At 47.3% G+C, this 273,215-nt stretch overlaps 6 protein-coding genes and 1 pseudogene across 13 annotated transcripts; 4 read left to right on the forward strand and 3 right to left on the reverse strand.

The window, feature by feature from the left end:
* The first annotated feature begins 4,521 nt into the window (after window positions 1-4,521).
* Window positions 4,522-64,391, forward strand: Rhpn2 (rhophilin Rho GTPase binding protein 2). 3 transcript variants are annotated; one of them, XM_045155627.1, is made up of 15 exons: window positions 4,522-4,541; window positions 22,895-23,010; window positions 30,838-30,966; window positions 33,533-33,608; window positions 39,225-39,302; window positions 39,585-39,709; window positions 40,761-40,927; window positions 45,080-45,267; window positions 45,606-45,762; window positions 49,598-49,717; window positions 50,507-50,701; window positions 56,384-56,460; window positions 57,519-57,665; window positions 59,364-59,519; window positions 63,203-64,391. In XM_045155627.1, the coding sequence occupies exons 2-15, from the start codon at window positions 22,982-22,984 to the stop codon at window positions 63,461-63,463; spliced, it is 1,905 nt and encodes a 634-aa protein (XP_045011562.1). In that variant the 5' UTR covers window positions 4,522-4,541; window positions 22,895-22,981; the 3' UTR covers window positions 63,464-64,391. The 3 variants fall into 3 exon arrangements, with proteins under 3 accessions (XP_045011562.1, XP_045011560.1, XP_045011561.1); XM_045155625.1 differs by lacking the exon at window positions 4,522-4,541 and adding an exon at window positions 5,078-5,163; XM_045155626.1 differs by lacking the exon at window positions 4,522-4,541 and adding an exon at window positions 6,656-6,792.
* A 528-nt stretch (window positions 64,392-64,919) lies between these two features.
* Faap24 (FA core complex associated protein 24) lies at window positions 64,920-68,726 on the reverse strand. Of its 4 annotated transcripts, none has more exons than XM_045154755.1 (5): window positions 68,645-68,726; window positions 68,183-68,391; window positions 67,538-67,662; window positions 67,089-67,241; window positions 64,920-65,516 (listed from the first exon to the last, which is right to left on the reverse strand). In XM_045154755.1, exons 2-5 carry the CDS (start codon window positions 68,286-68,288, stop codon window positions 65,268-65,270), a joined length of 633 nt encoding a protein of 210 aa, XP_045010690.1. In that variant the 5' UTR covers window positions 68,289-68,391; window positions 68,645-68,726; the 3' UTR covers window positions 64,920-65,267. The 4 variants fall into 4 exon arrangements, with proteins under 4 accessions (XP_045010690.1, XP_045010689.1, XP_045010692.1 ...); XM_045154754.1 differs by having other exon boundaries at window positions 67,523-67,662; XM_045154757.1 differs by lacking the exon at window positions 68,645-68,726 and having other exon boundaries at window positions 67,523-67,657; window positions 68,183-68,197.
* Window positions 68,727-69,188: 462 nt separating this feature from the next.
* Cep89 (centrosomal protein 89) lies at window positions 69,189-105,977 on the forward strand. Its single transcript, XM_045155240.1, has 19 exons — window positions 69,189-69,512; window positions 70,331-70,437; window positions 76,133-76,276; window positions 79,423-79,603; window positions 80,998-81,100; window positions 82,512-82,540; window positions 84,979-85,021; window positions 86,856-87,074; window positions 88,945-89,084; window positions 90,394-90,444; window positions 90,609-90,692; window positions 93,826-93,929; window positions 95,426-95,541; window positions 98,094-98,274; window positions 99,787-99,954; window positions 102,160-102,301; window positions 103,460-103,549; window positions 104,887-105,056; window positions 105,669-105,977. The coding sequence occupies exons 1-19, from the start codon at window positions 69,474-69,476 to the stop codon at window positions 105,907-105,909; spliced, it is 2,352 nt and encodes a 783-aa protein (XP_045011175.1). The 5' UTR covers window positions 69,189-69,473; the 3' UTR covers window positions 105,910-105,977.
* An 11,105-nt stretch (window positions 105,978-117,082) lies between these two features.
* Slc7a9 (solute carrier family 7 member 9) lies at window positions 117,083-137,926 on the forward strand. 2 transcript variants are annotated; one of them, XM_045154821.1, is made up of 13 exons: window positions 117,083-117,196; window positions 119,025-119,136; window positions 123,110-123,257; window positions 123,912-124,154; window positions 124,515-124,640; window positions 125,558-125,657; window positions 126,487-126,531; window positions 127,025-127,148; window positions 127,690-127,793; window positions 129,936-130,032; window positions 131,149-131,298; window positions 134,500-134,674; window positions 137,406-137,926. In XM_045154821.1, the coding sequence occupies exons 2-13, from the start codon at window positions 119,050-119,052 to the stop codon at window positions 137,468-137,470; spliced, it is 1,464 nt and encodes a 487-aa protein (XP_045010756.1). In that variant the 5' UTR covers window positions 117,083-117,196; window positions 119,025-119,049; the 3' UTR covers window positions 137,471-137,926. The 2 variants fall into 2 exon arrangements, with proteins under 2 accessions (XP_045010756.1, XP_045010757.1); XM_045154822.1 differs by lacking the exons at window positions 117,083-117,196; window positions 125,558-125,657.
* Window positions 137,927-140,745: 2,819 nt separating this feature from the next.
* Tdrd12 (tudor domain containing 12) lies at window positions 140,746-226,433 on the reverse strand. Of its 2 annotated transcripts, XM_045154883.1 has the most exons (32): window positions 226,410-226,433; window positions 222,236-222,394; window positions 206,760-206,896; window positions 203,925-204,044; window positions 200,718-200,773; window positions 199,986-200,071; window positions 196,146-196,320; window positions 194,217-194,306; window positions 183,247-183,344; window positions 182,731-182,807; window positions 181,788-181,868; window positions 175,540-175,600; window positions 175,083-175,190; window positions 173,221-173,406; window positions 171,280-171,436; window positions 170,695-170,822; window positions 167,777-167,968; window positions 167,289-167,417; window positions 166,433-166,550; window positions 165,725-165,864; window positions 165,372-165,592; window positions 162,628-162,727; window positions 156,298-156,485; window positions 155,013-155,223; window positions 152,970-153,062; window positions 151,045-151,217; window positions 144,457-144,563; window positions 142,931-142,994; window positions 142,737-142,850; window positions 142,440-142,593; window positions 142,284-142,350; window positions 140,746-141,347 (listed from the first exon to the last, which is right to left on the reverse strand). In XM_045154883.1, exons 1-32 carry the CDS (start codon window positions 226,431-226,433, stop codon window positions 141,253-141,255), a joined length of 3,909 nt encoding a protein of 1,302 aa, XP_045010818.1. In that variant the 3' UTR covers window positions 140,746-141,252. The 2 variants fall into 2 exon arrangements, with proteins under 2 accessions (XP_045010818.1, XP_045010819.1); XM_045154884.1 differs by lacking the exons at window positions 199,986-200,071; window positions 200,718-200,773; window positions 203,925-204,044; ... (1 more) ...; window positions 222,236-222,394; window positions 226,410-226,433 and having other exon boundaries at window positions 196,229-196,314.
* Window positions 206,955-208,648, forward strand: LOC105944100 (annotated as a pseudogene).
* A 7,744-nt stretch (window positions 226,434-234,177) lies between the features above and the next one.
* Window positions 234,178-238,366, reverse strand: Nudt19 (nudix hydrolase 19). The gene is made up of 3 exons (XM_045155159.1): window positions 237,689-238,366; window positions 236,358-236,565; window positions 234,178-234,525 (listed from the first exon to the last, which is right to left on the reverse strand). Exons 1-3 carry the CDS (start codon window positions 238,364-238,366, stop codon window positions 234,320-234,322), a joined length of 1,092 nt encoding a protein of 363 aa, XP_045011094.1. The 3' UTR covers window positions 234,178-234,319.
* Between the last annotated feature and the right edge of the window lie 34,849 nt (window positions 238,367-273,215).

Genomic DNA, 273,215 nt, shown 5'->3' on the forward strand with positions numbered 1-273,215 from the left:
AAGGATGACTTTGAACTTTTGGTTCACTTGTATTCATCTTCCAAGTGCTGGGGTGACAGGCATGCACCAACATACTTATTTTGTGTGGTGCTCTTGATCAATCCCAGGGCTTTATGCAGTCTAGGCAAGCACTCTACCAACTGAGCCACATCCCCAGCCCAACCCACACACAAACATATTTTTAGAGAGGTTCCTGCTGTGTTGCCCAGGCTGGTCTTGATCTCTTGATCCTCTTGTGTCAACCTCCCAGGTGATGGATTCCAGGTATGAACCACTGGGTACTTACTTTAAAGCTGGGGAAACTGAAGCTAGGAGGGAGAACAGAGTGTAGCCACCGCGATTCAGGGCCTACTGTGGTTCTTTCTGCTTTACCATGATATATATCACCTAAGTTTCTTTCTTACCAACTAATCTCCAATCTGTCTCCCACAGGACTGGGGTTACAGGTGTGGTGGGCAAACCTTTTACTTGGGTGCTGGGCTCTGGAACTCAGGGCAAATTAGATCTTGCCAGGTTCATGCTTGCAAAGCAAGTGCTCTTAGCTGCTGACCCATCTCCCCAGCCCAGAGGCGGGACACTTTGTAAGGAGAAAAGATTGATTTAGCTCATGTGATGGTTAAGTTTTGTGTCAACTTGATCTGTTTAGGAATCCTCCCCCCAGGATGAGCCCTTCCCTAACAGTGGGCGGCCCCTCTCTGAGGGGGGCCTTTGTCTGAGGAAGCTCTGGGAAGAAAAGTATCCCAAAGTGCCCCTCCTCCCCCCTGGCTGCCGGTGCTGCTTGCTGCTTTCCAGCATGGATTGAAGACCAGGGAGGACTGAGGACCAGCATGGACTGAAGAGCAGCGACTCTCCAGGACGCCTCCAGGCCTTCAGTGCCGCATTGGAACTGCTGAGGCCTCCGGCCACGTGGACTGAGCAGCTACCTAGTCCCTTGACTCTCAGGCCTGCAGACCGCTATTGTGGGACTGCCTGTAAACTAATCCAATAAATTCCCTTTTAATTCAGTTCATTCTATCGGTTCTGTTCCTCTAGGGAACCCTGACTAACACAGCTCGCAAGATTGGAGGCTGAAAGTCCAAGACGGGTCAGCTCCATTGTCAGGCTCTAGTGGGCGTCCCCTTGGCCACTTCTCTATATGGCAGAGAAATGGAAAGGAAAACAGCTACACACAGAGGGAGGTAAGTGTCTGGGCGGCCTTTAGAACTCTTACTGTACAAGGCCAGCCCTAACCCCTTTCATAATGTGCTCCAGTGACCTAATTGTGTCCCACCAGATCCCACTTCTCTCTCTTTCTCTCTTTTTTTTTTTGGGGGGGGGTTTCGACGTAGGGTCACACTTTAGTGCAGGCTGACCTGGAATTCACTCTGTAGTCTCCGGGTGGCCTCGAACTCACAGTGATCCTCCTACTTCTGCCTCCCGAGTGCTGGGATTAAAGGCGTGTACCACCATGCCCAGGTTACAGATTCCACTTTTTAAAAATATTTGAGAGAGGGAAAGAGGGGGAGAGAAAGAATGGGCACTCCAGGGCCTCCAGCCACTGCAAATGAATTCCAGATGCATTTACTCCCTTGTGCATCTGGCGTACGTGGGTCCTGGAGAATCGAACCAGGATCCTTTGGCTTTGCAGGCAAAGGCCTTACCTGCTAAGCCATCTCTCCAGCCCCCAGATGCCACTTCTTAAAGGTCCCACTACCTAGTATAGCCACACCCCTGGTCCAGCCTCCAGTTCAGGAATCCTTGGGGTCATCTCAAATCCTACTCATATCATACTAATTAACTTGGCATTTCTGCTTTTTTACTTAAGTTAATTAATTTATTTGGTTTTCTGTGGTAGGCTCTCGCTCTAGCCCAAGCTGACCTGGAATTCACTATGTAGTCTCAGGGTGGCCTTGAACTCACATGATCCTCCTACCTTTGCCTCCCCAGTGCTGGAATTAAAGGCGTGCGCCACCACATCTGGCCACTTCTACTTTTAAATTGGCAAGCTTCATCCGATTCCCCAAGAGGAAATGTGTGTCAGGCAGTCCCCAGAGAAGGCAGTGCTCCTTTTTGTCAACAACCAGTCTTAGGAGGGCAAGACTTACTTGCAAGGGTTGGGTCCCTGACAGCCAGCTGCTAACTTCACCCAGCTGGTAAAATTATGAGACTTGGCAAAGTTATTGTTTACTATTGAAATTTTAGACTTTTGCCTATCTTAGTAATTCCCACCCTAGCTTTTTTTGTTTGTTTGTTTTTTTAAGTTTTCCAAGGTAGGATTTCACTCTAGCTCAGGCTGACCTGGAATTCATGGTGGCCTCAAACCCTCATCCTACCTCTGCCATTCACCATTTCTTTCTTTCTTTTCTTTTTTGTTTATTTTTATTCATTTATTTGAGAGCAACAGACAGAGAGAAAGAGGCAGATATATAGAGAGAATGGGCACTCCAGGGCCTCCAGCCACTGCAAACGAATTCCAGATGCATGCGCCCCCTTGTGCATCTGGCTAACGTGGGTCCTGGGGAACTTAGCCTCAAACCGGGGTCCTTAGGCTTCACAGGCAAGTGCTTAGCAGCTAAACCATCTCTCTGGCCCCTGTTTAATCATTTTTTTTTAAATTTTTTAAATTTATTTATTTGAGAGCAACAGACACAGAGAGAAAGACAGATAGAGGGAGAGAGAGAGAATGGGCACGCCAGGGCTTCCAACCTCTGCAAACGAACTCCAGACGCATGCGCCCCCTTGTGCATCTGGCTAACGTGGGACCTGGGGAACCAAGCCTCGAACCGGGGTCCTTAGGCTTCACAGGCAAGCGCTTAACCGCTAAGCCATCTCTCCAGCCCTTAATCATTTTTTTAAAACATATAATTTATTTATTTATGTGTGAGAGAGAGAAAGAGGGAGGGGGGAGAATGGGCGTGCCAGGGCCTCCAGCCACTGCAAATGAACTCCAGATGTGTGCAACTCCCTGTGCATCTGGCTGATGCGGGGCCTGGAGAGTTGAACTGGGATCCTTTGGCTTTGCAGGCAGTCACCTTAACTGCTAAGCCATCTATCCAGCCCTGTTTAATCCTTTTATTTGCAGAAGGGTGGTGAGATACTATGAGTTAAACTTCCTGGTCAGAGGTGAGTTTCTACTATTGATAAGTTATCAGTATTACACATGAAATACAGTGCCCCATCCCTCCAGGATCCCTGAACCAAAGTGGCTCCTTTTAAACCCTAGCCCTCGGTTTAGCATGCTTCTGGGCCATGGATTAAGTAGAGGGGATAATGGAAGTGTGGTGAAATTAGCTTGAGGCTCTCTTCTGACTGTAAGAAGGAAGGGGAGGTTTTTTTTTTGTGTTTGTTTTTGTTTTTCCGAGGTAGGGTCTCACTCTAGCTCAGGCTGACCTGGAATTCACTGTGTTATCTCAGGGTGGCCTCAAACTCATGGCACTCCTCCTACCTCTGCCTCCTAAGTGCTGGGATTAAAGGCGTGTACCACCACACCCGGCTAGAAAGAAGGGGAGTTTTTATATCAGTCATTTTCCCAAACACCTGTCTCAGAGTACAGCTGGGTAGGACTGCAGCTTTTCCTTCCTTTTAAAAAGAATTAAAAATTTAAAAAATTCAGATAGTTGTAAAACCTCATTGCCTAGGATGACCTCGAACTGGGATCCACCTATCCACCTACCTCTGGGTTCCTGTGTGCTGTGATTACAGGTGTGTGCCACCACACCAAGCCCCTGAGGGATCTTTCTTAGTTATTAAGCCCTTTCCAAAATGCCATTTTTTTGGGGGGGGGGTGCTTCCTTACAATTAAACAACTTCTGTGGAATCTTTCTTGTAAATTTTTCCGAAAAAATACCTTCCCTTGTAAAAATCTAAAGGCTCAGCAGCAACTAGGTCAATTTTTAAGAATATTGATTTATTAGAGACAAAAAGAGGGGAGAGAGAGAGAGAGAGAGAATATGGGCATGCCAGGGCCTCAAGCCACTGCAAATGAACTCCAGATGCATGCGTCATCATGTGCATCTGGCTCAGATGGGATCTGGAGAATCGAAACTGGGTCCTTAGGCTTCACAGGCAAGCACCTTAACCGCTCAAACCATCCCTCCAGACCGAATTTTTTAATTTTAACTAACATTTACCTAGTTGTTACCACTTTTACTTTAAAACTCTGCAAACATCTTTAATACACTTTTTTAAAAACTATGAAAAAAAAAAGCTATGGAAACGCTTGGCAGCAGACTGTATCCCTTGTGGCTTCTACAGCGACACACCCCCAAAACGCAGCAGCAGCGAGGCAAAGGCACGGGGGCGTGGCCTGAGACTGGAATGGGCGTGGTCAAGCGGGCTGGAGGCGTGGCAGGCGGCGGGGGCGTGGCCCCACGGATTGGAGGTGGGGCAGGCAAGGGACCCAGCCGCTGGTCTTACCCGACCTCTCGGTAGTAGGGTGGGTGAGGAGTGCATCCCCGCTTCTCCGACGCTGAGCGCGTCCCTAACCCCGGGTTGCGCGGTACCTAGCCCGAAAGCGAAACTCCTGTCGTCTCGCTGCGCACACGAGAAAGCTGACGTCCTGAGTATGGGAAGCACCCCAAAGCCCTCGTCCCTGTGGAGGTTCCCCGTGGGTGGCCCCCTCTCCCCGCCACCAGCCGGGTCTCCGTGGGGTCGGCCGGCCTCGGCGCTCGGTGGCGCAGCATCCGCGTCTCGGGGCCCGGGCAGGGGGCAGTCCCTCCCGCTGGACGCTTTCCAGACCTGCCTGCGCGGGGAGGAGCGCCGTGGGGGCCTGGTCCTGACTCCCCCCGGAGTCCTCGGCTCTGAGGAGCATGACTCTTGGCTAAACTGACCCGCGTGGAAGGGGCCACTTCCCAGTCTGGGCGACGCTGGGGTCCCCGGCGGCAGCAAGGCGCTCCCAGGCTGGACCCAGCACAGATTGAGGCACCGGGGTCCCCGCGCCTCGGGGCAGGGGCAGGGGCGTGTCCTCCTGCCCAGGGGGACGGAGGGGACGGAGAGGCGTGGCCTGCGGGAGGGCGCGGCTCCGGGAGGGGGCGTGGCGGGGGCGGGTCCCGCGCCCTCCAGGGCCCGGGGCGGCCCGGGGCGCCCCAGTCCGTCGTCCGCGCTCGCGCAGCCGGCATGACCGACGCGCTGCTGCCCGCGGCGCCGCAGCCGCTGGAGAAAGAGGGCGACGACTACTTTCGCAAGGTGAGCGCCGGCGGCCGTGGGGCCCGTGGCTTCCAGACCTCCGTCCCCAGCTGCCCTCCGCTCCGCCGTGCATCCACCACCCCGGCTGCCGGGTGTGGGGGGGAGGATCGGGGAGCGCGCGCGCACGGCCGGGGTGGGCCGGGCCCGGAGAGGGAGGGAGGGGGCGCGCCGAGCGGCGGTGGGGGAGGGGACCGCGGGGGCCCAGGTGGGGCTCCGGACGCGAGCAGGTGGCCGCAGCCCGGCCGCCGTCCGGGGCAGGTGCACGGGGCCGCGGGTGCGCAGGTGGGAGCCGAGGCTCGCCGTCCGTCCTCGCGCGCGGCGCACGGGGAAGGACCTGCTGCGGGCCGAGCGGTGGCACCAGGCTTGGTGGCGCGTGGCGACCCGACCTTCCCCCCCACCTTCACCACCCTTCTCCCCAGCTTCCATCGGAGCGTTTGGCCTGGGCGGGGTGGGGGGCGCTCAGGCGGAGAGAGCTAGATCACTCCTGGTGTGTTGGTTTCTTTTTTTCTTTCTTTTCCTCTTTTGCCTCCCAAATGCCCCCAGTGTCCGCCCCATTGACTTCTTAAGGGGACAGGGAGGGTGGCTGGGGGAAGGGTTTGTCCCACGTTTATCTCCCGGTTGCCCTGGAGAGAGCCAGAGCGCGGCGGCGTCGCCTTTTCTCATTGTATGCCAGAGCGGATTTATCCTCCTCTGGTGTTCCCCGACCCGGGTCCTGGTGTTCCTGGGCCAACTCGCGGTTGCCCCCCGCCCCGGGGACAACAACACCGGAGTAGCTCAGTCCTCCCGAGGAGATCCCAGCCCGAGTCCACTTGGGACCGGGATACCCGCAAGCTGCAAGACCTGCAAGATCGCTCTAAGCTGGGAATCGGTGACACTCTCCTCACCTTCCTTGCAGGTCCCTAGTGTGAGTCTAAAAATAGCTTTTGGTTTGGCCAAGGATCGGGATTGTTGTTGGTTTTTATAACAGATATGATCGAAGGCGCTGCGCGTCATTATGAACAGGGAAGTGAAACTGCTTCCCACAAAACAATCAATTCTTAATTGTTCAAGGCCTACCCATCCACTTCGTAAATGATCTTGGCAACTTCCTCCTCCCGTGGCACACGGATGACTTACGGGCTTTTGGTCACTGGTGAAGTGTGACAGGGTAGGAAGGGAATCTGGAGACAGGTGGGGACAGAGTGGGCAAATTTCTTTTTTGTAAAGTTGTTTTTAGCATTAAAAACCATCCCCCTCCCCCAGTTCTGAAGTATATTTAAGTTCAAAGATGTCATCATGGAATTACAGCATTATAACTTCTAATTATGTGTGGCATTTGGGACAGAAGATCACAGGCTAGAATTGCAGAGGGAGGCTTGGCCTGGGAATCCCGAGATGGACGTCCATCGTGGGGCCCCAGGGCTGGACTGCCTCCCCCACAAAATTGCTGTGGCCTCCAGCAAGTTGCTTCTTTCTGGAACTTCAGATCCATCTGGATTGTTTTGTCTTTGAGCTGGTGGCTTTGTGGACCTGTGGCTGCTTCTGCCGGGAGAAACGATGGGAGGAGTCAGGCCAGATGGGTCCTATCTGTGAGGGTGCCGATCCTGAGCCTTAGGGAACCGGTCTTCCTGTGGGACCCCTCCCAGCGCGGTGAGTCCCAGAGGAGAATGTGTATGGAGGGTAAGGGAGAGGAGAGAGAGAATTGGAGATTGGGTGTTTTCTTTTTTATAGATGCAGTTTCCCTGATGCTGGCTGAGTCCGAAATAAGGTGAATCACCACTTTACAATTAGAAACATCTATTTGAAAACGGAACCTTGTCACAAACCATTGCTCTGTGTTAAGTCTCCCCAGTCATGAGAGAGTCCTTTGTGTGAGGAAAAGGTGTTGACATGGAACCCTTTCCTGATCCCTGACCCCAGTCAGTTTGATTCAAGACAGATGCTCTCTAAATGCAAGGTGGGTGTGATACAGATGGCGTGGAATCTGCTTCTGATAAGAGGGAGCAGCTGGCAAAAGGCCTGGAGCGTGGGTTCTTGGAACTCTCAGGGTGGAGATACTAGTGGCAGCTAGGCTGTTCGGGATTATATATCCTAACCAGAGAGCTTTGAGCATGTATCTATGAAACTGTTCAAAACAGTGAGGATTTCTTGTTCTTTTCTTTTCTCTTCTTTGCTTTTTGAGGTAGGGTCTCACTCTAGCTCAGGCTGACCTGGAATTCACTATGTATTCTCAGGGTGGCCTGGAATTCATGGCGATCCTCCTACCTCTGCTTTCCGAGTGCTGGGATTAAAGGCGTGCGCCACCACGCCCGGCCAAGCAGAGGGATTCATAGCAGAAATATTTCACAGTGGAATGGTCAGTGGTGGTTGAGACACCAGGCAGAGAAGGGGCGAAAGGATTTAGTCCCCTGTGCACGCCATCGTCATCTCTCTCCTGTCTTCTCTGACACAGACTGCGATGACTTTGTCAGTGTAAAGCGCTTTGTTGGGCTGGGGGCAGGGAGGTGTAGCTCAGCGTGGAGCATCGTCCTGGCTTCCTTGCCCACCACCCCAACAGTGAATGAATGAAGTGCCATGACAGTGTTCCCTTGCCCCATCGGCTTGCACCCCTAACTCAGACCATGGGCCCAGTGAGGAAGTTCAGATGATGAGAGGGGCGCAGCAGGCATGCCAGCTTCTGTGTGGAGAGGTGCTTTGGGGGGCAGCAGTGTGGGAGGCCGTTGGGCCTTGGGACAGGAGAAATCATACCTGACTTCAGCCACAAGGAGAGGGACGAGAGACAAGCCTGGTGGGTGGCAGCGTGAAGGAAGCCGAGAAAGGTGTCTTTTTAGCAGACAGGTAAGGATGGCAGCCTAGAAGATTACCGTAGAGTTTTGGGTTCTGCAGGGTGGTGTTTTCGAGTGAGTGGATGGCCGGGCCTGGTGACACACGCCGTTAGTCTCAGCACTCAGGAGGCAGAGCGGGGAGGATTGCTCTGAGTTCCAGGCCAGCCTGAGGCTACGTAGTGACTGGAAAGGGAAGAGTAGAGAAGCATGTGTGTATTTTCCTTTTGAGATAGCGTTTACCTATGTAGTCCAGGCTTGCCTTGAAATTTCAGTTCTCCTCCCTTAGCCAGGTGTGGTGGGGCTGGAGGTGGGCGGTGTTGGTGTGACCTAGAGGTGTGTTCATGCCAGGTGGGCTCTATGCTATTAAGCTACATCCCCAGTTCCTTGAGTATGGGGTGTGTGTGTGAGTGTGAGTGTTTGCAGTGCTGGGTTAGAATCCATGGCTTAAACGCACATTACTGTTGACCTTCAATTGCTGTTTCTATAAATTTACTATTATTTTTTTGGAGGGAGGGTCTTGTGTAGCTCAGGTTGGCCTCAGACTTACTGTGTAGGCCAGGCTAGCCTTGAACTCCTAATTCTCCTGGCTGTACTTCCCCAACGCTGAGATTATAGGCCTGGGTCACCACGGCCTGCTAAAACCTAATTTTGATTTGTGTTTGTTTTTGTTTTGCAGCCCCTTAGGCCAGGCCATTGCTCAATCCTAGCTTTCTAGAGCGCTCTAAAGCTGAAAGTGAATTAAAACAAACAAAAACAAAGGCCCTGCTTGAAAGCAAGTCTTTTCCCCGTATGAGTGGCACTGAAGTGACTGGGTCTGCTCCCGGGCCGTGTTCAGAGCTTCAGCTGTGGGGCGCGGGGGGGGGGGGGGGGGGGGGGGATTGTCTGTCAGGCTGAGCAAATGAAACCTAATTGCCCACAAGTCCCTATGCCATCTGGCCTTGGACCCTCCATGTGTAAGATAATGGGAAGAGGGGACCTCAGGGCTATATAGGACTAGGCTGTACAGAGCTGGAGGACACAGGGTAGCCCTAGGTCAGGTATGGATACCCCGAGACAAGCTTGACTTCTGGATCCGGGTTGACAGCTCTGGCTGTGGTCTGGTCAGATACCATGTCTCTCTTCTTTTCCTAAGTCCTGTTTTAAAAGGAGAATCAGTAGAATTGCCTCCTCCCCCCCCCTTCCATATTTATCCTTTTCCTACTGAAGATCAAAGGACGTGTGTTTAGATCTGTAGGTAAAGGCAGAGCAATGTAAATTTCCAGAAGACTGTGTGCTGATAACAGCCCTTCTCTGAGTCCTCCTGGGACCAGAGTCCTACAATCCCCAGGAAAACCTGTTCCTAGGGGGAAAAAACCCCTGGAGAAAACCTTTTCCCAGGAGTGTTGAAAGGCTGTAAATGGGAGTCTCAACTCTGTGCCCAAGGAGATTGTCAGACAAAGTACTGCATTGTCGCTTGTTATCTCCGTGTCTTCATCCTTTGGGAACACCAGTGTCCTGAAATGAATTTAGCTCTATTGTTTTACTCAAGAGCTGTAGGAGACAGTGTTTGTTGTTCACTAAACCTGCTGGCTGGACTGGGCCCCAAGGTTCATTGTGTCCTGGTTTATGGCCTCTGTTTACTCTGTGCTTCCTGGAGGCTCCAGCAGAGAGACAACACTCTTCTTCTCTCTTTGTCTCTCTCCTTTCTTTCCTTCTCTTTCTCTTTTTCTTTATTTTCTTTTTAAACCCAGAGTCTCTTCCTTATTTTGCACCATTCATCTCAGTGAGGTCTGGTTTCAGTTAGACTTGTGGGTGTCATGTATGAGCACATGTGTATGAGGAAGTTTTATTTTATTTTGTGATGCTTGGGATGGAATGCAGGGCTTCCTGCATACTAGGCAAGTATTGAGCCCATCTCCAGTCCTCTTCTTTTCTTGAGGTAGGCTCTCTAGCTCAGGCTGACCTGGACTTCACAATTTAGTCTGAGGGTGGCCTCAGACTCACAGTGATCTTCCTACCTCTGCGTCCCAAGTGCTGGGATTAAAGGCATGTGCTACCACACCTGTCATTGAGTTTTTGATCCCTCTGCTTCAGCAATCCAAGCAGTTAGGATTATAGGCCTGTACCACCAGGCCTAGCTTGGGAGAACCTTCTGATGGGTTCACTAAGCCCAGCATGGAGTCGTGGGGAATCAGCAGCTCTAGTTTTAGGGGATACTGATATGTCTCTAAAGTTATTTGGACCCGTACCTTTGGAGCCATAGTACTTTATACCAGCTGGGGAGGGAGGGAGAGAGGGGAAGGGAAAAGCTGTATAGGTTGCAAGGTCCTGGATTTGGTTCCGAGCACTGTAAAACAAAAACAAACCAAAAACACTGTGGTGGTTTGAATGCAAGTGTATGTTCTGCATAACATTAGTTTTTTCCCTTTATTTTTCTGTATTTTACTTGTATTTAGTGTGCATATATGTGTGTATGTATATGTATATATATGTATGTATATGTGTGTGTATATATGTATGTATATATATATGTGTGTGTGTATATATATATATATGCATATATATATATATATAAAACATTTATTTATTGGACAGAGAGACAGTGAGAAAAAGAAAGAAAATAAGAACAAAGAGAGGCAGGTGGGAATGGGTGGGACGGATCCTCCACTGCAAACCAGCTGCAGATGACACATGCGCCTCCTTGTGCATCTGGCTTATGTGGGTCCTGGGGAATTGAACCTGGGTCCTTAGGCTTTACAGACAAGCACCTTAACCGCTAAGCCATCTCTTCAGCCCCCCCCCCCCCCCCCCCGTGATACTTTTGATTCAGTTTGCTACTTAGGTCCTCAGAGCCCTGCTGGAGGAGGAGTGCCTCTGGGGGTCGATATGAGTCCAGCCCTGCTAGGCATGTTCTGAGCTCTGGCTGCGCATGCCGGTTGTGCCTCTGCCAGGGATGGAGGAAGCCAGCTTCCTCCGCCGTGGTGATGCTTCACCTGGAACCTGGAAGCCTGAATGAAATTGGATCTTTCCTCTCATAAATTGTTTCTGCCACAAATTGTTTGTCCCAGCAATGAAACGGTAACTGCAGCCGGGCATGGTGACGCATGCTTTTAACCCCAGCACTCTGGAGGCAGAGGTGGGAGGATTGCCGTGGGTTCGAGGCCACCCTGAGACTACATAGTGAATTCCAGGTCAGCCTGGACTAGAGTGAGACCCTGCCTGGAAAAACCTAAATACATAAATAAATAAAAATAGAAAAGGTAACTGCAGTAGACATATAGAACAAAAACAAATAACCAAAGGAACTCCGTCCCCTCTCCTTTTGTATACTGCCACAGAGTAAGCCAGGTGGAGACTGCCGGGTGCAAGCTGAACTTGCCTTGGTGAAGGTCTTAGTGCCCAGTGGCCTGTCCTTATGTCGGATTCTGGCCTGGAGGTGTCCCTTGGCAGAAATAGACTTTTCTGGTTGACTCCAAGGAGAGTCAGTGTGATGAGTTATATTACACGGTAAATGTCCCTGGTTTCCTGGGGCTGTTTGGACTGTTGCCATGACACCACCTGATGCTGTTGGGCTTGGGCTTTTCTCTGGATGGGCACTTCCTCCTCTGGCTCAGGCTGCACTGGAGAGCAGTGGAATTAACTGCAGGTGCACCTCAAGCCGCCTGGTGTCCAGCGGGGGCCGCGGGCCTTGTTTAAACGCTGGGAGTGAGGGCTCCATGCTGCACCGGGGCAGCTGCGCGTGGTGAGTCCCTCTGGCCCCGCTGGTGGACCCCCGAGTTCACTGTGGCCTTACCCCTTTGGAAGAAATAAGAGAACAGGGCAAGCAATCCAAAGTACTTCAGATGTAGTTTATTTTTCTCAAACATCACGTCACACAGGTCAACATTAGTTGTCATGAAGAGAGTGATCACAGCAGTATACAAGTTCAAGGTCATACGCCACACACAGCCAGCTGTCCAGATAAGGACTGTGAGCGTGGTGTGTCAACCCTGTTGGCTGGAATTAGCAGGTCACAGGTTGCGGCTGAAAGTACACCTGATTTGTGGAGATTTTGGTGATTTCAGGGGCAGTGGGAGGCGCAGTGAGACCTTTGCTATTCAACATGTTGAAAAGTTACCTGGCTTGGTTAGGTGGGCTTGATAAGTGTATGCGCTGCACAGGAATTGCAGCTCTTAGAAGGTTGAGGCAGGAGGATCAGGAGTTAAAGGTCATCTTCAGTTACATGAGCTGTTGGAGGCTACCCTGTTTGAGACCCTGTCACTCTGTCAAAAAAAAAAAAAAAAGAGAGAGGAAGGGAGAGAAGCCGGTCATGGTGGCCCACACCTATAAGCCGTACACTTAGGAGGCTAAAGTAGGAAAATGGCCATCAGTTCTAGGTCAGCCTGGGGCAACAGAGTGAGTTCCAGGTCAGCCTGGGCCACACTGAGACCCTGACTCAAAAGAAAAATAAAACAAGCCAGGTGGGGTTGGCATTCACCTTAATCAAAACATTTAGGAGGGGCTGGAGGGATGGCTTAGCGGTTAAGGCCTTTGCCTGCAAAGCCAAAGGACCCAGGTTCGAGTCCCCAGGACCCACATTAGCCAGATACACTAGGGGGTTCATGCATTTGGTTTGTTTGCAGTGGCTGGAGACCCTGGCATGCCCATTCACTTTCTCTCCCTCTTTCTCAAATAAATAAATTAAATTAAAAATAAACATTCAGGAGGCAGAGGTAGGAGGACCACTGTGAGTTTGAGGCCATCCTGAGACTACATAATGAATTCCAGGTCAGCCTGGACTAGAGTGAGACCCTGCCCCACCCCCACCCCCCAAAGAAGTCAGACGTGGTGGCGCACGCCTTTGATCCCAGTACTCTGGAGGCAGAGGTAGGAGGATTGCTGTGAGTTCAAGGCCACCCTGAGAATACAGAGTGGATTCCAAGTCACCCTGGACCATAGTGAGACCCTACCTCAAAAATCCAAAACAAACAAACAAAAACAAAAAAACTAAAAACAGGGCTGGAGGGATGGTTTAGCAGTTAAGGCATTTGCCTGCAAAGCCTAAGGATCAGGTTCCTGTTTTTAGTTTTAACTTTTATTCATTCATTCATCGGCTGTTTGAATTAGGGTCTTGCTATAGCTCAGGCTGCAAACTGCTCCTGCCTCAGCCTCCTGACTGGGAATTCCAGGCCTACACCATTTCTTCCTTTATTTATTTTGGACATAGTAAACCTGGATTCTTCCCCCACCCAGTCCCCGGCAACAAGTGACATGAGCCCTGTGTGCATTGTAGGGAATCACATGCTGTTTCTGTACTTTCTGGCTGATAGCTCTGGCGAACTCATAAACAAACAATTCTGTTTTTCAGAGTTCAGTGGTTGAGTAAGGGATTGTGTAATCCAGAAGGAATGAGAAGGGCAGAGAAAAATAACCCCTGCTGGAAAAGCAGCTCAACACACCTGCCTGCTATGGCCCGGGCAGGGGTCCCCGGGCAGGCAGACCTGTTTGTCACTGTGCACCCAGTTTTATTCCTGATATTATGTCCCAAACTTGCACCCTGCTCTAAAATTGCTGGAAACACACCCATGTACGTGGCTTGATTTTCAGCCGCGTGGACGCGAGGACGCTCTGGTCCTGGAGTGGAAGGGAGGAGGCCTGGAGTGGGGCCCTGGTGAGGGAGGAGTGACTTGTGCAGTCCTGGCCTCCAAAGGAAGTGCCTGGGTTTTTGCCTAGGTATTGTTCTTAAATAGCGTTTTTCCAGATAAACAATTTGCCTATACTCTTAAGGGCATGCAAAAGAGAAAGCCTCCAGTCTAGCTAAATTTATTCTAATTAGGACAGTTTTAGTTATTAGTGCCAGAAATTCCAATGCAAAATAGCTTAGGCTGATGAGCATACACCATGGTACTCCACTGGATTCTTATTTTATTCCTTTTTGTTTGTTTGTTTGTTTGAGGTAGGATCTCACTCTAGCTCAGGCTGACCTGGAATTCACTATGTAGCCTCAGGGTGTCCTCGAACTTGTGGCGATCCTCCTACCTCTGCCTCCCGAGTGCTGGGATTAAAGGCGTGTGCCACCATTCCCGGATACATAATGTATTTTGATCATATTCACCTTCTACTAACTTCCCTTGTCCCTGCCTCCTGCTGAATCATTTCTTCTTCCCTGGTTCCTCTTCTGTGATTTTTTTTTTTCTTTCTGAGATCCTCTGTTGAATTATGGGTGAGGGTTATTTACTAGAGCCCAGGCAATAACCAGTGGCTGCACCACTGAAGAGCATGTCCCCTCCCCCAGCACCATTAAATGAAAATAAAGCAAAACAAAACAAAATTTAAATTTATTTTTATTTGCAAGAGAGAAAGAGGCAGAATGGGCATGCCAGGGCCCCCAGCCACTGCATATAAACTCCAGACACATGCGCCACCTTGTGCAGCTAGCTTACATGAGTATTGGGGAATTGAACTTGAGTCCTTAGGCTTTGTAGGCAAGAACCTTAACTGCTAAGCTATCTCTTTAGCCCAGCTACAGGCTTTTGGCTAGCTATGAATTCCTTCCCATGTAGCAAGTCTCAAATCCAATCAGAAAGCCATTGATTATTTCCGTAACAACCACACCACTATCGCGCAAATGCGTGGCTGATCGGTTGTATAGTATTTTATTTATTAAATTAAAAATTTATTTTATATATGTGTATATATATATGTATGTGTGTGTGTATGTATGTGTATCTATCTATCTATCTATCTATCTATCTATCTATCTATCTATCTATAAAATAGGCAAGTAGAGAGAGAGAGAGAGAATGGGCGCTCCGGGGCCTCCAGCCACTGCAAATGAACTCCAGATGTGTATGCCCCCTTGTGCATCTGGCTTTCTGGCTTACATGGGTCCTGGGGAATTGAACCTGGGTCCTTTGGCTTTGCAGGCAAGTGCCTTAACTGCTAAGCCATCTCTCCAGCCCCCTAAAATTTGTACATTTTATTATGAACTGGCCCCTGCAACAGAAGTCCAGAATAATGGCTGCAGGCCTGGCCTGATCAAGAGTTTCTCTGGTCTGCTTCCCCTAGTTTTCTTCCGTTCTAGGAAGACACTCCCCTGCTGCAGTGACCCAACTTTGCACACTTTCTCAGGTTAAAGGCCATGAGACCAATGGTGGCCTCTCTCTTTCTTCTCTTTTTCTGCTTTATTTTAGATCACACACCCAGCAGTGGCCCTTGCTGGCGAGCTGTGCCAGGCCTGTCTCACTTGTGTGTCTTTCTCTGATCCAATGTCAGATTTTCCCAACTGGCCAGGCCCGGGAGTCAGAGGCCCCTCCCTGTGGAAGGTGGGTGGGAGAACACGGATGTACCATGCTGACCCATCTTGTGCTTCCAGTTGTGGTTGTGGGCACGGGTCACTTACTGTTCCCCAAACGGGCAGCCCTCACGCAGCCAGGAAGCACGTGGGGGCGGTGCCAAGGGCTGGACAGGTGAGTTGCCCCAGCAGCACCCCCACATAGGGGAGGGGCAGGAGAGACAGGCTGAATCCCTCTACAGTTCTATGGCCTCTCAGCTCCTGGCCCATCGGGTCCAAGAGGCCCTGAAGTGACAGCGAGCATCTCTCAGTACTTGCTTGGTTTTGTTGTTGGTGGTGGTTTTTTTGTTTGATTTTGGTTTTGTTTTTCCAGGTAGGGTCTCACTCTATCCCAGGCTGATCTGGAATTCGCTATGGCCTTGAACTCATGGCAATCCTCCTACCTCTGCCTCTGAGCACTGAGATTATAGGTGTGCACCACCACTCCCTGCCCTCACTGTAGAATTTTGCCAATGGTGATCCTTGACGTCCCGCAGGTCAACTTGGCATCCTGAGCTCCAGGCCAAGCTGCTGTGATAGCTGAGTCCGCGCACAAGTGAAGGAGGCATTGAGCTGTGTGGAAGCTGTTCCTTCAGGGCTGGGGACTTGCTGTTAGACAAGACCAGAGGGCTGGCGTTGTAGCTCAGTGGTGGAACGCTTGCCTAGCTGCCTAGCATACCCGAGGCATTCAGTTCCATCGCTAGTATGGCCAGAAAACAAAACAAAACAAAACACCCTGCTCACTTGATCAAAGATCAGGTTTTTAGCTCAGTGGAATAGTATGTGCCTGGTGTGTTTGAGGCCCTGGGTTTAATTCCAGCACCATCACCAAATTTTTATATGTATGTGTGTATATTATATGTGTGTGTGTGTGTGTGTGTGTGTGTGTGTATGCCTTTGCTAAGTGGGGAGGCTCTTTTGCTGGGAAAATACACATTTCTCCTGTTTAGGCACAGGAAAAGAGCCCCTTCCCTCCACTTAGCAGAGGCCCGGATGGCTCAGTCCCTGGTGATGCTAAAAGGTTTGACGGTCTCGCCCACATTTATTTCTTTGGACGTTCCCAGGCACCAGGTGGGCGTTGGTGTGGTGTTCGGCAGGCCCAGCATTCCTTCCTGTCAGTAAGAAGCAATGAGGTTAATGAGGTTTTGGGTCCAGTGTTGCAGTCCAACTTAATCCCAGCATTCCACTGCCTTATCTGTTAACCGAACCCCGTATCTGTGGGCTGGTCCAGGCGTAGTGATTCCAGAAGTTGGGTCAAGTGGAAGAGCAGAAGTTCTTATCCATATGCTGGAATGAACAGTTGCTTATCAGCTCCGTGAAGACACATCCAGGATTTGGCTGTTAAAGCTTCTTTGTAAAATTGCTCAGCACGGGTGAGCTGCGTCCTTTGGAAGCAAGTCAAACTAGCCCGTCTTACTAACTTCAAGAAGTGGAAAGGCAAAAGACAATGATTTTAGCTCTTCACTCTTAAATTAGGTTAACATTAGAGACATTTTAATAATATCTGAGAAAAGACTGTGTTATTCTCTTCCCTCCTCTGCACCCTATGGAAGACAGAGTAACCTTATATACCTCAGGCTGTCCTTGAACTTGCTATGTAGCCCAGGCTGATTGATCTTGAATGCATGATCCTCCTGCCTTAGCCTCTGAAGTGCTGGGGAAAGAGGTTCCTGATTTCAAATTTTAATCAGAGGTTCTTTAGTGTTCTGAAATATCCTAAGAGGGGGGTGGAGAGATGGTTTAGCGGTTAAGCACTTGCCTGCGAAGCCTAAGGACCCTGGTCGAGGCTTGATTCCCCAGGACCCACGTAAGCCAGATGCACAAGATGCAAGCATGCATCTGGAGTTCGTTTGCAGTATCTGCCTCTTTATCTCGCTATTGCTCTCAAATAAAAATAAAAATATTTTTAAAAATACTTTAAGATCCATTCTCACTCAGATTCAGACTGTTTCTGCTGTGTAAACTTGGGGCTGGGGAGGGACAGTACCCTTCTGAGACAGGGAAAGCTATGTTCGAGGGGCTTGAGGGGCAGATAGTGGTCACGTTCTGGGATCTGAGGATGAGACGCCCTGTGGAAGGAAGCATTTCTCACCCTCCTCTCCAGACGCCACAGATTCTGGGGCTCCTGAGGAGGCTGGGCTGTAGATAACCAGCCTCTCCTTCCCGAAGGCCAGGCTGTGGGTGTGGGAGCCCAGGGCTAGGTGTGGGGGAGCTGAGCAGCAGTGACGCGGCTGTAGAGAAAGGGCAACCTCGGCACAGAATGCCACCTGCCAAGCCACTCCTTGGGAGCAGCCACAGTGGGCAGGTCCTGCAAATAAAACTCCCTGAGGAATGTGGTCCTGACTCCCCCATCCCCCTGCCCATAGAGAGAGCACCACTGAGTTTCAGTGAAACTTGCTTACTGATCTCAGACTTGCTGGAAGAAACACTATTATAACCCACATACCCCGGGAGGGGCAAAAGGCAGGGAACAGTGTGTGGCCCCTTGACTAGGAAGGCCCTAGGTTTAATTCCCAGCACTACAAAAAGAAAACGTAAAAAGAAAAGTACCCCAGGAGATCACAGGCATAGAGCACAAACAGATAATTCATTGAATAAGAAATCTTAAGTGCTCGATATTATATGAATAAATATCTACCTTCACTAATAAAGCATGAAAATTGGAAAAATGAGATAGCTCTTTTTATTTTCATTTATTTATTTGACAGAGGGCGGGAGAGAGAGAGAGTGGGTGTGCCAGGGCCTCCAGCCACTGCGAAGGAGCTCCAAAGTGCGCCTGTTTGTGCATCTGGCTAATGTGGGTCCTGAGGAATCGAACCAGGGTCCTCTGGCTTTGCAGGCAAACACCTTAACTGCTAAGCCATCCCTCCAGCCTGAGATAGCATTTTTTTAAATTATTTGAGAGAGAAAGGAAAGAGAGAATGGTGCTCCAGGGCCTCTAACTACTGTAAATGAACTCCAGACACATGTGCCAACATGTACATCTGGCTTATGTGGGTTCTGGGAAATTGAACCTAGGTTCTTAGGCTTTACAGGCAAGCACCTTAAATGCTAAGCCATCTCTCCAGCCCCAGGATAGCTCTTTTTGCAAAAATTAAAAACAGTACTTATTTTTTAATTGCTTCTTGGCCTTTTGGCTAAGATCAAGTGTAAAAACAGTACTTTTAAATACTAAAAAAAAAGACAGAAAAATAAAATGCCTGGAGAGATGGCTTAGTGGTTAAGGTGCTTGCCAGCAAAGTCTAAGAACCCAGGTTTGATTCCCCAGTACCCACGTAAGCCAGATGCACAAGGTGGTATGCACATCTGGAGTTTGCAGCGGCTGGAGGCCCTGGTGTGCCCATACTCTTTCTCTTTCCAATAAATAAATAAAATATTTAACAAAAAAAGAAAGAAAAGTAGCACTTTAAAAAAATAATACCTTTGCTTGCAGAAGCCATAGGTTGTTACATGAGAAGCCAAGTGTGATGGTGCACGCCTTTAACCCCAGCACTCAGGAGGCAGAGGTAGGAGGATCGTTGTGAGTTTGAGACCATCCTGAGACTACATAGTGAATTCCAGGTCAGCCTGGGCTAGAGTGAGACTCTACCTCCAAAAACCAAAAACCAAAAAACTTGGATGATAAGTGTGGTGGTAGACAGTTGTAATCACAACACTTGGGAATCTGAGGCAGGAGGATTGCTTTAAGTTGTTAACCAGAGCTTGATCTACATAGAACCCCCCAAAAAAGATTAAAAAACAAATGTAAAAATTCCCTTTTGAACCCAACTAGTAAGATAACCTGGCTTCAAAATGTGCAGAGGGGGATGGAAGATGGCTTAGTGGTTAAGGCATTTGCCTGCAATGCCTAATGACCCAGGTTCAATTCCCCAGTACTCATGTTAGCTAGATGCACAAGGTAGCACATGTGTCTGGAGTTTGTATGCAGTGGCTGGAGGCCTGGCATGCCCATTTTTTTTTTCTCTCTCTCTCTCTCTGCTTCTCTCCCCAATAAATAAATAAAATATTTAAAAATAAAAAACATTTTTAAAAAAATGGACAAAGGATCAGAACTAGTAATTCTGCAAAGATCTATCAATGACCTCAAGCCTGTGGAAGGCCTTAAACACCTTCTGGACCAGATTCCAGACAGAAACCAAGCAAGAAGGATATGGGCCAAGAATTCTTACCAGGTTAGTCAGGGTCCAAGGTCCCTGGTCATAGCTTCTGGAATGAGCAGAGTGATTGGGTGGGGAGGGGTTAGGGATGGAACCCAAGTTCTTGCATGTGTTGAGCATATCCTAACTGAGTCATATCCCCATCCCAAGTCTGTGAAAATGTGTGTGAGACATCACACACATCAGGATGGCTAGAATAAAAAGACAGGGCTGGGGGTGTGGCTCAGTGGCGTACAACTTGCCTAGAAGCTACCAGTGTGGAGCTTTTATTCAGGTGTCTCCCATAAGTTTAGGTGTTCTGAATGCTAGGTTCCCCAGCTGATGGCAATTGGAAATTAAACCCTCCAGGAGGCAGTGTATTGCTGAAGGCAGGCTTATGGGTGTTATAGCCAGTGTCCCCTTGCCAGTGTTTGGCACATTCTCCTGTTCCTATGGTCCCCCTGATGTTAGCCAGGGGTGATGTCCACCCTCTGCTCATGCCATAATTTCCCCTGCCATCATGGAGCTTCCCTCTTGAGCCTGTAAGCCAAAATTAACCTCTTTTTTCCCTACAAGCTGCTCTTGGTTGGGTGATTTTCTTTATGTAAAATGTTTATTATATGAATAAATTGAATCCATTTCAAGTGTAAAACTCAGCGCGTTTCAACAAATGTATATACCCCTGCAATCATTGCCACAACCCATCTCCAGTGAGACAGGGTCTCCACCATCATAGACATTCCCAAAAGTCCCCTTAGTCAGTTTGCCTCTCCCCTTAGTACTCCCATACCACTGGCCTTGTGTTTTACCATTGTGGATTTGATGTGTCGACTCTAGAATTTCAGATAAATGGACTGGGGCTGGAGAGATGGCTTAGCGGTTAAGCGCTTGCCTGTGAAGCCTAAGGACCCCAGTTCAAGGCTTGATTCCCCAGGACCCATGTTAGCCAGATGCACAAGGGAGCGCACGCGTCTGGAATTCGTTTGCAGTGGCTGGAGGCCCTGGCATATCCATTCTCATTTTTCCTTTTTTAATTTTTCAGTTTTTAAATTTTTAAACTTTTTTATTTCAAATTTTTATTAGCAACTTCCATGATTATAAAAACTATCCTATGGTAATACCTTCCCTCCCCCCACTTTCCCCTTTGAAACTCTGTTCTCCGTAATGTCCCCTCCCCCTCTCAATCAGTCTCCCTCTTTTTTCTTTTTTGTTTTGTTTTTTGAGGTAGGGTCTCACTGTGGCCCAGGCTGACCTGGAATTCACTATGGAGTCTCAGGGTGGCCTCAAACTCACAGCGATCCTCCTACCTCTCTGCCTCCCGAGTGCTGGGATTAAAGACATGAGTCACCACGCCCGGCTTCAGTCAGTCTCTCTTATTTGGTTGGGTGATTATACCAGCAGTGAGAACCTGACTGTAAAAGTCAGTGGTAGAGCTCTTCCTAATGTAGAACGGTATAATCACTTAGAAAACTGATCTGTTACTTTCTCAAATGGTTAAATTCAAGATTTAGAATAATTTATATATGTGCAACAAATGAAAATACAGACTTGGGCTGAGCATGTAGGTTAGTGGGGGCGGGGCTTGCCTAGCATGTACAAGACCCTGTCCGGTTGAATCCCTGGATTTATTAAAAAAAAAAAAAAAAGACAGAAAATAGAGACTTAGGGTTGGAGACATGGCTCAGCCGATAAGGCGCTTGACTGTAAAGTCTAACGACCAGAGTTCAATTCCCCAGTATCCATGTAAAGCAAGTTGCACAAAGTAGAACTTGCATCTGGAGTTCATTCGCAGTGGCTGGAGGCCTTGGTGCACCCATTCTGTCTCTCTTCTCTCTGTCTCTGCTTGCAAATAAATAAATAAATAAATGTATGTATATATGTTAAAAAATAAAAAGGTACCTTTAATCCCAGCACTCGGGAGGCAGAGGTAGGAGGATCTCCGTGCATTCAAGGCCAGCCTGAGACTACAGAGTTAATTCCAGGTCAGCCTGGATCAGAGTGAGAGCCTACCTCAAAAAACCAAAAAAAAAAAAAAAAAAAAAAAAAAAATAATAATAATAATAATAAATAAAATAAAAAGGTAGATGGGCTAGAGAGATGGTGGCTAAGGGGTTATGGTGCATACCTGCAAAACTGAAGGACCCTGGTTCGGTTCCCCAGTACCCATGTAAAGCCAGATGCTCAAAGTGGCACATGTGTCTGGAGTTCATTTGCAGCAGCTGGAGGCCCTGCCACATCCATTCTGTCTCTATTCTCTCTGTCCTCTTGCAAATAAAGTAATTAATTAAAAAAAAAAAGCCTTGAAACAATCTAAGACTTAAAGGAAATGGCAACTTTTTTCAAAAAAAACAGTAATATGCAGTTTTATTATTATTATTATTATTAAGTTTTGCTCTTTAGACTTGGTTGGTCTGGAACTTACTATGTAAGGCTGGCCTCAAATTTGTAGTAATCCTTCTGCCTCAGCCTTCAAAGTGCTGGGTTGTTACCACACCTAACCCTTCTCCTACACGAGGCTCTTTTCTTTTTCTCGTCTCCCCTCACTTCCTCGTCTCCTCTCTTCTTTTTTTTTTTGAGACAGGGTCTCATGTAGCCCAAGGATAACGTTAAACTTGTGATTCTCCTGCTGCATTCCCCAGTGTTAGGTTAGGTCACAGGCATCACCACCACTTTGCTCATGTGCTGCTGGGATCAAACTCGGGGCTTCACGCGTGCTGGGATACTCTACCATCTGAGCTGCATCCCGTCCCTACCCCTGTCCATCAGGAATACTGTGTAATGAAATAAAATTTCATGATAGCACAGTGATCAAACATAGTGGCCAGCCGTGGGCACATTTGTGTAGGGAAAGGTTCACGCCGCAGGCCCGAGGCTGCTCTTAGGGAGGGCTGCTTGCAACGCGGGCCCTTGCCGGTACCTGGGAGCCTGGCTCTTGGAGTCCTCCCACTACCCCTAACTGATAAGCTTGGTGCGCTGTGCCCAGGGGTGGTTCAGTGGGGTTTGTCATCGGCACCTAATATTTCCTCTTGGGGGTCTGGAGATTTGGCTCATGGTAGGGAGAGGTGCCTTTGTGCCTTTGATTGTCCAGTGGGCTAGCCTGGGCAGATACTGCATCCTCATCGCTGCTGGAGGGCGGATGTGCTGTGTGACCGTCCCAGTGGGAGGGGACATCCAGGAGGCCTGCCCCTTTGTGATCCAGGCACGCGCCCTTATTAAGCCACCGAGATAAAGCTGTAATCCCGAGTCCCTTCAGTCCTTCTAGCCACCTCCCAGTGCGAGGGTGGACTGTGAGGCTGGGGGACAGCTCCCAACGCAGCCCTGGGCATGTGACACAGAGGCAGGAAAAGTAGACGAGAAAGAGAGAGCTCACTGCTGTTTTGGAGCTGTGCTCTCCTGATGGACTCCTGTGTTCTTCCCTGTCCGTTTCAGGGGTTGCGCTTTTTTCTGTATCTTTATTTTCTGTCCTAGTAAACCTTGAACTCTCTATTTTTTCCCCTCAGGGTTGTAATCCCCTTGCACAAACTGGCCGGAGCAAACTGCAGAACCAGAGGGCTGCTTTGAATCAGCAGATCCTGAAGGCTGTGCGGATGCGGAATGGAGCCGAGAACCTTCTGAAGTAGGTGTCTCTCTCTGGCCTGGGGCCCTTGGCTGGGCTCCAGCGGTCACCTGTCTTTTCCACTCTTCCCTGCACTCCAGGCCAGGCTCTTGCCTTCTGTTTTGGGGTCCCTCCTCATTGCTGGAACCTGGAGCAGGTCCTTTTCTTGCCCAGAGCTTGACTATGTTAAAGGCAGAGATTTTGTTTTGTTTTGTTTTTAAATATTTTTTTAAATTTTTATTTATTTATTTATTTGAGAGTGACAGACACAGAGAGAAGGACAGATAGAGGGAGAGAGAGAATGGGTGCGCCAGGGCTTCCAGCCTCTGCAAACGAACTCCAGACGCGTGCGCCCCTTTGTGCATCTGGCTAACGTGGGACCTGGGGAATCGAGCCTCGATCCGGGGTCCTTAGGCTTCACAGGCAAGCGCTTAACCGCTAAGCCATCTCTCCAGCCCTGTTTTGTTTTTGAGGTAGGTTCTCACTCTGGCCCAGGCTGACCTGGAATTCACTATGTAGTCTCAGGATGCCCTCGAACTCACGGCGATCCACCTACCTCTGCCTCCCGAGTGCTGGGATTAAAGGTGTGCGCCACCACGCCCGGCTGAGGGCCGAGACATTTTGCCCACTCTGTGTGTTGGGGGAGAGGCATGACAGATAGCGAGATGTCAGATGGCTTGTTTGGAAGTTCAGTCATCATCTTGCTGTTTGTTTGCCATGTGGACTTGACCATGATCTCTGGGCTAGCACTGCTTCTGGTGTGGTTGCTGCTTGATAACTGTGTGTTGATTGTCTAAGGGAGGAGAAAGCTCTGACAGTCAGGACTTGGCGATGGAAAAGGCACCTGAGTTTAGATCTTTACAGCCTATGTTTTAGAAAAAAAGTCCTCTTTTTTTCTCTCTCCTGTGATGCTGGGGTGGAAACATGGACTTGTACATGATAGGTAAGTCCTCTACCATAAGCAATTCATCTTGGTGTAAATTCATTTCTGAATCGATACAAAAGGTCTCTTAGATGCTAAGTGTGCAAAAGAAAGGGGTAACAGGATATCCTGCATGTGTGTTTAAAAGACTCAGGTGTGTGCACGCACGTGTGTGTGTGTGTGTGTGTGTGTGTGTTCGTTTGTCCCAGGCTGGCCAAGGATAACCTTGAACTTCCTTTTAAAAAATATTTTTATTTGGGCTGGAGAGATGGCTTAGTGGTTAAGGCACTTGCCTGTGAAGCCTAAGTTCTCATATTTGACTCTCCAGGTCCCACATAAGCCGGATGCACAGTGATGCAAGCATGCAATGTTGCACATGTGCACAAGAGGGTGCACGTGTCTGGAGCTTGGTTGTAGTGGCTGGAGGCCCCAGAGCAGCAGTTCACTTTCTCTCTTAAAAAAAAAAGGCAGTCTTGGGTTGGAGAGATGGCTTAGCGGTTAAGCGCTTGCCTGCAAAGCCAAAGGACCCTGGTTCGATTCCCCAGGACCCATGTTAGTGAGGTGCATAAGGGGCGCATGCTGTCTGGAGTTTGTTTGCAGTGGCTGGAGGCTCTGGCCTGCCCATTCTCTAGCTCTCTCTCCCTCTCCCCCTCTTTCTCTGTCAAATAAATTAAAAAAAACAAAATTTTTTTAAAAGGCAGTCTGAGCCGGGTGTGGTGGCACATGCTTTAATCCCAGCACTCAGGAGACAGAGGTGGGAGAATCTCCCCTGAGTTCGAGGCCACCCTGAGACAATATAGTGAATTCCAGGTGAACCTGGGCTAGAGTGAGACCCTACCTCAAGAAACAAAACAAAACAAACAAAAAAGGCAGTCTGTTGGTCTTGCCTCAAAAAAATTACTTATTTGTATATTTATTTATTTTGGGGGTCTGGACGTACTAGGGCTGCAGAGGAACTTCAGATACATGCTCTGTGTTGTGTAGCTTTGCATGGGTCCTGGGGACTTGAACCCAGGGCGGTCGGCTTTGCAAGTGAGCACCTTTAACCACTGAGAAATCTCCCCAGTCCTTGCCTTGAACTTGTGATCATCCTTCCTTTACCTCCTGTGTGCTAGAATTAAAGTTATGCACCACTACACCCAGTTTATGCAGTGGTGAGGATCGAACCCAGGTCCTTATCCATGCTTGGCAGGTTCTCTACCAACTGAGCTACATCCTCTGTGACATGTGTTTTTAATATGTGCACAAAAGGACAAAGGAAGAAACTTTATTAATAGAGTTTGTTCTTGGGAGGAAGGCTAGGGCATGGGGCAATTTCTACTCCCTCCCTCCCTCCTTCCATTCTTCCCTCCCTTCCTGTGTGAGGAAGTGGCGTTCTCTAGGACATACTGACATGGAAACATGACAAGGGCTGACCCAGGGTGTCATAGCCTTAGGGACATGGACCAGGGGACGAGACTCCCATAAGCCTTACTGTTGACCGCACCGGCGAGTGGCCTTTCGCAAGCTGCCCACACCTGGCTTGGTGGAGCTACTGTCAAGTTAACCGTGGAGGAGCTGGGTGGGGGTGGGTGGGGTTGTTAATGATTCTCCTAGCAACCCGCTGGCTTCAGAGTGCCCCACTGGAGAGAGTTGTCAGAGGAGACCCTGGAGGTATTTATTAATCTGACAGCTTCCTGAAATCAGATAGGTTCTTGGGCCAAGCCTTGCTCTGGCCCACGGTGTCCCTGGGTGACCAGTTACTTGACTGTCTCTCCTGGCGAAGGGTAATTTCTGTCACACCTCGGGCCTGCCTGTTCCCCTTTCTGATTTCTGGGTGCTCGGTTTGTGGCTCCTAGAGAAGGTAGATCAGTTGGAATGTGGGCAGGAGGGCTTTTGGGAAAACACAGGCTTGGAAGTGAGGGTCTCAGAAATTACTCTGCAGGTGAAAGGGGTATGGTGGCTAAGCAGATGCTCTGGGCAGGCAGGGCTTGTGTCCCTTGAAGTCTCCTTGTGTCTCCTTCCCTGATCCCTATCAGCCGTGAGTCCATGAACTTCCTGGAGCTTGACTGGGAAGATAGCCATGTTTTCAAAGGTGCCTTTTTGGGCCATGCACAGAGAATATTCTCTCTTCTAACTCCTTCCTTCCCTTGTGGAAAAAACGAAGTGGAAATAGATGTTTCTCTGGAATGGTCTTTGTGCGGCTTAACGTGAGTCGCCACTCAGTTCAGTTGTAACGCCTAGTTCTCCAGCCTAGAGCAGGTGGCTGTCTTCTCCCACGGGAACTGGTGCCAGATCCGGCGCCCCCTTTGTGACTCGCATGATCTGTATGCTTGCCAGCGAGCCGTGCGGCCGGCCTCTGTGCTCTGAGTGACAGGGATTGCTGGGGACACGGCCAGTGCTCAGTGCGTGCTCCCTCTGGAGTGGCAGCTGCATTATGGATGGAGGACGGGGCCCGGGGAGCCAGATCTTCTTTTTTTTTTGGGTGTGTGTGTGTGTGTGTGTGTGTGTGTGTGTTTGGTTTATTTTTTCCTTCTAGGAGAGAAACTAGATCTATCTCTCTCTTGCCTGCCTGCCTGCCTTCCTCCCTCCCTTTTCTATCAGAGAGAGAAAAAAATACAGGCGCTCCAGGTCCTCCAGCCACTGCAAATGGATTTCAGATGCGTGTGCCACCTTATGCATCTGGCCTTTATGGGTCCTAGGAAATTGAACCTGAGTCCTTAGGCTTTGCAGGCAAACACCTTAACTGCTAAGTCATCTCTCCAACCCTATCAGGTTTTGTTTTTTTGTTTTTTTGTTTTTTTTTCATTTTCCAAGGTAGGGTCTCACTCTAGCCCAGGCTGACCAGGAATTCATTCTGTAGTCTCAGGGTGGCCTCAAACTCATGGCAATCCTCCTACCTTTGCTTCCCAAGTGCTGGGATTAAAGGCATGCGCCCCCACACCTGGTTTATAACTTTTTGAAATCATTTTTATTTTCAAGGGACAGAGACAGAAAACGAGAATGAATATGGACATACCAGGTCCCCTTGCCATTGCAAATGAACTACAGGTTCATGTGTCACTTTGTGTATCTGGCATTATGTGGGTACAGGGGAATCAAACCCAGGCTATCAGACTTTGCAGGCAAGCACCTTAACCACTGAGCCATCTCCCAGGCCCCTTTACAACTCTTTGAATTGTTGAACTTTTAAATATTGGCAACCAGTGTAGGGTAGAAAAAGCAACACACTGACAGCCTCGTGAACAAGCCGCACAAGCCTCTGGTCCACGTGGTGAACAAGGGTCCCGGAATCCCAAGTCAGGGATCCCTGGAGCTGCGTCGGCTGTAATGAGAGCGTCCTGCTTGCTTGTATCAAGCCTGCGGCTGTGCAGTGGGGTATGCGAAACACTCCATGGCCTTTGGGGTTGGCACCCGCTCTCACGCTGAGAGATGGGCTGGGAACAGACCTCCTTCCTCAACCAGTTGGCCACACAGGACTTAGGCAGATAGAGAAAGAGCATGCCAGGGCCTCCAGCCCCTGGAGGCGAACTCCACTTGCGCCCCCTTGTGCATCTGGCATGACGTGGGTCCTGGGGAATGGAACCTGGGTCCTTTGGCCTTGCAGGCAAGCACCTTAACCATTAAGCCATTTCTCCAGCCCCCCTGAGATAAAGTTTTATTAAGTTTCCTCCTGCCTCAGCCTCTCAAGTAAACTGGCATTACAGGCCTGCACCACCATGTTCAGCTCAGGGAGGGAGCCTTGAGACTGAGGCCAGTCATTACAAGCCAGTGATTTAATCAGTCACGGCTATATAATGAAAACTTCATAAGTACCCCTACATGATGGGGTGCAGGAACCTTCAGAGCTAGTGAACACTTAGGTACCGAGAGGCAGGCTGCCAGGAGAGGTCGCCCAAGGCTCCCCGTGCCTCCCTCTGGCACCTCGCCATTGGGCTGGTCCTGAGTGCAGTTGTCCTCCTGAGTTCTATATCATTACAGTGGGTTAGCAGAGCTGAGCTGTAGGGACCGCAGGCTTCTTCTGGGTGGTCAGTTAGAAGGTTCAGGTGCTCCCGGGCGTGGTGGCTGCACACCTTTAATCCCAGCGCTCGAGAGGTACGGGGATCGCCCATGAGTTCTTGGCCACCCAGAGAGTACACAGTGAATTCCAGGTCAGCCTGGGCTAGAGTGAGCCCCTACCTCAAAACTAAATAAATAAATAGAAAGGTTCAGGTTCCATCTGTGGAACTTGTGACTGCTGTCTGGAGAGGAGACAGGTTTGTGGGACTTAGTCCCTAGCCTGCGGGGTCTGAGCTGCTGTGCCTTCGGATCACAGCCAGAGCAGCCATTCGGCTGGGGAGTCACACCAGGGCACAGGTGAAGCAGGCAAGCACCTGAGGTTTATTTTAGCAAAGGGATTTGTAGCTGTGAGGAAGCAGAAGTGGAAAATACGTAAAATAAGTAAAACCTCCAGGAGTGTAGGATGCACTGAGCCTCAGGCAGTGGCCATGGTCCGCTGCCTCTGGTGTCTGGATTTACATTTTTTATTTTTTTTTATTTTTTTGAGGTAGGGTCTCACTTTAGCCTAGGCTGACCTGGAATTCACTCTATTCCCAGGCTGGCCTCAAACTCGCAGCGATCCTCCTACCTCCGTTGGGATTAAAGGTCTGTGCCACCGCGCCCAGCTGGACGTACAAGTTTTATTCTACCGTTCCCCTCCCCCTTGCTCACCCCTCTTGCATTCCAGGGTGGTGTCTTTCCTGGAATACATCTGTGTCTGGCTTTATGTGGGTTCTGAACTTACTTCTGACACTGGTGTAGTAAGCACCTCATCCAGCAAGCCCTCTCCCCAGCCCCCAGCCCCCGTGTTTTCTTCCAGAAATTTTCAGAGGTGAAACATGGTGGTCTTCAAGTGATTTTGTCTTAACAGTGTTTGGGCATGGTATGAAATTTATCTTGTCGTTAATTTTTTTTTTCCTGTCATTATACAGAAACAATTTCACATTGTATCCCTGAGGCTGTTACCCTTATATGTACCCCAGATTGGCCTCAAACTTGTCATCCTCCTGCAGAGCTGGGATTTCAGGCTTGTGCCACCTTGCCTGGCTCTGTTATCCTTAGAGATAGGTGCAGATATCCTCACAGATAGCCTAAAAGGCCTGCTTGTAAAACTGGCCCTGGGCTGTTATCTGAAAACTTGCCATGTTAGGAGGGCTCCTGCCTCTCAGGTGACAGGAGTGCCTCAGTGAATATGCCATCTGGTTTCTGTCAGCCTCTTGCACCCCTCTGCCTTCAGGAAACTCGGTAATTTTGCTAGGCCAAGGTACTCCTTATGAGCCCTTGGTGAAAGTTGTGGACAAAGCATTTCTAATGCACTTCCCTGGCGAGTGACACGTCATACATGTGTCCACAACTCATTGCTGGAGGCATCAAGCACGTCTGTGTGACTCCCCGGGGAGAGGACTGGCAGCCTGTGCCTGCCTCCTTCAGGCTTCACACACCTTCCTCCCCTTCGCCGACCGTGTGCTTTGGGTCCTTGTGCTGGATGGATCAAGGCCCCAAGCCCTTTGAGTCCTGTTAGCCAATCACTGGGCCTGAGGTAGCCTTGGGGATCCTTATCACCCCCCCCCCCCCACCATGTCCAGTTGCTTCAGCAGCATTTATTGAAAAGAGTAATTCCTACCACCACCAAACAGTCTTAGCATGTTTTGTCCAATCAGTTGACCTTAACTGTAGGGGCCTGACTTCACTGTCCACCTATTCCACTGTCTTTCCTCATGCTAAACTTCATTGTTCCTTGGCTTGGCAATAAGACTTTTTTTTTTTTAATTTAAATATTTTATTTATTTGCAAGCAGAGAGAAAGAGAAGACAGTCAGAGAGAGTGGGTGTGCCAAGTCTTCCAGCCACTGCAAGTGAACTCCAGATGCATGTACTACTTTGCGCATCTGGCTTTATATGGGTACTGGGGAATTGAACCAGGATTTTTAGGCTTTGCAGGAAGTGTCTTAACCACTGAGCCATCTCTTTAGCCTGTCAGTAAATTTTTATTTTATTTTATTTTATTGTTTTTTGAGGTAGGGTCTCACTGTGGTCCAGGCTGACCTAGAATTAACTATGTATTCTCAGGGTGGCCTTGAACTCACGGTGATCCTCCTACCTCTGCCTGAGTGCTGGGCAGGACTGCTGGTATTAAAGGCATGCGCTACCACGCCTCGCTTCTTGTGACCTTTTAAGTTTCAGCTTTCCTATACTTGTTTACCTCATGTATCTCCTAAGCCTCCCTTCCTCCTGTCCTGCCTGCCTCCCTCCCCCTCCCTCCTTCTTTAAGTGGAGGGTGGGTGTTTCACTTTGGAGGAAGTGTTGCCTTATAGCCATGGATAGAACTTCTGATCCTCTGCTTCCTGAGTTTGAGACTTTGAGGTTGCCGGCTGGCCACCATGCCCAGTTTAAGAGAATAATTTATAGTCTTTTAGGGGAGCAGATTTTCTTTTTTTGCATGTCTATGTATTTGGTGTGTGTATGTATTCATATGTGTGGGAGCACATATGCGTGTATTCACATGCATATGGAGACGGGAGGTTGGCGTTTTCTTTGGGACAGGGTCTGCCACAGAGCCTGGAGCTAGCCAGCAAACCCGGGGACCCCTTGTCTCTGCACCCCCCCAGCGCTGCGCCTTCGGGCCTGGGCCTTCTGTCGGCCTGCAGAGCCGCCTCACATCTTCACACTTGTGCCGCACACGCCTCACCCACTGCTGCTTTGCAGGGACCTGTTGGGGTTCGTGTCTGGAAGCTCACAGCTGCTGGCTACACCCCATGCCCTTTTGCCAGCGGGTGTGGTTCAAGGTGGGACAGTGCTCAGGGTCTCTGAGACAGCTTATGTGATCGGATCTGGCCGTCACCTGTAGCGGCCCTGAGAGGTGGGGACTGGGTCTGCTCACCTGGCTTCTCGGTCTCTCTCTTTGAACAGAGTAGCCACAAACCAGAAGGTGCGGGAGCAGGTGCGCCTGGAGCTCAGCTTCGTCAACTCCGACCTGCAGATGCTGAAGGAGGAGCTGGAGGGGCTCAACATCTCCGTGGGAGTGTACCAGGGCACAGAGTGAGTGGGCATCGCCACCCAGATGCGCTCCAGCCCTGAGTGTGCCTGCGCCCAGGCCGCTGCACCGAGAGTCCAGCTGTGGGGACTGTGGGCAAGGGCCCAGCGACCTGCCCTGGGGAAGTGGAAAGTAGACATGCTTAAGGGCTAGGGGATGACCCTCTGGGGTGTGTAGGAAAAGAACCCGAGTGGTGAACACACAGCCAGCTGTGCCAGAACCGCTTGGGACGTGACTTTATGGGAGGGCTGCACTTCCGGGTCCAGGTGGGGAGGTGGTATCTCTCCCGTGGTTGGGGGTGGCTGTGCAGTAACGATCTCCCAGAAGCGCTGCCGTGGCTCCCCGTGAGAGCCAGCCTTCCCCATGGGCCTAGTCGGCCTGCACCGTCCCTCTCAGCCCCTCACCCAGCACAGGGTCTGGCTATCAGCAGAAAGACAGAATGACAAAATTATGAACTACCTCCCATGGAGATCGTCTGCATGGAAAATTAGGAGAGCCACCCTAGTTCCCCGAGAAAGTGGTATAAAAATGCACCCCATTAAGTACTGGAGAGATGAATTTGTCATTTGGAAGCATTCTCCAGGGAGTGTTTGAGGGAGGTATAGCTTTTAGAAAAATCCAGAAATTATTCTGCCCACAATAGTTGAGCTTTTTCTCGGGGGAGGGGTAATGTTCATGTTTAAGAAGAAATAACTAGAAGCTGTAATCCCAGTTATTCAGGCAGCTGAGGCAGGGAGTTCAAGGGCTCAAGGCCATCCCAAGCTATGTAGCATGACCCTATATCAAAGTTAAAATAACACTGGGCAAGGGATCTTTATATCTGTATCTATCTACGTAGATGGCTTAGTGATAGAGCACTTGCCAAGAATTTGCCAGGGAGAGAATAGAGACGTGGCCTAGTGGTAGAGTGGCTGCCTACAGTCCACCATGAGGGTCGGGAGCGTGGCTCAGTGACAGAGCAGTTACTCAGCACCGTAGGGCCATGGGCTCATTCCTGAGTACCACAAAGTAGATGACACTCCCCCCTCAAAAGCAAAATAACCAAGATGCTCTGAGGAAGGGCTTACGTGTTTTAAGTGGGACTCCTTAAAAAGTGGATTAGCTCAGGGGACCTGGCAGAACATAGCTCCCTGCATTAACAACAGAAGGAAGTCCCTAGGGGACTTTTGAGTCACCTTAGAATGTGCATTTCCTGGTCTGATCCTCTGCTTGGCCCCTGGAGCATTGGTCAGAGCCGGGACCACCGTCCCTGTGTGCAGCGCTGCTGGCTCTGTGAGCCTGGCCGGCCCCTGCGGCCATCACTGCAGTCCATAAACCCAGGTGCAGCCGGGACAGAAGATGCAGCGTTTACCTGCCACCTCTGCTCTGGTGGTGCAAACTCCCGCTTGTCCAAAGGGAGCGACAAGCAGGCCAGGCTGGGCCGGACTTGGCAGCAAGGCGGCTGTGGGTCTGAACTCCCCTTGGCTGTGTTGAAGGGTAGGTGTTCCCACTGATGTGTGCACGCACAGCCCCATCCAGTCACCGTCGCTCTGGTCACTGGAGAGAGGAGAAGGGACACGTGGCGATTCCAAATGACACTTTGCGTACCCTTCATCCAGCAATTTTCAAAGTGGATTTTTTTTTTTTTCCTGGTAGTGTAAGTCTTTCAACCCTTCGGTGAGATAGGTAGAGAAAAAAATGCTCTCTATATGGTAAGAAACTCAGGGAGGCCAGGGTCCCAGGAAGTCATGTTCGTGGCACCCTGGGCATGGGTGCCCGGGTGTTGGGGATCTCAGCATACTCAGGGAAGAGCACATCTTGCCAGCAGCCCTGTGTTGAATGAGCACAGGTCCCGGGTCCTAGAAGAGTGAGGCCTAGCCTGCCTTCATCAGTTTCTACCAGGTCCAGCTCTCTGGGCTGGCTTGAGGGAGGCCACATACCCGCCTTGTGCCTCACCTGCTTTTAACTGCCACCATGGCAGTTTCTGTTTACAGTCATTGTCCACTCACCCTGGCCGGCATTCCAGGGGCCTTGTCTCCAGGTTGAGTTCAACAGCCCACAGAGGTCTCCTGTTACTAGTCAAAGAGCTTAAGTCCCTATTTGCAAAACACAGCTTGCATTCCATGCACTTCCTGCTGGCCTTGCTCCTAGGAATGTAGGCCCAGGGAGCACCCCCTGGTTGATCTGTGCGAGGAGGTGACCCAGTGGCCACCCGGAGTGGGGGTGGGATTGTGCAAAGGAACACCTGGTGGAGGAGGGCCTTGAGCCCAGGGTTACTGGTAGGGGGTGTTGAGGCCCTGTGGTGAGGAGAGTGATAGGGATCTTGGACTGGAGGGAGGCCCAGGGGAGCAGTGGCCACACCAAGCACAGCCCTGCCCCGCAGCCTGGAGGCTGGGACTGAGGAGTAAATCCCGATGGAGGCACTAGGAGACTTGGAGTGCCAGCCAGGGCCATTCGAACAGAGCTGTCTTCGTAGGACCTGCAGTCAGACCCATGTGTGCTGGATGGGCTTGGGGGACAAGGGTGGGAAACTGAGCGGGCTGCTGGGGGCAGGGGCGGGGGTGTTCACGGTCCTCGTTCTGTTTCTTGTAGGGAAGCATTTACCATCCCCCTGATTCCTCTTGGCCTGAAGGAAACCAAAGAAGTTGACTTTTCAGTCGTCCTCAAGGTAAATCTGAAAGCTGTGTGCCATGGGGTTCATTGGTTAAAATAGAAATCAAGAAATTGTGCATTCTTTGAAGTTGTGTCTCCCTCACAAAAACGTTAGGCTTCATGGTTTAGTTGTCGGTTGACATCTAGCGGGTGGCCTTGAGACCTTTTCCAGCCAGCAAGAGGGAGAATTTGTGCATTCACGCCTTCTACCTGCTTTCTCTGGTCTTTGGTGACATCCAACTTTCTTTCCTCATCATCTTGCTTTTCACTGACTTCTAACTTCCATTTTTTTCCTTTTCCCCTTTCCCTTCTCTCCCTTTCTTCCCTTCCCTTCTAGCCTTCACCTCCACCACCAGCCCTCTTTCTCACCCCTTGCCCTTTTCCTTCCTTCCTTCTTCTTTCTGGGAATGGAACCTAGGATCTTGTGCTTGCAGTGTAAGCAGTCTATTACTGATCTGCATTTTTAGCCCATCTTTGGTGAGTTTATACTTTTTCTTTTTTTTTATATTTTTAAAAATTTTTTATTTATTTATTTGAGAGCGACAGACACAGAGAGAAAGACAAATAGAGGGAGAGAGAGAGAATGGGCGCGCCAGGGCTTCCAGCCTCTGCAAACGAACTCCAGACGCGTGCGCCCCCTTGTGCATCTGGCTAACGTGGGACCTGGGGAACCGAGCCTCGAACTGGGGTCCTTAGGCTTCACAGGCAAGCGCTTAACTGCTAAGCCATCTCTCCAGCCTAGTTTATAGTTTTTCTTGTGTGCCTATGGGGAGGTATATTAAACCCTACTTGGGGAGAGGGGAAGGGGGAGGAAGAGAAGAGGAGACTACGTAGCCCAAGCTAGGCGAGGAGTCAGTCTTTTTGCCTCAGTCTTTATGTGTGCCACTATTTCAAGGTCATATATATATATTTTTGGTTTTCCAAGGTAGGGTCATCTCTGTAGCTCAGGCTGACCTGAAATTCACTATGTAGTCTCAGGATGGCCTTGAACTCATGGAGATCTCCTACCTCTGCCTCCTGAGTGCTGGGATTAAAGGCGTGCGCCACCACACCGGGTTTATAATTTTGTGTTTTTAAGAGCAACTTGGATGGAGAGATGGTTCAGTGGTTAAAGGTTGCTTGCAAAGCCTGGTGGCCTAGGTCTGATTCCCCAATATCCACGTAAAGCTAAATATGCAAAGTGGCACATGCATATTCTAAAGAAAAAATATTTTTATTGATTTTTTTCAAGGAGAGAAAGAATAACTGAGTATATAGGCACTCCACTGTAAATGAAATAAATATATTTTAAGAGCAATTGGCTAATACTGTGAAAACATCTACACTGGGCCTCTGATTTCAGAGATTGACAGAAATAAGCCCTCTGCCCAGGGCCTTCTTGAGTGCTCCCTTATTTAAGCCCAGGCTGCAGGCCCTGTGAAAGGGGGTCCCCTGTTGAAGCTGGAGAAAGGCAGGCATAGCATTTCAGGACTCAGGATCACCAGCAAGTTGATTCTTTGGGAGGAAAACAGCCACTTTCTGCAGGCTGTGTGAATTCTTAGATGTGACTTGTCACTGCTCTCTGGGACTCAGTGATGGTCCATGAATTTGTAGAATTTCTGTTCTATGTTTCTTAAGATTTGGCTTAGTGCCAGAGCTCAGTACAGGCATCTTAAAGGAGAGGGGTGGAGAAACTTGGGAATTTTATGGCATCTGTAAAGATCCGTATAAGTTACATGCCAAATCCCACATTAAAGCAAGTGGGAAAAGATCCCATGTTGTGAGCATGTCTAAGTGAGGTTTCCAACCACGTCATTTTAGCCCAAAACATCGTGAGTGTAGTCATGCAGAAATGAGAACATTTCAGGGGACTTTCTGTTTTTCCCTTCCATGTTTGTGCCTGAGAGACACAGACACAAGCGGTTTGGTGGACTTGTTCCCTAATTGGGAGCATGTATTCTCGGATGCACCAGAGTGAATGTCTTATACTAGGAAAGTGAAAGTCCAGCATCTTCGCATGCATGCATTTATTTTTGGGAGGCAAGGTATTCATGTAGCTAGGTTGGCCTTGAATTCAAGATCCTCCTATCTCAGACTACCAAGTGGAGGTCACCACACCCCACTGCCCCACAGTTTTGCTTCCATGTTTCCTCAAGCCTCCCGCCCCCCCCCCGTGTGTGTGTGTGTGTGTGTGTGTGTGTGTGTGTGTGTGTGTGGCATGCCCGTGGCAGCATGGTTGTATGCGAGGCCAGGCCCGAGGTCAAGGGTGGATGTCTTCCTCAGTTGCTGTTTGCCTGTCTCCCATGGAATCTGGAGCCCAGCAGCTCAAGAAAGAGCCAGTGGTCTCCAGGGACCCCTATGTAGTGTGCACCCTCAGCCCCAGATTCTGCCACCTCAGGTCCCCCTGCTTGGCTGTGAGTGCTTTACTGACTGAGCCATCTGGCCAGCCTCTCATTGTTGTCTTTCATATATTAACTTTTTGGCTACTTTATTAAGTTTTTAAAAAATTATTTATTTGCAAGCAGACAGATAAAGAGAGAGGGGGAATGGGCACAGCATGGCCTCCTGTCCCCACAGACAAGCTCCAGATGCGTGCCTTACTTTGTTTACCTGGTATTTAGGTGGATTCCAGGCCGTCAGGCTTTGCAAGCAGGTTCCTTTAACTGCTGAGTCACCTCTCCAGCCCTAAATTCTTTTCTTTTTTCCTTTTTTGTTTTTTCGAGGTAGGGTTTCACTGGAGTCCAGGCTGACCTGGAATTCACTATGTAGTCTCAGGGTGGCCTTGAACTCATAGTGATCCTCCTACCTCTGCCTCCTGAGTGCTGGGTTTTATAAACAGTTGTTTTTCTGAGAGAATTTTGTGCGTACCTATTGAATGTTTATCTTTTGTTGTTGGTTTGTTGAGTAAAGAGTGTTCAGAATTAATGTCGTGGAGACAGCAGCAGTGGTGGAAATCCTTGCTTTATCCCTGGTCTTCATAGTGTATTTCAAATAGATGGTTTCTTTCTCACTGAGGACATTCAGGCAGCCCTTCTTTACTAAATATTCCAAGTCAGAAATAACTGGATGTGGTCGTGCATGCCTGCAAACCTACACGTAAGAGGTGAAGCAGGGGCCTTATGAGTTTGAGGCCAGTCTGGGCTGCACAGTGAGACCACGTTTCAAGAACATCAGGGATACACTTAGAATTCTGCCACCATCCTTTTACTTTTGTGAAATGAACATAAGGTTCCTCTTCGAACTTCTTGACCTTAAGTCTCACTTCTCTCTTGTTAAAGTACTGGCCATGTCTACAACATTGTCAGGACATGTTGCTGTGTGAGGGAACTGGTTCTGTCCTTCAGCATCTCCTGGAGGAATGGTAGCCAGGTGTCCCTGCTCCTAGGGATGATGTGGGGGTCCCACATCACTGTCATTCAGACCATCCTCACTCCAGTGAATGTCACTACTAACACAACAACATATGGTAACCATTTAGAGATGCTTGAGCATGGCAGTTTGAGACATGCCTGGGCAATATAATAAGACCCTGTCTCAAAACAACAGGGGCTGGAGAGATGGCTTAGCGGTTAAGGCACTTGCCTGCAAAGCCAAAGGACTCAGGTTCGATTCCCCAGGACCCACACACATAAGGCAGATATACGGTGGTGGTGGCGGGGGCACATGCACCTGGAGTTTGTTTGCAGCGGCTAGAGGCCTGGGAGTACCCATTCCCTCCCTCTCTCTGTCTCTTTCCTTTTCTCTCTCTCTCACATAAATAAATAAATAAATAATAAGGGTGAATCACCACACCCAGCATTTAAAAACAAGCAAACAATGAAAAAGAACAACCAAAACCGGAGGCAGCAGTTAACAGAGAATGCTGTGCAGTAACATGCCCCTGGCCCCTTATGTATTCTGTCCTCTCTGCCCCCATAATTCTTACTATCTTCGGATAGAGGTTGACCATCGCTAACCTGAAAGTTTGAAATGTTTCAAATTCCCCACCTTTTGAGCCATGGCATAGCAAACAGAAAATGCCATACTGTGAAACTTCCTGCACCAATCACTTAAGAATACCATTTAAGATCACCTTCAGGCTATGTGTACAAGATGTATAGAAAACATAAATGAATTTCATGTTTAGACTTGAGTTCCCAAATTCCATATTATGTATATGCAGATATATTCAAAGCTGAAATCAAAAACACTTAACAGTCTCAAGCGTTTTTGGATAGTGAATGCTCACTCAGCTTGTAAGTACTGTTCATTATGCACGTTGCTGGGGTTCATCTCCCCCTCGTGTCAGTATGAACCCCCTGAAAGGGAAGGGTCTTTGAACAGTGCTTGTACATGGCTCTTGCCCAGGTGCCCCTCGATGCTTGCTGGACTGAACTTGAGCAGTCATCAGAGGCCAGGTTGTGGTGGATCCAGTTAGGAGTCTCCTTGATAAGCAAGCCTCAAACTCCACGGAGCCAAGTATGACCTTGAACTTCTTATCTCCTTCCTCTGCTTCCCAAGTGCTGGGTTTCCATGTGTGCACCACCACACCCAGTTTACAAAGATTGGGTTTTTTAGTCTTTTTGAGGTAGGGTTGTGCTGCCCAGGCTGACCTGGAATTCACTATAGAGTCTCAGGGTGGCTTTGAACTCACGGCGATCCTCCTACTGTTTCCTCCCGAGTGCTGGGATTAAAGGCATGTGCCACCAGGCCCCGCGAAAGACGTGTTTTATAAGTAAATCATTTCAAGAGCTAACAGTATGGTTCAGTAGGTAGAGCACTCGGTAACATGCGCAGAGCCTTGAGTTCCATCTCCAGCACTGCCTAGTCTGTTTGGCAGGATATGCCTGTAATCTCAGCACAGGAGGTGGAGGAAGGAGGTCCAAGAAATTCAAGGCTGGCCTGGGCTACATGAGACCCTGCTTCAAACCGCCCCCCCCCAAAAGAAGCTTTTTTTTTTTTTTTTCAAAAGCAGCAGATGCGCCATCCAAAAATCTATATAAACAAAACTACAAAATAACTCTTCCAACTGACAAACCACTGTGTGCGCAACCCTGCGTAGCTTTTAAAAAATTGATAGAATTGTGGGCTGGAGAGATGGCTTAGTGGTTAAGGCACTTGCCTGCAAAGCCAAAGGACACTGGTTTGATTCCTCAGGACCCACGTAAACCAGATGAACGTGGGGCACATGCACCTGGGGTTTGTTTGCAGTGGCTGGAGTTCCTGGTGCGCCCATTCGGTTCCCCCCCACCCCCACCCCGCTCTTTCTCTCTCCCTCTCAAATAAATAAATAAATTAAAAAAATTTAAAATTGATAGAATTGGCATATATATAATTTCATGGGCTTTTAAATATTCTTGTTTTTGAGGCAGGGTCTCACTGTAGCTCAGGCTGACTTGGAACTCACTCCAACCTAAGCTGGTCTTGAATGCTCAACTTCAGCCTCCTGAGTGCTCCCGAGGACTGAGGAACACCACAACAGGGTCTTACAGTAACTCTCAGGCTGGTCTGGAATTCACCACGTAGCTCGAAAACTTGTGTCACCCTTCTACCCTCCCTGGCTAGAATTACGGTTTAAAATCCTTGTATTTTTCTTGTGCTGTAACGGAAACTGGGACCTTGCCCATGCTGAGTGTGCACTGTGTAACATGGGGGATCACTTGTGTCATCACAGGACTTTATCCTGGAACATTACAGTGAGGACAGCTGTCTGTACGAGGACGAAATCGCGGACCTTATGGACCTGAGGCAGGTGAGTGCTGCGCAGAACCAGGGAGGGGTTGGCAGCCTTAGAGAATCCAGGACACTTGGGGGTGGCAGGGTGGGCCTGCCAGCGTCACCAGCTGCACTTGCAGCTCAGGACAGCTGTGGAGGGACAGGCTTGTCCACTGTCAGGCCTGGGGCTGGATCCCAGCATTCCCGGCTGCATCTTCATCCAGCCCTTTCCACCTCCTCAGGCTCACACGCCCCAGAAAGAGTGACGGGGCCCTGTCCTCCTCACCTGTTCACCCCTCTGGGCGTGTCTTTCTTTCAGGCTTGTCGGACCCCTAGCCGAGATGAGGCTGGGGTGGAGCTGCTCATGTCTTACTTCGTCCAGCTGGGCTTTGTGGAGAGCAGGTTCTGCCCACCCACCCGGCAGATGGGGCTCTTATTCACCTGGTAGGTGCCCGAGGCCTTGCAGGGCCTTTCCCGGCTCACAGCCTCAGCTCTGTCACTTCAGATCTTCTGTGGGGCAGTCCCCCTTGACAGGCACTTACGCAGTGTAGTCGGCTCCAGGTGTTGGGAACGACCCATAAATGGGTGTTGGTTTATGCAGAGACCCAGGGGAGGACACTGTAGCCTACTGTGGCTTGTGTATTGGAACAAATGAATAACCGAGGAGGCTGTGTGTGCACGCACGGGCATTTTGTCCTTTGGAAAACAGCAGGGTTCTCAAGTAAAACTAAAGAGAAGGAAAATTCTTTTGTTTACATTTCTTTTTTTTCTTTTCCTTATTTTTATTTTGTTTGTTTATTTGTTTATTTTGAGATGCAAGATTTTTATCCCAGAGGGGATCTGGCTGTCTGCTGCGTGGATTGTGCCTTATTCCAATTGCAAAGGCAGAAAAACATAGACTGTTCTTGTTTATTATTTTTGTTTTTTGAGGTAGGGTCTCACTGAAGCCCAGGTTGACCTAGAATTCACTTTGTTATCTCAGGGTGGCCTTGAACTCACAACGATCCTCCTACCTCTGCCTCCCACATGCTGGTATTAAAGGTATGCATCACCATGCCCAGCTCATAAACATCCCCCCCCCCCCAAGGTAGGGTTGTTCTAGTTCAGACTGACCTGGAATTCACTATGTAACCTCAGGATGGCCTCAAACTCATGGTGATCTTCCTACCTCTGCCTCCCAAATGCTGGGATTAAAGGTGTGCACCGCAATGCTCAGCTCATAAACTTTTGTTTTGTCTGAGTTTTGGTGTATTTTTGTTTGTTTGTTTTCTCAAGGTAGGGACTTGCTCTGGCTCAGGCTGACCTGGAATTTACTATGCAGTCTCAGAATGGCCTGAAACTCATGGCACTCCTCTGCCTCCTGAGTGCTGGGATTAAAGACGAGCGCTGCCACGTCTGGACATAGGCCTCTTTAAATTTGGTTCCAGAAGTGAAATTTGTCCATGTGCACCCCCAGACACAAGTGGTGTTCTCAGCACATGTTTGTTGTAAATAGGTACGACTCCTTCACTGGGGTTCCGGTCAGCCAGCAGAACCTGTCGCTGGAGAAAGCCAGCATTCTCTTCAACATCGGGGCCCTCTACACCCAGATCGGGACCCGGTGCAACCGGCAGACGCAGGCTGGCCTGGAGAACGCCATGGATGCCTTCCAGAGAGCTGCAGGTATGTGTCTGCCAGGCTGCCATTCTGCCCTTGACCCCGGCAGATGGCTCGGGGGCCCAGCTAAAGAGATTCTCGCTTGAATCCTCTACAGACCCATGCTTGGCCCTGAATGCCTGCCTAAGGCCCAACAGCGAAGGGCTAAGGACGCAGCTTAGTGTAGAACGCTTGGGTAGCAGGTGTTAGGACCTGGGCTTGATCCCAGTAGGCAGAGGGGGTGGGAGGGAGGCTGAGAGGAGCAATCCTGCATGTGTACATGCCTATGATAAAGTTTAATTTATAAACCAGCCCAGTAAGAGATTAACAAATAGTAGTTAACGATAAAATAGAACAATTGCAACAATATGCTGTTGTAAAAGTTATGAATTGTTTATTCCCGGAATTCTCCATGTAATTGCCCAAAGGTAACTGCAACTGGAGCAAATAAAACCTTAGGCAGCCGGGCATGGTGGCGCACGCCTTGAATCCCGGTGCTCGGGAGGCAGAGGTAGGAGGATTGCTGTGAGTTCGAGGGCAGCCTGAGACTACACAGTGAATTCCAGGTCAGTCTGGGCTAGAGCGAGACCCTACCTCAGAAAACAAAACAAACAAACAAAAGTATGACAACAAAAACGCCTCAGGTAAAGGTCACTGTGCCCATGCTTCTGGTCACATTTGCCAGCCTGAGGTCAGTGCGGTTAGCCTTCTCAAGTGACATGTACCTGTATCAGGGTACCTTTAGAGGTTTTCAGGTGTTCCTGTCTGCCCCTCCTCCCCTGCCTTTTCCTTTGGTCGTGTTGGGGATGGAGCGCAGGGCCCTGCACACGTGCTGGACAAGCGCTCTGTCACGCTAAGCCATTAGTTGTTTTGGACAGAGCCTCTCTACGTGTAGCCCAGGCTGGCCTTGAACTTGCTGTGTAGCCCAGGGTTGGAGTCAGACTTGACGTCCTCCTGCCTCAGCTTCCTGAGGGCTGAGGTGACAAGCCGCCATGCCCAACTTGTTGTTACCACTTTAACTTTGTCAGCCCGCAGCTCATTGTGGGGTGAAGCAGATGCGGGTTGGAGGAGAAACGCAGCTTAGCACCATCCTGTAAGGGGCTGGGGTGCGCAGAACTCGGGGGGAGGCAGGCCCGGCCGGCAGCAGAATCTGAGGGGTCTGCGTTGCTGGTCTTCACCGGCCTTCGCCCGGGGCTGTTGTGAGCTCTCTCTTCCTAATGGAAACATTGCCTCTCTGAGGAGAACTCAGGAGGCAAAGCAGCCCGGGAAAGCTGAGACTTTTGAAGGTCACAAGACCCCTCCCCAAGGCCATGGAAGCAGTGGGCGAGGCTGACCAGGCCAAGCGCCTGCAGGTCCTGTGGTGTGCTCCGGAACGCACCCCTGAGAGTAGTCACTTACACTCCGGTGGGCTCTCTCGGTAATGCAGCTGCCCCTTGGGGTCCGCCATGCTCCTGTCAGCCACCCCTCGCCCATGCTCTGTAAGTCTCCCCAGTAAACTCATTCCCCAGAGTTGGTTTTGGTGCAGTCCTGCTTGGTCTGTGGTCTGTGCCCTATCTGGGGTAAAGAGACGTGTGTTTGTGTGTCTCCAGGGTTAACATTTCGCGCAGTGGCACCCTCAGCGTGCGGATGGTGGGTAACAATGGCGACTCGGTGTGGAGACCTCAGTGTGGCTCTCCAAACTGCCGCCACTTTGAAACGGTGTCTTCTTGTGTGGCCTAGGCAGGCCTTGAACTCTGTGTTTCCCTGGCTGGCCTCAAGTTCGTGATCCTCCTGCCTCCCAGGGAATCTTTTGAGGCAGGGTCTTGCTTGCCTTGAACTCTCTGTCTCCATGCCTTGGTCTTCTGAGTGCTTGGATTTCAAGCTAGTGGTACAGTGGCTTGCTTCTGAGGAGTCTTGAGCAGGCTGCAGAAGCACACAGAGTGAAGCGTGGGGCCGGGGGAGGGGAACGGGCAGCCTGGAGTGGATGATACCCCTTTTCGGGGCAGCAGAACCAGAGGAACCAGTTGGGTGGGATGCTCGAGGCAAATCCTTTTCTCCTCCACACTGATTGTCCCTCAGTACTCATCACAATTGATGTTTTGAAGTATCGGAAGGGAGCCCAGGGGGCTGGAGAGATGGCTTAGCGGTTAAGGCACTTGCCTGCAAAGCCAAAGGATCCTGGTTCGACTCTCCAGAACCCACGTAAGTCAGACACACAAGGGGGCTCATGCCTCTGGAGTTCGTTTGCAGGGGGCTGGAGACCCTCTCTCTCTCTCTCTCAAATAAATAAATAAATAAAATATATATTGGAAAAAGAAAAGAAAGGGAGTGGAGGGCCCTGGCTGGACATGCCCGTTGTAGTGGGCTGGGAAGAGGCTTGTGTTCGTGAATGGCGCAGGTCTCATGGGTGAGCACATCTCTTGGGAGCCCCGCATTCACTCAGCCCACTCTCTCCATCTTTCCCCACCCCATGCCCAGTCTCGTGAGGCAGGAACAGAGAGAGGCCAGGCAGTTTTCTTGCTCAAAGCATGTATAAATATTTTAGAACAGAATCCAATTTATTTTTTTAAAACATTTATTTGTGAGGAGAGAGAGAATATGAATGGGTGCCCCAGGGCCTCCTGCCTCTTCAAATGAACTCCAGATCTGTGTACCACTGTGCATATGGCTTTCTTTGGGTACTGGCAACTTGAACGCAGATCATTAGTCTTTGTAAAGCCAGTGCTTTAACCACTGAGGTAAGGTACACATATCATGAAATGTGCTGTTAACACTATATTTTTTTAAGTTTTTAAAATATTTTTATTTATTTAAGAGAGTGAGTATGGACACAACAGAACCTCTTACCACTGCAAAGGAACTCCAGACGCATGTCCCATGCCATTGCAAACACATATAGGTATCGCTGCGTCCATCTGGCTTTATGTGGGTTTTGGGGTATTGAACCTGGGCTGACAGGCTATGCATGTATGCACATGTAAATAGAGTCTGTTTAGCTCAGGCTGGCCTCCTGCCTCACCCTCCTGAGTGCTGGGATGATTGGCATATGCCGTGACACCCTATATGTCTATATGTCTATGTGTATACTAAGTAGTAACATCCCCTCTCCTCCTTCCCACAGCAAGTAGTAGCTTCTATTCTGCTGTTTATCTCTGCCTTTGACTACTGTTCCAGGTACCTCAGTAAATGGCATTGTGTCAGATTCATTTGACTTACTGATTTTACACAGCATCATGTTTCCATTCATGTTGCTGTGTGTGTCACTGTGTCACGCCTTCTCATGCATGATGCTGGGGGGGGTCAAACCTGGGGCCTTGCGCATGCCAAGCACACACTCTGCTGCTGTGCTGTACCCCTAGTGTCTTCTTTCTTTCTTTCTCTCTTATTTATTTATTTAGTTGAGAGAGGAAGAGACAGAGGGAGAGGGAGAGAATGGGCGCACCAAGGCCTCCACCCACTGCAAACAAATTCCTGACGCATGCGCCCCCCTGTGCACCTGGTTTACGTGGGTCCTGGGGAACTGAACCAGGGTCCTTATGCTTCACAGGCAAACACCTTAACCATTAAGCCATTTCCCCAGCCCTGTTCTTTCTTTCTTTTTTAAAAAAAAGATTTTATTTTTATTTACTTATTAGAGACAGAGAGAGAGAGTGAGAGAATGGGCACACCAGGGCCTCCACCCACTGCAAACGGACTCCAGTCGCATGTGACACCATGTGCATCTGGCTTACATGGGACTTGGAGAATTGAACCTGGGTCCTTAGGCTTCGCAGGCACATACCTTAACCACTAAGCCATCTCTCCAGCCCCCTCTCATTTCTTTTTAAGGCTGAAAGTATACCACTGTTAACCTATCAGTGGGCATTCAGAGTGTGTCCACACATGTTGTGGCTAATGCCGCTTTGACTATGAGTATACAAGTAATAAAGTACAAGTAAAAAAGTTGTGTGTGTGTGGAGATATATATATATATATATATATATATATATATCTCCACACACATACATATAACTTTTTTCAGAGTTGGGATTCAAACTCAGGGTCTTACGCACGGTGTTTGTGCTTTACCTCCGAGCAGCAACTCCAGCCCCCGTTGTATTTATTTACATGTGTATGTTTTTGCTTCTGTCATTCCCTGTAGCAGCATGATAAAGTAAGTTTGATCTCTAACTCCAATTCAGCAAAAATTTATGATTTTAGGTGTTTTAAACTACCTGAAAGAGACCTTCACTCACACTCCGAGCTACGACATGAGCCCCGCCATGCTCAGCGTTCTGGTCAAAATGATGCTTGCCCAAGCCCAAGAAAGTGTGCTTGAGAAGGTGTGTCATCCCGGGATCCAGAACGAGTTCTTCATGCTGGTGAAGGTGGCTCAGGAGGCTGCTAAGGTAAGGCTTTTTAGCTCCTGTGACTTCCAGGGGTGGGCCGGGTCGGCCGATGCAGGTGCTGGGGGCAGCGGGGATTCCCAGGACAGCAGCTTGCCCAGGACCTGGGCAGCGTGCCTTTCTCAGCCAAGGCTGCTGGCAGGTCCTGGTGTTTGAGATACAGATCAGCGATCCCCTCTGGCTTGGCCTGAAGAGCGGCGTCATGACAGTTGACTGACGTGGCAGGAGCAGCCCCTTGGCTTTGGGCCCAGGTTCTGCCGCATAGAAGGACTCTCTCTCTCCTGCGGGCTTGGAGGGCCCCGGGCTGCGATGCGCTCCCTCTCCACTTCCTTCTGTTCCAGGTGGCCGAGGCCTACCGGCAGCTGCATGCGGCCATGAGCCAGGAGCCGGTGAAGGAGCACGTCCCTTACTCCTGGGCCAGCGTGGCCTGCGTGAAGGCCCACCACTACGGGGCCCTGGCCCACTACTTCGCCGCCACCCTCCTCATTGACCACCAGCGTAAGAGTCGGGGCTCAGGGCTGTGGGCTTGTTACCTCTGGGTGATTCTGAGCTGAGTAGGAGCTGCTGTCCTATGGGTTTTTTGTTTGTTTGTTTGTTTTGATTTTCAATCTAGGGTCTCACTCTGGCCCAAGCTGACCTGGAATTCACTATGTAGTCTCAGGATGGCCTCGAACTATGGGCCATCCTTCTACCTCTGCCTCCCAAGTGTTGGGATCAAAGGCGAGCGTCACCACTGTCTGTCCTGTCCTGGACATAAGCCCACCCTAAAGGCTCAAAGTGGCTGTCACATGAGCCCGGGAGGATCAGGGCTGGCTCTCCCTATGGGAAGAAAAGGGGGCAGTGTAATTTAGCATGGGACTGGCAGAATCTCAATAGTCAAGATAAGTAATGTTTTAAGATAGTATTTTCTTTCTTTTTCTAATTTTGGTTTTTCGAGGTAGTGTCTTACTCTAGCTCAGGCTGACCTGGAATTCACTGTGTAGTCTCAGGGTAGCCTCCTATCTCTGCTGGTATTAAAGGCATGCTACCACGCCCGGCTTAGTATTTACCTTTTTAAAAGTTTATTTATTTGCAAGCAGAGAGAGCAGAGAGACAGAGTGAGTGGCTGCACCAGAGCCTCTAGCCACTGCAAATGCATTGCAGATCCACGTGCTGCTTTGTGCCTCTGGCTTTATGTGGTTACTGTGGAATCAAACCAGGGTTATCAGGCTTTGCAGGCTAATGCCTTAACCATTAAGCAATCCCTCCAGCCTAGTGTTTTCCTTTTTGTAAAACAATCTTGGTGGTGCTAGAGCTGGAATCCAGGGTCTTACTCAGGTAGTATTTTATTTTTGTTTATGTACTTATTCAGGTTGGTCTTGAGTTTGAGATCCTCTTGCCTTCAGCCTCCCGGGTGCTGGGGTTACAATTGAGTACCACTACACCCAGCTTAAGGTAGTGTCTTACTGTTTTGTTTTTCATGTGTATGCACACGTGTGTACTCACCTGTAGTGAAGCCAGTGTCCCAGGCCATCACTCTGCCATCGTCCTTTTTTTTTTTTAATTAATTTATTTGCCAGCAGAGAGAGAGAAATAGAAGAGAGACATAAAAATCTGTGATTATAAGTCTTTTAAAAAAAAAAAAACTGTATCCACACGTGTGTAGAGACTAATTACAGCCTCAGTGTTGCTCCTTAGGAATGCCACCCACCTTTTCTTTCTTTCTTTCTCTGTCTCTCTCTTTCCTTCTCCCATCCTTTCTTTATTTGTTTGTCTTTTCTTGAGGTAGGGTCTCAGTCTAGCCCAGGCTGACCTGGAATTCACTATAGTCTCAGGGTGGCCTGGAACTCATGGAGATCCTCCTCCCTCTGCCTCCTAAGCACTGGGATTAATGACGTACACCACCATGGCCAGCTCCATCCACTTTTCCTGAGGTAGGGTCTCTAATTAGTCTGGAGCTCACCAATTAAGCTACCCTGGCTGGTCAGTGAGCTGCGGGAGGCATCTGTCCTTCCCTCCCCGTGTTGGGATGACCAGTGTTCCTTCTGATAGCTGTATATGGGTTCTGGGGCTCCAACTCTGGTCCTCATGCTCAGGAGGCAAGCCCTTTGCCGCTGACCCATCTCTCCAGCCCCTGTGATTGAACTTGTAAATAAAAGTAGGGGCCACAAGAACAAAGGTGTTGAGCCCTGTTAGAACTTCGTTCAGGCCAGGCGAGGTGGTACATGCCTTTAATCCCAGCATTTGGGAGGCAGAGGTAGGAGGATTGGCCGTGAGTTCAAGGCCACCCTGAGGCTATATAGTGAATTCCAGGTCAGCCCAGGCCAGAGGGAGACCCTACCTTAGTGGGGGGTGAGGGGGAAGGAACTTGATTCAAGGGTTGGAGAGGTGGCTCAGCTATTAAAGGTGCCTGCTTACAAAGCCTAATGACTGGGGTTCTATTCTCCATTACTCACATAATGCCAGATATGCAAGGTAATGCATGTGTGTCTGAAGTTTGTTTGCAGTGGCAAGAGGTCCTCATATGCCCAATCCCTCTCCGCTTGCAAATAAATAATAAAAATATATTAAAATATAACTTGATTCAGAGTTTGATGTTTTATTCACCACAAGCTTTTCTTCTCTCCTTTTTTTTTTTTTTTGGATTGTTTGAGACCAGGCCTTGGTGTGTAACCCAGGCTTGCCTGACACTCAAAATCCCTCTGCCTTAGTTTCCCAAGTACTGAGATTATCAGCATTCATTGCTATGATTTTTGTATTAATTTTGATACTTTAAAAATTGAATTACCATGGGTTATTTTTTTTACAATCATGGAAAATGTTAATAAAAATTAAAAGACAAAAGGGGGAGGGTATAAGATGGAGAATGGAGTTTCAAAGGGGAAAGTGGGGGGATGGAGGACATTAGTATGGGATATTTTTTATAATCATGGAAGTTGTTAATAATTTTTTTAAAAATTTTCCATCAAAAAAAATTGTATTAAAAGGGGGCTGGAGGGATGGCTTAGTGGTTAGGGCACTTGCCTGCAAAGCCTGAGGACCCAGGTTCGATTCCCCAGGACCCTCAAAAGCCAGATACACAAGGTGGTGCTTGCATCTGGACTTTGTTTGCAGTGGCTGGAGGCCCTGGCGTGCTCATTCTCTCTTCTTATGGGTCTCTTTCTCTCTCTCAAATAAATAAAAATATTTTTAAAAAATATTTATAAAAAAGGAAAGGAGCTGGAGAGATGGCTCAGCAGTTAAGGAACTTGCCTGCAGAGCCTTAATACTGAGCCAGGCCAGCGTGTGTTTTTTTACCCCAGCGCGGGCACAGATCCAGGGGTTTTCATTCCTCTCAGTTATCGTCAGTGATCCACGCAAGCCCTTTTGTCTTGAACGCATTGTTTGTGTGGTGCTTGTGATGTAATTACTCCAGGGCAGCTCTGAGAGTAATGAAGGGGCCGCCTATGGAACCAGACGGTGGGCATTCACACCGTAGCTCTGTATCTCACTAGCTGTGGGGCCTCACACGAGTCACTCTGCTGCTCTGTGGCTCCCTGGTGCCATCTATGAAATGGAGATAGAGCGAGAGCCTGCTTCCCAGGACGTTGTGAAGGAAAACTCAGTCCACGTACAGGAATGCTAACTCAGGCCCTGTGTGTTAGAGGCTCGTTAAGGCTGTGCAGTCCGCCGCCGGGTAGATAGGCGGGTGAGTAGAACACACTAATCACCGCGGACACGCGAGGCGCAGCAGCTGCATCCGTCGGCGCAGTCCTGGGAACCTCACAGTGGCGGCATTGGGGTTGGTCTTTGCCAGCTGTGCACGGAGGGAACGCGCCGCTCAGAGCAGGCGGCCCCTGAGCACAGGGCCCGAGGCCCAGAGGAGGTTGTGTGAGGATCCAGAGGAGCTGCCATGAGGCTGCGCCCGAAGCAGGGGTGCCGTTACTGCTCTTCACAGCCACAGGGTCCCAGAGCCCGTGCGTCTCCTCAGCAATAGGATCACAGCTGCGGCAGGCGGCTGTGTGCAGCGAGTAAATCCGAGGAGGGAGTTGGGGGTTCCCCAGTCCAGTTCTTAAGTTGTATTTATTTATTTGAGAGAGACAGAGAGGGTGGGCACGCCAGGGCCCCCAGGCAGTGCATACGAACTCCAGACACAGGCACCACCTTGTGCATCTGGCTTACGTGGGTCCTGGAGAATCGAACCTGGGTCCTTTGGCTATAACCACTCAGCCAGCCCCCCAGTCCAGTTCTTGAACCCCCAGAGTGGCTGTTGCAGTGAAGTGCGGTGAAGGGAGCATGAGGGACCTGAAACCTCCCCGTGGGCCTGCCGTACCGGGTCTGGAATGAGGGCTTGGACCTGTGCTTGTCCCTACAGTGACGCGCAGTGCAGACGACGACCACCAGGAGAAGTGCCTCTCTCAGCTCTACCGCCGCATGCCAGAGGGGCTGACGGCCCTGGGCACGCTGAGGAACGACCAGCAGCGGTGCCAGCTGGGTACGTGTGACCCCATCCTGGGACCGAGTCCTGTCTCCTCCCAGCAGTTCCTGGGAGCAGGTGCTGCAGGACGATCGGGCGGGGGAAGCGCCGGGCAGGCCGTGGCCGCTCTGGTTCAGAGGTCACGAGGCGCGGCCCTGGCCTCGGGGCTTGCAGAGCTGAGGGACCTCGTCCTCCTCTCAGCTTAGCCATCCGTGGGTGGCCCTCTGCCATGTTCCTGCGGAAGGGCCGCTGAGTATTGGGGTTGCAGGCATTCACCACCACGCCTGGCCTCCATTTTCCTTCCTTCCGTTTCCCAGGCTAACCTAGAACTCACTCGGTAGCCCATGCTGCCCTCAAACTTGCAGCAATCCTCCTCTCCTGCATCAGACTTCCATTGTCAACCTTTTCACTTTCCCTTCTTCCTCTCCTTCCTCACTTCTTTCCTAATACTTTCTTATTAGGGATCAAGCCCAGGGCTTTGTGCATCGTAGGCAGAGGTGGCACCACTAAACTATGTACCTGGTCCATGTTTACATTGTTTTAGAGGCAGGTTCTAGGCAAGTAGCCCAGGCAGACCTTGAACTTGCCATCTTCTTGCTTAGTCTTCTGAGTGCCCGGCTGGAGGCCTGCACCACCGTTCCTGGTTCTCCTTTGCCTGCAGAGCCTCATGGTCCAGTCCCCCCTCAGCCACCAAGTAGCTCCTTGGGAAGGAGAGCGCCCGTTGTCTCTGGCGGGTGCTGGGGCACTTCGGGGTGCTCTGGCTCTGGTGCACTCACGTGCCGCATGGTGGCGGATTTCCATCTGCAGGTAAAGCCCATCTGCTCCAAGCCATTGGCCACCATGAGGAGTCGCTGAGGGAGGCCAACCTGTGCAAGAAGCTGCGCGACATTCAGGTGCTCCGGGACGTGCTGTCTGCCGCACATCAGCGCACCCAGCTCAAGTACTCCCAGCACAGGGCAGACGATGACCTCCTGAACTTCTCTGCGGCTCCGGATGTTGTTCGTGAGTGGCGGAGGCCGTAGGGTTACGGGGAACCCGTGTAGAGGTGGGGTGTACAGAGCTACACAGCGAGTTGTCGTTTGGTCATCGGGCCGTGGCAGTGGGTCTCCGGGAGAGCTGTGAGGACTGGGAGACATGCCTGGGATCCTGGCGCCAAGGAGGCCACGGCAGCAGGAATGCTGTGAGTTTAAGGCTAGACGGGACTCAGAGTGAGTTCCAGGACAGCCTGGTCTATGAAAACACGCACACGCACAGAGTTCAGGGCTATCCGAAGCTGCATAGCAAAACCTTAAGTCAAGTAAAAAAGATAAGAGGGCTGCAGGAATGGCTTAATGGTAAAGGTGTTTGCCTGCAAGGTCAAAGGACCCAGGTTCAATTCCCCAGGGCCCACGTTAGCTAGATGCACAAAGGGACACACGCATCTGGAGTTCGTTTGCAGTGGCTAGAAGCCCTGGTGCGCCCATTCATTCTCTGTCTCTCTCCCTCTTTCTCTGTCAAATAAATAAAAATAAAATATTTAAATTAAAAAAAAAGATAATAAAGAGGGCTGGAGAGAGGGCTTAGTGGTTAGGGCGCTTGCCTGCAATGCCTAAGGACCTATGCTTAATCTCTCTCCAGATCCCACGTTAGTCAGACACACAAAGGTGAGACAGACGCAAGGTCGCACATGCCTAGTGGGTGGTACAAGTGTCTGCAGCTTGATTCCAATGGCTGAGGCCCTGGCGTGCCAACTGTCTCCCTCTGTCTCTGTCTCTAAATTAAAAAAAAAAAAAGAAGGAAGAAAGAAAAGTTGTTCTTCCTGCCCTGACCTTTCCATCCCGTCATTCCCGTCTCCGGCGTCCACTGGCTCGGCACTGAGCCCCTCGCCGCCCTGCCTCCTGTCCTGCCTTCCTGGCTGGCCTCCCGCTTGCTCTCCTGTGCCTTCAGGTCCCAAGGGCTGCAGTGACAGGCGGGCGCCACCATGCCTGACTTTTTAGCTTCCTTTTCTTCCCAAGGGTGCAGACACAGGGAGTTTCGTCAACTGGGTCCCTCCCCACCTCACGCAGAGGGCCTTCCTTGGTCTTCGTACACTTGCCATCCTTGTCCTGTTGTACCTCATAAACCCTGTTTCTCCATGCCTTTTCCTAACTTTTCTTGCCCAGCCCAGCCCGTCCCGTCCCGTCCTGTCCTGTCTCCAGCCTCTTCCCGGGGTCTGGAAAGATCCACCATTCCTCATAAATTACCTCTCTAGAGAGACCCTTCCGGGAGGCATGGCCACCGTTTCCCTACACATGGCAACCGCCCAGGTCAACTGTGCACTCAACCAACAACAGCGTGAAACACCCGAGAGATGCTTCGAAATGTGGGTGTCCTCAGAAGATGGAGAAAAGGAGCGTAGCAGACAGCTTCCGGTTCGCTGAGACGCACTTCCAGACCAGGCACAGTTATGGAGGAAGGGATATTTATTGATGCTTACAGATCCAGGGGAAGTTCCATAATGGCAGGAGAACCTGGCCTGCCTTCACAGGACCAAACACACCGAGAGAAGCACAAGCCAAAAGCCACAAGCCACACAGCACAGCACACTTCAGGAGCCCCAGCCAGGCACACTTTGCCTATCTTTAGGTTGAAATCTCAAACCCACCACCACACCTTAAGATCCGCCCAGTGACACTGCCTCCAGCCAGGTGGCTGCAGATGCAAACTACAAACAAATAAAACACTGAACATATTGGGGGCCATCTATTCAAACCATCACTGGGGGAGGAGAGCAAGAGCCAGTTTGGGCCACATAGTACGCCTGCCTCTGAGGACAGCTGCAGATCGAGGAAAGCTCAGCTCACCCTCGGTCTGCTGCTGCTGCAGCCTGAGACCTCTGTACAGATGCAGACGCGGGGCGTTTGTCCGCCCAGGCTCAGCAAGCAAGCAGTTCTGGGGCAGATGGGCTGGATGTCTTCAAGTCCTGTCACACTGACTCCCTGAAGGTGTCCCACTGCTGGGGCTCGGTCCTCTGGACTGTGCCCTGTGCACACCCCATGCTGTTTCCAGCATGCCACCTACTGGGCTCTGTACTGGGGTCTCCACACTGACCTCTTTGAGGTCCGTGAAATTCCCTAAGAGGCTCATGAAGAGGCGTTTGGGTAAAAGTATGGGCACGCGGCCCCTCTGGGTGCAGGTGTCCACCTATGTGACTCTCAGCCTTGGTCTCTGGGCCTGGCGGGAGCATGGGCCGAAATGGGATTGGACTAGAGGGTGTGGCCCAAGGGAGCCCAGTAATGCCTTTCTGCCCTGGGTCCTGCTTGGTCTCCACATTCCTCCCTCCAGGGGATGGGAATGAGGAGGGGCCATCTGACTAGGGTGGGTCAGAGAATTTCTTCCTGCTTCTTCCTCTACTAGAGACTGATGGGGGAGATAAGAGCTTTTATGATTTCTTGGTAAACAGAAGTTTTAACTCCCATTAGCCTGAAATAGGGAGGGAGTTATGAACCTGGAGCTATGGATGAAAACAAAAACAAATACATTGTAGAGGCTTGCCCCTCCCCCCTCCCACTGCTCCCTGGTCTCTGGAGTCCCTCCTAAATCTCCTGAACCAGCTGCTTAGAGACAGGGCTGTTCTAGCAGTGTTAGCTCAGGCATGAAAGCCCATCTGTATGCACCTCATCAACAGCTCTCCCACTGTGAGGGCAGTGCTCATGACACCTGTGTTCCAGATGAGGAAGGAAGCTTGGAATAAGGAGGCCCTGTGGCACTGCGCTGGTCTAAAACCCACCAGTGAGGGGTTGGGGACGTTAGATCAGTGTAGAGCCCTGGTCTAGAATCCACAGTGAGGGGCTGGGATGTTGGATCAGTGTAGAGCCCTGGTCTAGAATCCACAGTGAGGGGCTGGGATGTTGGATCAGTGTAGAGCCCTAGTCTAGAATCCACAGTGAGGGGCTGGGACATTGGATCAGTGTAGAGCCCTGGTCTGGAATCCACTGTGAGGGGCTGGGGGCGTGGCTCAGCGGTAGAGCACTTGTCTAGAATCCACAGTGAGGGGCGGGGAGACTAGTTTAGCATTGCAGAAGCGAAGGAAAGGTGAAGCAGTAAAGGCTAAAACATAAAAGTGCTTGTCTGGGTGACTCAGCAAGCAGAAGCAGGAGTGACTCGCAGGGTTGCTCTCCAGTGCTGCAGTCACTTGTGGTCAGGAGGTACAGACTTGATTCCTTGGAGAGAGGAAGGCTTGTAGCTTGGAAGGTAGCTCGACAGCTCTGTAACAAGACAGAAGCCTGTCTGAGTTCAGCACCTTGCAAATGTGCATAAGGAGCCATGTGGGACTGGAGAGAAGGCTTAGAGATAAAGGCTCTTGCCTGTGGATCCTAAGGACCCAGGTTCAATTTCCGTCATCAGTCAGATGCATAAGATGTCGTATGTGTCTGCAGTTCATTTGCAGTGTTAGAGGCTCTGGTGTGTCCATTTCCTCTCTATCTGTCTTTCTCTCAAATAATGGTTAGCCTGTTTTGTTTCCTTTGTTAGAAATGCTTTTTTTAAATTTTTGTTTGTTTATTTATTTATTTGGGAGTGACAGAGAGGAGGGAGGGAGGTATGGGGGGAGAGAGAAAGAGGGAGAGAATGGGCATGCCAGAGCTCTCAGCCTCTGTAAACGAACTCCAGATGTGTGTGCCCCCTTGTGCATCTGGCTAATGTGGTTCCTGGGGAATTGAGCTTGGAACCAGGGTCCTTAGGCTTCAGAGGCAAGCAATTAACCACTAAGCCATCTCTCCAGCCCAGAAATGCTTTTTTTTTTTTTTTTTTTTTAATTTTTATTAACATTTTCCATGATTATAAAATATATCCCATGGTAATTCCCTCCCTCCCCACCCCCACACTTTCCCGTTTGAAATTCCATTCTCAATCATATTACCTCCCCATTACAATCATTGTAATTACATATATACAATATCAACCTATTAAGTATCCTCCTCCCTTCCTTTCTCCACCCTTTATGTCTCCTTTTCAACTTACTGGCCTCTGCTACTAAGTATTTTCATTCTCACACAGAAGCCCAGTCATCTGTAGCTAGGATCCCCATATGAGGGAGAACATGTGGCGCTTGGCTTTCTGGGCCTGGGTTACCTGACTTAGTATAATACTTTCCAGGTCCATCCATTTTTCTGCAAATTTCATAACTTCATTTTTCTTTACCGCTGAGTAGAACTCCATTGTATAAATGTACCACATCTTCATTATCCACTCATCTGTTGAGGGACATCTAGGCTGGTTCCATTTCCCAGCTATTATAAATTGAGCAGCAATAAACATGGTTGAGCATGTGCTTCTAAGGAAATGAGATGAGTCCTTTGGATATATGCCTAGGAGTGCTATAGCTGGGTCATATGGTAGATCAATCTCTAGCTGCTTTAGGAACCTCCACACTGTTTTCCACAATGGCTGGACCAGATTGCATTCCCACCAGCAGTGCAGAAGGGTTCCTTTTTTTCCACATCCCCGCCAACATTTATGATCATTTGTTTTCATGATGGTGGCCAATCTGACAGGAGTGAGATGGAATCTCAATGTAGTTTTAATCTGCACAGAAATGCTTTTTTTAAAAAAAGTATTTTAATATATTTTCTTTCTTTCTTTCTTTTTTTTTTTGGTTTTTCGAGTAGGGTTTCACTCCAGCCCAGGCTGACCTAGAATTCACTATGAAGTCTCAGGGTGGCTTCAAACTCACGGCAATCCTCCTACCTCTGCCTCCCGAGTGCTGGGATTAAAGGCATGCGTCACTATTCCTTTCTTTATTTGAGAGTGAGACAGAGAGATAGAGAAAGAGAGAGAATGGCTGTGCCAGGGCTTTCAGCCTTTGCAAACGAACTCCAGACACACACAAGGTCACACATGTGCACAAGGTGGCCCACATGTCTGGAGTTCGATTTCAATGGCTGGGGGCCCTGGCACACCAGTTCCTTTGTCTCTCTTGTGCTTCCCCCCTCCACCCCCATAAAACGTAAAAATTAAAAAGTGTTAAAAAAAAAAAAAAAGGAGCTGGACGTGGTGGCACACTTAATCCCAGCACTTGGGAGGCAAAGGTAGGAGGATCGCCATGAGTTTGAGGCCCTGAGACTACATAGTGAATTCCAGGTCAGCCTGCTATGGTGAAACCCTACCTTGAAAAAAAAAAAGAAAAGAAAAACAGAAAAAAATGCTTTTGTTTGCCCCACTGGTGAGGGTGGGGCCGAGCCGACCACCATGTTGCTGGTGATTTGTAGCTACTGATGCAAGTGATTAGCCAAGGCCACTGTCCCCTGAGAAACCCTCAGCCTCCATCCACATTGATAGTGACAGCACCCGGGACCGTGTGTCCAGAGACAGAACTTCTGTGAGCTACATGTGAAGCATGGCCTAGGGCTTACGAGCCCCAAAGGCTGCTACATGGGAATCGGGTCCTCGTAGGTGGGGGTGTATCTGGTCTTCACTCTTCCAGCCCAGCTCCAAATGGGCTAAGGCTTGGAGGAGGTGCCCCGTCGAAAGGCACACTCACCCCGCACCAGGGTTGAGTGGTCTTCTGTCGCCTGTGCTGATGGTTAGAACCAGGGGAGGGCTCACATGGTGGCGCGAGTGGCAAGGGGGCGTGGTTAGTCGCTGGGAAAAGACTGCAGACCCGTACTTTCACGGATCACTTTCCATTACACAAACATTTACCTTTCAATTTGTAATCTTTCCTAGCGAAAACTGAGCAAGAGGTTGGAATTATATTGCCCCAGTTCTCCAAGGTGACAGTAGTGGACTTCTTCCAGAAGCTGGTACGTTGGACACTTAGTTCATGAACGATCAAGGGGGATAGCATTTGCCAGTCTTTGTAGCACCGTAGCAAATGCCATGTGTGTCTAGGCGGTATGTTTTGCTCAGCAGTAGTTTATTTCTCCTGCTATGGCATTTGGAAGTGAAGACCAAGGATTGGCTGATTCAGAATCAAGTGGGGGCCGTACCTCATGCTATGCCGAACATGGAGGAGCCGAGTGACCTTCCTCGAGCCACTTAGAAAGGGTCAGGGAAATAGAAAGGAAGAAAGGAAAGAAAAGATAGTTTCATTCTCAGTATCCTAGAGAAGGTGGTGAAGGTGGCAGCTGGTCATATGTGACTGGCAGTGATATGGGAACCCGAGGTGTCTTTGAGAGCACCCAAACCCAGCTATCCTTTGCTCTTGATTAGGCTATCATTCAAGAGCCAGGGTGCCAGGTACTCTTGGTCACACAAAGCTTCTGCCCAATTAGTGGCCTCCTGGGTTCTTGTCTTATGAATTTCAACAAATAACACCCAGGGGATAAACTGAGAAAGATTTTATTATGGAGCTCACAGAGGTGGAGCTTAAGAGAAGGAAAGACAGAGCTCCTGTCCCGCAGGAGGGGTTTTCTGGAAATGGAAAGCCCACGAAGAGACCCAGTTTGGGGTCTTTTCTGGGCATTTACAGGATGGGTGTCTGTCCAGCCCCAACTCCAGGAGTTCAGGCACTGCCAGGTTCTTGGGAAAGGGCATCACTCCTCTAATCCCTTTCTCCTAAAGACCAGAGGCACCTATTCACATCCCCTGGTGAGGTGCTTTATTTTTTTGGGGGGGGGGATTCTTCCTTATATGCCCACAGACTTTTATTTTCAGGGGCCCTGTCACCTCTAAACTGTCTCAGTAGCATACATTGCCTAGGATGGCACCATTAGCCTCGAACAAGGCCTGGGGAAGTCTCCAGGGACCATAGAAAATGCTCCCCAGAGCCAGGCACAGTGGAGCACGGCTCCAGTCCCAGGGGCCCCGGGTGGCTGAGACACAGTGGCTGAGCGTCCACCTGCGGACTTTCTCTTCGAAGGGCCCGCTGACAGTGTTTTCCGCCAACAAGAGATGGACACCTCCTCGAAGCGTTCACTTCACCGCGGAGGAAGGGGACCTGGGGTTCACCTTGCGGGGGAACACCCCGGTCCAGGTGCACTTCCTGGACCCTCACTGCTCTGCTGCGGTAAGTGTGCACCTCAGTGAGAGCTGGTCGGGGGTCCCAGCAGGGGAGCACAGCTTCCTAGAATGTGGACCAAAGAATGGCGTTCCTCCATTGGAGGAAGCTCTCCTCTTCCCCCAAGTGTGCGGCTGCGGGAAGGATGCACATGCCACAGTGGGTGGTACAGGGGGAAGGGTACGCCGCCCTGCCAGCCAGGACAGTCCTGGTGATCAGTGCAAGAGCAAACATTGCCATCAGATTGCCCCCATATTCAAGCCCGCGCTTTTGTTTTTGAGGTAGGTTTTACTCTATCCCAGGCTAACCTGGAATTCACTATGTAGTCTCAGGGTGGCTCGAACTCATGGCAATCCTCCTACCTCTGCCTCCTGAGTGCTGGGATTAAAGATGTGACCCACCACGCCTTTTTTTTTTAATTTTTATTTATTTATATATTTGTTTTTTGAGGTAGGGTCTTGGTCAAGCCCAGGCTGACCTGGAATACACTATGTAAGTCCCAGGGTGGCCTTGAACTCATGGTGGCCCTCCTACCTCTGCTTCCTGAGTGCTGGGATTAAAGGTGTACATCACCATGCCAGCTCCAATTATTGGTTTTTTAAAAATATGTTTAATTTTTTAAAATTTTTATTAGCATTTTCCATGATTATAAAAAAATATCCCATGTTAATTCCCTCCGCCCTTTTTAAAAATATGACAGAATTGGTGCTCCAGGGCCTCTAGTCAGTGTAATTGACTCCAGACGTGTGTGGCACCTTCTGCACACGTGCGACTTTGCATGCTTGTGTCACCTTGTGCATCTGGCTTACGTGGGACCTGGAGAGTGGAATGTGGGTCCTTAGGATTCTCAGACAAGTGCCTTAACCACTGAGCCATCTCCCCAGCCCTCAAGCCTGAGCTTTCGAGTGGAGCAGGGAGACCCACAGAAGCTTCACCTGGGGCCGGGCTGGGACAGTGACCCAGCCAAGTAGCGGAGACACCCTAGTCTGCATGATGGGCTTTTGGGTTTATCCACGTCACAGTCCTAGCTCTTATGTGAAAGCCTTCCTGGATACTCCGATGCCCATGACAAAAAGGAAGGGCTGTGCGGGACCAGCAAGTGTAAGGCTGTGGTTCCCATCCCTGCACTGCAAGGAAATCAGGAGAAGGCTCAGTGATGAAGTGCCTGCCGTACAAGCAGGAGAACCCGAGTTCACACCCCAGCACCCATTTAAAAGCTGAATAGGTTACCTGGTGTGGTGGCGCATGCCTTTAATCCCAGCACTCGGGAGGCAGAGGTAGGAGGATGTCCGTGAGTTCAAGGCCACCCTGAGACTCCATAGTGAATTCCAGGTCAGCCTGGGCTACAGCGAGACCCTACCTGGGGGTGGGAGGAAGCTGACTGTGGCAGCCTATACTTGTAATCCCAGTGATGGGACGTGGACACAGGCACATCCCTGGTGCAGCTGAGTCAGTGAACCCCAAGCTCAGAGACTCTGAGAAACCGAGATGTTGAGGGATTGAGGAAGACACCCAGCATCCGACCTCTGACTCCACACTCATTCGCGTGCGCGCGCGCGCGCGCGCACACACACACACACACACACACACACACACGCCCCCAAAAAGAAAATGAAAAGACAAAACAAAACAAACTTATGCCAGAGGCAATCTGGGAGAAGAGTTTAACGAATAAACATTGATCTTTATTCAGAAACTTGTTTCTAGATTGCAGGAGCCAAAGAAGGGGATTACATTGTTTCCATTCACGATGTGGACTGTAAGTGGCTGACGGTGAGTGAGGTCATGAAACTGCTGAAGAGCTTCGGTGAGGATGAGGTTGAGATGAAGGTCGTGAGCCTCCTAGACCCCACGTCGTCCATGGTGAGCTCGGACACACCTGACAGTAAATTGTGGGTGGAGTGGGGTCAGTGGGATTTAGCACCAGAAGTCTCTAAGCGGCCCCAGGCCTCCCCCTCCGATCAGCGTAGCAGGAACAGCTGCATTTGTATCTGGAGTTTCTTCGCTTGTCGTTCTGGAATGGACCTTTGATAGGTCAAAGAGATAATTTTCAAGTTTTAATTAAAAAAGTTATTGGGCACTCGGGAGGCAGAGGTAGGAGGATCGCTGAGAGTTCGAGGCCACCCTGAGACTACATAGTGAATTCCAGGTCAGCCTGAGCCAGAGTGAGACCCTACCTCAAAAAACCAAAAAAAAAAAAAAAAAAAAAGTTATTGGGCTGGAGAGATGGTTTAACGGTTAAGGCCTATGCCTGTGAAGCCTATAAGGACCCAGGTTCGATTCTCCAGGTCCCACGTAAGCCGGATGCACATGGTGGCTCATGCATTTGGAGTTCATTTGTAGCGGCTAGAGGCCCTGGTGTGCCCATTCTCACTTTCTCTATCTCTCCCTCTTTCTGTCACTAATAAATAAATAAATAAATAAAATATTGAAAAACGTTTACTTATTTGAGAGAGAGTAAAAATAGGTGTGCCACAGTCTCCTGTCATTGCCATTGTGTGCCTAGCTTTACGTGGGGAGGGTGGGCATTCCCACCCAGGGCAAGAAGGCTTTGCAAGCAAGTACCTTTAACCGCTGCACCATCTCCCCACATCTTTTAGAAGGCTCAGTCTGTTAATTTTTCTGATTGAATCGTTTAATTACAGAAGTAACACCTGGTTATGATTAATTACATTCAGATAAAGCTGGTGTCGGGGTACGTGCCCGTAATCCCAACACTCAAGAGGATGAAGCAGGATGGAGAGCGCCAGGCCAGCCTGGTCCACATTGTGAGGGACACACACACACACACACACACACACACACAGTACAAAAAGGCTTAAGATGACCTGTTCCTCTCCACACCTCAGAGAACGTAATTGTTTCCTGTGAGGTGGTTTTGGGAAGCATTTGCTGTTTCGGCAAGTTCCATGTGTGAAGTTACGTTCTTTGATATATATATTTTTTTTTTCCAGTGGGAGGAGTCTTAGCATAGCTTCTCCTCTGCACTTTGCCACACTTAACAGTGCACCTTAGATAGATAACAGCCTCTGTCCATTCACCAGTCCTTTGAGTATGTGCTGTGCGGCTGTTCTAGTCAGTCTTATAATAAAAGACCTGAGGCCGATGGCTTCTGGAGAAAAGAGGTTTATTTAGCTCACAACTTCTGGAGGCTAAAAGCCAGCCACGGCGGCCCCATTGCTGACTCGTGTGGAGGGTCTGTTGGTTGGCGGGTGGCCTCATGGCCAGAGAACGCACCAGAAGCTGCTGGGGTCCCACAGTCTCTTCCGAAGGCACGTTCCCAGCTGGCCTCGGGACCTCTGTCGACCGCCACCTCGCACACAGCACAGGCTCCAGCTTGCAGCATGTGATCCGCTGAGGACAAACCACATCCCGACTGCGGCATGCTTTCACGGGTGGGAGTCCGGCTTTAGGTTGTCAGAGGAAGTGCCTGTCCCCCGGAAGCTGGCCCAAAAAAGAGCCGGTCCAAGCGCTCTTACAGACACATGACACGCTGGGTGTCTGGCGTCAGGGACGGACAGGCTGGAGCCCAGACATGCGTGATGAGAGTGAAGAATGAGACGGGGAGAGTGGGCTGGGCAGGGTGCCAACAGGTGCACAGACCCTCCAGAGGGACACAAAGAAGGCCTCGCGGCCACTACACCGTGGCACAGATAAGGGTGGCCCAAAGGAGGGAGGGAGGCAGGCAGGGTTTTGTTGGCAGTGGTTGCAGGTTGGAAGCCGCTCAGCTTTTCCTGAAGGGCAGTGACGTGGGCTGATGTTTGTTTTAGGAGGTGTGACAGCCCTAGAACCCTTCTGGCCCGTGGTCAGTGGCATGGGCTTGGGGAGAGCAGTGGAGGTAGAGAGGGGGTGCTCCTGGGATACAGTCGGGGTACAGCCACTGTTGGTTTGTGTCAAGGTGGCCGAAACTACTGGAACACAGGAAAGTGAGGAAAGTGGAGGAGAGAGGACAGAAACTTCATGCTTTAGGGCTTCCAGTGCCCGTGGCCATGCAGAAGGAAACGCGAAGCCCGCAGTTGGGTGTTCTCATCTTCACGGGGCAATCAGAGCTAGAAACTAACTTTTTTGTTGTTTTCTTAAATTATTTTTTTGAGGCAAGCCTAATAGACTGGACTTCAAATATGAGTCCTTAGGCTTCGCAGGCAAGCACCTTAACAGCTAAGCCATCTCTCCAACCCTTGATTAGTTTTTGTTTTTGTCAATTTTGTTTAATTTTCTGAGACAGGGTCTCAGTAGGTTGGTTTTGAACTCGTGAGTATGCCTCCTGTTTTAGCCTTGCCCATATTGGGATCAAAGGCGTGTACCACCATGCTGGAGTGATTGCTTTTAAACATCACGTCTGATTTCTCCTTGGCTTGGTTTGAAGACAGGGCAGTAGTCTTCCTGTCTTTTGATCCGTCAAGAGGGCTGAGCCTGCTCCGTGGAGTTGAGGCTCCCCTGCAACCTCCAGGCCATATTTAGCCTATTTAGCCTTCATTCAACCATATTTCTGTTCCTTTTGGGGATCTTGATGGCCTACCCTGAAACTCTGTGCATTTTTATCCCAACAGTATTTTTTTAAAAATAACTTTTATTTATTATTTACTTGCAAATAAAGTGAGAGGAGAGTGAGAATGGGATGGGCACACCAGGGCCTCTTGCCACTGCATATGAACTATACATATACATACCACTTTGCATCTGGCTTTATGTGGTGCTGGGCACTGAGACTACATGATGAATTCCAGGTTAGTCTGAACTAGGGAAAAAAAAAAAAAAAAAAGCAACCACTGAGTGCACAAGCTGGTTGGATTTACATGTTGACCTCTGGCAAGCTACAGAATAGCCCTGAACATTAGGACAGTGGGGACAACAGGCCTGTATCCTTGGGGTCTTTACCAGAGCACAAGTTAGTTTAGGTGAAGTGCTCACAACAGGGCATGAGATGCTTCTCTTTTCATAATAGATGTGATCGTAGTGCCCGTGCGTGATGGCTGTGCATAGTCTTTGTTAAGGAGGGGAAACTTCAGAGAATGACAGTCAACCACTGTTTGGTTGTTCATTTATGAACGAGACAGAAATGGAGACAGAGACAAATAGGAGGGCCTCCAGCCGTTATGGGGTTCCTGGGGACTTGAACCTGGCTCCTTAGGCTTTGCAGGCAAGTGACTTACCACTAAGCCATCTCTCCAGCCCTCAACCACTATTTTTTTAAAATATTTTATTTATTTATTTGAGGGGGGCAGGTAGAGAGAAAAAGAATGGGTACGCCAGGGCCTTTAGCCACTGCAAACGAACTCTAGACACATACATCCCCTCGTGCATCTGGCTTACATGGATCCTGGGGAATCAAACTAGGGTCTTTAGGCTTCGCAGGCAAATACCTTAATTGCTAAGCCATTTCACCAGCCCCGACAACTATTTTTAACTGACGTTCCCTCATACAAAGTCAAATGGTGGTAAGCCGGGTGTACCTGGAGTGTATTTTGCAGTGGCAAGAGGCCCTGGTGTGCCCATTTCTTTCCTCTCTGTTTGCAAATAAATAATGCTTTTCCTTTTATCTGCAGCATAACAAGTGTGCCACATACTCTGTGGGGATGCAGAAAACCTACTCCATGATCTGCTTGTCCATGGACGATGACGATAAAACTGATAAAGCCAAGAAAATCTCCAAGAAGCTTTCCTTTTTGAGTTGGGGCACCAGTAAGAGCAGACAGAAGTCGGCCAGCACGCTCTGCCTCCCGGCGGTGGGCCTGGCGAGACCCCAGGCGAAGAAGAAGCTCGCCCCCCCCTTCAGCCTGCTCAACTCGGACAGTTCCCTGTACTGACGGGCCGTTTCCAGGACTGACTGGCCGTGGGAACCTCTGTGCTGTCACGAAAATCCTCTCCTCCCAGCGCACATTGTGTTTGATATGCTTCCGTGAGAGGAACTAGAAACCTCCAGGGAGCTGCGGGGACCCTCGAGGAGTTTCAGTATACTGCTGTGATTATTTATTCTCTAAGGAAATGTACAGAGCACAGCGTTCACGTCTGCTGGGGCTGCCAGCCTGTGGTACGGTCAAGAGCTTAACGGCGGTCACCTACTCGGCTCTCTGTGTCTAGTTGTGAGTCCTCAGCTTAGAGCTGGGCAGCCCTTTGGGTGAAGGCCAGTCCTGGGCGTTCCTAGAATCTGCTGCCCCCCACATGGAATTCATTCACTGAAGACGGTAATACATCACTGTCATTTCTACAGAATACGAATGCCATGTCCAGATAGGGTTTAGTGCCAAATTTGTCTTACTTTTGTTTTTGGCAGTGCTAGGGATTGAACCGCTGTCAAGAAATAAAAACAGTCCCAGAGCAGCTTCCTGTAGCTCCATTCCACTGACCAGCTGCTGACACGTGGCGGGTAGGACATACTGTCTACAGGGTAGATACACGCTGTGTGATACTCAAAACATTGCTTAAAGTAGAAAGTACACCCATAACTGTGTATTTTGAGTCTTGGGTAAGAAAGTAGTTTTATATTTTATAAGGTAATGATGCAAACTGTTCAAGGACACTCTTATCTACTTGATCTTCTTGGCTATACATTGGATGACACCGTGACTAGGAAGGTTCATGGTAGACATAGTATAAATGATCGTTTTAAGAACTAACCAAGGTTTAAATATTTTTCTATTGTGCAATATCTTAAGGGAAGCAACCACCTTTAGGAGCTATTCCTAGAGCTGTTTATTTGTGTAAATATTTAAATAAATATACTCATTCACCTGAGGTCTTTTTTTTTGTTTTTTATTTCTTTTACATCATCATGACTAATGAGCAAAATATTTTTATTGTATTGAGAGGAGGTGGGGGGGTGAAGGGAGGAACTGTTACACAACTTGTCTGTGCATGCTTGCTTGTTTACACTCAGCCCCCGAGCACAGGTATGTGAGGTTAGCAGAGGATCCCCGAGCAGCAGCCCCAACTCCAGGAACTGGGGCTCTCGAGACCGTGCTTCCGAGTTTCCTTTCCACTGCCACCTCTGTCGCCTGGGGCTTCTCACCCGCTATGGCAGGTGCAGACCAATGTCACTCCTGGGATATGTCCTAACTGGCTTTTTGCTGAGACTTGAGAGTCCCTGGCACTCTTTGATGATGTCCACCGAGCCCTTTTCATCTCATCAGAATGTGGGCAATACCACCAGAGGCCCTTGGTACCCACAAACTTAGTGCTCAGACAGCAAGGCCAGGGGACTCCTGAGCACCATCAGTTTTTATCTTTCGCTGTTCACCACTAGGAGGGAACTGCATTCTCTTCCTTTGTGTTTGTAGGTAGATATGTTGGGGGGGGGGAGGTGTTAGACCAGAGGCTGGTATCACGTGTCTTCCTCAATTACTCTCCACATTATTTACTGAGGTAGGTCTCTCACTTGAACCCAAGCTCATGATGCATTGGGCTAGTCTAGCCAGCCAGCTCGTCTGGGGAATCCCTCGTGTGCATTTGGTATTTACATGGGTTCTGGGGGCCCAAACTCTGGTCTTTACCCTGTACAGCATGAGGTTTATCCCCTGAGCCATCTCCCAGCCCCTTCTAGCTTTGTACACATGAAAACAAGATCCTGTAGTTTGTGGCCTGAAGGAAGAGTCGTGGATGTGAGGCCAGTTGTCACCTGAGTTGGGTGAAGAAGGCATGGATGTGCTGTGCGGCCGCTTGTCCAACCACTGGCTCGAGTTCTTGAGTGGACGCGTTACTCAGTCGCTGGATGCTTGAAAACCTCTGAAGCAGAAGGGGAGCTTTAACCCTTCCAACCCCCGGGATCTGCTGCACAGTTCGGACCAGGGACGCCTCAGAGAGCACAGAGCGCCTCTTCCTGAGGAAGGGGTTCCTGCTGGGCTCTCTGGCTTGCTCTTGAACCTGAAAGGGAAAGTCACCGTGAGGCACAGGAGCACCCTCTGGAGGGCAGGCGGTTTTCTCAAAACAGGTTTTCCATTTGATTCACTTCATGGCCTCAGAAGTTTTCATATACTGTGGATTCAGTTTTAGATACTAGCAAAATTGTTTAAAGATGGGTCATATTATCAGCATAAAGAGACTGAGGAGGAAGGGTATGATGGAAACTGGAGTTGCAAAGGGGAAAAAGGGGGGTGTGAAGGGAATTGCCACGGTTTACTGTCTATAATATGGAAGTTGTCAATAAAAAAAAGATGGGTCATATGACCACACTGAGAGTAAAATAACTTACAAAAAAATTGAGTTTACCCTTAGCTGGGCATAGTAGAACATGCCTTTAATCCCTGTACTTGGGAGGCAGCAGTAGGATTGCCGCCAGCCTGGGAATACAGAGCGAGTTCCTGGGCTAGGGTGAGACTCTACCTAGGAAAAAACCCAGCAACAAGAAGTGTGAGTTTACAGAATATTTAAGTTAAAACTAGTGAAAAAGCTGGGTGTGGTGGTGCATACCTTTAATCCCACCACTCGGGAGGCAGAGGTAGGAGGATCACCATGAGTTCCAGGTCACCCTATGACTACATAGTGAATTCCAGGTCAGCCTGGGCTACAGTGAGACCCTACCTCGGGGGGGCGGGGGAATACTAGTGAAAAACATGAGGAATTCACATACTTTCCTATAGTCCTTTAAGAAATATTTTAGTTGTTAAATGTTGGCCATACCTAAAAGACAGGTTTCTAACAGGGCCTACAGAAGCTTTCCTATCAGAAGAGAAGTTTTGCCCAGATGTGGTAGCATGTGTCTGCAACCCAGCAGTCAGAAAGCTGAGGCAGGAGGATCATGAGTTTGAAGCCAGCCATTAACCACTAAGCCATCTCTCCAACCCAGGATCACTATTTTTAAAAGTCCTCCAGGAGGGGCTGGAGAGAGGTTTTAGCAATTAGGGCCCTTTCTACAAAGCCAATGGACCCAGATTTGATTCCCCCGGTATCCATGTAAAGCCAAATGCATGAAGTGGCGTACACATCTGGAGTTTGTTTCCAGTGGCTAGAGGCCCTGGCATTCCCATATCCTCCCTCTTTCTGCCACTCTCTGTATGCAAATAAACAAATTTAAAAAATAAGATAAAGGGGCTGGAGAGATGGCTCAGCAGTTAGGGTGTTTGCCTACGGAGCCTGACAACCTAGGTTCAATTCTCCAGTACCCACATAAAGCCAGATGCACTGGATGGTGCATGTATCTGGAGTTTGCAGTGGCTAGACGCCCTGATGTGCCTATTCTGTCTTCTCTGCTTGCCAAAAAAAAAAAAGAAGATAAACATAATAGACCTACATACCAAAGTGCTGAGGTTTAACCCAGGCCAGTGGTGCATGCCTGCAGGACATGTGGAGGATGAGGAGTCCAAGCCCAGACAGGGTTAGAGGACATGTCACTCCTATGTTATGAGCGCCTGTCTAGGGCACATGAGGCCCTGGGTTCAATCCCTAGCTGAGGCTTCGCAGGACAAGGTTGTTGTGAAACAGGAATCCAGCACTTACCAACTGGACAATGAGGCAGGATGCTTCCCTCTGGCTGGCCACTGGAAGCAACACCATCCCCAGGTCTAGCACAGTAAACTTCTGGACCGCTGGGAAGTATTGTTCACTCATTCCTGTTTTTTCAACAACTACAATGCCTTGAAGAGTACTGGACTTCAGAGGGGAAAAAAAATAAACAATTGGGTAACAAAATTCCATTAAAAGTTAAGAATGTTACCACTTTCTGCTTATTCGGAAGGATGGAAGCTTTAGCCAGGTCTGGTGGCAAATGCCTTTAATCACAGCACTTGGGAGGAGGATCGCTGTGAGTTTGAGGCCATCCTGAGACTACATAGTGAATTCCAGGTCAGCCCTACCTTAAAAAAAACAAACAAACCAAAGGATGGAGGCTTTGAGACAATGTTCAATTTCAGTTTCTTTAGCTCAGTACTTACATTTCTAACACGAACCAGCCTCTTTCTGTAGCTATTTCCGGCCACCAAATCAGCTTCAGTAATATAAAGAATGCAAGATCTGCTGGATAGGTAAAAATCTGCCAGTGTCGCACCATCCTCAAAGATGAGTTTAATCTTTCCTTAAAATACAACGAAATGAGTTCTTTTAACCCAGGCGAGTAAGGCAGCAATGGGTAGAATGTGTATTTATTTATTTAGTTAGTTTTTGTTTTTTTCGAGGTAGGGTCTCACTCTAGCCCAGGCTGACCTGGAATTCACTATGGAGTCTCAGGGTGGCCTTGAACTCACAGCAATCCTCCTACCTCTGCCTCCCAAGTGCTGGGATTAAAGGCATGCACCACTGCGCCCGGCTATTTATATATTTTTTAATTTTTGCTTATTTTTATTTGAGAGAGACAGAGAGAAAGGGGAGGGGGAGAGCGAGAATGGGCACACCAGTTCCTACAGCCATTGCAAACTCCAGATGCATGTGCCATTTTGTGCATCTGGCTTATGCGGGTACTGAGGAACTGAGCCTCGAACCGGGGTTCTTAGGTTTCACATGCAAGCGCTTAACCGTTAAGCCATCTCTCCAGCCCTGATTTTTCTTTTTTTCTTTTAATGCCTATGTATGCAAGTGACAAAAGGCAGCCCACTGACCTTGCATCTCCTGAGCCAACTGTGACCCGCGCCATTTCTCATTAGCCACAACGTGCCCCAAAGGCACGTGCACTGGGCCAGTGCCATCAGCGGGGTTCCAGTCCATGGACGGCTTCTAAGGCGGGAAATGCAAGTCCGCAGTGGAGCAAGCTCTAGGCACACGGTCCCACCGGGAGCCAGGACCTCTTTAGCAGGGTCCTCTTTGGCACCTGCAAATTGGCGGCGGTATCATCATCATCATCATCATCATCATCATTTTGGACACAGTGTCTCGCTATGTAGCTCTGGTCTGGCTTACTCATTGCTACATTACCCCGGCTAGCTTCGAGCTCGCGGCAATCAATTAATTCTCCCGACTCCACCGGCCCACCACCGAGAGCGGGGATGCAGGCGTGCGGCGCCACGCCGGGTGAGAGCCGGGGAGTTGCGGTCTCGGTGGCCCTGTCCCTCACTTCCAGTTACCTGCGTGGTCCCGGCGCCCCGCGTGGGTCTGCGCCGTGGCCGGTCTAAAGCCCGCAGCAGTTCAGACTTCCCGCCAGTCTTGCTTTTCGATGATCCCGCCCTCCATCTGGCATCCTATTGGCTGGGGTGTCACAGATGGACACCGGAACTAGCCAGTAACAGAACAGAAAGCTCCAGGCCGTCTCTCCATTTGCGGGGATTTGAATGAGGCACCGCTGGTTGCCAAGAGCGACTCGCGAGTGGAAGTAAACTTGGCTCTCATTGGTCGAAGGCAGACGCAGAGCCAATGGGGTGCGCGGTTGTTGCGAAGTGAGCGTGGAAGGAACAGCGTCTGGATTGGGACCGGGGGTGGCAGAAGTGGTGTTTGGGGACCTCTCCCGACGTCAGTGAGTGGTCCTCGTTTTTGTAAGGGGTCCTGGCGCCAGCGGGTGCAGGCCTCGGAGCTCTCCCGGCGTCCGCGAGGGGTCCCGGCCTCGGGAGCTCTCCCGGCATCGGCGAGGGGTCCCGGCGTCCCGGCATCAACGAGGGGTCCCGGCGTCCCGGTGTCAGCGAGCGGCCCAGGCCTCGGGAGCTCTCCCGGCGTCAGCGAGGGGTCCCGGCGTCCCGGCATCAACGAGGGGTCCCGGCCTCGGGAGTTCTCCCGGCCTCAGCGAGCGGCCCAGGCCTCGGGAGCTCTCCGGCGTCAGCGAGGGGTCTCAACATCCGCGGGCGCGCCCTCTGGCACTGGCCAGCGCTCTCTGTGTTAACGAGCTGGACTTAGCGAGTGGTCCCCCACTGCGGAGTTTCTGCTTGTAAATCCAACCCCTGGCGGGGCAGCCCTTCAGCAAAGATGCTGCGGAGCTTTCGAAGGAATTGCAGGAGCCAGTTTGTGAGTAGCCCTGTCCGCCCTGTGCTTCGGGCCGGTAGGGCCTGGGACCATGGGTTGAGAGATTGGGGGGGTTGGAATTTGTCCTGAGAGCAAGGCGAGGCAGCGGTACTGGTGAGAACTGCGTTCACTTTAAGAAGCCCTAGTTTTTCGTCTTCTAAAGATGAAAATGGCATTTGTTGCTTGTGACTCTTGCTCACTCTGTAGGGAGAGACACCATTGGGGGCCATGCTGTGGGACCAATGCAGAGGCAAGCTCTCAGTGTCTCAGTTACTCATCTCTGACCAGACGCCTGTCAAGAAGCAACTTCAGAAGGGAGAGTTCATTTGGTCCATAGTATGAGGGTGTATAGTCCATAGTGGTGGGTGGCTCGGTGGCAGGAATGTGTCACATCTCAGCAGACCGGGACAGGGAAGGCAAAAAGGGGAATGCTGGTTCTCTTGTTTTAGTCCATGGGAATGGTACACTGCCCAAATTCAGGCAGTTAATCTCTCTAAAAAAGCCCTCACAGACACATCCCGAGGCCTGCCTCATTAACACCGAAGCATTCATTAATGAAATGAAACATGAGAGTCAGGAGAGCTGCCTTAAGGAGGAAAGGAAGAGAGCCCCCTCCCTCCCACCATGGGCATCCGTGATGGCGGGCACCTGTGATGGCACGCCCTTGGCGGATGCACTCGCCTGGCCAAATGGGAAATGGGAGAAGCGAGGAGGAGTGGGGCGCCCGTGGGACTGCAGGCCAGAAGGGTCAACTTGAGAAGTGGTGACAGGACCCAAGTGATTTCCTCCTCCCGGTGACCTGTTCTGGGTTTCATTTGCAGAAACACATCATCCCTGGCTTGGTCCCCGCTGCTAGCCTGGCCCCAAAGCCAGCAGTGCCTCGAACTCCTCCTCCCCGCAGCCCTGACCCATCTCCAGAGAGACGCAGGTGAGTGTGGGTTCTGCCGTCCTGAGGTCACCCCTGTGCTTGGCCACCAAGTACTGAATCCTGGAACTATTCAGGCTGGCCAAGGAGATCACAAGTGGAGTGACCAGAATGACATCCTTGAAATATTCTCCTCATGGTTCCATAATGTACTTAACCTGGCTTCTCTGCAGGATAATGGACTTGGGCTGTCACCATCAATGTAGCCCTCAGATTTCATGATTGTAATAAGTGCTTTCAAAGTATTGGACCCTGAAGCCCGACACCTCAGATTAACTTTCCTTTCCTCCCTCCTTCCCTCCCTCCTTTCTTCCTTCCTTCCTCACTCCACCCTTCTCTTTCTCCTTTCCCCTCTTTTTCTTCTTTTTTCCTTTCTTTCTTTCTTCCAGAGAGTGGAGCCCAAGACCTTGTGCATGCTGAAATACATATTCAGTCAGGGTAGTAGTAGTATTTTTTTTTTATTTTGGTTTATTTTTATTTGTTTGAAAGTGACAGAGAAAGAGAGAGAGAGAGAATGGGCACGCCAGGGCCTCCAGCCACTGCAAACGAACTCCAGATGCATGCACCCCCTTGTGCATCTAGCTAACGTGGGTCCTGGGGAATCGAGCCTCGAACCGGGGTCCTTAGGCTTCACAGGCAAGCGCTTAACCACTAGGCCATCTCTCCAGCCCAGTAGTAGTACTTTTAAGAGAATTTGGAATTACACAGTCTTTTTTTTTTTTTTCCCAATGCAGGGCCTTACTCTAGCCCAGGCTCACCTGGCACTCACTCTGTAGCTCAGGCTGGCCTTGAACTCACAGCAGTCCTACCTCAGTCTCCCAAGTGCTGGGGCTACATGTATCAGCCACTATATCTGTCTTGACTATTTTGTTTTGTTTTTTGTTTTTCGAGGTAGGGTCTTACTCTAGCCCAGGCTGGCTTGGAATTCACTAAGTAGTCTTAGGATGGACTCGAACTTACAGTGATCCTCCTCCCTCACCTCCTAAGTGCTGGGATTAAAGGCGTGCACCACCACACCCAGCTTTGACTGTTTTTAATTCATTAAAATACATTGACTTTTATTACTAGCAATCAACAAGCACTGATTTCATTCCAGCATGGCACCTTCTTAGTTTTCTTTGATACTAGAATATTCTATACCTCTTGATAGAAATAAAACAAAACATAAAAGGAAAAAAAAACCTCTTTGAACTGCTAGGGTTGTAGCTCAGTAGAGGAGCATTTGCTTAGCTGCTGAGTTCCTTAGCTAGTGAGAGATGCTGTGTTCCATTCCTAATATCAGAGAGAAAAAACAAAAAAAACTTCTGTGTTTACTTTTTGTTTTCTTCAACCAAATTTTGACAGCATAAATGACTTTTTAATTATTAATTACTTTGAGCAAGTCTGGAAAGCACTGAAAAAACAGTGTCTCTGACCTTCTTAGTCACCCTGTGAGAAGGGTCCTGTGGTCCGCTGTATGCTGGGTCACTGCGACATTCAGGTGTCTGTCACTGGCCCAGAATGTGAAGGCTGGCTGTGGAGCTGTGGAGCTGTGGGGCAGCAGCAGTCAGCCATGTCCAGCTCTTCAGTGTTGGTGTTGTGTCCTTGGAACTTAAGTGTTCATGTGGCCATAGTTACGCTTGAGGGCAAGCTTTCCACCTCACTGCCCAGAAAGCACACAAAATGTGCTGCTTCCTGCTGAGCGCATCAGAAAGCCTTCCTCAAGAGCAGCATGGCAGCACACACTTGTCCTCTCAGCACTGGGCTGTGTGGCAAGACTCTGTATATATAAATTCCTAAAGTATTTGCCAAGCTATTTTCCCAAATTGTCCAAATTCTTTTTAATTTTTGTTATTTTTTTATTTATTTGAGAGCAACAGAGGGAGAGAGAGAGAGAATGGGCGCACCAGGACCTCCAGCCACCATAAACGAACTCCAGATGCATGTGCCACCTTGTACATCTGACTTACATGGGTACTGGGGAATCAAGCTTCAAACCAGAGTCCTTAGGTCTCACAGGCAGGCACTTAACCACTAAGCCATCTCTCCAGTCCCCCAAGTTGTCCAGTTTCTTTTCCCACCAGCAGCATGAACCCCTGTTGCTTCACATCTCACCAGCATCTGGTGTGGTCATCTATTTCTATGGATTTATAGATGTTACTCTCAATGGCTAATTTTTATACACATGTCTGTGGGTTTTTGTTTTTGTTTTTGAGGTAGGGTCTTACTTTAGCCCAGGCTGACCTGGAATTCACTCTGTAGTCCCAGGCTGCCCTGAAACTCATGGCCGGTCCTCCTTCCTCAGCCTGCCACGTGCTGGGATTAAAGGCGTGCACCACCATGCCCAACTTTGTAGGTTTTTGAAAGTTGTGAAATGCACAAGTAATCAATGTACAGTTTGTATGGTGGGTTTCCGTCTCCACACTTTCTGAGGAGATGGGCACAAGCTAGCCCATGAGTAATTTAGCAGACAGCTGTCAGCTTGATGTTGAGGTGTACATGTCAAGCTCCCATCTCTCCCGTGGTAATTTTGGGTCTCTGCCCAAGGGGCAGTTTCAGGGATATACTTGTAAGTGTTCATGTTGCGCTCCATCTGTGGGTGGCTGAACAGTCTTTCTTGGCACCCACTGGGAAGCCTGAGTGTAAGCTATCATCTTGGTCAGTTTTTAAAACTTTGAATATAAGGCTGGAGAGAGGAGTTAAGTGCACTTTCTGTGCAAGCATGAGGACCTGAGGCCGCCAGGATTCTAATCTCCAGATTTCAGGTAAATGGATGGGTGTGAAAACACGCACACACACAGACACACACACGTAACCTCAATTCCACAGGGGAGCACAGACCCAAGAGTCGGGAGTTCCGCAAGCTCCAGAATCAGTAAAGAGACTCCACCTTAAGACAAGGCCAAGCAAAAGATTAGTGGTGTGGGACACCCGGCTTTCTGCTCCAGCCACCTTGTCATCCCAACACCTAGGATGCTGAGGCAGGAGGATCTGAAGTTTGAAGCCAGCCTGGGCTCTCCTATATAGTAAGTTCTAGGCAAGCCTGAGCTTTTTTTTTCTTTTTTCTTTTTTTCGAGGTAGAGTCTCACTGTAGCTCAGGCTGACCTGGAATTCACTATGTAGTGTCAGGATGGCCTCAAACTCACAGCAGTCCTCCTACCTCTGCCTCCTGAGTGCCAGGATTAAAGGCATGTTCCACCACGCCTGGCGAGTGAACACTTCTAAAGAAACAAAACCAGGCCTGGAGAGATGGCTCAGAGGTTAAAGGCCCTTGCTGGCAAAGCCTGATGGCCCGGGTTCAATTCTCAGTACCCATGTAAAGCTAGATGCACAAGGTGGTCCGTGTTTCTGGAGTTTGTTTGCAGCAGCAAGAGGACCTATTCCTCCTCCCTCGCTTGCAAATAAAGTTATTTTTTTTGAACAAATGAAAACCTGCTTCTTGTTTTCCTACTATTTCTTCTGAGAGTTCTTTATATATTCAGTTCACAAATCCTTTATCAAAGAAGTGACTTGCAAGTGTTTTTTTCCCTGCATCTATGGATTTTCTCTTTGTTTTTCTGAGCAGTGCTTTCAAAGAGCAGAGGGCTCCTTGTTACAAAAGAATCACTCTCAGTATCACACCTAAGAAATCTTTACCTTTCCCAAGGTACACGGTTTTCCTCATCTGTATTTTAATCTAGAAGTTCTGTGGTTTTCAGTTTTACAGTTAGTTCCTGTGATCCAATGGGAGTTACTTTGTAATGGCATGGGAAATACTGATCCATGTTCTTTCCTCCCTCCCTCCCTTTCTGCCTTCCTCTTTTCTTTCTTTCTTGTTTTTGGTGAGGCAGGGTCTCACTCTAGTCCAGACTAACTTGGAACTCAATCTGTAGCACAGGCTGTCCTTGAACTCACTACAGTCCTCCTACTTCAGCCTCCTGTAGGCAAGACCACCATGTCTGGCATTTTTTTGTTTCTTTGTACATGGCTACTGGGTTGTTCCAGTAGCATTTGATGAAAAGAGCGATTGCATTAGTCTCTATTGCTGGGTAGACAGTTGCACCAAACCTCAGTGTGGATTTTTTGTTTTGCTTGTAGAGCTGGGTTAGAACTGGGGGCTTTGCACATGTTCAGCAGGTGCTTTGCCCCTGAGCTGTGTGCCCAAGCTTGAATTAGTGCTTGAAAACACGAAGCAACAGATGAAAGATACAGCTCGGCAGTTAAGGCGCTTGCCTGCAAAGCCTGATGACCTGAGTGTGGTTCTCCAGGACCCATGTAAAGAGATGCACAGTGCATGCTTCTGGAGTTGGTTTGCAGTGGCTGAAGGCTCTGGAACATCCACTCTCCCCCTCCTCTACTTATCTATCTCTGCTTACATATTAAAAAATATAAAAAAGAAAAAACCATAAAGCAACAGTGTTAATTCCACATCTCATTCAGATTTTCACTTAAATTATTTTCTGTTCATGCTTTTGGTTTTTCTTTCAATTTCATTAATATTTTTCTAGCAATGTAAGCTAGGCTGTTACTCACATTCAGCGTATTTTTCATCTCTAATATTGTCTAAGATGAATTGGTGGTCTTTTTAATAATCTTCCAGTCTCCATGTAGTTTGTTTGTTTTTGCTTTTCAAGGTAGGGTCTCACTCTCATTCAGGCTGACCTGGAATTCACTATGTAGTTTCAGAGTGGCCTCAAACTCTTATCAATCCTCTTACCTCTGCCTCCCAAGTACTGTGATTAAAGGTGTGCATCACCATGTCTGGCTCAACAAACTCTCTTAATTTTCTTTTCTGCTAATTTTCATGTATATGTTCAATTCATAGCAGATTTCAATTAACTGATTATTTTCATCATTTTAAAGCGAGTCATTTTTTGGCATCGGTACCTGTCTGGTTTTCTTTGGTGACAAGATGTAAATGTTACCTTGTTGCTGCTATGCATTTCGTTTGGTGGTGCCGTGAACTTTTTTGGACGCACGTTGGTCGTGAGTACTGGTCTGGTGAGGAGCATCTAGGGCCGGGCTCCACCATGACTGGCTATTCCCTGTGCTTAGCTCCGTCCGACTTCTCAGAGCGCCAGTGTCCTGTGAACAGAAGGCCTTTCCAGTCTGGAACCAGACATGTCCCAGCATGTCAGCATCTGTCCCTACTGCTCTAATGCCCTGGATGGTTCTTCAGCCTCGGAGAATTGCCTCACATGTGGTGCTTAGGAATGTTCTGCTGAGCATGTGGGGCCCTTCTCCGTCTCCAAGGTCTCTGTGTGCAGATCTCCCTTCGGGCACTCCGTCCTGCAAACTCTACATGCCCTGGTGTCCCTGAACACTCACCCGCAGTGTAGGGAGTCTGCCAGGCGCACCCCTGTCCCCCTTCCTGTGCTACTTGTGACCGGAAATTTCCCCAGGCAATAAGCAGGGACCTTTTGAAGACTGTTCTTTTTCTTTTCTTGACTTTTAAAGTCAATAATGTGAATCTATTACTTTTCTTGTATTTTTGAGTATTTTGTAAATATCTGTAAAAATTCCCCTTTAAATTTATGCCTATCTCACTGTGTAGCCCGGGCTGGCCTTGATCCTCCTGCATCAGCCTTCCAAGTGTGACTACAGGTGTGACCTATGCCCCGCCATGACTACAGGCACGCTGTCAGTGCTGATTAGTGACTGCTGCAGTTGACAAGGAAAATCGTGGTCAGTGTTACCTTCAGCTTGGTGGTCACGCCTCCTGCTCTCTTTCTGTCTGTAGGTCTGCTCTGGCTGCAGCCGTTCTGGCTACTACGTTGACAGGACAGACTGTCGCCATTCCCCAGCCTGGCCAGAGATTCCCGCCAGACAGTGACAAGGACATCTTCGCTGAGCCCTGTGCCGCCAACTCGGAGCTAAGGCTTGGGTAGGGGCATATCGCTGCTGTGTGCCTTTCATCAGAGCAGAAGGGGACGCTTGGCATGGTCACCATGTGGGCATGTGTTTATGCCAATCGAAGCCGTCTGATCTTCATCACTGATTTAAGGAGCATTGACCAGAAATATTAATTATTCTTTCATTTTTCTGAGACAAGGTTTTCCTATGTAGCCCAGTGTGGTAGTTTGTTTGGCCCATAGACTCAGTCTTTTTTTTATTTTTATTCTTTTATACTTTGAGGTAGGGTCTTACACTAGCCTTGGTTGTCCTGGAATTCACCATGGAGTTACAGGCTGGCCTTGAACTCACTTCAGTCCTCCTACCTCTGCCTCCCGAGTGCTGGGATTAAAGGTGTGCGCCACCACACCCATATCTTCAGTCACTTTTAAAAATTAATTAATCATGCTGGGTGTGGTGGCACATGCCTTTAATCCCAGCACTCAAGAGGCAGAGATAGGAGGATCGCTATGAGTTCGAGGCTACCCTGAGACTCCATAGTGAATTCCAGATCAGCCTGGGCTAGAGCGAAACCCTACCTGGAAAAAACAAACAAACAAACAAAAACCAAAACAAAAAAACCCTCATAATATTAATTAATTGATTTGCAAGTAGAAAGGGTCGGGGAGAGTGGGCACGCCAGGACCTCTAGCCACTGTAGTTGTACTCCAGATGCATGCGCCACTTTGTGCATCTGCTTTACATGGGTACTGGGGAATTGAACCTGAGTCACTAGGCTTTGCCGACAAGTGCCTTAACCACTAAGCCATCTCTCCAGCCCCCAATGCAGTCATTTTGATTAAAGTTCCGACTTGAGCTCCTAGCAGGCAGATTCCTGCTAGAGGGGGTGTGTCCCTGGGGATGGATTTGAGTCCAGCCCTACGGCGTGTGGAGAGCAGTTTGAGTTCTGGTGTTTTGCACTTGCTGGTGGTGCTGGCTGTCAGTGGCATGTCACTGCTTGGATCTGTGGAAGGGAGCCATCCTCTTCCACTGTTAATGGTGTTCCCCTGGACTCCATGAGCCTGGAAGAAACCCTTTCCTTCCACAAGCTGTCTGGTGGATGTTCGTCCCACCAACACGTAGCTGAATGCAATGCCCAGGATGGCCTCAGACTCGTGATTCTTGTGCTTTAGCCTTCCAAAGAGCTGGGATTGTAGCAATGTGCTATGCTTTGGGATTTTACATCTAAATCTTGACCCCAGCCAGTTGCATTGTATATAATCTTAGCTAGGTAGGAGGTTGAACCAAGAGGATCATTTGAGTTTAGGAGTTCAGTTCTGGCCTGGGAAATGCAGTTGGACCATGCATCAAAAAGAAAAGAAGGGCTGGAGAGATGGCTCAGTAGCTAAGGCACTTGCCGGAGAAGACTAAGGACCCAGGTTTGATTTCCCAGTGCCCACATAAACCACATGCACAAGGTGGTGCATGTGTCTGGAGTCCCTTTGTGGAGGCTGCAGGCTTTTGGGTATCTGATCTCTCCATCTATGTCTCTTATCTCTGCTTGCAAATAAATAAAGTATTTTAAAAATATTTTATTTATTTGTTTGAAAGAGAGAAAGAGGCAGAGAGAGAGAGAGAGAGAGAGAGAATGGGTGCACCAGGGCCTCCAGTCACTGCAAACGAACTCCAGATGCATCCGCCACCTTGTGCCTGTGGCTTAGGTGGGCACTGGGGTATCGAACCTGGGTCCTTAGGCTTCTCAGGCAAGCACCTTAACTACTGAGCCATCTCTCCAGCCCAATAAATAGAATGTTTTTTTTTTTTTTTAAATGTGCTTTGTCTAAAAAGAAATTGCTACCTCTTATAAAGAAAAGAAATCTTGCCTTTGAGATGTTTAAATATGGCCAGTTTTCTTCAAGGATGAATTACACTTTGTCTGAATAGGGTTTAATGATAAGGAAATAGTTCTTAAATTCACTGGAAAGACAAAGGATATAAGACCATGAGAAGAAAACTGGAAAGGAGGATCCCTAGCCAGGGGTGTGTGGGGGGGGGGGGTTGGATCAGCACCATTGTATTTCAAACCCAGCTTTAAGTAGTGAAATTGTGCAAGACCAGTTTAGTGGCTGAGCGGTGCCTGTGATGCCCTAACAGTGACCTAGTGCTCATGGGCCTGTGGACTCTAATAGACAGCTCTACAGACTGGTCATACACCAAAAGAAGTTCCTATTGTATGAAAGACTTGCTCTGGATAGTGTCAAGGGGAGGTGACTGCTAGTTACATTTGTTGTTGTTGTTGTTAATTTTTATTTATTTGAGAGCGACAGAGAAAGAGGGAGAGGGGCGGGAGGAGAGAGAGAGAATGGGTGTGCCAGGGCCTCCAGCCACTGCAAACGAACTCCAGATGCATATGCCACATTGTGCCTCTGGCTTATGTGGGTCCTGGGGAATTGAGCCTCGAACTGGGGTCCTTAGGCTTCACAGGCAAGTGCTTAACTGCTAAGCCATCTCTTCAGGCTGACCTAGAATTCACTATGTAGTCTCAAGTTGGCCTTGAATTTATGGTGATCCTTCTACGTCTGCCTCCCAACTGCTGGGATTAAAGGCGTGTGACACTACGCCCAGCTTGCTAGTTACTTTTTTTTTTTTTTTTTGAGTTAGGGTTTCATTTTAGTCCAGGCTGACCTGGAATTCACTATGTAGTCTCAGGGTGGCCTCAAACTCACCGCGATCCTTCTACCTTAGTCTCCCGAGTGCTGAGATTAAAGGCGTACACCTCCACACCTGGCTGTAGACTCACTTAAAAAAAAATTACTTATTTATTTGAAAGAGAGGGAGAAAGAATGAGTGAGCCAGGACCTCCAGCTACTGAAAATCCCCTTATGCATCTGCCTTATGTGGGTAATGCAGAATGGAATCAGGATCTTTTGGCTTTAGTAGGCAAACACCTTAACCACTAAGCCATCTCTCCAGCCCGCTAGTTACTTTTAGAGCAAGCATTTAAAATGTCAAAAAGTAGGCTTTGGCCAGGAATGGTGGCTCACACCTGGAATTCCAGCACTTTGGAGTGGGAGGTGGGAGGATCATGAGCTCAAGGTGAGGCTTAGCTGTCTCAAGGGAAGAAAAAGGAGGATGGGTGTAAATATCAAGTCAAATGCTAACTTACTTGTTTATTTTGTCTTTAATGTGATCATACAGGTCTGGTTGGCAGAATGGGCCTGGAAGAACTTCACCATCCTGTGAGACGTCAGACTATGGTGAAGAAGGGGAGACTGAAACGCAGGGGTCCTCCAGCTGCAAGGACCTGCAGGAGGACAGCAGCTGCAGAGACGCGGGAGGCCACAGAGACGCTGAGTGCACTGTCCCACACAGACGCCAGGTGACCGAGCCCACCGCCGCTTCTCCCCGGTCGCCTTCACGTGCTGTGAAGAGCGCACGAGCAGGCGCCTCTGTTCTCTTCTGATTCCGTTCCTTTTGCTCTCCCAGTCTCCCCAGCCCTTTGTCCTGTTTGCTTTGCTCTTCGCTCTTCCTTCTGCCTGGGTAGGCTCAAGCTCAAACCTCTGTGCATCCACGTTCCTAGTGTAGGTTTCTGTTTCTTTTCCTTTTCCTTTTTCTTTTAGTTTTTTGAGGTAGGGTCTCACTCTGGCCCAGGCTGACCTGGAATTCACTGTGTAGTCTCAGCCTGGCCTCGAACTCACAGTGATCCTCCTACCTCTGCCTCCCGAGCGCCCGGCCCTACTGTAGTTTTCTGTGAGAAGCATAGTTTTGCTCTCTCCGTAAAACCCCGCAAGCTCAAGTACCATCACGTACCCATAATGTGGATGCACACTGCCCACTTCCATCCACCGCTGACAACATGACCATTGCTGGTCCTGGACCTCTCCATGCCGGGAAGTTGCATGTCTTTTGCATGGTGACCCAGGCTGTTTGGCCCTGGGAGAGACATAGCCGGAGGTCATTTGCCCTCCCCCACCTCCGATGATGAGTATGTTGGGAGGTCTGTCTGCTGCTTCTCCTCAGTGGAAACACATGCAGAGCCTGGAAAACTAGAGGTTTCAGCTCTTGCCTCTGCAGTGCTCTTGTGATGGGCATCTTGCTGCAAGCCATGAAGGTGTCCCTCCTATGGCCCAGTATAGTCCAGCTCAGCCCAGCCAATCCCCAACGCAGTTTTCCTGCAGCTTGGGGAGGTGAGGGAGGATCTTTAGAGCACCAGTCTCTACTCTTGTGACCCTGCCCTCCAGAACCCGGCCAGTCAGAGTGCCTCAAAGGGACAGTTTCCTGGCCCTGGCACCATGCACGGCGCCTGTGAAGGAGCTAATCAGACAGTGGTGGGCAGACCTCCCTTACCTCAGCAAATGACCACTGGTGGACTGACAGCAAACAGCATGGCTTGGAGCAGGTCCCCCAGTGGGCCGGCACTTTGTCACCCACAGACTTGCATAAAGCAGCAGCACTGCCTGCGAGGACAGCATAGGGGACTGTCCTGAGAGAAGTGAGGTGGCCCTTTCTCTTAGCTGGTCCCCTCAGGAGTGTAGAAGGGAAGCCAGCGGCATGGCAGGGCCAAGGGCTCTCCACAGCCTAGGCATAACTGTCCGAGCTCTTCTGCCCAGACTGCCCACAAGGAGGGCCCTGGCTCGTTCTCTCCCACCAGGCATAGCCCCTTTCACCTAGGTGCCCAGGACACCATAGCACTGGGGAAGGTCTGAAGTAAGACGACTCAGTGGTCAGAACACAGATGCAGCTAATGCCACCTCTGTCTCTTGTAACAACAAGGTGCCATTGTCCCACGAAGTATCCAGTGGAGAGGATGGTGTTTCTGAGCTGGATGGACGTTCAAGCTCCTCATCTTCTAGATCACTGTGTGTGCAACAAAAAGGTAAGGAAACAACTAAATGAAGGAGCTTTTTATGATAAATACTGGTTACCAATACTGGTGCCACGGCAGTTTCTTGTTATGACTCTGCAATTCTAACTAGGAATGTATTTGAAATTTATTTTTCACCACAAATGAGTATTTCCCATTCATTGCCTGGATGTTAGAGCAGCCTTGAAAATAAGGATGCTCGGCCTGGAGAGATGGCTTAGTGGTTAAGCGCTTGCCTGTGAAGCCCAAGGACCCCGTTTCGAGGCTCAATTCCCCAGGACCCACGTTAGCCAGATGCACAAGGGGGCACACGCATCTGGAGTTTGTTTGCAGTGGCTGGAGATGCTGGCGCGCCCATTCTCTCTCTCTTTCTCTCTGCCTCTTTCTCTCTCTGTCTGTCGCTCTCAAGTAAATAAGAATAAACAAAAAAAAAAAAATAAGGATGCTCACTTGGAAATCTTTCTGTCTATTATCTGAGCTCTGAGAACTCACGGGGCAGAGAATTCTGTATTTACTCTTCAGCAGAGAGTAAAAGAAAGCACTAGAGAATGGGTGTGGCACGGCCTCTTGCAAACAAACCCAAACCCAAAACAACAACAACAACAACAAAACCCCAAACTCCAGATGCACGCACCAGTTTGTGCATCTGGCTTTCCAGGAATTGAACCTGGGTCGACAGGCTTTGCCGGCATGCAGGCACGGGATTTAACACAGGCCTTGGCAGCAGGCTGCGCCTTTCCCTTTGCTCCTGTGAGTGAGCATGTCACCACACTAGCTGAGGGTCTAGCCACCGTGGACCATCAGCGAAGGGTCTGAGGCATGGATATGCTCCTGGTACCACTGGGGAACTGTGCACTGGCACTTGTATATATTTTATTTGGCATAGTGAGAGAAAGATGGGCAAGTCAAGGCCACGCTTGCCCTGGAACCTGCTCTCCATGTGCTGCAGTCAGGTTCACATTGCCGGCAGAAATCACCCAACCAAGCAGCTTGTGTGGAAAAAGCAGGTTTATTTTGGCATATAGACTCAAGGGGAAGCTCCATGATGGCAGGGAAAACAATGGCATGAGCAGAGGGTGGACATCACCCCCTGGCCAACATCAGGTGTTCAATAGCAAACAGGAGAGTGTGCCAAACATTGGCAAGGGGAAACTGGCTGTAACACCCACAAGCCCGCCCCCCAATAGTACACTGCCTCCTAGAGGTGTTAATTCCCAAATCTCCATCAGCTGGGAACCTAGCATTCAGAACACCTAAGTTTATGCGGGACACCTGAATCAAACCAGCATGCCACGTGACCTTGCTTGAAATCTGTCCCAGCCGGGGACCTTGTTCCGCTCATCTCAGCAAGGTGAGTCTCTGTGGTTGTACTCTTCTGAGTTGTCAGACTTCTCATGCCCTTTCATCTTTTCTTTGTTATCAGATGGCAAACAACTTGTTCTGGATTTAAAGGTAAGTTTATTCTTAAAACTTCACATTTTCAAAGAGATTTTCCACCATAATTCTTGTTTGTTTATTCATTTTTAAATACCTCAAGCATCTGAACTGGGCCATTCTATGTGTGTGTGTCTGTGTTGTATTTAACATTAAATTATTTGCAAGCTGAGAGACAGAGAGAGAGAAAGGAAGAAAGAGCAAGCGAGCATGCCAGGGCCTCTAGCCATTGCAAATGAACTCCAGATAAATGTGCCACTTTGTGCATCTGGCTTCATGTGGGTACTGGGGAATTGAACCCAAGTTGTTAGGTTTTGCAGGCAAGTGCCTTAACCATTGAGCTATCTCTCCAGCCCCAATTCTTTTTTTGTAGCATGTGCTTTCTGTCCTTGATTTCTATTTGTATACTGTACTACAATTGCTGATTTTTATTTATGGAATCATCCTTGCATCCCTGGAATAAACTAATTTGAAGTTTATTTTTGTTTTGTTTTGTTTTTTGAGGTAGGGTCTCACTTCAGCCTAGGCTGACCTGAAATTCACTATGTAGTCTCAGGGTGGCCTCGAACTCACAGTGATCCTCCTACCTCTGCCTCCCTAGTCCTGAGATTAAAGGCGTGCGCCACCACGCCCGGCTTGCCAACTTGTTGTTTTAATTTCGTCATAGTCATAGTCGTGTGATTTCTGGATTTAGAAAAAAAAATCTTCCCATGAGAGTTTTTCCCATTGGAAGCTTTATTTAAGAAATTCTCGGGCTGGAGAGATGGCTTAGCGGTTAAGCGCTTGTCTGTGAAGCCTAAGGACCCCAGTTCGAGGCTCGGTTCCCCAGGTCCCACGTTAGCCAGATGCACAAGGGAGCGCACACGTCTGGAGTTCGTTTGCAGAGGCTGGAAGCCCTGGCGCGCCCATTCTCTCTCTCTCCCTCTGTCTGTCTTTCTTCCTGTGTCTGTCGCTCTCAAATAAATAAATTAAAAAAAAAAAAAAAAGAATATAGGAGCCAGGTGTAGTGGCACATGCCTTTAAAAAAAAAAAGAAATTCTCTCTCTCCTCTTTTTTTTTCTTTCCTGGTTTGTTTTTGTTTTTAAGGTAAGGTTTTGCTGTAGTTCATGCTGACCTGGAATTCACTATGTAGCCTCAGGGTGGCCTTGAACTCACAGTGATCCTCCTACTTCTGCTTCCCAAGTGCTGTGATTAAAGGCATGTGCCACCATGCCCTCATTTAAATACTTGTAGAGTGTGAGGAACCACACTTTCCAGAGTTTAGTATGGAAATAGTGCATGAAGAGGTTAGAGATCAACGGCATAGTTTGTAGAATAGCATAGTTGTGCAGCAGAAGCAAGCTGTCCCCATAAGTTGTAGAAGCGATGGCAGTTTTAGTAACTGATTGGCAAACATAGGAATGGTGTCCATTTAATTTCAGTTGTATGATGTTGTAAAATTTAAAAATTGAACATTTCTCAGCTAGGTGTGGTGGCACACGCCTTTAATCTCAACACTTGGGAGGCAGAGGTAGGAGGATCATCATGAGTGAGTTTGAGGTCACCCTGAGACCACACAGTGAATTCCAGATCAGCTTGAGCTAGAGTGAGACCCTACCTTAGAAAACAAGAACAACAACAACAAAAATCCACATTTTCTAAACAGGTGTAATGGGTCACACCTGTCATCCCAGCAGGTGGGAGGGTGAAGCAAGAGAACCAAGAGTTAAAGGCCAGCCTGGGATACAGAGTGAGACCCTGTCTCCAAAAACCAAGACAAGGGGCTGGGGATGACTTAGCAGTTAAAAGCACTTGCTTGCAAAGTCTGCTGGCCTAGGTTCAATTCCCCATACCCACATAAAGCTAGACAGGCACTTGTTTTCAGCAGAAGAGACCCTGGTGTGTGTGGTGCATGTGTGCATACACGTGTAAATAAATAAGGTAGAATACAAATCACATTCCACAGGAAGATTAATTAATAACCTGTGTGCAGTAATTAGAACCTTAACAGCAACCACACTCACTCATCATGGGGAGTTTGGTGACAGCTCACACACAACCTTTCCTTCTCAGTTTCAGCTTGAGAAGCAAGGTTGTATGGTGACCTCTACTCGGTCCTTTGGAAACACACTTTGCTGCGGTTTGCAGGTCCTTTATTTTGTATCCCAGTGAGAACTGGCCCTGCCTGTGCATCTCTGCCTGGCACTTGCTGCCATGTCGCATACCATCCAGTGTAAAGACAGTCACTGGTCACAGACAAGGGAGCTGGAACAGGACTTCCCCACCCAGCAGAGGCCCAGGAAGGGGGTGCTGGAAGGTGTAAGATTCAGTCACGACAGTTGTGGCTAAAGCCAAGAGCCGTGAGACACGAGGGAGAAGGTGCTCTTCTCCACCCGGCCTCCAGGGCCTCGCGCTGTGTCCGTCCACTGCGAGAAGATGCTCGGACTTTGCTCACACTCAGGTTTGTTTCTCCCTAGGATGGAAACGCGCCGTTACCCGAGAAACCTCCTCCCTTCCCAGGTACCGGCCTTGATGGTGCTCGACACGCTTACGGTTTCCGAGAATACCCCGAGTCGTGTTGTTCTTCTGAAAATGAAGCTCGCTTTTCCCTGTGCTTCAGCTTGGGAGAGCTGTCAGTTGTCAAACTTAGGCCTTTGACCCTCCCCCAAAATAGATACTGGTTCTGTTGTTCCCTTTTCTTTCAAGACTGAGTTTCACTATGTAGCCCAGGCTAGCCTGGAACTTGTGATTCTCCTGCCTCAGCTTCCCTAATATGGTTGCAGTGTGTACCACGACACCTGGCCTTGCAGTCTTCTTGCTCCTTTCTTTTTTACTTTTTTTCTTTTTTTTTTTTTTCGAGGTGGGGTCTCACTCTAGCCCAGGCTAACCTGGAATTCACTATGTAGTCTCAGGATAGCCTTGAACTCAAGGTGATCCTCCTACCTCTGCCTCTGTGCTGGGATTAAAGGCGTGCACCACCACACCGGCTTTTGTTGTTGTTGTTGTTGTTGTTGTTTTTCAATTCTTCTTTCTTAAAATTTTCTGCGTCCTCTGTTGTCCCCTCCGGGTGCCCCCAGCTGTGGCATTCCTCAGTCTCTCTCCGAAGCAGCCCTTCCGGCTATACCATGTGTGCTGGCCTCAGCTCACCTGCCTCCTCCTCTGCTTTCACCTGCTCTCTCCCATGGGCTCCTTGTGTGGGCAGTGGGCAGGCTAACACGAAAGTTGATGGTGCCTGTGGAATGACAAAACTTACAACTAGTTTAGTTCAGGAACCTTTTTTGGCTCTGTTTGCAGTTCCCTGTCATACAACTCATCGTGACATAGAGTTAATTAGCCGTCCAGTGAGCTGAGCAGAAGGGGCAGATGGTCCAGACAGAAGGGCTGTGCAGGGGCTGGAGAGATGGCACAGTGGTTAGGGAGCTTGCCTACAAAGTCTGATGAGCCTGGTTCAGTTCCCCAGTGCCCACATAAAGCCGGATGCACGAGGTAGCACATGTGTCTGGAGTTCATTTGCAGTGCTAGAGGCCCTGGTGCACCCATTCTCTCTGTCTTTCTTCTCTCTCTCTTTCTCTGCTTGCAAATAAATTAATTGAAAAGGAGAGGCTGCAGTAGGCAGGTCATTTCAGTTATCTTTCTTCTGAGGGGAACAGGGAGAGAAAACAATAAGAAAATAGCTGATTAGTTAATACCAGGCTAATTCAGGTTACTTATTTTTAAGGATAAAAGAAGAGTTTAACTCCTTACCATGCTGGGTGAAATGGGCCCAAGTGGGAAATCATCTCTCTTGAGGTCAGATGACAACCTATTGAAACTTAACAGTTGAGTGACTTGGGCTTTGGTACGAGTGGCTCCATGGTGACTTTTAGTCTGGTCTGGGGGTCCAGTCCAAGAGCTTAGCTCCAAACAGTGGCTGTGTGTATGTGTTTTCTCTCAGTTCACTCTCACTCCCACACCCAGGCAGTCCTGAGCTCAGCTCCGTGTGACCTGTCTCCCACTGTCTGCTGCTCTGCCCCATGCCAACCCACATCTTCCCGGCTGCTTGAAGGACTGGGGTGGGGTTCTTCATTGTCAGACGTTGGCCCCAAAGCCTTTCTCCTTTCTGTCTCAGGTGGCCTTCAGGGTGAGACCTCCGCTTTGCCTCACACACAGTGCATGGCTTCCTGTGTCCCTTCTGTCACACCACCCACTCTAGCCTCCTCCACCACTCACTCATCCTAGAGAGGCCATTCTTGCAGGGACCAAGGACACAGCTCCAAGCCTGATGTGAAGTTGTTGCATACAGTTTTTGGAATAAAGCGCTGTGCTTGTTGATGTCAATGGTAAGTACCCAAGCCTTTCCTCTGTGCCTTTTTAGATACAAGTGGTCGAGTATCTCAAAGGTGCATTGAAATAACCAAAGAAAGGCTCAAGGAATTACAAAGAGAGAACTTGCTCATGATCTCTACGAATCAAACCCTCAGCCTTGAACTGTTTACAACAAAACAGGAAATGAACAAGTTACAATTACAGCTTGAGACAATGGAGGAAGACAGCAGAAGGCTGAAGGAGGCTGAGAGAGCATCTTCCCAGAAAGGTGAGAGCCGACAGGACTTTACTTGCTAAAAAAACATTTTTATGGCTGGAGAGATGGCTTAGCAGTTAAGGCACTTGTCAGTAAATCTTAAAGACCCAGGTTTGATTCCCCAGTACCCATGTAAGCCAGATGCACATGATGGTGCATGCATCTGGAATTTGTTTGAAGTGTCATGGTAAGGAGTTAATCTCTCTCTCTTTCTCTCAAGTAAATAAATAAATAGAATATTTTTAGGGCTGGAGAGATGGGTCAGTGATTAAGGCACTTGTCTGCAAAGCCTAAGGACCCAGGTTCGACTCCCCAGTACCCATATAAAGCTATATGCACAAGGTGGCACATGTATCTGGAATTTGTTTGTAGTGGCTGGAGGCCCTTGCATGCCCAATCCCTGTCTGTCTGTCTGTCTCAAAATAAGTAAACAATAAATATTTAAAAAAATATGTTTAGAGAAACAAACAAACAAAAAAATACTGGGCACACCTTTAATCCCAGCACTCAGGAGCCTGAGGTAGGAGGACTGCTGTGAGTTCAAAGCCAGCCTGAGACTTCATAGTGAATTCTAGGTCTTCCTGGGCTACAGCTAGACCCTACCTTGAAAAACCAAAAAATAATTTTTTTAAATGTATTTATTAGTGAGAGAGTGAGTGTGTGAATGTATGGGTGCCCCAGGGCCTCTTGCCACTACAGATAGGCTTCAGATGCCTGTGCCACTTTGTGCATCTGACTTTATGTGGGTACTGGGGACTCGAACCTGGGCCAGCAGTCATTGAAAGCAAGTGCCTTTAATTGCTGAGCTATTTCCCCAGCTCTCACTTTATTTATTCTGAGAGATAATATTTCATCTTGTATTTTTGACGTTTCTGTGGCTAGCTTATATTGTAATTAAGATGTTTCCATTATACTTTCTGAGGTTTAATTTTATCTGTATCATTATATTAAGCTTCAAACACTCATTCATGTGTATTACACACACACACACACACACAAAACAGAGTTCACTACCACTAAACTTACATGGGAGCAAAAAGCAAAATGGCTAGAAATATATTTATTATAACATTAACTCAGTGTTTTTCTTTTTATTTAAAAAATTTATGTATGTATATATGTGTGTGTGTATATATATGTACATATATATATATATATATTTTGTTGTTGTTACTTTTTCAAGGTAGGGTTTCACTCTAGCCCAGGCTGGCCTGGAATTCACTATGGAGTCTCAGGGTGGCCTCGAACTCACGGCGATCCTCCTACCTCTACCTCCCAAGTGCTGGGATTAAAGACGTGCGCCACCATGCCCGGCTTACATATTATTTTTATTGACAACTTCCATAATTGTAAACAATATCCCATGGTAATTCCCCCCCCCCATTTCCCCTTTGAAACTCCACTCTCCATCATATCCCCTCCCCTTCTCAATCAGCCTCTTTCTTATTTTGATGTCATCATCTTTTCCTCCTATTATGATGGTCTTGTGTAGGTAGTGTCAGGCACTGTGAGGTCATGGATATCTAGGCCATTTTGTGTCTGGAGGAGCATGTTGTAAGGAGTCCTACCCTTCCTTTGGCTCTTACATTCTTTCTACCACCTCTTCTGCAATGGACCCTGAGCCTTGAAAGGTGTGATAGAGATGTTTCAGTGCTGAGCACTCCTCTGTCACTTCTCAGCACCATGGTGCCTTCTGAGTCATCCCAAGGTCAGTGCCATCTGAAAAGAGAAGCTTCTCTAAAAGTGAGAGTAACAATATATGGGTTTGAACATTAAGAGAAGTGCTTACTGGGCAGTTTGGTGAACATAGTACATACATTTAGCCAGATAGCAGCGGATGTTACATCCCTAGGGCTCATGACTAACTCGGTGTTTTCAATAGTTGCATCTGAACTACTTTCTCTAAAGAAACAAGCCCACGAACTCACGGCTGAAAATGAGAGCTTGAAAATGCTTGTGCATCGTTTGAACACAGAACTGAGTCGCTATCAAACAAGGTTCAGGCATTTGTCCGAGGAAGAGGTAATGTTTCTATTTATTAAGAACCCGATTTTCAAGCCAGGCATGGTGGCGCACACCTTTTTTTTTTTTTTTTTTTTTATGAGAACACCCACTAAATTTATTAAAATCTGTATGAGTCATAAGGAAGCCTTCACCTATAACCCACAAGATGTTTTGGTTTTCTTAATTTTTTCATTAATAATTTCCATCATATATTTATAAAAAATACCCCATGGTAATATCCTCCCTCCCCCCACTTACCCCTTTGAAACTCCATTCTCCATCATACCCCCTCCCCATCTCAATCAGTCTCTCTTTTACTTTTGATGTCATGATCTTTTCCTCCTCTTATGATGGTCTTATGCAGGTAGTGTCAGGCACTGTGAGGCCATGGATATGCAGGCCATTTTCTGGAGGGAGCATGTTGTATGGAGTCCTGCCCTTCCTTTGGCTTTTATAGTACACACCTTTTTTTAAATCCCAGCCCTCTCGGGAAACAGAGTAGAGGATCGCAGTGAGTTCAAGGCCACCCTGAGACTACATAGTGAATTCCAGATCTGCCTGAGCTCGAGTGAAACCCTACCTCAAAAAAAAATTAATTAAAAATACAAAAAAATTGTATTTTCTTTTAAATATTACTGTGGCAAGCTGGGCGTGGTGGCGCACGCCTTTAATCCCAGCACTCAGGAGGCAGAGGTAGGAGGATCGCCATGAATTCGAGGTCACCCTGAGACTCCATAGTGAATTTCAGGTCAGCCTGGGCTTGAGTGAGACCCTACCTTGAAAAAACCAAAAAAAAAAAAAGAAAGAAAGAAATATTACTGTGGCAAGAAATATAAGGTCAGAAGACCAGGCCTTTGCTCTTAGAAAGCACAGAGACATGAGTGACAGACGTACTGTGATTTAGTAAATGAAGGATTTGTTTGTAGGAAGGTAGACTCTGAAGGATCTGGAAGAGAGGAATTGCTCTCCAGTGTTTCCGGAATCACTTTACCTCGTGTGCGTATGCATGGATGTGTACCCTGCAGGAGAATGCGCCCTGCTGTAGATTCAGAACAATCCAGGGACCGGGAAGACGGATCTGTGGTCAAAAGCACTAGCTTGCAGAGTCTTCTGGCCCAGGTTCAGTTCCCAAGCCACCCATGTAAGCTGGACCTAAAAAGTGCTACAGGCATCTGGTGTTTGTTTGCAGTGGGGAAAGATCTTGGTGTGCCCATACACATATTATCCCTCCCCACACACATACACACATACACACATACACGCAAATAATAAGGCTTGGGATTTCAGAGTATAATTCATCTTTTGTTCAACATGTGTTTATTCTCAGAGAGTTCACACTGAAGGCCTTCCCAAGAAGGGCCCTATACCACCCTGGTCGGTAAGTGAAAGTTATTTAATTTCAGACCCCTATTTGCTGGGCTGTGTTTGCCAAACTATTAAGAACCTTCCAAAATAAGTGTTTTCTTGCTTAAAAAAAGTTGTTGGTTGAGTTTTGATGTGACAGATGTGTGACCATCTTTTGCTTGATGACTCCGTGTTCAGGTGGATTTAAAGTCCCTTTCACCTTTGCTGATGGCTTATGAAGACAGAATGAACGAGAAGGACGAGCTCAGGGCCAGCCTGGAGGTAGGTCAGCAGGTGTCTCAGAAGAGACAAGGTTTATAAAACTAAAGCCTGCTTCACGCCGGGGCCACGCATTGAAGGCAAGTGTGCCCAACATGTTTGCTACAGAAAAGGAGGGAGGAGTGTGGTAGGTGGGAGGGGAAAAGGAAGTGACTGAGAGCAGGAGGGGGGATGGGCATGGGATGGGAGGAGTGTGCAGGGAAGGCTGGCCCTTGCTGGAGGCTGTGCTTGGGACAGGCGCCCCTTGTGGCTGGGAACTTGGGGTTCAGGAGGGAGCGTGGCTTTGGGACAGACACCCCATGCATCTGGAATCTTGGGGTTCAGGTGGGAGCTGTGGCTTGGGACAAGCACCCCATGTGGCTAGGATCGTACAGTTCAGAAAATGTAGTGAGGAGGCTCACAGTTGTTAGTACTTTGCAACTACAAACCCTACTTTTAGAAGGGCCATTTGGGGTCAGGTGTGGTGGTGTGCACCACTAATCCCAGCACTCAGGAGGCAGAGGTAGGAAGATCACTGTGAGTTCGAGGCCACCCTGTGACTACATAGTGAATTCCAGGTCTAGAGTGAGACCCTACCTCGAAAAATCAAGAGAGAAGCGGGCGGGGGGGAGGATTTGGGCAGCCAGAGAAGATTATAGGCTGGAGTGTTTTAGTCAGACTTACACTCAATTCCCCAAAGCACAGGCCCAGAGAGGTGCCATAGATGAGTGTGGGGAGCACTTGGATGTAAGGACTGTCTTTCTGGCTGTTGACTCTGGGGTCCTGGACGGGCTCTGGCAGAGGCTCCTTCTCTTCAGGAAGACCGTGCTGCTCAGGCGTCCAGGATGCCTCCCGGGTCTTTCCCTGCTGCCTCCTCCTGGGTCCTCACTAAGTGACCAAGTAGACTTCTGGATTGAAGGATCCACAGAGGGAAGGATTTGGGTTTACAGGGCCAGAGTAGGAAGAGTTCTTTTGGGCCACTTGTCTTGGCTGGCAGTCCTGCATCCCATGAACCTCTCCTGCTCCGTCCATGAACCTTCATGGCTGACTGCTAGTCATGTAATTTTTTTTTCCTTTCTGGTATTTTGGAGTTAGGGTTTCCAGCCTGGGCTGACCTGGAACTCACTCTGTAGCTGAGGCTGGTCTCAAATTCATAGCCATTGTCCTGCTTCAGACTCCTGCGTGCATCACCATGCCCAGCGTGGATTCTCAGTTTTGTTTTGTTTTGTTTTGTTTTAATTTGAGAGAGAGAGAATTGGCCTCAGCCACTGAAGTTGAACTGCAGACTCTTGCACCACCGAGCGGGCATGTGTGACCTGCGCTTGCCTCACCTTTGTGCATCTAGTGAGAGTCAGACTGGGTCCTTAGGCTTTGTAGGCAAGCGCCTTAACTGCTAAGCCATCTCTCCACCACCCCCCCTTAATTATTTAAAAGAGCATGAATTTATCTTGTGCTCATTGATACAAATGAGCATGATAATATGGTTAATAGTTGGGTACAGTGTCTCAACCAGTGTCAAGCTACTTTTCCTATGAAGAGCAGTTAGGACACACTTAGGCTCTCTGAAGCCTGAGTCTCTGTCACAGAGACTCAGCCGCACTGCTGCAGCACAGAGATGGCGCAGGCCACCCGTGAGTGACACACTGTGCGCCCAGGAAAACTGGCCTCCAAAATGGGCAGCTGGCCTGTTGGCTTTAGTTTGCCCAGACACCTCAGAGGAGAGCCAGGTGACCTGCAGGCACATGGGGTTAGGTGAGAGGAGGCACTTGGCAATCCTGCTTTAAGAGATCAGCAGTGCGCTGGGCTGTGACTCCCTGGTGGAGTACCTGCCCAGCCTGCCCAAGAGCCTGGGCTCAGTCTAGCACCACAACTCCAGTAGTCAGTCAAAACACATGTAAGCATATATGTCTGATAGTTGGGAGACCAGTATTTCCCGTCTTCCTCCCCTGCCCCCGAGTAAATATTGGCACCTAAGATTCTCACAGGGGCCCGCACAGGGCACTGAGGCCAGCAGGCACTGGCTGGGGAAGACAGTGGAGATCAGGAGCAGGGTCATAAACATGAGCACAAGCAGCCAGAACCCGCCCACCTGCGGCCTCATGTCAGGGTGGATGGCTGACGAGAGGAGGGATGGAGCCCTGAGCATGGCATGGGCAAGCTTAGCCTCAGGTCTGCCTTGACTCTTCCCCACCCACACAGGCTTTCAAAGGGATAGAAAGCTTCTGCTTTTTACATAAAAATCCAGTTCATCTTCTAAAGTCCTGAAACTAGACATTCTAGCAACTCTGCCATTTTAATCTCTCTTTAAAAAAAATTTTTTTAAGCTGGGCATGGTGGCTCACACCTTCAATCCCAGCACTCGGGAGGCAGAGGTAGGAAGATTGCCATGAGTTCAAGGCCACCCTGAGACTCCATAGTGAATTCCAGGTCAGCCTGGGCCACAGTGAGACCCTACCTCGAAAAGCCAAACAAAAAATTTTTATTAAAGTTTTTATTTATATATATATTAGAGAGAGAGAGAATGAGAATGGGCATGCCAGGACCTCTTGCCATTGCATATGAACTCCAGATGCTTGCACAACCATGTGCATCTGGCTTAAGTGGGACCTGGAGAATTAAACCTGGGTCCTTAGGCTTTAAAGGCAAGTGCCATAACCACTAGGCTGTCTCTTCAGCCTTCTTTTGTAAATTTCCATGTATTTGGCAACTATTTCAGAGAGATGGCGTGGCGGCTAAGGTGCTTGCTTGTGAAGCCTAAGGAGGCAGGTTAGAGTTCCCCAGATCCCACGTAAGCCAGATGCACATGGCAGCACATGTGTCTGGAGTTTGTTTGCAGTGGCTAGAGGCCCTGGCATTCTTTCTCTCTTTTTTTTTCTCTCTCATAAATGCATACATAAAGAAAGAAAATGTTGTTATAAATTAGGAATTGAGTACCTAAAACTCAGGCTGTTTGTCCCTGTGCTCCATGCCGCCGCAGGCACCTTGGTGGTTCCCACTGGATTTCAGGCTCCCTGAGGACACACTTGGAGCCTGGGACCTGGCGGTCGGGAGGCCTCAGCAAATGGCTGTTGTATTCTGCAGTAGCCTGGCAGTAGTGCTCACTGGGAATACGCTGTGTGTGACGTACGCATTTCAGTCTACACCGGTTTTCTTTCAGGTGGAAATGAGATCACTTAGGATGCGAGTCCAAGAAGTGGTGAAAGAAAATGAAGGACTGTACGAAAAGTTAAACAAGGATAGTCCTGTTACCATGGAGAAATGGCAAGTGGTATTTTGCTAACTTAAAACAGGATACTAGGAATAAATTTTAAGAAGTTTTCAAATACACAAATGAGTTTTCTCTTTTTAGCTAAATTATTTTAAGGAAGAGTTTCTATGAAATTAATAAGGCACAATGAAATCCTTGTAATCGCTTCTAAATTGGAATATTGTTTGTTTTATATTTCATTCTTTTAGTTTTTAAAGTGCCAGGGATGGAATTCAGAGCCTCCAGTGTGCTAGGCAAGCAGCTCTGTCACCTTAGTACATTCCCAGCCCTTGGCTTCTTGACACAGGTCTCCCTGTGTAGTTTAGGCTGCCCCTCACCTGGTGCTCCTTCTGCCACAGTCTCCCAAATGCTGGGTTTATGGGCACGTGCAGTGACAACTTCGTATTTGAGATTTAGTTAAACATTTTTATTTGTTTATTTGAGAGAGAGACAGACAGTGAGTATGGGTACATTAGGGTTTCTTGCCACTGCAAGCAAACACTTTCCCCTTTGAAACTCCATTTTCCATCATATCCCCTCCCCATCTTAATTAGTCTCTTTTATTTTGATGTCATGGTCTTTTCCTCCTATTATGATTCCTAACCCATTTATTATTATCATTATTATTATTTTATTATTATTAGTTTTTCAAGCTAGGGTCTTGCTATAGTCTAGGCCGACCTGGAATTCACTATATATTTAAATTTTATTTTTCAAACTTTAATATTTTATTTTTATTTATTTATTAGAGGTCACTCCAGAGCCTCTAGCCACTTCAAACGAACTCCAGATGCATGTGCCACCTTGTACATCTGGCTTACATGGATCCTGGGGATTTCAACCTGGGCCCTTTGGCTTTTCAGTCAAATGCCTTAACAGCTAAGCCATCTCTCCAGCCCTGTAAATGTTTTAACTTAAAGTGGGACCTTCCAAAATTCGTTTAAAAAATGTTTCACATGAATGTCAAAATTAATTCAGTTGGTGCAAGGATTGGCTGCCAATGCCAATGAAACACAGCCAGCTGCTTTAGGACGGCTCCCCGCGTCGTGCACACGGGGCTTTCCCGTTCCCCGCACTTTTGTGTGTGCGTGAAGCTCTGCCATTTACAGCTGACGGCACAGTGCACAATTCAGCATTGTTGCTGGTCGCCCTCCGCCTACTGCAGATGGTAGCATTTGCTGTGTCACTGACTGTTCCACCTGCACACATGCACGGTGTTCTTACCTGCACACTTTGGCACGCATACTGCCTGTGATACCCCAAGGGGCAGTATCTAACTTTGTAAATCCAGGCTGGAGAGAGGGCCCTTGCCTGCAAAGCCTAATGATTTGGGTTTGATTCCCCAGTACCCACATAAAGCCAGATGCACAAAGTGGGGCATGCATTTGGAGTTTGTTTGCAGTGGCAGGAGGCCCTGGCATGCCCGTACCCTCTGTCTTGTCTGTGTATCTTCTCTCTGTCTCCCTCTGCTTGTAAAATAATAATAATACAGTTTGTAAATCCATTGTAGGCATCAGATTCGTACCCAGGCCGAAGAGATTTTTGAAGAAAACAAGTTTCTGAAGGAGCGCCTGAGAACTCAGGAAGCACAAGCCCAGAGCAGCGCCCAGGAGCATCTTGTAGAAGGTGAGTCACGCGGTGCCATCACCTGAGATGTCCTGGGAAATGGGGAAAGGCTGAGTCTTTGAATTTGTTCTTAGAGAAATGCAGCTGCCTTCAGAAGGTATCATGGTGCTGGAAAGAAGTGACTAGAGTACCGAGTAACATCTCCATCACACCTTCCAAGGCTCAGGGTCTTATGCAGAAGAGGTGGCAGAAAGAGTGTAAGAGCCAAAGGAAGGGTAGGACTCCTTACAACGTGCTCCCCACCAACACAAAATGGCCTGGATATCCATGACCTCACAGTGCCTGACACTACCTACACAAGACCATCATAAGAGGAGGGAAAGATCATAACATCAAAATAAAAGAGAGACTGATTGAGATGGGAAGGGGATATGATGGAGAATGGAATTTCAAAGGGGAAAGTGGGGGGAGGGAGTGTATTACCATGGGATATTTTTTATAATCACGGAAAATGTTTTAAAAAATTGAGAAAAAATAAGATTAAAAAAGAAGAACAAAAAATGCAGCTGCTGCCGCCCACCCGGCCAGGGCTCCTGTTGCTCTTGTTGCTTTCCTGTGGCCTCCCAGCATGTCTGCGTCCTTCCGTGTCCTATGAGGCCTCGCACGTGCAGCCTCAGCTGCACTGGGGTTAGGGTCCACGGGTAGGAGCAAGGTGAGCATTTGAAACAATGCAGCAGTGTCTTTTCAATATTTGTGGGTTGAATAAATAAGTAGAACCATTCTATTTCTCCTTTCCTCCTTTTGTCTCTCCCCCACTTCCCTAGGTGTATGTTAAGCAAGCACTTTGCCACTGAGCTAAACCCTTGCCTTTGTTTTTTGAGATAGCCTTGAAACATAGCCAAGGCTGGTCCAGAGCTTGTTATGTAGCCCAGGGTAGCCTTGAACTCAGGATTTTCCTGCTTCAGCTCCCCCAGTGCTAGGGTAACAGGTGTGCTCCACCGTGCCTGGCTTCACACCCTCCGTCTGCCAGGGCTGTGGACCGCATAGGTTAAACCTCTGCAGTACTCAGGTTCTTGTGAGCGCCCTCTCTGTGTGTCACTCCCCGGGCCTGGGGGCCTCTACAGCATTCCCCAGGAGCTTCAAAGGAAATGAGGCTTAAGGTTATTTCTTCTGCTTTCATTAAAACCAAGTTTAGGAACACAGAAACCAGTGGCATTTTTCTCTCCTTTACTCATTTTTCTCAGTGAAGAATTGTGGGGAGACCCTCGGCCCGCATGGCCAAGGCCTGTGGGGAGAGTACCCCTGGCCAAGCCCTAAAAATGGCGCCTGACGGAAGTTCAGTGCTTGGGACAAACAAGTCCATATTTGGAGGAGTTTGCCATCTCTGCCGCTCACTGGTTTCTGATGCTCGTCTGGAGGGGTTGCGTGGCCTGGAGTGATTGGGCGGAGTGAGTGCGCTTATAAGGAATCCCCACCCGAGGCTCGGGGCTCGGGGGAGATGAAGCTTGAAGTTGCCTGAATAAACTGCTGTAAGAAGAACTGGTGGTTGTGTCTTCCTTGCTGATCGAGGCGGACGCGACAAAGAATGACACAGGACAGGAGGCTTGCTGGCCTGGGTTTGATTCCCTGGTACTCACGTAAAGCCAGATGCACAAAGTGGTGCACATTACTGGAGGTTGTTTTGAGACGGGGTCTCATGTAACCCAGCTTGACCTTTACTCTAACTCACTATGTACCTGAGGATGGCCTTGAACTTCTTGATCCTTGTGCCTCTACATCCCAAGTGTTGTGATTGCAGGACTGTGCCATCAACCCTGTTTTTTGTGTTTGTTTTTTCTTTAGGCAGTGCTAGGGTCAAACTCAGGGCTTCTTGCATGCTAAGCAAACATGTTACCCAGTGAGCTACATCCCCAGTTCTAAAAAGATCCTTTTTTTTTTTTTTTGGTTTTTCAAGGTAGGGTCTCACTCTGGTCCAGGCTGACCTGGAATTAACTCTGTAGTCTCAGGGTGGCCTTGAACTCATGGCAATCCTCCTACCTCTGCCTCCCGAGTGCTGGGATTAAAGGCATGCGCCACCACACCCGGCTTAAAAAGATCCTTTTTATAAGTTGACTTTCTTTAGTATTTCCTTGTTAGTGTATACTGTTTTCACTTGTTTCTGATGTTGCTAATTAAACCTTAGTATGTCATACGTGTTAGGCAAACTCTTTCAGTGACCTACATCCCCAGCCTACTTTTATTTTCCTTATCTGTATGTGTGTCGTGTGTGTATACTCATTGTACATGTGAGCACATGTGTGTGGGTGGGCATGCACATGTGGGCGATGCGTGAGGTGGCCAGAGGTTGACATGGGGAGCCCTCCTCAGCACCGCGTCGCCATGCCCGGCTTTGTGAAGGAGGGTAGGCGCTTTCCCTGCTGAGCCATCTTCCTGCCCCTATTCCTGAGTCGTTTTCTGAGATAGTTTTTGTGGCCTGGCCTGGTTTAAACCCATGATCCTCCTGCCTGTCCTCCGAGTGCTCTGACTCCAGGCCTGGGCATCACACGTGACTGATACTCACGTTTTTTGCCTTCTGTATAAGTCTGTATCCTGTTCTTTACCATTCCTTTCAGTTGCTAAGGTGACCAAACAACTCATTCTGGAGGAGGCCAAAACAGGACGGCTGGAAAAGGAGCTGAGGGAGAGCAAGGAGCAGCTGGAGAGTTCACGTGCCATGTGCCAAACACTCCAAGAGGAGTCGGACAGGAAGATCGCAGTGGATGTCCATGCTTCAATGGTAAACCAGTTAAAAAGGTAAGGATTTCCTGCCTTCCCCAGTGTGCACGAGGCGCTCCGTGTGTTCTGTGGGAAGTGAAGAGAAGTTGCTCAACTTGGGTTTTGTTTTCTTTTCTGAGGTAGGGTCTCACTCTAGCCCAGATTGACCTGGAATCCACTATGTAGTCTCAAGGTGACCTCAAACTCATAAGGACCCTCCTACCTGTGCCTCCCAGTGCTGGGGCTAAAGGGGTGTGCGTGCGTGCGTGCATGTGCTCTGTGGGGTGAGGCCTTTTTGCTTTCTGAGGCAGATCGTCTCCATGTAGCCCAGGCTGGCCTTCAACCTCACGTCCTCCTACTTCAGCTTCCCATTACAGGTGTGCAGCAGCCACACCCCACAAGATGTTTCATTTTGTTTTGAGGTATGCTCTGGCTGTGAAGCCAAGGGGGGCCACAAATTCCTAGGCTCAGTCCTCCTACCTCAGTCTCTACACCCAGAAACTCAGTTTTTTTCTGGGTCTTTTTGAAAACAACAACAAAAACTTTTTTGGGCCAGGTGTGGTGGCACAGGCCTTTAATCCCAGCACTTGGAAGGCAGAGGTAGGAGGATCGCCAAGAGTTTGAGGCCACCCTGAGACTACATAGTGAATTCCTGGTCAGCCTGGACTAGAGTGAGACTCAACCTCAAAAAAGCAAAAAAACAAAAAACAAAAAACAAAAAAACAACAACAACAACAACAACAAAAAAAAAACACTTTTTGGGCTGTACAGATGGCTCAGCAGTTAAGGTGCTTGCCTGCAATGCTTAATGACTAGAGTTAAGTTCCCTAGTATCCATGTAAAGCTAGATGCACAAAACGGTGCGTGCATCTGGAGTTCATTTAGTGGCTAGAGACCTTTGGTGCACCCATTCTCATTCACTCTTTCTCTTTTCCTTGCAAATAAATAAATTAAATTAAATGAAACTTTTTTATTAAAGTATAGACAATGAACCAGGATAATTCCCACACCACCCATTTTACTTGTCCCCAGCCCACCTCCCATTGACTCCATTCTTCTATTTTTATATAGGTGTTTTGTTTTGTTTTTTAATGAGAGAGAGAGAGAATTAGCACACCAGAGCCTGTAGCCACTGCAATCAAACTGCAGACACCACCTTGTGAGCATGTGTTACACTGCGCTTGGGTCACCTTGTGTGCCTGGCTTATGTGGGTTCTGGGGAATCGAACATGGGTCCTTAGACTTTTCAGGCAAGTGCCTTAACTGCTAAGCCATCTCTCCAGCCCCTGTCTTCTACTTTGCTGTCATCAATTTTTCCTCCTATTATGAAGGTCTTGTGTAGGTAGAGTCAGGCATGTGAGGTCATGGCTATGGAGGCCACTTTGTGTCTGGAGGGCAGTGTTGTAAGCAGTCCTCCCCTTCTTTGGCTCTTACATTCTTTCCGCCACCTGGGAGCTCTTTGGAGGAGGATCTGCCTGGGGCTGGAAAGCGATGACCTCGTTGTAGCCCCAGTGCACTGTACACAAGCCCATCACATTGTGTGTCCTTCAGCCAGTTGCAGGAGAAAGAAGAGAAGGAAAGCGCCGAGGTGGATGCATTGATGGAGAAGCTGATGGCCCTGCAGGAGCAGAGGAGGAGCCTGCTGCTGGAGAAGGGCCGCTGGGCGGACAGAAGCAAAGCTCTGGAGGCCGAACTCCGGCGCGCACAGAAAGTGATGAGGTGCAGCTGCAGATCAGTGCTTCCCCTTCCTTCTAGGCACATGAATTCGAGCTAGGAGCTCGTGGGTACCATTGTGGGTGCAGAGGTCAGAGGGCACCTTCAGGGTATTGATTCTGTCCTTCCACCTTTTTAAAGACACTCTCCTTTTTTTTTTTTTTTTTTGCCATTAGAAAGGCCATTTTATTTTATTTGTTTCCTACATAATTTTAGGATATATGTACAACAAAAGCTTTTCTCTTGAGCTGGGCTGATGGTGCATGCCTTTAATCCCAGCACTTGGGATCACTGTGAGTTTGAGGTCAGCCTGAGACTACCTAGTGAATTCCAGGTCAGCCTGGGCTAGAATGAAACTCTACCCTGAAAAAAAATTCTTTTCACTTGACCAGAGTCAATCAGTGTTTCTCAAGTCTGCAGTTCAAGTGTGCTTAGCAGTCATGGAATGACCCTGAGACACTGGGGGGTCTGGGAATTCTGTCCCAACTGCTTCCCTGAAGGCTGCTTTTTGATTACAAGGTCCCGTTTTCAGAAGCATCTTTTAGAATGTAAGCCAAAAGTTAGGAATATAGTATTTAAATAGCCACTTCATTGCTAGGTATTTTGTGAGTCCTATTTTATTGTTGTTTGTTTGTGATAGGGTCCTATACTATAGGCTGGAGTAGAATTTACTGTGTGGCCCAGCTGGCTCAAATTCTCAATGGTCCTCCAGCCTCAACCTCCAAAGTGGTGTGCATTTGCCACCACAGTTGGCTTTTGAGTCCTGTTAATTTGTTTTGGACACAGAAACTGGTTTTGAATTAAATTAATTTACCTCTTTCACCTTGAAATTTAATAGAAGTAGGTTGCTGGATAGTAGCATGCTATTTCTTTCTTTGTCTTTTTCGTTTTTTTGTTTGTTTGTTAGTTTTCTCACTCTAGCTCAGGCTGACCTTGAATTCATTATGTAGTCTCAGGGTGGCCTTGAACGCACAGCGATCCTCTTACTTCTGCTTCTCCGATCCTCCTACCTCTGTTTCCCCGGCAGCGTGCTGTTTTTAGTTTGTTTGTTCATTCATTCATTCTGTAATGTTGGGAAGGAACCCAGGGCTTTGTGCACACTCGACAGGTGCTGTATCACTGAGCCACATCCCAAGCCATAAGCTTGGTATTTAAACATTAACATCCTTGTTTTTTTTTTTTTTTAATTTTTTTGTTTATTTTTACTTATTTATTTATTTGAGAGTGACAGGCAGACAGAGAAAGAGGCAGATAGAGAATGGGCATGGCAGGGCCTCCAGCCTCTTCAAAGGAACTCCAGATGCATGCGTCCCCTTGTGCATCTGGCTTATATGGGTCCTGGGAAATCGAGCCTCAACCCAGGGTCCTTAGGCTTCACAGGAAGCACTTAACCACTAAGCCATCTCTCCAGCCCTCCTCCTCCTTTCTTTTCTTTTCTTTCTTTCTTTCTTTTTTTTTTTTTTACTTGTTTGTTTGGTTTTGGTTTTTTGAGGTAAGGCCTTGCTGTAGCCCAGGCTGACCTGGAACTCAGTCTGTAATCCAGACTGGCTTCAAACTCATAGCAATCCTCTTATCTTAGCCTCCTAAGTTCTGGGAATTAAAGGTTTGTACCACCATGCCTGGTAGAGAGAGAGAGAGAGAGATTGGAGGACACAACAGGGCCTCTAGCCACGCCACACAAAGTTTCATACACAAGCGCCACCCTGTGAATTTGGTTTTATGTGGACACTGGGGAATCAAACCCGGGTGGTTAGGCTTTGGAGGCAGACACCTTAACTGCTGAGCCATCTTTCCAGCCCCTTTGCTGGTTTTATGATGATTATGTTCACTGTGTCCTAGCTATTCACTCAGGCTAATGAGAATTTTAAAAATATCGTGTGTGTGTGTGTGTCCATGCGTGTGAGTATGGGCATACATGAAATGGTGTGTGTGTCTGGAGGTCAGAGGACAACTTTTGGGTGCCCAAACCTCCCCTTCTGCCTCTGCTGTGGTGGAGTCTCACTGTCCACCAGTCCTTTCATCAGGCAGCTGACCCACAGCTGTCATGAAATCCCCTTCCCTGCCTCCCACCTTGTCTTAGGTGTACTGGGTCACAGAAGCTCTTACCTGGGGTTCAGGGACCCAAACTCAGGGACCCAGGCTTGGGTGTGAGCAAGCCACTCCCCTGCCCCTAATGAATATTTTTGTCCAACCATTTTGGGGACTCTGTAGGCAATCTCAAAAGAAGATTGACTTCCTCAGAAAGCAAGTGGAGAAGGCCATGGGGAGTGAACTGGCTGCTCACCAGTACCTGGCAAACCTGCTTGCTGTGGCTGAGAAAGTAATCCAGGAACGTGACACTCTTAAGTATTTGGTAAGTTTCCTTGAAGGCATCTTAAACCTAAACTTCATGTTAATATGCAAATGTGACTCTCTCTGAGTCTGTCTGTCTCCTCCTTGCAGGACATGTACTCTCCTATGGAGTTGCATCCTCAGCCCTGTGTCCATGATTCTTTCAATTTGTCCTCAAAGGTAGAAATACTCAGACAGTACTAAAGCTGATCTAAAGATGTGCCTTCAGGCACGACGGCACATGATGCCTTCGTGTACCTCTGTACAGCGCTCCATAGTTTGCCTTCTAAAATCACATGTGGCATTGTTTAGAAGTCTGGCTTATTTGCCTGACAAGGACGTTTTGGCTGAACAAAGATGAAGCCACAGTGACCTTCACCCCACATGCTCCTGTAAGGCACCACTCCCAGGGAAAGGAAGACAGTCAGTTGTTGGGTATCCCATACTGGATCACAGCCAGCAAGACCTGGGCATGGTTCTAGACCTACCTTGATTCAAAAGGATGACACAGCAGACTGTGGAAAACAAAGACAGGTGCTGTTTGTGCCTAGCCACATGTGGTTCAGAAAGGTCATCTTTCCAGCCATGTGTTTTGTTTTTTTTTTCACTTATTCATTCGAGAAAGAGGGAGGAAGGAGAATGGATGTACCAGATCCCACATAAGCCAGATGCACAAAGGTGAGGCAAGCACAGGGTGGTACATGCCCACTAGGTGGCGCAAGTGTCTGCAGTTCAATTGTAGTAGCTGAGGCCCTGGCACACCATTTCTGTCTTTAAAATACAAAAAGTATGCCTGTAATGGTATATGTATTTATACAGGTGTATGCATGGGCCCCAGCACACACATGCAGATCAGAGAAAAACCGTGGGGTCAGTCCTTACTTGCCATCTTGTTTGAGACAGTCTGTCTTACTTTTTTGTCACTGGAAAGACCAGTCTAGCTGGTCTGTACGCTGTGGGATTCTCTCGACTGCCTCCCTAATTGCCGTAGGTCGGTGGGGTTATAGATGTGTGCTGCTTGCACAGGTGTTACGGGGATGACAGATGTGCTGCTCGCGTAGGGCCAGTGCATTCAGGCACGTGGTCACCACCAAGCTGTACCTGTAGCCCAAGCGGTTGGTATCATCCTCTGTCTAAAACTAAAACTGAAATAATACCTTGTTTTCACCCTTCTCCTTAGGCTAAATGTTTAGAAAACGAGAAGCATGGAATTCTTGACAAAGTTATGAAAGGCAATGTTTGCCTGGGAAAGCTGGAGGAGAAGGTGAAGGTAAGGGGCCCTTTAGCCCAGAGATTCTGTCATCACACAGGAAAGGGGCTGTCAACGTGCATGTGTCACTTGTCATCAAAGAGAAACACAGTATGATGTTTTTCTGGCAGAAATAACACCTCTGACCTCAGTAAGGTTTAGTCCTTCTCGGGCTGGGTTCATTCCCCAGGATGAGACCACATAAGCCAGATGCACAAAGTGGCACATGTTTCTGGAGTTTGTTTGCAGTGGCTAGAGGCCGTGGCACACTGATTACCTCTCTTTCTCTCTCTCTCTCAAATAATAAAAAAGATTTGGCCCTTCTCTGTAATAAGATCACAGATCTTTTTTAAATATTTATTTGATAGAGAGTGAAAGAGAATGGTCACGCCAGAGCCTCCAGCCACTGCAAACAAACTCCAGAAATACGTGCCTCCTTGTGCATCTGTCTTACACGAGTCCTGGGAAATTGAACTGGGGTCCTTAAGGAGGCTTTGCAGGCAAACGCCTTACCTACTGAGACATTTCTTTTTATTAAAAAAAGGGGGAGGCTGGGGAAAAGTCTGCAGGTTGTGTGGATGAGTGACTGCATCACAAAGGAAAAGATAAAACAGGTCCTTTTACCTTGAAATGTAAGAACTGTACACTAAACCAATTTTTGAGCCAGTGGAATTTTAACATTTATTTATTTGCAAGCAGAGAGAGAGAGAGAAAGAGAGAGCGAGTGACTGAGAGGGAATATGTACACCAGGGCCTCTTGCTGCTGCAAACACTCCAGATGCGTGCACCACTTTATGATCTGGCTTTATACTGATACTGGGGATTGAACCCAGGCTGTCAGTCTCTGCAAGCAACCACCTTAACCACTGAGAAATCTCTTCAGTCTCACAGAAGGATATTAAAATTTGATAATCAGAATTTTTTTAATGTTGAGGGGCTGTAAATTGCTCAGCAGCTAAAGGTGCTTTCTTGCAAAGCCTAATGGCCTGCATTTGATTCCCCAGAACCCACATAAAGTCAGATGCACAAAGCAGCACATGCATCTGGAGGTCATTTGCAGCAACAAGAGGCCCTAAAATACCTCTTCACTCCCTTCCTCTCACTCACAAAGTAGTTCATCAGTTAAATAAATAAATACAATTTTTTTAAAGGTCAAAGTCATTCTTAGCTATTTAGCCAGTTGAAGGCCAGCCTGAGATACATGTCTCACCACCAGAAACTGATCCAGACTTGCCCTCCTCAACGCTCTCCAGGCATACTCAGCTAGAGGGCTGTGAGCACACGCAGTAGGCAGCCGTGCAGCCAGTGGGCTGTGTCCGCTGCTCCCTGGGCCACTGCTCACAGAGCCCCTCCCCCAGGAGTATAAGAAGAAGGCCGCACTGAAGCTGGACGAGATCAATCACCGCCTTCGAGAACAGCAGGAGGACTTCGCCTGCAAAACAGCCCAGTACCAGCAGGAGATGCGGCACCTTCATGGCGTGCTGCAGGACAAGCAGGCGGTCCTGGACAAGGCGCTGCAGCAGAAAAGGTAGGGCGTCCAGCCCGCCGCGCTGCCCTGTCTCTCTGCCTCTCAGCCTCGGCTCTGGGGCCTGACCTTCCTGTGTGGGGACCACGCCAGCCTTCTGTGTCCTCAGTGATGCATCTCTGCCCTCCATTTCCTGTCCCACCCCTGATCCCACTCCTTACGTCGGGACCCCTCCATCGCTCTGTGGTTGGCTGCTGGTCACAAGCACCTGAGTATTGGCCAGGTCACAGAGGGGAACGAGAAGGACCAGCAGCATGTGTGTGCGTGGGCGCCCACGCCACACCAGTGTGCAGTGGTGTTGGAGTGAGTCGGCCCGCTCTCCATTTACATCCTACGGTGGCCTGTACCAGAAGGTGTGTGTATTAATGCCAAAGCCAAGGGAAAGGCAAGATAGAGAAATGTCTGAACTCCCTCACTCACCCACACCTCTGCTTTGTCCTGTCACCACGGGGCCTGGCACTGCAGTCACTGTCACTGGGCTCTTTCTATGGGTCACGAGGGCTCTGGACCTTGTGCTCTCTGTCCCTGGGCTCTTGCTCTGAACATTTATTTCAGTTGTGCTGTTTTCAGCTCTTCCTTGATTTTTTTTTTTTTTTTTTTGTATTTTTCTCTCAGAAAAATGGAAGACAAGCTCGAAATTGTTTTGGAATCCACCTCCAAGGAAAACCAAAGAATCCGAGAACTTCTCCAGACCACGTTAGAGAAGAGAGACATGTGGGACACCAGAGCTACCGGGGACCCCTGCCTCGATGGCATCTCTCAGGGAGACCTGCTGGTTGGCTCCAGTTTCAACTACTGTGACCTTCAGCCTCTTGCTACCACCCCCCACCAGAGTGTGTGGGAGCCTGTGGATTAGGTCACCTTGGCTTGAGTGTCCGCCTCCCACAGGCCAGCAAGGGTGGCTCCTCTCCCTAGATGGGTCCACGGGCAAACAGGAAATAGGCCACCACACAGCTTGGTCATTCTCCAAATTTCTTTTAGGTTTTGGTTTTCTGAGGTAGGGTCTTGCTCTAATCGCAGGCTGACCTAGAATTCACTCTGTAGTCTCAGGGTGGTCTCAAACTTATGATGATCCTCCCACCCCTGCCTCCTGAGTGCTGGGATTAAAGGCGTGTACCACCACGCCAGGCTTCAAATTTCTTTTTCTTATTACAGTGCGGTGGACTGGACCCAGGCCTTTAAGTGCTCAACCACTGATTCCCATTCCCAGCCTGGTTTTAGAGGCAGGGGCTGTGTGGCCTAGGCTGGCCTTGAACTCCTGAACTGCCCACTCAGCGCCACCCCCACAGCTGCAGGCCCAGGAGTGCAGTGCCGCACTCTTCTTTGTTTCTTTGACTTTCACTGTGTGCTCTGGCATTTGTAATTCGGGTCATAGCCTCTGGCTGCATTGCCATGGCACTGAGCTCTTTGACACCCCTGCTCAAGTTAACAGGTGGTCTACTAAGCTGGCCTGTCCCCCGCACTCCTAGATGGGCAGCTGAGGACAGCCCTGGGATGAGCAGAGGAGCTGTGTGAGTGCTCACCTCAGATGTGAATATGTGTCAGAGCACCAGTGGAAAAACGGGGTGTCTCTGCTAGCACACAGATGAGCAGGTTCCCAGCACATGGCTACTTTGAGACATACGAACACCTACCCAAAAGTCACATTCTGGCCGGGCGTGGTGGCGCACACTGTTAATCCCAGCACTCGGGAGGCAGAGGTAGGAGGATCGCCATGAGTTTGAGGCCACCCTGAGACTACAGAGTTAATTCCAGGTCAGCCGGGACTAAAGTGAGACTCTACCTCAAAAAAATCAAACCAAACAAAACTTGCATTTTTGGGAGAGACAGCAGTTTGGGTCAGTGCTGAACCTATCTGCAGCCCTTCCAGTGTGGGCCAAGCAGCACTACAGTACTAAAACCCACTTTAAAAAGATTCTTAGAGCCTGGCGTGGTGTGCACGCCTTTAATCCCAGTACTTGGGAGGCAGAGGTAGGAGGATGGCGATGAGTTTGAGGCCACCCTGAGACTACATAGTGAATTCCAGGTCAGCCTGAGCTAGAGTGACACCCTACCTCAAAAAATAAACCAAAAACAAAATCTTATTTAGTTGAGAAATAGTGTTACAGTCAGCTTTGTGTTGCTGGGCAAACATCCAACCAGAAACAGCTATGGGAAACAAGGGTTTATTTCAGGCTTACAGATTCCAGGGAGCGCCATTAGTGGCAGAAGAAGCTGGCTCCCCGTAGAGATCCACGTAGAGAGACACCACAAGCAGCCCCACAAAACTGCCTGAGCTCCAGCTGCTCTCCACGTGGGAGGGCTGGACTCTAAGACCCACCCTCGTGACAGCTCTCCCCAGTGGGCTCTGCCCACTGGAAATGCGGGAGTCAAGGCTGAGTCTCTGAGGCCACACATTTAAACCACCATGGAGAAAGTGTGTGCATACAGGTGTCAGGGCTTCCTGCCACCAAAAATGGAACTCCAGATGCATGTGCCACTTTGTGCATCTGGCTTTATGTGGATACTGGGGAATTGAGCCCGAGGCCAGTAGGCTTTGCAAGCAAGTGCCTTTAATCACTGAGCCATCTTCCCATCCCTACAACCCAGATGATGGCTGCTCATCTGTCACAGGAGGAGCCCTGCAGTCTCGGTTGGCCAGGGCAGGAGGGGTCTGTAATGGGAGATGGTAAGACCTGCTTTAGTTTTCATACTAACCCATGTGGCAGAATGCTGGAGTCAGAAGTGACAGCATCATAGTGACTGTCCTCAGTGGGAAGTGAGCCACAGAGACTCAGCCTGAGCTCACTCACACCTGCACAGGGACAGAGTTCCACCGAACAGTCCCTTACAGGTTCACATGGCTGAACACTTGGTCCCCAACCGGAGGTGGAGCCTTGCTGGAGGAAGTGAGTTACTGGGTTGGAGATTTGGGGTTTTATAGCCCAACCAGCTTCCCTACTGCGCAGCAGTGTGGCCAGCTGCTCCCCCTCCTGCTGCTACACCTCCCGCTCCCGTGGTGAGCTGCAAGCACTGGATCTGTACACCAGAATAAGCCCTTCCTTCCTTAAGCTGCTGCTTGCACTGTCAGGACCACCAGAAAAGTAACATGCCGAAGCCACGAGGCGGCCTCCTTTAGCTGGCCACGGGCCCTGTGCTGGTCGGAGTTTGCATTGCCCTGACCAAATGTCCCACTGAGATAACTTTAAGGCGGGAATCATTTATTTTAGCTCACAGTATAAGAGGATTTAATCCATCAAGATAGCAAAGGCACCCTAGTTACCCCCAGTGAACAAGGACCCTACTGAGAAGGGCCTTCAGGGAAAGAGACCAGGTGTGTAGGGATATATGACTGTAACCTATGTAATTTCAATTTATATAAATTGAAAAACGCATAATAAATTTTCAAGATATTTACCAAAGTCTATATTTTCATAATTTAAAAAGGTGTGGCTGGAGGGATGGCTCAGCAGTTAAGGTACCTGCTGGTAAAGCCTAAGGACCCAGGTTTGATACCCCAGTACCCATGTAAAGCCAGGTCCACAAGGTAGCCTATGCATCTGGAGTTTGTCTGCTGGGACTAGAGGCCTTGGTGTGCCCAATCTCTCTCCCTGCCCTCTTTTTTTCTGTCTTTCAAATGTTTTAAAGATGGCAAAGGCATGGCAGAACAGCTTAAACAAGGCCAATGGGAAGCAGAGAGAGGAAGGCCGGCACTTACTGGCCTTTCACTGTTCCCTTTCATTCCATCCTGGCCCCCACCCTACGAGATGGTGTGTGTCTAATCCGCCCGGGAGATGCCCACAGGTGTGTCTCCCTGTCCTAGGCGACTCCAGTCACACTGATAAAAAGTCACCACAGCGGCCCGAGGCTGGCTCCTCTCTCAGCAAAGGCTTCTTGTGCTCATCTTGTATAGGATCAGTGAGGTGACCACTCTCAGAGCGCACAGATGAGGAGAGGGGCTGAGGTGGTGCTGCGCCGTGAACTTGTTATATTCCTTCAAACACAGGGATGTTTTTGTTTTGATTTTACTTATCTGAGATAGAAAGAGGCAGATAGAGGGAGAGAGAATGGGCACGCCAGGGCCTGCAGCCACTTGAAAACAGACTCCAGATGTGCGCCCTACCTTGTTTCCTTGTGCATCTGGCTTACGTGGGTTCTGGGAAATCGAACTGGGGTCCTTTGGCTTTGCAGACAAATGCCTTAAACACGAAGCCATCTCTCTAGCCCAAACTGCTGGAGTTTAATCCCACTGTGAGTCACTGAGAGATGGACACTCCAACTACAGTGCTTAGAGGCCTGCGTCAGGAGGAGGTCGGGGTTAGGGGTCTGTGTGTGGGAAAGGAGGTTGGGGATAGAGGTCCATCTTTGGGAGGAGGTCAGGGTTAGGGGTCCGTGTGGGGGAGGAGGTTGGGGTTAGAGGTCTGCCTTTGGAAGGTGACCAAAATGAGCCCCTTGATTGAATGCTGGTGGATTTATAAGGAAAGAAAAACCAGAAGACATACTCATGCATGCATGCACACATACACACACATACGTGCTCCCCATCTCACCTTGTGACGTCCTGCTCAGCCCCAGGACTCTGCTATCAAGGAGACATTCCCAGATCTGTCCCATTGACCTTGAACTGGAATTGTGAGCCCAGACAAGCCTCTTTCCCCCATAACTATAAATCTGTGGTACTGTTATTAGCAGCCTAAGACAGACTGATAATACCAGTGATCACCCTTCCTTTCCCTTCAGCTAACTCCAGCCACAATCGAGGGCACCTGCCCTCCAATTGTGGGGAGTGCCAGTCTCAGAGCATCATGTGTCTCATCTGTTTAGGTCAGGCTTGGAGTTTTACTGAAAAAAAACGATTCAAAATGAAGGACCCTTGTGAAGGATTTAAAGCACACCGAGGCTGCTTGCGCCCCAGAATATATCACAGGAGATGCTCGATGTTAACGTGAGAAAGGGAATCCTTGGGATGTGGATGCTGGTCACTCATGTGTTTGCGGAGGGCAGAACTAGGACAGTCTACATGCCTCAGTAGCCAGACAGTCAAACTTCCTTCAGAATACAGATTCCTCAGCATATAGAGTCCTGGGGAAAGTTGTGTTGGGCTGGGATTGGTACCTCAGCTCTCCTCTGTGGCTGAAAAAAAATGGGGTTCTTTGGCTGTTATGGTTTGGGTCGTAAGTGTCCCCAAGGGCTTGTTGTTAAGGCCTGGTCCCAGGCTGCTAGGAGGTGGTAGTCTTTAGGAGGTAGGAGACATGTCCTACCAGAGAACCGTGGAACCCAGCGTTTTCTTTCCTCTCTTTTGGCTTCATGGTCACCTATGAAGTGAATAGACTTCTTCCACCATGCACGTAGTCCATGATTTTGCCTCACCACAGGCCAAGAGCAATGGGACCAGGCAACCATGGACGAAAGTCGCTAAAACCATGAGCTGATTATACACATCATGTTTTTACAGTGAGGGAAATCTGGTTAACACCGCAGCCCGCCAGTATCCTGTAGAGAAGGGCAGCGCCCCCAAGTGGTGGATGCTGCGCAGACAGTGGTAGCTGTTTCATAGACACTTGAGTTCACAAGCTTACCAGCTGTCCTAACAGTGATGACAGTGAGGGAGAGGTAGGATGAACGAACTGGATGGGGCTTTGGGGGCAGAACATTCAGTGTACTAGTTACCCACGCGGAGCTGTATTTCTTGTTTTAGCTGTTTTTCTCTTTGCTGTGACAAAATACCTGTCAAGAATGGCTTAGGGAAGGTTTTATCTTGGCTTACATTTTTTTGATTTTTTGAGGTAGGCTCTCACTGTAGCCCAGACTGACCTGGAATTCACTATGTAGTCTCAGGCTGACCTTGAGCTCACAAAGAACCTCCTACTTCTGCCTCCCGGTGCTGGGATTTAAAGGCATGTGCCACCACGCCCTACTACATTTAAAAAGATTTATCTATCTATTTTCAAGCAGAGATAAAAGTGAGACAGAATGGACCCACCAGGACCTCCAGCCTCTGCAAACTCCAGATGCATGTGTTATTTTGTGCATTGGGCTTTACGTGGGTACTGGGGAGTGAAACCCGAGTCATCAGGCTTTGCAGACAAGCGCCTTAGCCTCCATTGGCTCAAATTTTCGAGGGTGCAGTTCACTGTGATGGTGAGGGCCTGGGGTGGCTGGTCACATTGTGCCCACAGTCAGGAGTCGGAGATGGATGGTGATGCTCAGCTCTCTTTCTGCTCTTCGGTTACTCAGCCCGTGGCATGGAGCATGGTGCCCCCCATGCGGGGTGACTGCTCTTGTCCTCAGTTCTGTCTCCCCCCATAGCCACACCCAGAGATGCGCTTCTGCGGTGCATGTAAGTAAATGCAGTCACGTCGACCATGAAGGTGAGCCATCTCGACTGGGAGCCAGCAACGACGGGCACGGGTGGAGGCGAGCGTCAGTGCCGGAGCGTGTGTGTAGCATTGACGAGACCCAGTTTAATCCCCAGCACAGAAGGTGAAAGAAAGGATAGAGAAAGGGAAGAATAGAGGCGTAAGGCAGGATTTCTCTTCCATTAGCTCCTGGGTATGTGGTATATGGACGTAGTGTTCTCGGCACTTTGAACTCTTGTCTTCCTTGATAACTGTTTTATGATGGCTTTAAGGCCTTGACATTGCAAGACTTTGTACCCAGCATAGATTCTTCTCAAGCCAGGGCTGGAGTTCAGGTGGGCAGGTGAGGACTTGAGGCTCATGCTATTCCATTACGACCATCTCTAGTCTCCTCCCTTGTCCCTGAAGTCCTGGATTGCTCTCGGTGGCAGAGGGAAGGGATACGAGACACAGTGAGGCTTGAAATAGAAATTTGAAAACTGGAGGTCAGGTTTGCTACATTTTGGACTTGGTCCAAGTGTGATTCTCCATAGTGCATGTCAAAGGCATGGTGGCCAGGGTGCAGGGTGGCCACATTGGGAAGTGGTGGGACCTTTAAGGGGTACAGCCTCATGGGCGGTTGGGGATGTGACCTTGGTTGAGACCACGGGAGCCTGGTCCTTCTGTGGCTTCCTGTCTGGCAATGCGATTACTTGTTCCCACCTGTGCTCCTGCTATCGTGACATGCCCTGATGTGACAACAGCTCTCACCAGAGCTGAGCTGACACCTGTGTCATACCCTTGAATATTCAAAATTGTGAGTTCACAAAGTTAGCCTGCACTATATATTTCACAACAATAATGTAAACCAGAGTTGCATGGGTCTGGATCAAGGTTTAGGTGGTAAAGGACAATCCACCTCTAAAGACCCCGCACCTGTCACGAGGAAGGAAAACCAGAGAACGAGATGCCACATGGGCATCCTGCAGGACAGGATTTGCCCTGCTGAGTCAGACACATCTTTACAAACCATCACAGAGCCTGGGCGTGGTGGCACATGCCTTTAATCCCAGAACTCGGGAGGCTGAGGTAGGAGGATTGCTGTGCATTCGAGGCTAGCCTGAGACTACAGTAGAGTGAGACCCTACCTTGAAGAAAAAAAAAAAAGTCACAGGGACTGGGGAGATGGCTCAGTCAGGAAAGTGTCTGTCTCACAAGCACAAAGACCACAAGTTAACTCCCAGTACCCATATAAATGCCCGGCGAGGTGGCGTGTGCCTGTAATCCCAGCACTGGGGAGCATCTCTGGAGCTTACTGACTGGTCTACTGACTCAGTCTCAAAAAGAGGTGCACAGCATCCTCTGGCCTCCACATGCACAGGTGCACCCCAACATAAACATGCATATATACACCACACACATGCAAAAACGAACAAAAGCCATTAAGCAGAAGGGGCCCAGCATGCACCAAGCATAAGATGTCTGTGCAGCCAGGTTCGTGCTGCTGGCAGAAATCGCCTAACCAAGAGCAGCTTGTGGGGAAAAAAGGTTTATTTTGACTTACAGGCTCGAGGGGGAAGCTCCACGGTGGCAGGGAAAACAAGGCACGAGCAGAAGGTGGATCATAGCAACAGGAGAGTGTGCCAAACACTGGCAAAGGTAACACCCATAAGCCCACCCCCAACAATACACCACCTCTAGGAGGCATTCATTCCCAAATCTCCATCAGCTGGGAACCTAGCATTTAGAACACCTAAGTTTATGGGCGACACCTGAATCAAACCATCACCATGCCCAAGTGCAGGTGGTGTCATAACATCTTCAGAGTGCAAGCAGCTTTGCCACTGGAAAAGGGCATCACCTGGAACGGAATACCAAGAGACTTAGCAGAAGCAGCTGGGCATGGTGCCACAGCCCCATGGTCCCAGAACTCGGGGCAGAGGCAAGACGGTGGAGCGTTCTAGGCCATCCTGGGCTACACAGTGAGTTCAAGGTCAGCTTGAACTACATGAAACCCTGTCAAGAAGGGACGATAGGAAGGGTGGCAGGAAGGAAACCTTGTCAAGAAAGCGGGCCACTAGGATTCACAGTCCCATGAGGGGACAATGTCGCTTTCCCTCTATTCCCTGGTGCTCAGGCAGACACTCCACAAGTGAGCCACATTTTCAGGCCTTTTGTGAAAAATTTATTTTATTTTGGTTTTTGGAAGTAGAGGCTCACTGTAGCCCAGGCCGACCTGGAATTCACTATGTAGTCTCAGGGTGGCCTCGAACTCATGGCGATTCTACCTCTGCTTCCCAAGTGCAGGGATTAAAGGCGTGTGCTGCCACACCTGGCTTACTTTACTTTTTTTTTTTTTTTTTTTTTTTTTAATTTTAAGGTGAGTGAGAGAGAGAATTGGCACACTAGTGTCTCAGCCACTGCAATAAAACACCATATGTTTGCACCACCTAGCGGACATGTGCAACCTTGCGCTTGCCTCACCTTGTGCATTTGGCTTATGTGAGATCTGGAGGGTTGAACATGGGTCCTTAGGCTTCACAGGCAATCGCCTTAACTGCTAAGCTATCTCCCCAGTCCTCTTATTTTACTTTTTGTTTGTTTGTTTGTTTTTTTGTTTATCGAGGTAGGGTCTCACTCTAGCCCAGGCTGACCTGGAATTCACTATGGAGTCTCAGGGTGGCCTTGAACTCACAGCAATCCTCCTACCTCTGCCTCCCGAGTGCTGGGATTAAAGGCGTGCACCACCATGCCCGGCTTATTTTACTTTTTTAAGTAATATTTTTCTTTATTTATTTGCAAGCAGAGATAGAATAAGGGGAGTAGCGGGGAAAAGGTATGCTAGGGCCTCTAGCCCCTGCATGTGGACTCCAGATGCATGCGCCACTTTGAGCATCTGGCTTTACATGGGACTGGGAAATTGAACTCAGTCTGTTAGGCTTTGCAGGCAAGCGACTTAACAACTGGGCCATCTCTCCAAATCCCTCCTTATTTTACTTTAATTTCTTTTTTTCTTTATTTTTGACACGCTTGTGATTTATATTTATTTATTTGAGAGCGACAGAGAGAGAAAGAGGCAGAGAATGGGCACAGGGCCTCCAGCCACTGCAAACTCCAGATGCATGCAACACCTTGTGCATCTGGCTTACGTGGGTCCTGGGGAATCAAGCCTCAACCTGGGGTCCTTGGGCTTCACAGGCAAGTGTGCCATCTCTCCAGCCTTTTTTTTTTTTTTTTTTAACTGGAGGATAGGTCATATGGAGCTTGAAATTAAGAAAAAGAAAGCCAGGCATGGTGATGGCACATGCCTTTAATCCCAGCACTTGGGAGACAAAAGTAGGAGTATGGCCATGAGTTCAAGGCCAGCCTGAGCCAGACTACATAGTGAATTCCAAGTCAGCCTGGGCTAGAGTGTAACCCTACATTGCAAAAGAAAAAAGAAAGAAAGAAAGAAAAAGAAAAAAAAGCTGGAGATCTACTCAGCTGAGGGGAGGAAAGAGTTACACTTTCCAACTTAGAAATCAGTGCTAATTAAGGTCAGTGGTCACAACAAAAAAATCAAACCCAAACAGAAAAGTTTTTTTTTCTTTTCATTTTTTAAATTAGAGTCTCACTTTCTACTAGAGGCTGACCTGGAACTCACTATGTAGTATCATAGTGTCCTCAAATTCATGGTGATCCTCCTACCTCTGCCTCCCAAGTGCTGGGACTAAATTCCTGCATCACCAGGCAAAGCTCACAGCAGAAAAATTTACTGGAGAAAGGAGAGTACTTGGTCAGAGGAAGACTAAATTGGAGGGAGGAAGAGGAGATAAGAGCATAATGTGAATGAATAATATCAAAAGACGAAATATATATGTATGAAATTGCCAAAAACACCAATATTTTTCAAAAACAATGAACCATAAGGCAGGCAGGCTCACCAGGAAAAGTCTGAGAGTCACTACGTAGGGTGGGGGTCTCCAGAGAGAGCATGCAACGTCTGAGAGTCACTGCATGGGGTGGGGGTCTCCAGAGAGAGCGTCCACACGTCTGAGAGTCATTGCGTGGGGTCGGGGTCTCCAGAGTGAGAACATGCACAAGGATGTCAGCTGCTGTCCAGAGATGGGAGATTATAAGAAAATTCCTCTCCGAATTCAGCAAGTAGGCAGGTTTGGGCTTAAAAACCTCAATCAACTACACTGGGAGTGGCTTTGGGGTAAATTCCCAGGAATCAAGCAAACCCAACAGGACAGAGCCTAGACTGCAGTCAGTCATCCTGGTTCTGGGACACCTATGTCCTCCTAAGACATTAATAGATGACCTTGGAATTTCCACTTTCTCCCAGACCCTCCTGTCTAAAGTGCTTGAAGGGCTGGAGTGTTACTGAGTAAGCCTGAGGGCCTGAGATCACGTGAGTTCAAATATCAAGAATTCACACCAACAGCTGGGTGTGGTCTTTCACCCCGAAACACCAGTCCCGTGGGGAGTAGAGGCTCTAAGAGCCACCAGAGCAGATGGAGTTGTAAGGGCCGCGAGGAAGGCAAGTGCAGGGCTCGGGAAGAGATTCCAGCTCCAAATCAGAAGGGCGGACGAGCAATGGAGGAAACTGTCCGTGGCGGGGGGGGGGGGGGGGGGGGGGGCTCACCCCATGGCCAGCTACAAGGGCATGTGTGAGTGTCTACAATGCACAGGCGTGTGCACACAGACCCCCAGGCCCCCTCTCCTGACCTTTGGTCCCATCTACAGGTAGGAAGATGCTGTTAACCTGAGGGTGGAGTTTGGGCTGGAGATTACAGCACCCTTCTGGCCTCTTGCCCTTCTGATAATGCCTCAGCTAAAGCTTTCTCCCCAGGCCTGGTCTGAGATAAGGACGGCCTGGGGGCCTGGCGGGGAGACCCAAGTTGCCAGTTCCTCTCTGAGCCCAACCAGGACCGCCCAGTTCCTGCGAAGAGAACCAGCCCCATAGAGAAAGCCTTACACCCGGGGCTCTGAGGCCTTGTGCTTCTCCCTCGGGCAGCGAGAGCAGAGCTGGAGAGCTGAGATGACGGTGGGACGCCCGGCCTCAGGCCTCAGGCCCGCGTGCAGCGCCCACCTTTTGCGGAAGGCCAGCCCGTCCTTCCCCCTGCTCCGGCAGAGCTGCCTGCGCGCACCTTGGAGGGGCTTCCTTCCCCGGGAAGACAGCACCACAGCAGTTGAGGCCATGCTGCCTGCCTGAAGCCACATCTAAACACACTCCACCAAGGAAGTGAAGCGCTCATGCCAGAGGTTACCTCCTCGACCAAAAGAATAAAATTAAAGCCGGCCGTGGTGGCGCACGCCTTTAATCCCAGCACTCGGGAGGCAGGTGTAGGAGGATCGCCGTGAGTTCGAGGCCACCCTGAGGCTCCACAGTGAGTTCCAGGTCAGCGTGGGCTACAGTGAGACCCTACCACGAGAAACCAAAATAAATAAATAAATAAGAAGAATAAAATTAAGCAGGGTTCCCGCCCTGTGCAGAGATTTCTCCTCACAGGATGTAGCTGAAATGGTGGAATCTTTTTTTTTTTTTATTATTTATAAATAATCTAGACACAGACACAAATGAACACAACAAAAACATTTTCTGAGTCTTGCCTGGCCCTCCTTTGTGTGTGTGTGTGTGTGGGTATCTAACCCTTGTTGCTTAGAGGAAAATAAAGGTGGAGGAAACCGGCGTTTAATAATTACCTTTGTTGACCTCTGTACCTTCTGGCTTCCTCCACTCCTGGGCACAAGACGTGGCCCTACCTGGGGTTCGATGGACCGTGCAGAAGCCAGCGCTCGGCTGCGCAGCAGCTCCCTGGCTAGTTGGAGTCGAGGAGAAAGGTAAGCCGGGCCTGGGGGGAGGGCCTCGTATTCTCCAGCTTGGGGTCTGGACAAAGAAGAAATCCGCCGTTGTCTGGCTCCTTCTTCAGCTAGTTTTCCTTAACAACTTTCTTCTTTTAAATAGTTAATTAATCTGAGAGAGAGAGAGACAAAGACAGAGGGAGAGAGAAAAGGAGAACGGGTGTGCCAGGGCCTCCAGCCACTGCAAACAAACACCAGATGCATGTGCCACCTGGCGAATCTACCTTATGTGGGTTCTGGAGAATCAAACCTGGGTCTTTAGGCTTAACAGGCAAGCGCCTTAATCACTAAGCCATCTCTGTATCCCACAACTATCTATTTTTTTAAATATATTTTTATTTATTTGCAAGCAGAAAGAGAGGTACAGAGAAGAGAGAGACAAGAGTGAATGGGCATGCCAGGGCCTCTAGCCACTGCACATGAGCTCTAGATGCATGTGTCACTTGGTGCATCTGGCTTTACATGGGTCCTGGGGAATCGAACACGGGTGGCTAGATTTTGCAGGCAAGCTCCTTAACAGCTGAACCATAGTACCAGCCCTTTTTAGCAACTTTTTCATTTCTCCATTATCCAGTGAAAACCATACCTACACTGGAATTGATTCTGCTAAGCATATTCCAGTTTATTTTTACTATTCAGTATTTAAATCTTAAACTTTTTCAAATGTAAAGGATCTCTCTGTGTATCCCAGTCTGGTCTGAAACTTGCTATATAGCCCAGGCTAAACCTTAAACTTATTATCCTCCTGCCTCAGCCTCTCCAGTACTGTGATTATAGCCATGTGCCACCACACTTGACTAAAACAGTACTTTTGGGCTCAGCAGTTAAGCGCTTGCCTGTGAAGCCTAAGGACCCCGGTTCGAGGCTCGGTTCCCCAGGTCCCACGTTAGCCAGATGCACAAGGGGGCGCACGCATCTGGAGTTCATTTGCAGAGGCTGGAAGCCCTGGCGCGCCCATTCCCTCTCTCTCCCTCTATCTGTCTTTCTCTCTGTGTCTGTCGCTCTCAAATAAATTAAAAAACAACAACAACAAAACACAGTACTTTTTAACTTTGAAAGTAGTGAAGCTGGGTCATGGAGGTAGAAAGAGTTTCAAGTGTGTCACAGCTGAGGATTAGGAACTAGGGACATGATGTGGGAGCCAGGAAGCTGTGGGGCAGGCAGAGGAACTCTCAAAACAAGCACTTGAAGACACAGGAAGCTCTGACTCCTGTGGCCTTTGCACTGTGAAGATTGGTTTTCATTCTTGGGGCAAAGTATTGGTAAGGGCCTGACTGCAATCAGCCAGCGTGATGAGCTCACTCTTTGCTTTTGGAGTCAGTTCCCAGTGCCTATATACCCCAGTTCAGGAGAGCCCTGGCTGATAGCCCCTTGCATCTTAGCTGTTTTTGTTAGATCAAGATCTAGTCCATAGCCAGGCATGGTGGTACAGACATTTCATCCCAGCACTCAAGGAGTCAGAGGTAGGAGGATCACCATGAGTTGGAGGCCAGCCTGGGACTCCAGAGTGAATTCCAGGTCAGCCTGGGCTAGAGTGAGACCTTAACTAGAAAAACCAAACAACAACAAAAAGGTTTAGCTGGGCTAGAGGAATGGCTTAGCGGTTAAGGCGTTTGCCTACAAAGCCAAAGGACCCAGGTTCAATTCCCTAGGATCCATGTTAGCCAGATGCACAAGGTGGTGCACATGCCTGGAGTTCATGTGCAATGGCTGGAGGCCCTGGCACATGCATTCTCTCTCTCTCTCTCTCATTCTCTGCCAAATAAATAAAAATATTTAAAAGGTTTTGCCCATGCTTTCTCTGCAGCCCCCTGGAGCTAGTGTAGGGCACCATGGAGGAGCCCAGCCTGCGGAAACGCAAAGACGATGAGAAGTCGACGCAGAATGATGAACCCAAGACGACCAGTCTCCAGAAGGAGGTGAGAGGTGGCAGGCTCCGGTGTCAGTGAGAGCCAGCAAGCGACGATGGCTCCACACATCCCTGGTATAGGGATAGGGCGGCTTGCTTTTTGAATCCAGATCTTATTGTGTGGCTTAACTTGTCTGGAAACTCAAGAAACTCCTGTCTCATTCTTCCAAGTGGTGGGACAGGAAAAATGACCTACCATGCCTGGCATGATTTTGGATTTGCAAAGTGCACCCCGAGATGCGCTGTTATCTCTGCTTGCACCTCTTGCACATTCACAGATGAATTTAGCAAACTTTTAAAGTTTACGCCCACGTGCGTGAAATTCATCCACGTGCTTCCATGTTTCATGTAAAGCACCTGAAAAGTCACATGTTTGCACAAACCCGTGGCCCCTTCTTTCTTTCTTTCTTTTTAAAAGTAACTTATTTATTTGACAGAGAAAGAGGGAGAGAGAATGGGTGCGCCAGGGCCTCTAGCCACTACAAATGAACTCCACACACCTGTGCCCCCTTGTGAATCTAGTTAACGTGGGTCCTGGGGAACCAAACCTGGGTCCTTTGGCTCTGTAGGCAAACACCTTAACCACTAAGCCAGCCCTCCAGCCCTTCTTTCTTTTTTGTTTTTAAATATATATGTATATGTATGTGTGTGTGTGTGTGTGTGTGTGTGTGTGTGTGTGTGTGTATATATATAATTTATTTATTTATTTACTTTTACTTATTTGTGAGCAAAGAAAGAGAGAGAGATTGGGTGCACCAGAACCTCTTGACCTTGCGAACGAACTCCAGATACATGCGCCACTTGGTGCATCTGGCTTCATGTAGGTACTGGGGATTTGAACCTTGGGGAGCAGGCTTTGCAACCAAGCACCTTTAACTACTGAGCCATCTCCCCGGGCCTCACTGATGGCCTTTTCAAGGGCGATCATAGAAGCTTTCTGACAGCTGGGCCCCCTAGAACTATAGCACCTAGTCCTGGGGATGAAAGCCCTTCAGCAGCTGCCCCGTGGTGTGCAGCAGTCCAGCCAACAGAAGGGCTAACACTGGGGCCAGCTTGATAACTGAGCTGGCACAGGGCAGGGCTGTGGCACGCACTCTGGAGGAAAAGGGGCCCTTTAGGGTAGGCATGGAGCTGGACACTTCACTCCGTACCTCTCCTAGGTGGGCATAGCAAGTGCTGGGCACTGAGGGACAGGCGGCTTTGGGCATGGGGTGAGGGACCCAGGACTGTGGAGCAACTCAGGATGGGCTCTGGGCTCCAGATGGCTTTCAGGGCAAACAACCTGACAGGATGGGAACTCTGCCCAGCAGCAGGAGGCTTGCACAGGGCAGACACCAAAGCTCTGGCGCCTGCCAGGGAGCAGCAAGGCCAAATTGTGGGTTGGTCTGGGGTCTCTGTCCCCAGGGGTGAGGTCCCAGGCAGCAAGACTGTTTGCTCTTCCACTCTTGGGCCTGACCCCAGCGACGGCCTCGTGGCACCCCGTGACTCTTCAGCTACAGCTATGCAGTCAGGCTGAGAGGAGTTGCATGGCGGGCTGTGTCCAAAATACAGCTAAGCAGTCCCGCTGCATGGGGAAGGTTCCAGAGGGCTTCAGGAGGCACTGACATAAGCCCCTGCCCAAAGAGGGACTGAGGAGGGGTAAGGAAGCCCAGGCTGCCCTTGCCCAGCCTGTGACTTTCTGCCCCTGGAGCCCTGCTTGTGCCCACACAGCTCCCTGGGTGGCCTGGCTTCAGCCGGGCTTTCCTCACCCTCTGGCTCTGCCTGGCAGTGCTTGTCCTGCATGTGCTAGCCTGGGGCATGGGCTGGGTCCTCTCTAAGAGCTGCTGGTGTGAGGAGGGCCTTACTTAGTCAGCGTTTCTCTTTTAAATTTTTTTCGCTTTACTGTGCTTCCTTAATTGGCATTAAATTTACATTAAGTGAAATATACAAATTCCCAGGTTTTCCTCCCATTCCATCCCCTGCTTTTTTTTTTAATATATATTATTTATTCATTTGAGAGAGAGAGAGAAAGAGGCAGATAGAGAAAGGATAGGTGTGCCAGGGCCTCCAGCCATTACAAATGAACTTCAGATGAATGTGCCACCTTGTACATCTGGCTTTATGTGTGCAATGGGGATTCAAACTCTGGTCCTTAGGCTTTTGCAGGGAAGCACCTTAACCACTGAGTGATCTCTCCAGCCCCTACTTCTTCTTCTTATTATTATTTTGAGATAGGGTCTTCTTCTAGCCTGGGCTGACCTGGAATTCACTCTGTAAGCAAGTGCCTTTAACTTCTGAGCCATCTCTCCAGCCCTGGAATTCCCTCTGTAGTCTCAGGATGGCCTTGAACGCACCATGACCCTCCCACCTCTGCCCCCCAAGTCCTGGAATTAAAGGCATGTGCCACCACACCCAGAAAACGTGTAGCAGAGGCTGGCTTTGAACTCATCCTCTTTTTTTTCTCAATTTTTATTAACATCTTCCGTGATTATAAAAAATATCCCATGGTAATACCCTCCCTCCCCCCACTTTCCCCTTTGAAACTCCATTCTCCATCCTATTCCCTCCCCATCTCAATCAGTCTGTCTTTTATTTTGATGTCATGATCTTTTCCTCCTCTTATGATGGTCTTGTGTAGGTAGTGTCAGGCACTGTGAGGTCATGGATATCCAGGCCATTTTGCATCTGGAGGGAGCACGTTGTAAGGAGTCCTACCCTTCCTTTGGCTCTTACATTCTTTCCGCCACCTCTTCCGCATTAGACCCTGAGCCTTGGAAGGTGTGATAGAGATATTACTCAGTACTCCAGTCACTTCTTTCCAGCACCATGATACCTTCTGAGTCATCCCAAGGTCACTGCCATCTGAAAAGAGATGAAAAGATTCTCTACCCAAAGTGAGAGTATCATTAATATAAGGGTATGGATATTAAGAGAAGTGCTTACTGGGTAGTTTGATAAGCTTAGTATATACATTTAGCCAGACAGCAACAGACGTTACACCCTTAGGGCTCATGACTACCCCCAGTTGTACGTTTTCAGTATCAGGGATGTATTCTCTCCCATGGAGCGGGCCTCCAGTCCAATTAGAGGGCAGTTGGTTTCCACCATGACAGATGTGCCACTATTGCACCTGTTGTGAACTCGTCCTCTTGCCAACACCAGTGGCCCCTACTTTTTTGAAATAGGGTCTACAGTACTTCAGGCTAGCCTCAAACTCACTACGTAGCTGAGGTTGGCCTTGGTCTTCCTGTTTCCACCTCCCATGTGCTGGGGTTACAAGCGTGTATGTGGCAGGCACCAGGTTTTGTTCCTAGAAAGCTCATGTCCTCCAAAGTTGTTTTCACGGGCAGGACCTTCTCTGTTCTAGAGCGTTCCTTCCCTCTGGGGTTGTCCGCTGCTCATGTGGTGTGGAGCCAGGACTCCAAGCTTGACTTGTCTCAGTGGTGGAGGATGCCTTTTTTTCCCTTTTTCCCTTGCGTGTTCTTGTTTATTTATTTAGAAACAGCATCTTGCTATGAAGCCCAGGCTGAACGCGGGCTCCTGTTCCTCCTGCCTCAGCCCCCTAGTGTGGAGATGACAGACGTGTGCTGATATGCTTGGGGGAGAGCTCCGCTGCGCTCTGCCAGCTAAACGCAATCTTCCAAGGACCTTGGTCTTTTGGAGACAAGGCGGCTCATCAGCCATTTCATGGAGGGCAGGAGCCATGCTGCAGCTTTCCCTCTTGAATATCCAATTTACTTCTCTGTGCCTCAGTTTCCTCCTCACTGAAATGGGTGTGATGGGGTAGACCCGACTCCTGGGCTATCCTGAGGGCTGGTTTGACGTGACCAGAGGGCCCTGGGAGGAGCAGGCTGGTGTCGTCACAGCCCAGTCCAGCATGGAACATACCAGGCACGGGCGTCACTCTCAGCTGCACTGGCAGCTCACGGGGCGGGGCGGGGGGTGACCTCTGACTCTGTGACCTCCGGGTTGACAGCACTAACTGCATCCTTCTCCACACCCAGGTGGGTCTGCTCAGCGGGATCTGCATCATCGTGGGCACCATCATCGGCTCTGGCATCTTCATCTCCCCCAAGCCTGTGCTTGCCAACACAGAAGCCGTGGGGCCATGTCTCATCATATGGGCCGCCTGTGGGATCCTGGCGACGCTGGGTAACAAAATATGGCTCTCTGGTGACCCCTCACTGTGGAGTTGCAAGCCACAAGTTGTTGCTCTGTAGCCCATGCTGGCTCAAACTTGTGATCCTCCTATCTCAGCCTCCTAGGAGGAGGACTGCAGGTATGAACCATCAAGCCCAGCTAGGTGCTCTTTTCCAGTCGTGCGCAGCAAATAAAAATAAATCTGCATGCCAGGCATGGTGGCATACACCTTTAATCCCAGCACTCAGGAGGCGGAGGTTAGGAGGATCTCTACGAGTTCCTGAGACTACATAGTGAATTCCAGGTCAGCTGGGATAGAGTGAGACCCTACCTCAAAAAAAAAAAAAATTAAAAAATTAAATCTGAGCCCAACATAGTGCCACACACCTTAAATCCCAGCACTTGGGAGGCAGAGGTAGGAGGATCACCATGAGTTGGAGGCCAGCCTGAGACTACATAGTGAATTCCAGGTCAGCCTGGGCCAGAGTGAGACTCTATCTCGAAAAGCAAAACAGAACAAAACAAAACAAAAAAGTAAATCTGGCTGCAGCGAATGGTCCATTGGCCAGAAGTCAGGGCCTCTGGTGTGTGCAGAGCCCGTGTGCCAGGCAGGAAGGCTCTGTGAAGGGTGATGTGGGAGAAAGGGGCCCCTTGCCTGTGTTTCAGGTGCCCTGTGCTTTGCCGAGCTTGGCACCATGATCACCAAGTCTGGCGGAGAGTACCCCTATCTGATGGAGGCCTTTGGCCCCATCCCTGCCTATCTCTTCTCCTGGACCAGCTTGATCGTCATGAAGCCCTCCTCCTTTGCCATCATCTGCCTCAGCTTTTCCGAGTACGTGTGCGCGGCCTTCTATGCCAGCTGCAAGCCGCCCCACGTGGTCGTGAAGTGCCTGGCTGCCGCGGCCATACGTGAGTGGGCGCCCTTGGAATCCTCACCCACGTGGCCATGCACAGGGGCTCTGGCCTACACTCATCCATGCCCAGAGACAGGCCCCACAGGCACAAAGCAGACCAAAGGGTGGGCATGTGGCTGCTGCAGGAGGGACTGTCCCGTACTGTCCCCGTCCAGGGCTGGCTGCTCCTCATCTTCTGAGGCGTTGGGCTTGATTTTAAAGGTGCCAAGGCTTACTGGTTTACATCTGTCCTCTACATTCAGGACACAAGTGGTGGTGGGGGTGGTGGGAGGTGGAGGGATTAAAAAGGAGGGGTTCCCCAGGGCCTTGGGGAGAACCATGAACCTGGAATGTCACCGTGTTCCTCCCCTCCCAGTGGTCCTCACCACGGTGAACGCACTGAGTGTGCGGCTCGGGAGCTACGTGCAAAATGTCTTCACGGCAGCCAAGCTGGTCATTGTGGTCATCATCATCGTCAGTGGAATTGTCCTCCTTGCCCAAGGTGAACTGCGACAGGAAAGGATGGGGTGGGGGAAGGTGTGGATGCTTAAAAAAATCTTCATACATTTGTTAATTTTTGTTTTTCAAGGTAGGGTCTCACTCTGGCCCAGGCTGACCTGGAATTCACTATGTATTCTCAGGGTGGTCTTGAACTCACGGCGATCCTCCTACCTCTGCCTCCCGAGTGCTGGGATTAAAGGCGTGCGCCACCATGCCCAGCCATTTGTAAATTAAAAAAAAATATTTTTATTAATTTATTTTCAAGGAGAAGGGGGAGAGAAAATCAATTTGGGCTCTGTGGGGCTTCTAGCCATTGCGCCATTTTTTGCATCTGGCTTTCTGTGGGTACCGGGGAATAGAACCTAGGCCTTCAGACTTTACAAGCAAGTCTCTTAACCACTGAGCCATCTCTGTAACCATGTTTGTTTGTTTTTGAACAAGGTTTCACTATGCTAGCCCAGGCTAGCCTCCACCTTGAGATCCTCCTGCCTGTCATTTGAGTCCTGGGGTTATAGACATGTGCTATCATGCCTGGTTTCAGTTTCTTTCTTTCTTTCTTTCTTTTTTGTAAAACTGTTTTATTTATTTATTTATTTGAAAGCTACAGAGAGAGAAAGACGGATAGAGATACAGAGAGAGACTGGGTGCGCCAGGGCCTCCAGCCACTGCAAATAAACTCCAGATGCGTGCGCTCCCTTGTGCTTCTGGCTAATGTGGGTCCTGGGGAATCAAGCCTCAAACCGGGGTCATTAGGCTTCACAGGCAAGCACTTAACCGTTAAGCTGTCTCTCCAGCCCTGGTTTCAGTTTCTTTAATAACCTCCAGTCACAAGTCATAACATTTCTTTCTCATGGACAGGGTTCAAAGTCAAAGTCTGGTCAGCTGACTTCTGCTCTTAACTGTCTGGCTTCGTTTCAGGAAACACAAAGAACTTCGAACATTCTTTTGAGGGCGGGCAAGTCTCGATGGGTGCCATCAGCCTGGCATTCTATAATGGACTCTGGGCATATGACGGGTGGTAAGGCACTCCTAAGATGTCCCAAATCCACCTGCAGGCTTCTTTCACAGCTCTGGTGTCAGCTCCCGTGAAAAGTAAAGACGTCTCCTTTTTAGGGCTTGGTGTCATCTCTGAAATTCACCTTGCAATTCCTTTTGGTGGAGTGTCAAATCCCTAATCTTACTTTCCCGTGACTCCATGGAAAATAAGACCCTTGTCTTTCTTCCTTCCTTTCTCTCTCTCTTTTCCTAAATTTTTAAAATTTTTATTTATTTATTTGAGAGCAACACTCAAAGAAAGAGTGAGTGAGAGAGAGAGAGAGAGAGGGTGAGAGAGAATGGGCATGCCAGGGCCTCCAGCCTCTGCAAAAAAAGCTACAGACGTGTGCAGCCCCTTGTGCATCTGGCTAATGTGGGTCCTGGGGAGTCGAGCCTTGAACCACGGTCCTTAGGCTTCACAGGGAAGCGTTGAACTGCTAAGCCATTTCTCCAGCCCGTTTCTCTCTCTTTTTAAAAATTTTATTATTATTTATTTGAGAGAGAGAATGGCAGAGCGAGAGGGAGTCTCACGTACCTCTGATTCTCCTGCCCTACCTCCCAGCGCTGACACTGCCACCACGCCTGGTTTGTGCGGCGCCGGGTATCAGACCCCAGGCTTCCTATGCTCAGCAGGTGCCCTGTGGGCGAGCCACGCCCCAGACCCTCACTGGTGGGCGCTACTGTTGGCCGCAGCTCAGCCTTTCTGGTGAAGCAGCCTAAATATAGCCAACACTTACTATTTACACCCAAATCTTAGCCCAGAAAACAACGGAATAGTCACATGTTGTTGCCCTTGTCACATGTCTCTCCAGGAATCAGCTCAACTACATCACGGAAGAGCTGAGAAACCCTTACAGGTACGAGAGTGGCGCGGGCCAGGAGGCCACAGGTCTGAAAGGCAGAGGTGGCGCCGCTGTGCCTCCCTCTGCCCCCGTTTCTCCTCCCTCCGCTGCTCAGTGAATGTCTTTTCAGGGGCATGGAACCCAGGCCCTTGCGCTGGACAAACTCCATGCCCCTGGGCTACATCCGGCCTGACTGATTTTCTAGCATGCTCAGTGTGCCCCTTGTGCCAGTCTGGCTTCCGAGGGCGCAGTGGCATGCTGCTAGGCGGAACTCTGACTTCCTTTACACCTGCCCTGTTCCGCTTTAGCCATCGCTTCCAGGGCCCTGCTCTCTGAAAATGGTTCCTGGGCCTGCTACCACACAGCCCGGCCTGGTGGTCCTAGAAGGGGGTCTGGCACTTCCGTGTGTGACAGAGCAGGGGGCTTCTGGGAGGCAGGTGGCATGAGAACCTAGGCGGTCTCCCGGATGCTCGCTTTGACATTGGTTTCCCTGCACCGTCCTTCCCAGAAACTTGCCCCTGGCCATCATCATTGGGATCCCACTGGTGACAGTGTGTTACATCCTCATGAACGTTTCCTACTTTACCGTGATGACCCCAACGGAGCTCTTACAGTCCCAAGCTGTGGCGGTGGTGAGTTGCTGGACGGGCAGCAACCGGTGGACCTGGCAGTGACCACAGGGGAGATGGCAGGGGGAGAGGACCAGGGACCAGCCTAACTGGGGCTGAGGTCTGTGGTGGTGGGGAGGGCTCTGGCTCCTCAGCCCCTAGCCTCTGGGATCCAGGCAGCAGTGGGGGCGGGGCTGGAGGAACTAGGGTTGGGGATGTGACGTTGAGTGGAGAGGTCAGGCAAGAGGCAAGAGGTGATGGCACCACAGCTGGTGGTCAAGGTGTCTCTAAGGTGGGAGGAAAACGAGGTCATGCCCAGTGATCAAGAAAGTGAAAGGCCGGGCCGGCTATTGGCAGGATGTCAAGATGACAGAATGATGCCAGGGAGTTGTGGGCCAGACAGTCCCGTTGGCTCTCCCAGCAGGCTCCCTGCCCTCCAGGAGAAGGCCCAGAGGTTGTGCCATTAGGTGACCTGGGGACCAGAGTGCCCTGGCTGGGCGGAGTGGCTGTTTGAGGCCACCCAGGCAGTGCAAGCATCTTAGGGTTGCCCTTTGCTTGTCCTCAGACCTTTGGAGACCGCGTTCTCTACCCAGCCTCTTGGGTGGTGCCCCTTTTCGTGGCGTTTTCAACAATCGGTGCCGCTAATGGGACCTGCTTCACCACGGGCAGGTAGGGGGTTCCCTGCGCCCCATCACTCTCTTCCAACTGGGCAGGGGACAGCAAAGCCAATGCCACACCCGAGGAATCCTATGTTCCTGGGCCTGGAGCATGTTGGGTGCCCAAATAGGAACTCTGAAGTGCAGACCAGGGCTGTGGCTTGTACATCACGGGAAGGTGGTGAGGCGGGGGCGGACAGCACTGCTGGGTACAGCTGGGCATGGCACCTGCAGGCCCAGCCATGCCACGTCAGCAGGCCGGGTTCCAAACTCGATGGAGGGAAGGGACAGTGGGTGAACAAGGCTCTGGCTTCCATGTGGCGCCCCTCACACTGCATTTTCTCACCTGGTGATCACTTCTGAATATCATCTCACGTTTGCATGACACAAACTCGACCAGGAATTGGCAGACATTCCCTTCCCTTTGGGGAGCGCTCGCGGGTCACTTAAGTCTGCGTCACCAGTCTGCGCGCCCGCGCTGAACAAGCGGGGTTCCTCTGCAGTACAGTCGCCCACCGCAGGGGTGGCGTGCCGCTCTCTCCACCCCACTGGGGCAGACAGTTCATAGCCACACGTGGTTTCTCCTGGGGACGCACCTCACCTTCACAAGACCCCCACTGATGGCCAAGCAAAAACTCTGCTGTGGTCAGCATTGGGAGCCAGAGTCTGCCTTTGCCCGGGCGCAGCACGGAGCGGGTGTGTTTCTGAGTAACACAGATTACACATGGCCAAAATGAAGTTTGCCTCACAAATCATTCTCAAGCTGGAGGAGTCAAGTACTCATGGGGCCACTGCTCCAGCTTTGCTGTATTGTAAAAGCATTTATTTTTAATTAGTTGGGGTGGGGGAGAGAGGGAGGGAGAAAATAGGCACGCCAAAGCCTCCAGCCACTGCAAATGAATGGGTCCTTGGGAATCGAACTGGGGTTCTTTGGCTTGGCAGGCATGTGCCTTAACCCCTTAGCCATTTCTCCAGCCCCAAAAGCATTTTTAAAATTTATTTGAGAGAGAGGGAGAGAGATTGAGATTGAGGATGGGAGCACCAGGGCCTCTAGCCACTGCTAATGAACTCCAGAGGCATGTGCCAGCTTGTGCATCTGGCTTATGTGGGCACTGGGGAATTGAACACGGGTCCTTAATTAACCACTAAGGCAGTTCTCAAGCCCTGCAAAAACATTTCTGTTCTGGGTGGATGTGTAGCACATTTGCCTAGCATTCGCCAGCTCCCGGGCTCCATCGTGAGCATTCCGAGGGAGAGGGAAGAAGGGCTGGATTGGCTTTTTCGATTAACAAATAATTACATGCACTTACAGAATACACTTGATGTTTCAATACATGTACGCACTGCACACTTGCGGGGGTCAGAAGAGAACACTGTGTGCCCCTCTGCCTGCCTCCTCGAGGTGGGGACTCCCACTCGCTCCCCGATCCTCGGGTCTCCACTCCCAGCAGACTAGGGCTACAGGCAGGTACTCTGGATGTCTCAGGTCCTCTTGCTTGCATGGGAGGTGCTCTTATTCAGGCCATCTTCCCAGCTCAGGTATCTTCTCTCAAAGGGGTGTCCCTAAGCCATCTCAGTCCTGACCCCTCCCCTGGTCACTCTACAGTACCAAGATGTGCTCCTCCAATCCCCTTTATTATTTTATTAGAGAGAAGTGGCACGTCAGGGCCTTGGCCACTGAAATCAAACTCCAGACGCTTGCACCACCTAGTGGGCATGTGCCACCTTGTGCTTGCCTCCCCTTTGTGCGTCTGGCTTACATGGGATCGGGAGTCGAACATGGGTCCTTAGGCTTCACAGACAAGTACCTTAACCACTAAGCCATCTTTCCAGCTCCTCTTTAGTTTTTATTTCAATGTTTTATTTTTATATAGTTCAGAGAGAGAGAGAGAGAAAGAATAGGTGTGTCAGGGCCTCCAGCTGCTGGAAATGCCAGATGCATGCACCACCTTGTACATCTGGCTTTACGTTGGCACTGGGGAATCAAGCGTAGGTCCTTTGGCTTTGCAGGCAAGAGCCTTAAGCACTAAGCCATCTTCCCAGCCCTCAAATCCCCTTACAGGACTCAGCCAGTCACCTAGCTTCCTTGTCTGTGTGCCTGGGGCGGGTCTGCAGACACACATCCTCAGTGCCTTCCCTATGTCTGCTCTTTTAGGCTTATCTACGTGGCAGGCAGGGAAGGCCACATGCTAAAAGTGCTCTCCTACATCAGTGTCAAGCGTCTCACGCCCGCCCCCGCCCTCATCTTTTATGTAAGTATGAGTCCAGTGTGACAGCCGCCCCTCAGGTAAGAGGGTCCTCCGTGTGGTACTGAAGGTGTCTTGTTCTAAGCCCAGGGCTTTCAGAATGAGCCAGACTCCCTCATTTCTCGAACAAAACACAGGACAACTGATCTGATTTCTGCTCCATTTTCTGAATTTCCCACAAAGACAGTGACTCTTCCAAGCTTGTCTGCCTCTTACACATAGGCCTGCTAACAAACCATTCAGAGGCCCGTAGCTTCCAGAGAGGCAGGGAAGTAAAGCGAGTGTTTACAAGGGACTGCTGGCCCCTCCCTTGTCTCATCGTTCAAGTTGGAACTTATGGAATGGTCCCAATCCACTGGCTGGCATTTCTTGAGGGGGGTTAGGCCTAGTTCAGGGCTAGGCCATGCCCCCCCACCCCCCACCGCAGAGGACAACATTCCTGTCACCTTCCCACTTACTCTGAAGGGTGAGAAACAGCTGCTGATGCATGGGAGCCACACAGGCAGCTACGAGCCCCTGCCCATCAGCAAAACTCAAAAAGTCAGATCTCTCCTTACAGAGCTGGTGCAGCATACAAGCAGATTTTTTTTTAAATTTTACTTTTTCGAAGTAGGGTCTCACTGTAGCCCAGGCTGACCTGGAATTCGCTATGGAGTCTCTGGATGGGCTCATGGTGATCCTTCTACCTCTGCCTCCTGAGTACTGGAATTAAAGGTGTGTGCCACCATGCCCAGCCAGACATGTAGATTTTGTCTGATCTTCTGCCTTGCTTAAAATCAGGACTTCAGGCCACACCTGTAATTTCAGTACTCAAGAGGCTGAGGCAGGAGGATCATGAGTTTGAGGTCAGCCTGGGTATACAGCAAGACGTGTATGTGAGAGAGAGGTGGTGATGGGGATTGAAAGCGCAACTTCAAAGAGTCAAAAGTTGCCCAAGTTCTTTCTGTCAGGCTATAAACTATCAGTCAGGTCCAGTTTCGTCTCTAGAAGGATCCACAGGAAGTTTGTTTCATGTACAGGAAGTCTTCCCACAGGGAAAACTGCCTCCTTGTTCTCCTGTGAGGTGATGACGATGAGGGTTGTCTGCACTCATGGTCTAAGGCTCCCTCCTCTTCCCACCAGGGCATCATCGCCACCATTTACATCATCCCTGGTGACATCAACTCCTTGGTGAACTATTTCAGCTTTGCTGCCTGGCTGTTTTATGGGATGACCTTCCTAGGGCTCCTTGTGATGAGGTTCACGAGGAAAGATCTGGAAAGGCCTATCATGGTAAGCTTTGAGCCTCTGGGCATGTCACAGGTAGGCTTTGGAAGTAGGCAATCATTCCAGATGCTCCTCTGGGCCTGAGCACTGCTCGCGAGCAAGAGGCCCCCTTGGTCATCTCATAGGAAAGCCACTTATTCAGTAAGGTACACCTGTGGCCTACATCTCTACCCAAAGCAAAAGGTCCAGTTCTGTAATCTTGGACCTCCCACATATGCATGCATGCACACTTACACACACACATACAAATGTATATGTGTAAAACTTATTTGACGGGAGCGGGGAGGGAGGGAAAGCGAATGGGTGCATCAGGGCCTCTAGCTGCTGCATTACATGGGCACGGAATTGAACCTGGATGGTAGGCTTTGTAGGCAGGCATCTTAACCACTGAGCCATCCCTCCAGCCCACATATGCATTCTTCTTTTAAAAAAATATTTTTGTTTATTTATTTATTTGACATAGAAAGAGGGGTAGAGAGAGAGAATGAATGGGTGTGCCAGGGCCTCCAGCCAATGCAAATGAAATCCAGACATATGTGGCCCCTTGTGCATCTGGCTAACGTGGGTCCTGGGGAATTGAATCTAGGTCCTCTGGCTTTCCAGGCAAATGCCATAACCGTTAAGCCATTCCTCCAACCCTAAATATTTTATTTATTTTTACTTGACAGAGAAGGCGGGGGAGAGAATATGGATGCACCAAGGCCTCCAGCCACTGTTAACAAACTGCAGACGTGTGTGCCCCCTTGCACATTTGGCTTATGTGGGTCCTGGGGAACCGAACCACAGGCAAATGCCTCAACCACTAAGCCACCCCTCAGCCCCATATATGCATTCTTTACCTGCTAATGGGGTCCCTGGAACTGGCCCCAGGCTCTGTTGTGCAGAGTCAGGCTCTCCTGTGAGCCTGCGGCTCCCGGGCGTGGCTGATGTGGGTCTAGACACCAGTGCAGAGGAAGAACTTACTTTGTTTAGCTTATGCCACAGGCATAGTCACAAAACGACTGTATTAGTTATTATGGTGACAGCTAAGCACAGATATAAGAACAAGGTAGGCAAGCTGAGGGCTTGAGCAACCAGGTGAGGTAAGGATAATGTGTTGTTTTAGGATTCTGTTTAAAAAGTCTAAAGGTCTTCCCGGAATGTCCGCTTACTGCCTCCCCACAGCGAAGACAGGAGGCCTGCGGGACCCCGGCAGCTCTGCCTCACTCACTTCCTCTTAGAAGGCAACATCATGGTGACAATATAGGATTTTTCAAAAATTTACTTACTTGAGAGAGACTGCACATGCCAGGGCCTCCAGCCACTGCAAACGAATTCCCAACACATGTGCCACCTTGTGCATCTGGCTTACGTGGGTCCTGGAGAATCGAACCTGGGTCCTTAGGCTTTGTAGGCATACGTCTAAACTGCTAAGCCATCTCTCTGGCCCAATATAGGTTTTTAATCTGTACGAAGTTCCTCACAGGAACAGGCAGAGCCATATAGTGAGGGGAAACCCTGGAGCCAACATTGCTAGCACAGTGCTGACATGAAGCTCAGGACTGGAAGGCCCTCTGATGCCCTGGGGCTGGCCGTGGGAGTGGGGTGCAGTGATGGCCTAAGGCCAGGTCCCAGGAGTCCCCGGAGAGCCTCCTTTCCAGAACAGAGGCAGCTTGAGACCACACAAGATGTCACAGACAACTGTGGAGACACAACACACACTGAGTATGGCAGGACCTCAGGGGCCCCTGGGGAGGAGGCGACCTAGACGGTCAGGTCAGTACTGCAAAATGCCACCTCAGGAAAGGAAATACAGGGCTCATAAACAAGGAGGACAAGAGGGCTGCAGAGCAGAGATGCACGCCAGCAGAGATGCACACCAGCAGAGACGCGTGGGAAAATGCGCACCCAAGGGAGACAAAACGTGTGGAAACGTGCAAACTATAAAAAGAAGTTCTGATATATGTATAATTGGGACCCTGAAGAAAAGAATGACGTTAACAATTCTAAAAATGATACTTCCAGGCCCATTTTGCTGGACACAACACTGCCCAGACAGGAAGTACAAAGGAAGTCACGCCAGTGGCATCACAGGGCTTTTTTTTTTTTTTTTAAATGAGAGACAGAGAAGGAGCAAGTGAGAGAGAGAGAGAGAGAGAGAGAGAGAGAGAGAGAGGACGAATTGGCATGCCAGGGCCTCCAGTCATTGCAATCAATTCCAGACGCATGTGTCATCTTGTATGTCTCGCTTACTTGGAACCTGGAGCGTAGAACGTGGGTCCTTAGACTTCACAGACAAGCGCCTTAACTGCTAAATCCTCTCTCTAGCCCGGCACAGGTTTTGTATGAGAACACTTGGAACAGGCTTAGCAGAGGCCACCCTGAGACGACATAGTGAATTCCAGGTCAGCCTGGGCTAGAGTGAGACCCTACCTCGAACCACCCCCATCCCACAAAAAAAGTTCAAAACCAGGCCATATTGGACCTCAGGAGGGACAAGACACAGTATGTATCATAACCCAGGAACCTGAGTCACCACTGGAGGCCTGAGAACCCAGACTGCCATGCTGAGAACTAAGAAGCACCAAGAATTAAGCAATTAATGCTGCTGCCTTGTATAAACGACAAGTTAGGAAAACCAAATAATTGATGAAGCTCATTACAAAAGTTCATATAATTAAGTCTAGGAAGAAAAACAGAATCAAAACCATTTGCAGCCAAGATGAAGCAATGTGTTAAGGCAATAATCATTAGTGGGGGAAGAAAATGATAAAAGCTTTGATGTTTTATTTTAAGCCATGAGGCCAGGGGTGAGGTTACAATGGTGCTGGGATGGTCTTCCTCCCTGATGCCTGCTGGTGACTCCAGTGATCACAAAGTGGACAACTGGACCTCACTTGCCTTGCTCTGCTCCATCTATCAGGTGTCCCTTTCTCTTCCTCCACCCGTTTGCAGAAAATAACAGGAGTCAACATATTGAGGAAGGTATGGTGCAAGACTAGAATTAGATACTGTACCTGATACAGCACCCAGTTTCTCCAACAGATCAGTGACAGGACAAAGACGGAGGAGAGGGGACAAGGACATCAAAGACGGGAAGTCTTGACTAAGAGAGTGGTCTTCATGTTTCAGCAGAGTCACGTGGGGGGACATAAGCGTTCCTGGAGGCATGAGGCGCTCACCCGCCCACGTGCTGCTCTGGTCACGTGCGCCGCCCTTTGCCTGCAGGTGCCCATCGTCATTCCCATCCTGGTGACCGTCACCTCTGTGTTCCTGGTCCTGGCCCCAATCATCAGTGAGCCAGCATGGGAGTATCTCTACTGCGTGTTATTCATACTGAGCGGACTGATATTTTACTTCCTTTTTGTCTACTACAAGTTCGGATGGGCTCAGAAAATCTCCAGTAAGTATGGTGGCAGGGCTGTCAGGGAAGCACAGGCCGCAGCTCCAGCGCTGTCCCGACCCGGCACCCTCAGCACACGCTCTCACACCCAGCACGCAGGCTCCCTCTTCAGGAGGACCGGTGTCGTTCGTCTGGGTCCATCCTTCATCTTTGTTTCTTCCTATCAATTACTCTAACAAGGAAAAGTGCTGTTTTCTTTGAAGTGCAAGGTATACCTAACCACAGTTTACTACTGAGACCACTGTTGAGAGCACAGCTCAGCACTGTCAAGACACACACATCTAGGGCTGGAGAGATGGACAGTGGTTAAGGTGCCTGCCTGGGGAGCCCTAAAGACCCATGTTCGATTTGCCAGATGCACAAGGTGATGCATGCGCAAGGCTGCACATGCACAAGGTTGTGTACGCATCTGGGGTTTGATTGCAGTGGCTGGAGGCCCTAGTGTGCCAACTCTCTCTCTCATTAAAAAAAAAAAAGAAGAAGATGGGTGTGGTGGCACACATCTTTAATCCCAGCACTTAGGAGGCAGAGGAAAGAGAATTGCTGTGAGGCCACCCTATGACTGTATAGTGAATTCCAGGTCAGCCTGGGCTAGAGTGAGACCCTACCTCGACAAGTGAAAACAAAAACCAAAACAAAAAAGTACTCACACCTATACACGTCTTGCCCGAACACTACTTTCTTTTGCTGATCACATGCTCACATCTAAGAGGCTCAGTAAAAGCCCAAAGATACTGCAGAGTCATAGCTGGAACTGGGTGCTGGGATGAGGGCCCAAGTCTTTTAACACAAAGGCTGTTCTCTGCCATCCTGGTCCTCAGCTACGTGGACAGATGCTGCTTACAGGGTCACTGTATCAGCCCCTTCCACTACTCTTCCTCCTCCTCCTCCTTCCTTCTTCCCTCTTCCTTCTCTTCTTCTTCCTCCCCCTCCCTTTCCCCTTCCCCTTCTCCTCCTCCTCCTCTTTTTTTTTTTCCAAGGTAGGGTCTCACTCTGCCCCAGGCTGAGTCAGGCTGGCCTTGAACTCACAGCGATCCTCCTGCCTCTGCCTCCCAAGTGCTGAGATTAAAGGCGTGTGCCAACATACCTGGCCTTCTTTTTTTAACATGAGAGAAAAGTTGGTGCACCAGGGCCTCAGCCACTGTAATAAAACATCAGGTGCCTGCACCACCTAGTGGGCATGTGCGACCTTGCACTCGCCTCACCTTTGCGTCTGGCTAACGTGGGATCTGGACAGTAGAACACGGGTCCTTAGGCGTCACAGTCAAGCACCTTAATTGCTGAGCCATCTCTCCAGCCCTCCTTCCACTTCTGAAAAGAAAGCATTGTGCCAAAGGCATTTAGATAGACCGTGAATATCCCCCTGCTTTTTGAGGACAAGGTCTTACCATGTAGCCCAGGGCAGCCTCCCCTCTTGCTCTCCCTCCCGCGGCACGGAGCGCTGGTGCTCAGACCCCCTCCTTTCCCAGGCTGGGGACAGTGCGGCTCAGCGTTCGATCTGTGCGGCACTTCAGGGCTGTGAAGTGCTGTGTGCGAGTCCTCGCGCTCCTCAGTGGAGAGGCCATCCTGGCGGGTTTCCTCCATGGGTGTTGCTCGAAAGTGGGAATTGGCCTGTGAAGTTTAATCCCGGATCCAGCACTAAAAAAGTAATAACCACTTTATAAAGTAAATGTGGGGCTGCAGAGATGGCCTAGCAGTTAAGTGCGCCACCAGGCCCAGTAACAATTTGTATTTTTTTAAAATTTATTTATTTGAGAGCGACAGACACAGAGAGAAGGACAGATAGAGGGGGAGAGAGAGAATGGGTGCGCCAGGGCTTCCAGCCTCTACAAATGAACTCCAGACGCATGCGCCCCCTTGTGCATCTGGCTAACGTGGGACCTGGGGAACCGAGCCTCGAACCGGGGTCCTTAGGCTTCACAGGCAAGCACTTAACCGCTAAGCCATCTCTCCAGCCCAAGAATTTGTATTTTAATCAAAATGCAGTCAGTGCTTGATAGTAAACATATTTGAGTCATATTTTTCCTATAGGGTAAATTATTTGAGGGAGTATAAAATAATGGAAGCTGGATGTGGTGACACACACCTTTAATCCCAGCACTTGGGAGGCAGAGGTAGGAAGGTCACCATGAGTTCGAGACCATTCTGAGGCTACCTAGTGAGTTCCAGGCCAGCCTGGACTAGTGAAACCCTACCTCGAAAAACCAAAAAAAAAAACAAAAAAAAACCCCACCTTAATGGAACCAAAACACTCTTTTTAAAAAATATTTTATCTATTCACTTGAGAGAAACAGGCGCATGAGAGAGAGGGAGGGAAGTAAGGAGAAAGGGGAAGGGGGAAAGGGAAGGGAGAGAGGGAAGGAGGAAGATAAGAGTAAGAGAATGAGTGTGCCAGGGCCTCTAGCCACTGCAAATGAACTCCAGATGCATGCATTACCTTGTACATCTGGCTTTAGGTGGGTACTGGGGAATCAAACCTGGGTCCTTAGGCTTCACAGGCAAGTATCTTAACTGCTGAGCCATTTCTCTAGCCCTAAAGTACTAATTCTTTAAAAGGAAATAACATCGCTGAATAACCAATGCAACCACCAGGATGGTTCTCATTAACTGTAAACATCAGCTTATCCTAGGGCAGGGTCTAGGAGGTGATCCAGTGCCCGTCAGAACATCACCGTGAATCCTGTGGTCACAATGCTCTAACCACACGCTTCCTCCTTGGCCTCTGTTTCAGAGCCGGTCACTATGCACCTGCAGATGCTGATGGAAGTTGTCCCACCGGAGAAGGACCCTGAGTGATATGCTCGTCTCCTACAGTCCAAAGCTGTGATGAACTTATTCTGTAAACAATATTTGTGCTTTTTTTTCTTCTTGATGCTTTTCTTAAGAAAAAAATGCATTCAAGTGTTTGTATATTATTACTGTTTTCAGCCATCCCTAATTCTCTTGGTGGAGGACCCAAATACAAGTGACAGGTATATCTAAACACTACCAAGAGATAATGCCAAACAAAACACTCATGGCTCAGGAAGGGCTGCGTAGCCAGCGCCACCGCTGTGATGGCACTGTTCGATGAGCATGTCACACCGTAACGAAGGGTGCAAGTGGGGTGTAGCTCAGCAGCGGGCACCTGCCTAGCGCATGCAAGACCTTGGGGTTGACTCCCACACTGCAAAAAACACCACTGACGACGACGGTAACAATACTAGGTGTTCCTTAAACCCATCATCAATAAAGTCTCCTCTTTTATATAAACTCTTGGCACTTGCTTTGATTGAAACAGTTATCACATGGGCTTTGGACCACACGACCCTCACCCGAAGCCCGCCGTGGCTGTAAGGCGCGGCCGCCGCTCCTCCACAGCAGCGCCGCCGCACCCGCCTGAGCTCACGGGCGCTGCACACCGTCAGCATCGCCGGCGCCCCAGCGGCCTGCGCGGGCATTTCGGTCACCAGACTGTGTGGGGAATTAAATTTTATTTTGCATTTGGCAACTATTCAAAAACCATGAACAGTACCATTTCTGTGGGAAGAGTGAAGCTTTATTGATGACACATTGCAACAGATGTTCACCTCACAACTTGGTGCGCTGGCAATGTCACGTACACAGGCAAAGTCCTTTGGTTTTGCATTTCAGAAATTTACCCCAAACATGAACCACTACATTTTAATACCAGTATAGAAAACAAATTACTGTTTACATAGTCGGTTTCCTATGTGCTACAAACTTCAGAGGTTCAAAATATCAGAAAAATGGCTATTTGGGAAAAGAAAGTTAGAGGATTTAACACAGCTCTGTCCCCACATCCCATGGGTCCTCTGCGGAAGTTTGCCATTCCCACTAGGAATCACGGGCACTTACTGCAGCTACTCACGAGAGTCAGTGCAGGGAAGCACAAAGGGTGGGGCCTGGTGCCCACAGGCTGGTAAGCAGACCTGGCACCACTGCAGCCCTCCATCACTGGGCCCCACCATCCTCTGTACAGAGGGTCGTGGGCAAAGCCCGCCCAGAGCACACAGAGCTTCCTGCCGCTGGCAGAGCTGCCTCTCCTCCAGGCCACTCTGTTCAGCGGGAGCCACAGTGGCAGAAGGACGCGCTCCCGGCAGCTGTGCCTGGTCTGACCTCGTCAGTCACAGAGCAGGCAGGCGCTTACCGCACGACAACCTGGACCCTTCCTTGGTTACAGCGAGCGTGTCTGATCTCACAGGTGAGGAAACAGAGCCAGAGCGGGCCTAGCCCTGTTCTCAGCAGCTAGCAGACAGTTTACTTCAGATAGGAGGGTTACAGGAGCTTGGACATCAACCACTGAGGCTTGTCAGTCTGTCTCTCCCTCCCTCCCTCTCTCATTTACTGCTTTCTTAAGATATTTATTATAGAGAGACAGACAGACAGACAAGACAGAGAGAGGTAGATAGAATGGGCACACCAAGGCCTCCAGCCACTGCAGATGAACTCCAGACACATGCATCACCTGGTGTATCTGGCTTACGTGGGTACTGGGGAATGGAACCTGGGTTATTAAGCTTTGCAGGCAAGCATCTTAACCACTAAAGCCATCTCTCTAGCCCTCATTTCTTGCTTTCTCATTGTCCTCTGCCTCTGTCCCTTGAAGGCTCTCATATAGCCCAGGCTGGCCTAGAACTTGCTATGTAGCTGAGGATGACCTTGAACTTTCAATCTTCCTGCATCCACCACCTCCCAACAGTAAGGACTGTAGGTATGTGCCACCATGCTCAATGCCGGGCACCCTGCTTTACAATGTCAAAGGAGTACGTTCTTGAGGGATGCCACCCTCGGCGCACTTTACTCATGTTTCTTCCCACCTTCAGGGGCAGCTAGCAAGCTCAGTGCCTTGGGTACAGCCTCGCCAGGTGCTCAGAAGGCTTACCTCCAGGCACAGCACATGTCCTTTCAAAGTTTCCAGAAAAGAAACCTCTGCCCATTTTCCCAGAACCGTGAAGGTACAAGTGGGTCATGTGGAACCAGCAGCTTCATGTCTTGCTGGCCCAACTGAGCTGAAGCAAGCCCATGTTACCCTGGAGGAAAGAAGTCAACTTCTAGTAGCTATCAACATTTGGAGAATACTTGTTATATTATTATTATTGTTGTTGTTATTTTGGTGCTAGGGGCCAAACCCTGAACCTTAATACCTATAAGCAAGAGCTTTCTTCCACTGAGCTAAATCCCCAAACCTCTGGAGAACATTTGAGTACATCTACACAGTGATAGCAAATACTAACTAAGTCATGGTGAGAGGGGCTGGTAAAGCAGTGGATGGGTATGAATTTTAAGATGAAAAACTCAACTTATATGTGTAAGGCCAGGTTTTGAATTGTACACCAAACAAAGGTCTAAATGACATGAGAAGAGATTAACTCCACACAGTACAATGTGAAGACTTTCTCTCTGTCACACAAGCCCAAGTGTGTCAGTTTGATCTTGGTCTGTGTCATAATCTCACCTTTTTTTTTTTTTTTGGTTTTTCAAGGTAGGGTCTTATTGAGAATTCACTATGCAGTCTCAGGGTGGTCTTGAACTCACAGCAATCCTCCTACCTCTGCCTTCTGAGTTCTGAGATTAAAGGTGTGCACCACTATGTCTGGCCCCATTGTTTGTTTTTTATTATTTTATTTATTTATTTATTAAAGAGAGAAAAAGAGAAACAAAGAATAGGCACACCAGGGCCTCTAGCCACTACAAACAAACTCCAATGCATGCACCCCTTTGTACATCTGGCTTATGTGGGTACTGGAGAATCAAACCTGGGTCCTTTGGCTTTGCAGGCAAGCACCTTAACCACTAAGCCATCTCACCAGCCCCTATTTTTTCTTTTTTAAATAGTTTATTTATTTGCAAGCAAAGAGACAGAGACAGAGACAGAGAGAGAGAGAGAGAGAGAGAGAGAGAGAGAGGGAGGGAGGGAGGGAGAGAAAATGAACAGGTATTGGCATGTCAGGGCCTCTAATTACTGCAAACAAACACCAGATGCATGTGCCATTTTGTGCATATGGCTTACATGGGTGCTGGGGAATCAAACCCAGGCCATTAGGCTTTGTAGGCAAGTGCTTTACCCACTAAGCCATCTCTCTAGCTCTGCCTTTGTTGGGTTTTTGAGATGGGATCTCCCTATCTAGCCCAGGATGGCCTCAAACTTGTGACCATCCTGTCTCAGCTTGAGTGCTAAAAATGACAGGTGTCCCCTACATTTTTCATTTCTGATTCCAGATCCCACCATCTTCCTCCTATGACAATCTTATCATTAAACTTTTTGGTTTTGTTTCTTCAAGGCAAGGTTTCATTCTAGCCCAGGCTGACCTGTAATTCACTATGTAGTCTCAGGGTAGCCTTGAACTCACCATGATCCTCCTACCTCTGCCTCCCAAGTGCTGGGATTAAAGGTATGCGCCACCACGCCTGGCTCATTAAGCTCTTTTAAGTCAATTAAGAATTTCGCACCACTACCCATCCCAGTGCCACAGATGACAGTAATGCTTCACCCTCCAGGTGAGAAAGGTTCATTAGGATCGCTTCTTTCTCAACTTCCAGTTCCAGCTGAGTCCATCTTTGGCCGTCGTAGCTCCTCATGCACTGTCCCTTTCGTCAGTAGTGTCTGAGGAGGAGCTGCTTGCCTCAGCCGTCTCCACCACGTTGTACAACAGGCTTTTAGAGCTGACAACTACACCAGTTAGATAAGATTAAGAAATGTTAAGCGGGCTGGAGAGATGGCTTAGTGGTTAAGGCGCTTGCCTGCAAAGCCAAAAGACCCAGGCTCGATTCCCCAGGACTCCAATGCACAAGGGGGCACATCTGGAGTTTGTTTGCAGTGGCTGGAGGCCCTGGCACACCCATTCTCTCTCTCTCTCTCTTGCTCTGCCTATTTCTCTCTTTCAAATAGCTAAATAAAAATAAAATATTTTAAAAACGTTAAGTGTTTGTCAACTAACAAATCTTTCCCCCATTATTTTGGCCAACACAACAGATGTTCCTTGAGCTCTAGCTCTGTATCTTTCAAGTCGGGTAAGCAGTAAGCAGGTAAAAGTTGTCTGCTTGTAAGTAAGTAGTTCCCACAGGAAGAGTATCGTCAAAGAAACTCCTGAGGTATGTTTAGGGGCTGAGAATATAGCTCAGTAGTAGAGTGCTTGCCTACTACATGCCAGGTTTTGGATTCCTTCCCCAGCACCATTAACAAATTGCCAAAGAAATGTGTCTATTACCAATAGTTAATAAGTACCCATACTGATATAGTTAGCAACAGATTAACCACGGAGAAAAAGCTAATTTCTAAGGGATTTACAGAGAGACAGAGACAGAGAGAGGGAGGGAGGGAACTGGCCAGGGCCTCAGCCACTGCAATTGAATGCTGGATGCTTGTGCCACCTAGTAGACATGTGCATCCTTGTGCTTACCTCACCTTTGTGCATCTGGTTTATGTGGAATCTGGAGAGTCCAACATGGGTCCTTAGGGTTCACCAGGCAAGCACCTTAACCATTAAGCCATCTCCCCAGTTCTAATGGCCCCCCCTTTTTTTATGAAGGCAGAACCCCTAAGCCCTCTTCCCCTGCACTGAGAGTCCCTGTCCCCACCTACCTGGGGCAAGGCCTACGATCTTACCTCTAGAGAAGGGGCTTTCCTCTTCACTTTCCTCCCAGTGATCAAAGTCAAAAGCCACATTAGGGTTCTGTTCAACAGATTGGGAACACAGTGAGGGAACACAGCCTGCCCACTCAATGTCCAGTGAGCCACATAGGTCATTTCAACTCAGCTCACCTTATGTTTGAGTAAGCCATGCCAAGACTCCCTCCTTTCCTTTGCAAGCGTGATTCGAGGCTCGTCGTCTCTCATCGTGCACCTGCAGTCGTCTTTTCTTACGGTGCCCTGCAGCTCCAAGTCAGCCAAGTAAAATTTGTCTCCCACCCAGGCACTAGGTTTACAAAGGGAAATGAAGTCAACCTTCCTCAATGTTGGAAATCAGTTCACTGTTTACATTATAAGATATATATATATATATATATATATATATATATATATATACATACATACACACACACACACATACACACTTACCTGAAAATGACTCGATCTCTAAGATAGTTACACTTATATTCTTTGACATTTCTTATTCGTATCTTTAAGATGACAGCATCATCTGTTTGGAACCACTTTATTTGTGGATGGAAGCTAGAAGAAAAGGAAAAGACTTCCATCCATGACACCTAGTCACTGTTTAAGGGGGGTGCCCCAGCAAGAGATGGACGTACCTTTTCAAATGTGGCTGTGTGCTTCTGCTAATAGAAGAATCTCCAGTATCTTCACATAAAGTTTCTGCACAAAATCAAAGTTAAAGTTTCCTATATGTTATTTCTATATAACATACATACTAGACAAACCAGGCAAGTTTTCTAGGAGGGATTATTACATGACAGTAACCTAAGTTGTCCAACAGAAGAGATCTAGAAGAAATAAATGCATTACCACTTAGTAAAACTAACAAAACATTTTAAAATAAAACAAGCTTAAAAATATTAAAATGGGGGGCTAGTGAAATGGCTTAGTGGTTAAGGCACTTGTCTGCAAAGCCAAAGGACCCCAGTCCGATTCTCCAGGACCCATGTAAGCCAAATGCAAAGGGGTTACATGTGTCTGGAGTTTGTTTGCAGCGGCTAAAGGCCCTGGCACACCTATTCTCTCTTGTTCTCTATCTGCCTCTCTCTCCCTCAAATAAATAAATAAATTGAATATTTTTAAAAATATTAAAATGAACTATTCTCTATTGAAGAGGAACTGTCACTGCCAGCCATGGGGTACAAGTGTCCAGGCTTCTGGATGCTTCCCTAATGGGCTAGCCATGGCTTCTAGAACAAACTGTCCTGCAGGAGAAGCCACTGATGGGCATATACTTCCTACTATGATGTAATGTGAACTTCTCTCCCAAAACCATTTTAAATCATCACCCCAAAAATTCACCAAGAATATCAGTAGCCTTGCATGTACAAGGTCCTGGGTTTAATCCCAGCACTGAAAAGCAAGGTGTCCCACAGCTGCCTCACTCAAACAGTTCCAAGGAAAAACCACCCCGACAGCTCCCAATAAGCAGGTGAATGTATCATCAACTAACTTACAGAATATGGTTTAGCAACGAAAAAAAGCTAGTGCTATTTGCAATACCACAGATGGCCTTCAGACCAATAGTGGCAAGAATCTCAACAGTGGTCACCAGGGAAGGTTCTGGAAACTTTCAACCTGCATGATTTGGGTGCAGCCGTGGGGCACATGCATATGGACAAACGCGATGAGCTGCCCCTTTAGTCTCTCGTGTACATCATTGGATCTATGCTGTGCTTAAAGTAACAAAAAGGAAAATGGTTGCAAAAAACTCGCCACTGGGGTTTGAAGAGATGGCTTAGTGGTTAAGGCGCTTGCCTGAGAAGCCTAAGGACCCATGTTCGACTCTTCATATCCCATGTAAACCAGACACAAATGCTGGTACAAGTACACAAGGTCATACATGCATCAGGAATCTGGTGACAGTGGCTGGAGACCCTGCGTACCAACTCTCTCTCTCGTTAAAACAAACAAACAAATGCTACTCTGTTGGGCTTGCCTCAAAAAACAAACAAACAACAACAACAAAAACAAGCAAAACAACACTGAAGATGAATTATCCAAACACAATTTGGTGGAATCTGTGTGACCAATGGCTAGAATTCATCCAGCAGTGGGGAGCTTAAGCACGGCAAGGTTAAATGATCTGAAGCTTAACCAAATTTTAGACACAAGGACCAACCGGGCTCTTGGTTGTCTGAGTCTGTCCCAGAGTCAGTCTTTCTTTCTGCATCCCCATTCCCTTGCTGAGCGCTGTGTGGACGTGTGGCATCTTCTATTGCAGGTGTCCTGGTCAGAGAGGAAGAAGTTATTTTTGGGACTTTAGAATAAACAGGCAAAAGAAAATGGCACAGCAACAAAACAACTGAGGTCCTTGTCACCCTGGGGTGAGACCCACAGAGGCTGTGACTTGTAGAGAATGACAGGGCCGACCTGGCCAGCTCTGCTCCCTGCTGTACCCTTGTATCAACCAAACACATGGTGGATCTGGACAGATGTTACCAGAGAAAGTAATTCGCTCATTTATTTAACTATCCTTCCCTCCAAATTAGCAGAGCCTTCATACACAGTGATGTAGGCACAGAGCCAGTCTCAGCTCCTCCCCCACCTGGACTTCAGGATGTCTTCCTACAGAGTACCCATTGTCATAAGAAAATAATAATAACAATAATGGAACAGACCCCACCACAGACAGACCTTTCCATTACATCCATCTAAAGCAGACAGGCCTGGGTGGGCTTACACACCCAGCAACCTACTAAACTCACTGTGCTGTTCTTATAATACCTATGCGCTAACTAACATAATTGTTTCAGAACACAGCAGGGTGCCCCTCACTCTTCAACATGTGAAGTGTGCTCTTGTTTTGGCTCTTTCAGCAGATAACCAATCATATAGCTCAAAACACTGGAATGAATAAAAAGGTCTAGTCAGGGGAAAATCTCCCGCGCTCCGTTGGCCCGCTCCCTTCCTCATGGGAACGGGATTCATTGTCTGTGCAGCCTTGTAGAGAGGACTCGCCTACACGAGCATGACTGTACAGCATTGCTGTGTGTGTGTGTCGGGGGGGCTGGTGTATCTCCCGGGGGCTTCTGATCCACCTGTGTGGACCCGGGGCAAAGCCCTGGCACTTGCAGGAGCTCCCCGTGGCCCACGTCACAGTGCTGGCTGCCTGCACGTCTCGCCCCTGTGGGTGGGCTCCTCCTTCCCTAACTTCACTCTGCCAGCAGACCACAGGCCCCGCCCTGGCTGCTGACTGTGCCTGCCTTCAGTAAGCTTAACACTCACCACACCCACGAGCAAGCTGTGTGCGTCTGCCACTCGAACATTTCTCCCTACCTCCATGCCAATGTCCTCTGTTATGGCATTTCAGAACCCCAACTTTGACGCCTGCCAACCAGTCAGTCAGTCCTATGGCTTCTCCACCGGGTAGCTCCTGGAACCTGTCCTTCCCTAGCCTCCCCCGAGCCGAGCAGTGAGCAGACCCTCACTGTGGATGTCTTTCCTCATACCAACACATGCTGTCTTCGGTCCTGCTTAGGAGTTCTCCATACCTCTGAGATATCTACCGTGCAAATTACCCAGGCTCACATGAACTTGACCATGCAAGTCCACGCCTCACCACCCACTCAAACTGAACCACCCACTATTACTAGAACGCTGCAAAGTCACCTGACTCCTCTCCTCTGAAGAGTGTTCCCACCATGCAGCCTTGAAGGTTTTCAGCATCTCCCCACTCTAAGCGCTGTGAGCACAGCTGGGCTGAGGTTCTCGGTTCCACATCAAGGTCACAGTGTAGAGAGACCCCAAGGCCTCTGCTCATAGCTGGACTCAACAGCTGGGTCCTTCCTCTAAGGGACCAAGCTCATGACGACTCATCACTGTAATGGCTTCTTCGTGACTAAAAGACCTTATAATACCTTATAAAAGGTATTTTGTTTTGTTTTGTTTTCTCAAGTTGTGGATAAGTCAGCTGCTATCCCAACCCCACAAATACTCAACCAAACAACAAAGACAAACCCATCTCACATCGCCGAGTACTTATCAAAGCTAAGTTCTTCTGGACTCACTTTTTGGCTGCCAATTTCAGTCACTTCTAAGGCCATGGGGGAGCACGCACTGAACCCGGCGGCAGGAGGGAGCACAGCGCATTGCCTAGCAGCAGCTGCATGGCTGCTCGTCCCCTGCCTTGTGAACCCTTGTCCTGGCCCAGGGCCCCAAATTCCTCCCACCCCCCCACTCCCACTACAAGCCATAGGACTGACTGACTGGTTGGCAGGCGTCAAAGTTGGGGTTCTGAAATGCCATAACAGAAGTTGGGCAGCTGCTGGCTAGTCTCTGGCTGAAAATTCTCCCCAAACTACTACAGGTCCCTAGCAGCCTACATAGACCCAAGCTTGGAGACCCCTGCAGCTCAGGCTTCGAGACATATTCAGGAACAGGCTGCTCCCTGTCACCATCAACGCCATCCTCATCAAAACCCATCACCACCCACCTGAACTTGCAGCACGCACCCTCCTCTACGGCACCCTCCACTCATCCTCAGCACAATAGACGTGGACATCCACCTCCTCAAAAACCTCGGAGCTCCATCCATGGAAGCCCAGAGGCCCAGTGACAGATGATCTCCAGCAGGCATCCTCTGACCCCAGGGTCCTGCACTGGCTACTGAAGGCCTGTTTCCTGGCTCATACTCCATGATGAGTTTTTTCAGAATCTCCATACTGATTTCCACAGTAGTTACACTAACATTCCCACCAATACTGCCTAAGAGTTCCTTCCACCCACTGCTGCTTTCTTGCCAGCATTTGTTTATTGATGATAGTCATTCTGACTGGGTGATACAGGAACTCAATGCAGTTGTGATCTACGTTTCCTTGATGACTAAAGAGATTGAGTATTTTTCATATAATTATTGGTAATCTATACTTCTTTTAAAAATTATTTAGTCAATCTAACCATGCACTGGATTACTTCTTTGGGTATGATAGTTTTCCTTAATTTCGGTTATGGCATTTTCATATCTCTGTGCCATCACTCTTTGTTCTCAATTGTTCCCATCCTCCACTGCCTTTCCCCTGGTCCCCTGACCTTCTCTGGCTGGTTCCCTTCATCCTCCAAATAGTCCTTCATGCTTTCTTGTTATGCACTGTTTCTCTGTTCTCTCCTCCCTCATTATCCTCTTTCTATATAAAACGACTTGTACACACACATACGTAACTTTAAACCTAGGTGCTGTGTGGAAGGGAACGTGTGCAGTGTTTGTCTTTCCAAGGCCAGTTTGTTTCACTAACATAATGCGTTCCAGTTCCATCCATTCTGACACAAACTCCATGACATCCTTTTTCTGTACAGATGCGACAGATACCATGATGTGTATGTGCATTTCTGCATCCATTCAGTGGAAAAGGACATTCAGGGCAGTTCCATTTTCAAACTGCTGTGAACAGCTGTGCAAGGAGCTCTGCTGCGCTCATCCAGAGTCCTTCTTGCATATGAGAGTTCTATTTTCAGTTTGTGAGAATGTTTACTTGAGAGACAGAGAGATGGAGCAAGGGAGGGAAAAAGAGAGAAAAAATGGGTGCACCAGGACCTTCTGCCACTGCAAATGCATTCCAGATGCATGTGCCACTTTGTGCATCTGGCTTTACGTGGATACTGGGATATTAAACCCAGGTCGTTAGGCTTTGCAGGCAAGTGCCTTACCCACTGAACCATCTCTCTAGCCCCTATTTTAAATTTTTTGTATGTGCATATGTGTTCATATGTTGGCCCTTGTGAGTACATGTGTGGAGACCAGGTCTTCCACTGAACCCAAGGCCTCCAGCCACTGCAAATGAACTCCAAACACATGCACCACCTTGTACATCTGGCTTTACATGGGTACCGTGGAATCAAACCTGGGTCTTTAGGCTTTGTAGGCTAGCGCCTTAACTGCTGAGCCATCTCTCCAGCCCAAAAAGCTCTACAGAATAATGGAACCTCAAGATAAGCTTAAACTAGGGAGTTCATGACCACCATGCCAGTACTGCAGGTGAAATGCTGAAGATGGAAAATTAAGTAAAAGCCAGGTGTGGTGGTGTACACCTTTAATCCCAGCACTCGGGAGGCTGAGGTGGAGGAGCATGGTGAGTTTGAGGCCAGCCTGGGCTAGGATGAGACTCTCGTCTCAAAAAAGCAAAAACAGTGGAAAGCCAGGCGTGGTGCGCACACCTTTAATCCCAGCACTGAGGACCATTTTTCATGTGGCTGATTTCTAGTTTTATTCCATTACGACCTGATAAAATAGATGGCACTATTTCAACTTTTAGGGGGCATTTCATATGCTTTATGATCTGAAATGTTATCTATTCTGGAGAAAGGTGCATGAGCTGTGGAGAAGAATCTTCTGTAGATCCCTGTTCTGTCCATCTGATTACAGCATGGTTGAGTTGTGATTTGTGCTAATTTGGGGGAGGGGCTGCATGATTCATCTGTTGGTGAGAATGGGGTTCTGAGGCTACCCATCACTGATTTATCTGGATCAATCTATCCATTTATGTCTAATAGCGATTTATGAAAGTAGATGAGATGATACCATTGTATATGAATATATATCTTTTTTTTTTTTTTTGAGATAGTGTCTTGCTCTAACCTAGGTTGACCTGGAATTCACTATGTAGTCTCAGGGTGGCCTCAAACTCACAGCGATCTTCCTACCTCTGCCTCCATGAGTGCATGCACCACCACACCTGGTTCTTTTATATCTTCTTGATGAATTTGTTTCTTTTATTAATATGTGACCTTCTTATTTTAAGTTTGGCTTAAAGTCTGCTTTGCCAGATAGAAATTAGCACTACTGAAACAGAGAATGAAAACCATTGTTACTGAAAGGTGTGTACCAGATTCTATCATTCTTGTTTAAGGTTGTTGTCTTTTCATGTGCTTGTCTATTTTCCCGTGAAATTTCTTCTTTTCCACATACTCATGGCCGTGTGTGCATTCCAGTCCTGTGTGTCCATTCCTTTAGCATTTACAGCCATGATCACTCAGTGGTCCCTGAGTCCTTTAGCTTGTGGTAGTCTCCAGAAGCTGGGCCTGAGGAACTGCTGAAAAGATTCATGTAAGCTCTAGTCACTTTATCTAGTGACTTGAAATGCATCACCCCCATGACTTGTTGACCTTTGGAGTTTCTGCTGATAAATAAGCTGTTCCTATGTTGGGTTTACCTTTTTAAGTGACTTGATCCTGTTTGAAGCTTTCAATATGTCTGTGTAGGGCTTGATGTAAATGCCTCCCATACCAGAAACCCAGCTTCCCACACTCTCGGAACTCTCCATTATTGCCCTGACTACGTTTTCTATGTCTTTAGTCTGTACCTTGGCACCCTCACCTATGTTCAACATTTACAAGTTTGCATGTCTTTCCCACACCACTCTTCTAATTATTTCCCAATGCCTTGTTCTCAGCTTACAAATAAATAAAATATATAAAAGAATGGAACTATGTCTTTTGTGGGAAAATAGTAGAACTGGAAGAGATCATCATGTTAAATGAATGAAGACCAACTAACTCACCCCGTTTCTCTCATATGCAAAAATCTAGATTTTTCCAAAAGATGCCAAAGAACAAAGAGGACAATCTAGGGAGTGCAGGGGTGGGGGGAAGGACAAGAAGGGTAATGAGGAATATGATCAAAGTATATTATACACATGTAAAATGTCATAACAAACCCCATTATTTTATAGTTAATAAATGCTAATAAAAAGAAAAGCTGGTGATAAGTATGTTTAATTACAACATAACAATTTCATTTCATCAGAAATATATCTGTAAGCACACTGATAGAAAGCAGGAGAAACCACACTGCACCTCTACTTAAAGTAACCCCAACTGTATGCTTCCCCAGTCAACAGTAGGGTGGGTAAACAGGACGGCATGCTTAAGGGACTTTATATTTAGACCTAAAGCTTGATATACAATATGCCAACTTAAAGACAGCAAGACACAAAAGGACACATTTCATGATTTTATTCAAACAAAGCCAAGGAACCCATCTATACTTGTCCCTTCCACTTCCTGTGGGAGAGGAGAAGGTGGCTCTGAGCTATGCTCTGTTTCCTCATCTAGGGCTAGTATCCTGAGAATGCTGCACACCAGGGCTGAGAAGATGGCTCAGTGGCTAAAGGTGCTTGCTTGCAAAGCCTGCTGGTCCAGGTTCAATTCCCCAGTACCCATGTAAAGACAGATGTACAAAGTAGCACATGCACCTGGAGTTCATCTATAGTAGCAAGAGGCCCTGGCATGCCTCTCTCCCTCTCTCTCATAAATAAATAATTAAAAACCTATACACCATGCTAACTGCCAATAAAAAGTTAATGAAAGTTCGTCCTTCCTTCCTTCCTTCCTTATTTTGAGAGAGAGAATGAGAGTCAAAGAGACAGAGAGAGGATGAGAGAGAGAAAGAATGGGTGCACCAGGGCCTCCAACCACTGCAAATGAACTCTAGACACATGTGCAACTTTGTGCATCTGGCTTACGTGGGTCCTGGGGAACTTAACATTTTGGCTTTGCAGGCAAGCCATCCCTTTAGCTCAAAAGTCCTTTTTGGTACAAGTAAAATAATACATTTGAGATTTGTTTATAACACTGCACTAAAAACTAGAAAGTAAGTTGGGGTTTGGGTAAAATAAGATGCCCTGAATCACGGCAAGATGAATGATGAGAACATGGAGGCCTGTTTCCGTGAAACAAAACAGCTTTGATGAAGGGGTGAAGGAAATGCACTTACAGAGTCGGGTCGAGAAGTTCTTCGAACGCTGGCATTTCCGCTTCCTTGCACAGCTGTCTCAGCTGGTCTATGTGCTCTGAATTATCAACACCCATTCCCATAGACAAAACCTCAGCTCGAACATTGTAATCAATGACAGAAGTTTTCAGATTTGGAAGTTTTGTAACATGAACCTTGAACCAATGGAAAAAAAATGCAACATTTGTAGGAGTCACCCTTTGAGTTTTAACTGGACTATGAATGCTCCCACGAGGCCCCTCAATCTCTCCACAGGTGGGCTGCCCTCTGGCACATGCCACTGAGTACATGGACTCCCACTGTAACATCCGGTTATTTTACCAGAGGAAAAATCACACAAAGACACGATCAGGTGTGGCAGGGAATCCTAGTATCACGTCGCAGTGCAGACCAGTCAGAAAAGCTGTAAAAGCAGATGCAGAGTCCGCTCCTCACGGTCGCTTTACTTGGGCTTCCGTAATGGGGAGGGTCACAAGGCTCTGTGTCTTCACGCGCTTCTAAAACTGGCTCATGCCAAGGATCCAACTCTTGTGATGTAGGCTGTTTCCTCTATTTGCCTTTTCTTCAAACAAGTATAGTCTATGTATACAAATTAAGTAATCTGCAAAACCTACAGCTGTGGGGAGGGTGAGGGGGAAGGCTGAGTGCTGAGCACTGCCTGTGTGGCAGGGCAGGGCAGGGCAGGCTGCCCCAGGGCACCTTCCTGAGTGAGCCTCCTGGGAGTGTCAGAGTCCCTGGCACACGCTGGGCGGGAGCTGCTCGCAGTGGGGACAAGACAAGTGGCCTGTCATGTACTTTGAGTATGTGTGGACCATCTGCCCAGTGAGCTTCCTTTGTGCTTTATTCTCAGTTTTAAAAAACCCTGATGAAGGCAGAAGTAGGAAGATTGCTGTGAGTTCGAGGCCACTCTGAGATTGCATAGTAAATTCCAGGTCAGCCTGAGCTAGAGTGAAACCCTACCTCAAAAAACAAATACAAAAACAAAACAAAACAAACAAAAAAATAACCCTGATGAATAATGTTTCCAGTTTTTCTCTACTGAAGAACAATTACAAGCCTGACTATGACATCATCTAAGGCCTCCAAATCTTTCCACTTACTTAGAATGGTGCCTGGCGTCTTCTCTTCTAAAAACAATTGATCTCTTGTATTCTTAAATGTTAGCTCCAAACTCCTCTTAATGTTTGAGTTTTTTCCAGCCTTATAAAAATCACTCAACAAAATAGGCACTTCCCTCTTAAGCATTCTTGAAGTGCAAGCAGAAAGGTGATGTGCCACCAGAGGCCCTGTGAGCCACATGTCACTGTGTGGCTCATGGCTCGTGCTAGGTCAGCTCCACAGGGAAGGAGGCCTCATCTGTTTTGTTCACAGATGGAACTCAGGGCCCAGAAATGGTCCTAGTACACCTAGTACGTGATTAATAAACACTGGTGAATGAATGAGGTACAAACTGAGCATAATAAACAAGGACTGGCACGCTCCGTATTTACTGAGCACGTCCCGTTGACAAAGTGGAAAGCAGTGGGCACTGTGGCAGCGGGCCGCGACCGGCAGCCTCTCAAAGGGTATGGCCAGCAGACCAAGAAACCCAGCTAGTACTTCATGACTGACATTTTAAACAAAGCAGAGTTCTAAGTACTAGACAGTGCCACACGCGGTTTCATGGCACCTGCGTAGTGTGTGGCAGTGTGGGCATCACCTATACGATGCCTCAGTGCACTAGGTCACAACGTAAAGCAAGAGTGGAACCACACCAAACTCATGACCCACGTGACACGAGAAGCCCCTCAACCTTCAAGTCCCAAGTAAGCCTCCAGTTCTGTGATGCAACCAGTTACTCAAGCAACAGGTCTTGTATCCCTTTAGGGGCTAACAAACAGACTGATTTAAGAAAACTGCATACTTACCATTGGATCAATCCAAACTGTATTTCCCAAAGCCAGCACAACTTTTGCATCATGCAATTTCCCAACAATTTTATGATGAATGTATCTGGTAACCTGAAAAAATTATATCATTCACCTGAGAATTTCACAGAATACCTCATCCTGAATATGTTGTGTGATTAACAGAAAATCCCACTCGTTTCGTCCAAGCTTACAACAGCTCAGTGGGGCTGGGGCACAGGCTCCGCTTCCTCGATGAGGACAGATGTGAAAAGGCACAGCAGCCGCTAGACTCACAACACTGAGTGTTTCCCACTGTCACTGGTGTACCCCGCTTCCTCCGTCACCTCCCAGAGTGACTCCAGGTCTGGATGTTGACTCCTGACCCTGTGTCTCTAGAGGCACAGTCACCAAGCTGCTCTGTCCCGGGAGGCCCCGCTCTCGTGTGCTCTCTCTGGACACGTGACTGTCTAGTCCTGGGGAGGGCCACAGCACACAAAATGTGCCTGAGAAGTCTCTCGGGTCCATTTTATGGGGTGTATGTGTACACGATATACGAATGTACAGTAATGCACACACTGTGTACGCACACACAGGGGCCAGGGGAAACGCCAGCCATCCTATCACCTTTCCACCTCATTTCCACGAGCGAGCACCACTGAACCTGGACCTTGCTGTTTCTCAGCCCTGTACAGTCCCAGGACCCTTTCGTCCACCAGCCCCTTCGTGCTGGGCTTATCGTATTCACAGCTAAGCCTGGCTTCTTAACGTGGGGTGCAGATCACACTGCAGTCACCGTGCGTGCACAGCAAGGGCTCCACCCGCTGGGCCATCTTCCCATCCCTTTTCCTGTCCATTTCCACTTTTGCAGAGCTGGCTCTCACAAGATCATTTAAACCCTTGAACACTGGGAAGAACTCACGCGTGAGAGCTTGGCCCTGCTTGTACAGAGGCTGTCCTTCAACAAGCACTCAGGTAGCACCTTTAGTGAGCAAAGATTTCATGAGAACAAGCTCCCTGTGACGGATAGCTATCTTCCCAGAACCTACCTACATGCGATACCTGGTAAACACTTATTATAGCAAAGGAAGATCACACTGACGTATTTCCTAGCTTGTTGGTTTTTCGAGGTTAGGTCTCACTCTAGCCTAGGTTGACCTGGAATTCACTCTGTATTCCCAGGGTGGCCTCGAACTCATGGTGATCCTCCTCCCTCTGCCTCCCGAGTGCTGGTCCTAGCTTGTTTCTAACGTACCCCGTGTTTGCTTTGTTAACTGTGGTGGTTCATTCATATTCTCTGGACTAGCTTCCACAGAACTCAGCCCTCCCTTCAACAACCAGACAGTGTTATACGCAGGATGACAGGACGGTCACCTGGACCCTCCGCCCACCCCGCTTTGCTACGGGAGTCTGAGTGGGACGAGTCTCTGTTGCACAGCTCAATACGCGCAGTTTCCCTGCTGTTGGTGCCCCACAGACACTTCCTGATGACATGCTAGTGACTCCCCTTTGGGAGTGTTTCTGACCTCCATCTCTCCTTCTTTGATCACACTCCCAACCCTGATGTCATCACCTAGCCTCCCTCTAGGACGCTTCCATCCCTGTGTCCCCATTTTAATGGGGATCTAATTTCACAGGTGTTCACACCGTTTTTTTCCCACTTTAACAGCCCATCTTTACCTGACCCCTGAGTTACAGCAGTTCTAAATCTGAGCATCAATGACAATGGATACAATGTGAGGGCTGCTCAGCAGCATCGGCTCAGAGCTGGAGTCTATGCCCAGTGGCAGGCAATACTGTCTGTGGCAGGAGGGAGCTCAGCAGCCCAGGCGCTGGTCAGCCTAACCGTGGGATGCAAAGACCTGTACTGAAGACTCTTAACTTTAACGCCAGGAGGCTCAGCACCAGGTACTTGGGAGTCTGAGGCAGGAGGATTGTTTGAGCTGAGGAGTTCAAGACTGGCCTGGGCAACACAGAGACATTCAAATAAACCTGAATTTTGTGTATATTCTGGGTTAAATGTATTCAACAAGTCAACAAAACAAAAAAGCCAAAATAAGTCACCTTTGGGTTCCACTCGATTTCACTGTCAGCAGGTTTTACCCTACACACAATGAACTCCACAGCCTGCGGGGGCAGCGCTCGGAACTTCTCGGGGAGTGCCAGCAGCTGGTCTCTGGCAACGGGCCTGGTCCTGCCTTCGTCGATGAACTGCACCAGGACACTCCCTAAACCCCAGCTGTCTTCCTTCTGGCTCATCTCCAGCACCTGAACCCTAAGGAACAGGAGGACATCAGAGCTCCCAGAGGAAGCCAGTCTGCTTCAACTCACCTGTCACATGGAAAGCATACAAAATACTGTTACTCTGAACAATTTTTCTCCATATTAGAACTGCAAAACAAGCACATGACCTAGCCTTGGAACCCCTGAGTGGCAGCCTATTTATAAAGTACACATAAGCCTATGACAGATAGTGTTTTTTAAAAGTATTTTTGTTTACTGCTTTGCAAGGAGAGGGAGAGGGAAGGACACACCAGGGCCTCTTGCTACTGCAAGGGAACTTCAGATGCACGTGTCACTCTGCGTATCTGGCTTACATGGGTCCTGAGGAATTGCACCCAGGCAGTCAGGTTTTCCAAGTGCCTTTAGCTGCTGAGCCAACTCTCCAGCTCAGTATGTTCTTATAAAGTAAATACAAATATCTGATAAGTTAATAAAAAATTCACCCAACAGGGGCTGGAGAGATGGCTTAGTGGTTAAGGCACTTGCCTGTGAAGCCAAAGGACCCAGGTTTGATTCCCCAGACCCATGTTAACCAGATGCACAAGGGGCACATGTGTCTGGAGTTCATCTGCAGTGACTGGAGGCCCTGGTGTGCCCATTCTCCCTCTCTCTCTCTCTCACTCTCTGCTTGCAAATAAAAGAAAAAAAAAACACATTCACCCAACAAAGTACAGTTTCAAGGTTTCCGAGTCGAGGCTCACGTCGGTGGTGCTGGTGTGGACTCAGGACGGTGCTGCGATTAAGCACGTGAGTCGCACGGCTGGGCTGGAACCCCGTTTTTTGCCCCAGAAAGCTTACCTCTCTAGGCCGGAATGCCTCTTTTATAGAAAGCTGGTAGGCTCAATAAACGTCTGGGTAATGTGGCACTGTGTACTCTGTTCAGAAGGAAGCGGAGTGTGACATAAACACTGGCATTGGCGCCAGGGCACACGTGCAGCACCACCTTCCTGAGTGTGCCGGGCACAGCAGGAATCACATACTCATCAGACAGCTCCGAGGACCGGCATTCAGCTCTGCTCATATTACTTCCTATCTTGCCACTCTAGAGATAAAACAGGTGTCTTACCTGTAGAAAAGTGTCTTTTCTTCTAATGCATAAAATCCAGATTTCTCCACTTTTTCAGCAGCTGTTTTATTACTGAAATCCTTAAAATATTCATTCATTTCCGCAGTAAGAGTTGCATAAAGGTCTGTATGTTTATCAATGATACGACCCAAGTAATTTGTTGCATTTGAAATATAAAAAGGAATTATCTGAAACACATACAGTACACACACGCAGAAACAAACGATGTAAAGCAAAGATGGACACTCTGTGTCTGTAGAAGCCAGCACATGAACTCAGAACCCAAAGCAGGCAAACAAGGGCTTACAGAACAAACTAAGAAGCAAGCTAAACACAGAACCAAGGCAAATTAAACACCTGACAGTACTGCACAGCGACACCCCACATACCCGCGGGACCAGCCCCACTGAAGCCTGTCCCGAAAGGACATGGAACATGTCCACCATGGTTGTTATTTGAGGCAGATGAGAGTACAGAGATTTTTTTTTTCTTGTATTTTACACGTTATAAAGGTTCTACATGGCACGTTAAAGAACCTAAGCATGCATGGAGTGACCAAAACTAGGCTACTGATGTCAGCAAGTCTCACAGTGCCCTCTGCAAGCATTACAACTATAAAGATACTTATGATGCAGACAAGAAGTGGCCACAGGAAGCTTCTAACTGGATGCTCTTCACAGAAGAGGCACCCATGGGCCTCGAGACACAGTGGCCAACTCCGTGCATTTATCTGTTGCAGTTCCCTAACGTAGCATGGGACGCCACACGTCTTGGCCTGCACACTGGAAGCACACCTCTGCCCACTCTCCCTGCCCGTGTTGACTCCCCTAGTACCTTTAAAGATAAGTAATTCCATTTGTTATGCTAAGATTAAAAAAATCAACTGAATTTCTTTGTCTAAAACAAGTTTTTTGGGGGCTGGAGAGATGTCTTAGTGCTTAAGTGCTTGCCTGTGAAGCCTAGGGACCCCAGTTTGAGGCTTGATTCCCCAGAACCTATGTAAGACAGAAGCAGGAGGTGGCGCACACATCTGGAGTTTGTCTGCAGTGGCTGGAGGCCCTGGCACACCTGTTCTCATTCTCTCTGTCTCTCTTCTCTCTCTCTGCTCATAAATAATAAATTTTTAAAAAGTTTTTAAAAAAATCTTTTGTCTTTTATTTTTACCAACATGCTAGGAATTAAAGCTAGTTTTTTCTTGGCTTCTTGTTTGTTTCTTTGAGACAAGTTTCATGTAGCCCTGGCTGGCCTCAAGCTGGCTATGTATAGTCAAGGATGACATCCATCTCCTGATGCTCCTGCCCCTCCCCACCTGAGCGGGGGATGACAAGCATGCCGCACGATACCCAGCGCGTACGTGAACTTCGAATGCAATTAGAAAATGAAGAGTTACTGACAGGAGGACTCCAAACATGAAATACCAGGGATGGATTTAACATAAGTTTAAGACCGGCAGCACAGTGTTTAGAGAAATAAAAATGACCCAGATAAATACAATGTACACCATGTTAATGGATGAAAGTGTTACATTGTTAAGAGTTCAATTTTATCCAAATAAATCTATAGACTGGATGCACTGCCAAACAAAATGTAGCAGTGTTATATGTAGAAATAGGCAGGCTAGTTTGAAAATTTTATGTGGATAATACAAAGGAACAGAAAAAGGATACTGAAGGACAGAAGTGCAAGAACTACCTACCAGTTTTCAACACTAGAAAGATACAGTTATCAATCAACACATATTCTCAAAATTAAAATCTGAGCTGGGCATGGTGTTGCATACCTGTAATTCCATTACTTAGGCAGAAGGATTGCTGGAAGTTCAAGGCAAGCCTGGGCTACATAGTGAGTTAATTGACAGCCTGGGCTATTCAGTAAGATTCCACTTGATACTGATATAAAAAAAATCTTCTAATTAAAAAAAAAAAGAGGCCTGGTGTAGTGCTGCACTTGAGAGACAGAGGCTGGAAAATCACTGTGAGTTCGAGGCCACCCTGAGACTACACAGTGAATTCCATGTCAGCCTGGGCTAAACTGAGACCCTACCTCAGAAAACAAAAAACAAAAACAAAAATGTCAAAATGACCTATATCCACAGGAGCAACCCGAAGCAGTGAGGGAAGAATAGCGTCCTGGGGACGGAAGGAGAGAGGGAAGAATGGCGTCCTGGGGACGGAAGGAGAGAGGGAAGAATGACGTCCTGGGGAAGGAAGGAGAGAGGGAAGAATGGCGTCCTGGGGAAGGAAGGAGAGAGGGAAGAATGGCGTCCTGGGGAAGGAAGGAGAGAGGGAAGAATGGCGTCCTGGGGAAGGAAGGAGAGAGGGAAGAATGGCGTCCTGGGGACGGAAGGAGAGAGGGAAGAATGGCGTCCTGGGGAAGGAAGGAGAGAGGGAAGAATGGCGCCCTGGGGAAGGAAGGAGAGAGGGAAGAATGGCGTCCTGGGGAAGGAAGGAGAGAGGGAAGAATGGCGTCCTGGGGAAGGAAGGAGAGAGGGAAGAATGCCGTCCTGGGGAAGGAAGGAGAGAGGGAAGAATGGCGTCCTGGGGAAGGAAGGAGAGAGGGAAGAATGGCGTCCTGGGGAAGGAAGGAGAGAGGGAAGAATGGCGTCCTGGGGACGGAAGGAGAGAGGGAAGAATGGCGTCCTGGGGAAGGAAGGAGAGAGGGAAGAATGGCGTCCTGGGGAAGGAAGGAGAGAGGGAAGAATGGCGTCCTGGGGAAGGAAGGAGAGAGGGAAGAATGGCGTCCTGGGGAAGGAAGGAGAGAGGGAAGAACAACGTCCTGGGGACGGAAGGAGAGAGGGAAGAACGGCGTCCTGGGGAAGGAAGGAGAGAGGGAAGAATGGCGTCCTGGGGAAGGAAGGAGAGAGGGAAGAATGGCGTCCTGGGGAAGGAAGGAGAGAGGGAAGAATGCCGTCCTGGGGACGGAAGGAGAGAGGGAAGAATGGCGTCCTGGGGAAGGAAGGAGAGAGGGAAGAATGGCGTCCTGGGGAAGGAAGGAGAGAGGGAAGAATGGCGTCCTGGGGAAGGAAGGAGAGAGGGAAGAATGGTGTCCTGGGGAAGGAAGGAGAGAGGGCAGAATGGCGTCCTGGGGAAGGAAGGAGAGAGGGAAGAATGACGTCCTGGGGACGGAAGGAGAGAGGGAAGAATGGCGTCCTGGGGACGGAAGGAGAGAGGGAAGAATGGCGTCCTGGGGAAGAAAGGAGAGAGGGAAGAATGACGTCCTGGGGAAGGAAGGAGAGAGGGAAGAATGGCGTCCTGGGGACGGAAGGAGAGAGGGAAGATTGGCATCCTGGGGAAGGAAGGAGAGAGGGAAGAATGGCGTCCTGGGGAAGGAAGGAGAGAGGGAAGAATGGCGTCCTGGGGAAGAAAGGAGAGAGGGAAGAATGGCGTCCTGGGGAAGAAAGGAGAGAGGGAAGGATGGCGTCCTGGGGAAGGAAGGAGAGAGGGAAGAATGACGTCCTGGGGAAGGAAGGAGAGAGGGAAGAATGGCGTCCTGGGGAAGGAAGGAGAGAGGGAAGAATGACGTCCTGGGGAAGGAAGGAGAGAGGGAAGAATGACGTCCTGGGGAAGGAAGGAGAGAGGGAAGAATGACGTCCTGGGGAAGGAAGGAGAGAGGGAAGAATGGCGTCCTGGGGAAGGAAGGAGAGAGGGAAGAATGCCGTCCTGGGGAAGGAAGGAGAGAGGGAAGAATGACGTCCTGGGGAAGGAAGGAGAGAGGGAAGAATGGCGTCCTGGGGAAGGAAGGAGAGAGGGAAGAATGGCGTCCTGGGGACGGAAGGAGAGAGGGAAGAATGGCGTCCTGGGGAAGGAAGGAGAGAGGGAAGAATGACGTCCTGGGGAAGGAAGGAGAGAGGGAAGAATGGCGTCCTGGGGAAGGAAGGAGAGAGGGAAGAATGGCGTCCTGGGGAAGGAAGGAGAGAGGGAAGAATGGCGCCCTGGGGAAGGAAGGAGAGAGGGAAGAATGGCGTCCTGGGGAAGGAAGGAGAGAGGGAAGAATGGCGTCCTGGGGAAGGAAGGAGAGAGGGAAGAATGCCGTCCTGGGGAAGGAAGGAGAGAGGGAAGAATGGCGTCCTGGGGAAGGAAGGAGAGAGGGAAGAATGGCGTCCTGGGGAAGGAAGGAGAGAGGGAAGAATGGCGCCCTGGGGAAGGAAGGAGAGAGGGAAGAATGGCGCCCTGGGGAAGGAAGGAGAGAGGGAAGAATGGCGTCCTGGGGACAGGAGCAGAAGGTGTGCAGGGGACATGCAGTCAGTGGCTGGGAAGGCTCCTGCTCACCTGCTGCAGCAGGATACCCCAGGTTGGACCTCCAGGGACAAGACACAAGACAGCAGAGAAGGGCCAGACAGAAGGAGGAGAAAAGGCAGAGCCAGGAAATTTCAGAAGTCGCACACACTATGTCCGTATATATTCTGTGAGAGAGTGACAGCGTGAGAGAGGCATGGTGTGCCAGCTGCTACAACCACACTGCAGATGTATGCGCCACCTCGTGGGCACGTGCAGCCTTATGTGCTTGGTCACTTTGTGCATCTGGCTTACGTGGTATCTGAAGAGTTGAACATGGGTCCTTAGGCTTTGCAGGCAAGTGCCTTAACTGCTAAGCCACCTCTCCACCCCCCCATATATTTTTAATATAACACACACCTAACAGAAACAGAAACTGTGTGAAAGTATAAAAGTTATTCAAGGTCAAATCCCACAAGAGTTTGTAACTGAAATGGAATGTATAACAATATGTAAAGATACAATTAAAAGAAACTAAAACTCAGAATAATAGTTTGTGAATACAAAGAAAGCTATGAGAAAGATAGCTGTAAAACAAAACAGATCAAAATGTTACCTTTATTTTCAAAACAAGCTGAGTTTTAGCTTGTGACATTTGCCATAAAATAACAATAGTTTGGGCTGGAGAGATGGCTTAGCAGTTAAGCGCTTGCCTGTGAAGACCAAGGACCCTGGTCCAAGGCTTGATTCCCCAGGACCCACGTTAGCCAGATGCACAAGGGGGCGCACGCATCTGGAGTTCGTTTGTAGTGGCTGGAAGCTCTGGTGCGCCCACTCTCCTCTCTCTGTCTCTCTGTCTGTCACTCTCAAATAAATAAGTAAAAATAAACAACAAAAAAATTAAAAAAAAAAAAGAATACCAACAGTTCAATAGTAGAGGTGCACTTTGCATGCGTAAGGAAGGCCCTGAGGTCAGCCCTCAACACCACTCCACAAAAAATAACACGCATCTGAATTAGAAGTACTTTAAAATGAGGTGATAGGACACAGGGGAGAAAAATCAGAAACTAAAGACGGATCAGTTGAAACTGCAGTGAACTGCATGTGTGTGTGAAAGACACGCCCATATATATCCTCACTCGCAAGGGCACTGTGAGCAGGCCCTTATTTGGAAAAACGGTCTTTGAATATGTAATGAGTAGCCCCAGGTGAAGAGGCAGTTTGGGCCTTCTGCTCAGGGACAAGTGTGTCTGAGAGAGCTGGAGAGGAGAACGTGAGTAAGGAGGAGGGAGGCGGGCCGCGCCGAGGGCTGGGCTGCTCTCCGAGCTCAGTCCACACCAGGATGCAGAGCTGTCTGAGTCACCACCTGAGATGACTTGTCACATCAGCCCGGGGAAGCTAACACAGTGGATAGTGACTCAAGGAAAAGAGCTAAAAAGGGAGAAAATTTAAACTCAAAAACCAAATGAAATTATCAGCAGGAATGGAAATAAAATGGCTAAATTTTAACTCAGCCATTCCAACGGCTTCTCACGTTCCTTACAGGAAGCGTCAAGGACGGCGAGGGAGGTGCTGTCACCACTGCGTTACCTCACAGCCCTCAAGTGGAAGTGCCGGCCTTGAAATTACAACTGAAAACAATCCCTAAAATTTCATCCATTTCCCAATTTGTTCTTGGTTTTATATATAAACTGGGGTCTTGTAATAAGGTATCATGTGAGGACCCATCCTTTTTTTTTTTAAATTTATTTATTTGAGAGTGGCAGACACAGAGAGAGAGAGAGAGAGAGAGAGAGAATGGGCGCGCCAGGGCTTCCAGCCTCTGCAAACGAACTCCAGACGCGTGCGCCCCCTTGTGCATCTGGCTAATGTGGGACCTGGGGAACCGAGCCTCGAACTGGGGTCCTTAGGCTTCACAGGCAAGCGCTTAACCGCTAAGCCATCTCTCCAGCCTCCATCCTTTTTTTTTTTTTTAAATCAGATTAATGGTAAGTGTGAGTTCTCACTATTATAGGCTAGTAGAAATCATAACTATGTTGTATTAATATTTGGCCATCTGGAGCATGTCGTTAACATGACCATTAGTCCTTGGACAAAGGATTATAACAGAACTCACCCTAACATGCCCAAACCCTGGCAGGACCTGGTTGGATAATCTCCTTGGCATGTCCACTTCTGGACTGATGCGATGCCGGTCAGAGCAGGTCCTTTGGTCTCTACAAAAAAGGCTACATCTTAAACTGGAAGGAAACAGTAACAGTTAACATGAATTTTTAGACATTCTTTAGAAAACTGTCTGCAACCTACATCAAAATAGCTTTATTCCAAATAGGTTAAATGTTAAGTACCTCGGTTAAATATTTCATGACACTAACAATACTTAAATCAACAGAAACAGTTCTACAACTTAATTAACTTCAAACACAGAGTTCTATATTATTTCTCTAGACATTTTTACATGCATTATTTAAGAATGCTGTCACAATATAAAGGCTTACAAACATACCACTGTAACATAAAAACAAAGGCCATTAACCTGTACGTCGGAAGCCACTCCTTAACATCACCTCCAAACCAAGGAAGAGCTGAAGGTCCAGTTTTAAAAATCAACAATCTATTTAAATGCATAGGAAAATGGCACAAATAAGCTGTTTAATGTACCATACTTCAAAAATTAATGTTACTAGTCATCTTAAAATTAAACTTGATCCAACAGACCATTAGACATCTATGCCTCACTCTCCATCCTACTTAATGGCAGCATAATGCCTGGAAGTCCTCAAGACTGTCAGGATATTCATGTCCTCCAGGGGCTTCGGAGAAACTGGTGGGCTTACTCTGCAATGTACATGGAGATGGCAGTGATGTGAAACCACCCTAAAGGAACAAACCTGCAGGATGTCAATGCTAAACGTCAAGACTCTTGCTCTAGTGCTGAGTGGAGTGCCATACAAGACAGACGGAATAAGGTAACAGACCAGCATCCCCCAGAACCTATCACCTACTTCAGTGAAGGGTACTGTGGCAGTCAGGTTTGCATTGCTGGTAGAAGTCACCCAACCAAGAGCAGCTTGCAGGGAAAAAGAGGTTTATTTTGGATAACAGGCTTGAGGGAGAGCTCCACAATGGCAGGGGAAAACAATGCATGAGCAGAGGGTGGACATCATCCCTGGCCAACATCAGGTGGACAACAGCAACAGGAGAGTGTGCCAAACACTGGCAAGGAGGCACTGGCTATAACACCCATAAGCCCACCCCCAATAATACACCACCTCCAGGAGCCTTTAATTTCCAACTGCCATCAGGTGGGGAGACTAGCATTCAGGATACGTAAGCTTATGGGGGACGCCTGAGTCAAACCTGCACAGGTGCCCATGTGGGGAGGACAGAAGGACGCTGAGAGGACGCTGGAGTGATGACCACGCATAGGGAAACGCGACCCTCGTCCCAGGTCTTGCACTCGCCACGCGGGTCAGTGTGACCCAGCACGAGCATCACCTCAGCATTCAACAGGTTCCGGATCGCACAGTGCTTCAAACTTTCAACTGGATTATGACTACTCAACCCGTATCAGGAAAAGCAACTATATCTGGAATATTAAAATGACTCCCACAAATCAATAAGAAAAAGATGCATGTCACCATTTTTAAAAATGGTAAAAATAGGGTTAGACAGATTGCTCAGTGGTTAAGGTGCTCGCCTGTGAAGCCTAAGGACCCCAGTGCCCACGTAAGCCAGATGCACAAGGTAGTGCGCACGCGTCTGGAGTTTGTCTGCAGTGGCTGGAGGCCGTGGCATGCCCATTCTGTCTTAAATAAATAAATAAAAATAAAAAATGGGAAAAGACATGCGTACAGACTTCATTCACAAAAGAGGATGATCAAATGTCCCAAAGCATATCAAAAGATATTCAAACATCATAAATCACTACAGAAACACAAGTGAAAATGACTTCACCTCTACACCCCATGAATACTAAGCACTGGTGAGGATGTGAAGCAACTCAGATTTTCTAATCACTCCTGACAGGATTCTACAACAGTCAGCCATTCTACAAGAGTTAAACATGTGCCTACCCTATGACTTCATAGTCCATTTCTTCATACCTACCCTGCAGAAGTACATACATTAATTATCTCCACAAAACCCATGTACAAGTTTATTTGGAATGATTCAAACATAATATTCCCCAAATGGAAATTAACACAGGTCTGTTCATAAAAGAGTGGATATTGTGAAATATTCATAGAATGAAAGACCAAGCCATGAAATCAATAAAATAAAATAAAGGTAATACTAACATAGACAAATGTTCAGATATTAGGTTCAATAAGAGAAGACACAAAGAGAACAAACTACAATTTCTTTATGGAACCCATCTACTTGCCCATCAACTAGGTGAATGGATTAAAAAAACAGGTGGCATGCGTGCACGCGTGTGCACACACATGTATCCAGCTATGAAAGAGAATGAAATCCTATTACCTGCAATAAAGTGGACGGACAGAAATGGAAGACATTATGTAAAGTGAACTAATCCAGTACAGGGAGGTTAGATTTGGTCAGTGCACACTGTGCGCATGTGTGAAAATACCGCACTGAATCCCATTAATACGCACATTAATCTGTGTTAATTTTGCAAGAAGCAGAACTTGTCAGTGCCAGAACCTATGGGAAGGGAATACCCTCTGGTGGACAGCACCTCCAGACAGCTGTGCAGGAACCTCTGGGTGTTCCTTCTGAGCTGAGTGGTAGTTGACGTGGGGACAGATATAGGTGACATTTCCATCAAGTAGCAGATTTATTACCTGTGAACTTCAATGCATGTTACAACCTAATTAAAAAAAATCACCGGCTTACTTGCAAAAGCCAAAAGCCTTAAGATATGGGCACAGCGGTCTTCCGGCTTTCTTGTCTTCCTTGGCTTCTAGAACCCCTTTAGCAAATTCATACAGCTCTGACGGGATTTTGGCATCTGCTCGCTCCAAGTAGCGCAGGACGCCAACAGCTTGGCTTGCATTTCTTTCCGTCAGCAGCAAGACAGATTTGGTTTTTTTACCTCCCTGTTCAGCAGGAGAACCCTGAAAATTAGGGGTGAATAAAGGAAACATTATTCATACCAATCTCATCCCAATGGAATTTGTGGGGTCTGAAATTTGCCATTACACAAAAAATGACAATGGAGGAGTAAAGATAATAAAAATCGATCAAACCTGTTCGGTTAAACTCTGAAAATGGTCAGACATGCAATACAGGCGTTCACCAAGGACTTTTGGCGAGGCGGGGAAGCTGAAGTGAACCACGCGGGTGGCGTCGGTGACGGCCAGCAGCGGGGCGCAGTCGTCGGTCAGCGCTGCAGAAAACACACGGGCTCCGTGAGCCGTGAGCCGGGGCCCTGCACTTGCAAAAGCAGGCCCGCTGCCCACCCTGCAGCGAGCCGCCGTGGCGTGGCGTGGCGTGGCGAGCTTCTTTTGTTTTCCTTTTGCAGCGCTGCATGGCAAGCACTCTGCTCCTCAGCCGTCCCTGCAGTTCTGCGCTTCAGTGTTCAGATACAAAGAAACTTCTTCCCAATGTTTTAAAAATGCCAGCGGCCAATGATTACATTCCAGAGAAAAGTGCTTGCCTTCCAGGTTGAACAAGTCTTTTTCTCTTATACACCCAGGCCTCTCATATAGTTATCACCAGAACACCTTCTAGGTGGAGGTTGCTGCCTCCCGGCCTGAGAGCCAGGAAGCAGCTGGACTCGGCTTGTGGGAACCCCACTGGAGGTTAATTCTCAATCTGAAATTAAGATCACTAATAAATTCGGAGCTAAGCCTGAGGAACAGTGAGAAAGCTAGAGAATCGGGAGATAATAAATGAAGACATGATCCCTATTACTTCAACCTTGTGTAAATATAAGTAGAAATTACAACACTTACCTAATACAATGTGAGAACCAGAGCTCAGCTTCTTTCTCCACTGTTCTAAAGTACTTTTTAAGTTAAAAGTCGTTTCTTTATGCATTTTCAAGCAAAACACTGAGTTGCTTTCTACTACCTAAAGAGGAAACCAAAGACAACTCTGTTCACAACTGGGGACCGAGGTGACTGTTTCACGCAATGAGCAAAGGCAACTCAGAATGAGACTATTACACAAATATGTTCCAAAAGTTCTGTAATTTTCACCCCTCACAACCTTGCTTTAAGTGACACACTGCTGTGCCAAAGCTCTCTCCCTTCCCCATAAGCAGCGTGCGCACGTCTGCTGCACTGGCACGCACGTCCTCACACACCAGCTACGAGGCTCTGCTGTCGCAAGGCCTTGACGCCACCCCTTCTGCTCACTGTGACGGAGAGGAAAGGGCCCTGTGGGCCTAGTTTTATCTGGCTGTATTGCTATATTTGAGATGACTGCTTATAGAACTAGATTAAACTGGACACGTCATTAGCCAATTTCTTTGGCCTTTCTGACTACATGATGGCATCTACCACGGCTTCAGTGTTCTTAAGTAATGACGCTGGTGTTTCTCCACCGAGCAGCTCCCTTCATGCCTCACCACGACAGAGCCACACTGCACAACTCCCCGGGCGGGCTGTGCCCACCTGGGTGGCTCCTCCTTGGTGCCAGGCCTCCAGCTTCCAGTGTTTCCCAGCAGGCTCTCCTTCCCTTCTGGAGGAAGGATCACCTCTCCCACCACAGTCAACTACCTCTCTTCATGCATGATTTCCTCCCACTACAGATTCAGCAACAGCTTAGACCAACTGACGACGTGTCTTGGTGTGAGGCTGGGCTCACCTTACACACAGCTTCTGTCTCAGCCACAGAGCAGGTAAAGATCAAAGTCTTTTGGGCCTGGCTTGGAACAAAATCAAGAACTTGGAGTAAAGTAGAGGTTTTTTCACATTCTAGGCAAAGATGCACTACCTGGTAACAGAAACAGATGGTTTCAGAAACACTCAAAGAACACTAGTTCCACTCCTGGCTGCTTTTTTTTTTTTTTTTTTGAGGTAGGGTCTCACCCTAGCTCAGGCTAACCTGAAATTCACTGTGTAGTCTCAGGGTGGCCTTGAACTCATGGTGTTCCTACTATCTCTGCCTCCCAAGAGCTGGGATTAAAGGTATGTGCCACCACACTTGGCTAAGTTACAATTTTAATAGAAGAGAATGTACAGAAAATTGACATAAATTCAACTCACGCTGATCTGTGTACAAATCATAGCTGTCATTACCTAGTGGCCATGACATACTATTATTGCTGGCTCTCTGAGGCCCGTCCCTGTCACCTGCTGGACGCTGCCGTAGAGAGCAGCCTCCTCCGGGGCGGTGATCACGATGTAAGGATCCTTCATAAACTCTCTGACAAGATGTTCGACATGTCTGTTCCAGTGAACGCCCACTGCTACGATCTGGTGGGGTGCAGACTCCCGGTCTTCAACCTCCACATTTTTCTTAAAGTTAGAAAGTATGGCAAACATCTAAACAAGAAAACATCAGTGAAATTTCATCTTTATTTCAAGAAAGTACAGGTTTAGAAGAACATAAAATTAAGGACGTTGTATATTTGTGTTGCCAAAGCTGGGCAAGCTTTTCTAAGGACAAAAAGAAAGGTAAAGTATCTCTTATAAATGAGAAAATGTTTAAAGTTAATAAGTGCCACAAATATATCTTGGTAGGTATGTATGATACATCTAAAAACTTTCTGTTAGAGAAAGATGAATCTACCATCCAAAACCAAGGACATAAGCAAGCAATGAATAGAACACATTGATCAATATGCACGATGTTCAACCTACGTAACCAGGGAGTACGAGCTTGCTAACAGGAGCTCTGCTTACCTCGGAGCCTGGGAAAAGCCCGGCTGAGGCTCCTGCTGGCCGGTGTGCAACATGCACAGCCCTGACAGCGAGAAGAGCTATGCAAAGCGCACCGGGACACCAGCTTTTGAAACCACTGAGGCTTTACAGAGGAGCCCACACTGTCAGTAAGAGACAACTTGACCCTGGACCCACCGTCACGCCCATGTAACGCTCTGGGTCAACATGCTGTATACTTCCAAAATCTGCTTCACACACATACAAAGTCAGTGTTTAAGGAAATGCGGCTCAGAGGTGGAGTACTTCCCTAGCACTCACAAGGCTCGGGGTTTATCCCCAGCACTGAACGAAAAAACAACATAAAAGAATTCAGTCATTAATCCATTTAATCCTGCCTAAAGAACTTTTTCTTAATATAGGCAGTTAAGGCTATAAATTTACCTCTTAGAACTGCCTTCATTGTGTCCCAGAGATTTTGGTATATTGTGTTCTCATTATCGTTTGTCTCTATAAATTTTTTGATTTCTTTCTTGATTTCTTCATTGACCCATTCATCATTTAGTAGTGTATTGTTTAGTTTCCATGATTTTGTGTATGCTCTATAGCCTTTCTTGCTACTGATTTGTAGTTTAATTCCATTGTGGTCAGATAGAATGCAAGGAATTATTTCAATTTTCCTGAATTTGTTAAGATTTGCTTTGTGTCCTAATATATGGTCTATTATAGAGAATGTTCCATGTGCTGCTGAAAAGAATGTATATTCTGTAGCAGAGACAAACAGGTACAAAAATGCACATTTGACCAGACATAGTGGCATATGCCTTTAATCCCAGCACTCTGGAGGCTGAGGTAAGAGGATCACCATGCATTTGAGGCCAGCCTGGGACTGACTAAATGGTGAATTCCAGGTCAGCCTAAAGTGACATGCTACCTCGAAAAAACAAACAAAAAAGCACATTTTTTTTAGCCATTAACATAAATTATGTTAAATGGTTTTCTTTTTTTAAAATTTTTTGTTTCATTTTTATTTATTTGAGTGTGACAGAGAGAGAGAGAGAGAGAGAGAGAGAGAGAGAGAGAGAGAATGGGCATGCCAGGGTTTCCAGCCACTGCTAATGAACTCCAGACGCGTGTGACCCCTTGTGCATCTGGCTAACATGGGTCCTGGGGAATTGAGCCTCGAACTAGAGTCCTTAGGCTTCATAGGCAAGCGCTTAACCACTAAGCCAACTCTCCAGCCCGTTAAATGGTTTTCAAATAAACTATATTATGCTTTTTTTTAAATATTTTTTTGTTCATTTTTTATTTATTTATTTGAGAGCGACAGACACAGAAAGAAAGACAGATAGAGGGAGAGAGAGAGAATGGGTGCGCCAGGGCCTCCAGCCACTGCAAACGAACTCCAGACGCGTGCGCCCCCTTGTGCATCTGGCTAACGTGGGACCTGGGCAACCGAGCCTCGATCCAGGGTCCTTAGGCTTCACAGGCGAGTGCTTAACCACTAAGCCATCTCTCTAGCCCTATATTACGCTTCTTAATATGATTCAACAGTGTATGGCCAATGGTGATCATGTTAAACAACTAACTGCAATACATAAGTTATAAAACTGAACATAAATGACGATATTAATTATATGTGTCAACAAACACAAGCATTAAAAAAGAAAAGGGCTGGGGAGTGGCTTAGCAGTTAAGGCGTTTGCATGCAAAGCCAAAGGACCCAGGTTTGATTCCCCAGGACCCATGTTAGCCACATGCACAAAGGAGCACACATGTCTGGAGTTCATTTGCAGTGGCTGGAGGCCCTGGTATACCCATTCTGTAGCTCTCTATTCCTCTCCCTCTTTCTCTGTCAAAGAAATAGACATTTTTTTTAAAAAAAGAAAGAAAATACTCCAAAGCAGAGCAACTTGTCTGAGTGTCAGCATGGGGTATTATGTTTGTTCAGGTGCTCTTCTAGATCTCCAATTCTTTAAATAAAATTGTTATTTCCATAGTCAGAAAAGTATTAATTAGACATTGAACAAATCTCCTTGGAAATGTTTGCTCTTTAAAGAGGATTTTAAGCCAGGCATGGTAGCACACGCCTTTAATCCCAGCACTCGGGAGGCAGAGATGGAAGGATCACTGTGAGTTCAAGGCTAGCCTGAGACAACACAGTCAATTCCAGGTCAGCTTGGGCTACAGTGAATGAAACCCTACCTCAAAAAACAAAACAAAACAACAAAAAGAGGACTTTAACATTAGGAAGGAAATTTCAGATAAATGGTCTCTCTTCTAAACCATAGACTTTGAAGAGAATTTATTTCAGGTTAACCAACTGACTTCCCACTGCGTTTCGGAAGCACTCATCTATCAAGGATGTGTCTCTACATGGGCATACTCACTTGCTCGTTAGCTTCACAGAACAATACGTGCACCTCATCCAGAACCAGGTGACAGAGTCTAAGAAACAGCAAGCTTTGATATGTGAGTAGTCTCAAGAGGCTATGTGGGGTTGTGATGATCACATCACCTGTATTTTAAAAGAAAACACAATTAGGTTCTTCTGCAAGTTTTCCCAATACTTCTTTCACCAAGACTCCACATCCTTTTCAGAAGCCAGTTCTCTACTCAGAAGGGACAGACAGGCCCTGTCTACCATGGCTGAGCCCTGTGGACTCTGAGTACATCCTGGCTCCCTCAGGCTCTGCTCTCAAGGGCTGGAGATTTCCTCAACACTGTTCTTAGCATCTGACAAACAGTGAGTAGTCCACAGAGGGTGACAACTGACTGGAATAATGTAATTGTCTCAGGAAACCAGTGAAGACCAGGCGTTTCTCACCAGCACCCACTGGTAACTAACAGCGAGATGAGCACCACTGCCACCGACCACAGCACCGCACAGGCCACGTCACCCGAGTCTCAGCCCTTCCCTGTCAGATTCACTGTCTTACGCAGAGAAAACCACATGGCTTGAGAAAGATGCTTACACCCCTTTGGAAGCTTCATGTTTTTGGCTTCATCTTTGTGAAGTCCAATTGTTAACAGCACCGGGTGAAGAGGCCTGGAGGACATGCTATAGTCTCCCAATAACTCAAAGATAAACTGGGCCTTTTTCCACCCAGGACACACGATGACTGCAAGAGGCTGTAAAGAAAAACAAATTCAAGTAACTTCAAGCAGTAGTTAGGAGTCAAGCATAACACATGTGAGACACCCAGACCATAAGCACTTCCTAAATGTTTACCTATCTTCATAATCACATGGGTCTGAAAGATGAAAGGGTAATCCATTACAATAGGGTTAGAAACACTGACCTAGATTTTCTTAGGCTTCAATGAAAGCACATTGCAAATAATTTGGCCTCAAAGCACTCTTACAGGGTAGGGCCAAGTATTCTTCATTTCACAGGGCAGAATCTGAGGCACAGAGATGTTAAGTCAGTTGCCTGAGGCTAGCTACACAGTTAATACATGGTGGGATGTGAACTTAAGAAGTGTGCCTCCAGATTTCTTGCTCCTAAGCAGCAGGGAGCCTTAACTGGCCACGACATCTTCCTTAGAAGATGCAGCCTTCTGTTGTCTACCAGCCACAGATCCCCCTGAGGGCGCCCTATCCCCCAAACACCTTCCTAGACACATGCTGCCTATCAGCTGAGACAAGCCTGGTCTTCTTTTAGGCAGGTTCAGTGAGAGCCAGCTTCCACACAGGCCTGCAAGTCAAACTATCCATGGCAGCGAGAAGCAAGGGAGACACAAGAGCGAGGCCCAGACACCCTTTGCTCCCTCAGCACGAAGTATGCTTACCATACTAAATCAGCTGGGCTCAGCTGCTGCCATACGTGGAGGGTGGGCAATACAAATCCATTTAATTTATACATAATAAGCAGTGTTGATGGAAATCATCCAATTGCATGGCAGGATTAAGAAAAGCAACCAGTATCCTTTCTGTCTGCAGCTCTGGGCACTCATCCTTGCCACCATCTCCCTCCTGCTGCTCGGTGGGGCCATGTGCAGTGCATCCTTACATCCTGCATGCCAGGACTGGGATAGAGGTGTGACCCACTGTCCTGACAGCCGAAACTCAGCAATGCAGAAGCCACTACTCACCACCATTTTGACCTTACAACCCATCTCTCCCCTTCCTATCATCTTTTAGCTACTTTCAGGTGATTACACATGAGAAAACTAAGATTATAAAGCAGTGTGATGCTATAAAATAATGTAAAACATGTAGGACAATAAAACTTAGCCTCTAATTCCACATCCACCACTTCTCAGTGGCTAAGAGTACATCCCAATCCCTGTGCACACACTTCATGCTCTCATTCAGAACACGGTAAGAGCAGTACAGGCCTGTCACGGATGCTTGTCCTAATAGTTATGTGAATTAAGATCGGATCACCTGATAAGCTCAGCACCATCTCTAACACAGTGCTCTTCTGCACAGCTGGACGCCACACAAATGGAGGCAGGCTGGGAGCCCCTGGGAAACTTGAGGACACAGAGAAGAAAAAGGCTACTTCCTCACAGGCAGGACAGCTGTCGCTGTTTTGTGAGACGGGGGTCTTGCTATGTAGCCTAGGCTAGCCTTAAACTTATGCTCCTCCAACTTTATATTTTAAAAAGTATTTTGTTTTCATTTATTTATTTGAGAAAGAGGAGGAGAGAGGGAGAGTGGGCATGCCAGGGCCTCCAGCCACTGCAGATGAACTCCAGATGCATGTGCCACCTTGTGCATCTGCCTTATGTGGGTCCTGGGGAATCGAACCTGGGTCCTTTGGCTTTGCAAGCAAGTGCCTTAACTACTAATCCATTTCTCCAGCCCCAAAGTGAATACTATAACATCAACTTTACCAAAAGATTGATTGTGTCATTTGAAAGTAAACATTTAATCCACTTTACTATGAAACAAAATTGTTTTGAACTTACTCCATTTCTACTTGGCAATGACTCGTAGCAGCCCCTTATTTGCAAAACTGTGAGCAGCGGGGGAAGATATAACAGCGGGTCATTCCCACAGTGAGAAATGATGACCGCATCGCAGCCACGTGCAATGGGAGGCCAAGAGTAAGACTCAGTGTGGTTGGGTCCTGGGAACTTATTTCTTTGAAGAGCCTGTAAGAATGAAAAGAAAAGAGGTAAAATGAACAAATACTCTGTTTCACAACTCCATTCATGCCAAAAATCAACAAGCACACATGGCTCATTCTGGTTTTCTCTAAGACCTACCTTAGGTCTCCACACATCTTTTCTTTCTTTCTTTTTTTTGTTTTGTTTTTTTTTTTTCCCCCCTAGAAATCCCATTTTCACATACTGGACTTCAAATTTTAACCTTAAGCTCTTTTTTCCTTCTGTTTTCATACTTTTACTATTTTGTTTTACTTTCCGTTTGCTTCAATTTTATGCCTTGTAGTATCAATATTTAAAATTTTTTTTGTTTATTTTTATTTATTTGAAATCAACAGACAGACAGACAAAGAGGCAGACAGAGAGTGAGAGAAAGAGAAAGAATGGCGTGCCAGGGCCTCCAGCCACTGCAAACAAACTCCAGATGCATGAGCCCCCTTGTGCATCTGGCTTAGGTGGGTCCTGGGGAATCAAGCCTCGAACCGGGGTCCTTACACAGGCAAGCGCTTAACCACTAAGCCATCTCTCCAGCCCCAAGTATCCATATTTAACTTCTGAGAACCTTTTATTTTCTGACTGCTCCCCACTTTGTGGTTTTTGAGACAAAACTTCATGTTGCCCAGGCTGGCCTTGAACTCCTCATCCTCCTGCCTCCACCTCCCAAGTGCTAGGATTATAGACATGTACCATCACACCCAGCTTTTCCTTATTTTTAAAATTTAATTAATTTATTTATTTGAGGGAGAGATAGAGAAAGCAGCAGAAAGAGAAATAGAGAGAGAGAGAGAAAACGCACAAGTAAGCAAGCACCAGGGCCTCCAGCCACTGCAAATGAGCCCAGACACTTGAGCCACTTTGTGCATGGCATTATGTGGATTCTGGGAAATTTAATCCAGGGCATCAGGCTTTTCAAGAAATCACCTTTAACCACAAAAGCCATTTCTCCAACCCTTCCTTACCTTTATTTTTAAAGCGTACCTTACTACTATTAAATGGATGTAATGTCGTCGTCTTCTCTCTTTCTCTCTCTCTCTCTCTTTTTTTTTTTTCGAGGTAGCGTCTCCTTCTAGCTCAGGCTGACCTGGAACTCACTCTGGAGTCTCAGGGTGGCCATGAATGCACAGTGATCCTCCTACCTCTGCCTCCCAAGTGCTGAGATTAAAGGTGTGTGCCACCACGTCCAGGAAGAAAACTTTTTAAAGCCAGGAAGGAAGAGATGAGCATGTGAGACTAAGTGAACAAGGGAAATGACAGATTTATAAAGATATTGTGGAAAGAATAGCTGAAAAGCCGTTACAACTGCACTAGAAGCATGTTACTTCTTCTGAGTCCTCTTTCAAATGCACATTAAAAAAAAACTTACTTCAGAACAGGATTCTGTTAAACTGACTTCTCCACAAAAGAATTGCTCACAAAAGCTTTAAAAAAAGTCTTCAAAAGCTAAGAAATTATTCAGTGCAACTTAGAACTTTATTTAAAAAAAAATCCTTTTGTGGGGCTGGGAGTGTGACTCAGTGGCACAGCATCGGCCTAAGCTGTGCGAGGCCCCGGGCTCCCCCAGCAGCGTCAGAGCAGGGCAGGGCAGGGCAGCGCAGCGCAGGAAGGAGCCTGCGCGCTGGACAGGGCGGTGCTGTCCAGGGGCACGGTCTGCAAGGCGCGCTCACCTTCTTCAGGTCTGGAGACAGCGGTGACCTGTCCACGGTCAGGCAGGGCTCAATTTTGTTCCGGAGCACGACACCAGGCTGAGGCGCACCTAGTTTCAGCTTCTGCAACTAAACAGCACGAGTGTTAGCCAGCCTCAGCCAGGTCGGCCTGAGTGGGCAGGAAAGTACCAAGAGCTTTACAGAGAAGGAAACAGACTGACGTAAGAGCCTGGGTTTACATGCTCACAAAAACACATACCCTCCCCCCAAACAAAGCCAGACCACTTGTCATCCAAATACCACAGAATGCTTTCTCTGCAGTAGTCACTCACTAGATTCTGTGGAAATCATGACTCAGGGAAAGGCCCCATCGTAGGAGAAGTCTGGAGGGAGAAAGGCAGGAGGAAGCAGAGGAAGAGGAACAGTACAAGAGTAGCAGTTTTCTCTCCTGTTTAGCCTGGTTGAAAGTTTGTAATACCTGTTGCAGATCAGAGATCCCATCAGCTCTCAGAGGATCAGGATTTAAAAACTGCAGCAATCTGTAAGGTAGTTAAAATTAAACTTTGAAGAAGAAAAGCATTTACATTTACTCTGCTGAGCTATTAATTTTTCCTTCTGAAGGAGTAAAATGACCATCTAACCCCATCTCCAGGGAACATGTATGAAAAAAGTGCATGTTCCATTTTGCTTGATTCAATAAGGTCCAAGGGCCACAGAGGCCATGCCAGGTTCCAGCCTCCCACTTGCAATCCTGGGCCTTTGGCAGGGCTACCCAGCCCTACCACCACCAATGTCCTGTACAGCGTATCTGAAAGGGGATTTAACCAAACTTAGGATTCATTGGCCTACTTCATTAGCTTTATTTTACAATGAGAAAAGACCAGCCCTTTACCAACTCTGTTAACACAGAGGAAAAAGAGTACGCAGCCATTTTTCTTTAGACCCAGCCCCAACTCCAGTATTGTAAGGACCTGTGGTAGCATCAGAAAGCCCACACACCACTTTCTACAGTGGGAGCTGGGGGAAGAATGTAGTGATTGAAAAGCACACATCAGATTGCATTCTTCCTGAAACCCCAACCTGTCAATGGATTTTTTTTTTTTTTAACACAAAAGGCTCAAGGCTCAAGGCTCGAGTAAATAGATAAATAAAATATGCCACAGCCATGAAAGAGCATCTTGGCATCTTATTCAGACACATTCTTGATACATCAGAGAAGAATTTTTAAAACATTCTGGCAGGTAAAGGAAATCAGTCACCAAAATCCACACCGTGTCTGTGACTGTTTCTACATAATATTACAAACGGGAATATCCAGAGATAAAAGTAGATTCATGCTTTCCAGAGGATGAGGGGATCATGAAATGGAAAAGTGATGGCTAATAGATACAAAATTTTAGGGGAGGTGACAAAAATGATCTACAACTAGATTACTTACAATAGCTGCATGGCTATGGATATACTAAAACCACTGAACCCTGTACTTTAAAGGATAAATGCTATGGTAGATGAATGGTATCTTAAGCTATTTTTAAAGCCACAATGAAGGGAAAGAGCCAGAGGAGACAATACTGCAAATATAATTTTAGAAATGGAAACAGAGAAATTACAATCGAATTAGAGCCTGTCACTGAAGAAGCAACATTGTTTGCACAGAGCAAATTCAGCAGTTGAGGACCAGTACCATGCTCCTAGGCTGTGGCAACATAACAAAGGGCTGAACTAACGTGGGCCACGACAGTCCAATGCCAGACACCCTGAAGATCATGGCTGACTCTCTGCAAAGGAGCAAGCAAGCAGAGCTTTGAGTAAAGGCGCAGCCAAGGGTGACGGGACCTGGCTGACAACAGATAAGTACTTAAGCCAACAGGCAAAGCTGAAAGAGCCAGCAGCCGGCTTCTACCAGGCCGCACCAAGGACAGCCTCGAGCTGGACTACCTGGGGGATGAGGGACAGCAGGAGTCTTCCCTAGAGTCTGACCCAGCCCCTGAAAGCAGAGAGGCAGAGGTCAGCAGTCCTGCAGCAGGTCAGCATGTCCTGCAGCGAGCCTCACACGCAACATCCCACTCAACTTTTTAAATTTTAATTTAGTTTTTTCTCAATTTTTAAAACATTTTCCATGATTAGAAAAAATATCCCATGGTAATACCCTCCCCCCCCCCCACTCAACTCTTGATATGCCTAGTTGGCCCACTAGTCCCCTGGGTGCACACGAGCAAATAGTCAAGGAGTACAAAGCCTCTGAGGAAAGCCTCTACACAGACAGAGACAAGAACTAAAATCAGAAATGCAACGGCTAGAATGGAAACAACACAGCCTAATGACAACTCCACTCCATAATGATCTGCACCTGCAGAGAAAACGTCACATACCTGAAACAAGGCCAGGACACTGTAATAATGAATCTTGGCGGTAAACCTGATTGCACTTGAGAAGTACTCTGAGGAATAGTGAAGCCCACCCTCTGGGTGTATCTGTGGAGGTCTACCACACAACTGGCATACCGAACAGCAAATGAGGGGGAAGACCAGTCCCAAACATAGGCCATACTGTTCTATTGGGTGGAATCCCAATGGGATAAAGGCAGAAGTTCACCAGAGGAAGTATGTGCTCCCTCACTGTTTCCTATCCACCACAAGATGAGCCACCTCACTCTTCCATATCCACACCAAACACCTTAGTCAGTCATAAAGTACCCCCCCCAGCACATGTAGTCTCTGTCAAAACCTTCTTCAAGTAAGGCTTCAGGGAGCCACTTCCAGCCAAGTGGAGTGGAAACGCATCTGTAACACCCCGCACGCACGCAGCACAGCTGGTAAACTTGGCAACATGTGAGACACTATGTCTCAGGTCCAACAGAAGGTTCCTGGTCATCTCCAGAGGCCCTCAGCAGAACAGAGTGGGCTCTCTTGGACACCTAAGAATCTCTAAAGAGAGATTTGCCATATGAGCCACCATATTCTCGACGCACATCCCAACTTCCCACCACTTAATCCAAAGCACGCCAAAGGAAAAAGGGGTATGTAGTCTAGAATAGGGATCATGACGCACTGGGAGGTGAATTCCTCCTGAATTTACTGTGATTTGAGATTTTCCATATAAGTTACATGATAGACAATAAATCTAGGGAAAAAGAAACAAGAGTGGCTGTAGGTAAGGAAGGAAGCTATAGGTTTCCAACAGAGGAGGCTGGATGGGTCCGTGGCAGGGAGGTGCCCTCAACCGCAAGCCAAGACTTCAGCCACAAACCGAAACTTTGTTGCCAGTGCTGCTGTCACTCAGGCAGTCACGTGAGACCTACCGCGTCAGTTACCATCTAGTTGCTGGTCTCTCACTGCTGGAACGAAATACACAACCAAAATCAGCTGAATGAAAGAAAGTGCTTTTCAGCAGGGTCTTGAGGGGCAGCCCAGAGCGAGAGGCTCATATCCCATTAGCAGAGAGGAAGCAGTGAGAGATGGGCGCCGGCGCTCAGTAGTTTTTTTCCTTCCACACAGTCCAGGACCTCCAGAGCCCATGGAATGGCAAGCCCCGTTGGGGTGGGTTCCTCAGTACATAGTCAGGCTTTCTTGTCAGAGCAACTAACCCACTTTGGGTACCAATTTTCTGTTAATCTAATCTAGAAAATCCTTTAGCAGATTCCTAAGAGATTTATTTCCATGGTGATTCTAAATCTTACCAAGTTGACAATCACAGATGAACCTCACACCTACTGACCACCCTTGAGGAAAGAAGGCCCCTCTGTCTTCTGTCACTACAAGGGCCAGAATCAAGGACACAGCTCCACCAGGCCTCAGGCAGAGTCATCAACCCCAGGGCCTTCTGCTCTGGTGTTCAGGAGTGTAGCACCGTCACCAAGTTTGCTCATTAATTTCATTTGTCAACTTGGCAGGATACAGGATCACCATGGAAACAAATCTCTGGGCACAACTGCTAGGGACTTGCTGGATTAGATTAACCGATGTGGCAAGAGCCTCTGCGCTGAGCTGCACCATTCCACAGGCTGAGGTCCCGGACGGTGCAACAGGGAGACGGCTGGCCGAGCCCAGCATTCATGCTCTGCTTCCTGACCGGGGAACATGACCGGCTCTGCTGCATGCTCCTGTTGTCATGCCTTCCACATCATGCTGTAACCTTGAACGATAAAATAAGCCCTTCCTTACTTAAATGGCCTTTGTCAGGTACTTTTCATAGCAGTGAAGAAATAACTAACAGAAAACTGGTACCCAAAGTGGGTTTGTTGCTGTGGTACGTAAACCTGACTATGTACTTTGGAACTAACTTACATAAGGAATGTGGAAGAGTTTGGTACTTTGGGCGAGAAAATCCCCAGAATAACATGCACGCTTTTAATCCCAGCATTCGGAGGCAGAGGTAGAAGGATCACCAAGAATTCAAGTCCACCCTGAGACGACATAGTGAATTCCAGGTCAGCCTGGGCTAGAGTGAGACCCTACTTTGAAAACACCAACAACAATAAGAAAAGAATAAGAGAGAGAGAAAAAATAATCCCCAGAAGAATGAAAGAAGAGTTTACTGGGTCATTCTGGCTGGAATTTGGAAGAGAAGAATACTGAGGGAAAAACACAAGGAGGAGGCCCAGATCACGGAGTTACAGAGGGGAACAAGGATTCGATCAGGGACTGGCCTAGAGAGTTCATGTTACATACTGTCAGAGAAACTGGCTGCATTCTGCCTGTATCCTCAGAACGTGAATGACACTGAACTCAAAAGTAATGGATTAGGACTGGAAAGATGGCTCAGCAGTTAAAGGCACTTGCTTGAAAAGTCTGATAGGCTGGGCTCAATTCCCCAACACCCACATAAACCCTGATGCACAAAGTGATGCATGTGTCTGCAGTTCATTTGCAGTGGCAGGAGGCCCTCACTCTCTGCTTGCAAATAAATAAATGAAAATAAATTTACAAGTAATGGATTGATTTGCTCAGTGGAGGAAAGATTACAGCAGAGCAGCTCTGGGCTGGTGCTGTGAAGCAGCTGTTCACTGTTAACGACACGAGCACTGCTGAAGAGGAACAGTCTATGCTGCGCTGGGGAAGTCGGAGAGATGCCTGAGGTTTTGTGAAACCTCCTCCACCTGCGGCTCCATCTCATACAAGTCCACAGTTGTTTAGGAAGAAAGCACAGACTAAAGGGGCTCCCTGCTGGAGCACTACTGTTGAGCAGGTGACTCACCAAGGTGAGCCTGGAAGGCCCTGAGAGGCTGCTTACAGCCACGGTCCAGGGGGCAGCCTGCACTCCAAGCTGGCCTATGAGCGCGGCAATGTCATACATGTGGTACGGGTTTGGGAGCCATGAAAGATGCAAGACTGACATGGTCATGGAGTACTGCGGCTGAGAGCTGCTAAGGCCAGATATGGCAGGAGGTTCCTGTAAGGAGGCCCTGTGAGGTCCCTGCATGAAGCTATGAAGGAGATCCCGGGCGTCACAGAGAAGCCCAGGAAGCAGAGATGGGGGTGTGATGATTCCATCACAAGCCCCACATGTCAGACACGGAACGGCAAGGTCTGAAGTTTGCTTTGGTCTGATCTCTCCTTGCTATCCTCTCAGTCCTCCTCTGTGAACTGTGAATGTTTTCTTTGTGCCCCACTACACTGGAAGTATGCGACTTGTCTTTTGATGTTTTAGGAGATCACAGTTACGAGACTGTGTGTCTTAGAAGAGACTCTGTACTTGTATTTTTTAAAAAAATATTTATTTATTTATTTATTTGAGAGCGACAGACAGAGAGAAAGACAGATAGAGGGAGAGAGATGTACTTGTATTTTTGAACACTGTTTAGGATGTGAAAGACTATGGAGACTTCTGAAGCTGGACTGATTGCATTTTGCTTCATGAGATTGTCATGAGCCTACTCGAACAAGGAGTGAAAAATAAATACCTTAAAAATGATATGTTTGAGTGTCAGGTTGACAAGAGGTAAGCTTGGGATGGTTAATCTCATTGGTCAATTTGACAGGATTTAGAGTCAAAATGGAAACAAAGCTCTGGACATGTCTGTGAAGGGTTTCACAGGTTAAGATGACTGAGGTGGTGAGATCCATGTTGAGTGGGAGTGGCAGCATTTCACGGGCTGGGTCCTGGGCTGGAATGAAAGGGGAGAACTAGCGCAGCACCAACACTCACCCTTCTGCTCCCCGATTACGGGGCCATGGGCCGGGCTTGCTCCACGCCCCCGCAGTGCCCTTCCTGCCATGCAGACTGCTCTGACCAACTGCAGGCTGAAGTGATGTCTTCCTACCCAAGCTGCTTTTGTTTACTGTTTTTTTTTTAATGGAGTGGTGTTGCTTTCTTCCCTAGTTTTCTGAGTTAAATAGATCCACCTCCCACTTCTTAGAAATGGAGTAATAACTTCATTTTATATTTTAATTCACAAAGTGTTTTAATAGCCCTACTTCTGATTTTTTGTGTGTACGTGTGCATGTGCAGCATGCGTTTGAAGGTTACAAGACAATTACTCCCATTTCTTGTCAGAACTGTCCACCCACTGACAGAAGCAGGACTCCTTGTGCTGGGCTAAGACTTCACACAGACCTGATCCCACCCTAAGTCAACCTCAAAGCCTATCACAGATTTACTGGCTGCTAAATTTTTTTGAGGCATGAAGATTTGAAGTTAACAACAAAATATGTAAATTCTTCATATTTCTAAGTTTTATTACAATCATTTCAATAAACAATTCAGGCCAATGGGGAGAACCCTTACTTTACACAGCCATTCTTCTCATCACAGTCCTTCTTCCCAATGGACTGAAGTGGCTTCTTGTTTTGCATCTGACTAAAAGCACTAGAAACCAAAACACATCAAAAATCTCATCAAATTTGTGACCCTATTTGTCCCAATCCTGCAGATAGCTTCATTTTCTAGGGGAAGAAATTTAGGAAATGCCAATGAGAACAGAGGCTCAAACACTACACATTCAGCCTTCTGCATCTACAGGCTCTACATACGTGCATCCAACCAATTGTAGATTTAAAAATCTGGGATGTGCCAGGCATGGTGGCGCACACCTTTAATCCCAGCACTCAGGAGGTAAGGTAGGAGGATCTCTGTGAGTTCAAAGACACCCTGAGATTACATACTGAGTTTCAGGTCAGCCTGGGCTAGAGTTAGACCCTACCTCAAAAAAAAAAAAAAATTTGAGAAGAACAAAATTGTGTCTGTACTAAACATGTACAGATATTTTCCTTGTCATTAATCACCGAATACTACAGTACCATGGCTACTTACATAGCATTTATATTCCATTAGTCTTTAGAAGTCATTTGGAGATGTTTTAAAGTATCCAGGAGGGGTATGTTTTAAGTAAATGCTATACCATTCTCAGAAGTTTAAGACCATATCATTATCCAAAGGCTCTGGTCAACTTAGTATATATATTTTTTATATTACTTATTTATTCAAGAGAGTAAGAGAAAGAGGAGACAAAGAATGGGCGCACCAGGCCTCCAGCCAACTCAAAGGAATACCAGGCGTATGTGTCTCCTTGTGCAGCTGGCGATATGTGGGTACCAGGGAAACGAACTCGAGTTCTTACACTCTGCAGGCAAGTGCCTTACCCGCTGAGTCATCTCTCCAGCTTCCTAAACTGCACTTTTTTCATGTGGTAGGGTCTCACTCTAGCCCAAACTGTATTTTCAAATCATACCTTGCTGCTGGAATATCTGGATCAGCATATATGGTCACACCTCTTTTGGTTGGCCAGTACAATGAAGAGTCAACACACTGTAAAAAAAAAAAAAAAAATTTAAAGAAAAAGGACGAGAGAATATGCATGCACTAAAAGATTAATACTCTTTTGGAACCAAAATAAAATGAAAATTATTTTTCAAACAGCAAGCAACTGGTATTTCATATACTATTTAAAATGTCATGCAATTACTTTCATCTGACTTGTCAAAAGACTGGCAAGGTAAATTAGAATTAAAATCAACTATCTGAATGCCCATAATCCCAGATGTTCACACTATTGTTTTTAAAGACTCATTTTATTGAGTCACAAAAAAACAAAAGCTTGACAAGAGTAAGCTGGAGTTATCTTGGTACTCCAAGACAAAAGAATATGCAAATCATATTTTTTGGTGAATAAAACTATCCCACCCCAGGATTTTAATATTATTAACATTATATGAATTTAAATTTAATGTACATATAAAAATACAACCTTATTTACTTGTTTAAAAGAAATACATTCCTGCTTCTTTTTAAGAAATTTTTTTGGTGAGTGTCTCAATGAATCCTCATTAGATTTTACATCTTTATCTGCAAAATAAAAATAGCAATGTATATAAGTGGACTGAAGGACAAAACCCACGATCATCTCACTAGATGCAAAAAAAAAAAAATTTAACAAAATCCAACATCCTTTCATGATAAAAGTCCTACAGAGACTAGGGATAGAAGGAACATATCTCAATATAATAAAGGCTATTTATGACAAGCCTGCAGCCAACATAATACTAAATGGAGAAAAACATGAAGCGTTTCCACTAAAATCAGGAACAAGATAAGGGTGTCCACTGTCCCCATTTTTATTTAATATAGTACTGAAGTCTTTGCCATAGCAATAAGGCAAGAGACACACATAAAGGGAATACACATTGGAAAGGAAGAGATCAAGTTACCATTACTGGCAGATGACAAGATTCTATAAAGGGCCCTAAAGATTCTACCAGCAAACTGTTAGAGCTGATAAACACCTATAGCCATGTAGCAGGATACAATATAAACACACAGAAATCAGTAGCCTTCCTATATACTAAGAACAAACACACAGAGGATGAAATCAGAGCATTCACAATTGCATTAAAAAAAAAAAAAAAAACCTTGGAATAAACCTAACCAAGGAAGTAAAGGATCTGTACAAGGAAAACATTAAAACACTCAAGGAGAAATTGCAGAAGACACTAGCAAATGGAAAGACATCCCTTGTTCCTGGATCAGAAGAATCAATATTGTGAAAATGGAAATCTTACCAAAAGCAATCTACACATTTAATGTAATCCCCATCGAAATTCCAATGGTAATCTTCATGGAAATAGAAAAAAACAATCCAAAATTAATTTGGAAGCACAAAAACTTCGAATATCTAAAACAACACTGAGCAACAAAAATGAGGCTGGTGGTATCACCATACCTGATTTTAACCTATACTACAGAGCCATAGTAACAAAAACAGCATGGTACTGGCACAAAAGCAGACATGTAGATCAGTGGAACAGAATAGAGGACCCAGATGCAAGTCCAGGTAGCTATAGCTACCTGATCATTGACAAAAATGCCAAAAATACTCATTGGAGAAAAGACAGCCTCTTCAGCAAATGATGCTGGGAAAACTGGATATGTATCTGTAGAAGGATGAAGATAGATCCTTATCTCTCTCCATGCACAAGAACTAATTCCAAATGGATCAAAGACCTTAATATCAGACCTGAAACTCTGAAACTGCTAAAGGAAAAAAGTAGGGGAAACCCTTCAACATATTGGTCTATGCAAGGACTTTCAGAATATAACCCCAATAGCTCAGGCAATAAAACCAGATTAACCACTGGGACCTCATGAAATTACAAAGCTTTTGTATGGCAAAAGACACTTTGAATAGAGCAAAGAGGCAATCTACAGAATGGGAGAAAAATCTTTGTCAGCTACACATCTGACAGAAGATTAATATCTAGGATATACAAAGAACTCAAAAAATTTAAATAATAAGAAATCAAACCACCCAATTAAAAATGGGGTATGGAACTAAATAGAGAGTTCCAACAGAAGAAATGCAGATGGCATATAAACATCTAAAAAAACGTTTGACATCCGTAGTCATCAGGGAAATGCAGATTAAAACTAATGAAATGAGTCCTTAGGATATATGCCCTTCTACACTGCTGGTGGGAATGCAATCTGGTTCAGCCATTATGGAAAGCAGTGTGGAGGCTCCTGAGACAGCTAAAAGTAGATCTACTGTATGACTCGTAGGCATATATCCTAAGGACTCATTTCACTACCTTAAGAGTTACTTGCTCAACCATGTTTATTGCTGCTCTATTCACAATAGCTAAGAAATGAAACCAGCCTAGATGTCCCTCAACTGATGAGTGAATAATGAAGATATGGCACATTTACACAATGGAGTTCTACTCAGCAGTAAAGAAAAATGAAGTTATGAAAATGGAATGAAGTAGGAAAATGGATGGATCTGGCAAGGATTATACTAAGTAAGGTAATCCAGGCCCAGAAAGCCAAGCATCACATGTTCTCTCTCATATGTGGATCTAGCTATAGATGATTGGACTTCTGTGAAAATAGGAAGAAAACTCAGTAGCAGGGGCCAGTAAACAAGAAAGGAGATATAAAGGGAATAGAAAGGGAAGAGGGGAGACTTAATAGGATGGTATTGTATATATGTAAGTAGAAGAATAGGTTAATGGGGGTGAAAAGGCCTAAGTGAGGTCAGAGGAAGAGATTGAGTAAAGGAAAGGTAGAGGGAGGGCTAATCAAAATCTAAGAGGACATAAATAAGTCATACGGAAACCTACTTTTTTGACAATGGAACACACAGGAGCCACAGATTGTTACTAGAAAATTTTCAGTGCCAGAAATGGGATACCTTCCAGTGAGCTGTTGGCCAGGGAGGTCCCTGATACCTCCCAAACATTACAGGCAATTGCCAAAGCCTTTGGTTTCCCATCAGGAACAGAAGTTAAGACCTTATTGCTAAAGATTCCATATACTTGGGCTGCAAGGTCACTGAGAAACCCTGCTGGAGCTGAGCTAAATACTTCCTTCATGTAGATCAGCTGACAGAAAGCTGGAAAAAGCTATGCTGCATGCAGTTCAGTGGGAAGGAGAGAAATCACCAGTAGAGATACTAAACAGTGGACAATGCAAGCCTTAGATTTTGCCAGCAAGGCCAAATGAGCCAACGGATGCAATAGTGGCATGTCTATTTTTTGGGAAACCAAAGTCCTCTAATTTGACTGGAGGCCTGCTCCACGGGAGAGAATACATCCCTGATACTGAAAACCTAAAACTGGGGTAGTCATGAGACCTAGAGGTGTAACATCTCCTGCTGTCTGGCTAAATGTATATACTATGCTCATCAAACTGCCCAGTAAGCACTTCTCTTAATGTTCATACCCCTATATTGATGCTACTCTCACTTTTCATTAGAGAACCTTCTCTTTTCAGATGGCAGTGATGTTGGGATGACTCAGAAGGCATCATGGTGCTGAGAAGTGACAGAGGAGTGCTCAGCACTGCAGTATCTTTATCACACTTTCCAAGGCTCAGTGTCTATTGCAGAAGAGGTGGCAGAAAGAATGTAAGAGCCAAAGGAAGGGTAGGACTCCTTACAACATGCTCCTCCCAGACACAAAATGGCCTGGATATCCATGTCCTCACAGTGCCTGACACTACCAACACAAGAGCATTATGATAGCAGGAAAAGATCATAATATCAAAGTAAAAGAGAGACTGATTAAGAGGGGGAGGGGATATGAAGGAGAGTGTAGTTTCAAAGGGGTAAGTGGGGGGAGGGAGGGAATTACCATGGGATATTTTTACAATCATGGAAGTTGTTAATAAAAATAAAAAAATAAATAGTAATAAAAAGCTACCTTGAAGCCCAGCGTGGTGGCATACACCTTTAATCCCAGCACTCGGGAGGCAGAGGTAGGAACAGCACTGTGTTCGAGGCCACCCTGAGACTACATAGTGAGTTCCAGGTGAGCCTGAGCTACAGTGAGACCCTACCTCGGAAAACCAAAAAAAAAAAAAAAAAAAAAGCTACCTTGAAAAATACTGATAGGAAATAGGACAAAAATAATATAATAAAAGCTAATGCTACTATAAAATCTTAATACACAAAATTATTATGGAATAGGATTTTATAACTATATTCAAAGCATTTAAAGTTAAAATCTTGCTTCCATCTTTTTGGTTAAAAAAAGTTATAAAAATTCATATACCATCTTACTAAAAATAAAACATAATTTATTTTCCCAACTTGGTGGACTGTATTTTCCAAAGGAGGCTACAACCATGTTTCCAACACATGTGTTCTTTTCAATGTGACTGACTCCAATGAGAGACTTTATAGAGGATTTATATTCATTTTCAACAGACTGGAACAGGCTTGAAAACACTTGGAAGTAACATGATGTGACTCAAATCTTTCATTGACATGTCGCAGCCACGTGACTTACTGTGTTTAAAGGCTCACTTCAGAATCCTGGCCCTGCCGTGAGGAAGTCCAAGCAAAATAAAGGCTGCTGTGGGTACGAGGACGATGACCCCACCTGGCAACCACTGCCAAGAGCATGTCAGAACCAGCCTTGAGACGAGTCCATCTGTTTTGCTGCCACCAGCCTTCCCGCGTTCCCAGCTGAGGGCTCAGACACTGGAGCAGAGACAGCTCTGCACATGCTAAACTCATCACAGGATCCAGGAGCAGCTCAAAATAGTTGCAGTTCCACCACTGAGTCTGGATACATGCTGCGGAGAAGGTCAGCCGTGGCTCAGGATCACTACTGTGCTGATCTTGGCAGGGCTGTGGTGGCACACACCTTTAATTTAATCCCAGCTCTCTGGGGGTAGAGGCAGGAGGATCCCTGTGAGGTTGAGGCCAGTCTGAGACTACATAGTGAATTCCAGGTCATCCTGGGCTAGAGCAAGACCTTACCTTGAAACAAACAAAACAAACAAAAAAGAGGCTGACTCTGAACCCCCTAAATACAGCCAGGTGTGGTGACACACGCCTTTAATCCCAGCACTTGGGAGGCAGAGGTAGGAGGATCGCCATGAGTTCGAGGCCACCCTAAGACTTGTAGTGAATTCCAGGTCAGCCTGGGCTAGAGCAAGACCCTCGGGGGGGAAAAAAAGTTCTAAATAAAAGAAAGAAAAATTTAAAAGTCAAACAGCAAAAAGAAATTTAAAAACTCAAAAGAAAAATAAGAAGTCAGGCATGGTAGTGTGCATCTATAACCTTAGCACTCAGGAGGCCAAAGTAGGAAGATAGTGTGTTCCAGGGCAGCCAGGGCCACACAGCAAGGCCATATCTCAAAAATAAACAAATAATTCTACAGCAGGTTCTCTTAAAGTCCTTAATCCTCTCCACACTAAAGTAACAGTTGTTTAGTGAATATAGATACTTGACTTGGTTAATTACACTTGGTAAATACTGAGGTGTGACTTCAAAGACAACAGAAATCTAACCCAACAATCATTTATTAGGGAACTATCAAGTCTAGAAGTTTCTAAAAAGCATTTGCTCAAAGCATTACTAAGAGAAACACAAGTTGAAGTGATGACTTAGTATTTTCCTCTCTCAATACAAATCACTGAAAGAATAGTTTACATAGAAATAATACCATAGTCCTTTTTGAAAGGACTTTAGAGTCCAAATGTGCATGCCATGTCATCTTGGCATCTACAATTATTTTATCTCCTCAGGGTGAAGCCTTTCAGTCAAAAACATACACTCTGATCTGGAGCCAGAATGGAGTGGTAGCTGCAGTTCCCTAAGAACTTGAAAACAAAACATTCAAGCTTGAAAACAAAAACCACTATTTTAAAGCTGAGCAAGACAATCACCCAGAACTGGTTTATAATCTCAGCGCTTGGGAGGAGGGGGCAGGACCAGCAGAAGCCCAAGGACAGCCTGACCTGCAAGAGACTTGTTTCAATAAACAGAAAGCAAGCCAACGAACATCTCCCCTATGCCTACAGTGCCACCCAAGTGATGACGACAGCGCCAGAACAGAAGAGCAACCTGAAAAGGACCCTGAGGTCAGTCTGCTTAAAGAACTCAAGGCAGAGGATGGTGCTCATGAAACAAAACTAGTGGGTATGAAAAGCTGGGCAAATATAAAAAAGAACCAATTAAAACCCTAATAAGAAAACAGTCATCTAGCTTAAAGGGTGGAATGCGTACTAGGCTCAAATGAGAAACTTGGTCAATTTTAAAACTTAAATCAAGAAACTTCTTTAGTTCTCAGGCTAGGTGGCATATGCCTGATATCCCAGACACTTAAGAAGCTGAGGCAGGAGGATGGCTTGAGTCCAGGTCAACCTCACTTGAGACTCTCTCAAAACAAACAACAACAACAAAAAAAAACTTTCTGAAACCAGATTTAAAAAAAAAAAAAAAAAAAAGGCCTGGGAGCGGTTATGCCTATAATCCCAGCACTCAGGAGGCTTAAGAAGTGAGGATCCTGAGTTTCAGAGCAGCTTGAGCCACACAGCATGACTCTGTACATGTACACACACACACACACACACACACACACACACAGCAAAGGACAACACTCTGTCTTAAGAAACACATGGAACAGCAGTAAAGAGGATGACCAACATTCTCCTCGGGCCTCTACACGTTTGCATGCATCTGTACACACATGCATACACTACTCATATACATACCAAACATATTACAAAACACCAGAAAAATAAGAATAGGCAATCTGGATAGATCTATAAATTTTTAAGAAATTGAGTTAATAATAACCAATCTTCTAAAACAAGAGGCACAAATTTACTAGTGACTTCCACTAAACTTTTTTTAATGTTATTTAAATATTTAATTTTTAATTATTTGAGAGAGAGAAAGAGGCAAAGAAAGGGAGAGAGGAGGAAAGACAGAGAGAGAGAGAGGATGGGTACACCAGGACCTCCAGACACTGCAAATGAAATCCAGATGCATGTGCCACCTTATGCATCTGGCTAATGTTGGTCCTGGGGAATCAAAGCTGGGTGCTTTGGCTTTGCAGGCAGGCATCTTAACCTCTAGGTCATCTCTCCAGCCCAACTCAACTATTTTGGAGGGCTGGGGAATGAGGTAGGGCATTGCTCTAGCCCAGGATAACCTGGAATTCACTATGGAGTCTCAGGGTGGCCTTGAAATCTCAAGTGATTCTCCTACCTCTGCTTCCTGAGTGCTGGGATTAAAGATGTGTGCCACCACACCTGGCTTACTCAACTTTTTTTTTTTTTTTAATAGTTTTGTATTCAGTAAATACAGTCAGTTTGGTACCATTATTAGGCTCATCCGTGGCCTACCCCTTCCCCTTGGCCCCTCCTTGTTGAGGTATACGGGTCATGCATTGTGGAGTTAGCCCACAGTTTTGGGTAAGATAAATGTCTCTGCATATCATGACCCAACATGTGGCTCTGACATTCTTTCCGCCCCCTCTTCCGCAAAATTTCCCTGAGCCATGTTGGGTTCATTTTTGGTCTGCTTCAGTGATGAGGTGTTGGGGACCTCTGGGGCTCTGGCTCTTACTCAGCTTTTTAAAAAAATAATTTAGTTTTTATTAACAACTTCCATGATTGTAAACAATATCCCATGGTAATACTCCCCTCCCCCCACTTTCCCTTTGAAACTCCACTCTCCATCATATTCCCTCCCCCTCTCAATCAGTTTCTCTTTTATTTTGATGTCATGATCTTTTCCTCCTCTTATGATGGTCTTGTGTAGGTAGTGTCAGGCACTGTGGGGCCATGGATACCCAGGCCATTTTGTGTCTGGAGGAGCACATTATAAGGAGTCCTACCCTTCCTTTGGCTCTTACACTCTTTCTGCCACCTCTTCTGCAATGGACCCTGAGCCTTGGAAGGTGTGATAGAGATATTGCAGTGCTGAGCACTCCTGTCACTTCTTTCCAGCACTATGATCCCTTCTGAGTCATCCCAAGGTCACTGCCATCTGAAAAGAGAAGGTTCTCTACCAAAAGTGAGAGTAGCATTAATGTATGGGGATGAACATAAGAGAAGTGCTTACTGGACAGTTTGATGAGCTTACTATATACATTAGCCAGACAGCAGCAGACATTACACCCCTAGGGCTCATGACTACCCCTGTTGTAGGATTTCAGTATCAGGGATGTATTCCCTGCCATGGAGCGGGCCTCCAGTCCATTAGAGGGTGGTTGGTTTCCCTCATAACAGACATGCCACTATTACACCAGTTGGTTCATTTGGCATGGATAGCCAAATATAAGGCTTGCAGTGCCCACTGTTGAGTATCTCCACTGGTGATTTCTCTCCCTCCCGCTGAACTGCATGCAGCATAGCTTCTTCCAGCTTTCTGTCAGCTGATCTGCATGGAGGAAGTATTTAGCTCAGCTCCAGCAGGATTTCTCAGTGACCTTGCAGCCCAAGTATATGGAATCTTTAGCAATAGGGTATTTTTCTTTCCTTTGGTTTGTATATTTGGTAGTTTAATAATAATACAGCAAGGAGAGGTTTTTTCCAGGTTTTGGCTGTTTGGTGTTCTAAAGGATTCCTGTATCTGCATTGGCATCTCTTCAGGAAGTTTTCTTCTATGATTTTCTTGAAAATGTCTACTATGTCTTTGTAGTGAAATTCTTCTCCTTCTTCTATACCCTAAATTCTTATTCTTATGTTTGATCTTTCATAGTGTCCCAGATACCTTGAAATTCCCAATCATACTTTTCTATTAGTTTGTCTTTCTCTTTGTTGGACTATATTAGATCTGCCACCTGGTCTTCTAGTTTAGATATTTCTGTCCTCTCCTTCATCCATTCTACTGGTGAGATTTTCTACAGTTTTTTATTTCATTGACTGTTTTCTTCATTGCTAGTAATTCTGACTTGTTTTTCTTTATTATTTCTATTTCCTTATTTATGTCTTATATTGACCTCTTTATTTCATTAAATTGGTTTCCTGTGTCTTCTTTGATTTCCTCTTTCCTTCCTTTGATTTCCTCTTTGACTTCTTTGAGCATATTTATAATCATTCTTTTGAAATCTCTCTCAGACATTTCCTCTAACTCATTCTCACTGGAGGTCATTTCTGATGCATTAATACTTTTTGGTAGATTTATATTGTCCTGATTTTTTATGTTTCTTGTGTTATAATGTATATATTTTTGCATCTTGGATTAACTTAATGCTTGGATTTTCTAGTTAGTTGCAGTATTATTAGATGTATCAATGTTATATATCTTCAGGGTAGGAGCCTAAGGTACTAGGTGTGGCTCTCAAGACTCTCAGAATATCTACAAATGTGACCCTAGGTGTTGGGTTTGCCTGCTATGAGAGTATTCAATTAGGCTGAGTGGAACAAAATACAGGCAGATTCTAAAATTTAACTAAACAATGTACACATTCAATGAAAAACAGCTCACAGTATTTATACAAGAGAAGATATTATGACACCAGATCCTCTAACAAAGTCACAGTCCCTTAGGGTGTGTACTGCCCCACACCCATAATCCTGTCAACTGGGAAGCTAAGATTTCTGGTCTGTTGAGGGTTCCAAGTCAGCTTGCGACCAAGTGAGACCCTTCCCTAATGAATGACAGAAGAGGAAACAAAGGGAAAAAAAAATCAGGAAGCACCACATGACAAGCACAAAATATATGTTATTTAAGCATGGAAAATCCGACCATCCATCAGATTTAACATATAATTTATCCTGACATGGAAGATGTAATTAGCACTTCCGATTCAAGCCTATATACCAGGCTTATGTGGTGGGTACTGACCTGGTGTAATCCCAGTTCCCTTCTGGGATGATTTTGGTCTCAGTTATGCTGCACTCCTGCTTGGGTCCCTCTTTGGTGCACTGTGGGTTCAAGTAGGCTGGCTTGGTCATTGGATAGCTGCTCTGGTAACCAGTGCTGAGTGCTGTGAGCTCCCTTCTCCTGGTCTCTGGTGCTTGCTGGCGCTTGCGCTGGCGGTGGGGGAGTGAAGGCTGTGGATGGTGGCTCTAGTTCTCCCGCTGGTCCATGTGATCTTCTACCTCATGATCTGGTCCTCTGTTGGTCACTGTGGTCTTCCCTTCACGTTTCTTGAAGTTGCGAGAAGCTCCGGTGTGAGTGGAGAATCCCCTCACCTGGCTCTTTCTGCAGCTCAAGCTGAGCCTTGCAGCTGTGGCCCCGCGGACCTGGTGCCGCCGCTGCTGGAGCCGCTTCTGCCTGCCTGTGTGGGGTCCGGATCTCCTATTGCTCTGCTGCCGTTGCTAATTTCTTATACACCTCACTTTTTAGTAGAAGAGTGTATTTTGCTGCTGCTGCTTTTTTTTTTTTTGCTTTTCTCCCCTAAGCTTCTTTGGCATGGTTCCTATACCACCATCTTAATCAGAAGTCTTATTCAACTTTTAAGAAAGAGATTATACCAATTCTCACAATCTTTCCAGGAGACAGAAGCAGAATAAACATTTTCTAACTCTTTCTATAAGGTCAGTGTTACCCTAATATCAAAACCAGAAAATCATATTACAAGAAAACTAAAGGCTACCATATCTCATATATACAGATGTCAAATTCTTTAAAAATATTATCAAATTAACTCCAACTATATAAATATACACTGTCAAATTAATACAAAGATAGACTGGCAGGAAATAATTGTGAACAACCTATTTAAAAAATACTATTATCTGGGGCTGAAGAGATGGCTCAGTGGTTGAAGGCATTTGCTTTCAAAGCCTGATGTTCCAGGTTTGATTCCCCAGTACCCACATACAGCCAGATGTACAAAGTGGTGAACGTCTCTGGAGTTTATTTGCTAAGACAAGAGACCCTGATGTACCCATTCTCTCTCTCCCTACCACCCCTTTCTCTCCTTGAAAATAAATAAAAGTATTCAAAAATACGATTATCCAGAATAGATAAAGAGCCCACGGGCTGGCAAGAGCTCAGCAGTTAAGAGAACTTCCTGTACGAGCCTGAGAGCCTGAGGAGGCCTGAGAGGCAGCTCCAGGTTTATCCCCAGAACCTGCACAAGCATCTAAGCCTGGCCCAGTTCTGTAGGGAGCAGAGAGCCAAGAGTTGCTGGAGCTTGGGGAAACAAAACAGAAAACCCTGCAAGTTTCAGGACTAGTAAGAGACTCCAGCTCAAATAAGAACAGGCAGAAGAGCAATGGAGCTGGATACGCAACGTTCTGCTCGTCCCCAGACAGCAGCACATTCTGCTGCAGGAGCGCACACATACATACATGTGCACTCCCCCAAGAACTCTTAAAACTCAACAATCAACAAGAAAGACCCTATTTTGCAAAGGACAGTAAAGGGCAGAGGCAGAGGTCAGGCGTAGAGTCCGTGGCCCAGGCGCTCTCCATGCATGCTCTCACCACTCAGGTCGCCGCGCACGTGAGCACGCCAAGCGGTGGACTTACCCAGCAGGGCCGCAGGCGGTCCCGGGGCACCATGACTCCTGCTCCACGTGCGCTGCAGAGACGGTGCCGGAAAACCCACGCCACGCAAGCCTAAAGGAACAAGTTTCAAAATTAAAAAATAAAATAAAAATGTGAATTTGATGCTTACTTCTGCTTTTCCTTTTGATATAGAAGACCTACCAAGGAAGGGCACAGCACTGTGGGAGGACTAGAACCTGAGAGCAGAGAGGACATTTCAAATTGCTTCTCACTGTCCATGAGAAACTGATCTTGTGGTGATGGACTATAAGAACAAATTGTGAGCCGGGTGTGGTGGGGCACGCCTTTAATCCCAGCACTCAGGAGGCAGAGGTAAGAGAACCATCATGAGTTCAAGGCACCCTGAGACTCCATAGTGAATTCCAGGTCAGCCTGGGCTAGAGTGAGACCCTACCTCAAAAAAAACAAAAAAAGATGAAAAAAAAAATTATGGGAATGAACTGTAATTCTTATGGACCTAACAGATTCTGTGATACTATTATTGTGAGATGCTAAATTCCTTACTTGTAATTTGTTTTAAAGTTTATCTTAGAACTGTGAAATTACCCACTTACAGCAATATGGCCAGGTTTCCTCTGCCTTGGTGTACCTTTGGCCTCAAGAGCACAGATGACCAATACTGATAAGGAATGATTAGAGATTTTGAGTGATCCTAAGATACGCTCTATGCTCCTTTCCTCAGAGGTGTGGAGGACTCTCGACTCAGAGCGAACATTCAGCACACGAAGTGCTGAGCCACAGTGCTAAGGACAGCAGGTTAGTAACTGGTGGTTCCTCAGATCTGCTGAAGGCAACATGTGGGCTTAGTGTGATTGCTCTTGTGATTAGAGTAAACCTGTGGTCTGCATCAGCATAAGTCCTGGATCCTACCCCTAAATTCCTTCTTCATGCTTAAAGAATGCTTAAAAATAATCCAAAGTCGAAAGTTCCTCACCCTTTGCTCCAACAAGGTACTCGTTAGCATGTTACTGGTGGTTTTAGCTGCTGAACGGAAGTGCCGGAGGCACCCTTACGCATAGGACGCGGCTGCAGACGCGGCAGGTCTAACCCTGACTTAAACCAAACTCCTCTTCAGTTTCCCTTTTCCTCAGGCTGCCGCTGCTAGAGGCAGCCAACCCACTCCTGGGATGGGGTTACCAGGAGTCAGCTCTTTTACCTCCTAGGCTCTGCTCCTAAGAAGCAGTTTGCCCACGTCTGGACAGGAAAATTCCAGAGGTTAGTCTTTGCTCATTCAGGGCTGTAAGTCCAAACAGCACATTTTCTCAAACTTTTATGCTAAGTTCACTTGTAATAAGTAAGAATTGTCTAAAATTCTATTCAATTTAATTTTTTCTATCCTAATTATTTCTATTCTATATCTACTTTTATTCTATTCAATTTTCTTTTGCTAAAATCTGGATTTTTTGGAAGTGTCTGGACTTCTGAAAATGGTGTTAATAGGAAATTTGGAAAGTTTTTTCCTGGTTTCAGAGAAACAAACTATAACAGCTTTAGGACCACAGAGCTTGTCACAGGCTCATCAGAAGTAAACATGAAAGATTATACACAGAGGCCATGTCTCTGTCTCTGAGCAGGGAAAAGTTGGACAAAAACTTAGCATGCTGGACTGAACAGATGGCTTACTAGTTAAGGTGCTTGCCTGTGAAGCCTAAGAACCCATGTTGGACTCCCCGAGTCCCACGTCAGCCAGACGCACAAGGAGACACAAGTGCAAGGCTGTGCATGCGCACAAGGTGGTGGAAGTGTCGGGAGTTCAACTGCAGTGGCTAAGGCCCTATGGCACCAATTCTCTCTGTCATAACAAATATTTAAAATAAAACAAAACTTAGCATGCTAAGATAAGTAATACAACAATTTAAAGGAAATACATTTTGTTGAGGACTCACTCACTTTGTATTCCTTGAAAGAGCATAGGCCATAGAGTAAATGCTGGGTTGGGCTGATTAGAGAAGGATGGTGACTTTATACTGAACCTTGGTTTTTCCAAAGAACTGAGGTTTTCACTCTTTGTGGGTGACACATAGTAAGCGAAGTTCTTTGCAACCAGCTCATCATTAAGACAAACCTATAAAATTTTAAACATTTAATCAACAGTAAGATGAGTATACCCAAGTGACTATAATGATAATATTCCATACTTTACCTAAAATTTGTCTTTAGAAGAATCATTTTCTCTAGAATGTAATCTGATAGAAGCACACCTCTTAACTCCTTCAGTGTTAATAGAGAACTAAATGCTTCTCATCTGAGAACAGGCAGGATCTTCGTGCAATACAGGGCACATGGAAGGCAGCTATACCACCAGCAAATATAAGACACATCTTGGAAGAAGGGACAGCAATACAACCTAGCCAGGCAACATCACCACCAAGCACAAAGTGGAAGACTGATAAACTAGCTCTTATCAAAACCTGGGCTGGGGAAGGTGCCTGCCATGCAAACAGGAGGACCAGAGTTCAGATCTCCAAACCCACATGAAGTCAGGCATGACCGCACACTCTTGAAATTCCAATGCTGAGGAGGAAGAGACAGGATCCCTTGTCTTGCTGGCTAGCTACTTTAGATGAGTTGATGAGCTCTAGGTTCAGCGAGAGACCTTGTCTCAAAAAACAAGGTAAAACTTAGCCAGGCGTGGTGGTGTACTTGGAAGGCAGAAGTAGGAGGATTGTTGTGAGTTTGAGGCCACCCTGAGACTCCATAGTGAATTCCAGGTCAGCCTGGGCTAGAGTGAGACCCTACCTCAAAAAAATAAAATAAAATAGAAAAACAAGGAAAAACTTTACAGGAAAGCACCCAATTTTTGATCTCTGGTCTCCACATGCACATATATATTCCCATACACATACAAACATGCATAAATGCACACATGTAAAAAATGAAAGGACTATTTTATTCACTGTTATTCAATGGAGTGTTTGAAGTCTTAGCTACAGCACTAAGAGACAGACACAAAGGAAAGGAAGTGGTCAGACTGCCCCTATTAGACAGCCCTGAGCACCCCCACCAGAAGAGCTTAAGACGTGATAAACAGTAAAGCAGCAACAGTCAAAATCAACAGATGAAGATGAGTAGCTTTTCTAGATATCAATAATGAACTCACCGAGAAAGAGATCGGGGGAAATCCCATTCACAACACTTGTGAATAGAAATAAAATAAAATGCTCAGAATAAACCTAACCTAAGAAGTAAAAGATCTCGACAATAAAAACTTAAAGAAAGCCAGGTGTGGTGGCGCACGCCTTTAATCCCAGCACTCGGGAGGCAGAGGTAGGAGGATTGCCATGAGTTCGAGGCCACCCTGAGACTCCACAGTGACTCCCAGGTCAGCCTGGGCTAGAATGACACCCTATACCCCCCCCCCAAAAAAGAAAGAAACTGAAGACATTACAAGAAGATGGAGAGACTCACGCTCATGAGCACAGGGAAAGTATAGTGAAAATGGCCATGTTACCAAAAGCAGTATGCAGATTTAGCACACTCCTCATTAAAATTCTGTCATTCTTCTCAGAACTAGAAAAACTAGTCCCAAGGTTCATACAGAAACACAAAGGTGGGCTAGAGAGATGGCTTAGCGGTTAAGCGCTTGCCTGTGAAGCCTAAGAACCCCGGATCGAGGCTTGGTTCCCCAGGACCCACATTAGCCAGATGCACAAGGGGGTGCACGCATCTGGAGTTCGTTTGCAGTGGCTGGAGGCCCTGGCGCGCCCATTCTCCCCCCCTACCCCCCCCCTGTTGCTCTCAAATAAATAAATAAAAATAAACAGAAACACAAAGGCTTCAAACAGCTAAAGCAATCAGTCCCTAGCGGGAAGAGCAATGCCGGAGAAATCAAAGCACCCAATCTCAAAGCACATTACAGAGCCAGAGTAACAAAGTGGCCCAGGAGTGGCACAAAACTACACCGGTAAACCAAGTCAACAGAGTGGAGGACCCAGAAGTAAGCCACAGAGCTTTGACCAGGGTGACAGGTCTCACTCTAACTAGCCTATGTTGACAATGAACTCTCTGAGATCCCAGGCTAGCCTCAACCTCACAGCAGTACCCCACCTCAGTCTCCTGAGATTATAGCCACCAACATGTACTGCTACTCTATTTACAACAGCTAGTAAATGGAACCAGCCTAGCTGTCCATCAACAGATGAATAGGTAATGCATGTGAGATATGTCGTGTGTGTGTGTGTATATGCGTACATACATATATATAAACACACACACACTGGAATTGTATGCAGCCATGAAGAAAAAAAGAAATCATCACATTCATAGGAAAATGAATAGAACTAGAAGTCACTGTTAAATGAAATAAGCCAGCCTAAAAAAAAAGACCAAATTTCAGGAGCTGGAGAGACCGCTCAGTGGGTAAGTGCTTGTTGCACAAGCTTGAGCGCCTAGGTTTGCCTTCCCAGGCCCCAGGAAAAGCAGACGTGTGGCCTGTGAGGCCCTCTCACGCCTAGGGCGAGGTGGGCGTCGGGAGGACTGCGGGGCGGCAGCACAGCCGTGACCGAGGGCGACGGAGACCCAGCCTTGAGAAGGTGGCAGAGAAGAGCAGCCCTCGGGAGTCGACTCTGACCACCACAAGAGTGCCATGCCACACGTTACTGTGTGAACACACAATAAACATACCACACAAACACAAAAACATCAAAAATGCATGGAAAGACATGCTGGGTGTGGTAGCACATGCCTTTAATCCCAGCACTTGGAAGGCAGATGTAGGAGGTTCGCCATGAGTTCAAGGCCACCCTGAGCCTAATTGCAGGTCAGCCTGGGCTAGAGTGAAACCCTACCCTGAAAAACTAAAATAGAAAAAGAAAATGAATGAAAAGACAAATACCACATCGTCTTTGCTCCTGTGCAGAATGTAGACTTTAAATGATATGTAGGTATGTTTATACAAGTATGTTTGTAGGCCATGAAACTAGGAAGGGTGTTATGATGGAGAGAAAGAGACTGTAAGGGAGGTAAAAAGCAGAGAAGGCAATGGCATATATGCAACAGGGAAGCAAAAGCGGGGGCTGAGACAGGAAAGAACCAGCTTTGGGGGGAAGGGAGGACTGCTGGGCTCCCCGAGGGCCAGCTCCAGAGCCAGCAAGGGACTCCGCTGCAAGGAAAACCAAGCAACCGCCACAGGCAAGCACATGGGGTACCACATCAGCACAAACACATGAAAATACCACACATAACACACAAAAAACATATCCTCATCATCAGAGGAATTCTTTCTTGTCACCATATAAAAACGCTGTCTAAATAAAATGCTGAGATCACTGTTTTAAATAATCAAGAGAAGAGGGTTAGCAATTTAGCTTAATGGCAGGGCACTTGTCTATCTTGTGTGTTTATATATATGTATGTATGTGTGCGTATGCATACACACACACACACACACACACCCCTCACAAGCACCCTGAGTTTGATTCCAAACACCAAAAAAATAAAAATGGTAAGAACAAATGAATTAATGAAATAAAAGTTCTGACTCAATCTATGCCAGACCTTAAATAACTAAAATGACTTTATTAAAGTAAAATTAAAGTAATAATAAATGCAGTTTTTTATACAAATCTTGTTAAGTGTGATGGCACATGCCTATAATGCAAGCATTTGGGAAGCGGACAATTAGGAGTTCAAAGTCATTCTCAGCTACACAGTAAGTTCAAGGCCAGCCTGAACTACATGAGATGCTTATCTAAAAACAAAACAAAAAAACAACTGAAGACTTTCACTTACTTTTTCGTTTCTTATTGTTGCATAAAGGTAAACTTCGAAAGTATCCTCTTCAACGGCGCACAGCGTGGCTTCCACCTGAGTAGCTGCTAAACGGCACAAGCAGTGCACACATGAGCTGAGCGTGAACTCTGTCGGAAGCAGTCACGTCCCAGACGGGTCCTGGGCAGCACCCAGGCCTCTCACACCCGGGCACTCTTATAACATCCCTAAGGGGCGGGCACAGCCACAGAAATACTGACTGGCAGATGTTAGGACAGATGTTACAAGAGAGAAAATATATTAGTCACTAACATTTTATGCAGTTTAAGTTAGAAATGATGATTACCACACAGAAAATATCCACTTACTATCCCTTGCTCACTAAAAGAATCTGGGCTTCTTATCAATTGTTAGGTTATAAAAATACAAAAACACTTTGCATCCCTTTAGCACTTAAGCAAACTAAGAGGCCAAGATTATTACTGAGCAAAGGTTCCTTAACACAGCCACTTTGTGATTTCTAGCAACAATTACTGACATTCAAATCTACCCACATGATTACCGGGGCACAATCAACTTCCCATGTGGCGTGTAATTTCCCATGTGGTATGGAAAAGGCTCAAGCTAATTTAAGCGGGCCATATAGGGAGGAACAAACGACACGGCAGGCGCGTCTCAGCCCCTTGGTGACAGAAACACAGGGCGCTGTGAGGGTCAGTTCGAAGCAGGCTGCAGCCTCCGCTCCCGGCTTACCCTTCAGAGCGCTCTGAAAGTACGTCACGGCAGCGCTGTCCCACTTCGCAGCAGGCCTGAAACAGAAAACAGAGGAGCCTTCACTACATAAAAATCGTGACTAACAACCATGCCTTTTTGTAAACAAGATGCCGGCTACTCCTAACATTAAGTTTCCAACATACAGAGCCGGTAACAGGAGGCCTGCTCCAGCCCAGCTCGGTCCGACGACCAGTGCGCCTCCGTGCTGCTGCGGGGAAGACCCAAGTCACAGAGGCCCGACTGAGATGGCTCTTTCCCAGTCTACACCACACGCCACACCACCACTGTCCCCAGTATGCACGCTTAAGTAGGAGATAGCAGAGGCCAGGAAGCTTGAAAGGAGTCCTGTGGGGTGTGGGGGAGCTAGGGGGAGAGGACAGGAGACATACTAAGCAGGTGAGTGACGCACTGCGGGTAGAAAGGCTGAAATGAGGTCAGGGGAAGGGAGGACGGAGGTTGGGAGGAAGAGAAAGAAGGGGTTTCAAAGGTTAACCAAAATTAAACATGCTGTAGAAAAAGTCATAGGGTAACCCACTTCTGTTAGTTAATTTAAAAATTTTTAAAGAGTTTGGGTCAAAACTCACCGCAGAGGTGGGCAATGCTCCTCCCTGAGGCCACAGGTTATTAGAGGAAGACTCCAGTAATGGGAGTACGGTACTTCCTAGCAGGTTGTTGGTCAGGCAGCCCCCTGAGGTCCTCAAAGTAATCCAGGCTCTTGGCAAGGCTCGTGGCTGCCCACCAAAGCTAGACATTAAGACCGTATTGCTGAAAATGCCACACGTGTCGCCGCAGGACGACGAATAATCAAGCTGGACTGAAGACGCCTCCTCCCTGAGGGTGAGCTGTCAGTGTGGAAAATGCTGTGCAGACCTGGCTGGAGGGTCAATGACAGTCTTACCCAGCTGTGGATCCACCCTGCTTGCTACACCATCAAGCAGCCAGGCAAGATGTACCTAGTGGTGAAATAGTGTTGTCGCTACTATGGAGGTACCCACTGCTCTTTGACTGGATCTGAGGACAGTGCCACCGAAGAGTACTGAGAAGCCAGCCAAACCTATGGGGCTATGATGACATGCAAATTCATGAAGCATTCTATATTTTCATGAATGGACAATGAAGATGTGGCATGGATAACACAATGGAATTCTACTCAGTAGTAAGGAAAAATGAAATTTGCCAGAAACTGGACCTGCAAAAAATTATACTAAGTGAAATTAGCCAGGCTCAGAAAGCCACATGTCCCATGTTCTCTCTCATGTCTGGACCTTACCACGGAGCACTGTGATTTGCTTTCAAGTTGCAGTAAGCATCAGGAGTACTGGTTAGGACAGAATGAGGCCTAGGGGAAGGGGAAACAGGAAGGGTTCAGAAAAGGGGAGAGCAGACTGGCCAGTGGAGGGACAAAAGGTCAAAAGGTCGGGGGTGGACAGGGCATGGGAGGAGGGAAATACATAAAACTAATGATGGCTTGAGTCAGAACCATAGAGACCTCCGGGGGTCGCAGCTGATTGAAAGATGTGATTCTCTTGTGAGAGGGGAGAGAGATGAGACAGAGTAGGAACACACAATGTAGGCAGAGGCACATGCAGGGTTGGAGAAAGGTGTACCCTAAAACCACAGGCTCTTGGTGGTAAAGCCCAGTGCCAGAATTGGGGTTAGCCCCACAGTGAGTTGTTAGTCAGAGAGGCCCATGAGGTCCCCCAAAAAATGTAAGCCATTGCTAAAGCATTTGGTTACCCACCAGATCTAAAGGGTAAGAGCCTGCCTCTACTTCTGAAGACAGCAGCACAGAATGTTGAGAGCGCATGCTGGGACAGAAACTGGTTTCACAAGGACAGCGCTGTGGGAGCTACTCGGGAATAAATGTCACCAACAGCATGAACAAGAGTGGATCCTGCAAGCTACAGAATCAACTAGACAGGAAACATGTCCCCACCAGTACAAGAGTGACACACATGTCATGGGGGTAACCAGCTGCTCTCTGAGTGAATATGAAACCTCCTTAGTGGAAGGGAATTCATGCCTGAAAACCAAGTCAGGAGCCTATGGCATGGAAGGTCAGAGACCCTAGAGGAAGCATCCACTGTCACTGTTCTTTGCCATCAAAAAGTCTTCTAAGTGTCCATGCTTACCCCCCTGATCCATTCTCACTATTGGCTAGAGAATTTGCGTTTTACCAAGGAGACCGCAGACCCATCAGAATAGGAAAAGGTAGCAGAGCGCCTAGCACGAGACAGTCATCTTGAGCACAGCTGCCAGGGCCAGGAGACAGGACAGAGGACGTGGAGGACTAAAGATGAGCAATGCTCCTGATAACCAGGGTGTAGGAGACAGGACCTGAGGACACTCGACACCGACCAAAGCAGAGATCCAGAGGCTCCTAGGAGCTCATCAGTGAAGCAGACTTCAAACTCACCCACCACGGCTCAGGGAATTTGGCGGAAAAATTACAAAAGCCCCAGGTTGAGACATCATGCCGAGAGGCATTCCCTCTCCCCAAAAATAACGAACTAGTGCTACCACAACATATAACCCACAACCCCAAGAGGAATACCACCAACCCCACTGAAGCATCCCCAGTGGAAATGGGGCACCAACTCATGGTGTAGCCATACGAAATATGTTGTTACAAAAGATGATGACAGAAAAGATGTAAACGGGTAAGACGTAAGATGTGTATGAAAGCGCTGACGAGAGCACGCAAGCTCAAACACTTAGCAAGCCACCAGCCTTGCTAGGAGGGAGGACGTGGCATCGAAGAGGAGCGTGGGGTGGGAATTTTGTCTCCCCGTGTTGCCCAAGCTGGCCTCCAACTCCTGAACCCAAGTCACTTCCCTGCCTCAGCCTCTCCTGGGTGGCTGGGCCTATAGGTGTGAGGCACTGCATTCAGATAACACATTTCTTAAATGGGCCAAGATTCTTTTCTTTACAGTTACTTCATTACTATTTACAACTTAAAAAATGAGCAAAGCCAGCCCAGACCTCCTCCCAGCACGTCAGGAGGGAGCTGTCCCAAGATCTCTACTACAGCGTCAGGGGGGCAGGTCCAGCCCAGACACACCTCTTGCAGAACACAGACCTGTGACGCTGCTTGGCACTGCCACAGGCAAAGTGATTTCAAATGCAAAGTGTACAGCAGATGCCAGGCTTCTCTCAGTATTCATCTGGTTAAGAAGCTATACTTACACAATTTCAGCATTGTCTTCACAGAAGTCAACATGTAATGTCACAGGTTTCGTGCAATAAAGTCGAAATTTCTTTGCTCTATAAGGAAGCTGCATAAAAGATTCTACTGCCACTCGAATGCTTGAAAACGAGACAGAAACAGCTGTATTATAAACAAAAATTATACATAAAAATTCACTTAAAGCATACTTTCATACTTAATATACTTAGAACAAAAACATAAAATTCTGTTTAACTTTTGCTGCATACATGTGTGGTGCGCATGTGTGTACCCATTTGTGTGTGTGTAGGTACCTGTGTGTTCCTGTGCATCTATTTCTAATACTGTTATGAGCAATGCTTAGAGGCCTTTGGCCAGGGAGCTGAATCAAGTTCAGATCTCCATACAGCAAGACAGTCAATCTGTGATAGCAACATGGCATGGCACAGGGGCAGAAATTTATGGAAAATGTCTAGTGAGACCCCCATCTTGAGAAATACTGGGTAATATTAACTGAATATGTGAAGAAAAGTCTACTTAAGATTTTTTTTTTTTTAAATTTTACCTCTTTTTGATACAGGGTCTCAGAACCCTTTAAATCAGACTGACCTCACATGCTCGTGACTTTCCGGCTCTCTTAACTCCACCTCGCTCATGCTGGGGTCACAGGCATTCACTGCCAAGCCCACTACGTAGAGTACTGGGCATTGAGCCCAAAGCTGTGTACATGTTAGACAAGCACGCTTACCAACTGAGTAACAACTTTAGCTTTACTTAATTTTGTGTGTGTGTGTGTGCGTGCATGTAGCATGTGCACACATGTGGGAGGCCAGAGGGAATATTGAGGGTCTTCTTCTATCAATCTTCCAATCGACTTCCTTGAGATAGAGTTTCTCACTGAAGCTGGACCTGCTGTTTCACAGTGAGACTGGCTGACCAGTGAACTCAGCAATTCTCCTGTCTCTGCTCCCATCAGTCCTGGGGTTTGTCACAAGCATGGGTGGAAATGCCCAGCTTCTGTGGGTGTCTGGGATGGGACGTGGATCCATACACATATGCAGCAAGGACTGTTACATGCTGAGCCATCTCCCCTGCCCATACTTCAAATTTTAAATAAGATTTGATAAAAAGGAAGTTCAACCATTTTTGGCTCCTTTTTCAGGCACAAAACAGGCCATATTAACTTATCATTTCAACATAAACTGGTTCTCTCCCTGCCCTGCTCCCTCCCCTCCACCCCCTCCCCGTGCCCTGTACAGACAAGTCTTGACGGCATGCGTCTGCGTCTGCGATGGGTGAGACGTCAGTGGCTGCACATATGAAGTACCTTCTTCAGCTGTAGTTTATTATGCGACTCTGCTGTTCCAAACAAACCTCAAACTTAACACAAAGAAAAGCTTCCCAAGAGCTAAAAGGTCATTTTTAAAACTTTAGTTGTAAAGGTAGGTCTTAAGCATCTGCAAATCCCCAATACTGCTTGAGTCCTGCCGGAGACGTGCCTCTTACTGCAGCTGATGGTTCTCTGGTCTGCCTCCTTCAGTGCAAGGAGTAAGGGGCCTCATAATTACTTCACTAGTATCTTACTCTGGGAAGAAAACTGCAAGTGACTTGGTGCTAGGGTTTTCTAATAAACTGAAACACGTGGTCCCCAAATCAGTGAGCGTGTTCACTGGCCATTTGGTTACTGATTCCCCCCTCAGGAGATGGGCACATCACTCTTTTGTTGTATAGAACAATCAAGAATGTGTATCTGAGGGCTAGAGAGATGGCTTAGCAGGTAAGCGCTTGCCTATGAAGCCTAAGAACCTTAGTTGGAGGCTCAATTCCCTAGAACCCACATTAGCCAGATGCACAAGGGGGCACATGCACCTGGAGATCGTCTGCAGTGGCTGGAAGTTCTGGTGCACCCATTCTCTCTCTTGCTCTCTACCTCTTTCTTTATCTGTCACTCTCAAATAAATAAAAATAAAAACAAAAATTTTTAAAAATAAAAGAATGTGTATCTGAGCTGGGCGTGGTGGTGCGCGCCTTTAATCCCAGCACTCAGGAGGCAGAGGTAGGAGAACTGCCATGAGTTTGAGGCCACCCTGAGAATTCAAAGTGCATTCAGGTCAGCCTGGGCTAGAGTGAAACCCTACCTCAAAAAACCAAAACCCAGAAACAAAACAACAAAAAAAGTGCAACCGAGGGACAGATGGCTCGGTGGTTAAGGCACCTGCAGGCAAAGCCAAAGGACCTGGGTTCGAATCCCCAGTACCCACATACAGCCACATGCACAAAGCAGCGCATGTGTCTGACGTTTGTTTGCAGTGCCTGGAGGCTCTGGCATGTGTGCACGTGCGCTCTCTCTCTCTCTCTTTCTTTCTCTGCTTGCAAATAAATTTAATAATTAAATTTGAAGAACTGTGAAAAAAGAATGCATATTTGAATACATACTCTGTTCTGTGCACTCTGAGGGTGGCCAGTAACTTCCCTTCCTACAAGACAAAAAGCACTTCTCTCTGCATCCTAGAAGCCACAGCTCCCCAGACAGGACCTGCTCTGTCCACGAACAAAGTGAGGGGACAGAACCTACAGGCACCGGGAGATGCAGAAAGAACGGTCTCTCCGCCTTGCAGGAGGGAAGACAGAGAAGGGCTGGAACCCGCGGGGAGCTGCCATCTCTGCTTCCGCTCAGCGAGGACAGAACTGGAACTTCCACGTCTTCTCTTCATGCAGCTAACAAGTTCCAGTTTTGTCTTTCCTCAAAATAGAGGCAATGGTTTCTATCCTCTTACTTTAAAAATTGACCTCTCCTTTAAATCACATTTGTCTCCTTGAGGGGCATAAGGCAAATTGAATTTGTGTTTCTGTACTTTTTTGATTTTACTGGAATATACTTGGCAAAATCCACGAGGAAGCACTCTGCCAGGTAGTGGTCTGCAGAAGAGACGATGGCCTTGATCACGGCCCTGCACCAGCACTTCAGCTCCTGGCAGTACACCACGCACACCTGCAAAACGGAGAGAGACAGGGCCTGCTGGTCCAGTCGGCTGCACAAGCCCTGCCCCATGGCGAGAGCGGTGCGCGGGGCGGCACCTGTCCACACCGAACACGACGCTCAAGAAGGAACTTCAAGAACATCCATCACTCAGGTTCTGTCCCACTGGCTTTCTTACTACAGTAGCTCCCCTTATCCAGTTCCAGTGGCCTACAGTTAGTTATGATCGGAAATTACTGATGGAACGTTCCAGACCTAAACAAGTCATAAGTTTTAGTTGTGTTCTATTCTGAGTATGGACAGTAAATCTCACACCATCAAGCCCAGAATGTCCATCATATTTCCATATGCACACTACCTGCCAAGGAAGCCACTTTGCCTTGGGCATCACACCAGCTATCCTGGTACTTATAACTAACTTGGCAGGAGTGAAGACATTCTACAGAGACACTCGTGCCCCTTCATTTCGTGCCAGACTACTGAGACAAGAGACCCCAATAAATTATAATTCTACCAGGAGTACTATGCTTGGCCTGAAAGCTGAAGACTTTCCAAGCCTAGAAGACTTGTCTCCCAGAAGGAGATTTCATACAGTCTGACAACTTGTCAGACCACCTTTCAGGAAAGATGGAGCCCAGATAATGATGGCTCAATGATAGGCAGGACCACCGTGTGACCAGGACTGCTTGCTCATGCAGACCTCTTGCCATTGATTTAAACTCAGACCTCATGACAGTACCCCAAAGATGGCTTTCTGTGCAGGGGCGGGGGTTCACTGGACACCTCTAATTCCTCTTCCCAATGTGGCCTTTCTCTGATTTTTCTGTATTACTTGTCTCTTTAATTGACCTGTTAAGAACAGGTTGGCTAAGCCTAGCTTGTTAGAACTGTCAGCACACTAGCAACTCTAGTAACATACTGAGGTGGCTGAGTTCAAATCATTTTTGTTCTACTTAAAATGGCCCTGGGGCATAGCACAAACATCTACTACAATATACCATCACAACTGTCTCTCTAACTATGCCTAACACATGTATATATAGGGAAAACATAATTTTATATGGCTGGTTATCCACAAGGTGTCTTGAATGTTTCCTAGGATCCCATATAAGGGGACTGTAACATCATTTTGGCTCTTGTCGCTCTGCGAGAGGTTCGGGCCTTGTGGGAGTGGCTGCAGCCACGAAGGAGCAGCTGCGGCGCTGGCAGTCTGCAGCGTTTGTCCACTTTTGCGAAGAGTTTACCCCTCAATCCCAAACTTGTCCTCAATGGACTAACAGGGAAACCAGTGATGGTGAAACAAGTGGGGAATGGAGTCCAAGGGCTACCTGGCAACTGTAGATGGTTACCTGAACATGCAGCTTGCAAAAGCAGAACACATAGATGGGGCCTGCAAACACATAGATAGATTGCCTGGACATCTGGGTGAAGTTTTGTTTATTTTTATTTATTTATTTGAGAGTGACAGAGAGAGAGAGAGAGAGAGAGAGAGAGAGAGAGAGAGAGAGAGAGTCAAAGAGCGAGAGAGAGAAGGCGCACCAGGGCTTCCAGCCACTGCAAACGAACTCCAGACCTGTGCACCCCCTTGTGCATCTGGCTAACGTGGGTCCTGGGAAATTGAGCCTTGAACCAGGATCCTTAGGCTTCACAGGCAAGCACTTAACCGCTAAGCCACCTCTTCAGCCCCTGGGTGAAGTTTTAATCAGGTGTAACAATGTCCTTTATATCAGAGGTGTTGAAGACGATGGGGAAATGAGACAATAGCATCTTTTGTTGTGTATTTTTATGTATATATCTAGACAATCAGATGGTTTTTCCAAAAAAATCATTTTGATTCCTTAATAAAGATAATTTTACAAATAAAAATCTTTACATGTGTTGCTTTATGTTCTTAAATCAGAAAAACAAAGCTTGCACGTGACCGTCAAGCAGGTGTCAGATCAGGATGAAACTGTAACCCCAGGCTCCCTCTCCTTGTTTCCCAGGGCTCGTCTTTCTTTCCTTACTTGGGCTATGCATCTAGTGCAGGTACACATGTGAGCAGATGCGCTCGCTCCCTGCGCAGAGGCCGGAGGAGGACGGGGGTCAGGCGTACTCTGTCACTCTTCTGATCATGTCCCTGAGACAGGGTCTCACAATGAACCTGGAGCTCGCATCACCTTCAGTTACACAGTGACAAGCAAGTCCGTTCAGGGCGAGGACTAAAGATGTGTGCAGTCACATCCCGCTTTTTAGGATGCTGGGAACTGGACTCAGGTCCTCATGCTGGACAGCAAGCATGCTTTCTCACTGAGCCGTCACCTCAGCTCTTTTGTTTTTATTTTTTTATTTTTAAGAATATTGATCACACAGGACCTCACCTGCACCGTATTCTTCGTGTGTGTGTGCATACATGCATACATACATACATATGTATAATTTATTCATTTGTTTGAGAGAGAGAATGGGTGTGCCAGGGCCTTTAGCCACCACAAACGAACTCCAGATGTGTGTGCCCCCTTCTGCATGTGGCTTACATGGGGAATTGAACCAGGGTCCTTTGGCTTTGCAGGTAAGTGCCTTAACTGCTAAGCCATCATCTCCTGCCCCTTCCTTTTACTTTTAATGATTACAATTTTTAAAAAAGCTTTATAGGGGCAGGAGAAATGATTTAGTAGTTACAACACTTAACCTGCAAAGCCTAAGGGCGAGGGTTCAATTCCCCAGGACCCACGTAAACCAGATGCACAAGGTAGTGCATGTGTCTGGAGTTTGTTTGCAGTGGCTAGAGACCATGGTACACCCATTCTCTCTCTGTATCTGCCTCTCTCGAATAAGTATTTTTAAAGCCCTATTGAATAACATTTAATAATTTATGTAAAATATTATATGATTTGCTCACCGTAGCTCCCAGAAAGAAGCTGTACCTCCAATGACATACTCCAAGGCTGCTGACTGACGGGGCTCTGGAAACTGACAAGGTGGATTGTGACAGGTCCAAATACAAATTACTTTGGGCTACATTAGCCCCTTAAATGGCCAACTTCTGTGCATCACCTAACATCCTTGTAACTACTGGTAAATCCTTCTGTAATGTACAAATGGACCTCTAGCTTCGACTAACCCCAAAACAAAGAATGTCATCAGATAATATCTGAGGCCTATAACCCGCCTACCTAAATTTTACACCAATATATTTTTTAAGTGTTTTGATTTATAACATTTTTGTTCAGTTATTATTAAAATGTCTGAAAACTGTTATTACATTGGAATGTGGAATTTGGGGTAACCTAAATTTTTGTTCCCAGCCTATAGTCACTCATATTTGGCTCTGGAATAAACTTCTTATTCTCTGAGGTAAGGAATTGTGTTTTTTGCATTGACAATTCCAAAGTCAAATCTACAAAACAAGTTTCATTCAGGAAGTATAATTTTCATCCCTTTTTTTTTCCTCCACAGCACTCTTTCCTTCTCTATACAGGAAACCATTCTGAACAAGCTTTTAGTTTATAACTTCCTTTAACTTTTTTCATATAGACAGTTTCTACAATAATGTATTGAAGGGCTAGAGAGATGGCTCAGTGGCTAAAGGTGCTTGCTTACAAAGCCTGATGGCCCAGTTTTGATTCCCCAGTATCCATGCACAAAGTGGCACATGTGTCTGGAGTTCATCTGCAGTGGATGGAGGCCCTGGTACACCATATTCACTCTCTCTCACTCTCTTTGCCTCCTTCCATCCCTCTCTAATAAATAAATATATTTTTTAAATAATTATTATCAAAGAATACATATATACATTCACAATTCCCTTATGGTAGCAATATAAAAATGGTAGTGTATCACACATACTTTTCTCTAACTTACTTTTGTGAGTTAATAATATAACTTGAATGCCAAGTGTTGATTTTTTTTTTTTTTTTTTTAGTGTTGATTTTTTTAAGCATTAAAAAATGGTTTGAGGGGCTGGAGAGATGGCTTAGCAGTTAAACTGCTTGTCTGCAAGACCTTAAGGACTAAGGTTTGATTCTCCAGATCCCATACAAGCCAGATGCACAAGGTAGCACATGCATCTAGAGTTCATTTGCAGTGGCTTAATGGTCCTGACAGGCCCATTCACTCACTTGTTCTCTCTCTCTCTTTAATAAAAAATAAAATATATTTTAAAAATGTGTTGAGAATGTTGCTGATAATACTCTTGAGCATAAATCTCAACTATCTCTTTTTCACATCTAGAGTCAATTTACTTTGAATCACACATGTAACTCTTAGGTAGGTGGTAAAATTACTGTTTTCCAGTAGACTTTTCTGGATTTTGAAGAGTATTTCCCAGGTAGAAACTATGTGTATCAATCAATAGCATCATTAAAACATTTTAGACCTAATGACCATCATGGCATACATTTGTAATCCCAGCACTAGGAAGGCTGGGGCAGCAGCATTGACAGCTTAGCTGCACCACAAAGCCATCTCAAAGGCACAATTTTGTAGCATGTGTATATTCAAGATACGAAAAGTTTGTATTTAAATATATATTTAAATTTTTCTCCCTTTAGGGTTATCTTTTCTGTTGCTGAAATTCCTCATTCTCAATATATCCAAAAAATATTTGCCAGGTCTGTTGCCTGTTAAACATTTGCAAACAGTGTTCAAAAGGACAAAAGTTGAGACACTAAACGGTAAATGATGGAGACACTGTCTCAAGTCTCAGTCTCAATACACGGTCTCAGAAGGCAAAAATCAGTCGAGAAGCTGGAGTATCAGGAAACATCACACTTCAGCATCCCATGACAAGCTTAGTTCCTTTCTCAACTTGTTCTCTAGAACATTTGGCCCTGACAGTTTCCCACATAAAATTCTAACCCATTGCAGTGGTTTGATTCAGGTGTTCCCCATAAACTTCGGTGTTCCGAATGCTAGGTTCCCGGCTGATGGAGATGTGGGAATTAACGCCTCCTGGAGGGAGTGTATTGTTGGGGGCAGGCTTATGAGTGTTATACTCAGTTTCCCCTTGCCAGTGTTTGCCACACTCTCCTGTTGCTATTGTCCACCAGATGCTGGCCTGGGGGTGATGTCCACCCTCTGCCATTGTTTTCCCTGCCATCCTGGAGCGTCCCCTCTCGACTCTGTAAGCCAAAATAAACCCTTTTTTCCTAAAAGCTTCTCTTGGTTGGGTGATTTCTGCCAGCAATGCGAACCTGACTGCAATACCCATCATAATGAAAGACCAAGGAATGCTGAAATTGACTGGGTATAACTAAAAGTGTAAGGGCGTGGTGGCGCACACCTTTAATCCCAGCACTCGGGAGGCAGAGGGAGGAGGACTCCCGTTGAGTTTGAGGCCAACCTGAGACTACACAGTGAATTCCAGGTCAGCCTGGGCCAGAGTGAGGCCCTACCTCAGGAAAAAAAAAGAAAGAAAGAAAAGTGTATGGCTAGCACAATTAATGAGCACAACTCGGCCTAACTGGTCAGATTCTTCGTGCTCGCTCGCTCTCTCACTCAACGTGGTTTTTAGTTAGGATACGAAGTGTTAGGTGTTGTTGTGGCATTTTCAGTTTTCCTTCCTCTTCCTCACTACCCTCCTGTCTTCCGTGCGCCCGCTCCTCTCTCCCTCATGCCACAATGCTCTGCTGCCTCCCTCCCTCTTCCTCACTACCCTCCTGTCTTCCGTGCGCCCGCTCCTCTCTCCCTCACGCCACATGCTCTGCTGCCTCCCTCCCTCTTCCTCAGACCCTCTTCTTCCCTGTTCCAGTTTCACAGCCCAGACCCGCTTACTACACACGCACACCTACCTACACATGCTAAGAGCCAGGGCCTGCATGGGAGAGGGAACATGCAGTATTTTTCCGAATCAAGGTCATCTCGCTTAATACAACAGTTTCCAGAGCCATCCATTTTCCTAGAAACTTTGATTGTTCTTTAAAGCTGAATATAATTCCACTTCGAACAGCTATTATGTTTTCGCTACTCGTGTATCTACTGATGGGTATCTAGGTGGCTCCATGCCCTGACTGCTGTGAACAGTGAAGTAATACGGATATGCCACTATCTCTGTCACAGGAAAATGGGAGTGCTTTGGTAATATGCCCGGGGGGGGGGGGGTTGCTGGTCATATGAATATTCTATTTCTAGTGTTTTGAGAAGCATACACGTGATAATGGATGCACCAGTTTACACTCCCACCATCTGCTGTCATCTGTATTTTATTTATTTGCACATGTGTGAGTATGGGCACATTAGAGTCTCTTGCCATGGCAAATGAATGCCCATTTGGGTGTCTGGAAAATAAATATTCTTTTAAAAAACGTATCTGTTTGTTTTCTGACTTTTTCAGGCTGGTAGGATTCAGGCCCATATCCCAGTAAAATCAGCAGATAAGCCCTTCTTCCATACCTTGGAAGACTAAAAATGAACCCGTAAGGAAGGCAAGTGTGTGGGAGTATGCTCGGCTGCTCACTGGGCAATGCTCAGCTTGCAGCAGGAAGTGCAGGGCACCACCCACTCACACGCTCCCATTCCAGCTCAGCTGTCTTCGATTCAAAATACGAAGACCCACCCTACCGAGCTGACCCTGTGAAAGTGTCTGATCTAACAGCTTCCATTTTTGGTACCTATCTCCCAAGCTGGACAGATCCTGGCCTTACTTACTTGAGAGAGAAAAAAGAGCTTCAAGTAAAACCAACAGTACAGAGGAACAAGCTTTCGTTTTTTGTGATGGCTACTGAAACTACTGGGAAATAAAATGGAAAGTCATGAAAGCGGACTGGACACTACACAAAGATGGCAACAGTGACACTCATCAGGGGAGCAGGCCTGCTGAGCGTGGTGGCTCGAACGCACGGCGACCCCTGCCCTCGAGTGGGCGCCCTGACCCCCAGCTGGCACTGCTGAGTGGGAGGCCGGGAGAGGCCGCATGGCGCTGCCCGTGGGCCTTGCGGTTTCACAGGCCAGCCCCGCCTGCCCGACTCTCGACCTCCTCCATGAATACGGCCATGCGACTTTGGCTGCATGCTCCTCCCACGCCCTCCCACCACGATGGACTTCCCGCCAAAACTGGAAGCCAAAACTAAACCTTTCCTTCCATAAACTGCTTCTGGAATGGCATTTTGTCCCAGGAATGAGGGGAAGAAACCAAACACAGAAGAACTGGGCTTACTCTAAGAGAACGCATCAAGACAAAGGCAGTGCTTCTAGGGTACTCTGCACAAGACTGAGCTCGGCATGCTGACCCGAGCCTTGAGCTCTACGTAAAAAACAAACCAGCACCTACGCTGATTCCAGGTAAGGCTTTCTGGTTTTGCATGCTTACACAGCACCATTTGGAATGAAGGAGGACTGCTTAATTCCAATAATTAGGACATTAAACATGTTGCAAAGCCTTGGGCTGATAGAGGCTATAAGCAGGTGGCGATCATGCACCACATGGGCAACCCAACAGTGGTGCTGATCCACTGAGGGAAGCATGTGCAGACCACAGTGAGAAGCCTGCGACTACAGAGATACTGTGAACATTCACATTCACTGCTGCTTTACTGACAACAACTAGGAGGTAAAATCCACCTGGATATCCATCAGGAGATGAACAGATCATGAAAATGTGGGACATACACACTTTGGCCAGGTATTCACTTGCAAGAGCAATAGTTGAATAATGAAGTAAAATAGCCTAAAGTGGGGTGTAGGGTGCACCCGCAAGCAGATGAAAAGGCGCACACAGATACTTTACTGTGGGACCTAATACTACTGGACAATTGACAGCAGCGGGTGAAATGCCCCAAAGTTGTCACTCGTGACTGAAAAAGCAGCGCTGACTTCCTTATACTTGACCAGTGAACGTATTTGGTGTGGTTACTTTGATTTCAGTGTCTAAATAATGTCTCTAGTTTTCTCTCTTTATAGAGTATTTATGATTTGTACTATTGACTGGGGGGCAATTCTTAGATTTCAAAGGTTATTGTCAATGTGTAATTTGTGTTTCTGTTTTTTAGATGATCTAATGTGATATACTAGTTTTTATAATAATATTTAGGTAATACTAATAACTGTATATTTGACAACTTATTAAAATGTTTTGCATTGGAGTCCCCCCCCCCCGCTAACTGTAACATGCTAACCAACTCATGACCATCTAAAAGTAAGTCACTCAAAAAAAAAATAAAAAAGAAAAGAAAAGAAAATGTGGAACATATATATACACAACGGCACTTGACCGTCTGTAAAGAAAAGTGAAATTAGTTACTTATTCTCTAGCAGAGGTAAAGAGAGAACAGGCATGCCAGGCCTCTTGGCACTGCAAACCAACTCCAGATACATGCGCCACTTTGTACATTTGGCTTTTATGTGGTTACTGGAGAATAAAACCCAAGCCATCAGGCTTTGCAAGCAAGCACCTTTAATGAATGAGCCATCTTTCCAGCCCTTAAAAATGAAATTATAGGGCTGGAGAGATGGCTTAGCGGTTAAGCGCTTGCCTGTGAAGCCTAAAGACCCAGGTTCAAGGCTCGATTCCCCAGGACCCACATTAGCCAGATGCACAAGGGGCGCACTCATCTGGAGTTCGTTTGTAGTGGCTGGAAGCCCTGGAGCACCCATTCTCTCTTTCTCTCTCTATGTCACTCTCAAATAAATAAATAAATAAATAAAAATGAAATTATAGCTGGGCATGGTGGTACATGCCTTTTTAGAAGGATCACCATCTACCCTGAGACGACACAGCGAAATCCAGGTCAGCCTGAGCTACAGTAAGACCTTACCTCAAAAAAACAAAAAAAATAAATAAATAAAATGAAATCTGCAGGAAGGTCACTAAGAAGTCAAGCTGTAACTGAGATGGCTGCCCAGCCCTGCCCTGGTGACTAGCTGACAGGATGCTGAAAAGCACTATGCAGACTGTTGGGAGAGAAAAGTCATCAATGACCTTAAACAGTAGTGGACCGTGCAAGATTTACAGTTGGACAGCCAGGCCAAATATATCAACTGCTGCTATAGTATGTCTGTCATGGGGAAAACCAACTGCCCTCTGTTTGCACTTGAGGTCTGCTCCATTGGAGGGAATTCCTGCTTGGTACTGAAAATCGAATCAAAAGCCTACGGATGGGCTAGAGAGATGGCCTAGTGGTTAAGGTGCTTGCCTGTGAAGCCCAAGGACCAAGGTTCGATTCCCTTAAAGTATCCACTTAAAGCCAAATGCACAAGGTGGCACATGCATCTGGAGTTCATTTTTAATGTCTAGATGCCCTGGCACACCCATTCATATTCCCATTCTCTCTCTCTCTCTCTCTCAAATAAATTAACATTTTTTAAAGTCTACTACTGTTGTCTGGTTAAATGGATATATTATGCCCCCAAAGTGTCCTCTAGATGCTTATGTTTACACCCATGTTAATACTATTCTCACTTTTGTTGGAGAAACTTCTCTAACAACCACTGGGAGACTCAAAAATCACCACAGTGCTGAGAACAAATGGCAGTGGTGTACTGAGCACTGAGGCATCTCTCACACCCTCCAAAGCTTAGGGGCCACTGTAGAGCATGTGGTAGAAAGAACGCAAGAGCAAAGGAGGGAGAAGGGGAGGACTGCTTACAGCACTGTCCTCCAGACACGAAGTGCCCACAGCATCCATGACCTCACAGTGGCTGACACTACCTACACAAGACCTTCATCATCGGAGAGGAAAATGATGACATCAAAATAGAAGAGAGATGAATTAAAAATAAGTGATTCAGTGGATGGAGGGCTCAGGAGGGGCGAGAAGGCAAGTGCTGGGAGGGGGTTATGATCATGATATATTGCCTGTATGGATATTGTTAATAAAAATAATTAAAACAAAATAAAATCTGCAGGAAACTGAATCAAACTGAAAAGTGTCCTAAGTGAGATAACCTACCCAAGGAAGGCAGATACCATATAATCTCTCACATATGTGGATCTTAGCTTCTAACTGTGATTGAATTTGGAGTGTTTATAGAGGCCAGGAAGCTGTAAGTGGCCATAAGGGAGGGGGAATATTGGAGAGGACTTGTGAAGCACATGTGATATGAAAGAGGAGGGGCACAGAAACGGGATGGGTGGGTTTAAGCAGGGATGAGGGGTGCAGAGGATTGACCAAAAGTAAGTGCTGTGGTCAGCTTCCCATTGCTGGGATGAACCTCCAAACCAGACACAGTTTATAGGAGGAAGGGTTTATTCAAGTTCCATGATGGCAGAATAAGCTGGCCCCCTTTCACAGGTCCACGCCGAGAGCAATACCACCCTAAGCAAGCACAGTCCAGGAATCCCAGGCAGAGTTCACGCACTCTATACATCTTTTCCTGGAAGTCAGATCCACCCCCAAAAACACCTTAGGGCTGGACCACCCACAGTAACATCAAATTACAAGCTGGAATAAAACTCCTGAATCTTGGGGGACACCCATTTAAACTTTCATATTTCGGCCCTGGCCCCCAATAGATTCATAACTATCTCACCTATAAATTGTACTTGGTCCAACTTCAAAAGTCCCCATACCAACTTTGAGATTATTCTATAGTCCCAACTTTCATGTGAGATTTAACACTATCTTTTAACTATGAGTCCTGTAAAATCAAAATAAGTTATATATTTTCAAAATATAAAGGCACAGAGTAAAAACATTTCCAACTGTTATAAGGCATAACAACAAAGAGAAACTAGACCAATGCAAACTCACTAACCATCAAGCAAACATCAAACATCTGCAGTTCAAGTCAGGTATCATAACCAGTCACTGACGGTCTCCAGAATTCCCAATTCCACCCCTTCTGCTGGGCTTAATGGCCAGGGAAAACTTCCATCCCAAGCCAACAGCACTCCCTTGCACAGTTCTGGTATACTCAAAACATCTTTGAGTCTCCACTGCAAACCACAGTCCATTTTCCAAAGGCGTCACTGACCTACTGAGGTCACTGTGCCCTGCCTACATGCTGCGTCTCAACAGCGGCTCCTGAAACCATGTGCACTGCATAACCCATTCCACACCCTCTTCATGCTTGCAAAACCAGTATCAGGTATGCAGGACACAACCATGTTGTTAATTCAGGGACAAAATCAATCATGATCTTGAAGAGCAGATTCCTTCCTTTCAGTCAACTCCTTTCAAAAGCTTGCATTTCTACCATTCAGTCTTTCCTCAGGCAACCTTTCCATTGTTTAATGTAAAGTAGTTGGGTCATCCTTAACGATGGCAATATCTTCTTAACAATAACAACTTTCGCAACCAGTCTCAGTGCCAATAACCTTTAACTTTCTGGGGTTTTTCCAACATTAAATCTTAAATTTCTCAGTTCCCTATCTTTAGCCAAGCACGAAAGTCCATTACAAATTGAACCTTGATCAAACTCTCTGGGCATGAGCAGCAGAAAGCAGCCAGCCCTTATGCCAGTAGCCCAGTTCCAACAAAGTCCTCTTCAGTCTTTCCTTCTCCTTAGAAAGTCCATAAGCAAAGCCTCCAAATACACTTCGCTCTGTACTTAGCATTCTCAAACTCTTACCAGAATAGTCCATGAAACTTGGCTTACCATCCTGGAAGGTGTCTTCAGTTGCAAATAACAACTCCATGCCCACTCCTCCAAAACAAAAGTTCCAAAAGACCAAAATCCACATGGCCAGATTCATCATGCAGCAACACCCCACTCTTGATACCAATTCTGTCATAGTCAGCTTCATGCTGCTGGGATGAACCTCCAAACCAGACACAGTATATATGAGGAAGGGTTTATTGAAGCTGACAGATCCAGGGAAGTTTCATGATGGAAGAAGTAGTTGGCTCCTTTTCACAGGTCCATGCAGAGAGAAAGATCACCAGCAGCATGTTGAGCAAGCACACTCCAGGAACCCCAGGCAGAGCTCAAGCATTCTGCATACCTTTTGCTGGAATTCAGACTCGGCCCCAAACACACCTCAGGGCTGGACCCTAGAACGCACCCACAGTGACATCAAGTAACAAGCTGGAATAAAACTCCTGAATCTATTAGAAGATGTTCATTTAAACTACCATAGTAAGGATTATGAAAAAGCCATATGGAAACCTACTTCCTTGTAGGCTAATTTACAAATATTATTTTAAAAGTCAAAATGGACATACATTGTATGGGTAGGGTATTTCTACCCCTAGAAACAATAGGTTATTAAATGAAACTTCCACTATTAGGGAACCCTATGAGTTGTTAGCCAGGAAAAATCATAAGGCCCCTGAATTACACAGGCTATTGCCAAAGTTCTTGGATGTCAACCAGAGCTAGGTGGTAAAACCCTTGCTGAAAATACCATATGCTTCAACTGCAAGGCAGAGACATCAAACCAGAATTCACTTTGAGGCCTCCTTTCTGCAGTGTCTTCCAAGCAGAAACATCATGACTAAAGAAGGGAAGGTCCTAAGACTCAGGAAGTAAACAACCCACAGGAAGTTTCCGTAAGCTCCTGAAACAGGACAGGCTTTACCAGGACCCCCTCCATTGGTACAGAAGCAAACTGCGAGGGAACAGAGACTGACAGACAGTGGTCTGAAAGCCCTGCACTCAGCTCTAGGGATGCAGCTCTTGTGTCTCCCCGATGCTGAGGCAGGCTTTCTGGTGAAACAGCCACCTGAGTCACCCATGTTCCTGAAGTGTTTTCTCAACAGTGCTCTGTAAGCAACCCCAGTGAGCTCATTGGTTCATCACCTTGGATTTGGTGCAATCATAGTATGGTCTGTTCCCTGTGCCATATCTGGGGTAAACTAATGCCTGTTTTCATCTCCCCAGGAAAAGCTAACCAATAGTCTTACCCAGCTGACCTGCCAGGCAACGTGCTAAGTGCTGTAATACTGGCATGACTGTTATGGGGGCAAGCCTCTGCTCTCGGATTGGACCTGACACTCATTCCATGGGAGGGAATTCCTACCTACAGTATAAGCCTGCTCAAAAGCACAGTGCTGGTGAGGTCTTAGGGCCTAGGGGAAAAGATACTACTGTGGTCTTGCCTATCAAACTACTTTTTAAATATTTATGTTATGCTCACAAGTAAGTTTTTCTCCCAGGTTTGGTCAGAGAAGCTTTTTGAGTCTTCAGCACTAAATGAGACATTTGCATCACCCCTCCAAAGCTTAGGGAACAACTGCAGAAGAGAGGGTGGAAATAATGTGCCACAGAACGCTGACCACTGCACTCATAACCTCAAAGCACTTGCAGTTACCTGCGCGAGACTGAACCCATCAACACCCCATCAGGGATGGGGAAGAGGCTCACTAGGCCCCACACTTCCCTGAGGCGCTTCCCTGGAAAGCTGTCTGTGCGCAGTGAACAGCCAGCCCCTTGCTCATGCAAACTACCTCAATTAAATTCAGCAAGGAGACACCAACATGGAAGGGGAACTAGGTGGGAAGAGGACGCTTATTCTGCAGGGGTGGGGGAGGGAAGGAAAGGAACTGGGGGATGAATGTTACCAAATACATTAAGCAAATGTATACACCCCCAAAACATACCGTGATAAAAGACTTGGCCTGCCTGTCTGCAGCAGTGCTCTCCCGGCTAGCTCATCGCCACGCTCTGCCCTCGGCTCCAGCGTCACTGTTAGCTAAGTGGGCTCCTTGCAGATGACGCACAGTTTGATTTTTAGGTTTACCCAATCACTGTGTCTCTTACTTATTTATTTATTATTTTTTTGAGACAGGGTCTCTGACTCTGGCCAAGACTGGCCTGGAACTCCCTCTCTAGTCCCAGGACTAACTCATAGCAATCCTCCCACCTCAGCCGCCTAAGTGGGAAGATTAAAGGCCTGCACCACCACACCCAGATTAACCTCTGTCTTTTTACTGGTGACTTAAGGCCATTTACATTTAAGGTTGTTAGTGGAAGGATCTGTTATTTCCTATGATTTGTTAACTATTCCTAGCTGGCTGGATTGTTTCTTCTCCTCCTGTTTCCTTTGGGAACTTGCCAGTCTGCTGTGTTGGACATGACTGACTCTTTCCTAGCAGTTCACAGACAGTGGCACACCGGACAGAGCAGCAACTTACAGACTTTTTGAAAGCAAAACTAAGTAGTGGAATGAGAAAGAAATGGAGGAAGAGGGAAAGATGAAGTATACTATGAATGAGAGAAAGAACATAGTTAGAGGTGTCAGATGAGACTATTAGAGATGCAGACATGTTGAAAAGATTGTTGTGGATGTAAAAAAGGGACAATCATGATGGCTTCTTTTTCTGGTAAGATAGAAATTAACATATAATAGCTTAACATTTATTGTACAAAAGTATAAGTAGTAAAGCAAAAACCCATCAATTTGAAGAAATAAAGCCACTGAGAAGAACAGTGCTTTTCCGCTGGCCCTCTCTACACCTGCGCGGCTGTGGGAGGGCTGCCTGGTGTGAGGGAGGGTCTCCTTCCTTAGTTACTCCTTTCTATAAATGCCTCCCTCTTCTCCTTGCTGGTGAGCACATTTGCTCCATCACTGTCATTCTTGGCTGGACAACAGAACCCAGCTTGTTCACCCTTCTACCATAGTCCAGAGACCTGTGGGTCTCCTGGAATCCTTCAGGCCTTCAGTGCCAGACTGGGACTGCTGAGGCACCCAGCCTCCAGCGCTGAGCAGAATCCTGGTTCTCAGCCTCTGCAGCCCATAGCCACTGCTGGACTATGCAGCCCATGACATGTATGCCCGTCTAATAAATGTCCTCTGTAATATACATTCATTCTATCAGTTCTGTTCCTCTGACAAACCCTGACCAATGCACCATTGTTTAATGTTCATTTTGTGTTACAAATGATACTTGGCTCCATGACAGTATGGCTTTTCATGTCTTCTTTATTGCTGTAACACCTTATTCCTGGCACACAGAAGTCTTCAAGAGCCACTGGTTGAATGGCTGAATAAGTAAGTGACAGCCTGTATAGTATCCTGACAGGGCCACTTGACTGGCAGTCTAGTCAGGCAAGCCATATGCTGATCAAGGGTGATAAAGCCGCACACAGGGACAGCTGTGCGCATACAAGGAATATGTAGGTAGTGGAGATTTGTGACCTAGGGACCTTAAACTGGAAAATACAGTACAGCCATACCATAAGGAACAGGCTCAAAGAACCTCATACAATCCAAAAGTCAAATGAGCCAAGAGAAACCTTGACAAACGATTTAGAGCATTTCTATTTTAATGCTAAAATCAAAGAAACTTTTATGAATGAGTTGCAGAGTTAACAAGTTCCCACAGCCAGCAAACTTAGAAATAATGTTATGCTAGGGCTTCCACCAGCCACAAGGGGGCGTTTACACATAAAACACAGTCCTGACTAGGAGGGTTTTATTATCTAGGTTCCAGAATATTTTACAGTTTGAGTACAGTTTCCAGACACAGTGATGAAAGGAAATTTATTACATACCTGCCCTTCTTCCAACATTAGTGGTTTTATGTCTATGTCTTGACACATGCTGTTATAGAAGTCATTCATTGCACTATTTAGTTTTTGATAGTCAACTTCTTGATCTAAAAAGTGACCACATCCTTTTATAATAACCCAGAAGCAACCTGGATCTTCAATCTGTAACATTTTAAAAGACAAAATGCATGACTTAAAATTAGAACCATAAATATTCATCCTCAGAATCACATTACCTGTTTCTTCTGATTAAAAAAAAAAAAAAAAAGATTTGAGAAGCTGGGCATGGTGGCACATACCTTTAATCCCAGCACTTGGGAGGCAGAGGTAGGAAGACTGCTGTGAGTTTGAGGCCAGCCTGGGAACTACAGGGTGAATTATAGGTCAGCCTTGGCTAGAGTGAAACCCTACTACCAAAAAAAAAAAAAAAAGCCACATCTTTTTTTTTTTGAGGACCTTAGTAGGGTAAGCCCAAGATGGCCTCAAACTCCCTACGATCCTCTCACCTCAGCCAGTCAAGGGCTGGGATTGAAGGAGTGGCTGCCACAACAAGTGCTCTGATATAAGAGATCTAATGTGTTCCTGACAAGCACACCACATTCCACAGATGTAAACAATGAGATTCTCAATTATGTGTTGCAGTTCAAAAAGTAAACAGGACATTGGAATGGTGACACCTGTAATGCTAGCATTCAGGAGTCTGAGGAAGAAGGATCATGAGTTCAAAACCAGCCTAGACTACATAGGGAGAAGATGGTTCGACGCTCCTCATACCCCCCCTCCATACACAAGAAAGAGCAAACGGGTACTTTTAATCTATATTTTGAAAATATCATAATAGATATAAAATAAGGTTGAGGACAATATTTCAATACTATTTTTGTAGTGAAGAGAAATAAGTAAGAACAAATGTACGTTCTGTCCTATTAAAAAGGGGGGGGGGCAGGCGTGGTGGTGCCTGCCTTTAATCCCAGCACTCGGGAGGCAGAGGTACGAGGATCATGGTGGTGAATTCAAGGCCACCCTGAGAATACACAGTGAATTCCAGGTCAGCCTGGGCTAGAATGAAACCCTACCTTGAAAAACAAAACAAAACAACAACAACAACAGGAATAGGGAGCTTAATGGTTAAGGCACTTGTCTGTGAAGCGTAAGGACCCAGGTTCAATTCCCCAGTATCCACGTAAGCCAGGTGCACAAAGTGGCATATAAAATTAGATATGGTAATGCACTCTATAGTCCCAGCAATCTAGAGGTACAGGCAGGAGTATCAGACCACCTTCAACTACATAGTGAGTTCAAGGCAAGCCTGGGCTACATACAAATTCGTCTACAAAATTATTATAGTGGCTTGGAATGCAGTTCAGAAGCAGAGCACTTGCATATCTTGCACAAGGCCCTTAAGTACTGGGCTTGGAAACGGGCTAATAAATCTTGTTAAAATGGCCATTCTCGAGCTGAGGAAATGGCTTAGTGGTTAAGACATTTGCCTGCAAAGCCTAAGGACCCACGTGAGACAGATCCACAAGGAGGCACATGTGTCTTGAGTTCATATTCAGTGGCTAGGGACCCTGGCGTGCCCATTCTGTCTATCTGCCCCTTCTCTCTCAAATAATTTTTTTTTTCTTGGTTTATCGAGGTAGGGTCTCACTCTAGCCCACGCTGACCTAGAATTCAATATGGAGTCTCAGGGTGGCCTCGAACTCACGGCAATCCTCCTACCTCTGCCTTCCGAGTACTGGGATTAAGGGCATGCACCACCATGCCCGGCTCTCAAATAAATATTTTTTTAAATGGCCATTCTAGAGCTGGAGGGATGGCTTAGCAGTTAAGGTGCTGGCCTGCAAAGCCAAAGGACCCACATTTGATTCCCCAGGACCCACATAAGCCAGATAGATGCACAAGATGGCACATGCATCTGGAGTTCGTTTGAAGTGGTTGGAGGCCCTGGTATACCCATTCTCTCCTCCCTCCCTCTCTCTCTGTCTCTCAAATAAACTTAAAAAGTTTTTTTAAATGGCCATTCTACCAAAAGTAATATAGTGTTGAAAGGCCCAAGAATTCAGAAGCCCAGAAATACTATCACGCTCCAAAGGGAGCTTAAGCGGGCTCCTACATACCTCAAACTCCAGGCTTTACTCTCTGTTGAAAGCAAATAAAGAATCCCTCTTCTCATTATATCAGAGCCCGCTCCTAATATAAAACTAGGTAAAAAGGGCATGAGATAGCCCTCAAGGATGGGAAATGAGTAATGAAGTAAACCACTTATTTGGTTTCTGTAAATAACCTGCACCGTAAGCCTTAATAGCCCACACTGTAAGCCTTAGTAGCCTGCACCATAAGCTGTAGCAGCCTGCCTCAGACCACCAAGGTCATAGGAGACTGATACCACACTCTGCTACTCCCACCCAAGGACCTGCGCAAATGCTGACCACCAAGGTCATAAGAGAATGATTGGTCCATGAGGGGCTTGAACAAATTAAACTAATTGGCTTAGAAACTATGGGGCGGCACAAACTGACTGGCTCGCACCCCACGGGCTCCTGATATTAAAAAAATGATTGGTCTAATGCACAGGCTTTGTTAGAAACCCTATAAAAACTGTCCCGTTCCTGCATTCGGGGGTCTGCAGTCCTCTACCCCTGCGCGGTGTACGACTGTGGGCCCCAGCGCACTTGGAATAAAATCCTCTTGCAGTTTGCATCAAGACCGCTTCTCGTGAGTGATTTGGGGTGTCGCCATATCCGGGCAGAGCGTGGGGTCCTCGTTTTGGGGGTCTTACAGTGTCAATGTAGTTCCAATCAAAATCCAAGCAACATTCTTCACAGAGTCATAAAAAAACCACTCTCAAAATTCGTGTGGATGCACAAAAGGCCTCAGATAGCAAAATGTCCTTGGCAAAAAGAACATTTCTGGGTGCCATCAGCATACCTGATTTCAGTATGTACTGTAAGGCCACAGTAATAAAAGCAGCACGGTACTGGCACAAAAACAGGTGCATGGATCAATGGAATGGAGTAGATGCTCCAGGTGTTAAGTTCTAGTAACTACAGCTACCTGATCTTTGACAAAGAGGACAAAAATGCTCACTGGAGAAAAGACAGCATCTTCAAACTAATGGTGCTACAAGTTTGGACTCACTTTTCTCATTTTGCACAAAAACCAACTCTAAATGGATCAAGGACCTCAATATAAGACCTGAAACTCTAAAACAACTAGGAAAACAATTAGGGAAAACACTCCAAGATACAGGTGTGGGAGTGACTTTTTGAGTAAGATCCCCAGGAGCCCGGGAAATCAGCAAACTCGCTTCCATTGGTACCTCATGAAAGTAAAAAGCTATTGTATAGATAAGCAAACCATCAGCAATCAACAGGCAACCTACTGAATGGGAAAAAAAAATGTTTGCTAGCCATACAACCAACAGAGGTTTAATATCTAGAATCTACAAAGAACTCAAAAACCAGCAATAAAAAAAGTAACCCACTCAAAAATGTAAGGAGAAATGAAGTAATTTCTATAGATGATGGAGAAGGGCAAAAAAAAAAAATAGTATGCATCAATATGAAAGACTGCTGGGCATCGCTGCCCACACCTTTAGTGCCAGCACAGAAGGCAGGGGTAGGAGGATCACTGTGAGTTTGAGGCCAGCTGAGACTAACATAGTGAATTCCAGGTCGGCCTGGGCTAGGGCAACACCCTACCTCAAAAAAATTATATTATGTATCAATATTTATCTATCTGTCTGTATGGATACACACATGTTTATTTATATATGAATAGCAGGGACTCAAGACTCTACCTCAAAAAATCCCACAATACATAAATACGTGTGAAAGGCAGGAAAAGTGGGTGTCTAGGGGAGGGGAGAGTAAGGGTGACGGTGGGAGCGGGTTATACAAATTTTCTTATGGTGTTTTTTTCGAGGTAGGGTCCCCACTCTGGCCCAGGCGGACCTGGAATGCACTCTGCAGTCTCGGGGTGGCCTCGAACTCACGGCGATGCTCCCACCTCTGCCTCCCGAGCGCTGGGATGCGAGGCGTGCGCCAGCACGGCCGGGCTCGTCCCAAAGGTAGGCGTCGGTTCTCGGTCTCCGCCCGCGCGCGCGGGGCCACGTGGGCGGAAAGCGGCGGCCTGCGCGCGCACGACGGCGCCGGCCCGGGCGGGGCGCGCTCACCTTCAGCACCAGCACCTCGAGCATCCCGCCGCCCCGGCCTGCGGCCCGCAGCCTGCGCCCGCCGCCCGCTCCGCCGGCCGCCCGCCGCGCCCTGCTGCCCTCGACGCCTCCGCCGCCCGCCCTGCCGCCGGCCTCCGCGCCCGCAGCCGGCCCGTCCGCACATGCGCACGCAACGGCCCGCGCCGGCCCCGCCCCGCGCGCCGTCCTCGCGGAGCCGGCGGCCACGTGCGCGCCCAACGGCCCGGCCGCGAGCAGCGCCGCCGTGCGGCCGGCCGGGGAGGCGCAGGCCCGGGAGGTCTTCGCTGGACCCGCGGGGGGCCACGCATCGGGACCCGGGAGTCCCTCCTAAACAAACAAACAACCGGGCTTGGTGGGGACAGGCCCTACTCAGCCACTGACCCTTCCGGGCACCATTTGCCCACCCGACCACATCCCCAAGCTCATGGGCCAGGTTCTGCAGCGTTTCTTTTATTGTTATTTATTTATTTAAGAGAGAGAAGCAGAGAGAGAGAGAGAGAATGGGCACGCCAGGGCCTCCAGCTGCTGCACAAGAGCTCCAAGACTCATGTGCTTCCTGGGGCACCTGGCTTACCTGGTGGGTCCTTGGGAATCGAACCTGGGTCCTTTGGCTTTGCAGGCAAGTAATCTTAACCGCTAAGCCATTTCCCCAGCCCTTCTGCAGCATTTCTAAGCTTATTTTTCTCAAATTCGGACTCACAGAGTGGCTCTGAGTTAGATGTGACCACACGGTGAGATGAAGGACACCCAAGAGACACGGGGAGGAAGATTAGCTTTTAGGGCTGAATCTGGGCTCTTTTCTCTCCAACAAACTGGAATAATATTCGATTAAGTGAAAGGAACCACTGCTTTAAAGAGCCCAAATGGTTTTACAGGTGAATTCTTTGGTGTCTCAGCTGTGAAAAAAAAAATTGCTTAAGTTCATGACCATGTGTGTATATACGCTGGTAATGGGATCACGATGGGGAAAGACTGCCAGTTTCAAGCATACGGAAACTGAAGGGTCGTGTATCTGGGGAGCAGAATGTTCACAAAGCACGCCCCCCTTACTAATGGTAGTTTCTTGGGGTTTTTGGGTTTTTTTTTTATTTCTTTTAAATAACGGTAGGGCTTGGGTTTGGGGTGGTTTTTTTGTTTTTGCATGTGTGTGTACACTTTTTTTTTTTTTTTTTGGTTTTTCGAGGTAGGGTCTCACTGTAGCCCAGGCTGACCTGGAATTCACTCTGTAGTCTCAGGGAGGCCTCAAACTCACGGCAGTCCTCCTACCTCTGCGTGCGCCACCTTGCCTGGCTTAAATATTTATTTATTTGCAAGTAGAGGGGGAGAGAGAGAGAAAAAAAAAAGTGCACTCCAGGGCCTCTAGCCAGTCACTACAGATGAACTCCAGATATATGTGCCACTTCGTTGCCGGGTGTGGTGATGCACGCCTTCAATCCCAGCACTCGGGAGGCAGAGGTAGGAGGATCGCCATGGGTTCAAGGCTACCCTGAGACTACATAGTGAATTCCAGGTCAGCCTGGGCTACAGTGAGACCCTACCTCGAAAAACCAAAAAAAAAAAAAAAAAAAAAGGCAATGTTTGAATTTTTTTTTTTTTTTTTTTGCTTGCTTGTGTATACACAACAAGGTGTGTGTGTGTGGTGTGGTGTGGAGTATGCATCTTTGGGTGCTCTGAAAGTGCCCCTGTGATCACTTGTGTGGGAATTGCTCATCTGTGGTGGCCGGAGCCCAGTGACTGACTCCACTGCTCTCGTGTCCTCTCTTGTTTGAGGAGTCGCTTGCTGTTCTTCTGTCTTTATAAGTTTTTAAAATTTATTTATTTATTTGAGAGAGGAAGTGAGAGATGGGGGGGAAGAGACATACAGAGAATGGGCACGCCAGGGCCTCCAGCCACTGCAAATGAGCTCCAGATGCTTGCACCACCTTGTGCATCTGGCTTACATGGGTACTGGGGAATCAAACCTGGGCCCTTAGGCTTTGCAGGCAAGCACTTAACCACTAAGCCATCTCTCCAGCCCTTTCTTGCTATTTCTCTATGAGCCCAGGTGATTCCCTGGTCTCTGCTCCTCTTTGGGGGACTGGGATTACAGATCTGCATGGCACATGCAGCTATTTACGTGAGATCTCGAGATTTGAACTGTGCAGTCTCAGGCCCCTCAGGCTTGCACAGGAAGCGCCTTTACCCACTGTTGTGTCCATTTCTTTCCCTTGGGAGGCACGAATACACTGCATAGAACATTGGCAACAAGTCAAAGTATGATCACACCAAAACTAGTTTTGGTGAACCAATGAGTTTTATGCAGTCACTTTCCGAGGAGGGTGAAGGGTTGCTTACAGGAACATGGGGCCCCCAAAGCAGCTGGAGCGCTGAGAAGTGTCATCCCAGCAGACAATGTCCTCCTCCCCATACAGCTGGCATGACTCAGATCCTCAGGTGGGGGTCCAGTGACCCTTTCTCAAGCCCTTCCTTCTATGGGGGAACGTCAACGGGCCCAATCTCAGGAGTTGCATGGGTTTCCCCAGCTGCTTTTCTTTTTTTTTTTTTTTTCCCCGAGGTAGGATCTCACTCTAGCTCAGGCTGACCTGGAATCACTATGTAGTTTCAGGGTGGCCTCGAACCCATGGCGATCCTCCTACCTCTGCCTCCCAAGTGCTGGGATTAAAGGTGTGCGCCACCACGCCCGGCTCCCAGCTGCTTTGGATAAAGCTGGCAATAATTTAGTGCTTTCAATGTGGAGGAATTTGCCATAGAACATGCACTGAGCCTCTCCCAGCCCCTGTGTTATTTCTTAGCATGTGCATTGTTGCCTAGCCATAAGAGGTTGGCTAACCAGACTTACTTCCTATATTTAATTGATTTCCACACTCAGCATTAGGGTTTCTACCACACTCTTCCTAGGGTAGCTGAATGAAATAGTAGAGGTTGGCTCAGCAGGTAATGTGCTTGCCACTCAAGCATGAAGTCCTGGGTTTGATCCCAGGCACCCATGAACAAAGCCAGGTGTGATGGTGCACATTTACAATCCCAGCATTGGGAAGGCAATGACAGGCAAATTGGGACTTGCTGGCCAGCCAGCCTAACCTAATCAACATATCCCAGAGCCCGATCAGAGACTCTGTCTCAAAAAATGAGATGGACAGGGCTAGAGAGATGACTTAGAGGTTAAGGCACTTGCCTGCAAAGCCTAAGAACTCCTGTCCAATCTCCAGATTTCAGGTCTAGCCAGAGGCAAGTGTGCAATGCCACGCATGCCCACGGGGGGGGCATTGTCCCGGCATACATCTGGCATTTGTTCACAGAGACAGAAAGGTCCTGGCGTGCCCTCTCTCTACCTCTTGTGTTTGATCTTTTCATAGTGTCCCGGGTATCTTGAAATTCCCACTCATACCTTCCTACTAGCTTGTCTTTCTCTGTTGGATTGTGTTAGGTCTGCCACCTGGTCTTCTGGTTTAGATATTCTGTTCTCTCCTTCATTCACTCTACTGGTGAGACTTTCCAGACTTTTATTTGACTGTGTTTTTCAATGCTAGAATTTCTGCCTGGTTTTTCTTCAGTATTTCTATTTCCTTACTCATGTGTTGTAATGACCTTATTTCATTAAGTTGGTTTCCTGTATTCTCTTGAAATTCCTTCAGGAGTTTGTTTCCTTCTTTAATTCCTTTGTTTGCTTCTTTGATTCCTTTGAGTATAGATAAAATCATTTTTTAAAAATTTTTATTAGCATTTTCCATGATTAGATAAAATCATTTTTTTTAAATCTTTGTCAAGCATTTCATCTAAAACAGTCTCATTAGGGGCCATTTCTGATGGATTTATAAATGTTTGGTGGGATTATATTGTCTTGATTCTTTGTGTTTCTTGTATTATAATGTTGCATTTTTTGCATCCTGAGTTGATTTGATGCTTGGGTTTTCTAATACTCTGTGGCGATTTTAGATTTGGAAATGCAACTTTCTGTACCTTCATAGTAGGAGTTTAAGGTGCCAAGTGTAGCTCTTGTACTTTATTCCAGCTGCAGAAGGAATCCTAGGTGTTGAGTCTGCCTGCTATTCAAGCATTCTAGTGGGCTGCGTGCAGCAACTGACTGGCAAATTGTAAAATTCAACTGAGCAATATACACATTCAATAAAAACCAGCACAGAGCATGCAAGTGTGGGGATGGAAACAGACAACCTTACAAAGCCAAAAACATTAAGGGTGTGTGTTGCTGTGCACTCTTAATCCTGTCAGCTAACAGGATGAGATTTCTGTTCTGAAATGGGTTCCAGGTCAGCCTGGGTCTAGAATCAGGCCCTGCCCCCAGTAATGACAGAAGAAAATGACAAAGACTCTATGAATGAAAGCGTTAAAGGCAGTAATAGTCAACCCCCAAACAGAGCTTAATTGAGAATGGTAAAGCCAAGCAAGAATATATAACCCATAACCTGCCCAAACATGGAAAGAGAGATTGGCCCTTCCAGTGGAGGCCTACGTGCCTGCTTTTTGGTCAATTGGCCTCATTACCTTTTGGGGTGGCTTCCAGCCTCACCAATGCTGAGTGCCCACCTCCATCCCTCCGTGTTGTGCTGTGAATCTGGCGCTGAGCTCAGCTGTGCTGGGTGCCCCGCCCGGGAGCTGAACGCTTCTCCCGAGGGTTGCGGGCCTATCGGTGGGGGATGGGAGAGGGCAGGAAGCCCGGAGTTGTACCAGAACTGCTCAGCTCGTTGTCCCGCCTGAGTCCAGCTGTCTCCCCTTCGGGTTTCTTGACTTTGCAAGGAGGCTCACGAGGTTGGACAGCCCCCTTGCTTGGTCTCTGCTCCCGCAGCTGGTGCAGGATGGGCAGGTCCTGCCGATCAGACCCGGGTCCGCAAGCTCCTTGGTGGGATTCTGACCAATTTCCTACTTTCTCAGTCTCTCCTGCTTCTCTGCTGTGGTTGATAAAAACCTATACACCTTCACTTTTCAGATGAAGAGTGTATTTTGCTGTGGTTTTGCTCAAATCTCTCTCTAGGTTGGACTGGTGTGACTCCTATGCAGCCATCTTATATGGAAAAGTCCTCTCTGCCTTAATCTCTCTCTCAAAAGAAAAAAAAAGTGAACAGCTTCTAAAGAATGACTGGCTAACCCATACATACATGCATACAACACACATGAATCCATATACCACCACACCCACACACACAGTAATGCAAAAAAATAAAAAGCAGCTTGGTGTATCTGAAACCCCAGTACTGAGGCAGGTAAAAACAGAATGGCTGGAGCTCGTTGGCCAGCTAGTCTTGGGGAAAAAAAAAAAAAGAAAGCACAGCCTGTATCAAGGAAATATGGCCAGAGAGAGGGCAGTGGATGCTCTTTTCTGGCCTGTCACGTGTGCACAGGACACACACACACACACACACACACGAAAATGTGTCAAGCTGGACATGGCAGCACACTCCTTTAATGCTAGCCTCATTCAAGAGGCCAAGGAAGGAGGATGTTTGAGATCCCAGGAGTTGAAGTTCAGTCCGGTCAACCAGATGGATCCCTTGTCAAGGAAAGGTCATAGCTACGATGTATCCTTTCTAGGAAGAAAAGCCTGTCGGGCACTTCTCAGTCATCTCCTAAAATCACCCCAGGAGCCAAGGTAATGGTGGGCAGGAAGAGGATGTAACACTCTCCTGGCTGGATCTGCTTCTCGGTCTTTTTGCTGGCAGAAGTATGCTCAAGGCCAAAACTCATTAGAATTCTCACCCAGAAGCCAGATAGAATGAGGTTTTATCTGTGGTTCTCAAGTTTTACATGGGGACCATGTATTTAAAGAAACAGTTCACTTTTTTCTTCTTTCAGTACTGAGGACTGAACTTTGCACATGCCAGGCAAGCAGTGTTACCACCAGCTGTCTTGTTTGCTAATTTTAAGACAGTGTCTGTCTCCAAAGCTGGTCTTGAACAGTCACCCAGGCAGACCTTGAACTTTCTATCGTCCTGTCTCAGCCTCCTAAGGAGCTGGAATTACAGGCCTGGAACCACTAGGCCCCACTTACTTCCTATCAGGGTTTCTCCCCCTTTTGCCTGTAAACTGTTGTGGGCCCTGCACTTCTGATCGTTCTCCACTAGATGGTGGCAGAATTCCCTCAGGCGTGACAACTGAAACCTTATCCAGACATAGCGGAAGGGCCCCAGGGAGAAGTGTCCTGGCTGGGAAGCACTGCTCTCCTTGGATTCTTCCAACGAACATTAAATAGTACACATAAAAGCTGGACTTAGCATTGTTTTTATTTTATTGAAGGGAAAACTAGACATTTTATGAAAAGGGAAGTCCATTGTATAACATATTACAAAGACCTTAAAACAGTATTAGCATTGTAACTATCATCTTCCACCTTTAATCAACAAAAAATTATTCCTCTTTAACAGAAAATAAAACGTTACCCATGAAAAACACACTGAAACTTCATGAACACTGTGTCTCTCTAACGCCATTAACTCCCACTCTGTAAGTACATTAAAGGTTCATTAATTTTGCATGGCCACATATGTCTTAAAATATTAAATAAATTTTCAATTTGGGAAACATAAAAACTAATAAAATCTGTAGTTTGAAACCAAATATTGAAGATAAAGATATTTGGCCAGGCTGGAGAGATGGCTTAGTGGTTAAGTGCTTGCCTGTGAAGCCTAAGGACCCCAGTTCAAGGCTTGATTCCTCAGGACCCATGTTAGCCAGATGCATAAGGGGGCGCACACATCTGGAGTTCGTCTGCAGTGGCTGGAAGCCCTAGTGCGCCCATTCTCTCTCTCTCTGCCACCTTCTCTGTCACTCTCAAATAAAAATAAATAAAAACATTTAAAAAAAAAACATATTTGGCTGGATAGATAGCTAAGTGATTAAGGCACTTGCCTGCAAAACCAAAGGACCCAAGTTCAATTCCCCAAGTAAAGCCAGATGCACAGGGCGACACATGCGTCTGGAGTTCATTTGCAGTGGCTGGAGACCCTGGCATGCCCATTCTTTATCTGCCCCTTTCTTTCTCTCTCCCCCAAATAAATATTTTTTTAAAAAAAAGATACTGCAAGAAAATTATGACATAATTACTACTTTTCTCACTGCTGTGAAGAAATACCCACAGAAACAGTGGACAGAAGGCACACATCAGCTTGCTACTTGGTGGCAGAAAAACTCAGTAGTGGTGACAGTGATGGAAGCGTGAGGCAGGCGTGCTCACATCTGCACATCAAGCAGAAAGACCGCTCTGCTGGCCCGAGGGTGGGACTGCGACACTCAAGACCCTCCTCCCCTCACCCACTTTTTCCAGGAGCCCCACCTCCTTGAGGCTCCTCAACCTGCTACAGTAACACCAGCCATTGGCTGGAGACCAAGCCGGGGTACTTCACGTTCACACTATAATGCTGTCTAATCGGGCAACCAATCCCTGCAAAAACTGTAAGTGATCTGGAGCTCAACCAGCAACGCACATCAGGGAACATGTTACTAAACGGGACACTTAGAACAATGGCACAGAACATTTTTTAAAAACTTTTAAGCTAATAAAGCAGCACAGAAGTAGGAATCATTGTGAAATTTTTGTTTCTCATCTTAGGATCACTAATACTTTGACATAGAAAATGTGTTTTGAAGCCAGCATGGTGGCGCACGCCTTTAATCCCAGCACTAGGGAAGCAGAGGTAAGAGAATCACCATGAGTTTGAGGCCAGCCTGAGACTGACTACACAGTGAATTCCAGGTCAGCCTACACTAGAGTGAGACCCTACCTCAAAAAAACAAAAAAAAAAAAAAAAGAAAGAAAGAAAGAAAAGAAAATGTGTTGTGACATTGACAGGCCAATGTTCCTTAGGTTTCAAAACAAGTTCAGTTGACTTTTACTATGCACTGGCCCTCCTCCATTAACCTAACAACACACAAGCAACGCCCTACAAGTGGCTCTTACTTCCTACAAAGGTCTTAGGATACATCTGTTTATCCTTGGACTCCACAGTAACATAGATGCCATAGGTATAGTTACTGTATATCACTATTCGGTGGAATTTCTGGCCTTCTTTCATGACCTCGTCAGTCGTCTTCTCAGTAGATAAAATCTTCTCTAAAAAGCTTGAATCATGTATGTATAACTCATCTCCTGCAAAAGAAATTCATTACCACACAGTATTATTTAATTAATCAGCCCAGTGTACTAAGGACATACAAATCAGTACTTTTATATAGCCCATGTGTTTGAAATGTAGTTAAATAACCCTAATTTTATGAGCTGACTTCAATTTCTTTGTTGGACTTTTAATATTTCTACTCTTTCCCCACTCCACAGCCAAGCATTTTCTTTGCATACATAAAACCTTATGACTGCTATGTCTTCACGATGAATTTATTTATTCATTATTTTCTGTGATACAGATTGAACCTAGGCCTTGGAAAATACTAGACAGGAACTCTTCTACTGAGTTCTATCCTCAGCCAAATAAACTAATATTTACATTAGTTCATGACTTTCTTTAGCCTATTAAGTATTGACACTAATATTGGTCTGTATATCCACACTTTTGATGTCACATAGTGGGTTGTTCTGATAATTAAAAATTAATTTAAAGAAACCATCAGGCTGGAGAAAAGGCTTGGCGGTTAAGCGCTTGCCTGTGAAGCCTAAGGACCCCGTTTCGAGGCTTGATTCCTCAGGACCCCCACTAGCCAGATGCACAAGGGGGCACACACGTCTAGAATTCGTTTACAGTGGCTGGAGGCCCTGGCGCACCAATTCTCTCTCTCTCTCTCTCTCTCTGCCTCTTTCTCTGTCGCTCTCAAATAAATAAAAATAAACAACAAAAAAGAAATTATCATTTATGTTTGTACGCTAAACTGTCTGGTTGGCTGAGTGACAAATTTCATCATCATTCTCAGGAACTTATCGGGCAGGCGTGAAATAACACAAGTCACACGCCACCTGCCACAGAAGACTAACCCAGGCCAGGGGAGGCGGCTCAGAGCATAAAGTGCTTGCCACACAAGCATGAGGACCTAAGTCTGGACCCCAGCACCTGTGTAAATGCTGGGGGGCGGGCAGCCCCTCTATAATCCTATAATGGGTGGAGACTGGCGATTCCCAGGGCAAGATGGCGAACTTAGCCAAATCAGCAAGCTCTGGATTCAACGTAAGAGACTCAGTAAATAAAGGGGGAGTGAGCCATGAACGAGGTCATGTGTCAGCCTCACCCCCACACACATGCACACCTGAACCACACGTGGGGCACACACACACACACACACACACACACACACACGTGAACAGGTGCACACAGAGAACTCCTCTCACTAATGCTCCCCAAACCACAGCTGACCAACAGCGAATTTCCCGACTCAAGTCAGGTGACAGCCTGCAAGTTCTCACAGTGCAAAAAATAAGATGATACATAAGAATGTTGTCAGTGTCCATAAAATATATTTATGCATATGCGTACGTCTGTAAATTCAGAATTTCTGGTTTAATAAACATTACGGATCTGGATGGGTAGCATACCCCTGTAATGCCAGCTTATGGTTGTTGGAGGCACGAGGACAGCGTACATGGGGTTACCCAGAGCACGCCATGCATGCTTTATAAGACTGACGTTGGTTGACATCACAATAGGCAGGCCCAGCCAACACTGGGACCCAGCAACCGCCGGCGTCGGCTACAAAGTTCACATTTGAGAATGATACAAGAAGTTGCAAGAAAATAGACCAACAAAACATCTCATAATGTTTTATAGTAAGTTTAAGATTTGGGTATTGGGTCACATTCATAGCTACCCTGGGGCTCATGTGGGTGTGGCCCACAGCTGCAGGATGGACGCACACCGCGGAGGTTATAACACACAGGCAGGACTGTAACTCATGTCTCTGCGAGCAACGCTGTCAGGCAGTATTGTACAATGAATGTAAACAAACGGCAGCGAAAGCACGGGTACTTCCGGGACTTACCTGGTAAAAGCTGGATTCTACCATCGGCAGTTAAATATGTGATTGGCAGCCATCTTTCAGTCCCCTCTAATGCATGATCCAAAGAAAATTTGTGCAGGGCAGACAGCGAGGTAAAGTTGTCGAGTCTCCTTACTTCATAAAACTGTGGCGGTGCCAACCAAATTTTTTCTGATGCGAAGCTTCTAGTTGCTTCTGGTGGAGATAACCACTATGGGGATACAAAGGACGTTTTGTATTCAACCACTGGCAAGATTTGAGGCTGTTAAACCAGGAGATGAAATCTGCTTGAGGGCTTGGGAGAGTGGTCAGTGGGGCGGGGAGCTCACTGCAGAAGTGTGAAGACTTGAATTTGATCCCCACCACCCACGTAAAAAGCTGGCACAGCCGTGCCTGCCATGACCCCAGTGCTGATGGGGACAGAGACAAAAGGATTTCGGGGGGCTCCTTGGTCAACCAATTCTAATGAAAAACAGGGAATTACGGGTTCAGTAAGACACCTGGTGTCAAGGAAATATGGGGGAATAAACATAAAGACACCCCATGTCTTCCTCTGGTCTCTGGATGAGCACAGGGCAGGCACATCTGCACACACACACACACACACACACACACACACTCACGCACACCTACTTGAAGATGTGGAACTCAGAGTGGTTACACATGGTACTTGTATGGAGATGTAAAATTCACTCATTAAAAGGCCTTGATACGTCTCCTTAAGACATGGGAGCGCTCAGAGGCCAGGCACAGTGACACACACCTACCGTGCCACCAGGTGAGGAGGCTGAAGCAGGAGGAAAACTCTGAGTCCAGGGCTTGCAGACCAGCCTGGGCAGCACAGCGAAACTGTACACATATCATTTGTGAAAACATAAATAAGACTCCTGATTACACTGAAATTATATAAATTACGTTCTAGAAATCCAAATCAAAGTGAAGTGGGGTACTGGAGAGATGGCTCAGCAGTTAAGGTGTTTGCCTACAAAGCCCAAGGACCCAGGTTCAATTCCCCAGTACCCACGTAAGGCAGATGCACAAGGTGGTGCATGCATCTGGAGTTCATCTGCAGTGGCCCATTCTCTCTCATCTCTCAAATCAATAAGTAAAACTAAAATGTTCAAAGTGAAGTGGGGATGTCGTGAGTGTATCGAAGTTAAGGTGCTCAGAATAGACAAGGGCTGAGGCCCCGAACCCCTTGAAGGCAGGAGAAGCTCCAGGCGTGATCGTGTGTTGGGCCGGTCACCGCCGTCCTGGGGGCTCGGGCTGTCCGTGGTTCCCCAGGCCCACGGTGCAGCATCCCCGCCCGGCACCCCCGACCCCGGCCCCCGTACCTGGTAGTCCACCACCTCGGACCCGTCGGGCTGCACGGGCGGCGGCTGGCGCAGGCAGCACAGGAAGAAGACGGCGTCGAAGCGGCGCGCGCCCACGAGCGCGGGGGTGAGCCACGCGCTCCACTCGCGCAGCGCCCAGATGTCGGGCGTGCAGTCCAGGCGCGCGCACAGCTGCAGGAAGCGCCGCGCGTCCCCGCGCACGCGCGCGCGCCAGGCGGCCAGGTCGGGCGGGGCCGCGCGCGCGCACCCGGGCCCCGCGCCCGCGCCCGCGCCGCCGCCCCGGGGCCGCAGCAGCAGCACGCCGGCCTCCTCGAAGGCCTCGCGCACGGCGCAGATGCGCGCGGCGACGTCCTCGGGCAGCGCCGCGGCCTCGGCGGGCGGCGTGACGACGGGCGGCGCGGGCGCGGGCGCGGCGGGGCGAGCCGGGCCCAGGCCGAAGCGCGGCGGCCCGTGGTGCGGCGCGAAGAGCCCCAGCCAGTCGGCGGAGTAGTCGGCCGCGTCCAGCACGCCGCCCGGGAAGACGTGGGCGCCGGGCAGGAAGCGCTGCGAGGCGGCGCGCTGCAGCAGCAGCAGCCGGAAGTCGGCGGCGCCGGCGCGGGTTCGCGGCCAGCCCGCCGCCAGCACCAAGGAGGCCGCGCGGCGCCACGCGCTCGGGGCGGGCCGCACGGAGCCGCTCATGGCCGGGGCTCGGGACGGTGCACTAGCTTCCCCCGGCGCCGGCCGACCAGGTGCTGGCTGCACGGGTGGGCGGAGCGTGGACTTGTCGTGGGGAGCGCCCTCGCCCGGCCCCGGCGGCTCTCGCGCGACCTGGGCCGGGCCTGCCGCCTCCCGTCGCCCGGGTCGCGTGCGCTACCTGCCCCGGGTCGCCCAGAGCAAGAGCCGGGGCGGTGCTGCTGGAAGGATGCTCCAGACCTAGTAAATAGGAGGTAGAGCCAGGCGCACGCCTTTAATCCCAGCGCTCGGGAGGCAGAGGTAGGAGGATCGCCATGAGTTAGAGGCCACCCTGAGACTACATATTGAGTTTCAGGTCAGCCTGAGATAAAGGGAGACACTACCATGATAAACCAACAATAAAAATAAAGAAATTAAAAAGAAAATAAAAACAAGGGCTGGGAGGTAGCTCCGTGAGTAAGTGCTTGCTGTGCAAGCATTGAGGACCTGTGTTTGAATCCTCAGAACCCACACAAAGCTAGACGTGTGCTGCGTCTGTAATCCACATTACCTAAGTAAGCGCAAGATGGGAGGCAGACAGGAGAATCTCGACCTGCAGGCCAGCTAGCCTGGCACCTGAAAAGGTGCTTCCAGGAACATGATCAGAGCTGCTCATGTTCGCATGAGCCCTGCTGATGAGACAGGAGTGGGTGAGCCTGGTGCTGTGCAGGCTGAGTGCTTTGGCCATCCCTTGGGGGATGTGGTAGTTTGGATGTCTGTCCCCCAGTAGACCGAGGTGCTTTATTAAACTTGCCTCCACAGTATCTCTCATTCATGGGCATAAGAAGGCATACACAAGTAACTCCAGGGGGAACTTCCGGTTAAGGTGGCAGCAGCCTAGGGGAGAAAAAGCAAAAAAAAACAAACAAACAGAAAAATACACTCATACTAAAAAGTGAGGTGTGTAAGAAATTATCAACTGCAGCAGAGAAGTAGGGGAGACCCAGAGCATCTAGAGCCCACATAGGCAGGGTGGAGCAGCGGAACCAGGTCCCACAGCCACAGCTGCCAGGCTCAACCTGAGCTGCAGGAAAAACAAGGCGAGACTTTCCACTCACACTGGAGCGCCTCAAAAGCTCAAGAAACGTGAAGGGAGGATGGCAGGGAAGAACTCGTGAGGAAGATGATTGCAAGAACCAGTGGGAAAACAGCCACCGTTCACAGCCTCCCCTCCCCCACCGCCAGCATAAGGCCAGCAAGCACCAGAGACCTGCGGAAGGGAGCTCACTACACAGCACCTGGCACAGGTGATCAGAGCAGCAACCCAGCGACCCAGCCAGCCTACCTGAACCCACAGCACAGCAAAGAGGGACCCAAGCAGGAGCACAGCATAAATGCAACCAAAACCATCCCAAAAGGTAGCTGGGATTACACCAGGTAGGTACCCGCCAAATAAGCCTGGTATATAGGCTTGCATCGGAAGTGCTAATTGCTCCTTCCATGTCAGGATAAATCATATGTTAAATCTGATAGTTGATCAGATTTGCCATTCTTAAATAAGCTATATTTTGAGCTTGCCATTTGTTGCTTCCTGATTTATAGTGCCTTTGTTTCCTCTTCTGTATCTTACTCGGTCACAAGCTGACTTGGAACCCTCTACAGACCAGAAATCTTAGCCTCCCAGTTGACAAGAATGCCAAAAATTCTCATTGGAGAAAAGACAGGCCTCTTCAGCAAATGGTGCTGAGAAAACTGGATATGTATCTGTAGAAGGATGAAAATAGATTCTTCTCTCTCTCTCCATGCACAAGAATTAAGTCTAAATGGATCAAAGACCTTAACATCAGAGCTGAAACTCTGAAACTGCTAGAGGAAAAAGTAGGGGAAACCCTTCAACATATTGGTTTTGGCAAAGACTTTCTGAATATAATCCCAATTGCTCAGGCACAGACTAACTGCTGGGACCTCATGAAATTACAAAGCTTTTGTATGGCAAAAGACACTGTGAATAGAGCATAGAGGTAACCTACAGAATGGGAGAAAAATCATTGCCAGCTACACATCTGACAGAGGATTAATATCCAGGATATACTAAGAACTCAGAAAATTAAATAATAAGAAATCAAACAACCCAATTAAAAATGGGGTATGGAACTAAATAGAGAGTTCTCAAAAGAAGAAACACAGGTGGCATATAAACATCTAAAAAAAAAAAAGTTTGAAGCTTGGTGTGGTGGCACACGCCTTTAATCCCAGCACCTGGGAGGCAGAGATAGGAGGATCACTGAGAGTTCAAGGCCACCCTGAGACTACACAGTGAATTCCAGATCAGCCTGAGCTAGAGTTAGACCCTACCTCAAACAAACAAAAAAAAAAAGTCTCACATCCTTAATTATCAGGGAAATGCAGATTAAAACTCCATTGAGATTCAGTCTCCTGTCAGATTGGCTAGCATCATGAAAGCAAATGAACATAACTGCTGGTGCAGATGCAGTAAAAGAGGCTCCCTCCTACACTGCTGGTGGGAATACAATCTGGCCCCAGCAGTTGTGGAAATCAGTGCGGTGGTTCCTGAGACAGCTAAAAGTAGATCTATCATATGACCCAACTATAGCACTCCTAGGCCTAAATACTAAGGACTCGTCTTACTACCTTAGAGATAACTTGTTCACCATGTTTATTGCCGCTCTATTCACAATAGCTAGGAAATGGAACCAGCCTAGATGTCTCTCAACTGATGAGTGGATAATGAAGTTGTGGCACATTTATACAATGGAGTTCTACCAAGCAGTAAAGAAAAATGAAGTTATGAAATTTGCAGGGAAATGGATGGATCTGGGAAGGATTATACTAAGTGAGGAGAACCAGGCCCAGAAAACCAAATGATGTTCTCTCTCATTTGTGGATCTTAGCTACAAATGATTGGACGTCTGTGTGAGTAGGAAGAAAACTCAGTAGCATAGGCCAGTAAGCTAGAAAGGAGATATAAATGGAATAGAAAGGGAGGGAGGGGGCACTTAATAGAATGGTGTGGTGGTTTGATTCAGGTGTCCCCCATAAACTTAGGTGTTCTGAATGCTAGCTCCCCAGCTGATGGAGATTTGGGAATTAATGCCTCCTGGAGGGAGTGTATTGTTGGGGGCGGGCTTATGGGCTTTATAGCCAGTTTCCCCATGCCAGTGTTTGGCACACCCTCCTGTTGCTGTGGTCCATCTTATGTTGGCCAGGGGGTGATGTCCACCCTCTGCTCATACCATCGTTTTCCCCTGCCATCGTGGAGCTTCCCCTCGAGCCTGTAAGCTAAAATAAACCTCTTTTTCCCAGAAGCTACTCTTGGTTGGGTGATTTCTACCAGCAATGCGAACCGGACTGCAACAGTAAAGTGGTACCAAGGAGTGGGATTGCTGCTAGACACCTGACTATGTGGCTTCGGCCTTTTGAAGCTGATTTTCAAGAGGACTGTGGAAGGAGTTGAAACCTTGGCCTAAGAGATGCCTTGCAGTGCTGTAAGTACAGCTTGATGGTCTATCCTGGTCAGAGCTGAAAGACCTGAAGGCAGTAAGAACTATGGACTGTGAGGTTTGGCTTATGAGGGTGAGAAAGAGCTGTGCCTGGACTGGGCTAGCAGTTTGTGTGAGAAGCTTGCTCTTGTGCCCATGTCCTGAGAAGTTGTGCAGGGTTGCTTAGCGTAGAAATGAACTGGTGTGTGCAGAGGGATATGGCACAGAAAGAAAAATCTTTGGGTGAACTACTGCCAATTCAGCTGCAACTGAGAGATTACAACCTTTGAGACTGGGCTAGCTGACCTGCGCTGGGGCAACAAAAAGAATGTCAACTCTTTTGAAGGGCCCTGAGTGCTCAAGGAGTGTCCTGTTCATCAAAGTCTGCTTTATTCCCCCCTGGATTAACAAATTGGCACCCTACCTGGTATCATGGAGTATCTGGAAAGAGGGTCATTGAGTTTGCAACACGGTCATGTGTTTTGGAAATGGCCATAGGCAGTGTGAAGCAGGTTTGCTGGTTGCCTGCATAGAGACCCCATGGGGCCATGAAGATGAACCGTGGCTTGCAGTGGAGACCCAGTGGAGATGCCGGGACCATGAGATGGCTGCCAAGGAGCTGCCGGCCCCGATGAAGTTTTCCAGGACTGTGAGTAGCCTAGCTGGAGGGGCGGAATTGGAATGCCAGAGACTTGTTGCTAGTTAGAATTATCGGACTTGAAGATTTGTCACTGGTTTGAGTTGCTGGACTTGAAGCTACAGAGTTTGATGTTTGCCCTGGTTGTTTTAAATCTTGTGTTGGTTGAATGTTTCTTTGCTATGCCCAGTGTCATCTATTGCAGTGTGAATATTTATTCTGTGCCATTATGGGTTTTTTGAGGTTATATTTTGGTATTATGGCTCAGTTAAAAGATCTTAAACTATGGGGATGTATGAACATCATTGAGATTGATAAAAACTATGGGGACTTTTAAAGTCAGACTGAATGCATTGTATTTTACCTCATGTATGGATATCAGTTTATGGGGGCCAGGGGCGGAATGTGGTGGTTTGATTCAGGTGTCCCCCATAAACTTAGGTGTTCTGAATGCTAGCTCCCCAGCTGATGGAGATTTGGGAATTAATGCCTCCTGGAGGGAGTGTATTGTTGGGGGCGGGCTTATAGGCTTTATAGCCAGTTTCCCCATGCCAGTGTTTGGCACACCCTCCTGTTGCTGTGGTCCATCTTATGTTGGCCAGGGGGTGATGTCCACCCTCTGCTCATACCATCGTTTTCCCCTGCCATCGTGGAGCTTCCCCTCGAGCCTGTAAGCTAAAATAAACCTCTTTTTCCCAGAAGCTACTCTTGGTTGGGTGATTTCTACCAGCAATGCGAACCGGACTGCAACAGTAAAGTGGTACCAAGGAGTGGGATTGCTGCTAGACACCTGACTATGTGGCTTCGGCCTTTTGAAGCTGATTTTCAAGAGGACTGTGGAAGGAGTTGAAACCTTGGCCTAAGAGATGCCTTGCAGTGCTGTAAGTACAGCTTGATGGTCTATCCTGGTCAGAGCTGAAAGACCTGAAGGCAGTAAGAACTATGGACTGTGAGGTTTGGCTTATGAGGGTGAGAAAGAGCTGTGCCTGGACTGGGCTAGCAGTTTGTGTGAGAAGCTTGCTCTTGTGCCCATGTCCTGAGAAGTTGTGCAGGGTTGCTTAGCGTAGAAATGAACTGGTGTGTGCAGAGGGATATGGCACAGAAAGAAAAATCTTTGGGTGAACTACTGCCAATTCAGCTGCAACTGAGAGATTACAACCTTTGAGACTGGGCTAGCTGACCTGCGCTGGGGCAACAAAAAGAATGTCAACTCTTTTGAAGGGCCCTGAGTGCTCAAGGAGTGTCCTGTTCATCAAAGTCTGCTTTATTCCCCCCTGGATTAACAAATTGGCACCCTACCTGGTATCATGGAGTATCTGGAAAGAGGGTCATTGAGTTTGCAACACGGTCATGTGTTTTGGAAATGGCCATAGGCAGTGTGAAGCAGGTTTGCTGGTTGCCTGCATAGAGACCCCATGGGGCCATGAAGATGAACCGTGGCTTGCAGTGGAGACCCAGTGGAGATGCCGGGACCATGAGATGGCTGCCAAGGAGCTGCCGGCCCCGATGAAGTTTTCCAGGACTGTGAGTAGCCTAGCTGGAGGGGCGGAATTGGAATGCCAGAGACTTGTTGCTAGTTAGAATTATCGGACTTGAAGATTTGTCACTGGTTTGAGTTGCTGGACTTGAAGCTACAGAGTTTGATGTTTGCCCTGGTTGTTTTAAATCTTGTGTTGGTTGAATGTTTCTTTGCTATGCCCAGTGTCATCTATTGCAGTGTGAATATTTATTCTGTGCCATTATGGGTTTTTTGAGGTTATATTTTGGTATTATGGCTCAGTTAAAAGATCTTAAACTATGGGGATGTATGAACATCATTGAGATTGATAAAAACTATGGGGACTTTTAAAGTCAGACTGAATGCATTGTATTTTACCTCATGTATGGATATCAGTTTATGGGGGCCAGGGGCGGAATGTGGTGGTTTGATTCAGGTGTCCCCCATAAACTTAGGTGTTCTGAATGCTAGCTCCCCAGCTGATGGAGATTTGGGAATTAATGCCTCCTGGAGGGAGTGTATTGTTGGGGGCGGGCTTATGGGCTTTATAGCCAGTTTCCCCATGCCAGTGTTTGGCACACCCTCCTGTTGCTGTGGTCCATCTTATGTTGGCCAGGGGGTGATGTCCACCCTCTGCTCATACCATCGTTTTCCCCTGCCATCGTGGAGCTTCCCCTCGAGCCTGTAAGCTAAAATAAACCTCTTTTTCCCAGAAGCTACTCTTGGTTGGGTGATTTCTACCAGCAATGCGAACCGGACTGCAACAAATGGTATTGTATATATGTAAGTAGAAAAGCAGATTAATGGGGGTGAAAAGGCCTAAGTGAGGTAGGGGAAGAGATTGAGTAAAGGAAAGGTGGAGGGAGGGCTAATCAAAATCTAAGAGGGTATAAATAAGTCATATGGAAACCTACCTTTTTGGACAATGGAGCACACAGGAGCCACAGATCATTACTAGAAAATTTTCAGTACCAGGCATGGGATACTTTCCAGTGAGTTGTTGGCCAGGGAGGCTCCTGATGGCCCCAGAACACTTCAGGCCATTGCCAAGGCCCTTGGTTTCCCACCAGGAATAGATGGTAAGACCCTATTGCTGAAGCTTCCACATATTTGGGCTGCAAGGCCACTGAGAAATCCTGCTGATGTTGGGCTGAAAACCTCCTCCATGTAAACCAGCTGACAGAAAGCTGAAAAAAGTCATGCTGTGTGGGAAGCCATGCTGGCTTCGTCAGGCTTTGCCATGTCAGCTTGTTTACTGTTTTTGTATCCTAATTGTCTGCGCATGAGCACATGATGTTATTCTAATATGGTTGTTCACCCATCCCGATTGGGTGATGCAAAATCATCTGATGAGACTTAAGCCAATCAGACGACGCTATACAATCACATAACCATAAGTATATAAGCTTGGCGCTCCGTAGGGTCGGGGTCCTTCTCTCTTTCAGCTTGGAGCTCCCAATAAAGTGTGCTTGAGAAGAATCCTGTTGTTGTCGTTCTTCCTGCTGGCGGGAGGGGCGCAACAAGTGGTGCCGAAACCTGGGAATTTGTCAGCAAACGGCCAGTTGAGAGGACCCCTGAGGATACTTCCGAGGGAGGATTCAGAACTCAACACACGGAGCGGCGGTACCGGTAAGTCCCCTGGTGCTATATGATAAGTTTTTGCCTGTAACTGATCTTTAAGTAACGTATATAAGGTTGCACAATGGGACAACACCACTCTACCTTTTTGGAGCCACTTCAGGAAGTATTAAAACAACGTAAACTTAAGATTTCAGATAAAACTCTTAAAAGGTTTTTGGAAGAAGTGGATATGATAGCACCTTGGTTTGAGCTGACTGGGGGTTTAAATTTGACCTGCTGGGATAAGTTAGGCAGAGACATCCACCGTGAGTCAGAAACGCGAAAGTTGCGCGCAGGTACACAGCCCTTATGGCGCTTGGTGCAATCATGTTTGGAGGACAAACGTTGTGAAGAAGTGATCAGGGAAGGCCAACGCATATTAGCACATCATCAAGATAGTATGTCAGAATCTGAAGAAAGTAAAAGGGGACAACAAAAAAAGGCTAAAATGAAAAGTGAACCTAGGTTTCAGATAGAACAGAATAAATGTGCACAGAATAAAAGTAAATCACAAAAGGAAGGGCCACATTCAGGTCCGAAGCTATATCCAGATTTAACGGAACTTGCAAATTTATATATAGAAAGTTCTAGTGAGGGCTGGAGAGATGGCTTAGCAGTTAAGCGCTTGCCTGTGAAGCCTAAGGACCCCGGTTCGAGGCTCGGTTCCCCAGGTCCCACGTTAGCCAGATGCACAAGGGGGCGCACGTGTCTGGAGTTCGTTTGCAGAGGCTGGAAGCCCTGGCGCACCCATTCTCTCTCTCTCCCTCTGTCTTTCTCTCTGTGTCTGTCGCTCTCAAAAAAAAAAAAAAAAAATTGGAAACGAAAGTTCTAGTGAATCTGAGGGAGAAGAATTAACTCCAGAGGAAAAACAGGATTTTGAGGAAGTAGAGACCAAGTACGTTCGGGAATGTTCTAGACCCAGACAAGATGGCGTCTTTACTCCTCCTCCAGCTTATGCCTCTACAAGTAAAAAATGTAAACAACAAGATGGCCGACTTCCGTTCGGGGCGTGTCCTTCGTCCGGATGTAGTTTGATAAAACCAGAGACTTGGAGAAAGTTGGCTAGTGCTTATCCAGTTTTTGAGGACCCTAATACCAATACTAGATATCATAAAGCTATAGGATATAAGGAACTCAAGGATCTTGCAGAAGCTACTAGAACTTATGGGATAAATGCTTCTTTTACTATGGCTTTGTTAGAACATCTTTCTAGCAATTGTATGACTCCAACAGATTGGTTTGGAGTATCAAAGGCTTGTTTAAGCCTAGGACAATATTTAGATTGGAAATCTCTATATACTGATGCTACTCAAAGTCAAGCCAGAATAAATACAACAAATAATCAGCCAGTATGGAATTTTGATATGCTTATGGGACAAGGACAATGGGCTAATAATCAGATTGCCTATCCTCTTCAAGTTTATCAGCAAATAAATGCTATTGCTCTCAGAGCCTGGAGGGCATTGCCAAATAGAGGGGAAGTATCAGACAACCTTACTAAAATTATTCAGGGAGCTACTGAACCATTTTCAGATTTTGTAGCTCGCATGATGGAAGCCGCTGGTCGTATTTTTGGTGATGCTGATCAAGCCATGCCACTTGTGGAACAACTAATTTATGAGCAATGCACTAAAGATTGTAGACGGGCCATTACGCCCTGGAAGGGGAAAGGACTTCAGGCTTGGATGAAAGCCTGTAGAGAAGTTGGCGGTCCACTATCTAATGCAGGGCTTGCTGCAGCAGTTTTGGCTGCCACTAGGGGGCACAGAGGAACTTCTTCATGTTTCAAATGTGGAAAAACTGGACATTTTAGAAAACAATGCCCACAAACTAATTTTAAAGTGCAGGGTCAGGCTCGATTACCTGGCTTATGCCCTAAGTGTAAAAAGGGAAATCATTGGGCAAATGAGTGTCGCTCTATTAAAGATATCAATGGACGACCAATTAACAATGGACAATCAATTAACCAGTCAACAGCTAATACAAAAAACGGGGTCAGGGGCCCCCGACCTCAGGGCCCTCAAATATATGGGGCACTTCAGAATCTATCTCTCCGCCCTCCACCACAATCAGACGAGCAACTCCAGGTTCCACAGGATTGGACATCTGTGCCACCACCAGACTCATACTAACACCACAAATGGGAGTGCAACCTGTGGAGTCAGATTTTCAAGGTCCATTACCCCCTAATACTGTAGGTTTACTGCTTGGTAGATCTTCCTCAGCATTGAGAGGATTGACTATTACTCCAGGAGTTATAGATTCTGATTATACAGGCACCGTAAAAGTTCTTTGTTCATCTCTGAAAGGAATTATTGCCATTTCACCTGGGGATAGGATAGCTCAGTTATTGGTTATTCCTAGCCTCCATAAACAATTCCCTTCTGGTGAGCAAATTAGAGGGAACAAAGGACTTGGCTCTACAGGAGTTGATTTGACATATTTATCCATGGAATTAGCTGAGAGACCAATTCTACAGCTTACTATTGAGGGAATACATTTTCAGGGATTGCTGGATACAGGAGCTGACCGAAGTATTATTGCAAGTAAGTATTGGCCCAAGAACTGGCCCAAACAATCATCTTCACAAACTTTACAAGGTTTGGGGTATGCTCAAACTCCAGCTATTAGTTCTCGGGAACTTACATGGTCTACCTCTGAGGGACAAAAAGGTAAAGTTATGCCTTATATAGTAGATATTCCTATTACTTTATGGGGTAGAGATATTTTGGCACAAATGAATTTAAAATTAACTAATGAGTATTCTCCTCAGAGTCAATCTGTTATGAAAATGATGGGTCATATACCAGGTAGAGGACTAGGTAAAAAATTACAGGGGCAAGTGGATCCTCTTGTAGCTTCTAGTAATCCAGGCACACGAGGATTGGGTTTTTCCTAGGGGCCACTGAGGATGCGATTCCCATTCCTTGGAAAACGGCTGAACCAGTTTGGGTACCTCAGTGGCCCCTTTCCTTAGAAAAACTCCTAGCAGCAAAAGAATTAATACAAGAACAATTGTCATTAGGTCACTTAGAAACCTCTCAATCTCCTTGGAATACTCCTATTTTTGTTATTAAAAAGAAGTCTGGCAAATGGCGTCTACTTCATGATCTCCGAGCTGTGAATGCACAAATGCACATTATGGGACCGATTCAGCGAGGTCTTCCTTTATTATCTAGTTTACCAGATGGCTGGCCTCTTATTGTTATTGACATAAAAGACTGTTTCTTCTCTATTCCTTTGGCTTTGGAAGATTGTAAAAGATTTGCCTTTACTCTACCAGCTATCAATCATGAGGAACCTGATCAACGGTTTCAATGGAAAGTTCTCCCACAAGGGATGGCCAGCAGTCCTACTATCTGCCAACATTATGTCAGCCTAGCAATAGCACCTACTAGAAAACGGTTCCCGAAATTGAGGATTTGCCACTATATGGATGATATCCTCTTGGTAGCTCCCGTGAAGGAAATTCTGTCAAAAGCATTTCTATCTCTCAAAAAGGATCTTGAAGCCTATGGTTTACATATAGCTAGTGAAAAGGTACAGGAAGGAGAGGTAGGTAAATTCCTTGGAGCAACTATTACTACACATATTATTAGACCTCAAAAATTACAAATTAAAACAGATACATTGCAGACATTGAATGATTTTCAAAAGTTATTAGGGGATATAAATTGGATTAGACCATATCTAAAGATTCCTACTCATGAACTGAGGCCCCTATTTCAAATATTAGAAGGTGATTCATATATCTCCTCATTTAGAACTTTAACTCCAGCTACACGAGGAGCTATTTTTAAAGTAGAGCAAGCATTACAGTCTGCACAGTTATGCAGATTAATCCCCGGACAACCTATACTATTGTGCATTCTTGCTACGCCAGAAACTCCTACAGGGTCTTATGGCAACATGGTCCCTTGCTTTGGATACATTCTCATTCTTCTCCTAAAAAATGTATAGAGCATTATCCTACTATGGTAGCCACCCTTGCTCTTCAAGGTATAAAGTCATCTTTAATGCATTTCGGTATGGCACCTGATACTTTGATTACCCCTTATAATTCTAAACAGATACGTATTTTAGCTGCTACTATTGATAATTGGGCCATACTTATGTGTTCTTTCTCTGGAAGATTAGATAATCATTTGCCCAGAGATCCATTATTGCATTTTGTTTTGCTACATCCTATTGTATTTCCTAAGATTACCTCACAATCACCTATTGTTGGTGCTTTAGATATCTATACTGATGGCTCTAAGACAGGCCTTGGGGCTTATGTCATCCAGGGAAAACAACCGGTTACTGTACAATTTGAACCAAATACTCCTCAAATAGAATGTCAAATTGTGTGTCATGTATTTACACTTTTTAGTGAATCCTTTAATCTAATTTCTGATTCCCAATATGTAGTTAATGCTATGAAGAATTTAGAAGTAGCAGATCTTATTAAGGATACTAGTCCTGTTGCTGTACATTTATCCAAGCTGCAACGTTTAATTTGGTCTCGGACTAACCCATTTTTTATTCAACATATTAGAGCTCATTCTATGCTCTCTGGTCCCATGGCTGTTGCCAATGATCTTGCCGACAAAGCCACAAGAGCCTTTTTCTACTCTCTTCTGATACCTTGTCTAAGGCTCGTAATTTTCATAACTTGTATCATGTCTCCTCTGCAGTGTTACGCAAAAAATTTCATATTTCTCGGGCCATGGCACGTGACATTGTCGTTAATTGTCCTGCTTGCGTCCCTTTCTTGCATTCTCCTCATGTTGGCATTAATCCCCGGGGACTACGTTCGGGAGAAATTTGACAAATGATGTTACTCATATCTCATCTTTTGGCAAATTGCAATATATTCGTGTGTCTATTGATACTTGTTCAGGAATTGTTCATGCTTCTCCCCTTGCTGGTGAACGTGCTCACCATGTTATTACTCACTGCCTGGAGGCCTGGGCAGCTTGGGGTAAGCCCCGAACATTGAAGACGGATAATAGACCTGCGTATACTGCTAAAAGTTTTCGTCACTTTTGTGACGCTATGGGAGTAGTGCATACCACTGGCCTTCCTTATAATCCACAAGGGCAAGGCATTGTTGAACGAGCCCATCGTTCTATTAAAGAATGCTTACAAAAACAAAAAGGGGGAATAGGCCAAGGCCACACCCCAAAGAATAAACTATCTCTAGTGCTTTTTACTTTGAATTTTCTGACGATTGATGCTGCGGGTCTGACGGCAGGTGATCGCCATATGACCCAATCCCCTCCTTGTTACGAAGATGCAAAATGGAAGGATGTACTTGAAAATGTCTGGAAAGGCCCGGATCCAGTTATAGCCAGATCCAGGGGAGCTGTTTGTGTTTTTCCACAGGGCCAAGCTGATCCTATCTGGGTGCCAGAGCGGTTGACTCGAATCGTGCGTCATGAGACAACAAGGAATGACAACCTCCGTATTACTACTGATGATCCTGAGCCTGCTCCTGCCGATGATGATAAAGGGAATTAAGATGCAATTTTGGGCTGTGGCCAGGACATGGCCTGTCCCTATGCCAGTTCATTCATATTCTAGTGTCTTACCTACTCTATTTTCTACATCCTGTCAAGGGGAAATGCCTTGCATCAGGGATCCTATGCAAATACCAACAATTTATAATCAAACTTCTTTTCAACTGAATGGCACTTTGTGTTTTTTCCAGGGTAATAAGAACCTAGCTCCCCCGTGTATTGTATTACAAAAACAAAATCTTAGTGCTTGGCAGGACCCTTTAGAAAAGTCTAAAGTTGATATGAGTATAATACTTGCAGCTTTAACTCAGATAACTAAGGGAAAACAAAATGGGTCAGGAGAGGGAGGTAATGTTACAAATGTTAATATTACCACATTACTGATACAGAGTGAAGTGACTGTCCCTTCTAGACAGCCAAATCTTAAGATAAATGCTAGTAATGTAAAAGGGGCTCCTTGGTGTGAACCTAATTATACATTTCCTCCGATTTTTACTCCATGTCAGAGTTCAGATAAAATCCAGAAACAGATCTTGCAGGGATTTCAAATGACCCCTCCAAGAGGCGTTACCAATTTAAGAGTAAAGGAAATGATACACTTAGTAATAGTGCTGGTTGGCCCTGGTATCAATGGCTTCTGTCCAATGAGGCAGGTGCATTGGCGGATGTGTCAGCCTTAGCAGGATTATTGGGAACTAAACATGCATTATGGAATGTTTCAGCAGTTTGAATCAATACGAATGATAAAATTTATATTAAGGATATAACTAAAAATCACCAATGGATTAATAGTAGCTTTAATCCAGCCTCAATTTGTGTGCAAGCTCCATTCTTTTTTCTAACAGCAAATGTTAACACCAACATCTCTCTGATAGATTGTAGAAATATCACGTGTTGGCTTGCAGAGTGCTGGAATGCCAGCGTCAATTTGGCTTTAATAGTAAAATTACCTACTTTTGTCCCCATTCCAGTAGAGGCGGATCCAACTACCTTTCCTTTAGTAGGACTTATTCGTCATAAAAGAGATTTTGGTATTACTGCAGCAATCATTTCCACCATCGTCATTTCAGCTGCAGCAGCAACTACTGCTGCTCTTGCCATGACATCTCAGGCTCAAACTGTGGAAGTTGTTAATAACATAGTAGAAAAGACTTCTACAGCATTAGAAACACAAGAAACAATTAATAAGCACCTTCTTGCTGGTATTCATCTAGTTAATCAAAGAGTAGATCTGGTGCAGAATCAAGTAGAGGAATTATATAAAATAATACAACTTGGATGTGTTTCCCAGTATCAACATTTGTGTATTACTCCTTTGCAATTTAATTTTACTGCTTCTTTTAATCAGAGTCACAAGCTAGCTGAATTTTTGGCAGGAAACTGGACACTTGAAGGAGAGCAGCTATCTCGGAAGTTATTGTTCCAGATTGTACAGCTAAATGGAACTCATCTGGAGCCAATCTCTTTGGGAGATTTTTTTTTAAATTTTTTGTTTATTTTCATTTATTTGAAAGTGACAGAGAGACAAAGAAGCAGAGAGAGAGAGAGAGAGAGAGAGAGAGAGAGAGAGAGAGAGAATGGGCGAGCCAGGGCTTCCAGCCTCTGCAAACGAACTCCAGACGCGTGCGCCCCCTTGTGCATCTGGCTAACGTGGGACCTGGGGAACCGAGCCTCGAACCGGGGTCCTTAGGCTTCACAGGCAAGCGCTTAACCGCTAAGCCATCTCTCCAGCCCTCTTTGGGAGATTTTACTTCTTGGCTATCTTCTGCATTTTCTTTCTTTAAGGAATGGGTGTGGGTGGCTATGTTTGGAGCAGCCCTTTTGTGTGGTATGGTGTTCTGTTTCTGGCTTATCTGTCGAATCAGACGACAACGTCAGCAGGATAACATAAAGATTGTTCAGACACTTATGGCTTTGGATCAAGGAGCATCTCCACAAGTATGGCTGGCTAGCCTGCGTAATGGTTAGTTTCACCCTGTCTTATGTAAGGCCTTTGTACACCAAGTGACCTTGTTGTCATTGCACCTTGGAAGGCTTACATCCCTGCATGAGCAGCCTTTGCACCCCGAAGGGATTTTTCTCATTGCACTCGGGAAGGTGCTTAAGCAAGTTTTTGGTCTTAGGCTCTACCCTCGATCGGACTGGCCATCATGAGGGTTGGTCCTTGATCGGGTATCCTGAGGTTCAAAACAATTTTTTAAAGGGGGAACTGTGGGAAGCCATGCTGGCTTCGTCAGGCTTTGCCATGTCAGCTTGTTTACTGCTTTTGTATCCTAATTGTCTGCGCATGAGCACATGATGTTATTCTAATATGGTTGCTCACCCATCCCGATTGGGTGATGCAAAATCATCTGATGAGACTTAAGCCAATCAGACGACGCTATACAATCACATGACCATAAGTATATAAGCTTGGCGCTCCGTAGGGTCGGGGTCCTTCTCTCTTTCAGCTTGGAGCTCCCAATAAAGTGTGCTTGAGAAGAATCCTGTTGTTGTCATTCTTCCTGCTGGCGGGAGGGGTGCAACAATGCTGCATGCAGTTCAATGGGAGAGAGAGAAATCACCAGTGAAGATACCCAACAGTGGACACTGCAAGCCTTGTATTTGTCCAGCCAGGCCAAATGAGCCAACAGGTGCAATAGTGGCACATTGGTTATGGGGGAAACCAACTGCCCTCTAATTGGACTGGAGTCCCGCTCCATGGGAGGGAATACATCTCTGATACTGAAAACCTACAACAGGGGTAGTCATGAGCCCTAGGGGTGTAACGTCTGCTGCTGTCTGGCTAATGTATATACTATGCTCACCAAACTGCCCAGTAAGCACTTCTCTTCAGGTTCATACACATATATTAATGCCACTCTCACTTTTGGTCATAGAACCTTCTCTTTTCAGATGGCAGTGACCTTGGGATGACTCAGAAGTCACCATGGTGCTAAGAAGAAGTGACAGAGGAGTGCTCAGCACTGAAATATCTCTATCACACCTCCCAAGGCTCAGGGTCCATTGCAGAAGAGGTGGTAGGAAGAATGTAGGAGCCAAAGGAAGGGTAGGACTCCTTACAACGTGCTTCTCCATACACAAAAGGGCCTGGATATCCATGACCTCACAGTGCCTGACACTACCCACACAAGACCATCATAACAGGAGGGAAAGATGATGACATCAAAGTAAAAGAGAGACTGATTGAGAGGGGGAGGGAATATTATGGTGAGCGGAGTTTCAAAGGGGACCAGTGGTGGGAGGGAGGGATTACCATGGGATAATGTTTACAATTATGGACACTGTAAATAAAACATTATATTTGCCTCCAGCTGCCTGGCTGGAGGCGCTGTCGCTGGGGCAGATCTGGCAATTTCTCTCTGGGTCTGTGAGAAGGAGTCAGCTTCTGCACTTGATGGAACTCCCCTTGGTCTGTGTAAGCTGAGATAAACCCTTCCTCCTATAAACTGTTTGGAAGTTCATCAAAGCACACGGACTTTTTCTCATGTTCTGGATGTCTTTTTTTAAAATAACTTTTATTTATTTATTTGAGAGAAACAAACAGAGAGAGAAAGAGGCAGATAGGTAGAGAGAGAATGGGTGTGCCAGGGCCTCCAGCCCCTGCAAATGAACTCCAGATGCGTGTGCTCCCTTGTGCATCTGGCTTATGTGGGTCCTGGGGAATCGACCAAGGTCCTTAGGCTTCACAGGCAAGTGCTTAATGGCTAAGCCATCTCTCCAGCCCATGGATGCCTTTTTTTATTTTAATTTAGTTATTTGAGAGAGAGGGGTGGGGAGAGAATTGGCATGCCAGAGCCTCTGGCCACTGAAAATGAACTCCAGATGCATGTGGCACCTTGTGCATCTGGCTTACATGGGTCCTGAGGAATGAAACCTAGGTCCTTCAGCTTTGTAGCCAAGCACCTTAACTGCCAAGCCATCTCTCCAGCCCCTGGATGCCTTTCTTGCTAGGGTCTTTGAGGACCGCCTTAATCGTTTTAGCTCATGTGGTTGTTTCTGTTTTCGTGACAGCGGTGTGGTCCTGGCCTGGGACTGGGGTTCCCCTCCAGTGCTTTAGCAGCTGCAGGGTTTCTACCATCATGAACAAGAGACCATACTCTGGGAAACATTTGTTCCAATTTTGGCCTCTTGTGTTACAGCTCTTATGAGACACCAACAGCATCTCTTACAATTGCTTTTCTAATTGACTATGTTTGTTATGGTTTTGGATGAGTTAGATTATAAGCCTTTTAACCATGAGCTGAAGTTCAAAGGTCTTCACTGTGGATTCTGTGGAGTCATGGTCTTCCCAGGAGGGCATAAAACCTCATTTGGCCTCGAGGAATGCTTTTCTAAACATGTAACCTTATTTTCTGTCTCTTGAGATGCAGTTAGTACATAGACAGGTGTTTGGCCCCTTAGACATGTTAACAAAAAGCAGCTTAAATACTGGCAACCAATCTCGGTGGGGGGGGGGGGGGACATATTTAAAATGGTGGTTTTAGCCAGGCATAGTGGCTCACACTTGTAATCCTAGCACTAGGAAGTGGGTCATCCACACTCCTCAAGGAACCACCCCATCTGTTTTTTTTTTTTTTATCCAATTTATTTATTTGAGAGCGACAGACACAGAGAGAAAGACAGATAGAGGGAGAGAGAGAGAGAATGGGCGCGCCAGGGCTTCCAGACCCTGCAAACGAACTCCAGACGCGTGTGCCCCCTTGTGCATCTAGCTAACGTGGGACCTGGGGAACTGAGCCTCGAACCGGGGTCCTTAGGCTTCACAGGCAAGGGCTTAACCACTAAGCCATCTCCCCAGCCCCACCCCATCTGTTTTATCAACACATCTTGGGCTAGCCTGGCGCTGGCTATGTAGCCCAGAGTCACTGTTCTGGTCTCACTCCCTAGCTATTTGAAATGGCTAATGTAGAGAACAGAGGAGTTCTTTTCCCTTCCTCACCTTCCCCAACTGAAGAACTCTACATATCTGTAATCTCAAAGTTGGCTGTGCTCTGCTCTTGAGAGTCAGTCCTGGCAGCTTGTGTTTCCCCAGATAAAAGCTTTCATCTTTGCCTCGGAGTGGTCTCCGTGGTCTTGGTCACTCCCAAGGCTTACACCATGCTCTCATATTCTCTCTCTCTCCCTCCCCCTCCATGTCTTTTCTCTCTAGTTGCAAGCAAATAATATATTGTTAAAGATGAAAATAGGTATATTACTGGGGATAAACATAATGTACTTACAAATGACCAGTAATATCTGGTGCTTCAAAACTCAGTTCATGAAGATAACTTATTGTTTTGAGACAAGGTCTCACTATATAGCTCAGGCTAATCTTTAACACTGATCCTCCTGCCTCTGCCTCCTGAGTGCTAGGATTACAGGCCTGACCACCATGCCTGGTTCATGATTGTGGCTTGTATGCACATGCTTACATGCATGTACAACTGGAGGTCAGAGGTCAACATTAGGTGTCTACCACTGTGCTATCTGCTGGCATTTCTATATTCCCTAAAGTAGGCAGGGTCCTGGAAGTTACTCTGAGTCAGAATTTGGCCTCACAGTCTCACGCGAGTGGCTGAAATATAAAAACAAGGCAGTTTCTAGGGCAAAGCTAAAAGAATGGAGGCGTTAGGAACCTTCCACCAGGTACAGAATAGGGGCTTTGCTTTCAAGGACTGCTCTGCTCTTGAGGACGACTGACTCTCTTGGTCTCAAGGATAGTGACTCATGAAGTTGGAGCTTCCTGTAGCCTGGTGTCCTTCCAGAATTGAGTGTGTCTATCTTTTTAATCCTTTGGCAGAGAAGGGAGTATGTTTCTATTTTTCACAATATGCAGTGTAGAAGTTACCTTCTGTTGCTGGGACAAAAGTCCCCACCCGAAGCAGCCTATGGAAGGTCAGGGTTTGTTTCAGCTCAGACTATGGAGGGGAAGTTTCAGCAGGATGGGCCTGGGCCGAAAGCCTGGGTCTCATTTCCACATCAGTGAAGAGGAAGTGGCCCGAGTGCTGGGCTCGAAGCCGGCCTGTATGACCCCAAAGCCTGCCCCCATGACACACCTCCTCCAGCAAGGCTCCACCTCCCAAAGACCCCATGACTTCCTCTAATTGCCACCAGCTGGGGACCAAGTATTCAAGACCCATGAGCCCGTGGGTGGGAGGGGGCATTTCATTCAAAACACCACATGCAGGAAGACAAACTATTCTCTGAAAGAACTTCTAGGGAAAATCTCCTATTAACCATCTTATGCCCATACACAATATGCAAATGATTAATGCCAGATGCATCAAGGGGAAAGCACACTGCAGTAAGCAAAGGTTGACATAACGCAAGTCCGTCAGTCAAAAAGCCACCCTTGGGCTGCAGAGATGACTCAGCAGCTAAGGAGCTTGCCTGCAAAGCCTTAGAGCCCAGGTTCGATTCCCCAGGACCCACGTAAGCCAGGTGCACAAGGTGGCGCATGCATCTGGAGTTTGTTTGCAGTGGCTAGAGGGCCTGGTGTACCTATCCTCTCGCTCTCAAATAAAATAAAATAAAACAAAACAAAATAAAAATATTTTTACGGAAAGCAAAACTTAAAAAAACAAAAAAAGCTACACTCCATCCCCAGTAGCCAGCTCCCCCCAGGCCAGCAGCAGGAAGCCTTGGGTAGTGAGGAAGCGGTGCCCTGAGTGTCACTCAGGGTCTGCTGCTGTCTCGAACTGTACCTGCTCTGCACTTCGCTTTGCTTCTGGATCAAAGTCCTTTTTTCCCACTTTGCCATCTGTGTGTGCTTCTTTCCTTCTTAGAAGACGGCGACACGGGGAAACCCTCAGTCCAGACAGAGTCCACGGGTAACACGCTTGGCAAGCCACCCAGGAAGTAAGAGAATAAGTCCTCTTCCTCAAGGGTGCAAATTTCCCTCATCAGGTCCCAGTCCTTTTCCATTCGGATGCCCATGGCTGTGACAGCCAGCCAACAGCCACCAGGCTGCAGCCTTCCTGAGTGCCTGGCCCAGGAAGACGTGTGGCTGTGGACTGCCAGTGTCCACCAGCTAGTTCACCTTGGGCAAAGATAGTGATGGTGGCAGACGCGGGGAGAAAAGAGGAGGAGATGGTGTTTTCCTAGCCGGGGGCTTGGCATTGACTCACAAAGCCAGATGAATTCAGTGGCTGACAAAATGTAACAAGGTGAGCTCCCTATCCCTACCCTATTCCAATATTGTCTCTCTTTTCCAGAGCAGAGTCACACTTCTCTAGCACTTGGCTTTTTTTTCTTTTCTTTTTTTAGTTTTTTTTAAAGGTAGGTTTTCACTCTAGTCCAGGCTGACCTCTGTAGCTCTAGGATGACCTCAAACTCACAGTGATCCTCCTACCTCTACTTTCTGAGTGCTGGGATTAAAGGCATGGGCCACCACACCCAGCTCATTTGAATTTTAAAAGCTGGAGAGAAGGTTTATCACTTAAGGCATTTGCCTGTGAAACATAAGGACCTATGTTTGACTCTTCAGATCCCAAGTTAGCCAGATTGGACAAAGGTGAGGTAAGTGCAAGGCCGCACATGCCCACTAGGTGGTGGAAGCGTCTGAAGTTTGATTTCAGTGGCTGAGGTCCTGGCATGCCAATTCTCTCTCCCTCATCTGTCTCTGTCTTTCTCTCTCTTAAAAATAAATAAGTAGGGCTGGAGAGATGGCATAGTGGTTAAGCGCTTGTCTGTGAAGTCTAAGGACCGGGGTTTGAGGCTCGATTCCCCAGGACCCACGTTAGCCAGATGCACAAGGGGGCGCACGCGTCTGGAGTTCGTTTGCAGTGGCTGGAAGTCCTGGTGCGCCCATTCTCTCTCTCGCTCTCTATGTGCCTCTTTCTCTCTCTGTCACTCTCACATAAATAAATAAAAAAATCTTTAAAAAAAATAAATAAGTAAAAATAAAGCTTTTTTTTCTCTTTTTACCCTTTTAAAAAATTATTTATTTGTGAGCAGAGAAGAGGGGGAGAGAGAGAAGGTGAGAATAAGAGAGGAGAGGTGAGGAGAATGAGTATTCCAGGACTTCTTACCACTGCAAACAAACCAGATGCACGTGCCACTTTGTGCATCCTTTTACATGGGTACTGGGGAATCAAACCTGAGATGCCAGGCTTTGCAAGCAAGTGCCTTTAACCACTGAACCATCTCTCCCGCCCCCTTTTATGTCTTGCACCTTTTTTTTTGGCCCCTTGGGTGTGTGGGTTGTGGAGTGTCACGCTGCTACAGGGCCACGATAGCAGGCAGCCGTGACACCGGCCTTGTCTGGAGGCAGGGTCCCAGTAGACCCTGCTAATCCTGGGATTCGGGAACTGAGATCATAGCTCATCTGTGCTTTGAGCTGTGCTTGGGTAAATAGTGTGCTCGCCCGCAGAGGCCAGCAGGCAGCTGGGAAAACAGACAGACAAATATACACATCTGTCAGGTCACTGTTTGACCAGTCTTGGCCATTATTTATTTATTCATTTGGTTTTTTGAGGTAGGATTTCACTGTAGTTCAGCTGACCTGGAATTCACTATGTAGTCTCAGGGTGGCCTGGAATTCATGGCGATCCTCCTACCTCTGCCTCCCAAGTACTGGGATTAAAGGCATGCACCACCATGACCAGCTACCATTACATTGTCTTTTAATCTTCCGTCTTCTGGCTTGACTCATTACAGCTTCTTTAAATATATCATTTCTAGACTCTAGGGATCTTATTTTCCCAGACTAATACAATATCTATAATCAAGGATCCCCAGACACCATCTTTTCTTGTAAATTGGCATACTGCTTCTCAAGTCAGAGAGAACTTCCTCTAAATTGGCTGTTTTTTAAAAATGTTTATTTTATTTATTTATTTATTTGAGAGAGAGAGACAGAGAGCAAGAAAACAGAGAAAGAGAATGAGAATGGGCACACCAGGGCCTCTAGCCACTGCAAACAAACTCCAAAAACATGTGCCACCTTGTTCATCTGGCTTTACGTGGGTCCTAGGGAAATTGAACTTGGTTCCTTTGGCTTTGCAGGCAAGCATCTTAACCACTAGGCAATCTCTCCAGCCCTAAATTGGCTCAATTTTATAAACCATTATATGGATAGTCCCTTTCCCATTTTCCAGCCCAGACCCTGAGGAAGAAGGCACTATCAGATAAGGGCACTTCCTCCATTTATTTGGTTGGGTCTATGGCCTGCCAAGATAAGCCCATTGCCCTTAGACACCATCTCCCCCTGACTCTCACCCAGGCAGAAACCTGGCGCATGTGCCAATGCCTTTCTAAAGAGGCTCACTGGAAGGAGACCAGGCTCTGGATCCAAAAGGTGACAGCATCACTGTCTACACCCAGGAATACTCCATCTGGAAGAAAAGATGGGATAATTGTGGTCAACGTCATAAGAAACAAAAGAAGTGTTACAATGGTCACTGAAGGCTGGGCTAGAGACATCAAGTATCCCAAGAAGAGATGCCAAATTGGGGGCGGGGGCAGAGCCTTCAAGTTCATCCTGCTCTTGTCTCCCAGGACTTGTCCTTTGGAGGGGTTGTGGAGGGAGAGTCGGGTCAATATTTACCCATGTCACCCTTTCCTCTACAGTGCAGGCTGTCACAGGGAGCTCCTCCATTCTACTGGGCTCCTCAGTGTATGTTCAGGTGGATCCTTGACTAAGAAAAAGGTGGATCCAGACAACTTTAAAGCAAAGCATATCATGTTTTACCACAACGCTCCTGGTCCCAAGACAGACTGGGGAGATGGAGAGATATAGCTCCAAAAGGACAGGATCAACCGTTTCCCAGTTAGGTCTTTTCTGTAAAATATAACAGTCTGAAATGACTTATAGCCAGCTGTGGATTCAGTGAAAGAATGTGTCTCAATAAGTAAGGTGAAGTGCTATAGAGGTCAAGACACCTGCCATGGGATTCAGGCTCCCACATGCATGCACGCCCACATACACATGCATGTGCACCTACACATGTGAACCGTACTCCCCCTGCCACACACACAGATTGTTCCTTCTTGGGCATTCCTGCTAAATGACATCCTAGTAGTAAACAGAATATTATATATATACATATATTTCATGGTAGGGTCTCGCTCTAGCCCAAGCTGACCTGGAACTCATTCTGTAGTCCCAGGCTGGCCTCAAACTCAAGGCAATTCTTATACCTCTGCCTCCTGGGTGCTGGAATAAAAGATGTGTGCCACCTCCCCTGGCATAACATTTATTTAATTCTTTATTTGCATATGGGCCTCAAACAAATGCGAGACTCATGTGGCTCTGGCTTTACCTGGGTGCTGGGGAATTGAACCTGGCCCAACAGGCTTTGCTGAGCCATCTCCCCAGCCCCATCACAACACTGGCTTGCTGTGGAGGAAGAGGCCAAAGGGGCGAAGGTGCCAGAGGGGTGGCAGGTAGGAGGCCACGTGAGTCCCCTGGACGAGAGGCCGTGGTGGCTCAGGACAAGGGACAGCAGTGGGAGGCCGAGAGGAGGCTCCGTCCTGGGTGAGTGAGAAGTGTGGAACCAGACGGAGTGCGACAGAAGAGCAGATGTCGCTAAACCGAGTGTCACGAGCAGGTGTGGGATGTGGGAGCAAGAGAGCCTCCAAGGTGACGTGGGAGGTGGTCTGAGCAGCTGGGAGGATGGTTTGTCCTTGATCGATCAGGAAAAACAAAATCAGAGAAGAAATGGCTCTCAGGAAAAGGAGCAAGAAGTCAGGAGTCCTATTGGGAGCGTGTGAGAGGCTTGGCACGAGGCAGTTAGCGATCCAGGTTGACTCTGGTAGAAAGGCCCCTGCTTGGAGTCTAAATTTTGGCTGGAGAGATGGTTCTGCGGTTAAAGGTGCTTCCTTGCAAAGCCTCATGGCCGAGGTTTGATTCCTCAGAAACCATGTAGAGCCAGATGCACAAAGTGGCACGCATGTCTGCACTTCATTTACAGTGGCAGGAAGCTCTGGCATGCCCATATTCACTCTCTGTGTTGGCCTCGTTCTCCCTGTCTCTCTCTTTCTCTTTCTCTGTCTAAAATAAGTATATATATATATATTTTTGAGGCAAGCCCAACAGACTGACCTTTTTCTTTTTTATGCAAGAGAGCAACACTGGGAGTGAGAGGGAAGGAGAGAAAGAGAGAGAGAGAGAGAGATAGGGAATTAGCACACCAGGGCCTCCAGCCACTGCAATTGAACCTGAGACGCGTGCACTACCGAGTTCCCGTGTGCAGCCTTGCACTGTTGTGCCAAGACCCCTGACCAGGAGCCAAGTCCCCCGGTCACCCAGGAGTCACCCAGAGAACCGCCACAGAAGCCAAGACACTCGAATGCAAAAGCAACAGGTTTCTTTATTGCAAGCCTAGGCCTGGGCTCTGTCCCCACAGTCCGGCACAGCGGTAGTGAGGGAGAGAGCCCCTTTCTTTTGGGGGAAGGGGTTCATATAGGAATTCGAACAAAGAAGTAGGGGATAGATACATGGTTGGTTGATTTAAACAGTTCTGATTGGCTTGGGGTTTCAGCGGGCAAAGTTAGGGGCAGGAGCTAGGGGCTCTCCAGGCAGATGAAGTCATCTCCATTGTCCTTGAAGTGGAGATTCCTCAGTTTCTTATCTAAGCAGGGTCGAGGCTGGAGACCCCCCCCCCCCCCCCTGCAGTGGAGTGCTTCTGCAAAGTCCTTGAAGTGGAGATTCCTCAGAAATGTTAGGGGGAAAGGCAGCAATTAAGCAAGCAAAGTTTACAGAAACAAAAGGTCAGCACATTGGCCGGCTAGTTCTCTATCTAAGTCAGGCCTGGGCCTTTTTTTTTTTACTTAAAATGGTTATATTTGGTCACAGCACGTGTGCGTCACCTTGAACATCTGGCTTATGTTGGACCTGGAGAGTCAAACATGAGTACTTAGGCTACGCGGCAAGCACCTTAACCACCAAGCCATCTCTCCAGACACACACACACACACACACACACACACACACACACACACACATTTATTTTTTCAGGTAAAATATATTTATTGTTCTTTAAAAGGGTTCGGGGTTTGGTTTTAAATCAGGCTGCACACCATTCATCAGTCTGACATCTCTCACCATGTCAAACTGGCTTCAGATGGCAATACTTCATTAAAAACAAAAGAGAAAATGTGGGGTTTTTTTTGTTTATTTTTATTTATTTATTTATTTGTGAGTGACAGGCAGAGAGAGAAAGAGGCAGAGAGAGAGAGAGAGAGAGAGAAAATGGATGCACCAGGGCTTCCAGCCACTGCAAAGGAACTCCAGACATGTGCACCCCCTTGTGCATCTGGCTAACATGGATCATGGGGATTTGAGACTCAAACCGTGGTCCTTAGGCTTCATAGGCAAGCGCTTAACCGCTAAGCCATCTCTCCAGCCCGAAAAGTATGTTTTAATTTTGAGAAAAAAAAGTCCAGTTCTGAGAACAATAAACATTAGTCTAATTTAAAACAAAATGGGGTGTTTCATGTTTCTTTATACACCCTTCTCCTCCTCACAGAACCAGGAATGTAATTCTCCCAACTCAGGCAGGCATCAATATTGATGGACACTGCATGCACGCACCCTCACATGCACACGCATGCACACACACACACACACACACACACACATAAACAAAATTCAGAGTATGTCAAATAAGAAAGATTTTGTTGGTGTTTGGATTGGCGAAAACCCTTGCAGTCAACAGTTTACTAGACTTAAAGGGTTAGAGGTTCTGACTGTGAGTCTATGTTAAAGGAATCTATTATTCAAAAGATAAGAGGATTTTGGATAATACCATCATTTTTTTTTTTTTACTGTAAAGTTCCAGAAACAATGTAAAAGCATTATTTTTCATTTTCTGGGCTGAGGGAAGGAGGCTACTTATTTGCTTTTAGTTAGAAATCAAAACGATTCCAACAATAAGAAATAGGCAGTTCACATAGCCGGCCAACATATGAGATATCATCTGTGTGAGACAACGTCCCAGTCCATCACTACTGGCCTAGCTGATGCTGATAACATGGAAACCTTATGGCTCTGCGCAGCAAATGTAAGTAGGACAAGATGACCCAAGACCTGTATTCAGGGCCTTAGAATCAGGACAATCAAGTATGTGACATTAAGGTGAAAGGTTTAAGAGCTCCTGATTATGCCTCTCCGTGTGCTTTGTCAGTGCAGCCTGGTCACACCAGTCACCACAGGTATGAGAACAGCTTCTCTAGCTCAGCACACTGATCCCAGCAGAGAACATGCAGGTGTTACCACCACACACAGGGGCGTAGTCCCTTTGCTCCTCCCTATCACGGCCTGTGGGCTCAGACTTAGTACACATCACTGGTTCTGACCTTGATTTTTCTTCTTCCTTGGAATTTTTGTAATCTTGAAAGAACCCAGTAGTAACAATGTCATCACTGAACGGTGTATATAGGAAGCAGTTTGTAAAACAACCACAAAACGCAAGTCTCAAGACCAAAATATTGTGAATTTGATGTGGTCCCTTTGACTGAAAAACCCAAGTGCAAATACATCCTAAAAGCATACCAATTTTATAGGACAACATTGGATGAAAAATCAGAATAGTGCCACAGCTGACAAGCCTACAGTTTGTATAATGCGTGCTAATCTCTGCTGGTCACATCTTTAAAGATGTCCTGGAGTCGTCCTCTTCAGAAAACAGGATTCTGGGATGCCCACTTAGCTTCACTGGTTGGGAAGGAGAATAAATCTATTCCCGGCTAAGTTACATGAGAAGACAGACTCCTCTTCCAATGCCATTGCTTCACTAATTCACCCAAACAAAAGGCTCCTGACTTCTATGCTTAATGTCCTAATGTTAGATCAAGGCTTTGGGGAAAAGAAACTAACACGAATGCCCATCATTAATAAAGACTAAAAGCCACCTGGATCATATAATTCATAAGCACCACTGTTTTGTTTTGGTGTTTTTGTTTTTTTTCTAGAAGCGCCCAGGTGGGTGTAAGGCTGCCAGACCACACACACATCTACAGCAACAAGGGCTTCTTCCATTCCACCTCCGTGTATCGGGGAGGGGAGGGGATAGCAGGAGCGAGGAGAGGAGGCGGGGCAGTAGACCTCCCCAATCCCACCCGGAGGAGACCTGTGTGCCAAGCCTGTGCTCCCCATGGCTCTGCCCTGGCTACCATTCTGCTGGTTCCCCTTAGAGACCTATTTTGGAAAAGTTAAAAAAACACAGGAGATTCTGAAATAATTCACTCCTGACAGAAATTAGGACTCCAAAAGCCAGGAGAAAAATCATCCTTCACCTAATCCCTTTATTTTTTCTCCTTTCCTTAAAGATTTTATTCATGTTTTAGAAGGATTTATCATATTCCCCCAATCATTAGGAGATGGGGAGTACTGACTCCATCACTGCTTTGATGACACAGGTAAGATTTCAGATTCACATTTCCAGGCACCAAGAGTTCCCTCTGAGTGCCACAATCGCGCCAGCCCTCCTCTATAGTTCTACTGGGCACAGCAATGCCCACTGGTATCTCTGAAGCGTAATCGCATCTTAGGTGGGCATTTCTCCAAGTAAATCAGCTGTTTGGGATTGAATGCTCCCCTTCCTTTTTTGTCTTATAAACTGAACTGCATCTTCATACTTCATTCCGCATTCAATCAAAGCAAGCGCAGGCAGCACAGGAGCCCTTCCCGAGCCAGCAACCCAATGCAGGGCAACACAGCAACCTGGCTCTTCACCAAATTTGGCTTTTAACAGGTTCAGCCGATGCTCTATGATCTGATTAGGGGGTGGAGCTCCATCCTCAAACAGCCAATCTGGAACGTGGATTCCTTCCTTTCCAACCGGAGCTTTCTCAAAAGTACCATCACAAAATGGAACCACGTTGTCACTGCAGACTTAAGTTCCTCTGGGAGGTTGTTGAGAGTTAGCATTGGTAGGGCTGTGAGTTATCAGAAAACACATGTTCTCATAAGAGATCTCCACAGCGGCTGGGCCGTGCATTATGGCAAATAAAGTGTGAGCGTGTATGTGTGTGTGTGTGTGAGTGTGCAGTGGGGAAAATAAATTTTTTTAAGAAAATCAATAAATCTTAAAATGCTTCACAGCAGAAAACATTTAAAAAACCTCTAAAATGCATATTATCGATCACTATTTTCTCTATTCAACTTGTTTATTCTTTAGGAAGCTTCACTCTTCAAGATAGGCAGAAGTATTTAGAATCCACTTGGGCCTCAGTGTCTGCAGATGTATACCTTCAGACTGAAAAAAAAATCCAACTACTTACAAGACTTAAGCAGCCTTTGCTACATTTAGACACTAGTGAGACAAGTTAAAAGTGTACATTGTTTCCCACTTTTTTTTACTTGATGCTTAATTTTACTGGAGTCATTAAAAGAAATATGCTTGCAATTAAAAGAAAAAAAGCCAACTATTTCCAAGGCCAGCCTTGGTGACAAGAGTTTTCGAGGCAATGTTAATTATAATTATGGCACAAAGAACCTCCAAGCTCACTGTCAGCAAAAGCACTGGGCTGAGCCTGGCGGAAGTCTGCGCTCTGGTCAGACTCGCCATAAATGTACAAGGTGGGCTCCAACGCAAACACGCTGGTGAGCTGCAAACTGGTCCCAAGCCTCGGTGCAAACCCTGGCTGCCACCACCTTGTCCTCCGGTGGATGTCGCTGCTGCTGCTGAGGCCCAGCTGCGGAGTGGTTTCCTAGTGGCATCTCGCGCTGGACCTAGATGTCACTGCCGCTCCAGCCTGTGTAATTTTTTTTTTTTTTTTTTGAGGTAGGGTCTCACTCTAGCCCAGGCTGACCCTGGAATTCACAATGTAATAATCTCAGGTTGCCCTCAAACTCATGGCGATACCACTCACTCTGCCTCCTGAATACTGGGATTAAAGGCATGCACCACATTGCCAGGCTCCTAAATATATGTATATATACATATATATTATATGTAATTAAAAAATTATTTATTTACTAAAGACAGAGAGCAGGGGAGAGAGAGACAGAGAAAGAGAGGGAGAGAATGGGTGTGCCATGGCTTCCAGCCACTGCAAAAGAACTCCATGACTCATGCGTCACCACGAGCATCTGTCTTACTTTGGACTTGGGGAAGCAAACCTGGGTCCTTAGGCTTCACATGCATGCACCTTAATGGCTAAGCCATCTCTCCAGCCCCTAAATACATTTTTTTAACAAGAAATTCAGGCTGACTCAGAAGCTGTAGTCTATATATTCTTAAACTCAAATCTATTACAGTACAATTTAAACATAGTATAATTCAGTCTTTTAAGAGTCCAATTTTGGCTTTCTTATTTATTTATTTATTTATTTATATTTTGTTGAGGTAGGGTTTTAGTCTATCCCGGGCTGTCCTGGAATTCACTATGTAGTTTCAGGGTGGCCTCAAACTTACAGAGATCCTCCTACCTCTGCCTCCCAAGTGCTGGGATCAGTTTGGCTTTTGACAAAGGTATACCTTAGAGGAAAGACCATTAATACCAGACAACACAATGAAGCCAGTCCCAGCACTCTCTGGGAATTCCAAACTGCTAGCCATGCAGAATGTTCTATAACATGTGATATAACCTGATGCCACGGAACCGGTGCCCTATAACCCAAACCTTTGACCAGTACAAGCACAAGGACTTCTCTGAGTTGAATAACCTTATCATGCATGACCCCTATTTACATGGCAGAGATTATGTTACTGAATTCACATGCACAGCCTCACAGCAATTTACTAGAACTGTAAACTCAGCCGATCCGGAGTGGACTCCTTTGTAAGGCATGACTTACCTGCCAGGAAAGTGCAGACAGAGAAATCCACCTGGATGTCTTCGCAGTCCACTGCCACATGCTGTGGGTGGTGTTCTCTGGCTCCCCCGCATGATGTCTCGACGGTAGTTGATAAACTCCATGTTCTGGTCTAAAGGGTGTGTGCCTCGTGTGGCTAAAGGTCTCGTTGTCCTTCATCTTTTTAACTTTGCGTTTTATTTATTTATTTATTTAGTTAGTTTGGTTTTTTGAGGTAGGGTCTCACTCTAGCCCAGGATGACCTGGAATTCACTCTGTAGTCTCAGGGTGGCCTCAGACTCATGGCGATTCTCTTACCTCTGCCTCCCGAAAGCTGGGATTAAAGGCGTGCGCCACCACACCTGCTTTACAAGGTTTCTTAAATATTCTGTTTTTACCAATGTTTAGAAAAGTAGCTTACAAGGGGTTTATGTTTTGTCCTTTTACTAACTGTAGCGTCTAATAACCAATGGTTAAAATACACCTGACTGCTAAGTTTATATGCTTTCCCGTTTAGATGAAGCCTTCGTTTATTAGGTTAAAAACTTATTTTAAGCCGGGTGTGGTGGCACACGCTTTTAATCCCAGCACTGGGGAGGCAGAGGCAGGAGGACCGCTGTGAGTTTGAGGCCACCCTGAAACTACATAGTGAATTCCAGGTCAGCCTGGGCTAGAGCGAGACTGTACCTCAAAAAAACCCAAAAAACTTATTTTAATAAATAGAAGTTTAAAATGTTTATAAAATTTGAACTATTATTTTTTTTTAAATTATTTATTTATTTATTTGAGAGCGACAGACACAGAGAGAAAGACAGATAGAGGAAGAGAGAGAGGATGGGCGCGCCAGGGCTTCCAGCCTCTGCAAACGAACTCCAGACGCATGCGCCCCCTTGTGCATCTGGCTAACGTGGGACCTGGGGAAGCGAGCCTCGAACCGGGGTCCTTAGGCTTCACAGGCAAGCGCTTAACCGCTAAGCCATCTCTCCAGCCCATGAACTATTATTTAATGTATATGCTTTTTTAAAGTTTAATCCTCGAGGGTACTAGTTAAAAAAAATACTGATATTGATAGCTTGTCAAAACGTCCCAAAACATTTGGCTTCCTTATGACACTGCCTTTTAGTTTTTCTAAATCTACCTTCTTATAAAATAAGTAGGGAGTATCCTATATCCATTAAGTATATGTATGCATGAATGTATTTTATATGTATATTTTATCTCTAATAAGAGAGTTTTACAGCAATTTTAAATTAATAAGTAAAAATTCAAAATTACAGTTTTTCCACAATGAGCTACTGGAAGATGAAGATAGCATCAAAGACTTCTGCTTACAGAGCAAGGACTCTTATCAAGCAATTCTAACTAACTCCCATGCTGTGGAATTTCAAGGGATGGACTTGCAGATTCATATTTCTCTCTTCAAACATCTAAACATCTAAACATCTAAAATGCTGGGTGACACTGATCTTCAATTGCATCCACAATTAAGTACTCCAAGTAACTAAACATTTCTAATGCTTTTATATTTTTATTTTGGTTTTTCGAGATAGGGTTTTGCTTTACCCAGGCTGACCTGGAATTCACTATGGAGTCTCAGGGTGGCCTTGAACTCACGGGGATTCTCCTACCTCTGCCTCCCAAGTGCTGGGATTAAAGATATGTGCCACCATGCCTGGCTTCTAACGCTTATGTTTATATTGTGTAAATCCTTTTATATTTACACATTTAAAAAATTATCTCATATATTTAATTTTTTATATTTTAAGTGATGAAGATAAAGCTAATGGTTTTAGTACAGCTACAAATGAGGGTGATATTTAATGTTCTCTCATTAATTGCTTGTGTTTATGACTGTTTCTCTACACAGCTACCTTACTTGAACCAAGATTTTATATTTAAAGGGATCAAGTTTGTCTCATTATTCAGTATAATTTGGATACAAAACAAGTTCCTTCTGTTGTAGAAATTCTCTGGAAAGATCACTCCAATGCCAAAATGAGTGAAAGTAAAGGAGTTTATTACCCCGGGGGCCAAAAAGCTCGAGGCAGCCCTCCAAAGGAGCTCTGGCCCCAAACTGAGACTTAATTCCATTTTATAGTTTTCATAGCCAAGGGGAGGGGAAGTGAACAAACAAGACATGGGGATTTGCATATCAATCATTTCTGCAGTCAGGCCACCCTAACAATGGATTCCATTTTACTTTGTTTTAGCCTAAACTGTCTTTTCTTCTTACCGTCCCTCTGGGCCCTTTCTGGACAGTTCCTTCTTTGGTATTTTCCATTTTCTGACAAAGACAAGTTTTAGCTCCTCAGCAGTTATCAACTTTTAGTATATTTTATTTATTTACTTTTAGAATATATATTTATTTGACAGAGAAAGAGGGAGGGAGAGAGAGAATGGGCGGGCCAGGGCCTCCAGCTACTGCAAATGAACTCCGGATGCATGCACCCCTTGTGCATCTGGCTAATGTGGGTCCTGGGGAATCGAACCTGGTTCCTTCGGCTTTGCAGGCAAACACCTTAACTGCTAAGCCATCCCTCCAGCCCCAGTTCAACTTTTAGCTTCTTTTCTACCACACTACCTTTAAATTAACAAAGTTTTGCTTCCCATCTAAAAGAATCCCATTCTGGGGTACCACTGTTTTAAAATCCAAATTCTTAGAACAAAAATAGAGCCGGGCAGGGTGGCGCACGCCTTTAATCCCAGCACTCGGGAGGCAGAGGTAGGAGGATCACCGTGAGTTCAAGGCCACCCTGAGACTACATAGTGAATTCCAGGTTAACCTGAGCTACAGTGAGACCCTACCTTGGAAAACTAAAAAAAAAAAAAAATAATGATAATAATAATAAAATAAAATAAAAAATAAATAGACATTTTTCTCTATACATATTCCAAATATACATATTGTTGGGAATCTAGCCAATCAGATGACTATGTTTACAAAAGTTAAGAGAAAACTAAAGACTGTCAGAAGCCTTATGATGTATTCAAACTCTGACAACTTTAATGTAATTTTAATTTCATTTACTATTAGAGACACCAAAGAATTGGGTTCTTTATACCCAAATTATACAAAAGATATCAACTTCTAAGCCAGGCGTGGTGGCGCACGCCTTTAATCCCAGAACTTGGGAGGCAGAGGTAGGAGGATCGCCTAGAGTTCAAGGCCACCCTGAGACTACATAGTTAATTCCAGGTCAGCCTGGACCAGAGTGAGACCCTACCTCGAAAAAACAACAACAACAAAAAGATATCAACTTCTAATAATAACCATATTAATGGTGATTTATAACTTGAGAGCTGATAGTTCTTAAGTCAATACTTAAGTTTTCCTATAATACAGTTAATTGAGATTAACTCCTGTTAGAGTCCCATCTTTCTTCTCTGGCTCTAAAATAATAAATAAGATTTAGTTATGTCCACAAAACCTACAAATCCTAATTTGTAACATAACTGAGTTTTCATTTCTATTCCACTCACTAAAATATTTGGTCCAAAAAGATTCCCAGACAATTGTTGTAAGATGTGGTATTGCTATCTGATTTCTTCTATAATTTGACCGTACATTTAATTCCCTACATGGGGACCTGGTACAATACTAAGATAATAGTAGAGATCAAGTTATTATCTACAAGTAAGAGTGGTAATAATTTGTATGTTAAAAAACTAACTTCTCTTAGAATTAGAGGTAGCCATTTTACAAAAGTTCATAGACATAAAAACCTTTGAGGTGAGAGCTGTATCTTTTGTGTCAACAACAGTTTATCAACCACCCTGGAGACATCATGAGGGGGAGCCAGAGAACACCACCCACAGCATGTGGCAGTGGACTGCGAAGACATCCAGGTGGATTTCTCTGTCTGCACTTTCCTGGCAGGTAAGTCATGCCTTACAAAGGAGTCCACTCCGGATCGGCTGAGTTTACAGTTCTAGTAAATTGCTGTGAGGCTGTGCATGTGAATTCAGTAACATAATCTCTGCCATGTAAATAGGGGTCTTGCAAGGTGAGGTTATTCAACTCATAGAAGTCCTTGTCAAATTTTTTGTACTGGTCAAAGGTTTGGGTTATAGGGTTCTATGGCATTGGTTTGCATCACATGTTACAGAACATTCTGCATGGCGAGCAGTTTGTCTGTTATTAATGGCCTTCCTTCCAAAGTACATATTTGTTAAAAGCCAAAACTGTACACTCTTAAAAACTTGACTTATACTGTATTTAAATTGTACTGTAATAGATTTGACTTTAAAAATGTGTAGACTATAGCTTCTGGGTCACCCTGAATTCCTTGTTGTTAAAAAATATATTCAGGCCTGGGCGTGGTGGCGCACGCCTTTAATCCCAGCACTGGGGAGGCAGAGGTAGGAGGATTGCCATGAGTTCGAGGCCAGCCTGAGACCACATAGTGAATTCCAGGTCAGCCTGGGCTAGAGTGAGACCCTACCTCAAAAAACAAAAAAAGAAAATGTGTGTGTCTCTGTGTGTGTGTGTGTGTGTGTGTGTGTGTGTTTAGGGCTGGAGAGATGGTTTAGTGGTTAAAGCCTAAGGACCCATGTTCAACTCCCCAGGTCTGATGTAAGCCAGATGCACAAGGTAACACAAGCGCAAAGGTCACGCTGCACACTGGGGGCACACGTGTCTGGAGTTCTACTGCAGTGGCTGGAGGCCCTGGTCACCAATTATCTCCTTGTTGCTCTCTCTCACTTTCTCCCACCCAGTCTTGCTCTCTCACATTAAAAAAAAAAAAAAGGCCAGTGCGTGGGACTTGCTTCAAACATTTTTATTTATTTATTTGAGACAGAGAGCAAGACAGGGAGAAAGAAGCCAACAGAGACAAGTGAATTTGGGCATGCCAGGGCATCCCTGCTACTGTAAATGAACTCCAGACATGTGTGCCATTTTGTGCATCTGGCTTCAATGGTTCCTGTGGAATCAAACCCAGACCATTCAGCCTTGCAAACAAGCACCTTTAACTGCAGAACCATCTCTCCAGGCCCTGAATTCCTTTTGGTAATTTAGACCTTCCCACTACATACTGTGGTATAATGTGAAGTATATTTGCTGTGGCCTCCACTTCTGGTCACAGGTTTCCTGACTAAACAGGAGTGTCTTTCATGATTCATATTGGCTCTTTGGAAACAGCAGAGTTCAGTCTAATGAGGTGATTTTGAGGGTGGGGCCCCCGAAGAGCCACAGGATAGAGTCCAGTCATTAACAAGGTAAGTGATTAGAAGCTTAGAGAACTGATGCTTTCAGTCCTACACAGAACTCCAGAAGGGAAGGGAAAGGAGATTGTGTCATCAAACTCTTTTTGAAACCCTGCCTGGTGCCGCAGGCTGGTAGTGGCAGCACTCGGGAGGTTGAGGAAGGAGGGTCATAAATTGAGGCCAGTCTGCTTA

Source organism: Jaculus jaculus, chromosome 7 (genome assembly GCF_020740685.1).
Source record: "Jaculus jaculus isolate mJacJac1 chromosome 7, mJacJac1.mat.Y.cur, whole genome shotgun sequence".
Classification (NCBI taxonomy): Eukaryota; Metazoa; Chordata; class Mammalia; order Rodentia; family Dipodidae; genus Jaculus; species Jaculus jaculus.

Excerpts from the sequence above, each read along its gene's own strand:
- Tdrd12 (XM_045154883.1), bottom strand. The coding sequence starts at position 226,433 with ATGCTCGAGGTGCTGGTGCTGAAG. Across the intron at positions 151,218-152,969 it reads CAGTTTGGATTGATCCAATG|GTTCATGTTACAAAACTTCC; the intron begins GTAAGTATGCAG and ends CATTGGTTCAAG. Across the intron at positions 141,348-142,283 it reads GGAAAGCCCCTTCTCTAGAG|TTGTCAGCTCTAAAAGCCTG; the intron begins GTAAGATCGTAG and ends TAACTGGTGTAG.
- Nudt19 (XM_045155159.1), bottom strand. The coding sequence starts at position 238,366 with ATGAGCGGCTCCGTGCGGCCCGCCCCGAGCGCGTGGCGCCGCGCGGCC. Across the intron at positions 236,566-237,688 it reads CCGAGGTGGTGGACTACCAG|TGGTTATCTCCACCAGAAGC; the intron begins GTACGGGGGCCG and ends GTATCCCCATAG. Across the intron at positions 234,526-236,357 it reads TAGAATCCAGCTTTTACCAG|GAGATGAGTTATACATACAT; the intron begins GTAAGTCCCGGA and ends TTTCTTTTGCAG.
- Cep89 (XM_045155240.1), top strand. The coding sequence starts at position 69,474 with ATGCTGCGGAGCTTTCGAAGGAATTGCAGGAGCCAGTTT. Across the intron at positions 76,277-79,422 it reads AACTCGGAGCTAAGGCTTGG|GTCTGGTTGGCAGAATGGGC; the intron begins GTAGGGGCATAT and ends GTGATCATACAG. Across the intron at positions 103,550-104,886 it reads AGCTGGAGGAGAAGGTGAAG|GAGTATAAGAAGAAGGCCGC; the intron begins GTAAGGGGCCCT and ends CCCCTCCCCCAG.
- Faap24 (XM_045154754.1), bottom strand. The coding sequence starts at position 68,288 with ATGGACTGGAACCCCGCTGATGGCACTGGCCCAGTGCACGTGCCTTTG. Across the intron at positions 67,663-68,182 it reads GTTGGCTCAGGAGATGCAAG|GAAAGATTAAACTCATCTTT; the intron begins GTCAGTGGGCTG and ends TTGTATTTTAAG. Across the intron at positions 65,517-67,088 it reads CCTGCCTCATTGTCCAGTTG|GTTCAAGAGCAAGCCAGAGA; the intron begins GTAAGTGCTGGA and ends TTTCCCTTTCAG.
- Rhpn2 (XM_045155625.1), top strand. The coding sequence starts at position 5,095 with ATGACCGACGCGCTGCTGCCCGCGGCGCCGCAGCCGCTGGAGAAAGAG. Across the intron at positions 45,268-45,605 it reads TGGCTCAGGAGGCTGCTAAG|GTGGCCGAGGCCTACCGGCA; the intron begins GTAAGGCTTTTT and ends CTTCTGTTCCAG. Across the intron at positions 57,666-59,363 it reads ACCCTCACTGCTCTGCTGCG|ATTGCAGGAGCCAAAGAAGG; the intron begins GTAAGTGTGCAC and ends ACTTGTTTCTAG.
- Slc7a9 (XM_045154821.1), top strand. The coding sequence starts at position 119,050 with ATGGAGGAGCCCAGCCTGCGGAAACGCAAAGACGATGAGAAGTCGACG. Across the intron at positions 127,149-127,689 it reads AGTCCCAAGCTGTGGCGGTG|ACCTTTGGAGACCGCGTTCT; the intron begins GTGAGTTGCTGG and ends GCTTGTCCTCAG. Across the intron at positions 127,794-129,935 it reads ACCTGCTTCACCACGGGCAG|GCTTATCTACGTGGCAGGCA; the intron begins GTAGGGGGTTCC and ends CTGCTCTTTTAG.